This window comes from Microtus oregoni, unplaced genomic scaffold, assembly GCF_018167655.1.
Source record: "Microtus oregoni isolate MIOR12 unplaced genomic scaffold, Mior012 000008F_ref0000371, whole genome shotgun sequence".
Classification (NCBI taxonomy): Eukaryota; Metazoa; Chordata; class Mammalia; order Rodentia; family Cricetidae; genus Microtus; species Microtus oregoni.
Window position 1 is genome coordinate 7358316 of NW_024543067.1, and position 288358 is coordinate 7646673.

Here is a 288358-nt window from a genome sequence, read left to right on the forward strand (position 1 = left end):
TCGTATTACTACAAGGGGCACAGGGGAAGAATTCAAGGGGTGTGGAGTGGGTGAAATCAGGAGCAGCTGGGCTGGGTTGGCTGGGAGATGGGGGGGGGGTCAGGCGAGAGATGGAGAGGAGTCAAAATTAGTTTGATCCGGATTCCTCGTTTGAGTGCAGAAGAGGTGGTGAACCGAAGTCACATTAGGAACCCCGTAGCTCAGGGAGAACTGTCGTGGCTGCAGATGGCATCTGGTATTGTCCTTCTGCCACCGTCTTAAAAGGGATTCTGCAGGGATTTTCTTTCCCTTGTTCCTCCAGCCCTCCACTTGCGTTGCTGGCCTAAGTGGATCCGCCCCAGCTGGTCATGTCCATCACCACAGTCAGGTCTGAAGATTCCTGATATGCTGAGAGCCTGTGGCACTGCAGACACAAACGGTAGTTAGTGGACGGCCCTATTGTAACAAACCACGCGTTAAGATGTAAACCCCGGAGAACTGGCCTCAGTCGTCCAGAAGCAACCTTTGCTCTGAGCCTGGATTAGCCATGAGAGAGCTCGTCAACATTCCACTGTTACAGATTCTCTCCCTGGTCGCCTTCAGCGGGACCGAGAAACTTCCAAAAGGTTGGTCTGCATAATCTAGCACTAAAGGGCGCGTGAGCTTCGTGGTGACTGATTCACGCTGTGGTGTGTTTGGGTGATGGAGGGCTGGAATGTGTGGAGAAAGAGAAGAGCGTGGTTGGTTTTTCTTCGATGCTGGCTGTCTTCTAAGCTCTGCGATTACAAACAGCTTCATGTGTCCAGAGCCCTCCTTTCTAGGGAGAGGTTGCCAGGTAGACTGTGAATTATGGCGGTCTGTTCTGTTTCTGTGTATGTCAAATGGTGGGGTGGTCTACTCGGGTGATGAAAACCATTCCCTGCTGGGCTTGCCAAGGCTATAATCCACCCCACTTCCAGATACCCAGAATGTTTTGCTCCTAAGCAAAAGCCATTTCTATTTTCGGTTTTAGCTTTTATCAAACTCTTAATGTGCATTTTAGCAGCTAGAAATCAGACCCAGGGAAAGACACACAAGGTACCTGTGGAATAAAAGCCTGGAGACATCCGATTCTCCGTGCTTTTGCTACTGCTGTTGTGATTTGGGCTTGACGAGAGATTGCACTAGCTTTTTTTTTTCCAGGGCTTTGGAATGCACCGGAAATAACACCACCTAAGGGGAAAGCAACTTAAGAAAGTGACAAACACCTGTTGTAGCTCAGGCCGTCCATGGCACTATGGTTTCTGGCCAGAGTATTGTGAAAGTTAGAGTCAGGAAGAGTGGAAAATACCTGATTTGCAAAGCCGCTGGGTCTGCGCTGAAATCTTTTCAAAGCGAGGCACGAAGAAGCAGACTCAATGTCTTTAGATAGGGCTGTGTTAAGAGTCTCACCGCAGAGTTATGAAGAGTGCTGGGTTGTCGTCAGGTGAATAATTTCCCATTTCAACCGGGTTGCCTAAACACTGAAAAAGTTTATCTTGAATAATTAGTGAAGGTGATGTTTGTATGTACATGGGAAACACATCCTCAGGTTTGTAGTTCATCTACATTTCAGGAGGCAACAGATCAAGGATCCCTTATAAGTAACAGACAGCATTTGTTCCAAACAATCTGATTACATGGATTTATTTTCTTGTTTACTTACTTGTTTCTCTTTCTCCATTTTACTCGGGCGAAGTGGTTGATATCTTCTACCAAATTGTTTATATCACGATGGCACTTTTAGGCACTTTTAGATAAAAAAGAATCCAGACCTTTTAAAATAGCTAATAATAGCCAGAAGGACTTAACATTGGCTTCGGGTCATCCTAATACTTCCTGGTCAGATCACGGATGTCCGGTAGAACAGCACCTACTGTTCAGACCTATGGCTCCTAATAGATCTTATTCGTTTTAATCTATACCAAGTAGTTACCCATAAGCGAGGAGGATGCAGTTAAACCCTAGCTTGTAAAGAGGGCAGCTGCTTTGAAGTTCTAAATGAAACCTGGGTGCCCAAAACAATAACAACGACACCCCACAAACACCTCTGTATTTTTATATGAACTTAGATTCTGGAGAAAAATGCCTTTATTTTTAGGCACCAGTCATCCTAAACCTTCATTCAAACACATATGATCATCTCTGTTATGCAAACTTCAGAATCATGGCACAGGGTAGCAATACCAAGTATTGCAGCCTTGAAAGAAAACCGTCAGAACATCCATCCGATGTTTTTTGTTTCAGTGTATTTGTTGAAATTTTTAAAGTTTAAACAATAGTTTTCTTCACCTACTTTGTTTATTAGGAAAAATAGAAAGTAGCACTGGGTTCACGTTGGGTGGTTCACACCACCCCTAAATGATTAGACATCCGTTCGATGTACCAGATTATTTCTGAAAGCCAATAACGTCACACGACATGAAAGCTTTAGGATTTTATTGTTAAAATATGTGGTGTAGTTTGATAGAGAAGAGTAATTTAAATGAAGTGTTCTCTTATTTACCAGTGAAAAATGGTGAAGCTGTCCTGGCTAAACTTGCTCACGGCACTTCCGGCAGAAGAGAGTAGGGAACAGTCTGTTAGAGGGTTTGCTTGTCCAGACTGAAATCAAGGGACCTCCACAGTGAGGTATCACAAAAGAAACAGTTCTGTTCAGTGTAGCGGGCAGGTTTAGAGCGAATGGATTTAAAACAGGCTGTTCAAGGCGTGAATAGTCAGAGGAATCATGAGTTCCTCTGCACCCTGTTTTCTTCATAAGATTATTTGGCTTTGTAGATTTATAGTTTATTATTTTAGCTTTAAATTAACTGAAATACCTAACATTCCGATGCCAAAAGGAAGTCATGATTTTCTAGGTCATTTCAACTAGTGACTTTTTTAAAAAATGAGTTTCATTTCCTCACCTCAAGTAGGAAACTTCTAGAAATCATCATCTATGAAAGCGGCCAAAGTTTAGCTGCATTTGCTCAGCCAGAGGTTTTAAGAGCACTCTCTGATTCATCAGGGTGTATTAAGCATAAGGTGGGGCATTATAAAAATTCCACAAGAGCACAAGATTCACGTTGGTAGAATTGGAATAATTAAACATTTGCAAGGATTTCCTCATAAAACCCCCCTTCTAAACGACCCATTTACAACCAAACCTACAGGGTTGAATGTCTAAGTAATTTCTCTTTAGGTAAAGCGGAGAAGCCCTGTCTTTTAAATCGTGTGTGTGCGGGGACAGGGTTCACAGATGGCACTTATGAGTCAGTCAGAGCTAATGCAGCTGTCGTGCACGCCTTCCAGGACAGCAAGTCCTGGGTGAGTGTTTCATACTGACACTCATTGCCACTTACTCATCCTATGTGTGGGAAAAACACTTGCTTTACATCATGGCTCTTATGGGGGGGGGGGAAGAAGAGAGGAAATTTCATAATATCTCTAAAGGTGAAGTAGGACTTGAGGCCACGGAGGAGGGGTGACGTGGCCATCCCTGGACTTGTCCATTCGGGAAGATGACTGAAGAACACAGGCCCAGCAGAGCAGGCAGACAGACTGGTAAGGCTGCAGACAGCAGTTTAAGAGTGATTCTGACCTGGACAATTGTCTCCCTGTGTCTGCAAATGCTGTATGAACATAGGAGTAATAGGGCAGGTGTTCATAGTAACTTAGGATCAGCGCTTTTCAGGGGCCGTGCAGCTGAAGATCTGGAGGGCGCAGAACCTGGGGTTATGTGGAAAATACCAGCTACTAGAGGTCAGAAAACAAAGAATGTGAAACAAGGATACTGAAGGACAGGTGTCACAATTAATTCCCCCTTTCCTGTCCCCAGCATCTTGCTGCAAATCTCTAAAGAAAGCACGTAGTCTCTGACTTGGTTTTCTTGCGGACATCCTGGACTGGTCCATCGTCCAGGGTCACACTAAGGATTACTCATGGTGGCTGTGAGGGCAATATGCAGCATGCTTTACTTGGGTCCTTGCAGGAGGCAGCTTAACCCAATGGAACACCTCCAAGGGATGCAAATTCAGACATTCTGGAAGTCTACACAGAACTCCCGTGAAAGTCCTTCCCAGATGGGAAGAGTCGAGAATGCATTCAGTTTCGAGGAATTAATGACATAGCCTTCAAAATGGCTGAGAGTCATTCCAGGCTAATTTTACATGTTATAAAAACTTCATGACAAAAATGTTCTTTTCACTGCAATTAAAAATTTCACAGCTATTAGGATATGTCACATAACCATCAATACCTGTTATTATCTTTGGAGAATCTGAAAAGTTCCCAAAACCAAAGTGTTTTCTTAAACTGATAGAAAGAATTAATGCTGTATTGATAATAATTAGAAAAACATGTTTTTAAGGTCTCAGCACCAATCTTCTTCCTTCCTTCCTTCCTTCCTTCCTTCCTTCCTTCCCTTCTTCTTTTTCTTCTTCTTCTTCTTCTTCTTCTTCTTCTTCTTCTTCTTCTTCTTCTTCTTTTTCTTTTCTCCTCCTCCTTCTTCTTCCTCCTCCTCTTCTTCCTCTTCCTCTGCTTCTTTCTCTGTTTTTTTTTTTTTTTTTGAGACAGGACTCTGTGTAGTCCTGGCTGTTTCCAGAACTCACTTTGTAGACCATACTGGCCTTGAATTTAGAGATCTGCTTACCTTTACCTTCCTTTTGTGCTGGGATTAAAGGCCTGACCTCCCAGTTGCCAATTTTCTTTTTGAAAAAATGCACCTGGCTTCTTTTGCATTTGGGTATGTTCATTAATAACGGTTCAGCCAGAGGTTAGTGTGTCAGCGCCATCTTCCAAAGCCCCTAAAAGACAGAGAAGGGTGGTATCAACCCCCCTCACCAACGCTAGAGTTCACTCAAGTCAGGTTTACTGTGGATCCTAAAAGCGCTGTGTTCATCCTCATGTGTTTGCTGTCCATGTGGTTCTTGGATCGTGAGAAAAGACAGAGGTTCCGTTTACATAGGCTCCTGCTGGGATGAAAGCTGGGCGAGGAGGAGAGCAAACAGGAAGCGGCCCACTGAGTCAACCATGCCCTTTGGTACAGCTATGTGATGGTGTCAGTGAACACTTCAAAGGGAATTTGGATAGCTTTGGAAGGTGGGCAAAATAGATCTGAAAAAATTTGCTCTGCTCATAGAGATTAATATTGATGTAAAGTTCCCATTTTCTGTGCATATAAGACACAGTTCATCCTAGAATTCAGAGATAGGCGCGCTCTCTCTCTCACAGTGTATGTGTGTATGTAGTGTGTGTGTGTGCCTTCATGTGTCAGTGCAGGTATGCACAAGCCAAGGCATGTATGTGGAGATTTCTCACTTGCCACTCTATAAGGCAGGTTAGATGGCCTGCCGACTTCCAGAGATCCCTGTCTCCGCCTCCCAACCTCTCATAAGAGCACTGAGATTGCAGACACGCCTGGTCCAGTGCTCAACTGTGTGTGTGCTCTGGAGATCGGAACTCAAGTTCTCATGATTCCACACCAGGGACTTTACCCACCGAGCCATCTCTCCAGTCCCAAGACATGAGGCCTCTAAGCCAACCTTAACCCTGAAGCTCATCTCTATCACTTCTTTTTGGGGGATGGTTACAAAAATGATTTAACTATCCTTAGTCCTTGTCTAGTTTGCAAATACTTAATTGCATTTAACTCATGTTTTTGATAAGATAATAAAGATGAAGTTTGAGATGGAACACGTAGAACAATCTTTGACCCAAGACTGTCCGATCACTGAACACTATGGGAAGATGCTAACACGATTCTGCTCTGAGTGACACTTTGTGCATTTCCCTGTGTCTCAGAGTTTCCGGATTTTGCCGGTTGTATATCACTTCTTTGATCTCAACTGGCCTCAGCTGAGTGTGAATCACTGTCACCTCCACATTTCTGTGTTTGTGTGGCGTGAAAGAAACTGACAGATAAAGTTTATTTTTAAAATAAAAAATAACACACGGTCATTAAGATTTACTTTGAAAAGACAAAGTGGACAAACAAGTCAGAAAAGGCTACATCTGCTTCCAAGACTGTTGACGCCACGTGTTTCCTTCCGTGTTGCTCAGCTGCCTGACCTGTTTCCCTCTCATGAAACCCTGAGCACCTTTTATTAGAGCTGCTTTTCAAGGCGCCAGTTTGCAATAATCTCGTCCTGTCTGTTTATTAATCAGTATTCTGAAACATATTTAGCATCCAGTTTTCTGAGAACAAAATAAAACAAAACAAAACGACTCCACTGATTTGTCCTGCTTCTGCAGTGAAAAGATCCTAAACCACATCCAGTTTCAAACAACCAACAAATCCTGGAGGCAGTCAAGAATCTGCATGCATAGTACCATTGTAGGCCATTTTCACCCTCAAAGTAACCCCAGAACATAGATATAGTGTAGCTGAAAAGCAGTGGATGGATTTCGAGCTGTATCTTTCTCAGCTTCTTTTCACCTTATTTTTTGAGATGTGCTAAATTTTCAGCTCACTGCTTAGCTAGACCAGCTCTCTAATAGGCCTCAGGGACCCTTGTCCCTGCCTCCCTAAGGCTGGGATCACAGGCTTGTGCTCCTGTATCTAGCTGTTTCAAATAGGTCCTAGGGGACTAAACTCAAGCCTTCTCTGCAGCCTAGAAGTGATTGATTTTAAGCATTAAGTATTAATAGACCTTAACCATAAATTTATGCAATTTAGTGGATCAATAATGGCTACTTAGCAACTATTAGCAATATTCCTGGTAAAATAAAGAAAAACAATTCATTTCTGCCAGGGCAAAGCAGCTCCAGGAGACCACAGCAAGAAGGCAAAACCGCCTGTGTCCTCACCTCGCTCTATTCCATTTGTTTAGCTGAGCTCAATTCATCTGTTTCATGACCCGGGTCATCTAACTTTCTGCGTATGAGCACTCATTTGCGATAGATTCTAGAGTGTCAATAATGACTTAATTTTTTTGTGGGGCTGGAGAGATGGCTCAGCAGATAAGGAGCACTTGCTGTTCTTCTAGAGCACCTGAGCTCTGTCTCCAGGACCATGTTGGGAGGCTCAACATCACCCGTAATCCAGCTCCATAGGACACGGCACCTTCCTTCCCACCCACTCCCATTCTCCCATTTTTGCTCTGTAGGTTTGTGAATTGCACATGCTTTAGGAATAGGATCTTATACCCTAATCCTCTGTGACTATTTTCATATGCTTTGATTTTTTTTGTTTCCGTGTTTCTCCATGTCATAGAACATAACACTTCTCTTATGTCCATGGCCAAATAATATTCTGTTGTATATTTATGTTAATTTTGTTTAACCATCCGTTGGTGGGCACTTAGGCTTCTTCCATCTTTTGCTGTTATGAGTTAGTGCTGCTATGAATAGAGATGTGGAAATACTTGAGTATCTGAGTCTTCACTTTCTGTTCTCTTGACTGTGTCCCTGGAAGTGGCATTGTTGATCATGATTCTCTTTTGATTTCTTTCTGTGGAACCTCCATATTCTTTTCCCCAGTGACAACCATTTTAATTACTACCCACAATGCACAGGGTTCTAATCCATCATCATCCCCTCTAAAATTTGCTGTTTTTCTTTATCTTTATAGTCCCCCCCAACGAGTAGAGTTTTAATTTACATTTTCATTTCTTTTTAAAATGTTTGCTTGTGACTTGGTGGATGCTTTCACATCTGCACAAAGATGTGTGTGGAGGTCGGAGACTGACATGAGGGGTCCCCCTTGGTTGTTCTCTGAGTATTTACTGACAGCAGGATTTCATGGTGGCTCAGCTAGTCTACCCAGCCAAGAATCTCCTGTCTCCTCTGGTGCATTGACCTCACAGACATGTCACCCCATGTCCAGGGGGCGTTTGAACAGTAATGTTCATTCAGGTATGCCATGGCTTCTGGCTGATAAAGGGCAAAGTAATGAGTAACATTCTAGAAAGTACTCCTTTGTTTCTACCCTGTGTAGCTCCTGTCATCACCACGCCTCTTGAAACCGTAGATGCCTTAGTTGAAGAAGTAGCGACTTTCATGTGTGCCGTGGAATCCTACCCTCAGCCAGAGATTTCTTGGACCAGAAATAAAATCCTCATTAAGTAAGTACTCTGTTCCATCCTGCTAAGGATGCCAGCTCTACCTTAGAGTTCCTCATCCATGGAAATACACCCATATTGTTGGTGACCTTCTAGAATATACAAAGTGAAAATATAGTCATTTTGTAATTGGAAGATTTGAGGTTCAGGGCAGGGCACTGATTAATCTCACATGGGGAGTGCCAGGTGAGAATCCTGAAGTTTAGCAGGAACTAGGCAGCACCGCGGTATTCTAAGTCTGCGGGCATGTGTCCCAGGACACACAGAGAAGCTGAGAGGCCAGCCTGTCACTCCCTCTGTGTCCCCAAACTATGATGTCTGTTTTCTAAGAGTCTGACTTCTGTGTCACTATCATCTTTTTCTTTCAAAATGAGACAGAGTCTCAAACAGTCAGCAGTCCCATTTGGCAGATGAAGGGTCTGCTTTGTCCCTTAGCACATTGGCTCTCTGACCAAAACTCCTCTACAACAATCCAGAACAAAGTGTGCTGGAGGATGCTCTAACAGGCAGCGTTGAAGCTGAATGTTCTTAGTCCATATGAGCTACTGTGATTGAATTGTTAAGTCTTGTAGCTTATAACCAAGAAAATATTATTTCTCACAGCCTTGGGGGCTGAGGAGTTCCAAGTTCAAGGAGCCACCTGATTCAGCATATGGTCAGGGAATGAGGATTTTACTTTATTCACAGATGGCCATCCATTTGATCCATTAATCAAAGACAAGTGTGTGTGTGTGTGTGTGTGTGTGTGTGTGTGTGTAAAATCACACGTGGCTCACTGATCCTCCTCTCTGCTCCATGACCTGCAGACTGTTTGACACCCGCTACAGCATCCGGGAGAATGGTCAGCTTCTCACCATCCTGAGTGTGGAAGACAGTGATGACGGCATCTATTGCTGCAGCGCCAACAACGGAGTGGGAGGAGCCGTGGAGAGTTGTGGCGCCCTGCAAGTGAAGATGAGTGAGTACGGAAGGGCGTCGTCTAGGACCCGAAAGTTGTCTCCGCACAGTTCGTAGCAGTCATCAAACAAAGCCCTCTGCGTGCTGAAGTTCAGCCACAGCACAAGCTCAAGTACAAATATAGGTTCCAGGGCCAACCCTTATTCCTGCCACAACCACCATCTTCAAACAATCCTTTAGTTCGTTCTCCTCTCCCGCCTTGGTTTTGGCATTCACACTGCTCCTGATTATTTTTGGGAACTTCCTTTTGAAATCATTATGCATTTTTTAAAAATTCACACACACACACACATACGCACATCAGAAATCTGTCCCACAAAGACATTCCTCCACTCTGTATCTACAGTATCAGATCAGTAGGGACATGAGGTAGAGTAACCGCTTTATGAGTGCTTTGAGGCATTTGAATGCCTCCATGCTACACATTAGAGTTAATGACTTCTTCTCAAAGCTTCACAGAAGAGACTAAGATGAACCAATATCACCCATTTCTTCAGAAAAGATGCCCCGAGTGCTGGCTGAAGAGACAACTTCTCTTTGTAGAATCTTGATTCTCCAAACTGTGTCAGAGTCAAAGGTGGGAACTAGACCTAGAAGCAAATGTAGACTCAGATCTCAGGAGGCAGAAGTCTCAAATTTGAGGCCAGCCTCTACGATATAGTGCGTTCTAGGTCATCCAGAGCTATGTAATGAGACCTTAACTCAGAAAAGAATAGTAATAAAGAGATGGAAACTAAACAGAAAGGAGATCATAATTCAAAATGATATGATTATAAAGTGTTTGACATCTAATGGCACAAATTGCTTATTGTTGAATTATTATGGGGACAGTTTATGCTGATAGACATTTTGTTAAGTGTCATTTAAAATAAAGAGTACTAAGAAATTTCAGATCTCTAGTATGCTTCATAAAAACGAGTTTTGAAAAAAAAAGGGAATAGAGGTTTTAACAAAGCAGATCTAACCATTCTTTAAGATGGATTTCCATTTGATGTCTACTAATGACCCATCTTAGCCTTTGTCAAACTTTGTAATTTAAGTTCCCTAAGATGATTCTTGAAATGAACGCCGATAATGAACTAGAAAGCTAAAACCCCAGTTCAGTTCAGATACATTGTCTTTTTCTGTTTGACTTTCATTTCCCCACAGAACCTAAGATAACTCGCCCTCCCATTAACGTCAAAATAATCGAGGGGTTGAAAGCAGTTCTACCATGTACGACAATGGGCAACCCCAAGCCGTCTGTCTCCTGGATCAAGGGGGATAGTGCTCTCAGGGTAAGTAATTATTATATTAAGGCTCCCTTTGAAAAGATTTATATTTAACTTTTATTCGTGTGTGTGTGTGTGTGTGTGTATGTATGTACATGGATATGGGCATCCATGGAGGGCAGAAGAAAGTATCACACCCTTTTGAACTGGAATTGTAGATGGCACAAGCCACCCAATATGGTGGCTCCAGTCCTCTGCAAGAGCAGCATGCACTCTTCATGGCTGGGCTCTCTTTCTAGCCAGTGGAAGTCATGTTTTCAGCATAATGATCTCGGAGCATCTCATCTACACATGTTAACAAGCTTCTGGTATATGTTTTTCTCTATCTGCATCACCCAAACTTCCATTCTTGTCTTCCTAATTGCACACGCTCACTTCAGGACATTCCAGCAGGGACTGTCTTGGAGACTGAGAGATAGAAATCAGCAATATTGGAGAGGAAAAGGGGGCAGGACCCAAGTAAGGCAAGGCTTCTTGTTCTTGCTTGACTGAATCTTTATTATTATTATTATTTAACATTGAATGTTTGAAACTTTCGGAATAACAAAGCTGAACTAACACCCAAGTTTTAAAATTGACAGTTTCGGGGATGAGAAAGATGGGGACTGGAAGGAAGAAAATGAGAAAACAAGGGTGAGAAATTCGAGCAAGTAGACTCAGAATGATAAACAGAGACAAACACATCTCAGTAACAAAGAGGGGTTAGATTAAAGCTACATCATCTGGGTTGGAGAGATGGTATCATGGGTCAGAACCTGACCTCATATGTATGAGAACCTGAGCTCATATGCAGCCACATAAAGGTGTGCCTGTAAGCCCAGCACTTTGGGAGGAGGAGACAGGAAGGTTATGGGGCTTGCTGGCAGCCAGTCTAACTCCAAGCTCAGTGAAGATCTTGGTTCAAAGGAGCAAAGTAGAGAGCAGTAGATCAGGACATCCAAAGTCCACTTCCTGCCACATACATTCACATGGACACACACATTTGTTCAGGCATGTAGATATACCATATTCATATACACTCACACACATGTGCGCACGTGCACACACACACACACACACACACTTATGAAAGATGCACTGTTAATTGGCTTAGCTTGTGTATTGTACCCATTCTTACTAATAAATTGTTATCCTGTACCACGATCACCTCCACAGCTTTGCCTCACCTGGAAATGAGGTTACAGACTCTGTTCCCATGTTACCAGGCCCTACACGCTCCATGGGAAATAATCCATAGCTGCCAGAATATGTCAAATAACTGAAACGAACTGTAAATCTGACGAGCTTTGCCAACTTTAATGGCAGTATTTACATGCCTGGTTTGCCTGTTGTTTTAAGTCCCGATGCATTTTCTCAAGAAAAAGCAAAGCTGTCTGACTCTGTAAGCCTTACTCAAGTTACAGTGAACACAAAAAGAGAAGATAATTGTCAATCCAAACCCCAAAGAGTAATTCTGAAATTCTTAAAGGCTATGCATTCTCCCAAGGCTACCCTAAGGGTGTATGGTGAAGTACGGTAACTGAAAACAATATATTAAATTCTTGCCTGGCTTTGTGTTTTATTCTGGGGGTGATCTCAGGACTGTGTGTATGCTAAGCACACTTTCTACCACTAAGCTACACCTCTAGCCCCAAAGAACAATGCTTTCAATTAAACAGACACAGCATGACTTATGTAAGTCACGATCAGTGTTATGTTTTAATGAGATGAGGGTAAGAGAAAAAAAATGGATGCAATCTCATGAGATCACTGAAGTAGTTAGTTTAGATGATCTCGCATGGTCTCAGTAGTGCGTTAATATGCATACGTAGGGTAGAGGCTGACATTTTGGGTGTTAAGGACAGTGATAAACCAACGAAATAAGGCAAACGTGTCTTTGACTAAAGTTGTTTTCAAACTCATGTCCCTGTCTTTGGCAGGAAAATTCCCGCATTGCAGTTCTTGAATCGGGGAGTTTAAGGATCCATAATGTGCAAAAGGAAGACGCAGGACAGTACCGATGTGTGGCAAAAAACAGCCTGGGCACAGCTTACTCCAAACTGGTGAAGCTAGAAGTTGAGGGTAAGAGGCAGCATTCCTCCATCACGGGCAGCTGGGGAGGCCATGCTTTAGGCTGAGAAAGCTGGGATGTAGGAAGCTGTGGTTCCTAACTCTGAGGGCAAGGCTATGAAAACAGAGAAGTCAGAAGATAAATCCCTGCATAAAAGATCAGATTCTATCCATTGCCACCACTGCTGATGAGTTTGACCATTGCAGCCAACAGAATTCATAATACTGATAAAACAATATGGCACCATCTTAGTGTGTCTTTTTGGCTTGGGCAAACCTCTTATTTATAAATTTTGAGACAGTAATTTTATGTTTTAATGCACTTGGATTGATTTCTAGAGAATAGGAAGACGGAAAAAGTATTTTTCAAATAATTGCTTTACCAAAAAACGAGGAAAATAAGAGAATGAATCAAACACATGAAACATGATCCTAATTCTGTGAATCATGTAGCGATTAGTGCTTTGAACATAGTAATTGTTTGTGAATGTGTTTCTTTTCACTAGTCAATTCAACAAATTGTTGGAAAAAAATCTTTACTGAGAAATCAGAATCCAAACAGATTTTAGTAATCTATTCCCTATTCATCTGGCTCTTTACCTAAAATTTTATCACATTTGGTTTAAAAATAGGAACTAGGATCCAGATGGGAGGGGAGGTGGGGAGAAACTGTAATCAAGAAGTATTATATGAGGAAAAAAAAAAACCTATCTCAACAAATGGGGCAGGGAGGGGAGCTTCAGCAGGCTTGGACTATGTGAGCGCCTCAGGGGTGGAGTCCTTTCTAACGCTTCCTGTTCTGAGCCACGAAGTCAAGAGCTCTGACTTCTTTCCTCTGTAAAATCAGGTTTAAGGAACTAATAAGCAACTGATTATATCCAGCAGTCTGGCCTTGAATGTGCTTCACAGACGATGGCTATAGATTTCTCTGCTTTTATTTTCCTTCTCTGACTGATGAAATGTTGAGCTAGACACACAAGCAGAAACAGTGATTAAATCAACAAAGACTTTTATGGATCCCAGATTTTTGAGCCACCTCATTCTGCTTCGGTCAAAATCTATCTTTTCCCTCAATTTCCTTTCTGACTCCGGTTTTTATTGGAGTTATTTTTATTTCCTGAGTTGCCCCATGTCCTCTCTCTCACAGCTTTAATGACCTCCTTTTCCATATCTGTCTCCAGCTGAGGCAGCATTTTTATGGTGTCATTACACCAACTGCTCATAAAATTTCCATTAGGAAATGGCAATTTATATATATATATATATATATAATATAATATAGACATAATATATATGCATATATAATGTATAATATATCTTAGGTAGGAGGATGTTTTACATATATACATATCTTAGCATAGTTCTCACTATAGTTAGCATAAATGAATTCCTTCTAAATTATTCAATTCTATTTAAAGATTAGAGAAAATTGATATTTTTCCAGTGAAACCTAATTAACATACAACTGTGTTCAGAAGCCTACTCAGACACCCCGAATTCCTGCCTAGACCCACGGTTGCTCTGAACGCTCTCTAGAATGGTGTAGCATGAACACTGTCCACAGCAATAGTCCCCTGTCAACCTATCAAACTCGAGCTTCCTGTCTTCCCAGCTGCGGAAACAATTGCTTCAAATTGGCTCAGAGGAAGTTATCATCAATACTGATTCACTGGAGCTGCGTTACACAGCTCTTTCCTGGCTCTTAGTTGTGAGTCAGTGGGATGGGATGCCACTTCCATCTTCCTAACGCTGGGAAGATCATGCTTGTTTGTCTTGATTCTCAACATACGCTTGAGGTTTCATAAAGATTCGTCATGGCTGAGAGCTCATGCTAACACTTGAAGCTTCTCTAACAATCGGTAAGAAAATCATTTCAGCTCCTATGTCTGATCGGCTTCCTCTCCTTCTGACAAACATACCCCCAAAATGTGGCCTGCTTTTCCTAGCACATAATAAGCCCAGCATAAATGATATCTCTCATATTTTTGTTGCCATTAAGACACAAAAAGCACGGCAAATATGTTTTGGCTTGGGAAGATCCTAAAAGTTGAAGTTGATTTCCTTTCGCACAAAGAGCTGGGCATGCGCACAAGTTACAGTTCAGGCAGAACCTGCTCAAGGAAGAGTCAGTTCAACCTGCAACTCACAATGCGTGGAAAAGTGATAGGACAATGATTGGGAGATGCCTCAAAATACCTGCAAATGCCTGCTGGTCCTGAAGAGGTGAGGACCAAAGGCAAGGCTGGGCCATGTTTGGTAGGAGCTAAAAAATGTATCCACCACTTAGTAACTTCATATTAGTTATGGGATTGCTCTTTTGAAGCAGAACGCCATACTGCTACTTGAGGCTGTTTTATGTTAACTATGGATGGACATATAACTAGTAGCCTCTAGCAAGAAAAACTATGCCAGGCATGTCACCACACTGGGTTCAGTGCACTGAGTACATCTTAGCTGCCATCGAAAATATGAGAGAAATACCCTTTCTAGTGGGATGTAAAACTCTTTTTCTAAATTGCCATCTTTGGGCTTCCAGGTCTAAAGTGACAGAACAAAGAGAGTCTACTTCTATTAGTTACCCTACCGTTGCTAGGGCGAAACACCATGACCAAAGCGGTTCATAAAAGAAAGCATTTAATTTGGCTACAGTTTGAGCAGGTCCGAGTCCATGATGGTGAAGCAGAGGCATGACAGCAGGAAGAGCAGAGAGTTCCCATGCGGATTCACAAGCAGAAGGCAGAGGAGGCACACTGGGAACAAAATCTCAAAACCTAACCCTCGGTGACACGTCTCCTCCAACAAGGCCGTTCCTCTGAATTCTTCCCAAACAGTTCTAATGGCTAGGGACCACACATCCAAATGTACGAGCCTATGGGGACAGTCTCACTGAAGCCACCATATTGACCTTCTGTCAAAAGATACCACATGTGACATGCAGAATTCCTGATGAAACTCAAGCTGGTCCAGGATATATGTCTTTCAAAAGGGCTAGGATGGCTAGAATGTTAACATGTACTATTGCTCTCAATGTTTCTCATGGGGGTCCTCGTGTGCCTGTCACTCAGAGCACTTGTCAAAACAGGATGGTCCTATACTGTGCCGTTCTAGGATCTCAAGGAACAGTGAGGGTGGCTAGTTTACAGCAGATGGCAGGACCTAAGAAACTGAGGCACACCGAATGCTGTCTCCTCTATTAAGAGACAAGACGGTTCTCTATGATATTGTCTAGAGCAGCATCAGGGTGGAAGTGAAAGAAGAATCTAGAATCCTGTAAATGCAGAAAGAGAAAAAAATGGAGAGGGGGCACAAGCTTTTTAATGAGCCTGGTATAAGGAGGTGAGGAGTCCAAACAGGGAGCGGTGAGAAAGAGTGACCGTGTTAAAATAGAATAAGAAGGGAAACTTGACCACACAGAGGAGGGGACACTGTCAAAGGAACGTGGTACTGTGGCACACACAGGGACTGCATCCAGGGTGCAGGTGGAACTACAAACTTTATAGGACCACATGTCCTGTTTCTCCCGGGACAGCTCTGGGTCACACCTGTTGTCCTGGAATAATTATTAATAGAATCCCGCTTTTCCTTTCTGAAGTGTCTGGGCTTCCATGATATTTTATACAGCTGCTCTCCTTGGGGAAGAACATTTTCTTCCTTGGAGGAAGAAGGGAAATGGGGTCATTTTCCCACATGAATCTGTTAATAAGCCAGGCATATTGAATTTAAGAAGGCTGTTCTCCTGGTCTCCATTTCCTTTAGGGAGTAGGTTGTAGGTTACACTCCATAAGGCAGGCATAGGGTGGGGGCAGGGGTAAGGAGAGTGGAAAGATTTTTAAAATAGCTGCGGGATGGGAACGATGACTCAGAAGGAAATAGGGGGTTGTGGAGCGACTTTAAGGTTTTAGCCTAGGACGGGATCATGAACACGGAAGGAGGGGCGTCTTCTGTGTGGCCGAATCAAGCCTCACCCCAACGACATGAAGTTTGATCTACTCCACAGATACACATTCAGGAAAAGTATGTTTACATTATGTTTGAAGGCAAGGCATGAGTATTGGAATCTTGGCGGAAAGGAGAATAGGGCAAAATAAAATATTCCCTGAGAGAGTGAAGCCCTGAGTCCCAGAATCTTTATGCATGAAATTCATGTAGCTTAATATCCAAACACCGAATCGATGAGGGTTGAAACCCTGGCTTAAGTTTTATAGCTCCAGCAATAGGACAGATACGATAACATGAAAGTCTTCCTACTACAAAGGTTAGACATTCAGTATTTGCTACACCCTCACAAGGATAAAATGTAAATATCCAGACACAATAAATTATTAGAAATCGAGCAACTTGGTTTGTAAGCTCCAGAGCAGCTTCCCCATTGTTCTGAAGCAATGGGTGAGGTACCCATCTCCATCTCCCAGCCTTAAGATCCACTGAAAGGAGGAGACCAGGTTTCAGGTCCCGTGAAAAGTAGAAGCAAACACTAAGAGCCTTGCTTAGGACTGAGAAGCATAGTGATGCTAAGAGGGGCCAGGAAAATTCATGGGTGTGCACAAGCACACAAATTTGCATGTCTTAATCTGAATTATAACTATAAGGGAGTAAAAAAAAGTCTTCTTAGAAACAAATATTAAACACTCAGAATACAGAGGTATGATATTAAATTGTTACAGCAATGCAGTCTGGGGATCTCTGGAGAAAGAAATTAACATAAAGAGTAAGTGTGAAAAGTTTAACAAGAAAAATATGGAAAATGGAAATATTGAAAATTAAAGTGCCTTACGCCGGGGACCCAATATTTTGATGGATGAAAACACAGTAATGGCGCATTCACGGCATGAATTGTAGCTGTGTAAGAAGAGACTCACCTGAGTGCGAGTCGGCACAATAAAAGGGAATCAGTCAGCAAAACAACAGTAAGGGACATAAATAAATATGCTCAATGCAGTCAAAGACACAAAAGGAGGAATAGAAAAAAATGTATGTTTCCAAAATTCCAACCTGAGAAGACTTCTGACTCCTCATCCCTGCAGAGAAGCTGTAGGCAGTCATACTTCATGGCTGTTGGAGACAGGGAGACAACTTTCTTTTGGAGAGTGATCATCCTCCTTGGGTGACCCCACACGCATGCAAATAAGGGCATCAGTGACTGGACCCCTGGTTAAATAAGAACATAAGTTAGTAAGAAGAGGATGTGAAGTTAGGAGTGGTGATGGATATGAGCAGGTTGTGTTCTATGCATGTCTGAAACTTTCAAAGGATAAATTAAACAGTATTTTAGGAAGATGAAAGGCAATTTTGAGTAGGGCAGTGGTGGCATACGCCTTTAATTCTAGCACTCCGGGAGACAGAGGCAGGTGGTTCTCTGAGTTTGAGGCCAGCCTGGTCTACAGGGTAAGTTCCAGGACAGCCAGAGCTACACAGGGAAACCCTGTCTTGAAAAACCAAAAAGGGGGGGGGGGAGGGAAGAAGAAGAAAGAAAGAAAAAAGGGAATTTTGAGAAAATGATTTTAATAAATGAGAAACTATAATGGATGAGATCGAAATCTGATGGAAGAGTAATGACAGTAGACACAAAGAGGTCGTTTACTCATTTAAGAGACCACTTAGAATTTAGACGCCAGTGCAACTAGATTTAAAAAGATGGAAAAGATGAAATGGGTTTAGAGATAATGAAAAGTATGATAATAGAAAAATTTTTAAAAAGCACTCTTCAAGAACATGATTGGGAATGTATCAGAAGTAACAGAAGACTTAAACCCTGAATTAGGCCATAAACATTAAGTCCTTATCAGTCAGCAGGGTCAGCTTTATCTAGAAATATCATAATAAAACAACAAAGACTAGTTGTTGCCCACATGTTGACGAAAAGACAGTTTGAGTGTAAAGAATAACACACTGAGCAATCACTTTCAATTTAGCTGATAATTTGGGATAGCTGTGTGGTGGGGAAAAAATCAACTGTTAAGATGTATACAGATTTGTCTTCCTAATTTAAATTCTAAATAAAAGTTTATAAAAGTATAAGATGCTGCAAAGCTGCATATAATTAAAAATAATTATAATACATATCAATAAAAAGGACACTATAATAAAATTCTATCCAGCCATTTAAAAAGACTGAATAAATTTTGTTGTTGTTGTTGGAGACAGAGTTTCTCTGTGTACCTTTGGAGCCTGCCCTGAAACTTGCTCTATAGTCCAGGCTGGCCTTGAACTCAGGGAGATCCGCCTGTCTCTGCCTCCTGATGATGCTGGGATTAAAGGTGTGCACCACCACCGACCAGTGTGAAATAGACTTTTATGTCTAAGAATATCTGTCATATATATTCTGAGTTTCATTTTCCCCATCTCTAAAATATAGATAAAACTATCACTGACATCTTAAATTGTCATGAGCAATGGTTGATACAGGTTAATACATAGTGAACAATGCACAATTCTTTGCAGGCTATGTTATTTTTCTTCTTTAATAAGTACTTGCCCTGGAATTACCATATTCTTGAAAATATCAATTAATTACATATATAAGCCAAACATCATCCATCTCATGCTACAAGATACACGCTAGAGTAAAAGTGTATTAGAGCTAACAGCCTGCGTGTCCCTGTATAGAACTATGTGAGAAGCTACTTGGATTATACAATTCATATAGCTCTATGCTATTTGAACCTTTGTAAAGAGATTTTAATATGCATGCTCATGCTTTGAAGAAAGAGTATATTCCAGATATTGTGCTACTCTGCTAAGACATCATGAACCTTTCCATTCATAGACGTGATGTGTTGTTTTTGCAGACGTGTTCCATGCTTTTCTAGAACAAGCTCAAGGATGGGGAAAGTTTAGTAAAAAGCCGTTGACCTAGCCTAGAGGCTGACTAGGGATTCATAGCACTTGCTTTCTGTTGAAGAATATTAAGGGTGAGAACCTGGGTGAGCAGAATAAGAAGCATACCTAGGGAAGGAAATCAATCCACGAAGATATTTGTATGACATCTACAGAGGGAGTGAGCAGAACTTTCTAGATAGAGTAGCTGTAGGGGGTCATAGAACAGGTACCTGCCTGGATTCTCTGTGCATTGGCTCCTTTTCTTAACGACAGGCAGAACCCTGAAAATTTTGTTAGTATTCTCCAGTGGTCTAGAGGCTCCAGCGTGAGCACTCGGTTTGGGCTCTGATCCTTAGGAGAGCTTTCCAGCTCCATTTGTTACTAACTTATGGAAAGAAGGAAAATGCCAAACAAATGTAAGTTCCCATAAAAAAAAAAGTGCAGGGCTCTTCTAGGTGAGACCTAAGGAGGCACATTGGTTAGATCTTGTCAGGGAGTTTCTGTTGTTTTCTGAATTCCTTGGCCATCTAAACTTCAGAAAAAGGCTGTTAGTCTCATGACTGTGGCCATCCTCCTACGGAAAATTGACTGTTGTCTCTGGGACAATGGATTTAGGAAGGCAGGATAAAACCAGGAAAATCTACTTGACCTAGTCCATCAACCCCAAGATGCTCATTTTTATTTGACCATATCTTGGTCACATTGTAGAATCATTGGTTTCTTCCAATCAGGGATGGTTGTTTTTATTCCTTTGCTATTGGAATTGATCCTACAGATGCTAAAGGAAAACATACCTGGACTGTGATTTTCGGCCTTTAGCTACTGTCATTCCTTAACTATCTTTAAATATGTGAACTAATATGCAGCTATCAGACAGAGATAAGCTAAATATCCTAGCTTATAAAGCTGTCTTCTTTCAGACTAAAATTATCCTTCTCCTTGTCAACACTTATTTTAACTAATAAATACAGGTGCTTCCCGTAGAAGCAAGAATCCCGCTTCCCCCAGTAGAATGATGCCATATATAAAGTTCTACTCCTCAAAAACTGTTACCCATATATTGTTTTTCTTAGTTTGAAATCAGAGATAATGACTTTCCAGTGCTGTAGAGTAGGAACATTTTTCTCAAGGGCAAGTCTTGCCCATCTAATAGGCTCTTCATTTTACTTAGATATGATTCACAGCCTAAGAGTGAGCTAAAGTGTTTCCTTGTATACCTGAAAGTTTCCCCCGAGCACCTCTACAGCCAGGGGTAGGGGGCAGATACTTGGTGGCCCAGAAAGATGACAGGGGGAAGTACTGATGTGAATGGCAGGGCTGGCTTTCAAAACCATATGGTCACTGGGGAAAACTCGCAGTGCAAGACTGAATTTCTTCTCCCATTCTTTTCTTTCTTTCTTTTTTTTAAAGATACCTTTTTAAAATGAGAGAGAGAGAGAGAGAGAGAGAGAGAGAGAGAGAGAGAGAGAGAACATGTGCCTATGTATATATGTATACACCCCAGGCTTGCAGGTAACAATAGAGTTGAGAAGAGGGTGTCAGATCCCCTAGAGTTGGAGTTAAAATCAATTGAGAGCTACTTGTCCTGGGTGCTAGGAACTGAACCCTGGTCCTCTGCAAGAGTACCAAGTGCTCTTCACCCCTGAGCCATCTCTTCTGCCCCTTTGCCCCTGTTCTTAACCAGTGACACAAACCTCTTTAAAAATAAATTTAATCAATAGTAATTAATCCTACAGAAATGAACCATTTTTAGTATGATGATGGATTTTTTTGTCTTGCTTTTTATGTTCATATGGTTCTTTGCTATAAGCCTTTTCATAATTGGGAACAAATACTACAATGCAAGCTTTTTATTTTATTTTATTTTTTGTTTTGTTTTTGTTTTCCTTTCCTTGTGCTCTTGACCTAACCATGAATTGCAGGATTTACTTATCTGGCACTGAGTATAGATCTTATTACATCATGTAGATATCACATCCATATGAGTCCTGTTTAATGAAGAAATACTAAATGAGTGGCGAGGTCTCAAGACCCAAATTAAAATAGATGGATGCTGTAATGTGCCAGGATCCCTGGTGACTGCGTTATCAGTTACGACTTGGCTCGCTTCTGGCATTTTATGCCATGGAGAAATAAAGATTGGACTGAAAGGAAGCTGGGGCTGCCTGAGAACTCCTGGAGATCTCGTGGTGTGAAGTGACTGAATAGTTATACAAAAGAGGCAAATGAAAGCCAGAAGGGGGCTGGAAGTGGGCAAGAATGCGTACTGAATCCTTCTGTGTAGAGGGCTGCTGTATGCTTTTCTAATGTTTAGCATCTCCTGTTTCCATGAGGCTTTGAAAAGCAGCATCTTATCTCAACATGAATAGGAATGTTGGCAGCAGGGAGGGAAAGCGAGCAGTGTGGAAATTTTAAGTGGCTCCAGGACATGAGTGTCTGTTGCTAGTCTAGACACCCAAGGGCCATCAACAGTTTTCTTGCAGTCTGGAAGGCTTTGCTTGCAGCTGGCTGAGTCTATTTAGAAACTTGCCTTCTCGAGAGTTCTTGCAAACAATAAAGTAGATCCTCCTAAACTAAATAAAAAAAGATGTCTGCTTGTCTGTCTATCTATCTACCTACCTACCTACCTATCATCCACCCACCCACCCATCCATTTACCATCCATCCATCCATCCATCCACCCACCCACCCATCCATCCATCCACCCATCATCTATCTATGTCATCAATCTACTTATCTACCAACACTCCAATCACTTGTTTCTGAAGTTTATTTTAATAAATAAACATAATAATAAATAAATAAGTATAATAGCACTGTTTTCACAGTCTTAGACTTCAACCCGCCTCCTCTGTTGGAGATCAGATTATATTGTTGCATCTACGAGAGTGGAAGCAATTGTGTAATGTTTATACCACATTTGACCTGCTTTTTCCTTTGTTTATGCTACAGCTCTTAATATGACAAATGCCACAGAGAGAGGTATTTAACGCCACGTGTGCTGTGTCTCAGTGGTTGCAGTTTTAATAGATGTGCAGTGGTCCTGTTCCCGACATCAGCTCTTCTTGCTTGGTGCCACTAACAGGCTTGCTTTTGCTTTCACGAGTATATTCTGCATTTTAAAATCAAACAAAAGAAAAAGCGATCAGCCTATGATATTCCTAGGGATATCTTTGGCCAAACTAAATCTGCATGATTTGATAGGTGCATGCTTCAAGAAGAGTCTGCCCTTCCGATCTGGACATATGTGTGGCATCCTAGAGTTTTGTAAGACTTTAGGTGAAGAATGCTATAATTGTCCTGTAGATGTGTCACTAAAGACTCCAAGAAATAGAAGGCACATTAATAATTATGATACTGAAAAAATAACCATGTAAGTCAGAGGGATGGTTAGACCCTTTGAATATAATCTGAAGAAAATAGGCTTGAAAACAAGCAAATGGTTTGTGCAATGCTTTTTATTTATTAATTATTTACAATGAAAATTAATTTTAAACAGAAACTAATGGTCTTTATTTGGAGGAAGTTTTATTGAGAGCTATCATTTTGATACACAGAAAGTGAAAATTCCTAGGCTGTGTATGTGTATTTCTGTGTATTAAAATGATAGCCCTTTATTTTATGTACCAACTTCCTCTTTGAGGCAGAAACAGTGAAATCCATCAATGGCAACAGAGATTTTTATCTAAAATGGAGACCATCTTTATTAAGTTTGAATCTGTTAAAATTGTAATCTTTACAACTGGAATGGTAGCCTTACAAAATAAGTTCAAATAAATAAGTTAATTTGTAGAGAGTGAAACTTGGCACCAAGGTTTGCAATAGAATGAGGAGGTCCTGTTTTTCTAGTACATCTTCCACTACCCATTTGTGACTCCTTCTTCTTGTATATAGAAGTAGTGTAGATTAGTCCTCTGGTGGGATCGCATACTAATTGGTTGGACCTGGGTGTTAATCCTGATTCTACTTATTAGTTACAAAAGTTTGAATAACTTATCTGGCCTTTGAAAGTCTATTTCTTCGTGTGTAGAAAAGGGAGGGAGATCCTGAGAGCAGAGTTCTTCAGAGGAACAGAGCACAGAGCGCTGCAGCTTCTTCATAAATTCTAGTGGTGCTCAGAATTTTTGTCTGCTGTGAGCATTGTTATAAGGCTGGATGACTTCTATCCAGAGAAAGCTTCTGGCTATGTTTTTCATGTTTCATAAACAGAATGTCAACATTCCTGACTGCTCATCTGGGCTCCAAAGGACATAAATCCATCCTCAATCAGCATTGCCTTGCACCTGCATGCCTGCTGCCTGTTAGAGATGATAACCTTGCTTTGGCGCCACTCTGACGAGTGGTGTTGGAAGGCTCATTGAAGGAGGTGTCTGAAATAGGAATGGGTCTTTAATAGCACAGCAGAAAGGAGCTATGTGGGGACAACCTTTTTGGAAAAAGAAATATATATAAAATACCAATTCAGAAACAATTTGTGTTTCTCAAACTTGTATCATTTTTCGTTCCCTATAAAAACAGATATTTGTCCCCAAAGTCTTGGTGGGAATATTGATTTTTTTTAATCACTTACTTGTATCAATAGCTTACCCACAAGTAGTAATACATAAATGTCATAATTTTAAATAATTATATTTGTTTAGTGCTTACTATGTTTGATGTAATGAGATAGCTTAGAAATATATTTAAAAAAAAAGATGTGTATCAGTCAGTTTTTGTTGTTGTGACAAAATGATCAAGGTGACCAGCTTAAAAGGAGAGGCTTGTTTTGACTAGGAGTTTCAGAGGATTTTTGTCAATGGTCTCTTAGCCTTGTGCCTTGAGTCTAGGGCAGCACAATACATCATGTAGGGAGTGTGTAATAGGGGCCTGAAAGCCAAGACTGGGCGCCACATCTTTTTCAAGGGTGTGTCCCAGTGATCTATTCTTTCTGTCAACTTCTGCCTCCTGAAAGTTTCATCACTTCCTAATGGCATCACAGACTGGTGGACTTCCTAGCACAGAGGTCATAAGCAAGCTCTAACCTGTACCACATGGCTTCCTGTCTGGAATCTTTCCAAAGGGAGTGATAGTCATGGGAACTTAAGAGATTCAGAAAGGTGGGACCCGGTGGATCTTTGAATGATGAAGGGCCATTTGTTGTGTGGCTCACACCTCAATGAGAGAGGAAAAGAAGATGGACAAGGTGGGGAATGTAGATCTATCATGCACACAGGGATCCTGACTCTGAACCATACTCAGAGAATAGTAAGAAGGGAGAGATTGGGGCAGCATCTATTAGTGGTACCACAGGAGACACTATACCCTGTGACTCGAATCAGGCTCTCACTGAGATTCTTTTTGATTCCATTCCGCATCAAACATATTTTCTAAATGATGACGTAAGTGTGGTAATTTACAGTTTGGAGGCAGGCAGCCCTACTGGACACTCGGAATCCCACCTAAAAAGTCACAGATATTACCAGTCCAATCCCTTTAGTAAGCCAGAGCACTATGGTGGTATTTCAGACCAAGGAGGTTAAGGCTGCCAGGCTCCTATTTCTTTTCCCAGCTAAAAGTTCTGGTTGAAAAATAAAAGAAAGTAATTGATTTTCTGAACAAGAAAACTTGATGGTTGACCTAAACTTTTGTTTATGCCTGCCACAGCTGTACAAGGTTAGGAAAAGTTGGGTGAATGACACATGGAATTGTCTATGTATGCAAAGCTTTTGTAAATAGAAAATTATTTCAGTTGCAGAAGTTTTAGAATGGCAGCCTGTGAAGGATTTCCTGTAATTGGCCAGTTCAGCATCTCTTCTCACCAAAGCTGAGGGTGATTTTTCTTTTAAAAAGTATATTGCAGCTGAAACCCAAGTCTTTATTAGCCAATGGTTAAAGTGAGATATTTTCAGGACCAACTTGTTGAAAGGAAAATCCTTTTCATCAATGTACTATCTACAGATAAACCTGAGCAAAAAACAAGTGAACTTCATTAGGCTCTGCTGGACTCAACTCGGCAAATATCTCTTTCTCATGCTTATTCATCACCAATCCTTACTTATGAGCTAGGAAAATGTTATTATCATAAGGGCCACAGAAATGTCTTCGATGTCAGCTACAGCAGATTTGTTCTCATGAAGTGGGTAGCTCTTCCTCTGGGGACTCGGTGTAGAGAGTCATAGTGAGGTCAGTGCTTTGGTTCCACTTTCTCCAGGGATGGAGTCACAGTGGGGACGGCCTTATGCATGCTCCTGCCCTGCTTCAAAAGAGACAGAAAGTAATACCAGGTTTTTCTTTCTTTTCTTTACTCCCAAGAGTCAAAAAGAGAATACAGTTTTTTTTTTAAGATTTGCTATTCTTTCCAGATTTTCTTTTAATAATTGAAAAACAAGAGCAGAATCTGTTGAGAAACAGAGTTCAACCCCCTTTTGTTCAATTAACAAAAAATAAATAAAAAGCTAGTAAGAAGATCCCTTGGGCTGTTGACAGCATTTGTCTACCAAAAGACATCTCCTTTTCAATGATTCTTAGAAAGCACAATTCTAGAAGAGATTCAAACACCCTATGGAGATTAACATTCATGGTTCAGCATCAATGTCTATAGAATGAATTTGTCTTTCCACAGAGTAGTTCCTCTCTTAGATAGCTTAGTTTAGAAATGAAGTTGGGACAGAACAGCTTTCATGTGTCAGAAGAGTAGACAGATAGATAGATAGATAGATAGATAGATAGATAGATAGATAGATAGATGATAGATAGACAGATGATTGATGATAGACAGGCAGTTAATAATAAATAGATGATAGATATAAATAGATAACAATAGATAGATAAATAAGCAAATAGAAGATAGAAAGACAGATAGATAGATGATAGGTAAATAAGATAGATGGTAGATAGATATAAATTTTGCTTCAAACTTTGCCTCCCATACTTTGCAGCTGTATCTTCCATCAGTGCTTTATTATTATTTATTATTCTTATTGAATTATTATTATTAAAATTTCTGTGAAATTTTTATCGTTTTTTTTTTTCGTTTTGTTTTTTTTTCAAGACAGGGTTCCTCTGTAGCTTTGGAGCCTTTCCTGGAACTAGCTCTTGTAGACCAGGCTGGCCTTGAACTCACACTCACAGAGATCTGCCTGCCTCTGCCTCTGCCTCCTGAGTGCTGGGATTAAAGGCATGCACCACCACCACCTGGCCGAAATTTTAATCTTTAAAATTCAATATTTTATTAATTTATTCTTTTACAAATTTGTCATGCTTATACTCTGTTTTGGTCACCTCACTCATTCCAGCACTCTCTTTCATCCCTCTCCGACCTCCACACACTCCCCCTTCCTCCCATTAAGTTCCGATCCCTATTTTATATCTTTAAGAATAGTTTTGGAAAATTTGCACATGTGTTCAATGTTTCTTGGTCATACATATCCCCACTCCCTCCCTCAAGCTTCCTCATCAGCCCACAAGTATTGCCCATCTTTTCATGACTCTTTTAATTTTCACAATTCTGAGTTGAGAGTCAGTTACTCCATTTTCTTATTCTGGATGAAAAAAAAAAACCCTGAAATTTGTAAAGTCTAGCAAGAACCAGATCAAAGAAACCAGCGAGCGGTAAAATTAAGATTAAAATTCAGATCCACCACTGGGGTGGTTTCCAGGGTATCATATATAAATGCAAGAAGACTATTTTAGTGAGGAGTGTGGTTTCCCGGTTTCTGAGTTTGTCCTTAGCAAAGTCTCTGGAGTTGGGTGGAGCTGTGGTACCAGAGTCAGGATTCCTTCCCTAAGGCACTAACTGAAGAGCAAACTACAAACATGTAAGAAGCAGCACTGAAAAGACAATCTTCAAAGGAGAGGATATTTTAAAAAGGCAGATAAAAAATCCCAGTGTTTTACATGAGTGGGATAATTTTTATTTCTCCTGGATAAGTACTTTAGAAGTTTTCTTTGATCTTCATCTTCAATACAATGACCACGTGAAGCCTCACCATGTAACAGAATGGCCCAAAGCTCTGTTTGGAAGGTGCATAGAGATCAGGGGAACTTGACTTTGCAACCTGCTATTTTGAGAAGCTGCTTTGTAGCATTTATAATCTTTCTATTTTAGTTTTATGGGCCATAAATTTATACTGTGGTAGAAAAGTAAATTGCACTTGGACAAGAGTAGAAGACACAGGTTTCTTTTTTCCTTCATTTACATTTTTTTAAAAAAAAATTGTGACTTTCCCTTCTAAAGATTGACCTTGCCATCTAAGATAGGTCCTTTAGCCCTTGGAGGGCTAACTCTTAACAGACTTCCGTTAGCATCATTTGATAGTGGTCTCTCCTAACTCCACCAGTTTGAGCTTTACATGTTTTGAAATTATTATTTTATTGAGTGGATGTACATTATTCTTCTAAATCCCCTTTATAAGCGGTGTTTTCAACCTTTGGGCAATGTTGCTCTTTCTCCCTATGATTATTTGTTATTGTAAATTGTTATATTTATATCTGATATTAATTTGGTTGACACATTTTGATTTGAGATTTTCCCATTGCTTTGTAGTTTTTGATTGCTTCGTTTCTAATCTTCCTGTTATGAAGTAAGCAGAAGATAGCTTGGTTTGTGAAAATAATCCAGTCCAAGAGAATTGGTTGTTTTCAGTAGAGAAGTTTAGTCACTTATACTTTATTTGAAAAACTTATTTCTAATATTTGTTATATCTAGTTAATTAACCAATTAATTAATTTTGAGGCCTTTTTTAGATAGCTCAGCCTGACATTAAATTTGTAATCCTTTTGCCTGACCCCCAGGATTCTATTTATCTTTACCGTGTATTATATTAATTTTGCCATTTCTTTTGTCTGCCTCCTTTTTATCCCAACCCTTTCTTCTGCTGAACTTATTTCCCCCTTTTCTCATGATAATGCCTTTACAGAAACAGAAGATCTCAGTGCCATCAAATTAGGAAAAGAGAATGTATGTCTTCAACTCTCTAAGACCCCAACTTCATTGGTTGAATTCTTTTTATTTTCTTCGCTCTTCTGCCTCTCATGGCCAGAAGACTTCAGGCCGTCCACATTCTTCTACTTCTTCATTCACCCTACAGGGGCTACACGACCTTGTGTGATTTTTACTAAACTCACCCCTTTTATCTTCTCAGAGGATCTTCACTTTCCTTCTTCCTGCATAACTTTAGATAGTCATTTCAATTATCTCCTCATCTGATGACAAGGTGAATAATCTCACAAGTGAAGAAATTGTGGAGAGAGACTTTAATAAGAAAAAATAAAATTGAGTGGTAGATATTTGATATTTTCAGTGGAATCAGTTGGCTGACTATATCATATGGCTACAAACGAACACATGCAGATTTATATGCATGGAAATAAAGCATGCAGAATGCTTCTTTTCTTCAGAGTTATTAGACTCATCATAGATGTTAGTGTATTCCGAGGAGCTAAAGATAATAAGAGCTAAGGAAGTTAAAAGAAATTAGCAGTCAGATTGAGAAAGTGTGACTGTTTCATCTGGAAACATGAAAATATTCGTTGGAATCTTTTTCAGTTCTCACCCAGTGAGTGGACATGGGAAACAGGTCTTATGGGTAGGAAATATAAAGAGACTGGTTTAGAGTCTATTTCTTTCCTCTTTTCTTTTAAAAGAGTTGGTCAAAATAGCTTGCTAAAATGATCCTGAGTTCCCTAAAAATGAACATATTGAGGAAAGCAGTTGACTGATAGTGAACTTGGTTGTTGAAGCAAAGTGAGTAGGGCATTCAGTCAAGACAGGGTCTGCTTGTCCATCCTAACTGCCCTCCTATGGTCTAAGAAAGCAGAAGGCAATATATCCCTTACAGAAATGATGAAGAACTTTTTAAATTTTTATTTAATTTAAACAGTTCTGTACTTCAAAGAAGAAAAAATAGCAACAGAAGTTTGTTGCTGACCATCATTCTAACATTATGCCTTCCCCAGATTAAAAATCTATTTGGAAGACAAGACGGAGCATATCATGTAAAGCAATTAGATGAACATTTAACAATTAAATTGAAAAGAAGATCATGACATGGGATCTTCAAACTTGGCAGAAAACAAGTTCAGAAGTCACAAGGAATTATAATAGACATTTGGGTCACATGGAGAATTAAGGACTTCAATTTGACCTTGTAATGGCCAGTAAGCTGACCCACCAAATATGTACAATTTTCAAAAGGTTCTCATAGATTAGCCCTTCATACTTTTCTCTAAGATAACCTCATTTGTGTATGCATGTATTTATATGTGTATGATTTAATGCCAAAGCACATAGGACATTTGTGGATATTTGCATCTATGCATAGAAAGGAGTTTTCATAGGCTAAGTAGGACAGTGAAACTCCCAGGCCAACCTTTCGGATTGCTCTTTGGAAAACAGCAAGTCTCAGAAACTGCTGCATCTCTTTGGCTGGTTTTTTTTAGCTGCAGTGTGTGCTGGTGGGGACATCCTTTCACAATTTGTCGGACTTAATGTGACCTAAAGATGGACCTCTGCTTAGCTCTTCTGGTAATGTCTGTGATATAAGCAGGGACCCTTCCTAGCCATGGTGGAACACAGCTAAGGTCCCAGCCCTCAGGAAGGGTAGACAGGGACTTCAAGCATAGGCTAGGACACACAGTGAGACCTTGTCCCCAAACCAAACAATAATGCAACAAAAGCAAAACAGAGACTCTAGTTTCCAAGCGTCCAGTACAAAAGAAACGAATTCTTATTCTGTGCTCTACCTGGTGCTTTTCGGAATGCCCTAAAAACCCAATCTCTTCATCCAGATTCAAGGTTCATTTGACAGACCACTTCTAAAAGTTCTTTAATGTAATTGGCATCCATTTATAAAAATTGTAAGTGGCCTCTAGCCTGGACTCTTAAAGTCAGAAAATAAAACGAAATGCCACTGACTTCCTTGGTGAAGGCAGGGGAGTTCAGACAGAGTCAAATCGAATTGGTCTTACACTCATTTCCCTTTAAGGGAACTGGGTGTGAAGTGTGAAATGGAGCTGCCCTGATGACACCAGGCTAGAGAGGACTGGCTCCATGTCCGAGTCTGCATACGGATGTTAAATTTCTGGTACTGCCGTGCCAGTAGATCCCTGAGTCTTAGGGTTTTTTTAATATGTAAAATATCCCCAGTCACATCAGTAATGTTCAATCGCAGAGATGTGGGCAGGAGCTCAGTGAGCGTGTCTGCCGTGTGTGGGAATATCTATCTCCTATGAAGGACAATACAGGGCTATTCTCGTCAGAAGCAGTGCTCACCAACAACATCACTGTTTTGTCCATATACACGCACACGGCAACTGGCTTATCTTTAGTTAATTCCAAAAAGGTCTAAATAGATTTAAACAAGTAAGTCTTTGGGAAAGGAAATTACGGTTCTGTGTGGATGTTTGCCTGCGATATGGTCATAGTAAACAGTTTAGAACAACTAATTTATTTTTTTATTTTCCCTTGACTACAGTTTCTAAAAGTATACAAAAATCTCAATTCCTATCCAGTTTAGAGGGGTTTTTTTTGTTGTTTTTGTTTTATTTTGTTTTGTTTTTTGTTTTGTTTTGATTTTGTTTTTTTGTTTTTGTTTTTTTTTTTTGCATTTTCTCTCAGAGCAACCTTGGCTGTTCTGTTCCCAGGATGCTTTGTTCTGCTCTACTCCCTGAGCTGCCTCTGGGGGTTAAATGAGCTGCAGCTCTTTGCTGGTGGTAGGCTTTGGTTCTGCAGAAACCCCCTAATCCCCTGTTTACCACAACACGAGTCTATTGCCATAGAAATGATAGCTGAGATCCCACAGTCCACACCACTGACTTCACAGCAGGGCCTGGTAAGACGAGAAGCCAAGCCAACAGAGGAGCAGAATTCACTAGAATAGAAGGGACTCTGTTGCCTTGAAAGAAAGGGGGGATTGTCCTGGTCTACATTCAAACAAAAATGCATGAGTGAGCTACGTCTTTGGGTATGCTGTAGTTTAGTTTCTGTATAATACTGCCTGACTACCAGTAGTAATTTGGAATCTTATGCCATGGGATAGCTTGCTTGCAAGAAAAGAAAAGGTCAGCACTTTCCCTACTTTCCCTTCATGGCATTTGCTTCTTATTGAAATAAGAAACAAGTAGATGCTAATGAACCGTGCACAGTTGATGCACTGCGATCTAAGAGCTCCCTTCTCATGATGCATTGTTCTGTTTGTGTTTGTTGTGTGTGTGTCTGTTTTGTCCTCTTCCTATTAACAGAAGACAGTGAGCCCGAGCAGGACGCTAAAGGTATTTCCTCCTTCCTTCTGCCTTGCTGCTTCTTTTTACATGAGCAATATATTCAGTTGCTTGTTTTCCTGACCTTAAGTGCTATTATTCTGTCGAGAAATGACAGCTGACCTGTGGGAATAAAGCCATAGCCTTAAAGAGGCACCTGCAGGGCTTCTTCCCTCTAGACTTGGGTTATTGATCAATTGCGTTTCTTAGGAGAGCATCGAATCCAGAGATGTGTTGGAATTGTGAATTCCACATTCTAAAATTACAACACGAAGTTAAATGAAAATAACAGACAAGAGAATTAACCCACACAGGCCAGATCAGAAATTTCTTTGGGGGGGGGCATGTGTTAAAATTTTGGAGAACTGTTAAAACTTCAAGATGGAGACATAAGTGTTTGGTTATCGACATTTCAATTTGATGAGGCGTTTAATGCATTCTACCTAGGTAAATAGAAATAGTTTCATTTTAGTTATGTGGAAATGTATATTTCATTAAATATATTCAGGGAGAAAAAGCAGCTGGAAATGAAGTTTGTCTTGGAAAACCCTCAAATACAGCAAGTCTCCCATCATGAAAAATACTCTGTCCCCCAAACTTGGATAATCTGAGTATAAAAACCACAAGTCCCAGGTCACACAGCTTGGTTCTAGGACTCTTTCTTAAACTGCTATTATTTGAAATGATGTGCCCTCATTTTATAGACACAAATATAACAGATTAGGGACCCTTTGCCTCAGGTTCTTGGGGTCAAAAGTGTTTCAGGTTTCAGAGTTTTTCAGATTCTGGAATGTTAGCTCAGCCTAGGGCAGTGAGGCATCCTGAATACGGAGGTCTGAAGTTGAACTAGCGTGCTTTCAAAATGGAAACTCGTTGAGAGTCCTGTTGGCCCTCCAAAAGTTTTGGATTTTAGAATTTCAGATTAGGGACACTGTATTAGTTACTGGTCTCATTGCCACAACAAGATAAATGACAGAAGCAGCCATCAGAAGGACAGGTTTCGTTTGCTTTGAGATCCAGGGGATGCAAATCTTGGCAGGAAAGGCATCTCGGCTGCTGCACTCCGTCTGTAGCCGCAGAGTGTGAGAGATGACAGCCTCTGGCATCACAGCGGATCAGGAAGCAGAGAGCTTGGACCAGTACCACAAAATGCATACAGTCTTCAAGGTCTGCCCCACAGTGACCCATTTGTGCTACATGTCCAAAAGAATCCAGACCCTGGGACAGAGAGATGGCTCAGTGGTTAAGAGAGTGTACTGCGTTTACAGAGGACCCAAGTTTCAATCCTATTGAGAGGCTCACAGCTGCCTCTAGCTCCAGCTCCAGGGTCCTGACATTTTTTTCTGGACTCCTCAGTCACCTGCACTCATAGGTGCACATACTATCCACATGCCTACGTGTGCATGCATAATTAAAATAAAAAGATACATCTTCAAAAGAGAAGAATCCCAAACCTCCCAAAGCAGCATTAGCAGTCGCAGACAAAGTGTTCAATCACGTGAACATGTAGATATTTTTAAAAATTGAAACTGTAAGAGATGCCCAATCCGTATTTGGAATGTTTTCCTCTTTCTAGATACTAGCTTGTTTGCAACACAAATCAAGTAAAAGCGTTCCAAAATGGTGCAATGGGTCAGTTTTCAGTCTCTCTGTTCCCTTTACTCCTGCCATCCATGGATTATTTGAAACCTTAAGACAAAACAAGCAAGCAAACAAACAAACAAAACCCTCTTCAAGGAAGGGTAGGAAATAATTCAGAAGGGAAAGAGGAGAGGAAAATAAAATCCACGAGCTCTCATTGTATCCTTTGAAATAACACTCAGAAACAGCCCAAACTTGGGACAAGCTCTTGATCTGCCCTCTCCCCAAGGAGGGGGCTACACTCTAACCACGAGAGCAGCTGTCGTTTCTCGACTTGGGCTCCTCGTCCCTGAATTTTCCATGGCATTACAAGAATAATTTCAGACTGTATGATCGCCTGACCCCTTGACGACATACCACCCTTTAAAATGATAACCACAGAGCTGATTATGAATCTGGAAGGAATTTGAAAAATGGTGGTGGCAGGTGCTCTGGGTGGGGACAGAGGACTATAGCTGTGCTCGCCATAAACAATTTGACATTGCTGGCGCCTTAAGTGCAATTTTTGATGTCAGATTTCCAGCCTTCAGAGAGGTCCCCAAATCTGCCCAAGAAATATAAAGTCCCAAATGTGTGAAAAAATTTCATAAGAGTAAACCCTGGGGGTTAAACGCTGCCTCTGTCTGGTTTTCATGCCTGGTGAATAAGACCATCCTTGTCCCTGGGAACATGAGTGTGAAAGAGAGAATAGTGTGTCAGACAGTGATAACTAAGATGATCACTAACAAGAGAAGTGGTATCATATCAGAATAGTTATAAAGTTTCCCCGAATTATTAAATACTTTCCAACTTCTATTCATCAGTTTACTTGCTTATATAACAAAACGTATTTTCTGACATGCAAATAAATTACAAAATAAAGACATTTGATGTGCATTTCATTGGCTAAGAAACAGATCTCATGATGCTTTGGAATGATGGCCTAGAATGCGTTTCAGTTTGTGGATGCTCTACTAATGCAATGGGATTTGTTATCGGACTATATCCAAGTTCAGTACTGCAGGGGATGAAGCTCGTCTGACATTGACTGTTGATTGCAGCTGCTAGGATTGTCGTCAATGGTCGTTAAATGGTTGGAATTTCTCTCAGTCCCCCTTCACCTTTCACATTTAGAACAGGAAACAAATACAGATGGGTGGAAACCCATGCGCATCATGGCTGATAGAGCTGGGTTAGTCTCCAATAAGAAGACTAACATAACTTCTGTTTCATTCTCATCTCCCCAGCCTTTCCCATGTCACATCCTAGGGTTTGGGTAGAGACGTCCTGACCTGTTAAACTTTCAACCACATAGCAAGCTCTTCCCCTTCCTTTAGGTAGGACAGCCAAGACAATGGTAGTCCAGCAGGGTTGAGACACACATGCTGTAGATAACTTCATTTGCCTGATGTCACCAGAAAAGTCACTCCCTCGCTCACTCCTTTGTTCCCTCCCTCGCTCGCTCACTCCTTCAGTTACTCGCTCTCTCATTGGATCATTTAATAAATATTGATGTCTTACCCTGTTCCGGGGCACAGCTGGAGATAGATATAGAGCAACATATACGTAAGTCAGCCTGCAGTAATGAACAAAGCAAAGTCAGACCTTGCTATCTTTCCATCTCAGGAGGAGAGGCCATCAAAATACAGATAAGTAAAGGGACCCACAGGTGTCAAGGGGTGCTAAGTATTGTGAGGAAACCCAAACGAAGTGAGGGAGAATTAAGGACAGAATAATAACAAGACGTCTCAATTCAAACCAAAAGACATGAATGGTGTTTAGAACATCCTTTGGGAGTAAAGGAAAAGTCAAAGGAAGGGTTGAATATGTCTGTCAATATTGCAAAGGGAGGGCTGAGTCTGGCTTCTTGGAGAGAACCCGAGAGTGTGGGAGGGACCAGCTTCACTGTAATCTCCAGCCATCTTCTCTGAACACACTGCACTTAATGATGAAGCCCTTTTGGAAAGAACAACTATTTATTAGCAGTTTTATATTCATGGAGCTACCTGTGTGGCCAATAGTACCCAGCATGTGTGCCCAGACAAAGCCCCTAGAAGGTTCGACATGAGGCAGTAGAAGGGAATCAATTAAGTGCAACATCACAATGAACTGTGAAAGAACAGTTGACTGATTCATTCACTTTCTCGCTTTCTGCCTAGCTGTGTTGTGCAATATAGATCATCAAGGGTTTTGCGATGAGCCTAAATGACAAGCCACGGGATGCAATAGCAGCTCAAGGAAAAACAAAAGCTGTGAATCAGAACACAATAAACTCACCCTGGCTAGTCAATTTCTAAGAAGAATTCAAAGTTCCCAAATTAAAACATACGCTTCTATAAATCAAAGCAGGAGAAAGAATCTAGATTTCCTATTTCTCCATTTTGTTTTATTGTTCTCCTCTCCGTCCAAAGCCAAGGGCACGGTCAATCATTAGGACACTTTTCTAATAGGAATGATATCGTGGATCCAGCTCCAAGGCTCTTGAGCATGTTACTGTTTCCAAGGCTCAGAGGCGGGGCCCCATGTGGTACCGATTACAGTGACTCAACTCAAAGACTGTAGTGTCAGCCCGTGCGTGCACTGTCTCAGTCACGTGTCACACATGGGCTGAGATGTGTGGCATGGCCTAGGTCTCATTACCATCACCAGAAAACAATAAGAGTGCGTGGAAGACCCCCGCGAGGATGCCTCTCAGCCTGGGTTTGGCTGTCAAAAGCACACAGCCTGTGAACTCGGATTAAGTTGGGAAAACAAGAATTCGAAAAGAGCACTTGGATGACATGGTCCTTAAACCTCCTTTAGCCTGTAACAGATTGCTTCTCTCCTGTTATGTATTGGTTGAGGCAATTAAATGATTTGCCATTTTTAAGTTTCCTGCATTCTGGGTTTTACAGACATGGTCTACAGGGTGTTGTTTACTGTGTTCCTGAACTGATTTTTGATACGTGCTTAATTATATCCCGGGACATTCTAAAGCCAGGATATTATTGTTATTATTATTTTCTTTTTTAAAATTTAATTTTATTTTATTTATACTCTTTTTTATTGATTTTGATGAGTTGTGCATTTTTCTCTACTCCCCTTCCTGTTTCTTCCCTCCCCTTCAACCCTCTCCCATGGTCCCCATGCTCCCAATTTACTCAGGAGATCTTGTCTTTTTCTACTTCCCATGTAGATTAGATCCATGTATCTCTCTCTTAGGGTTCTTATTGTTGTCTAGGTTTTCTGGGATTGTGATTCATAGGCTGGTTTTCTTTGCTTTATGTTTAAAAACCACTTATGAGTAAGTACATGTGATAATTGTCTCTCTGAGACTGGGTTACCTCACTCAATATTATGTTTTCTAGATCCATCCATTTGCCTGTAAATTTCAAGATGTCATTATTTTTCTCTGCTGTGTAGTACTCCATTGTGTTTTTAAAAACAGCTTCTCATGTAGTCCAAGATGGCCTTGAACTCCCATGTAACTGAGGATGACTTTGGATTCTAAATCCTCCTGCCTCCTCTACCTCCCCAATGCTGGAATTACAGGCATGGGCTACTACAGCATCTGGTTTCTATGGTGCTGGGGATTGAATCCATGGCTTTGTACAGCCTAGGCAATCACAATACCAACTGAACTTCACCTCTGTCTCTCAATTTTGGTTTTAGAGGCAGGTTAAACTCCATATTAAACATTCAAAACATTTTTAAACATTTTTATATTTTAGCTACTGTCATCTTTGAAGGTGACACTTTTACTACTTTTCTGTTCTCCTGGCTTTGGGGTACAACATTTATATATTTAAAATGGATCATCACAGATTTTGCAATTACCCCAAACAAGGTTGTAAACAATGCATGTCTTAGAGTCCACAATAGTAAAATATAGGAAGTCAAGTTAATAAAAGTTTGCATTGAAGACCCAGTTGTCAAGAAAGATTATATTTTTATACCCTTGAATTATGTAACCTCATGAAGAGTTTATCAAAATCATAAATAATCCTGACAAGTTCTACGTTTGCTATGACTGCTCTGCATATTTCTTGCCTTGCACACACAAACTCTGTGGATTTTGGTGAACTAAAAGAACCAAGTTTCAAAGTGCTAATTGGGGTTTAGAATTCCCTGTCATTGCTCTGGGCTTATGCCCTAGGAAACAGCAGAAGAGAGCATAAAATATGTTGACAATATAATAGGAAAACAAAAAGATTTCATAATAGTTTAAAAGAACATCGGATTTGACATCAGAAAACCTGAGACCAAGCTTATTACTATCACTATGATACTCTGAGAAATAAATAAAGCTAATGGGGATTTGGTTTATACAGAAGAGCAGGACTCTAGTTGATATTGTAAATGGTGCTCTCCAGCTCATTCTGAGTTTCTAACTCTATCTTTAATTCAAGGTAAAACTGTATAGTCTGGAGAACTATTTTTTTAATTAGTGAAGACTTGTAAGCTTAAGGAATGCAAATGACTCATTCTCCTCCTCATATTAATCTAAAATATCCCTTTCCTTTCCCCCAGTAAATCATCTCATTCTCTGAAATGCACGATATATTTGAATTTGTTCTCCCTACTATGATAGATTTGAGGGTATAAAACATTAATCATATTTTTTAAATTCACTAAAATGGTGTCCTGCATTCATTCTGATCACGAATGCTTCTGGGCACTTCGTCCAGCAATGTACAAAATAGGCTAAGACAATCTAATGGGGGAGCTGAAGAATAGATAGATAGGAACTGACTAAGAGAAGAGAGCAGCAGGTGCGTAAAGATCATAAAACAGAATGACAAAGTTGGCTGGGAGTTGCACTATGTGTTGGATGATCATGGTCTAAGGAAATGTACTTTAAAATGAGACCTGAGTTGTATACATAAGGAACCCATCATATAAAGACATAAGCATGAATGTTCTAGATTGAGAAACAACAAAGACAAACTTATGTGTTGGAATTAAGCTCAGCGTGGCCTTGGATAGTGAGAAATGCAAAATCGTAGACGAAAGAGCATGGAGGCCAAACATAGCAACACTGAAGGGTTGATTGCACTCAGGGGCACATTGTGTAACTGCAGCTTTTAAAGCCTTATCTTGCTTAGCCATTTCATAAAGAGTCATCACCTGTGTCCTTTGTCTTCCTAACAGTTTTTGCAAGAATCCTGCGTGCTCCTGAGTCCCACAATGTCACCTTTGGTTCCTTTGTAACCCTACGCTGCACAGCAATAGGTATCCCCGTCCCCACCATCAGCTGGATTGAAAACGGAAATGCCGTGAGTGCCTCACGTTTGGGATTATTTGGGATTATACCCACTGCTGCTGATGTACCTGTAGTTTGGTGTGATTTAAATAAGAACAGCTCCCATAGCCACATATGTTTGAGTATAAGATTTCTACTTGGTGGAAGTGTTTGAGAAACATTAGGAGGTATGACTTTTTGAGGAAGTGTGTCGCTGCGGTTGGACTTTGAGGTTTCAAAGGGTTGTTCTCTCTGCCACTCTCTTTGTCTCTGTCTTGTTGTTCAAGATAAAAGTTCTCAGCTATTCCAGCCAACATACCTTTGCTCCACCATCATGGACTCTATCCCTCTGAAATTATCAGCCCCAAGTTAAATGTTATCTTTTGTAGATTGCCTTTGTCATGGTATTTTTTATCACAATGATAGAACATAATGATACAACATAATGTTACCAGTTCTATCTATATCACTGGTACTACGTGTATCAGGATATGATGCCATCTTTGGTCTCAGAAATCACTGACATTGAACCCTGGGAGTTTGCATCTTTCCCTACATCCTGGAAAAAGTAGAATACTTCCTTTGATTTTTCTGTGTAAAAGAGAAATGTTTGTAAGTCCTTCCCACAACTGCAATAATTTTCATAAGATATACCAGTTCACTGGGGGAAATTACTTTAATGGAAAAATAATCCAGAATTTTAATCCATCTATACCAGTTCAATATGCCTTTCTGCATCTTAATAGTGGTAGTAATAACTAGTGTGGTCACATGATTATCTTGAGCCAGGCCCTCTTCTAAGCACTATACATACAAACATCCACTCAGTCTTTTTTCAAGCACATGTTGAGCATCTGGGTATCAAGTTCTATTCTAGGCCCTGGGGAAACAAGGGCAAATAGAATGGAAAACCTTTGCTGGTGCCAAACGGCTTCCATTCTGGTGGAAAAGAACAGAGAATAAAATTAGAGAAAGAGAGTGTACATTTTGTGTGGATTGTGTCAATTAGGACAAAAAATAACAAGCATGAAGTTGGAAATGAGACAGAAAGTTGGGCCTTAGGAGAAAGATCCCGGTTTCAGTAGAGTGGTTGAGTCTAACTGAGACAGAGACAACTGGGAAGAGGTTTAGATATAATGACAGGGGAGGCTATGTGGACAGCTGCTGGAAGGTTACTAGACAAAGTCTCTGAGATGAGTGTGTAGACATGTCTGTTGGAGAAGAATCAAAGAGGTTAGTGTGGTTATAGATGAATGAATGTAAATATGAGGGGTGAGGCGGCCACCGTGTGTCAGAAAGGCCTGTAGAGGTCCCTGAAGCAACTTCTACTTTCCCTTGTCTGGCAAGGGACTTAATTGCAAGTCTATTTCTATTGAAGGTTTATCTATAACAGCTAGTTTGTTGATATCTAGAAAGGGAAATTAATCACAACTATTACTGCCATATTTTTTAAACATTGCCTGTTGTCTATTTGTGTTTGGTGTGAATATAATTTTTACTTTATCTTAGTCTGCTTTCTGTTGCTGTGATAAAACAAAAAAACAACAACCAAAAAGCAACTTGAGGTTTTATTTAAGCCGACAGCTTATAGTCTAACATGAAAGTCAAGGCAGGAACCGAAGCAGAGACCCTGCGGGAAAGCTGCTTATGACTTACTCTCCATGGCTTGCTCAGTCTGCTTTCTTATACATCCCTGGACCACCTGTGTAGGGATGGTAACACCCACAGTAGCCTAGACCCTCCCAAATTAACTATTAATCAACAAAACACCCCACAGACATGCCTATAGACCAGTAAGATAGAGGCAATTCTTCAATTGAAGTTTGCTCTTCCCAGATGATTTTAACTTGTGTCCATTTGGCAAAACAAAAGACAAACCTCTAACTAGTACAGGTTTAAGGTTGTGTTTATGAGGGGAAGAAATATATTTTTATTATTTTCATACAGATGCAATTTAAATCAATATACTTCCCTTTCATCAATTGTATCGATTATTGGAGAGCACGGCATGCTCATGAGGTGCGGTTTCCCTTGTGTTGCTCCATCCCTTCACCCCATGTAGCCCCACATTTTCGTCTTGCTCTGTTTTCAGTTCTGGATTATTGTATCTGTTTTCCAAACTGGGAGCAGCCTGTTCTTCCAGCAAGCTATCAAGATCATGTTCCAAGGTCAATGTTAGGCCAGCCTTATGGAATTGCCTGGCAAGCTTGCATTTTTTTCTTTGGTGCAGAGCCTGAAGTGAAGAAGGTACAAGGCAAACCTCTAAAATTCTGAGGCACTTTCGCTGCTATACCTTTGAGGATAGCTTCTCTTTCCTCTACATCCTCTCTAGTCAGATTCCCAGTCAACAGATGCCTCTCTGAAGTCAACTTGACTAGATTTAGAATCACCCAGGAGAGTAAGGAAGCATCAGAATATTGATTAAGGATGCTACACAAAAAATGTTCAAATGATACACAATGGCTAGTCACTTTAACCTTCCAACATGGTAATAAGCCTATAATACCACAAAAGACGAGACTGTTCCCCATCTCCCATACCAACTAAAACACTGGATAGCCAGAGATGAAGAGTAGAAGAAAGTCAATCAATGCTCCCTCACTTAAGACATATCTCCTTTCTTCCAATGGAAATGTTATCCCCCCCCCCCCATGGAAATTTGTAGTCAGATAAACTTGGGAATGACAGGTATCATTTATTTATTTTTTTAACACAATAGTGGATATAGAGAAGAGTATATCTTTTGAGACAGCATTTCTCTATGTAGCCACGGCTGTCCTGGAACTCATTAGTAGACCAGGCTTTTCCTGAAACTCAAAGAGATCTGCCTGCCTCTGCTACCCAAGTGCTAGGGTTAAAGGCTTGCGCTTCTGTGCCTGGGAGCTTACTATTTTTAAGAAGAAAGCCTTTCCATATCCTAGAACCATATTTATTGAAAGCTATTCTAACAATAACTATTATATAGATATTTAGCTAAAGTTTAGAAAACTGTCTAAACACAATACACAGTATTCCTTAAAAATTATAAAAGTTGAGATAGTTTTGTTAAAATAGTTTTATAAAAGAAACAGGCAGTGCATATATTTTGAAGATAGTGTTGTTTAATAGTCTTATAAATAACCATACTTCACCCAGATTTTTAAAAGGTCATTGTTGTAGAATATTATTTTAACTAGGGAAAGATGTGTCACATTTGTTCATATTGCATTTGTTCAATTATGGAAAGAAGTGTTGTATTTGTTTCACTTTGTCTAAGGCACCTGTTTGATCTAATAAAGAGTGGAATAGCCAATAGCTAGGCAGAGAAAGGATAGGTGGGGCTGGTGGACAGAGAGAATAAATCAGAGGAGAAATCTAGGCTCAGAAAAAGGAGGAAAGAAGGAGAGAAGGAGGAGAGAATAAGGGACAAGCCGGGAGCAAGAAACCAGGCAGACGCCAGTCAGTCAGATGTAGAGAAGCAGAGAAAGTAAGATAAAACAGAAGTCAGAGAGGTAATTAGCCCAGAGGCAAAAGATACGGAGAGAGAAACAGGTTAAGTTAATATAGCTAGCCAGAAATGCACCTTAGCTAGGCCGAGCATCCAAAACTACTCTGTCTCTGTATCATGGTTTGGGAGCCAGTTGGTGCCCTCCCTCCAAAAAAATCTGGTAGAAGACATGATTTTGGCTTCAAGCATGTGAACTTTGGAGTCATTTTATATTATTAACTCGTAAAACAAACTAATTACATATCTCGTGAGACCTGTGTGGGGTTATCAGTAGCCAGCTTGAAAGAGAACAATATTTGTGGCTAAAGTAATAAATAAAAATCAACACAGAAACACCGCTCAGCTCAGCACCTGTTTTTCTACAATGCAGAGACAAACAGTATTTATTATAACAATGTCAGGAGCATGGACCTTATTGGGACATACACTGACTGTTTTATGATGTTTCCCCAGCTAGCTGAAATTATTGATAATGTAGTGCCGTTGGAGCCAGAATACCTTTCTAGGCATTTCTGTGTTCGGATGAAGTTATCATATACAAGACTGTCTATGGCTGTTACTAGATTATCCCAAGATGGCCTCATTAGTGGATTCACGATGCGCACAAATGTTATGCAGGTATACATTAGCTCAGATATTGTTATGTCTAATAGAACTTTCTATTTTACTGCCTCTTTTAAAAGTATTTCTTTTTCAAAAGCTTTACTGTAGTTTTAATCATGTGTGCACGTGTGTGTATGATTGTGAGATTGTGTGTGGGTGCATGCATGTGCCTGTGGAGTTCAGAAAAGGGCGTCAGACTCCCTGGAGCTGGAGTTATAGGCAGCTGTATTCTGCCCATTGTGATGTGGGTGCTGGGATCCGAACTTGGGTCCTCTGCAAGAGCAGTACATGCTCTTAGCCGCCAACCCATCTCTGTAGTCCCCAAGTTTTCTTTATTATATTTTTCCTGTAATATGTTTAAGACAGAGACTATGTTTTGTTTGTAATGTACTCGGTGAGATAATTCCTGCAGCCAAGCAAGTTAACAGATTCATCTACCTCCTTACAGAAGTCATCACTATCAGAAAGACAGAATGTTCTAGCCAGAGAAGAGTATTTATTCTGGCTTCTTTGGTTTAGCCAATCTGAGAGACTAGGCAAAAACATCCTTACTGCAAATGCCAGATATATGCACCTGAGTTAAGCCCAGTTGGCTCTTGGTTATCATGGGATATTGGTGCTAGGACTCTCCATGGATAACCAAAACTTTGGATGCTCAGCCTCTTATGTCCAATTGTGTAGTATTTACACATACTCTTCTTTGTACTTTAAATAATCTCTTGGTAAAAAATGCTATGTAAATAACTGTTACACTATTTTATTTAGGGAATAATGACAGGTTCAAAAAACAATATACCTTAAAACATATTTTCAGTACAAAGTTAGTCAAATCCATACAGGCCACAGATAAGCTTGCAGGGCCACTGTTCCGGTAGTCTTTAGGCATACCTTGGTAAAAGGTCACAACAATAATCTGAACTCATCCCTTTGATCTTTTAAAAACCCAGCGAAGGGCCAAAATGATCCAAATAGAGGGCAGAGGGTTGCTTTTATTTTTAGATCATCAAAAATACTAAAGTGTTAGTCAGGGTGAGCTGTGATGAAAGAAAAACAAATTCAAACTATGACTAACAAGGCCTGCTGTGCATGAGTCACTGAGGGAGTGAGGTGAGGCCCCTGGACACAGGAGGAAAAGCGCTGAGAAGCCACACCAGCCCTGAGGAAGGAGCTGGTCTCTCAGCCTGAACATTCAGCACTTGGATGGAGGCCCCTGGAGAGGTCAGGCAGCTTGAAGAGCTCTTCTTTCAATGAGACGTGTTTTCAGTGACCTCATGATCTCTGGAGGTGCTGAGGAATGGCATGCTTAGGTGTGAACAGGATGGTGGGCAGTCTTGGCAGCCCTGAGGGTCACCTGTTTCTAAGTGGCTGCATAGCAATGCTGGATTTCTTCTCAAAGGAGGGAGCCAAGGTCCTCCCCCCTCCATCCAGGTCCAGGAAGGTGCGCATCTAAACAGACTAGGCTCCCTCAAAGCCAGTACATGCAGTAGGATCAAAACCCAGTGCCTGAAGAGCAGTCAGGGTTCCCTGCCCTGTGGGAAGTCCAAGGTCCTTCCCCCTCCATCTAAGTCTAGGAAGGTGAGCATCCAAACAGGCTAGGCTCCCACAAAGCCAGTACATGCAGTAGGATCAAAACCCAGTGACACTGAGTAGTGGGGGGAGGGGGAGAGGAGTGGGGGAAGGGGGAAGGAAATGGGAGGCACAGAGGAGGTTTCTATTGCTGTGAAGAGACACCATGACAAAAATGATTCATATAAAGGAAAACGATTAATTAATTGGGGCTTGCTTATTGGTTCAGAGGCTTAATCCATTATCATCATGGTGGGAAGCATGGTGGAATGCAGGTAGACATGGTGCTGGAGGAGGAGCCAAGACAGCAGGAAGAGAAAGAGACACTGGGTTTGGCTTGAGTATCTGACACCTCAAAAGGCCCAGGGATGGGGAACCTATGTCTGTGTTTGCAGGTCTTTCTCATGCCTGTTGATCGTAACTGAAATGCTTTGTCCTTTTATACCAGACTGCCAATGTGGTATATTAGGAAAGGGTAATCTCGTTCTATCTTTTATTGTTCCCATACCCATCAGGTTTCCTCAGGGTCCATTCAAGAGAGTGTGAAAGACCGGGTGATTGACTCAAGACTCCAGCTCTTTATCACCAAGCCAGGACTCTACACATGTATAGCTACCAACAAGCATGGAGAGAAGTTCAGTACGGCAAAGGCTGCGGCCACAGTCAGTATAGTAGGTAGGTGCTGCGTGTTTGCGCTGCTCCAGAGAAGGCACAGAAGGCACGCCACAAAATCCGGGTAGATGCTGGGGATGCAAACTCAGGTCCTCGGGTTTGCATAGCAACCACTTTTACTCCTGGAGTCATCTTCCTATCTCCAGTAAACACTCGCTTAATATCCACACACAGAAATGTTCGCAGACTCAACCGATTGATGAGTAAGACAGGCTTACTCAGAGTGGGATTGGGATTGGTGGAAGAGGAGTTCAGAAAGAAACACGATTCTTAGCATATGACAGCCTCTTTTACCTCCCCAATCTCCTCAAGGCTAATTCCTTGTTTGTTTTGACACTCTTGAATGATGGAGTCATAGACATTGACTTGGTTGTATTAAAAATTAAATCTCAACATTCTTTCTCAGATAGCAGATACCAATTTGTAGGACCTTATTTTTCTCTTTCTTTCCTTTCTTTTTTCACTCTTTCTTCCTTCCCTCTCCTTGCCTCCTCCCTGTCCCTATCCACAAGTCGTCCCTCCCTCCCTCTGCTTCTGTCTCCCTCCTTTCCTCTCCTTCCCCTCCCTTCCTTGTCCCCATCTCCCTTTCTGAGTTCCTTCCTTCCATCCTTCCTTCCTTTCCTCCCTCCTCCTTCTCCTGCACCTCCCATCTGGATTAAGCAAACTTCCCAAGGCTCTCAGAAACGTGGGGGATATTTAACATGGCTGAGTCAATTTCCGTATGGCTGTTTCTTGAAGGCATTTTTTTACTGTGTGTGTGTGTGTTTGTGTGTTCACTTTCCTGTGTTATCTAAGTGACAGCAAGACTTGCAGGTATTTTCACGGGAAACAGCTGACACATGGGTTTCTAGGTTAGCTACATTGTGTTATGAAGGGTTATTTTTCAAAGTTAAATATCCAAAAGACTTCTAGGCACATTTGTGGAATTCCTAGAGGTGGAAATAATCCTTGTATCAGGAAATGCCAGGCATGTCAGCCTCACAGCAGGCCTCCTGTTCAAGGACTAGTCAAAAGGTACTTGGCCTGACATGTAAGGCCAGCACTGGAGGACTCAGGGCCAGCTCCTGGGGCCTGCTGTTTCTTATTACAGCCTATTCCTTTGATCTTCCCTGATAGAGAACTTTCCATCAGTGCCTATGATTTTGAATCTGAAATGAATAAAGGCCAAAGAGTATAAGTAGCAGTCGACAAGGCTGGACCTTGAGGACATGCCTACAAAGTCAAGAAATAGGCTCTCCCTACCATCTTCTCGGAGGATTTGTCTGTCTATAGGGCCTTAGGTCACTGCATGAGTTAAACGGTATCATCTAGGCAATGACAAGACGCAAATTCAGTTCAATATGCTAAGGAGAACAATAAAATGATCGCTGCTTACACTGCACTTTGCAGTTTATAACAGGCTTTATATGCCTTTATTAAATATGATGAGTGTGGCCCACTCTGTGGGGCAGAATAAAACAAAAACCGATTAACAATGGATCTTGCTTTCTAAGGATGGCCATGGAGAAAGGAAGTTTTCCAGCCATGGGCATGCTGGCACAGAACCTGTTCTGTCCCACAAATACTGACTGCACAACAGGAGGGCAAGAGAGGTTGAAGGGACAGAGGCCATTAGTGTGGACATGGCTATGAGATGGACAGGTTGAAGTGTGTCCAAAAGCCAGTTAACCTCTGCGCTGGAGAACAGAAGGAGGTAGCAAGTAACGAGACAAGTTTGAAATGTGAAGTGTAGCCAGCTTCTGAAGAGCCCGGATTGGGTCAGCCCATCCTCCATAAATGAGAAGTCACTTCTTCATTGTAGAGGAGGAAGCAGGTGCGACGGCCAGATACACCCTTCAGCAAATCAACATGTAGGAAGTGACGGGAGGTTGGCCGGCATGCCCCGCTGGAGACTCCTCAGTGAGCCTAGAAAAGACATGCTATCTAGAATACAGTGGCAATGGCAGGTAACTGAGAAAAGAGGAGGGGATACCAGAATAAAATTGAGGCTTTCAAGTGCTCAAACGTGGCCCTAAAGTCGGAGAATTAGTTAATATACGCTTGAGATTTCAATATATTCTGTTGAAAGGATGAGCACATTTACATAGGGATATTTCAGGCACATATATGATTTAGCTTAGCTTTTTCCTCCACTTGACAGAAGATAAATATTATTGTTGCCAGTCTACAGAGGGTCCCAGTTATGCAAATTCTTGGTGCTTTAGTGATAATCCCTTGCTCGAGTTCCCCCTTCCTCCTTCTTCCATCTCTGCCCTATATGGCAAGGAAGAAAGGGGCTTGCACTTCAGTGGTGCTCTCCGATCTTTTGAATCTAGAATCTGAAGCTGGAAAACTTGTGATTTCATCTCTTAGCTGGGGTAGAACCCAAAAGGCTTCCCTGGATGACTTACTGCCTGTGGGAACTTTCTAGAGAGTTACAGCTCTTGGCAGCTCAGCCAAATCCATCATCAAATGCCTACACAGAGTCTGCTCTGTAGCCTTCACTGTGAGGTCACCCTGTCTACCTCCTCTGAGACCTGAAGGCAAGCCTGCTGACTCCTCAGCGGCCTGTGTCCTCTGTGGGCCTGAAACCACCTCTGCCTCTCTTGTAAGGTGTGCACAATCAAAGCGTGATTTAAACTTCCTCACTCGGTCTGTTGTCCGCGTATTCACATCATGCTGATCTGCTGACTCTGGTGCTGTCTTCCCACTTCAGGGCAGGAGACCCTTCTGCTGTGCTTTGTTTTTAGAATTCCAAATGAGAAGTCACAAGCAAAGCTCTTTGTTTAGCGTTTATCTTACTAGCTATTTTGTATACAGAAATTAGGCTCCACAATCTACAAAACTGCATATTCAAATTCTGCACCTCTTTACCTTCCTCTTGTCTACCGCAGACCAGCTGGGAGGATCCGTACTCCTAGTGTGGTAATCTTTAATCTTTAGAGCCTCTTCATACAGATACCAAAATAGTTGCAGAGACAGCACTGCGAGCAATAAGAAAAGAAGCTAGGAAAACAGTTGTTACTACCCATTCATCCTGTGGCCTGATCTTGCAGAAACATCCAACGCCCCTGAGCACAACTGGCTTATGTCTTACAGAGTAGCAGCATCTCTCCATCCCTGTCCTAACCAGCAAGAACTAGATCCAATTCTACTAACAATGAAATATACCAACGGAGAGATGCATAGTCCTAACATGTAATGGAATCTTCTTTTAAAAATTAAACAATTATGATTATTTGTGTGGGGTGTGTGTGTGTGTGTGTGTGTGTGTGTGTATGGGAGTGTGGGGTGCTCATGCCCTGGCATGTGTAGAGGTCACAGCACAACTCTGTGAACTCAGTTCTATATTTCTACCTTCATGTACATTCTGGAGCTTGAACTCAGGTCTCCAGCGCAGGATGCGCTTCTACCCACTGAACCACCTAGCCCTCCCAGTGGACTTGTCTTGTGTCACAGCACTCCATAAGTTATGAGAGAGCCAATGTAGAGGCAGTGTCCAGGGGTAAAGGATAAGGATGAGCAGCGATGAAAGACCAGAGGAAACCACAGTGGGACAGGGGACGGAATACGGGAAGGATGCCTAGCTGGGCAGGCAGCAGCAGAGAAAGAAGGGTTTTCCAACTGATGTCGCAGCAGAGCTGAATGCAGCGGAACATCAGTCACTTCTGTAGGGTCAATGGCCATCAAGACTGGTGATATCAGGGTTGACTTAACTAGTCAATGGGTCTGACAGTAAGGTTGTGGATGTCACTTTAGAGTTGGGAAGAACTGGGTCCCTAGGAGTAAGACTTGAAACTATCCTGGAAAGCGTGGTCAATTGAACTGGAAAAGGACCATCGAGGTGGAGCACACAGCATCTGGAAGAACTTCCTCTATAACCCAGCAAGCTTGAATGGCTCATAAATTCAAGAGGACACAGCGAGGTGACAAAGTCCCAAGATGACAATGTTCAATCAGCGTGCTGAAATGTGCAGTGTATTGAAATCTAGACTTGATATGCACACAGAGAAAACTCTGTTACTTTTCTCCAGTATCTATCTATCTATCTATCTATCTATCTATCTATCTACCTATCTATCTATCATCTATCTATCTCTTCTATTTTCCTATCTGCCTGTCTACCTTATCTATTAACTTAATCACAAAATTTGATGAAATGGGTATTTTCTTTCATGTGTGACTGGTGGTACCCATGGCAGCCACTATCTGAAATGATTCCAGCTCCCAGGGACAGTACTGTCCTAATCTCCCCCAATTCCACCTGTTAATGTAGCCTCTAGCTTCCCAGTAGAAGCAGAGAAGTTCCCAGAACCTTTGGTTTTAGTGGTTAAACTGTAAGTTGAGCATGTACTGACTTTCCTCTGTTCTTTTTCTTTGTCTGTGGTTTCCTATGGACACTTCCTCTCCTGTTACCAGAGTGGAGGTAAGAATTCTTTATTATTCCAAAGTTTCATGTCACTTGTGGTTTTGATTTACCATAACAAGGATTTGTCTACTGAGAACTATAAATTTTTGAGCATTTCTCGTGTCTAAAGCTGTTTCATATTTTTATAAAATGATAAAAAATGAAAGGTCAACTGAGTATTTATTATGCATCAGATGCTCTCCATAGGTTATTTGTATCCTCCAGGTAGCCCCACCACATAGAAACCATGATTGCCTCTGTCTTCAGAAAAGAAACCGAGAAACTCTTTGCACTGAAAGCTCACTCAGGTAGAGATGAGGCAGTTTGAATGCAGCTCAAGACTAACTCCAAAAGTCTTCTTGTATTTTTCCAAGAGATAATAAATATCAACTTATAGAAGTTTTAACTATAGCATTTTATATTAAATTGACTTTTATTAAAACTCTATATGGCAACTCGGCATAGTTCATGCATCTAATTCCAACTCTCCAAAAGGTGAGTCAGAAGGATCAGATGTTTAAGACCAGGCTGAACTGCATAGCGTGTTTAAGGCTAGCCAGGCTACATAGTGAATTTGGGGTTAATCTGTACTACATGATACTTTGTCTCAACAAGCAAATGAAAGAAAAAAAGAAAACAATCAAGCAATTTACCAGGTGTGGTGGTGTCTACTTGTCAGACACTGGAAGCTAAAACAGAAGTATCGGAGTTCAAAACCAGCCTTGGCTTAAGGAAACCCTGTCTTGGAAAACCCAAAACCAAACAGGTGAATAAACAAACCAAAAAAGCTTTCAAAATGCCACGGTGTGAAATAAGTACAAATGACTAATTTATAATAGCAATAATGACCACTGCAGTTAGTGTTAAGGTGCCCGTTCTCATTTTAACATTGCAGGGACTTTAGGGGGAGGTGTTTTTATTCATGCTTTTCCATACAGGGACCCAGATGCAGCAAAGGTTGCTAGACTTCATGGGTCACAAAATGCTAGGCCTCCATCAACATTCAGGCAGACAGACTCCAGAATTCAGGCTCAAAACCACTGCACAGCAGTGTCCTAGCAATGGGACCAGAAAGTGAGAAGAATGTAAAACTCTAGACACTAGCTTGAATTCCACAGCATATAATAACTCAACACACAATAAAATGTGGTTCCTTCTAAATCTCATCTCTATATATAGAGCCTTAATGTTCTGCTGTGAGGTGAGTTGTTAGCTATTAAGTGCTTCTCTCAGTTCCTAGAGGGGGTATACTGCCTCGTAAGAGCTTGACAGTGAAGTCTAGGATATCTACCTATCTACTGAAGGAAGGGACATATAAAGTAAGCACAATAGGAGTTGAAATACAAGCCATTTGACAATGAAGATACACGCGACACCTTTCGTTCCCATAACTGCCCTTCATGCCTTTTTAAAACCAAGTACTCTATTGTTGGAAATATTTTGGAAATGGACACACAAAACCAACTTTACTTTCCCATGTGCCTGGAGGTTTGTATTTTCCTGCATATAAAGATTAATTGTATGATAGCGTAATAGTGGAATCATAGATTTCAAGGGCTTAAAGAGTAGACATAGGTCATCTCCACAGAAGTGAACTCAAATGAAGACATTTAAGCATGTTAGTAGAGAAATAGATGCTAGACAAAGAACAATTTCCAGCTGGATGTGGAAATGGCACAGGTCATCCCAAGCCTCAGAAGACAGGGACAGGAGATGGGGAAGTTTTGAGGCCAGCTTAGGCAAAGGGAGACCACGTTTCAAAAGTAAAAGGAACCACCCCATCCACTTTTCTCTTGTGATAATGTAAATACTCTCCGACTCTGCTGATAGTGAGATATTTATTGCTGGTTTTATGAATTCCAACTTAGAAATTTTTATTAGTCTTAAGTTAGTCGTATCTATAGACAAAAATCCACTTTTAGAAATCTATTCTAAGGAAATTATAAGACTTATGAACACTAGGCACACTGCTAGCTCTCGTGGATATAACATATAAACATTATATGTATCTACTGATAAAGGGAATTGATTAGAAGCTCTGTTTTTTTGAAGGCACAGACAAGGCTTTTAGTATGTTATGGGGCAAAAATGCAGGATGCAAAAATGTATTTACAGCTTAATTCTGATATTTCTGTATATAAAAAATATATAACTTATTATATACAAATATGTAATATAGGAAATATCTGTCTATGGTATTAATATATGTTAGGTTTATAAATATATTTATGTCTATTTTATTTGCTTTTTTAGAATTTCATATGGTTTATATTTCTTAATCATATTCTATCCCTGTTTGTTTCCCAACCCCTCTTAAATCTGGCCCCCCCTTACCCACCCAACCTCATGTTCTTTCTCTCTTTTAACTTCTGGAAAAGACAAAATCAATTTTCCCCATTTTTCTGTTTTTTTTTTTAATAAAAAGAGCTTCTTCTTTATACTCTAGTTCCTTTACGCCATTCCTCTGAATTTTGTATAGAAAAAGTTCTCAGCTTTTGCTCACAGGAAGCACGAGAGGTCATGTCCTCCTCACCGAGAACATCGCGCTTGGCAGTCCAGCCAAGTGACATTTGATCGCTATGCTACAGCGGAGGTTGGCTAACATCCTCTATAAAGGGTCAGATATTAATATATTCATTCAGTGAGCCATAAAGACATCATTAAAACTGTTCTGCCTGGTGGTTTAGCCCAAAGCACCCATGGAAAGTGGGTAAGCAGGTACAATTGCCATTTTTTAAAAAAAGAAATAAATAAAACTTCATTTGTGGACATATATTTGATGCGCATGTAGTTTTCACATGTCATCAAATATTCTTTTTAGTTTTTCACAGCCACTTAAATATAGATACCATTCATAGCTCTCCAGAAAAAATAAAGTCTTTAAAGCAAAAGCATAAACTTTAAAATAAGAAGGCTACGACCTCAGCCACATAGAGGAACAAGTTGAAGAGACCTTTCATAGGACATGGTGACCAGAGGTAATAATAATGTAGAGAATTCTTTTAAAAAGATCTCTAAACAGACTTGAATTGTTCTCACCACAAATGGTAATATGCATCTGAGATAATGCGTGTGTTAACAAATCCAACTTAGCCATTCTATGATATATGTAAATGTCTAAGTATCATACACAACTTCTGTCAATTGGTTAGTTAAAAAGAAAATTTTTCTTAGACAAAAGACTGAAAAAAATGCCACTTTGAAAAAAGAGTGTCCCTCATGGTGTGTACATGTGAACATTTAAATTGGCTTTAAGTACATGTAATCATGAGTAGTCATAACTGATCTCATTCCCAGGTTTTAAAATATTATCAAAAATCATGAGGTCCTTTTTTGAATCTTTGTATTTCTTTAAGAGTGGAGTCTGACAGATCTTGAGTTATACGTGCTGGCCTCAGCCTTAGCAAAGGAATGAATCACTGACAGACAACAGGCAGTGCTTTGAAGACAGGGAATGGCTGGGAACCTCCTTCCGCATCACCTTTGTAGGGGAAATGTGGCAGTTACTATGTAAGGGGAGATCCGAGGAGAGGGAAGGCTATCGGGTTTACCTCCACTACAGGAGCTGGTGTCAGAAACCAAACAGGACATAGCTGGCCCTCTGCATATGCCCTTGGACAAAGTTCAAAGGAAAGAGATGCTCCCTCCTTCACAGAAACAGGAAGGTAGCCCTTCGGGATGTGATTCAGACTTGTTTTAGAAGAGAGGAAAGGGGGGAAGAATCGCATGAATGTTCCGTTTGACTTCAGGGCGGTCCTTCATAAGAGACGGCGAGGGAGGAATCTAGGACCAAATACTCGTTCTTGCCCCTGCAGAAGGTGTGCAGCCAGGTCTGCAGTAAGGAGGTAATATAGGAATGGATATCATGTGCAAGACTAACTCCTGGATTGAAGAGCTGGTTTACCGGAACAGTCCAGAATAGTCAGCTTTCTGAAAGGGAGCTCTGTGACCTCTGCCCCACTGTTCAAAGGAGTCACAGAACCAGCTGCCCGCAAGACAGGAACTATGTGTCAAGAACTATGATAGAGACACAATCTCAGGTGGGCAGTGGGAACGCCCACAGAAAACACAGGGGTAGAGGGCTTCTATTCACCTCAACTCCCAGTTCTTGCTGGGAGCCCCATTCAGGGTTTTTATTAGTATTACTTCATGATAAATTTAGAAAGTCTGTGGACTAAATAATTCAATTTGCATCCATTTCTGGTATCTAAAATTAGAAGCTGTGTAAAATTTGAGTTTTATAAACATCTTCTAAAAGGGGGGGGGGGGTAAAATGGTAAAATACCCAAACTGTGAGTAGGCAGTTCATTGTTTTTTGTTGTTGTTTTGTTTTGTTTTTTGTTTTTTGGTTTTTTTTTGGATTTTCAAGACAGGGTTTCTCTGTAGCTTTTTGGTTCCTGTCCTGGAACTAGCTCTTCTAGACCACGCTGGCCTCGAACTCACATAGATCTGCCTGCCTCTGTCTCCCGAGTGCTGGGATTAAAGGCATGCGCCACCACCACCCTGCTCAGTTCATTGGTTTTTAAGAGGCGATCTCTAGATATATAAGATATATCTTTCTATACATTAATATGTATATATATATACATAGTGAATATTTGTATGCTTGGGTTGTGAAGGTAATCAAGCATATGTACGCTAGCAAAAGTCTTCAAAACCTGTTCAACTCTCTTCTTCTGCTCTTTTATTCTTTGATTACCAATTTCTTATTTCTGAGGCCATTTTTACTAGTTTTCTGTAGGGTCTTTTTCTTTTTCCAAAAAGACGTGTTTTGTTTGTGCAATTAAAGGGAAATCACCAATGTGTATTATATTTTGATGTTCATGGAAAAACAATAGCTCCATTCAGTAGTTAGCACTCGACATTAGGACCCGGATGAGTAGCCCACGTTGTGAGACACATTCAACTTTTACAGGATACAGGGTTTGTTTGTTTTTTCCTGCTCTTATTCACTCCCTCATTTTTACCAAAAAAAAAAAAAAAAAATCTATGTAGTACCGTCTCACTTGTATTTTAATAAATAAAACTTGCCTGGGGTCAGAAAAGCAAAACAGCCAGTCACTGGTTCTTACCTCCACCTCAGTCCGAAATGACAGTCCTGCCTCCAGGAATCTCAGAATGAGACTGTGTCTGAGAACTGTCTCCTCCTGTCCTATAATCCACTCTAGGGCTGGGATTAAAGGTGTGCACCACTACCGCCTGCCTGTCTATAAGGCTGGCCAGTGTGACTGTTTTACTTTTCTGATTCCCAGGCAAGTTATATTTCTTAAAATACAAGTGAAATGCCACTAGAAATATGTGAGACTGCTGGCAAACCAGGATGTGCTCCTTCTGGTTGTTGGTTGTTAGTCTGTTTTGCTGAGCTACAGTAACCATGACTTTTTTTTTAAATGCCACCACAAATTGGCTTGCCTAAGTGGGTTATTTTCTGATTCAAGGCTTTTTATTTTAAATATCCCCTATGAACTAATTGGCATAATAATGGTTTTGCTGGCCAATTATTAAGTGACCAATCCAAACTGAAACTATCTTATGAAACATGATTTTATTTGGATACATGGTGTCTTGTTTTAATGGGTTTGTTTCAAAGACCTGACAGTGTTAATTTATACAGTATGGACTTTTTAAAGTTCAAATAGTGTTCCCTAAGCATTTAGAAGTTCACAAAATTCAGTCTGCTGAATTTATATACTCTAAATCTTTTATAGACTGGTAATGAAAAGTTAAGTCTTAATAGTAAATATCTACAATTAATAGCATGCATTTAATGAGAGGTATGATTGAAGTTTTCCATCCTGTCAGTGATTGAGATCTCATGGAAACCATAAGAATACAGAAGCCCATGATGGTGCCTACACATGTTAAATATTGAATAATTGCCAAGGAGTCTATGAGCTATTATTGTCCCAGTAAAGAAGTGAGATAGCCAAGATGGGAATGTACTAAACATTTTGGGTACTTAGCTATGGTAACATAGATTGTTCTCAAAACTGCTGATACTTTTTCCACGGGAACAATAAATATGTTCTCTCATCTGTTATCCACCACAAAGGATATTTTTTCTTGGATTTTATCAGTTTGTGTGTAAATCAGGATGTGAGCTGACTGAGCAAGAACAATCATTCTGTGTATAACGTAAACAACAAAAATGCCCACATTCATTCAGTTCTCCATCGTTACCAAAGCTTTCCACAGCTGGCGGTATCTAGAGGTGACACTGTTGCTCCTGGGAATGGGGAGATTTTCAGACGAAACATTTCACCACATTTGCCAGGACAGTTTCTCCCTATTTCTGTGATGTAGATGTGAGGGGTGGCGGAGGCAGAACGGATGCCAAGAAATTGCATCTGACGGGTTACGCTGCTCATCACTTCTTTCAGTAAATCACAGAAAGACAGCAAAGGCTACTGCGCCCAGTACAGAGGGGAGGTGTGTGACGCAGTCCTGGCCAAGGATGCCCTGGTCTTTTTCAACACCTCCTACTCGGACCCTGAGGAGACCCAAGAGCTGCTGATCCACACTGCATGGAATGAGCTGAAGACTGTGAGCCCACTCTGCCGGCCGGCTGCCGAGGCTCTGCTGTGTAACCATCTCTTCCAAGAGTGCAACCCAGGAATGGTACCTACCCCCATGCCCATTTGCAGGTAAAACTTTGAAAATGCATAAAATATTTCATTCTTTGTATGCCAACCATTTGCAAAAGAAGACATTGTCATGAGCAGTAGGCACTTACATGGTGCACATACTTGGAAAAACATTCACACACATAAAATTAATGATTGGCAAAATTCCCACTCATTCAAAGAAAGTAATTAAAAAAAACAAAATTTCTCCCATTTACAGCATTGATGCCAATCTATGATGCACATACTCTGAATTTGCAGAAAATATTAATCTCAATCAAAAAGTGGCTTGCACGCCACAAAAAGATCCCTGTGATATATATGTGCATAAGCACACACACAAAATTTTCTTTCTCCTTGATAGGGATGTAGGACGCATGTTACAGTGTGTGTGTGTGTGTGTGTGTGTGTGTGTGTGTGTGTATGCATGCACGCGCACGTGCGTGTTCATGCTACACAAGCTTGGGCTGCACCCAAGCCCTTACGTATTTTCATTATTTTCCCTCTTAAATTATTTTCTCCTCTTATTATCAGCCCTAACAACCTTAATTTGGAATTACCCAGGGTTGTCTTGACACAATTTGTCCTAGGAAGTCCAAAAAAATAAGTTATCTTCCAATCCCAATTAATACAACTAGCTTTTCTTCAGCTCTTCTACGCCCTCCACAGTTTCCCGGGGCTGAACAGCCTCACACTGTCTCTAATTGGGCATCTCAGGTGGAAGCCCTCAGACCCTCAGGGCAGAACTCCACTCTCCAGGGAAGGGCTGGCCTAGGAACCCAGGGTGCTCCTGTAAACCGTGGCTGGTGCCGCTGTTCTCTTCCAGGGAGCAGAGCAAGCAGGTTCAGGGGTGTCCTTTCTCAAGGCTGGCCCATCAGGCCTGGGGTGATGCCATATCCCTTGGTTCATATGCTCTTTAAACTATCAACCTTGTTTCTGTATCTTTTTTTTTTAAAGGTTACTGATTTAATTTTATGTGTATGAATGTTTGTCCTGCACACACGTATGTGCACATGTAAGTGCCTATTGGATCCCTCAGATCTACAGTTACAGATGACTGTGAGCTAACATATGGCTGCTGGGAATTGAACCTGGGTCTTCTGCAATGGCAGCAAGTGCTCTCGACCTCTGAACTATCTCTCCAGCCTCTGTACCTTTATTGTTAATATGAACTTCAAGTGATAATATATCAGGGACTCTTATCCTACTCATTCTAAATTTAAGGGGAAAAAACTAAATAAGATAGTATTCGTCTCACAGCACAGTCTAGTAAATTTTTAATGCCTGTATTTCATAATGCCTTGCATTGGTTAAGTCACAAAGAGTCATTTAAAAAGGCTTTTGTAAGCAAAGACACCGCTATGTGACAATGTTTCAAAAAATACAAAATTTAAGCCTCACTGCAAATTTGCCTTTAACTCGCTGTGGTTCATCAGGTCTTGCTCGCCCTTCCACATTTTAGAGAGTACTGCTTGGCCGTGAAGGAGCTGTTCTGTGCAAAGGAATGGCTGGCGATGGAAGGAACGACCCACAGAGGAGTCTACCGCTCCGGGATGCATCTCCTCCCGGTGCCAGACTGCAGCAGGCTTCCCAGCATGCACCGGGATCCCATGGCCTGCACAAGACTGCCCTATTTAGGTAACATGGAATTCCCTCCAGACTTTGGAAGTTAAGGCAAATTTACTGTTTAGAGTCAAGTAAGGTGTGTCCTTAAAGCGCCTAACATTTTCAGGCTTTCTAGGCTGTTCTAATGTTTTTTTTGCTTTGCCCTCTCCACACACGTTAACAGCAGAATCCTAATACTACCCTAATCACTTAGGTTAGCAAAAAGATTAATTTGATTTGTTTTCAAATAAACCGAAGGGCACTTTTAACTGCTGCTTGGATCTTGCTTTATTTCACAGGGGTTCCCGAGTGTAGCATTTTCTGGGATGTATGGGACAACGGCTAAGAAATATCTCATAGTTTGTCAGAGGAATGGCGTAAAGGAACAAATAATCCTCTTTCTTAGCCAACGATGCAGATTTTTTTTAAAGCATGCAGAAAACGAGCCACATGTTTGGAAACGCTGACCTCACAAAACCACACCCAGCGACTGCATGGTGTTTTATGAGTTTCGTTTGTAAGGACGATGCTACCCTAATGGCTGGTTTCGTTTCAAAGATGCGCTCTTCAGGTTTGAATGCTTTTCTGTCACTCATTTAAACACTGGCAGGGAAAGTCGCATTTCTTAGCGGTAGCTCAAGGATCTAGGAGATACCTCAATGCTTACTTAAAACCAATTTTTATCCTTTCCCCCTCAGATTATAAAAAAGAAAACATAACAAGTAAGTAATTCCGTTTGTGCCTCTGAAATCTTCTGTGTTTGTAAGTGGATTCATGCATGTATTATTTACATTACACTCCCCGATCTCCAGAACAGAATGTTCTGAGCGTCATCAGCCCCCCCCCCCCGTCCCCCCCCCACACACACACAGTGTCGGGGCTCATCCCCTGCCTCAGCTAGAACATGATGCTTAGCGAAAGGAACAAATATTATCTCCTTCCTCAAGATGGTTGGCCTTTTTTATACCTCAGATGTTTGAAAAATCGGTTACCGAAGACTTTGGATTCTGCAGCAACAATTTCATACAATGTAATTATTTTTCCAATAGAAACAAATACCATTTTTCTCTACTGAGCTGTTTTGTGACCTTCATTTGTAACAAGTCTTTCTTTTTTTGGGAATAGGTATACTTCTTAAAAATTTTTTCTTAGTCTTCTTTTAGTCCTCAAATTTTTATACACAAATTCTATATTAATTACAGAACATTTTGTCATTTGAACCAAGGGGGGAAATGAAAAGGCAATACATCATCTATAATCCTACTTTTCATAATATTTTGTTTTAATTCTAAATTAACCACTCTACTAGTAACAAAGAAGAAGCTCTTAGGATGTCACTGGAATCTCCTTTTTCTTGCTGTGTTTATTTATTAGTAATTCTTTGGGACTTTCGTGCGACACATTTTGATTGTGTTCATTCATTTAACCCATTCCTCTACTCAACTCTTCCCTGCCCTCCCGAAATCAAACCTTCAAAACCAATGTGGGCCATTGTTTCTATCTGAAGACTCAGAAAAATTCAATCCTTCTTAAAAGGTGCTCAAATATAGTGGGGTTTTTAGTGGTGATGGGGAACAAACCCATGACCAACTCGATGTCAGACAAGCCTTCTACATCTGAGATGCATCCTGAATACTGGATTGTCTTAGACGTGATCTCTTTCAGTAGCTCACGCTGGCCTCCAGCTTTCTGGCTTTGATTCTTCCCCAGCTGCAAATGTTGCCACCATGCACTGGCTCAGAGTGACTCCTCATCTGCCCTACACCCTGGCTTCAGTGGGAAAACTTTAAGAAGTGTAGCTGCCTGGGTTCCCCACATACACATTCGGGAGCATTTGGTGTGGAGTGCAATCTAGGATTTGAGCTTCCTCTTACATTTTATAAATTGATACATTAAATTGGACATATATGAAGAGTATTTTGTGATGGTTTGATTTTCTGTATTAGCATCAAGCCAGATAATTCTGTCTCCTCATCTACCGATCTATCATTTTTTTTGAGGTAAAAAGCCTCAAAAACCCTTTCTTAACTTCTCTGTAATATAGAATGCTGTCTTCTGACTGTGGAATTAGTTTTTGTTTGATCGTTTGGTTTTTATGATTGTTGTTGCTTTAGGATAGCCACCTTTTAGTATAGTGTTTGCAAAGCTAAGCAAAATAACTTTGAAAGGGTCATCAGGAGGGCCAGGAAGAGAGCTCAAAGGGTAAAGGCACTTGTTGCCAATCCTGATGGATCAGTCCCTGGGACCCACATGCAGGAGAGAAAGAACTGCTGCAAGTTGAGATACTCAGCGACACAAACTAGCTACAGATGTTAATTTCTTGACTTTAGAAAACAATCATATGAGATTTTTTTTATACATTTGAGAAAATCAGCTCCAGCTCTTGTAAAAAGATAATTTTCTCTGGACATGGGTGGGGAATGTCTGTGCTCTCTGAGTTAAAAGCAGCTCATCTTCTTTGCTAACTTAGAGTGGGTTAATTCTAGCAAGGAAAGTGTTCTGAATACACACACCAAGTCGCATTCAATGGGAATGTTTTAAATCTTCAAATATTCCTCTTTTCATGATTTATTTTTTAAAAAGATCTTATTACATTTATTTACTTAGCATGTGTGTGCATGTGTGTGCATATACTCACAGGCCAGAGGACAACTTGTGAGAATCAGTTCTACCATATGGGTCCTGGGGATCAAACTCAGTTCATCTGGCTCGGTGGTAAGTGCCTTTCCACACTGAGCCGTGTTGTAGGCCCTGCTTTATGGCTTCTCAGTAAATCCCAAACATCATTACTAGCTCACTTTGAGGCACAACTGAAAAACTTTTAAAGTCCTTCTTTCTCTTTGCTTTAGTTTTTTTTCGCTCAACACGGGAGCTAGAGTTTCAGCAGTCTCTGGGGTTGTTTTACGTTAACATCATCTTTTGCTGAAGTGAAATATCTCCCTGAATATGCCATGACTTCGCCATATTTACATCACTCTGAGCTAAACAGACTGTTTGTCTCTTCTGTGGCATTCCACATGCCTTCCAGGCACGCTCAGCAGTGCGCCTGCCTTCTATTTCAAAGCCTCTGTAGAAACTAAATGCAATCTGGCTTACTCTGGTAACGAGAGCTACATCCCTCCCATCCCCTTTTCCCTTCCAACTCTGCTCTCACCATTTCTGCACCCCGAGAATCTACGTAACCCAATTCTGACAAACCGATTAGTGTGGTTGTACACAGTCTCTTGTGAGTCCCCCAACAACCCTATTGAAGTAGGTACCATGAACACACTCCGTCCTACATACTAGTCAGTGTGAGAAACAGATCAACTGACTCCCCTCACCCTCCACCCTCCCTGGGTCCTACGTAGCATTGGGGTTAAGTCAGTATTCAGGCCCATTCTGTCTGGTGCTGGTTCCATCATCAGACTCCTCCCCATCTCTCACCTATGTAGTATAGGGATTAAGCCAGTATTCAAGCCCTAATCTGCCTGGTTCTAGCTCCATTATCAGACTCTGATTTTTCAATTGTTACAACTGATGGTTTTCTATAACCCCCCCCCCCCTTTTTAATTTCCAAGACCTGACATGAAAAGTTTGCCTGGCTGTTCTGATAGATTTGCTCTACAGGAGATGCTGTTCTGGGGAAGCTCCTACCATTGGCCAAAACATTTCTGATTCTAAACAATCCAGACAACTTGACAATCCTCTTAGCAGCATTTCAATAAACGCATGCGTTGTTTCTAAAATTCAGTTTCCATCATGATCAGAGACTACTTTGGCCACAGATGAAGTGAGAGAGCGAGGAAAGGAGAGAGAGAGAGAGAGAGAGAGAGAGAGAAAGAGAGAGAGAAAGAGAGAGAGAGAGAGAGAGAGAGAGAGAGACGTAATGAACTAATATTTTAATCAATCATTTAAAATGCTGGTTGGGCCCATCTTGTGGAGACGGGAAAGCTAGGAATTCACAGAATCAGAGTTGGAAGTGATGTTAAGAGTTCTCTCACGTGATTCCTCTCCCGGGGGAGAACATCCTCTGCATTGTCTCTGCAGACACCCCTCTCCCAACTCAAACTCACCCCTTTAATTGTGAGCACATTTCGGCCATGTCAAACTAAACTTGGTCCTCTATAGCTTCTAATAGCTGGTGGTTTTTCCATTCCTGTGGCTCACCCTTTGTAGCATGGACTTCAAAAATACTTGGAGACACGTGCCCTGCCTCCTTGTTGTTTCTTCCTCTCTCCACTAAACACTCCCATCTCCAACTTTTCCTTCTGTGAGTTGAGCTCCAAAGTCCGTACCTTCATGTCTGCCCTGCACTGGCAGCAGGAAGATGAAGGGATGTTCAGGACTGAATGCAGTAGACAGAACAGGGTCCGGTGAAAATTAGAATGCAGTAATTGTCTGTGATTAAGGCTTGTTCTTTCATTAGTGTTGAGTAAACTTTACGCTAATTGCCCGATCATCTCTCCCAATGATGTACGTTCAACCCTAGCACCACGTGAAAGAGAACCGGGATGGCATACACTCAATGCCACTGCTGGAGAGGTAGAAGCAGAACAGTTCCTACGAATCATTTTTTTAAACTAATTTTTGGCAAGTTATTTTCCCACTTTCCTATGAAAGTCAGGTCCTAGCTTTTCTTTCACGTTCCTCGTTCTGCCCACTTTTCAAACCTTTAGAATCTCTAGAGAGAGCCTCAGAATACTTTTCCCTTGCTGTTTATTTCCCTGGCATCAGGTTTTCCCTTGCAGAATGACTGTCTCTAGACTTTTATTTAGAGAATTAGAAGAAGTTCCCAGTCATGTCATCATTATCTTCTTAGGCTAAAATCAAATATCTTGTATTATTGCTTTTTATTCTTATATTGATGTCTCCTTCAGATTCAGATGGTCTGGAGTCAGATGTTTTATGTATTTCCTCAAAGAAGATCTTGAGAGTGAATCATTGAGGTGGTGAATATCGCCCAACAGTCTTCTCTGACCACAGTAACTGGGGTGAAATAGCAGGACAGGAAGATCTTAAGCGACATCATATTTCTCTATCCAGCCTGTAGATGTTATTGCAGCTTTTCTAGCTTCTAGTTTGGAAAGCAAGTATTTTAATGTTTCTGGCTATTTTTTTTTTTGTATTTTTTTCTCTGTCTGGGCAGAAGCTTTTAGGTTTTCTCTTTATTGGTGGTGTGTGTGTGGGTAGAAATCCTGCCCAACGGTGTGCATCACACATCTCTTTCTGATTCTTTCCTTAGGAGGTCCTGTTAGGAGCTAGAGATCAGCCACAGTGGGGATGATGTCATAGACGTCAGGGAGACATCTTTCTAATGCACCAAGCTGACCACTTGCTGCACTGCTTGAAGCCTCCTGTGGTTTTCCCCTCTTGCTGCAAGGCAAAGGCCAACCAACTCCCCTTGGCATACGAGGCCTTCTTATGACCTAAAGATGATATCTGCATTAACTATAAAAATTCCCACCCGCAGCAATGCAACTGTCAGGCACACTTTGGGAGAAGTCCAACAGCTTGGTTCCAACCCAGTAGATGCAGTTCTTCCTTGGAAAACCTTATCTCCCCATCCTCATTCCTCTCAACTGTCGTGATGCCCCCTGTGCAGCCACCTACAGTAGCCATGCTGGCTTTGGCCTATTAGCATACGGTAACAAATACAAAGCACAATAGAAGGAGAAGCCTGTAAGCCACAGGAATCTGTTTCTTGGAGTTCTGGAAGTTGGCTATCCAGGATTAAGGCATAGACATATTTAGTGTCAGGTGATGATACATATTACTGCCTTACACATAGCTTCAGATGTCACTGTCTTCCCACAGGGGAAAGATAAAGACGCAGAGTTTGTTAACCAAAAATTAAGGATAAAGAGGAAATATAATGGAAATCTGACTTGGTCATTTGGTCCAGAGAGGTAGCTGACAGAGCTCTGGAGAAAACCTGAGCAGCTTGTTCTGCTGAGCAGCAATCAAAGAATCATAGTAGAACTATCCAGAAAGGAAGGGATGTTTGAAACCATACAGAACTACTGGTGAAACTATGCCAATTCTCGTGCTTTAAAAATAAATCTTCCAGAGTGATCATGGAGCTTTAAAACACATGTCATTAAAATCTACTTTCTAATAATTTAGTGTGTGTTTGCGTGTGTGTGGGTTGGTGAGTGAGTGGATGGTGTGTGTGCGTCTGTGTGCACGTGTGTATGTGGGCAGATGCACCCGTGTGAACATATGTGGAGATTAGACATTGATGTCTTCATCACCATCCATCTTATTTTTTGAGACAAGGACTCTCACGGAACCGGGTGCTCACTTAATGGCTAGATGGGCCAACCAGCAAACTCTGGGACCCAGCTGTTTGTGCCCCCTCCCAAGTCCTGGGGTTACAAGTTCATGCCACCACACTCAGCTTTTCACTGGGTTCTGGTGATTCAAACACTCATCCTCATTCTTGTGTAGCAAAGGTTTTATCTATCCTTTAGTAATGGTTCCTTACTGTATTTAGAATGAGGAGTTTGCTGACTTTTGTAAGGTTTCCTTTGGATTGAGAAAGCTGGTGGTGACTGTGGACCAGTGTTAGACCCCAAGCCCACGCGGCTGTGTCTTGATAAGTCAAGCTGTCATTAGTCCTGTGCAGATGTCTATTGCTGTACTGAGTGTTTTCCTGCACCATGTGCCTTCCTAAAGTCACAGCAGTGACCAAGCTTGACCTCTACAATTCAAAGCCACTCGCTTAGCCATCAGTGGGCAGCGGTTTTCACTTTGTTCACTCCTCGACAAGAAGTCATACATAAACACCCCTTATAGCCTACACTTTCACGAACGCTGTGTTTCAAATGGCCCTGGGCACTCTTGTACTAAAGGTTTTCTTTTGTTCAGCTAGCAGTGGTGAGCTGCCCCCACTCCAAACTAAGTAGGCAGATGGAGGCACATCTTACAGCCATCGCTTTAAGAATGCCCTTTTCTAAATGTCTTTAGCTTCTGTTGAAATATGGTTTTCTTTGGTGTTTTTGATTTTTTATATTACTATCTTCTCGCTTGTGAAAACTGTATTCTCTTACTGTACTGGGATCAGTCAGCAACTGCTCACTTAGACACTTCTGAAGCTCTGTCATAGTTGGCGTGTGCCCTTTGCTTTCATACTAATGTTTCTGGGTTACATACTGGCACTGGAACTTCTGTAATGGGTTAAACGTGTGTTCTCTAGATGGGACGTATTGCGATAACTGGAATTTTAACTCTCTCGTCTCCCAAGCGTGTTTGTCATTATACAATGGTATTTAAAAGTAATTTCTTGCTTATGGTTCTACTCCTCAGGCATATTTTTATTCATATTTGGTAACTGCTGTATTCCTATCATTTTCTCTAAGATTTTGAAATGTGATTGCATAATTACATACTGTTTTGTTTTTATTGATCTTTGAGTCAGTCGAGACAACCCTTCTTAATTGCTACCTTTGTGGCTTTCTTGTCTTTTTCCAATTAAAATTCCACTCATCCAACCATGTTCTAAATATTTAAAAGACTTGAACTTGACTCATCTCTGTCATTTGGCGTGTGTGTAGTCTCACTTTGTAACTTCTGCTTGCACATGGGTATTGTTATGTCCCCTGTTTTCCTTTTGTTCTCAAGAGTTCCCGTTGCTTGTCTAAGGTCTCACATTCCGTTCATTCTCTTCCTCATGTGTAATAGAAGCCGAGAAAACCATGAGTTCATCAGTGACTGCAGTTTTAGGCTAATTTCATACATGCCATTAAGACTTTTTTCTGACCTCTAGCTATGGCTACTTCTACTTTTAAAAGAGAAAAGCAACACATTTCTCTTTTTCTTCATCATCCTATTGGGTTCTATTTAATCTCTCACTATATGCATTTTGGGCGAGAGAACAGAGCTGTGCATTTATGCTTTTGAAATTTATTGAGGTTTGTCTTTGTGGCCTAATGGCAGCCACATCTGTCAGTCTTCCCCAGATGTTTGAGGAAAAGATCTTCTCCTTTTAGGCCACAAAGCTGATTCTTAGCTGTCAGGACTGGTTTGGGTTATGTATAAAATATTCTGTTTCCATGATTTTTGTCTTCATTCACTCTGCAATGAAGATTTCAAGGTATTCATAATAAGGCTTTTTAACTACATCCACGATGACCTTGTGCGCAGGGCAACGTAAGGGTAGCATCTGTCTGTTCTAGCACAAATGCAGATTTTACTTGTTTTCTTAATCTTATTGGCCTTTTCACATGGGAGTTTGACTAGAGTTCAAGTTTTAGATGAATTGACTTCTGCTCCTTTTTATCCCAATGATTTCATTGCCCATCTTCTTCCATTATTTTTATTAGTTGTAAACCCACTACACACATGTTCAAACACACACACACACACACACACACACACACACACATGCAGAAGCTCAGCTCAGATGTTCTCACCTTCAGTCTCTTTATGTGAAAATATTTTTAGTGCATACTTTGAGTCAGGCATAAGGAGCCTAAGCCTGGGATTTATATTTCTTTCAGAAAATCATATTTCTCCTCTTCTTTGCAAATGAACCTTATTGGATTCTTAATCCCGGACTTTACAGACAGCTCACCAAGGAGCTCCTGATACCCTAGCGTATCTTTCAGGCTGTGGCAGTGAGTGCTGCAGTTCAAACACTGACTCTGGAAGTTTCCAAAATAAGCAAGAAGCACTATTGTTTCCCTGCAGCATTCCCGCCAATAACGTCCTCCAAGCCGAGTGTGGACATTCCAAATCTGCCTTCCTCCACCTCTTCCTTCGCTGTCTCTCCTGCATACTCCATGACGGTCATCATCTCTATCATGTCCAGCTTCGCCCTGTTTGCCCTCCTTACCATCGCCACCCTTTACTGCTGCCGAAGAAGGAAAGAGTGGAAAAACAAGAAAAGGTGAGGTTCGAGTCCAAGCCTACCACATACAGCCATGCCTTTCAGCCCACATGCTTGGTTCTGGAACTGGGGATTAGAAGGGGAGCATCTGTCAAACCACCGTCACCTTACTAACGCCCATGCCCTGGCTGTAAAATTAGACACCTAACTTGAACTTTAAAAATGTCACAAGTACCAAAGTCAGTTTTTACAACAGAGAGAACTTAATCATTTGGTGAAAATGGCAACTCCTGCATCCCGTCTTCTCCCACCGCTGCCGCTGATACAGATAGTGATAAAATATGCCTCCCGACTAGAAACCAAGTGCCACACTTCATTGCTCTCAAGCCCCAGAGCCCTCAGCAAACTTAGTACTATATATTCTAGGCATTTCTTAAGGATCAAGATCAAAGGCCGTTGTTGGCCTTGCCTCTCTCACCTGCAGGGAGTCAGCGGCCGTGACCCTCACCACACTGCCTTCCGAGCTTCTGCTGGACAGACTCCATCCCAACCCCATGTACCAGAGGATGCCACTCCTTCTCAATCCCAAGTTGCTCAGCCTGGAGTATCCCAGGAATAACATTGAGTACGTCAGAGACATCGGAGAGGGAGCGTTTGGAAGGGTCTTTCAAGCAAGGTAAAGTTAACCATGGTGTGGGGCGGGGTGAAAGGGCAGGGAGGAATCTCTGTTGGAATTCACTATGCTTGAAAAAAACCACTGGATTGTTAGACTGATCTACTGTATACAATAGGGGATTACAATGGACATGTTATCTCTCTCTCTCTCTCTCTCTCTCTCTCTCTCTCTCTCTGTGTGTGTGTGTGTGTGTGTGTGTGTGTGTGTGTGTTTCCTCTAGTTAGTAAGTAACACATTGTTAAAAATAATCTATGTTGAAAATAACTAGTGAATTTCCTATTGACATAAAGAACTTTAAGTTGATGACTGTCCTCGTCTTCCTTTGGTTTGTGGCTCAGGAAAGGCTGCATAAGCATGGTGGGGGCTCTATAAATGTGAATAAATATAATCCCGGGGTATAAACATCCCCATCTGTGGTTTATCTCTTAGGGCTCCAGGCCTACTTCCTTATGAACCTTTTACTATGGTGGCCGTGAAGATGCTGAAGGAGGAGGCCTCTGCAGACATGCAAGCAGACTTTCAGAGGGAGGCGGCCCTCATGGCAGAGTTTGACAACCCAAACATCGTGAAGCTCTTAGGTATGAGAATATCACGGAAGGAAAAGGGTTCCTCGGCGAAGACCTTTTCTAACCTTTTCTTCTTTGTCTTTCTCGATCATCAATGGGATGTGTCTCTTTCCTCCTTTCCTAGTTTAAAATATTCACCCACTTTCTGACATACAGTTCACCTCAGCTTTCAGGACACTCGGTGCCTCACAGATATCCCTTTAATTCCATCGCTTCCAACGGTCTCAGTCACTACTGCCTCTGTTCTGACTAGAAACTGTTTCAAGAGTCTCTGCACAAAGAAAATTCCCTTGATACTAATTCACCATCACAGAATTTAGTAAAGTTTAGAAGTATGTATATCATATGTCCACTTTATTTTTCCTTAAACTAGACCATCATTATTCAATCATATTTTTGTTCATTGTTGTGTCCCCATTTCATCACAGATTCATAAGTTAAATAAGTATTTCCTGAACAGTTAATAGAATTACATAGAAATAGCTAAACCTTTTAACATTATCAGCTTTGTGGAGCTTACATACTTTTGGGGAGATAGCAGAGGTAAACATACATGAATGTGGCTTATATGCCTCTGATTTGTTTTAAAACTCAAAGTAAAGGAAGACTCTTTGGAATGTGAGATACTGTCTTTGAAGACTTCAGTGGACATGTGACATTTGTGTAAAGGTCTGGCTGAGGTAAGAGGACACTGTGGATAGATGGGAGGAGGCACAGGCCCTACGGCAAGCTTATCTAGTGCTGAAAGCACAGCAGACATGGCTGGGAAGAGGGTTCTCTGTGAATAGAGTCCACTGCACCAACATGAGCGCCTGCGTTTGTATCCCCTGCACCCACGTAAAGGCTGGGTATGGTGACACATGCCTGTAAATCCCAACACTGGGAGAGCAGAGACAAGAGGATCCCTGGGATCTGAAGTCAACGCTCCTAGTGGGGCTGGTGAGCTCCAGAATCGGTGAGAGAGGAAGGTGGGGAGCAACTAAGAAAAACCCTGACATTGGTGTCTATACCCCATACATGGGCATATACATGTGAACACATACCTACATACACATATACCCTTATACACAAACATAAACACGTGTACACACGAGAGACAGAGAGAGAGAGAGAGAGAGAGAGAGAGAGAGAATAAAAAAGTGATAGAGATAGTTTAAGAGAGTGATGTAAGACTGGATTCAACTGTAAATGCAGTGGGGGTTGTAGGAAGAGCCCACAAGGCCTTCACATAAAGAACAAAAGAATACTGAGAGGGGGAGAATAGTCTTCCTCAGGGAAGAGCTCACAACTCTTATCCAATGCCAAATGGTCAGCCCTGACAATATACAGACAAGTAACATTAAATAGGCTGACCAGGTTGTATTTAGAATATGTCTGTTATACACACACACACACACACACACACACACACACACACACGCGCGCGCGCACACACACACATATGCATGTAATAACAATTAATAAAAAAAGGCTATGAATTTGAAATGAATAAATTTGAAAACAAGGAGGAGGAAATGATGTAATTACAGTATAATCTCAAAAATAAAAGGCAAAAACCCCTAGCTTTTGAAATGTAAGTAAAATGGGAATCAAACAGAAAGTCCAGCCAAGAAGTGCCAGGCCATGGCATGACGTGATTCACTCCCCCCCCCCCCCGAAGGTCTGTGTCTGGTTTGCTGAGCAGGGTTGAAAGGAAGGCACTGAAAACAAGGGCACAGTGAATGGCATCTTTCAGTAGGCAGGAAAAGATGCTGGCACAGGCCAGGGAGTAAGTAGTGAGATAATAAGAAGGGATGGGTCTGTGTGCAACTTGAAGGTGGAGTCAAAGAATCCCTCGATAGAGCAAATGTGATTTTTGCAACAAAGAAGGGAGATAAGGAAAAGACCACACATTTTGTTTAGGTTTTGCTAAAACCCAACAAGAACTAAAATTCATAATACCTATAATAATTGGAGGTTGAAGAAGGATCAAGAGCTCAAAGTCACAGTTGGCTAAGAATGAACACACACACACACTTTTTCTTGAGAGGAACATGTTGTCTAAATCTTCCTAATATAAGAATTCTTTCCAAACCAATTTAACTATTGTAACAAGAGCAGAGTCACCTGATGATACAGGTAAATAGTTATTGACAAAAAAACAAAAGAAGATTGTGTAGGAGGAACAGCAAAATGTGACTGACCTCTGATTTCCTATTTAATGTACACATTGTCAGATAAAATCCTTTAAATTACAGAACTAACTAGAAACTTTTTCTTATTTCTCTTCTTTTTTTCAAACTGAAACTTCTAATTTTGCTCTGAAAAACATAATAAAGCTGACAATCTTTCTGTATTATAATATGAAATATACCCATCACACATAATGGTACAAGCTTATACAATTATTTCTCACATATAGTAAGATGCTAAGGTTTTTCAAATGTCTTCCTTACACTGTGTAAAACTCTGTGTGTATGAACATTACTTTATTTAAAGAATGGACATCAAAGATAAAAATCTAAATTTCAAACTATTTTACTACAACCACCTAAGAAGTTCCTCTAAGAATCTTGGGTTCTTTGTATTGTTCTTCCTAATTATGGTAGCTATTTCTATACATAGAAGTTTCTGTCCTGCCTGGTTCCACAGCCATTCAGTTTCAAAGAAACACAGAGAGGCTGATGTTAATTATAATTAATGTTTGGCCTATTAGCTCAGGCTTATTATTAACAAGCTCTTACAAGTTTAATTAACCCATAATTTTTGTCTATGTTTAGCCACATGACTTGGTATCTTTTATCAGTAAGGCATTTTCATCTTGCTTCCTCTGCATCTGGGTAGTGACTATATCCCTTCCGTTTCTCTTCCCAGAATTCTCTTAGTCTGGTCACCCTGTCTATACTTCCTGCTTGGCTACTAACCAATCAGCATTTTATTAAACCAATACAAGTGACACATCTTTACAGTATACAAAAGCATCATCCCACAGCATATTTCTTGTTCTCATTCTTCAGAGAACTAAACAGAATGATTATATCACACATTCGCAGCAAACCCCTGCTCCTGAATCCACTTACCATATGCTGCTTTGCACTTGCTCTCCAGATACCTGGTTAGTTGGAGGGATTTAAAGAAACAGGGAATAATCTCTCCATTCCAAGAGATAAAATGTTCGAGAACCATCTCTAATACAATGGATATATAGGAAGTAAGGTGGTAGGTACTATGTGGAGAGATAACAGAGGGGAAAACATCTTTTCTGGCTTGGTCCTTTAATTTTGGCATGCCATTTACTGTGGAAAGACTCAGCCTAGCCAAGATATTATTTTGATTGCAGGCGTGTGTGCAGTAGGAAAGCCTATGTGTCTGCTCTTTGAATACATGGCCTATGGGGACCTCAATGAGTTCCTCCGAAGCATGGCCCCTCACACCGTGTGCAGCCTCAGTCACAGTGACCTGTCCACAAAGGCTCGGATGTCCAGCCCTGGTCCTCCACCCTTGTCCTGTGCAGAACAGCTCTGTATTGCCAGGCAAGTGGCAGCCGGCATGGCCTACCTGTCGGAGCGCAAGTTTGTCCACCGGGACTTAGCCACCAGGAACTGCCTGGTGGGGGAGAACATGGTAGTGAAAATTGCAGACTTTGGCCTCTCCAGGAACATCTACTCTGCAGACTACTACAAAGCTAATGAAAACGACGCCATCCCTATCCGTTGGATGCCACCGGAGTCCATCTTCTACAACCGTTACACCACAGAGTCGGATGTGTGGGCTTATGGTGTGGTCCTCTGGGAGATCTTCTCCTATGGCCTGCAGCCATACTATGGCATGGCCCACGAGGAGGTCATTTACTATGTGAGAGATGGCAACATCCTCTCCTGCCCCGAGAACTGCCCCTTGGAACTGTACAACCTCATGCGCCTATGTTGGAGTAAGCTGCCCGCAGACAGACCCAGCTTCTGCAGCATCCACCGGATCCTGCAGCGCATGTGCGAGAGAGTAGAGAGAGTAGAGGGAACGGTGGGTGTCTAGGGTTGACTGTGCTCAAACAACCCCAACAGGCTGTTTTTAGATGATGGGCTGGAGGAATCCTATAAAAGAGGCTGGATAGGACCAGAGAGGAAAGGGTTTAACGTAGATATCACAAGCCAGTAGCTTGCTTGCCGCAAGAAACAGATCGTGAAAAACCCGCAGGTTAGGAGGGTCCCATTGAAATAGGAGGTTGGAGAACCAAGCTAGGAAAATTAAGAGGACCGTAGGTGGCGCTTCACCCTCAAAGGGACAGTTCTGAAAACATACTGTATAATGAGAGTAGCCAGGGTTCCATTCTTGCATCACCCCTCAGACAGAGTCTGCCGTGCTCAGTTGAACCCAAAGCCGTAAGTGCAGCTTCATTTTTTTTTTTATTTTTCAGTTTTATTTTTGAAAGAAGACACCCTGTCCATTGTAAAAACAGTGTGTCTCTGTGTATTTTGATGAGGACAGGAAACTAAAGACAGGAAGCCGTTCTTGCGTCACTCAAGACACACGACCGGTCCTTTGTGTTGCTTCTCGCGTTGAATGTGCAACCACATATTCGCATGCTAGAGCTGTGCGTCTATTTTACTGATGGGGTTTTAAGGGATAAGAAGTGGAAAACCTGCAAGCTCTGCGCTGACCACACCTCCTGGCTTCTTTCCTCTGCCTACTCTCCACCAGAAGCCGTTCCTGTGTGCCCTCAGCTTTAAGGTGATTCGTTTGCCTCACTCCTCCTGTTTTTCTGCAAAAAAATATTTCGTAACTTACCAATCTACCTTGCTTTATGAGAACTATATTGACACATTTTTTCCTTAAAATATCATAGGTGACAGATACATTTTATTTTTATCTCTGTCAAGTGTGATATTTTTCTTTTCTATGTGCTCTTGAGTTTGCCATATAGTAATTATGTTGCCACAGGCCACTTAATATTGTAAAACATGAGGTATAATATCAGTTATTGCAGGATGCTTTGTGGTTCCAAGTTATTTTACAAGGAATGTTTTTGTGCATTCTGACTGGTTTTTTTTAGAAGGCATTTTGATTGATGGGTCCTATGATTAGCAGAGCACTGTGCAGAAGTTCTGCACAGTGGATCAAACCACCTTGTTACTTAATATGACTTTTTTTTAACTTCCTGGACTCAGGTCCCCCAATGCCTAAGTTTTTCAGTGGAAACCTACACACATACATAAGGACATGTGAAGGTGACTTGTCATCTGGGTGTGGTTTCAAAGCCTACACCATATACCTTGTTACTGTTTTTCTAAGGGTTTTCAATGACTATTTAGTATTATCAATTTAAACCTCTCTAAACATCCAATGGATGGCATGTTTGTCTCAGCATGAGTTTTACTTGCACTTTTGGATTATAACCACTAAGTTATTTCCTTGGTAGCCAGCTAGAGTGTGGCGCAGTGCAGGAACATGGGTCCAGTACAGCAATTTTTTTTTTCAGTACAGCAATTTGAAAAGCGAGGGATATGTTACCAAGTGCAGGATGATATCAGTAAGTCACCAGCAAGTCTGTGAAAGTGTCCGGATACCCAACACAGCCAAGCACCAGGTTATTTCGCACATGGCATCAAAATACATCCTCTTGAATTGGGATAGAATAAAAAAGGAAAACTTCCCATCACTTCACAGTTTATTATGAATTTGTTACATGACATTATTATTCTAAGAACTAATGTAATGTCTGATACTATCTATAGGTATTCCATAATGTAATCAATCTTAGATTTCTGAACATGTAGGGTTCTCCTACTTTCATCATCATAAACCGTATTATGATCACCTGCATTTGTACACAGCCCTAAACACCTCTTTATGGGCAATCTAAGGAAAGAAATGTATGGATCCCATGGCGTGCACACTATTACAATTACAACTTTTGCTGTGGAGCCTGGAGAAATGGCTCAGCAGAGAGCACATACTGCTCTTGCAAGAACTGGAGTTCATTTCTCAGCACCCACCTTGCAACCACCTGTAATTCCAGGTCGCAGGGGGTTCTGAGGGCCCCTGCACTCATGGGCACATACCCACAATGTACATAATTAAAATAATAATAAAAATAAAACTTTCATAGTGTATTATCACAGTCTCTAGAAATGTTATCATAGCTGCATTATACAAGATGACTCATAACACTAAGCATTTTCTTTAATAAAATAATTAATAGCCTTTTATTAACTTTTTCTGTGTGGGTACACAAGCATATGCGCACGTATGTGGGGAGTGTTGCCCAGTGTCTTGGTGCACATGGGGAGGACAGAAGACAACCTCTAGTGTTGGTTCTCATCTTCTTGTTTGAGACAAGATGTCTTTTTGTTTGGCACTGACCTGAAAGCTCCTTAGGCTTCTCCTATCTCTATCTCCATCTTGCTGTAGAAGTATAGACGTTACAGCAGGGGTTACTGCATATGGGTTGATGTGGGTTCTAGAGACCTGAACTCAGGTCCATCCCTGTGAGACAAGGAGTTTACCCACCCAACACTCTCTTTTTTAAGTAAAGAAGAGAATGTCATTTTCATTTCATTTGGTTTACCCACCCAACACTCTCTTTTTTAAGTAAAGAAGAGAATGTCATTTTCATTTCAAACTCTGGTGAAATTGAACTAGGCACAGCAGCACAAGCCTTCAACCCTAGCACTTGGGAGTCTGAGCCATAAAGGTCAAAACTTCCAGCCCAGTTTTGATTACACAATAACAAAATTCAGTCTCAAAAAGCAAAAGTAAGAATTGAAATTTTCTTTTCCTACATCATTCATTTATAGTTTTGTTTTAGTAATTGCCTGCAGTCTAATGTTTTACTTTGTTCATTTTAAAATTGAAATGTAAGATTTATTTTTAAAAAGCAAATTATGCTTTTGCAATACTGCATAAGGTATATTTTAGCTTAAAATAAATAATTGCTTTCTTCCTTGTAAAATAGTTCATTTCTTATGAAAAGGAAAAAATAACAAACAACATACATTAGTAACATATACTTCACAATAATAATAAGTCATTGTAAGAATGAAGAAACACCAGCTGTTGCTAATTAATTTTAATATCACAGAAATATTCTACCACCATTTATCAATAAGTAGATAGGGAAGTAGATGGCAGATAGAAGATAGATAGACAGACAGATAAATAGATAGATCAATCGATCATATATAGTTAGGTAAATAAATGATAGAGAGATGATAGTTATATAAACAGATCAATAGATGATTGATAGATGATAGATAGATAAGAGATAATTTAAAGCAAAATAGACAGAATGATACTGTTATACAGATTTGAGCTGTGTTCTTATAATCTAATGTATGATAATATATTCTGTATCAAAAAATTCATGTACAACATCACTTGTAATTATTTGATATATGAATTTATCATAGTTTTTATAATGTAATAGTTCATTGTTGGAATTATGCTTATATCTACTTTTCATAATAAAATATAATCTTTCAGAACCTTTGTTGATGAACATTGTGAACATTTTTCTTAAGTAATTTCTTTAGATATCACTCCCAGAAGTGGAATTTATAGATTAAAGGGCACTTGTACTTTTAATGATTTTGAATATACTGAAAATTCCATATCTTGATTAATTTGTCAATACATATATCTTCCAGACAAATGACAGAACACATTTCTGCATTTCTCCTAGTCTCACCAATTCTAAGTACATAAGCATTGTGATCATTGCAATACAGTAACTCAGAATTTTTCATTTTGCAGCTTGTACTTACAGTTATTTAAATATTGTTTATTTTAAATATTTCTCAATGTTTTGAGCACAGTTGACTTAGGATTTGTGTGATACTAATATTTTTCTGTTGAGTGTACCTCTTTCTCATTGCTTTATAAAAGCACTTTATATATTAAAGCATTAAATTTTGTCATACACATTTGAACCACTGCTATTGTGTTGAAATATTGATTTTCTTGTGTCTTTGTTATAAGTTTTTATTCACTGAAAACTGATGCTGAATTTCAACATATTCAAATGACTATTTTTCCCCAGTTGATATGTTAATAATGTAAATTGACTTCTTAATATTAAAACCACCTTGTATTCTGAGAATAAATTCTTTTTGGATGTCAAGCTTATATTTAACTTCTGATCTGTTAAGATTTTGCACCAATATTTCTAAGTTGAAAATTTGACATTTCCTTCTCTGATACAGTTTTATTTACAAAGTGATGGTTTCATAAATTTAAGAGATTTTTTTTTCTGTATGATATTGGCTAATGCTATGGTTTGGCTGTGTCCCAAATGGTTATTTTACGGAAGCTTGGTCGGTTCCTGGGTGACATTACTGAGGAGCACTGAAACTGTTATATGACCAGGGGCAGGGTGGTTTGACTGTATGCATCAAAGGCATTGCAGGCATCACCCTCAGAAAAGATTAGTTCTGGTGTCTTAGAGTCAAGAAGTCTTCATAATAGTGGGTTTTCATGAAGTGAGGTCAGTTCTTTATGTGTTCCAGCTTCCTCTGTACTTCCTGGACATGTTGTCATAGTCAGCAACCTAGTACCTTACTGTTTGGACCCTCCATCCACCAGAATCATAAGCCAAATAAGGGTTTGGTTTCAGGCACTTGGTTACAGCACAAGGAAATAGAGTAATATATAAGTGTAAAAGGCCCCCAGACCTTAGCACAACTGATGCCATGAGTTATACAACCATCAGGCTGTATAACTCGGCACATAGAAAGCACCACCTGCCAAAACTAAAACAAAGACCTAATCCTGATATGGGATGTCCTTCTGTATATGTGTTGCATTTATTAGCTGATGAATAAAACTGATTTGGTCAATGGCTTAGCAGCGCAAAGCCAGGTGGGAAATATGAACAGAGATATAGAGAGAGCAGGCAGAGCCAAAGAGATGCCATGTAGCTGCCAAAGGAGAAAGCCATCAAAACAGAAACTTACCCAGTAAGCCACAGCCTCATGGTGATATACAGATTAATAGAAATGGGTTAATTTAAGATGTAAGAGTTAATTAATAAAAATAAAAAAATGAGCTAATAGGACAAACAGTGTAATTAATATAGTTTCGGTGTAATTATTTGGGTCTGGGCAGCTGGGAAATGAACAAGCAGTCTCCTACTACAAAATGGCGTCCAACATGGGACAACTGCATCCACATAAAAACAGAGAGAGAACTTGGGATGGAATTCTAGGTACAAAAGAACAAAGTTAAGCACAGCTTCTTAGTAGCTGCATTTTTTCAAATAGGTTTTGTTTGCTGGCAGCAAGCAGAGACTTGGCTACTTTAAGAGAAGGCTTCCTGACTCAGCATAAACAGCAAAAACTGCGTGGCTTCTTTAAGAGATGGCTTCCTGATTCGTGCTGGCAGAATGAACTTTGACTCTTTCAGGATGCCCTGCACTTAAATGGGGTCTGTGAGCACTGTGTTACAAATTGCTTAATGACAACATAGACCTGCTGTGTTCCTGGAACTGTGGTGGTGTGCATAGCACATAGAGGTGGTGAACATACCTCTTCCATGTTGGACTGGGCGAAGCACACAGGCAGGGCCCTGGAGTTGGTCCTAGCCATACCTGTTTAGCATTTAAAAAAAGGGGGCTCCTGGTCAGAAAATGATTACAGATATGCAATAAAGAGAGATTCAGATGAAAAAGAACTCTAAAAATAGGTCAGTGTTTAAAAATGTACATAGGCTTGGGAGAGGGAGAGGAAAAAGAGTATAGACTGTTATAAAAAGAAGTAAAGTCTTTAAAGAGACAGTAAGAACAATATGAGAGCACAGTCAGATTAGATTAAAGGACTAAATATATATAATTATATATTATATAATATAAATATGTATAATTATATAATATATATATATAATTTTGTTTTCTTTGATTTTTTTGACTACAAAGAGATATTTGATTCTGGGGGCTACTAAGTTAAACCAACATAAAGGTTTCTTGACTTCAAAATTTGGGTCTAAGGATATGCTACTTGGCTGAAATCACCATCTTGGATTCAAACTCTTGTGCTTCTTGACTTCCAAACTTTTGATTCATCAAGATTTCCTTCTGTCTGTCTTATCTAGATAGACAAAGTCATCTTATTAAAGGATAGTGGCCGGATGTGGTGACACATGCCTATCATCCTGACATTTGAGTGGCTGAGGAAAGAGTGATAAGAGTTTGAGACCAGCCTGGAGAATGAGGGGGTGGGGATCTCTCTTAGCATAACACATTTGCAAGAGTAATAAATTTGAGTCTTTTGGGGTGCTTCAGGACCCCACCTTTTTTTCTTATTAAAGAAACAACTGAACTTCAAAAGAAATGTGGTTGGAATGGGAAATGTCTCCCTAGAGGCTCCTGTGTTTGAACACTTGGTCCCCGGCTGGTGGCACTACTTAGTAGTGAAGCCTGCTGGCCTTCTAGGAAGTTGCTAGGAAAGCCTTGAGATTTTATGACCTGGCTCTGTTTGCCACCTGTCTCTGCTTTCTGACTACTGACCCAATGTGATTAGGCACCTCAGACTCTGGCCACCATGCCTTTCCCACCAGGATGGATTTTTATCTATTTCAACTGTACACCAAGACAAGCTCCTGCCCCCTGAAGTTGCTTCTCGTCAGATAATTGTTCACAGTTACTTATCAGAAAGAAGCATAGTTTGTAAGTTTTGGCTACAAAATTAATGTGAAAGCAATTTTCGCATTTGATTTTTTTTCTCCACAATAGTAATGCTACACAGTGAGCCCCATAAGTCATTAAAACGAGAAAGCTACTGCTGGTCACTAGGGGTGGGACAGGATGTGCGCAAGTCTCTTTGGAGCTCTGAAAATGTTACAAATGCTCAGAACAGACAAAGAAAGTTAGTGGAGGAGGGGGAAGAGGATGAGGGGGAGTGATGGGTCCAACAATCCATCCCCTTCCATATTTACATAACATAGGCAGCCCCAAGTTCTCTTGATTGCGCAGTCTGGGTTCTCAGAATTGAAGAATGAAGAACATTCCTGGAGGGTTATGTCTCTGCGTACCGGAAGTAACAGTGGGGAGTATCCCAGCTCCAGCTTGGTGAACCATAATTCTTTCTGCTGTCAAGTACAGGCCATGCTCACTCACACTTGAGAAAGTTCTCCAAGCAAATGTGACAATACTTCACAAAGACCACAAAAGGAATTGTTCAGCAAAGAAAATGCCAGACTTGGCACTAACAATGCAATCTAGCAACTGCTGCCAGTGAGTCTCAGTTGGCATAAAGAATCTAGAGCAGAGACCAGATCCGAGTTCAGAGCCTGAGCAAGGGAGGCCCTAACATGGGCCCTGAGATAAAGCAAACTTTACCAGGTTCTTCTCTAGCCTGGATTGTCCTCAGGAAGTGAGAGGCCCAAGGAGAAGAGAAGGCATGCATACTTGGAGTCTGTCTCCTTCCTTATGAACCACAGCACTGTTATCAGGAATCCCAGAACCTCAGCTCCAGCAAATTCCTTTCTTGCCACTCTGGGTAACCTGGAGTAGACTATGCGCTGATGTGCATGCACAGGCCGGGACTTGGCTAAAAGGCGACTGTAATGAAAAGAAGATAAAAATCTGTGTCCTTCATGAGTTAGATACCCATAAGTATGGAAAAAGGAAGGAGAAGGCCGGAGTCCACAGCTCAGCTCTTCCACATCATGTTCCAGCAAAGCACACTAAAGACTGCAGATCCTTAAAAGTCCATGTCTGTCACTCTCCTCACTAAGACCAAACAGCTGAAAAAACAGAACTTAAATGAAGAAAAATTTATCTTAAACAAGAATTTCACAGGGGTGGGGGCCCTAGAAAGGGTGGAGACTGGTGGATGAGGCTTCACCCGTGGTAGCAGGAGCTGGCTGTATAGTTTGTTACAGTTCTATAGATCAGGAAGCAAAGGGGACAGCAAGCAGATCCAGCCTTGAGGCCCTTCTCTAGGAACCCGCTTTCTCCAGCTGTGTGTCACCCCTTCAACTTTCCACAGTCTTCCACACAGTACCACCAGTTGGGGACCAAGTGTTTAGGCATATGAGCCTGTGGGCAGCATTGTATATCACGTTCTCTCAAATGCACAAATGTGTGCTCTCTTACTCTCACATACACATATGTGCATATACATACATATGTATACACACACACACACATATTGTTAGTTTTACCACAACCTTCTAGGGAATATACTTCTAGGGTGTTAGATAGCCCACATCAGGCCATACAGTAAGTATTGGGTCTATGATGCTATGCAATAAGGTTTCAAAGCCCGCACCATTTTATCATCCAAATATGATTTTACATCTTTGGAGAAATCTGAAATGCATCTGAATCTTCTGTGGAACCAGTATTTTAAAAATCAATATTTGACTGGAGAAAAATAACAATAAACTTGCTTAATTATAGCAAGAGAATGGACGAGGTGCAAGAGAACAGTTCTCCTGCTGCAAGAGCATGTAGTAAAGGGAATTCAACTCTAAGCCACGGAGTTGAGGAGTCTTCCTGAGGCAGACAAGGCTTCAATTAAGTATTGAGGGGTAGACCCTTGATAGACCACTGAGAGGAGAAGGACATCTATCCCATCTCCCCACAGAGGAACAAAGAAAACCAGATCAAGGCAGGGCCCTCACCTGTGTGCACCCCTCTATCCACACAGGGAACACTCAGAGTTGAAGGGCCTATCATGTCTCTAAGAGTGTGGCGTTCATTCTTAAAAAAAATAAAAACTCCCCTAACAATGTGTTCAAAGGCAAAGGGGACCTATACCAGTCCTCTGCAGGATTAGGTATTTTCAAATATTCAAAGACAGGCTTGTAGGAATGCATAGCCTTACTTTATGAGCAAAAAAAAAACCGACTGTAAAAGTGACAGGATCGTGATCTCTTGAATCAAAGCAGAAATGCATTTTTGTTCTTGGTTATTTTTTTGGGCCTTTAGGGAAAAACCCCAAGCGCTTATTCAGGACACAGTGTTTGGGAAGAATGGCCTAGGATTTAACTTGCCGTATTCACCGCTGACATACCCATTACTCTATTTCATGGAATCACTTAAATCTGACAGCTCAGCCACTTTCCCATGACACACATGAGCTTTTAAATTATTATAAACCTAGTCTGGAAATCTAGTCGGATATCTAAAGTCCTGTCACTTTAAGTGCTTTGAGCACCCAGTGTCTCCAGGAGTCTCTCCACATTAATAGGGTATCTAGAGAGGAAATGCCTCTTACCACTCGACCCCTAAGATCTCTGTTCTACTGTCACCCAGAAGAATGTTCTCCAAACCATGCTTTATCAACACACAGCTCCACAGGAGGTACACATCTTGCTCTTCCCTCTGCTGGGAGTGGCCAGTGAAATCTCTGCAATTGGTTTTCTAGATTTTTCCATGTGGATCCATGAATCCATGCTCTGTTCTTCAGAATGGGACCTAAACAAGTGGCAAAGGGATCCTGTGACCTTGCGACAGCGGGGAAATGGCATCTGGGCATCTACGATGGTAGGCAATGCCTCTGGATCTCGAAGATTATCTGTGTCTGTCCTGGATTGTGACCACCGAGGCAGAAATGCTCTTATCATAGGTTATTCAGCTTTAGACCACAAAGTTTCTACATCTTTTATAGTCAGATAATGAGATAATTCAATCGAGATGAAGGAGCTTAGCTGCAAATAACCCAAATGTTGAGAAATACATAGGACACTAGAGCAGCCAGTGCAGGATTTCTCTCAAAGTGTGAGTGGAAACACCTAATAGATTTGACACATGCTCTTTACATTTAAAAGGTACTGGTTAACTGAAGTTGATATATTCCAAAATAATGCCAAGTGTTTTTCAAGTGCTAGGAATTATATACTCTTCATAATTCAATGATCAAATGAAATTCCAGCCAGCGATAAGTTTTCCGTTACCCTGAATATGCCGAGAACCAACGATGACATGGTGGCAGGGTTCAGAATTCCTTTCCAAAGCTCCAAGCTGGGATAGAGGGAGGAATCTCCCACCAAACCTTGAAGACAGGGATAAAGCAGTCATTCACCTACCCGAAATCTTAAGCTCAGAGGTGGAGACAGCTAAAGAAGAGCTTAGAGCTTTAGGCTGTGGCTAATCAGTGGCTGTGGATCCGTCATGCAGGAGGTATTTGCCTGAAACAGTTGTGAGATCTTTAAGGTTGGATCATCCCTTTGGGAGTTTATCTCCAGGTCATTTCTTCTCGGGGAAGAGGGGTTTGGCAGGCTTAGCATGAGGACTGGCTACGGTCTGGAGATGATTTAAATTGAGAACTCTCAGAAGGACCTCCCCTCATATCTAAATACATCTTTCCCGAAGTGATCGTGGAAACACTGAGAGGACTAGAGCAGGCTGAAGGGCAAGAGGATTCATTTAATGGTAAGTCTGTCGATGCTATGAGCAATTTGCTTCTAGACTTGGTAACAGTAACAGTTGACCCCTAATGGATTTCATGCGTGTGTACCTTTTGAAGGGAGATGTTTTAAATGAACATTCTTTTTTGTTATCGTTTTGCTACAAAGAAAAAAATGAATAAGAGGCCATAAGTGCCGTGGGATTGACAGTCTTAGATATCAGTGAAGTTGTTTCTATTCCTGAACTTGAGGATTTCATGTTTGGTAGTCTTCTTCGCTGGTGGGGGCAGGGAGGCAGTAAGTGTGGGGTTTCCAGTCTCAGGCTTTAAATCACTTCCAGTTTAAGACAGAAGAGGAAGAAATATGCGTCTTTATCTCCTCATGGAAGCTCCAGTTGGCCATCAATTTAGAAGATGGCTAGTGGGAGGGGTTCTGTTGGTAGATAAATGATGACCGTCAAACAAGGAAGGACCATAATGTAAGTGGGAGCTGTCTTTCCTGGCTGAACCTGGCTAGGGCTCCGCCCAGACAGAAGCAGATGAAGAGCGGAAGACAAAGGTGAACCGGGGAGCTCCTGCACAGTTTGTTTCTTCTAAGCATGCCCGGGGCCTGACCTGATGACAGGCTCCCACTTAACCTCAAAGCAAATGTAGTGTCTGTTGTCTGAAATATCACATGATTTATCTGGACCATCAGGATTGTGCTACTGCGTACTGGTACCTACAGGTGAAGCCATCCTTGTTTTGCTAATCGTCTATGTGGTCATTGCTTTTACTTTATGACCGTTATAACCCCTGCCGAGCAGGGCAAGGCTGCGGTCATTAGTGTTGCCCGGTCAAGTGAGGCCCATTGGAGGCCAAAGCTCACAGCTGCATTTGATATTGGCCAGCCCAGACCTTCACAAATGGAAGAGACCTCAACACAGAAGGTACCTGAAATGAGCCACAGAACCAAGAGGGCCCCCAGATGAACAGACAGTAGCAGCAGCAATAGGAATGTACACGGGGAAAAAAAGCACTTCCTGCAGATGTGAGGTCTCCAAGGCTCTAATCCTTATTCTAGAGAACCTCGAGAAGATGCTAAGAAATTGTATCCAGAAACCAAGAACAGCTTACTGTGGAAAAGGTAGGAAAAATGAGCCTTAAGACACTTTTATTATTTTAGTAAAAGGCAAAAAACTAAAAGCCAGTTGAAGTATATGGGTGGCTGACTGCACAGATGGTATTATTCCTGCATCCCTCACTTCCTTTAGCCCTTCCATCTCACTTCGTGGTACTTCTTTTCTCTGCCCCAGGTCTGTCTGTGTGATTTGCCTTGGTCAATGATGCTAGCGACATCACAGCAGAACCTGGGAAGGTGTGTTCCTTCTTCTTTCCTTTGGCAGTCACCACAGAGAGCTCCTGATTGAGGCTTCTAGACAGTGGTGGGATGTAGAGAGCCAGGGCAGCCTAACGACCTGTGGATACATTATCAGATCTAACGAACACGAGATTACCATTCAAGTCTCTGAGAAATGTTCTTCCTTTGGGAAACCTCCTTTTACAATGTCCTTATTACCTTGATACTACCTCCACAGCATCTCTCTCTCTCTCTCTCTCTCTCTCTCTCTCTCTCTCTCCTTAACACCCCCTCTCTTTTATCTATCATCTATCTGTCTGTCTATCTATCTGTCTGTCTGTCTGTCTGTCTAATTACCTTGTATATTGGCAGAGTCTTGCTATATGTTCACCTTAAACTGGTGATCCACCCACCTCAGTTTCCTGAGCACTAGTATTACAGGCATGTTCCATCATGCCTAACTCACAGCAACCCATAACCAAAAAGTCATCTTGTCTCTATTTGTCCATGAACACTGTTAATTCTCTCTATTAGAAGGAAATGGTCCTTGACTGTCTTATTATCAAGTGTGCTTCTGGCATCTGCAACAAGGCCTTTCATTAGGCAGCTGAGCAGTATTTGCTGAATAAATAAATTTAAAAAGAGTGGATGCTTTGCTTTGGGGAAAAATTGTAAACAAGCTTGGTAGTAGGATTGATGACCAAAATATGTGCTAAATCATTAACAATTATGAAATATTAATAAACTCTGAAAAATGTTTAGATGCTCCACATCCTGCAGTAGCAGATGTTTAGGCCTCATTTAACCCACTTACTAAAAAAATAAACTAGCCTATTAAACTCATTAGTATGAAAATTCCTTTCATCTTGAATAAATGGTAAAAATCAGATGTATACCAAGGAATTGCTTTAAAGTAAATGTATCAGGATATGTTTGGTGTATATACCTATTTTATATACCAACACACCCAAGTTGCATAGAATTCTTCTGGCTGGACTGGAAAGATGGCTCAGAAGTAAAGGTGCTTGCCACAGAGCCTGGTGAGCTGAGTTTGATCCTTGGAATAAACAAGGTGGAAGGAGACAGCCCCTGAAGATTTTCATCTTACCTCTCCATGTGTGCCATGGTACATACATACATACACACACACACACACACACACACACACACACACACATACACACACACACGTAAATACATGTTAAAGAAAGGAGGTCTGCTCTATACCACCTGCTAATGTTCCCAGTGCCATGCATTGCTATTTTTGGATCTCAGTGCATTCTCAAGGCTATGTTAGAAGAGGATTGATCGGCTCTCAGACATCATTCTTTGCCTTAGGGGGCTGAAGTCATCCAAGGGAAGAAGTGAGATCACTTCTATGGCTCTCCAAGCTCCCCCTGCTCCCACCCACATTTCTCTGAAGCCAGCTAGGCACCACTTGCCCGGCAATGAGAAGCTGCCTCGCTGATTTCCCAATGTCCCCCCTTCTTTGCCAAGATAATCTTTCCCAGGCAAGGATATTCAGGAGGAACAGAAGTCTCCAGAAATGAGGAGGTGTGTGTGGGGTGTGTGTGTGTAGGGGATCACACAGAAAAGGCCCTGGCAGCAGCACTTAGTTGGATGATTCAGTGCTTGGCTGGAGACCAGCAGCTGCAAAGCATGTGCGAGGATCAGTGGCTTGCGAGTTGAGTAGTGGCCCACAACAAAACAAAGGTGGACATTTTCAGGCGTATGGGGAAGAATGCCCCTTGAAAGAATAAAGCGATTAATCTTCCATACAAGTATCTGTTAACCACAATCGGCAAGTTCTCTCTCCAAAGTTACCAGTGCTGCAAAAACCTCCCTCACTTGGGGATAGACTACAAGTCAGAACTCGGAGGTTTGTTCCTCTAAAGGCTGTGTAAGTGAAAAAGCTCTATTAACTATTAACAGTCTCTGGAAAACTTCAAAATGAGTGAGAATCTCTCTCTCTCTCTCTCTCTCTCTCTCTCTCTCTCTCTCTGTGTGTGTGTGTGTGTGTGTGTGTGCGCGCGCGCACGCGCGCGTGTGTCTGTGTGTCTGTGTGTAGTACATATGAATAAGTTTGCAGGTGGAAGCCAGACACAGACTCAAGTCTTGTTCCTCAGCCACCGCCCATCTTTTCTTCTTGAATCCTCACACTGGCCTGAACTCTCTGGCCCTACGCTGGTTGGCTGGTAAGCTTCAGGGATCCACCTGTCTTCGCTTGCCAAGACTAGGATTAAAACATGTGCAAGCACACCCCACTTGTTAAACATAGGTTCTGAGTATCGAACCCCTATCTTTATATTTGTAAGGCCACCACTAAGCCGGCTAAGCCATCTCCTAAGCCTAGAGACATTTTCTGAATGATGTCAGACCGCTACTTCTGGCGACTTCCAGCGTGCAGAGGAGTGGGTGGCCATCCCTGTATTACCTTTAAATGGGAATGGAGCATTGGAAAGGGCATTTTCTGAGTAAGGCTGGAAGATCTTTCAGGAAACATTCACCTTATCAAAGACCCTTTTCCCTGCCTGAAGCCCAAGAAGTGTCTCCACTCTGCTCTGGCACAGCCACCATAGCATTTTATATAACTTCCCTCAAATCTCCTCCCCTAACCATTAAAACACCACAAGGGACCAAAAAAAAAAAAAAAAACAGCCTTTCTATGTTTCAAAGAAAGCAAGAATACATCCCTAAAACTCAGAAAGATAAACATGCTGATGCTACCGTCCATTAAAAACAAAATAGGCATTGAAGACTAAACTTGACCTCTTCCAATCTGCCGTTAGAGCTAACCAATGGTGAACAATAGAGCTGTGTAGTGGGTATCCATAGACAGGGTGGGAGGTGGGCATAGACAGGATGAGTAAGCTTATTAAATGTAAGTACTATACTCCATCCCATAGTTCAAGTTGACTCCCTGCTTCATAAACCCCAAGCTGAATCATTGCAGTTGGAAGCCACGGGAGCTTAAGTGTGAGTGCCGGCTAGACTGCACCTTCACTGTCCTGACTGAGGACAACACTCCCAAATTTTAGCAAACAAGCCCCCAAGCAGACTCCACACCAGAAACCAGTTTGCACATTCAATGGTCATACCTGCCCTAATACAGAGGGAGCCCATAAATTAAGCTGAGAATTGATTCATAATATTAAAAAAAATCTTTGAAAGGCCATTTATCTTCTTATCAATGCAATTTCAGACACCTTATTTTATGATAAAAATGCCAGATGTGTCCCATATGCAAAGAAGAAACAAAGCACGAAATAAGTTCAGGTGCTTGGAAGAAGAAGGATAGGAGGGGGAGACAGACAGAATATAACTGAAAACTGAGAACATGCCAAAGCAAAATCTCAAGGATACCCGACAGCAAGCAGGCATCAATAGTGCCCACACAGCAGGGTCCGCAAGGAACTCAGGGAAGAACGAATGCTTAATACTGGCAGGCAGGTATCATTCTATCGTAAAGAGCCAAGCTCCATGGCAACAGAGAACAAGAACCATAGGTAAATTACAGGTAAAGGAAGGTAGAGGAGGTACACGGAGGAGACAAGAACTGGGCTCTTTGCACCTCTCTTAAACTGTTCTGACACCTTTTAAGGCCCAGCAGATACTCTGCCCTTAGGCTGCCCCAGAATCTCCCTTAACATCACAGCAAAAACCTCAACCAGTTTTCTTTATGTTAATTCAAGTTACTTCCTAACACTTGTGCCTCTGAATGTGCATTAGCATATCATACATATGCAAATTATAAAGATTCTGAAACAGGTTGCCAATTTGTTTTCCAGGAGGAGCATACCTTCATTTAGCCAAAAAGAGAAGACTTTTTTTCTCTACTCAGAATATTAACTCTAGATATGTCCATTCCTTTGAATCATTACGAATTCTTCAATATATTCCAATGACTGGTAGTGAAATGTAACTTTCATATACCATGGGTTAACACACACACACACACACACACACATACACACACACACACACACCAAACAAACAACACAAGGAATAAATGCCAGGAAGAGATTAAAACACAGAGAACAGAGGCTCCTATTGATAAATTTTGCTTACCTCCATTGGAAAAATGATGAGATCATCTGTGGCTCAATATGGAATAAAAAAACACAGCAAGCTATTGAAGCTTTGAAGGGATGAGCAGAGGACGGGTGGGTGTGCGCTATGCCACCGTCAAAGAGGAACGGAACATGGTGAACACATCTGGGTCCCTTTGAGACTGCTGGGCACATAAGGATTTGCTCTTCTCAAGTTCCCACCGATGAACACTGCTGGTGCATAGAAAGAATGCCTGGTCAACTGTACTCCAGTGATTACAGCGTCACTCAACTACAATGGCGGAAATGCTCATTTAAAATGTGTAATTATTAATTTTTATTTTATGTGTATAGGTGCTTTTCCCTGCAGGCATGTCTTGGTCCCTCATGAGTACCTGGTACCCTAGGAGACCAGGAGAGGACATCGGATCCCCTAAAACTAGATCTACAGGTGGTTGTGAGCCACCATGTGAGTGCAGAGAATCAAATACAAACCCTATGGAAAAGCATTTAATGCTCTTAGCCACTGAACCCCAGAAGTGATCAGTTTATAGAAAACACTCACTCCTCTGATGACCCAGGAGAAACTAGAAGTTATAAAGCTCAGGAAAGCATCTGGTGTTTTACAGATAAACATGGTAAGTCCTCAATGACACCAACTAAAAGGTACCTCCTGAAAAGTATGAATCTCGGAAATCACATGAAATCATGTGTAAAGTATGAATCTCGGAAATCACATGAAATCATGTGTAAAGTATGAATCTCGGAAATCACATGAAATCATGTGTAAAGTATGAATCTCGGAAATCACATGAAATCATGTGTAAAGTATGAATCTCGGAAATCACATGAAATCATGTGTAAAGTATGAATCTCGGAAATCACATGAAATCATGTGTAAAGTATGAATCTCGGAAATCACATGAAATCATGTGTAAAGTATGAATCTCGGAAATCACATGAAATCATGTGTAAAGTATGCATAAAATGCAGCAAGAACAAACCCATAAATCCTAATTACAGAACAACTGCTTAAATGAAGAGGTCTCTTTGAAGGTGAGTCAACTAATACCCACATCATATCCTGAATTCAGTTAAATGCACCAAGGCATGCTTAGAATATTATAGCACAAATGTTCATCTTATATAAAAGCCCACTGGCTCTAGAAAAATGTCGGATGAATGACTTGGGAAAGGGTATTTACCTAAACACGTATTAAAATTACAATAAATCTACAGTAGTTTAAAATGGTGCGGTATTACATGGGAATAGAAGGGGTTTGGTGTTAGGAGAGCTCCGGGTTGCAACAGGATTGTAAGAGGAGAACAGGAGGGGAATACGATCTAAATACAGTGTGCGCATGGGAGGAATTGCCAAAGAATGGATAAAAAACAATCTCCAAAGTAAAATAATATTATCCTGTTGGAAATAGGACAAATAAGAAGAAATCTCAGTTTAATAATTTTAAATATATAAGTATTTGATGTATGATAACAGTCACATTTGAAATCAGCACTTAGACAATAGACCAGCTAGTAAATTGTATTTTGGAAAATTAAAGTTAGAACCATTGTGTCTCTGTCACATTCAGTTACAAAAGTTCATTGTCTTCATTAGCAAGTTTAAGCAGAATGGAACTTATTGCCTGGAGCTAAGTGGCTTGCAGAACCATTAAGAAGGCCTGGGAGCAGGGCTAGGGAGGACTCCAATGGTGTCACTAGGTGTGGCACCCAAAGCCATGGGGCAGGTCTAGGCAAGCAGACTTGATGCCAAATTGGTGTACTGCGCCTATACTTGCTGCATACGAGCTCAATGCCCTTGCTGATTTCTACCTCAGTGGATGGGCATCTTTCACTTTCTGTGTCTGCCTTGCCAAGCTAAGTCCCACAAAATATACTCAGTCAACAAAACCCAAATCACCCCCAAAATATATACATATGATAATTATGTATTTATTATACATATATGTTGTCGGTACTGCAGGCTCTAATTTTCCAGTCCGGGGGAGAGAGAGAGAGATGAGAGAGAAAGAGAAAGAGAGAGAGAGAAAAAAAATACACACACACACACACACACACACACACACACACAGGGAGAGAGAGAGAGAGAGAGAGAGGATCATTAGAAGAATAGGAAAAATAACACTCCAACTATTCACACATGAAGACCCTAATTAATGGGAGACAGCGAAATGGCTCAGCTGATAAAGGTACCTCTCTCCAAGCCTGATAACCTGAGTTTGATTCCAGAACCAACATGATGGATAGAGAGAGCCAAACATGGCCCTCAGAAGCAGCCAGGGGCCCCAGGTCAGCACCATCCATGCTGTAGGGTGACTCTCCACCCCCAACACTGCTCCAGGTGGGTGACCAGATCTTGGGCATCCACACGACCCCTGATGGTGACAGATGCCATGGACATCAACCCAGATCCTGGCCATGGTATCATTCAGGCTACATCCACTGCTGAGGGCCATGTCAGGATCAATGGCCCTAGAGCAGCCAGGGTCTTTGTTGGAGTCTGTAGCTCCTGGTGACATCAAGGACATGCTGATGCCAGGGGTCTGGACCATGTTGGTGCCCAAGGGCCACATTGCCTCAGGGGCCATGATGATCTCAGGGGTCATTCATTGCCACCTGGGTCCATGGTGACATTGGGTCCTGGGCTGCTTCTGAGGAACATATCTGGGTCTATGGTCCTACCACAACCAGGGTCTGTGTTGATGTCCATGGCCCATGGTGACACCAAGGGCCACATGGATGCCTGGAACATTAGGAGTCCCAGTAAAGAAACCCATCCACTCAGCCATCCTCTGCCTCCTTACACCCTAGGCACCCTACTAGCGTTTCCTTTGTGTGCTCTGTCCTGCTGCAGTAGCCTTTTATTGCAGGAGATCATACCCCTCTATACAGATGAGTATAGAGAGGATTAGAAACCTGACCATGGTTAAACAGCCAGAAAGCAGTGAACTAGAAGTTGGACACAGCCTGCCTGCTGCCAGGATGCACTCTCTGGACTGCTCTGACATATCATCCTATGTTAGATTACAGAAATGAAAACTCACAAAACCTAGAAGTTATCTCAGGGATGTAAAGATGCTGCAATTTGAAAAGAGAAAGCAATGTTATTTATTGTAGGTGAACTTTTCTTTTCTGCCTGCCAGTTCCCAAATAATCAACATAGGGATGATATGAGTTACAAATGCTCAGCCAATAGCTCAAGCTTCTTCCAAGCTAAATCTCATAATTTAAATTAACCCATGAGGTGGGCTTTCCCTCTGTATGCTGTGACTACTTTTTATTACCATTAGTTATTAAACAAGCTGTTTTGGCCAATGGCTTGGTAGATAGAGTAAAGCCAGGTACGAAATCTGAACAGAGAGAAAGTAGGCAGAGTCAGGGAGATGCCATGTAGGTGCTGAAGAAGAAAGATGTCAGATGCCAGTCAGAACCTTACCAGTAGGCCACAACCTCATGGTGATATACAGGTTAATAGAAATGGGTTAATTTAAGATGTAAGAGTTAGCTAGTAATATGCCTAAGCTATTGGCCAAACAGTGCTGTAATTAATATAGTTTCTGTGTTATTATTCAGGTCTGGACACCAGAGAAATGAACAAGCAGTTTCTGCCTTCACACTCATTTATATTACTCTATGTTCTGCCACGTGGAGTTACCTTCCCTTCCCCATCTGTGTTTCAATGGCAACTCCCCTGACCTCACCCTTCTTTTTCCCATCGTCCTTAGTTTGGTTTTCCTATCTAACTTTATCCTGTCCAGCTATTAGCTAGTCAGCTTCTTTATTAAACCAATCACAGCAACATATATTCACACAGTGTAAAGGAATATTCCAGATCAATTTATTCTATAAATAATTATAATTTTTTTTGGTTTTTAAGATATAATTTCTCTGTAGCTTTTGGATTTTGTCCTGGAATTCACTCTGTAGACCAGGCTGGCTTCGAACTCGTAAACTCTGCCTGTCTCTGCCTCTTGAGTGCTGGGATTAAAGGCATGTGTCACCACCATCTGGCCAATAATTACAAAATTTAAAATCATATTTCCAGAGGCATTAGATAGCTCTCAGTATCTATTTCTAAGAGAAAAAAAATTGACTGGAAAAAATCCTCTTAGTAAATAAGAATAAAAAGACCCACTTGTAGTAGCCATAATACTTCATCATAACAAGATGACAGATAAAAATAGTTAAGAATGATACAAATCTGTCCTTGTTATCATGTTTGAGTTTTGATCAATGTGTTGTTAGTAAAAGTGCAGTTGCTATTACAATGAAAATTCAAAATAGTTATTTCTATGTAGTCAATTGTTCCAACAGATAACTGAGCTATTAATCATTTTTGAGAGTTCAGAAGGTCAATAATTGAAGAAATGAAACTTAAAAAGAGCAAGAAGATGGAGCTGGAGAGATTGCTTAGTAGATAACAGCTTTGGCTGCTCTTCCAGTGGTCCTGTGTTCAAATTTCAGCACTCACATGAAATGTTGTGCAACTCCATTTCCGAGGAATCCAATGTCCTTTTCTGGCCTCCAAATGTACTGCATGTACAAGATGTACACAGGCAAAACAGTCAAATATGTAAAATAAAATAAAAAAATTTAAAAACAAAAAATTAAAGATAAATATGTGTGGAGGCAGGAGGTCGGGGTTAGAGCTCAAATCTATCTTTCAGGCTGAATGGTCCCCATAAACTTGGAATCAGTAAGTCCTATTTCATCTTCCAAGAATGAATACCAGTTAGCATTCTTTACATTCTTTTCCCTTGCTTATTATGCCTGGAAAAATACTTGAAACCACAATGCAGGATGGAGAAATTATTTTTGTGCGTCAACGTGCCAGTATTTTCACTGCAAGAAAGGGGAGATGGTTTTCATAGATCCTCAAGTTATGGTGATTTGACGTTTTTACTTAGAGGATTTATCGCGAATGCAGGAAAGGGGAAGACTTCTGCAGAAGAACACTTGCAAAACTAAGCCAATTTTATGTATTGCTCTCTTCCTTGACCTGATAGTTGAAACTTCCTGTTTTGAGGAGTCAGCAGAAAAGACCCCAGAGAGCTTTGAAGTCTGTGGCTTTGAGGAAATGACAGAGCACAGAATATCCCTGTCATAGAACATCTTACAGGACACTCAAGTCACTAGGGACCTGTTTAGTCTTAAGCTTTGCTCTGCCGGGAGCTCAAATACCTCTGTTCAACTAAAGGTTATCTCTATCCCAGGAACTTGGACCTAACATACTTACTGAGCGTTTGATGGATCGACTACTTATGCATCTTCTCTAGACTCCCTCACACTGAGGCTTTGAGGCTAAGATGTCAGCATTTTGATTGATCTTTAGAGCTAAACATGCTTCTGGGGTGTTCCACCTAAAAATGGACTGAGAGTCAGAAACATTGGTCTCAGCCTGAAATTACCCACATAGATATCTGTAGTGATATTTCATTTGTATTTTAATAAATAAAGCTGGCTTGAAGCTCAGAGAGTAAAACAACCCCACTGGCCAGCCTTACAGACCAGGCAGTGGTGACACACACCTTTAATCCCAGTAGCCACACTATTTGCCATAGAAACTGGGCGGCAGTGGTGCATGCCTTTAATCCCAGCCCTAGAGAGGAATATAAGATGGGAGGAAACAGCTCTCAGACACAGTCTCATCCTGAGATTCCTAGAGGCAGAATCATCATTTTGGACTGAGGTAGAAGTAAGAGCCAGTGGTTGACTGTTTTGCTTTTCTGACCTTTAGGTTGAACCCCAATATCAGTCTCTTGAACTTTTACTAATTGTGCTATAGATATCAGTGTATGATCTCGGTTGGGCCACTTACCCCACTAACCCTCTACACTCACTGTAACATGAGGGCTGGCTGTGGGGATTTCTGTCCTGTCTGGTTCCCAAGCCAGCAAGTCCCAAGAAAATTACACAGAGGTCTCCATAAGAATATAAACTGATTGGCCCATTAGCTCAGAGTTTTTATTAGCTCTTATCACTTATATTAACCCATTATTCTTATCTCTGTTAGCCACACGGATCGGTACCTTTCTCAGCCAGGCAGATCACATCTTGCTTCTTCTGTGGTCTGGGCAGGACTGGGGAATGGGCTTCCTCCTTCCTAGAATTCTCCTGTTTCCATTGCCCTGCCTCTACTTCCTGTCTGGTTGACCCACTTATACTTCCTGCCTGGCCAATCAGCATTTATTCAAAACATGACTGACAGAATATAGATAATTCTCCCGTACCAACTCACCCTCATCAATGTTCTAATCACCCACTGATTATCAGGCCTAGTGGCCTTTGCTATTACAGTCTTATTTGACTGATCACTGTGCTCTCCCTCCTTACCCTTCATGATGTACCTTTGGGTTTTCCTACCACCTGTCAGCAGCTTATTATGCCAGCTTCACACATCTACATAATGTATTCTGATCACATACAACCTAGTACCTTTTCCTATCCCTCTTGCGTCCCCCTGCTGAACTCCTTCGTGGATTTATATTTCTCATGTCTTCGGATCCTTTACCATACTCACTTGTCCACCTCTAGCATTTGGTATCTGCATCAAGAACTCAGTTACTTAGATTTAAAATCGCTTTCCCTGCACAGCCTCACCCAAGGTGACACACTGAAGTTCCAGGAATTCATCCTGAGACTCAGACTACAGACTTCATATTTTCATCCAGCAAAAGCCCAAAAATGTAACCTCAACAGGTCCCAGTCCCAATGACTATCATGTCTCCTCCTCACACTTCCCAGGTCAGGTCATCTTGGGTGAAGCTGATGTTACTAGTTTGTGATTGATGATTTAAGTAGTAATTTTGAGAAGCAAGTATTTTTCTCATAACTTCAACCACTAGATCAGGTCGTGTGGGTTCTGCCTTGTCTAATTCCCTTGCTCTTTATCATCCTTGCCTCCACTTCCCTAATTCAAGATCGCCAAACCCTTCTTCTCTCGCCTCCTACCCTTTATACCTTGCTTGACCCCACCAACTTCTCTTATGTATGCCTCCCACAGAGGCCTTTTGTCAAAGAGTCTGGGACTCTCGCACGGCTCCCTATGTCTGTAAAAAGACTTAAGCTCTTCTGTTTGTACTCTAGACCCTTTATGATCTGGCCTCACACTTTCTCTCCACTCTCATCTTCCAGGCTTCTTCCCACATCTCTTGCTCTCCGATTGTATCTTTTATTTCTCCAGACACAATACGTTGACCCATGTATCCTTTCCTCCCTGGTATATGCTCCTTCTGCTGGAATGGCATTCTAAATCCCAACGTGGTTTTTTGTTTGTTTGTTTTTTCCTTCTCCTAGGATCAAGTTCACTGGACCTTCTTGCAGTTTATCCCTTATCCCCAGTGTGCATTAGTGACCACAACAATTTACAGCTTTTTGTCTTTACACGTTTTAAGATTTATTTTTAATTATGTATATTTGTGCGGGGCTGGGGCTGTCTGTGCAGGTGAGTGCAAATGCCAGAAGACCTTGCTCTTCAGCAGAGGCCAGAAGAGGTTATCAGATCACCTGGAGCTAGAGTTGCAGGTGGCTGTGAGATGACCAACACAGATATTGGGAACCAAATTCAGACCTTCTGCATGAGCAGTATTGGCTCGTAACTAAGGAGCCACATTTCCAGCCCTTGCATTTATATTTTTGCTCTGGCCTCGCCGTAATCAAAACATACTTCCCTAGATCTTCACTTTGCACTTGGCTAGTGTCTTGCTTCATAGATCCTCAGAAGCAGAGATAATATGCTACTTCTAAGCCCCTTTAAGGAATCTGCTAACACTGCTATGAAAAGAATGATTCTGAGTTTATCCCAGGAAAAGGAGTTACCTGGACCAGAGCTTCTCCAATGAGTTGACCTAACTGAGTCTAGCTTCAATCAGTTGACCTTCCAGTGTAAATACTCACTTATTATATGAAATTGAGATTGGTGACTATTCAGCTTATTGTAGCAGTAGCTTAGCTGGTCTCTTGGGGTTACTATTGCTGTGATGAAACACCATAACCTAAAGCAACTTAGGGAGGAAAGCATTTATTTCGCTTCCTATTCTGAATCACAGTCCACCGAGGGAAGTCAAAGCAAGAACTCGAACCCAGTGGAATCCTAGAGTCAGGAGCTGATGTAGAGGCCATGGAGGGGTACTGCTTACTGACTTGCTCCTCGCAGCCTGCTCAGTCTGCTTTCTTATAGAACCCAGGACTACCAGCTCAGGTATATCCCTGCCCACTAGGCTGACCCCCTCTCCATTGATCACTATCTAAGAAAATGCCCTATAGACTTGCCTGCCTACAGCCTGGTCTTATGGAGGCGTTTTCTCGGTTGAGGCTCCCTTCCCTCAGCTGACTTTAGCTTGTGTCCTGCTGACACAGAGCTAACCAAGGCTCAGGTGTGGCCTATCACTCATTCTCCCACAGTGCTCTTGCCTTCTTACTTTCTGCTGCTCTCCAAGAAAATTAAAAAAGCAATGCCAGCACCTTGATCTTCTGCCATTCCTACCTAGCATATCTCCACTTCCAGCTGTGAACTGAATTCTGCATGTGAAGACTGCCCTTTGAAGGGAAGATCTGAGGCTGGAAATGAGGCCTTGAATGAGGCTGGAAATGGGGAAGGGAGAGAGCACTTCCAGCACAGGAGCTAGCAGCTGAGTTCCCATCATCAGCACCCACCTGTAAATACAGTGCCCTGGCTACTGGGAACAAGAAGGACCCCCCTGGGGCTGACTGCCTTCCAGGCAAAGTTCAAGTTCAATGAGAGACACTGTTTCAAGGCGGGGCACCTGGTATCCTCCTCTGGTCATTAGGCACACGGTTGTGTGTACACCACACACATGCACGCACGCACACACACACACACACACACACACACACACAGAGACAAAGAGCTAGACACAGACACACACAGAGACAGAGAGGGACAGAGACAGAGGGACAGAGATAGACAAAGAGACAGAGACAGAGATAAAGAGACAGAGAGAGAGACAAAGAGAAAGAGACAGAGAGAGAGAGAACAATCATTCTGTCTGACTTATCACATTTACCTCAGATAAATGGAACCTTCAGCCTTTTTCTTTAAGGAATAAATTCTCTAACCCAAACAATATGTTTTTGAGTATGATATCTACACATCTTTTATTTACAGATAGGAGAATTGTGAGGACAAACATCTGATTGTCTAACTTTAACCTTTGTCTGTCACAGAGATCAGCGCTTTTGGATCAGGAAGACCTTGAAATGCTTTGCAAGTAAAAATCCATTAACTTCTCATTGCTTTTGTTCAAAATGCCTCTTTGCATAAGCAAAGATTTGAGAATTTGTCTATCAAAGGTTCAGTTTTCCAGATAATTCTGTCTTGTACAAGGGAATGTAGGTCAGGCCTTTGTCAGTAAGAGAGGTAATCTGAGAGGTGTGGTCTTGGGACAATGCCAAAGTCAAAAGACATGCTCACATTCCACACTCTCTGCCAAACCCAGAGGAAGGAGCAGTGGAGGAGCTTGTGGGAGTCCAGAGAAAGGCAATCTGGGTAGCCACTTCCCACACTCATGAAAAGGATTGCTGTAGCTGCTTAGAGTCATCCAACCTTGAGCGTGCTAAGGGCCAGTCATGCTGGTAAGATTTGGACAACCTCTGTCATAAAACTTCACACTGTGATGAAAGAATTTTGCATTTAATTCCTTTGTGTTTTATAGACAAGTGGCAAGCCTTGTGATGCTGCGGGGACACAAAGAGTGACGACTGTGGTGATGATAAGCTCTCTGGAGGACATGCTTATCCTGCTATATTCTAGGAAAACTCCAAAGGAAAAGTATGTATACATTATAATCATGTATTCATATAACATACTTGTCCAAAGTAACTCATGGAAGTTGAATTAATCTTTTAAAAATTTTTCTACTTTTCTATCCTGCCCAGCGCCATGGCAGACTAAGCGCGGCCAAGAGACTCACATGCAGGACCACCCCAGGCTTTGAGGAGAAAACATGGGCCCTACTACGGTGAACAAACATAAGGTGTGTTGTGGGAGAGAAAGAGAGAGAATGGTTCGTTTTATATGAACAGAGGCAGTTCTGAAAAGGTGAGAGAGGTGAGGAGCAGGCTGAGGTGGGTGCCTCGCATGCCACCTGGGGCCATGGTAATGTCTAGGTCTGGGCAGCTGCTGGGGCCCATGATGCAGCCATGGTCTGTGTTGATGCTGGAGGCTCCCAACACGACCAAAGGCAGAGAGGATAAGACTGCAGAGTTGGCCCCACCCTTCACTGGCTGTAACACTAGAGAGAACTGGTCCTGCCCCTCATGGGCTGAAGCACTCAGGACAGAGGATCCAGCATATCACTTGGGCAGCAAAATAGAGCTGACCCTATTTGCAGGGGTGTGTGCAAGCTGGCCCTGAGGGTGTGAGAAAGGATGAGCAGGTTGCACCCTCTCATTTGCCGTGTGGTGTCATGGATGAGGGAAATATGCCCTCCTGCCCTGACCCAACCCCTCACCAGCAGCATCACTCGGGAGAAGGGGCCCTGCATCTTGCCTGGGCAGCACAATAGAGCCAACCCTGTTGTCGGAGGTGTGGGTGAGCCAGCCCCAAAACTGTGAGCATGGGAGAGTGGCCCTCACTATTCATCTGTCATGTGTGGATGTGTTGATGTGGGCAGGGGAGAGATGTCCCCCCTTACCCCTTACCCCTCATTGTCTGAGACAGACAAGGGAGCTGACCCTCTTCTTTACCAGCTGCAACACTCAGGAAAACAGGCCCTGCTCCTCGCCTGGGTAGCACAGTAGAGCGGCCCCTAGTGGTGGAGGAGTAGATGAGCTGGCACCTAGGGTGTGTTGGTGGGATAGCAGGCCAACCCCACCCAACCCCAACCCGCCATCTCCCATGTGGTGGTAATGGCAAAGAAAAGATGTCCTCTGCCCCTTTCCCCTGCCACCTGTGGAGGGCAGAAGAGATAATCTTCCCTCTTACCAGCTGCAGCACTCCGGAGAATGGACCCTGTACCTTCCCTGGGCAGTACAGCATAGGAGAGCTGGCCCCGTCCCTCATCTGCCATATGGTGGTGAGGGCAGGGAGGGGGAAATACATCCCCCACCCCCGCCACCTGCAGCAGTTAAGAGAATTGGCCCTGAGGTCGTAAGAGTGTGAGAGCTGCCCCTGCTCCTCACCAGCTGAGGCACTTGGGAGAAGCCACCCTACAGCATAGTAAGCTGGTCCTAAAGGTAGGTTTGGGAGAGCCACCCCTGAGGATGTGAAGGTGGGAGAACTGGCCCCACCCTTTGCTCATCAATACAAGGGGTGAGCTAGCCAGGGCAATGTTGGAGAACTCATCCTGGGGGTGAAGACAGGGGAGAACTGGCGGGCTGACCAACCCTGCAACTACCCAGACCCGGAACTAGCGTTATGAGTCTCCAACATGCTGGAGCACATGAAGGAGCCAGTCTTGCAGACTCAAAGCTGCAGGATCTCCACAACACAAAACAACAACAGAATATCCAAGAGGAGTTCAGTCAGGGCCCAGCATCAATAGTGTAGCAGAAACCAGAGGTGTAGCAGAAATCAGACCAATGACTCTTTGCAATGAACACTTGCAAGTAAAGATGTATTGATAAGAGGGTTTGCAGCATGACTCACTGTATCACACTACAGCTTCCATGACGAAACTTTTCCTTTTTTTATTTTCCTCTCTTAAATTGTATTTTATTTTGGCGGGGGAGGTTACAGGGGCAGAGGTCAAATATAAAGGGACCGGAAGTGAATGGGATGGAGATGCGTGATGTGAAAGCCAAAGAATAAATAAAAAGAAAGTTAAAAAATTAAATATGATTACATCGTTCCCCCTTTCTCATTCCTTTCTCCAACCCTTTCCATATGCACCTAACTCCATCTCAAATGCATGGCCTCTTTTTCTTTAATTGTAATTGCTCATAAACAAATAACTATAGCCTGATGAGTCCATTTAGTATTGCTTGTATGATATAATTTCAGGACTGAGCACTTGGTATTAGATAACCAATCACATTTCTATTTTTAAACATATTTTATATAAAATTACAACTTTACTATGAAAATAGTAACTGTCTTGTACAACGCAATATCCTTACATAAATTCTCAAAGAACATTGAACCCAAACAAAAAAGTGGAGAAAAACTAACCAACCAAACAAACAAACAAGCAAAACCCTTACAGGACAATTCCAGTGGGGAATGACTACCCCTTCCAGGCAGAAGTGCCCTCTTCTCTGAACTAGGGTGGAGATTAATGAATCTCTCCTTCTCTGGGTCCAGATCTCTAAACTCCGTAGAGATTGGTGACCTTCTGATGCAGATCCACTTAAAAGACTGCTGTTACCTGAAGTCGTATGCCAGAAATGTGTTTCCAACCTATTTCCTCAATTAGACAAGAGGCCATATATCATATACAATCTTTTGCTGAAGAACTTGAAATAGTTCATGAGCAAATGCACCTATCTTAAATCCTTTTTATTCTTACCTTTTCACTTGTGTGCATGTGTATGTCTTCATGAGTATAGATGCATAGTGTAAGTACCAGGGCCCACACAAGCCCGCCAGGTCCCCTGGAGCTGAGGTTACAGAGACGCAAGCCGCCATATGGGAGCTGGAAACCAAATACTGGTCCTTAGCAACAACAGTGGCAAATAGTACCTGGTTCAAATCCTTGTCTTCCTCCTGAGTTACCATGGAGTTTGACTTCACATGTATCTCTGTCTCCCATTCTCCCAAAGCAAATTAGGGGAAAAAAAATCTATCAGGAGAGGTGAAATGTTCAATGATTTATATGGATTAATAAGGCTTTTTGTTAAGTTTTTCTTCTTCTCTAGTCAAAATTAAACTCCACCCCACAACAATACACATACATGCACTCACGTGCACGCGTGCGCGCGCGCGCGCACACACACACACACACACACACACACACACACACACACACACTCAGATAAGTAGGGAGCCCAGAAACTTATTTACAGTCTCATTTCCTGCTGTTTCCGTATGGGCTGTTTGTCATTGCCTTTGTAACTCTGCCTCCAGGTAACTTCAAAGTGGGCTCCTTTTTCCTAAACTTGAGGCTGAGGGGTGGCCAAATTCCTGGGAAACAACTTAATATTTAACAGGCTGTCACTTCAGGGGGTCTCAGATCTGGAGCACTGAAGTGGTGTTCCTACGAGTCCTCCTGATTGCAAACTACCACTAGATGTCCCTCTTCCCCTCAACCTTAGCCACGAATGAGCCTCTATACCTCACCCACAGCCCCATCCCAGGCTCTGCCACTACCACGGCAGGTGACCACCAGGGCGGGCAGAAGCCTCCCTTGGGCAATAAACAGTTTGAACCTTAGCTAGCAGGTGGCAACCTTGGTGAAGCCTACTAGCATCTTGCTGGCTTCTGAATCATAAACATTTTCCTGCGCCATCATTAAGTTCATCATTTCATCAGGGCAGTAAATCCTGCAACCAAAAAGCTGTGTGTGTGAGCTGTCTCCCCCTTAACTCTTTTTATTCCTCCATGGACTTGAAGGGTCTCCAGAGGCAACCAAATCCTGAACGTAAGTCTTTGGACCTTCAACTTTTACTCAGTAGCTTCTAGGAGCATGACCTCGACAACATAAACAGAAGCCATATTAATATTAGAACAGATAGTAGATTAGCCTGAGATCATTCACTTCCCATGTAGGCAGAGAAAAATCGGCCATGACTATGTCTATGGTAAGTTCTACTGAGAGACCCATCAGAACCTCTCATAAAATATGAGCCTTTCTCAACCTAAGGTCTTGACTTTCCTTATCCATTTCTGAGGTGTATGCTAACCTCACTTTCCCATTCCTGTGAGGCTATGGATGGTTATATCCAAAACCTTTGGTGGTGATTGGCCACAATCTGATGATATATCCGCAGTCTGATGAACTACATGCCCATGTATGGGTACTAAGGGTGGGTAAGGTCCTGGACAAAGGCAGACTAAAACCTTAAATTTGCCAAAGCCGGACAAAACTTAACTCACATTTTCTGAAAAAAAAAAAAAAACACGAACAAACAAACTTTCACAGATGAAATTTTGTGACTGAAATTGTGTGGCCAAAAATTTGTGCCTACCAATGCTCCAAAACTGTAAAACTATCACAATTACCAAATTTAAAAGATAATGAAGACAGTAGTGATATTAGAGATAGTTCCAAAAACTCTGAAGTGAAACATTCAGAAAGCCACACAGGAAAAAAAAATGTCAGTGTGGTTTCCTAACATATCTCTGAATATGATTCTCACTGTCTCCTCCAGCTTCAACAGAACTTGGAAAAGAAGAGAGAGGAAATTCGATTTCTTGGGCTTTGGAGCCATCAAGGGGGCTTACCTTGTTGACAGCTGGGAAAGAAGGCAAAGCGAAGACACAAAGGTTGTGTAAGAGTCGCCTGATCATGAAGAATTGGGCTGAGGACTTCCCCATGGCTTAAAAGAGGGCTGTAGACCTTCCAGATTAGCGGGGAAATCCAAGGCTGGCTGGCTTGAATCATTCTACATGGCTGAAATGGGACATGGGGCTTTGGGGAAGTGTAATATGTATTTTCACTGTAATTTAAGAAATGATAGCAGAAAATTTGTTTGAGCTCACAGAGGTTTGCATCCAAAGGACTCACTGGGCCCTCGGCAGAAATTGTTCAAATAAGTGATAATCCTTTCAAATTTTAAAGTGTTTTAATTTAAAAGGTATTTTATTTTATTTTTGATTTTTTAAGACAGGGTTTCTCTCTGTAGTCCTGGCTGTCCTGGAACTTGTTCTGTAAACCAGGCTTGCCTCAAACTCACAGAGATCCACCTGCCTCTACCTCCTGAGTGCTGGGATTAAAAGTGAATGCTACCACCACCCTGCTAAAAGGTATTTTTAAGTATAGTGTCTTCATTACTGTTTTATTTCTGTGATGAAACACCATGGTAATTTGAGTGTAATTGGCCCCCATCACCTCATAGGGAGTGGCACTATTAGGAGTCACCGGTTTGTTGGAATGTGTGTGGTCTTGTTGGAGGAAGTGTATCACTGTCCAGACAGGCTTTGAGGTCTCTTTTGCTTAAGCCTTGCTCAGTGTCACAGTCGACTTCCTGTTGCCCGCAAGATATAGGACTCTCAGCTACTTCTCCAGCACCGTGTCTGCTTGCATGTCACCATGCTTCCCGCCATGTTGATAATGGACTGAACCGCTAAAACTATAAGGGAGCCACCCAATTAAATGTTTTTCTTACAGGACTTGCTGTGCTCATGCTGTCTTTTCACAGCAATAGAAACCCTAAACGAGACACCACGACCAAGGCAACTTTTAAAACACAGCATTTAACTGCGGGCTTGCTTGCAGTCTCAGAGGGCTAGTCCATGGTCACCATGGCAGGGAGGTGGGAGGCAGGCAGGCAGGCAGGCAGGCATAGTGCTGGAGCCGTAGTTGAGAGAGGTCATTGATCTGCAAGTTGCACACAGAAAGAGAGTGAGATTGGGCCTTTGATGGGCTTTTGAAACCTCAAAGCTCACCCTCAGTAACACACCTTCTTCAACAAGGTCATACCTTCTCCAATAAGGCCACGCCTCCTAATCCTCCCAAACAGTTCCACTAGTTGGGGACCACACATCCAAATACAAAAGCCTATTGGGGACCCTTCTAATTCAAACTACCACAGATAGCCATATGTTCTCTGCACCTTGACCATTTGTGCCCCAGACAAAAATCTCATCCAGGAATGGGGAGGTAGGCATGAAAACTCACTCCTAGCTGAGAAGTTATTGGCAATTAATAGATGTTATGAGAGGAAGAGTCCATTTTTTTTTAAAGTGTGCACCAAGCAGGTGTTTGGCCATGCTCTAGTAGATGACCATACACCTAAGACTATATGAACAATAGAAACTGGACTTGGTGGGTTTAAACAAACAAAACACAAGGACATAAATTTGGTCTGGTAGGGAAGGGAATAACAGATCAGGAAGGAGTTAGAGGCTAGAGGAGATTAAGATTAAAATACATTGTATAAAATCTCAAAGAATTACACAAAGAAAGATGGTTACATCAAATTGAACTAACTAGAAAGACTATTTTAAACATGATTATTGCTAATGAAATAGAATATATATGCAAAAATTCAGACCCTCCCTCAAGGAAACAATGCAATGTCAAAACAGGAGACCTCACTCTGCCTTTTTCAGTCAAATACAGGAAAGGCAAAAGGACAGCAGAGATTTTAAGACACAATCAACAGGCTCATTCTAATGAAAATACATAATTTTGCACTCAACTCTGGGAGGATGCTAGCTCTACCCAGCTGTGTAACTACACCGAGAAGATGGATACTGATGCACAGTCTTGATTTCTGAATTCCAGAACAAAACTGAAATACGCTAATGGTCCAGATTGCCATTCTTTATCAGCCTATAATATATATGTAGGTTGGAGGTGACTGAGCCGTGTCTTAACATTTCCTAAGAAAAATATTATGTTCAAAATTACAGAAGAAAGATGAAATACATCTCACACACTTAAATTGTCAGTGTATTTTCTTGGGTTGGTTGTGGAGCCATTTAGGAGAGCCAAAAAAATTAATAATAATTAAATTACTAAAGATGCAAAGAAAAGAGAAGATGAAATCTGAGATTTCTAAACAAACAAACAAACAAACAAACACAGACCATGCCCACGTCACCGACCAGCAGGGAAGTTATCTGTGGACTCACTGGCAGAAGTTAGCAAAAACCCTTCAAAGCAAAATTAAACTGTGGAAAATAAGGATTGGGGGATAAATAGGCAAATTATTTTAGTGAATGAAGGATGCTGGAGAAAGGGGTGGGAAGGAAGTGAATGGGTAGCAAATTACTGAATCTGAGAAAGGAAAACACATGGGTTTGCATTGACAGACGTTAACATGTTTCTGAAAGCCATCTTTTCAATGCACAAAACTTCAAAGTAATTGAACAAATAATTTCAGGATGGCAAATTAGAACAGAGAAAGGGAGGGACACATGCATTATAAGGATAAATAAAGAGAGTCAATTAAATAACCCTAATATACAAAGCCTGTGAAATGAAGAGTAAAAGAAAACAAGAAAAATTCTACTGTTTGTAGGATACATTCCCCATGGAACAAGACCTTAAAAATGAGCTGAGGGGTGAGCAGGAGTCTTAGGAATGCTGGTGTTTAAAGAAACAAATAAGCAAAACCTTTGGTTGAATAAAGATGTATTCAGTCATGCCCAATATCTAAGAAAGAATTAAGAAGTTGATAAGTAAATTGCTTCAAATTTTTAAAAAAGACATAACCAACTTATAAAAATAGACAAAGGCTATGTAAAGGAAAAACAATTTATGAAAAACCATCATCGGTGTTGTCAATGAGCAAAAGAAATTAAAATTAAAAGTGAGAAATATATTCCAATTTGGTAAAAAAAAAAATCAAAGAATTGCTTCCTAACTAGTATAGACGAAGAGAACAGGCTTGTGCAGAACCGGCAATCCTGAAGGACAGCCGAAAGTAGGGGGAATTGAACGCATGTACTGAACTGGCAGTTACTTCCTGAATCTCACCTGAGGGAAGCTATTATGACGATATGAGAATCTGATGAGTCTGGGAAGCTGGCTGGGTGCTTAAGAGCACAGGCTACCCTTCCAGAGGACCAAAGTCCTCTCCCAGCACTCACAAGGGGCAGCTCCAGGGAACCCGAAGCTCTCTTCTGGCCTCATCCAAGTGATCTGAAAACGTTTGCAGCTTAGAGTATTGAGCACTACCACGGCACTTCTGCTCCAACCCAGGGCTCTAAATTAACGCGGTGAGCCCGTGTTGGACTCCAGAGTGACCATTATTCCCTCAAAACTAATATCTGTTCACTTACTTTTGCCCACATGCTTCTGTGTGGATAAAGAAACCAAGGAATAGAGAGAAGAGGAATTGCTGTCTTTTGCTGATCTTGTGATTCTCCCTGTGGAAATTTTGAATAGCACACATTTGATGTTATTACTGACCAGTGTTTTCTTTGTTTTTTTTTAAATTATCCCCTAATTCTTATTTACATAATCACCATTTCTTTTGGATACAGACTCTTATGCATGTCGTGCTATGCTCTGATCGCCTGAAGTCCAGGCACTGAGATGTGCTCTAAGACATATCTTAATGGAATACAAATCTTGACCAAAAATTGTGAGAATTCATTCATCTCAGCTGAACCCAGATTGTTTTTTTTAGAGGAGAATTCCTGTAATTCCTACTTCTTAGCCCAGTGCCTGTTGATTCCCAAACCTAATTTCTTAATAGTCTAATTAATTTTATAGAACTTTAAATTTCCTTTCAATTAATTTCTCTTTTAACTTTGCCAAGGTAAGACTGTACTTCAACAACTGCAAACCCTGCTCCCAAAAAAACCTAACCAATGTTATAAGATGGCAAATTACCCAGTCTGTTTATTTTTATTTTTAAAAGATTTTTATTTTTACAAAAATATGGGAAGGGTGCACGGAAGTGCAGTGCCAGAAGAGGCCAAAAGGCGATGTTGGATTCCCTGAAGTTTCAGTGGTTGTGAACCGCCCAATGTGGGCACTGAGAACTGAACTCTGGTTTTGTGTGTGCTCTTAACCACTGAGTCAGTTCTCCAGCTTGCTCTTTCTATCTTTTCTTTTTTCTTTCTTTCTTTCTTTCTTCCTTCCTTCCTTCTTTCTTTCTTTCTTTCTTTCTTTCTTAGAATGTTTAGAACAGTTACTAATTATAAACGGACATACAGAAATTAGTGTTCTAATGGCAATAACCAGCTAAAATATAATAAGAAGACATTCCACTCAAGTTTTTCCTTTAGAAATTTAATACATTTTAATTAAAATTGCTTCCAGTTCTTTCTTTCCTCCCTCCAGTTCCTCCCACGTCATTCCCTCCAACCCTTCCCATGTCACCCCTGATCTCAAATGGATAGCTTCTTTTCTTTTATTATTATTGTTACAAGTGGGGAAATACATAAACACACCCTGATGAATCTGTTTTTGTTTTTTGTGTAACTATGGTTTCACTGCTAACCACTCTGCCTTGGACAGTCAATATGGGCCCCATCCTGGAAGAATCTAACTCTCCTTCTCCCGGCACTCATTCCCCTCTTAGTAAATGACCCCACTATTCACGCAGGTGGTTAAATCCAATCCAAAGAAAAACCGTCTTCCTTACCATGTCCTTTTCCTATGTCACCCACAGCTCAGCCTCCACCCTTCTTGACTTCCGTTGGTTTACCTTTTGTTGTGTCTAAAACATGATTGCACCTTTTCATCCACCCGTTCAGCACCACCATCTAAGCTACTTCATTTCCCCGCTCAGACATATTGGTGGCTTTCCGTTGCTCTCCCTTGCCTGTTCATATTCCCACTTACTCGGTGGCGGTCGGCCATCTTTGACACTGCCTAGCTCATCACTTCCTTCCCAGTCTTGCAGCCCTTCGGCAGCTTGTTCCGCAGGATAAAGAGACATTTCTCTAGCGCAAATTACAGGGTCCACCTTAACGCAGTTCCTGACAATTATCCCAATGCGTTTCAGGCTCCGTGCATATAATCTTAGCCGGGCTGTAAGTATAGGCTTTTAAATCCGACACCTGACATTCCACCAGCTTTCCGGCGCCCCCAAGTTCACTTACATCTTTTCTAAATAGTCGTCAGCTACAAAATTTAAAGTTACTTTCTCAGGAAAGCCTATTCACCACACAAATTTATTCTTGGAGAAACGCCTCACGTAAGCAGCCAGCGGAGAATTTTTTAAGCACCTGGAACGTAATTGGGAAAGAAAGTAAACGCACTAGAGCACCTTCTTCACAGGGCTACGGAAGACACATCTCGGAACTCTTAACGTTCCAGGTGCTTAAGAAATTCTCCGCTGGCTGCCACAAAAATCGAAAAGAAGTTTAGAAAAAAAAGGTGTACATTTATTTCTGAAGCAAGAGTAAAGAGAGATATGCTCTATTGACCATGTAAATGGAAAGGTACTCAGCTGCGGTGACCAGAAACACACAGATGTTCTTAACTGAATTCTCGTCGGGGAGGCGCCACTCTTTGAGGCCCTGATAAATTTATTTTTGATGTTTCAAAACTATTTTTGTTTATTATTTTAATTTTTTATTTTTATTGTTATGAGTGTTTTCCTTGCATGCAGGTGTGTATACCATGTTTGTGCAGTGCCCACAGAAACCAGAGGAGGACGATGGATCTCCTGGAACTGGAGCTAAAGATGGTTGTGAGCTACTATATGGGTACTGGCAACTAAGTCTGGGTCCTCTGCAAAGTAACAAGTTCTCTTTACTACTTGGCCATTTCTCCAGCCCCCAAGAGAGATTTCTTGAAGCACATGGTAGGTTTTTTTTTCTACTTTATCCTACTACTGAGAGCTATATTGTGCAATGAATAAAAATCGAGAAGAGCTCAGCAGAGACTCTTTCCAGAAGTACTGCAAGAAAAAAAAAGATAAATGAAAGGCTAAGTAGTTAATAATTAATATTAAATCTCTGAATGGTTATGGGAGTGGCTACAGGACAGGAAAGCTCCACCTACATATGGTGTTCCAATGTGGCACACTACATCCACATAAGATGGAGAAAAAAACAACAACAAAACAAAACTCTAAATGTGTTTAAATATATATATATATATATATATATATATATATGCTTGAGAGAGAAAAGATAAAGGGTATATACAGTTATAGATTAAAAATAATAAAAATAAAGTTCTTATAAGGAAACAAAGTAATATTTTTAAAAAAATTCTTGTAAAGATGGAAAATGTGTATTTTTCTAGTTCCATCCATTTGCCTGCAAATTTCATGATATAATTGGTTTTTTTTTTACAGCTCAGTAATACTCCACTGAGCAGATATGCCACATTTTCTTTATGCATTCTTCAGTTGAGGGGCATCTAGGTTATTTCCAGATTCTTGGTATCATGAATAATACTGCTATGAACATTGTTGAGCAAGTGTCCTTGTGGTGTGATTGGGTATCCTTTGGCTATATGTGCAAGAGTGGTATCACCGAGTCTTGAGGTAAATTGATTCCCAATTTTTTGAGAAACCGCCAGACTGATTGCCAATGTGGCTGTACAAATTTGCACGTCCACCAACAGTAGTGGGGTGTTCCATTGACTCCACATTCTCTCCAATATAAAATGTCCTCAGTAGTTTTGATTTTAACCATTCTGACAGTATAGGGCCCACAGGTCTACCCCTCGTCCCAGGGCCCATATTGAGGATAGCTTGCAGTTTCTGGTTGCATTTTCCAGCAAAACATTTTGTTTGTTCCTGTGCTCCATCTGCCCCAGCTGGTGGTTAGCTATAGGGCTGTTATTTACTCTGTTTTGGGCCTGGTAATTTTCTACCTGCCTGGGGGGATTTCCATTGTGTAGCAGTTAGGTATATAAGGTTTTTTCTAAGCTTGAATAAATGGCATTCAGCATTCTCTCTTCACGGATGACCAATGTCTCTTGTGTTTCAATCTCCAGCTCTTTGCCCAACTCCTGAACCATCCAGTAGCACAGGCAATACAGATGGAGGCCACCAGCGAGACTGGGAGGTAGGGACCTCTGAGAGGCTGCCCTCGGAAGGCTGGCCAGCATGTAAGATATTGATAGTGAGGGTGAAGTGAGGATGGGTGCTAGTAATTCTGCTCCAATATTGACAAGCCAATTGATGGGTCAATTGATCGTTTTTTTAGAGAAGCAAGGCACTGGTATTAAAACTGAGACAGCACAAGAGTTCGTTAAAAGTACTGGCTTTGTGGGAGCCTAGGCAGTTTGGATGCTCACCTTACTAGACCTGGATGGAGGTGGGCGGTCCTTGGACTTCCCACAGGGCAGAGACGCTGATTGCTCTTTGGGCTGACGAGGGAGGGGGACTTGTTTGGGGGAGAGGGGGAAATGGGAGGCGGTGGCGGGGAAGAGACAGAAATCTTTAATAAATAAATAAATTTTAAAAAAAAGGAAAAAAAGAGACAGTTTTAGAGTTTAGTCCCTGGTTTCTACAAGCAGGGGGCCTTAAGACTCCTGACTGGGAGCAGGTGAAAGCTGACCTTCAAAAAGTGTTAAAAGAGCGCGGGCCGGAAGAATTTTCCATAGAACATTTTCACTATGGCATTTAGTCAAAGACACTCTTCTCAGTGATGATGTAAAAGTAAAAGAAGAATTAGAGAATTTGGCCAAAACCAAATTCAAATCTCTTTGAAGAGATTCAGGATGAAGGATCTGTGAAGTCTATTAAGAGCTTTGAGGAGGGGGAAGTTAAAAGTACTAAAAAGGATATAGAAGAGGAAGAAGAGACTTTAGAAAGGGAGGTTGTACTGCTATCAAAGGAATTGTGCTGTAGGAAATCCTACAGCCAGTAGCCCTTAAGTTACCTGCCCACTGGGGCGTGGCCTCTTATACTATTTATGCTGATGTAAAGCATGCGTCCAGACTCTTTTCTGGCTGCAGAATTTGGTTGCTGTTCTCCATTCTATCAGAGGATATTGATTTGTGTGAGTCTACCCCTAAATAAATAACCATCTAATAGTCTCAATTTTAAGCTAGTGCAGAATTTCTTTTAAGCATTCTTCTTCATCTGTCACCCACGTGGATTCAGACTCCATGCCTACCAGGTGGATGGCCTAAAGGCTTAGCCAGTCCATGGCCCAGAAAGTCTCCCAACCCTGCCTGCTTGGCTTGCTTTTACATAAGCTGTTTTTTGTAGATCCTTCACCACAGCAGAGCTTACTGCATGTGGCAACTTGGAAATTTCCCAAGTGCACGCATGACTGCCGCATTCCCTGGTGCGGATCCTTGCCACGTGGCAACTTGTGCAGCTTCAGGTTTGTGCTCTCTGCCTATTAGTTCTGGGTTTCTTGCTCGTGTATGGAATTGATTTAATTGCTTTTAAGTTATCAAGCAAACATATATCTCAGTATTTAACCTGTACTAAGGCGGGAAACTAAAGCGGCTCAGGACCGGTCCTGTAGCCACCTGTTGCATTGCTGCTAGTGGTGACTCTGCAACCATGACATCTGCTGGACAATAAAGATTATTACACCTAAAACAATTTACTGCTCTCATAGCGGGTAATTGATAAATCAATATGGCAGACTGCATTAATATTGAAACTTTTAGTAACTTTTTTTGTTAATACTATGGATTGTATTCTGCAAGGCTTATATGGTTATGGTGATACTTCAATTTATTGGATATTGGGACTCAGTTTTTTATTTCACATTCTATCATTAAGAAAGAATGTGGCACTTTTAGAAATGATACAGTTTTTACAGACTAATAATAAACAGCTAGTTGATAGCATTAATACCATTGGATTAATAGCATCGAAAATTAAAAGTTAGCTGAGAAATTAATACTATTAAAAAGGACAACATTAATTTGACAGACAAAATTGAATCCATACCCAAGGGGACTGAGAAATTATCTGGAAGAATTTATACTGTTGAATTTGACAATCAAAATTTGTTAAAAAGTTATGATAGGTTAGCAGATGGAGTATCTCTCCAGGATGGCAATCTGCACACTATCCAAGTAATGTCCAAGGATGAGATGTTAGCTTTAAAGGAGAAACTTCAGACCTTGGGATCACATGTGCAGACTGAGGACCAGAGGCTAGGTGCCTCAGTGAAATCACTAGAAATATATACAGGCCAGGAAATTCAAACTTTACAAAAGACAATAGTAAAAAAAATTGAAATGAATGAGGAAATTTTTGGAGCTGATGAACAGGGAAAGAAGGCACAAGGACAGCTTTTTCCTGGCAGGACCTCTTAAAAAAGCTGCAAGGTTTTACAGCTAAAGCTGAGTCAGGAAGCCTCTCTTAGATGAGAGTGCTTGCTTGCCTCTAGCAAGCAGAGCAGACCCTGGATGTTTGAATGCTGACAGATGGAAAAATAATTATCCACTAAGGATTATCTAGAAAAAGGAATATGATTTATGAGGTCAGGTAACAGATACAATGCATTAAAAACATATATATTTATGGATATATAGAGAGCTGGTTTTGGAGTTGGACAATGGCTCTGTCCTTCTCTACATCTAAGCATGTTGTTAAGAGAAAAATTCAGAGTTTCTGTCTCATGTCAAAAGCCATCTTGTATGGGACAGAAAGAAGAAAGAATTTAGAAAAAAATACTTTTCTTCATACCTATTTTTGTCTCTATCATACCTTTCATTGAATATGTCTGCATAAAAAATGTTTAAGTTTTCCACAATGAATTTTCCTGCAGTTATCTTTGAAGTTTCCAGGAAGAAGATGGGGTCCCACAATAACAACTACACCTGGTTGATATGATGTCATGATGCTGATAGCGTTACTATAAAACCTGTTTTGGGTACCATCTGCTCAAGATGGTTCCAAATTGATTAGCTGAAATGGTGTACTTTTTTTTTACAATGTTCTGGCCAGAACTCCAAATAGGAACCTCAGAAAAACCCTACCAAATACTCAGAGAATATTTTCAATTTATATCAGATAGTAATCTTGGAACTTAACCATCATTTTACTTTCACAGAATTCCATAGAAGGAACATCACCCACATGACATCTGGGAGTCATTCTAGAAGATAACCATCCCCTCTTCCAACAAAGTTGGTCCTCAGGGTTAGGGACATCATTTAATGGTTGATTATAATTGGTATAGGGTTGGGGATTAGGAGGCAAATTCTGTAGGCTCAGGAATCTCTTTAAAAAAAGAGAAAATTGGATGGGATGATTGATAATAATAATAATAATAATGAGTAATAGAGTAAATACTTGTGAACTATTATTTATAGGCAATTTATATTGATATAGATTTTTGTATATTGATACAAACTTAAATTATATTTGAAGAATTGCAGTCAAAGAATCTAGTGTGGTCTGTGAACTTATTGGGTATTTGATAGATTCTGGTGCTCTGGAAAGACACAAATGTGTCCATCTGTGTTTTAGGTATGACACGCTCATGATGGTTACCTGTAAGCTTTGTTATAGCTGTTGTTCGTCATGCTGGGAAAGCCCTTCCTCCCTAAGTTGTTGAGAGATGGCATGAATGAGTGAGTACCAGATTTGCTTTCCTGGACTGCAGGTTATTTGGTCATTCTCTGTAATTCATTTTTTATACACTTTGTACTCAATTTGTTAATATTTTGTTGAAATTTTTTTTGCATTGGTGATCAAAATTCTTTTATGTGTAAGATAGTCTAGTTCTGATACAGAGTAATATTGGCCTCATAGGATTATTTAGAAAGTATTCTTTCTCCTAAATTTAAAAAGGAGATCATAGAAAATTGGTACAGTTTTCTGGTTCTGGAAACAATAAGGACAGGACATTTTCTGTCTTGGAAGATTATACATTGTTCAGTGTTTTTAAATTATACTGTTTATTTTTTAAAAGATAGAAGCACATCAAAATTGTCTATTTATTCTTGTCTCAGTTTTACAGTGTTGTTTGAGTAGTTAGATCATTGAAACTCAATTCTAAAATTTGTGGACAAAGTTGCTAATTATATTGTTATTACTCTTTTAATGTCCATGTGATCTATAGTGATGCCTCATTTTTCTTTTCTGATACTATCATTTGTGCTTTGTTTAGATGGCTAAGTTTTCATTCATTTTATTGATTTTTTTCTCCCCCCAAACCAATTTTCAGCTTAATTGATTCCCCCCAATTGATGTCCTAGTATCAGTTTTATTGATTTCTACTTGTTTTGGATTTGTTTATTTTTCTAGTTCCTTATGACAGAGACTGAAAGTGTCGATTCACAAACATTCCACATGTGAATTCACTGCTCTATTTTTCCTTCCTAGCCCTGCACTCCTCCTCACACACACATAGCTAAGTTGGGTTTTCATCTCATAAAATTCTGTTATGATTTCTTCTCTAATTTGTTATTTTGAAATATTACTGTTTGTTAGGTAATGTTCAATAGATTTTGATCTGGCTCCCATCCTGCATAGTGACCCTAAGAGTTCCACAGGGAAACTCCTACAGCTGACAAACACTTAGCAAAGTAGCTGGATACAAAATTAAGTCATAAAAATCAGTAGTTCACATGTATACAAATGACAAATGAACTGAGAAAGAAATCTTGAAATAACACCTTTCAAAATAGCTTCAAATAATATGAAATAACTTGGGATACGTCTACCAAGCAATTAAAGACTTGTATGATAAAAACTTTGAGACATAAGAAAGAAAGAAAGAAAGAAAGATAAGAAAGAAAGAAAAGAAGGAAGGAAGAGAAAGGAAGGAAAGAAGGAAGGAAGGAATTTAAAAAGACTTCAGAAGATGGAGAGATCTCCCATGCTCAAAAATCAGTTGTATAGTAAAAATGTAATATAGTAATACAGTAAAACTGGCCATCCCACCAAAAGCAATCTACAGATTCTGGCAATCCTCATCAACAATAGACAGAACCTCATGAAACTGAGAAGCTCCTGCACAGCAAAGGATACTGTCATTCAGACAAAGTGGCAGCCTACAGAATGGGAAAAGGTTTTTTTTTTTTTCAAACTACACATCAGATATAGGACTAATATCCAAAATATATAAAGAACTCAAATAACTAGGAATTGACCAATTCTCAAAAGAGGAAACTCAATTGTGGTGGAACACTAAAAGAAATGTTCAACACAATCTGTAGCCATCAGGGAAATACAAATCAAAACTACTTTGAGACTTTATCTTACATCCATAGATGGATAAGATAAATAAAACAGGGGACAGCTCATGTTGGAAAGGATGTGGAGTAAGGGGAACATTCATCCATTGGTGGTGGGAGTACAAACCTGTACAGCAACTACAGTGTGGAAACCAGTGTGGCAGTTCTTCATGAAGATGGGCATGAAGATGGGGATCCATCTACCTCAAGATCCAACTATACAACACTTGGGCACAACCCAAAGGTTGCTTCATCCTACCACAAAGACACGTGTTCAACCATCTTCATTGCTACTCTATTCATATTAGCTAGAAATTGGAAACAAATTAAATGTCTCTCAACAGAAGAATGGATAGAAAACATTTACACAATGGTATATTTACTCAGCCATTAAAAAAGTAAAATTCAAAGGTAAATGGATAACACTAGGAAAAAAAATATTGTGACCCAGAAAGAGAAATATGGTATGTATTCACTTATATGTGGATATTAGTTCTTAAGTCAATAATAACCAAGCTATAATCCATAGAACTGAAAAAGTTTGGTAAAGAATGGGGGGTGGTCAGCAGCTAGATCTCATTAGGAAAGGGAAATAGAGAATAACTAAGGATGGATGGGAAATGGAATGGGAAGAACAGGTGGGGAAGGGAGATGGGGAAATGAGGGAGAAAATATGGGGGAAAGACAGATAAAATTAAGGACCATTTGAGGGGTTGTATGGAAACCTAAGACAGTAGAAGCTTCCTAAAATATAGACATATGTGAAGGCAACCTAAATGAAGTCATCAAACAACAGCTATCTCTTGTCACCAAGGAAGCGACCAATAGCAGAACTGAGTTACTTCTAATTGAGCTGTTGGACAAAGGGGTCCCCCAAACACTGCAGGATATTGCCACGACTAGGTTGCTCTCCATAAACTGACACCAAGGTCCCATTGTTAAAGCCGACACCTACACAACTCACTGAACATGGAGAGGTTGAGAGTGAGAGACCTTGGAATACTCAGCCCTAACCAGGATGTCTCCAGCAAATCCCTCCCCTCGGGGATCAGGGAACCCTGCAGAAGAGGAGGCAGAAAGTGCGTAAGAGCCAGAAGGGATGGAGGACACCAAGAAAGCAAGGCCTTCTAAATCAACAAGACCAAAGATCACAGGAACTCAGAGAGGCTGGAGCAGCCTGCACAGGACCTGAAAGGGTCTGCACCAGGTCCTATATATATATGTGTGTGTGTGTGTGTGTGTGTGTGTGTGTGTGTGTGTATGTATATATATATCTGCACCAGGTCCTTTATATATATATATATGTGTGTGTGTGTGTGTGTGTATATATATATACATATATATATATGTATATATATATACATATATTATGGCTGCTAGTCTAGTGCTTACGTGGGATTCCCCAGTGTGCAAATGAGGTCTCGGTTTCTTGTGCCTTCTCTTGGGCTCTTTTTCTTCTGTCTATTTGTTTTGTCCAATTCCAATGTCAGTTTTTGTTTTATCTCACTATACTATATTTTATTTAAAATAAATAAATAATAATAATTAATCTCTTGGAAACACCCTGCTCTAGCGGTCATGCTGCTGAGGTAACAAGTCCTTCATGAACCTCATGAGACAGGAACAAGTCTCTGGGCTGTTAGGACAGTGATTGCTTCACCTCACACTGTTGAGTAAAGGTCAGAGAGGGAAGACATCCCAGCACAAACCAGAAGCTTCTCGAACAATAGAAATAGCACTGATGAGAACCACACATTGCCAAACACTGATTGAGAATGATTTATTAAGGTCCAATTAGTATGCTTTTCAATTCAAATAGCCCTTATCACCCCATCAATAAAACTCCAAATTCATTTCACTCATTTTCAGTATAAATTGTCTGCACATTGTGTAAACACTGAACAAATCTTTTTCCTGCTAACTGGCTCTCCACCTACGTAAAACAAACAAACAAGCGCACTTTATGTGCCTTCCCTCTGTGCAGACGAAGTCCACCCTCCATCTTCCTCCTCCCTAGAATGCCATTCTCTCCAGGACTTCTTTCTCTCAAACATCCTCCTGACCTTTCCACACCTGCTTCAGGGCTGTATTTCTTCCTTGTTGCTTCTTATAGTGCACCAGCAGAACCACTATTCACTCAGACAATGTACCAGGCCTCTCTGCACACAAGCATCTACTGGGCGATTGTAGAGACCACACAGCAGCCAGTTGCCAACATAGCCCACCCAGGCTACTTGATACAGCAATGCTGGACTCACTTCTAACGTTTGATTTCTTTTTGTTTTCTTCAATGCTACATGACAGCCTTGGCTGCCAAGAATGGGAATCACCATTTCCTCAAAAAACGAAACTGAAATTGCTAGTTACATTAGGGCATATTGGTTATTGGGAAACTTCTTGTTAAGAAGTCATTCTCGACTAGAGCAACCACTGTGTTTCTTGTGTAAAAAGGTAATTTGGGGGGCATTTAGCACTGCCATCTCTGCAGTTTGGAAGTAGAATGTCCCTTTTCTAGACTGAAAGCACATGAGGACAATTCACATTCTAAAAAGTAGGTCCTTCATGGGAACAGTTCCTAAGTAAATAATCAATGATACTGGCAAAGATTTATGTACACAAGATTCTTCCAATATTATAACAATAAAAATTAAAAAAAAACCTAGTCAACAATACAGGAATGGTTAAATAAACTGAGCTGCATCCATTAAATGGAATATTATATAGCCACTAACACTGTTTTTGTAAAAAAAAAAAATTAATGCCATAGGAAAACCTGGCAATTCTAAAAGAAAAAGTTACAAAACATTTTACAATATCATCCCAATTATATCAAAAGTATATAATATATGTCTGTAGGCATACATGCAAGAGTTGGTAAAGACGGTTACTTCCAGGTTATACTATCAACAATCTTTCTTTTTTATTCTTTTTCACACAGTTCTGCAATTTTCAAGTTTTCTATAGTAAGTATGCGTTATTTTATAACTTGGAAAACCACAGGCTTTAGAAAAAAAATTCCACGACTGTCCTGGCTCTAAGAATGCACGTGGGGATCTTAACTATGCAGGGACAACGCTAGTGCACTTCATCTTCTCCTGGTTTTAGAGCACACGCTCTTTGGGTGGAAAACACACAGTCCCTGCTTTGCATGTGTGCTCCAATACCTTCATTGTTAGGTACACTGGTGGGGATGTTACTGTCTCTTCCCTAGCCTAACCGAATACTGAGTTTTACTAGATTGTTCTATCCCCTAGGAGATTTAAAATAGTATCCTTTTATATTTAAAGAAAACATACTGTATACACACGCCACATGCTTGCTTCCTAAACAAACACAAAAATCATTCCAATGTACAGTTTTCCTCCATAGTGGAAAAAAAATTCTCCTATGTCAATTTAACAGTCTTTTCCATCACAAACATGCTGACAGGAATAAACACACTTATTAGATGAAATCTATCCTCCAGACTTTTTTTGTTTTGCTTTGTTTTATATTTTAAAGGGGAAGCCTGTATGAAGTTGTGCAACTTGATTTAGCAGATTTTTTTTTTCTGTTAGGCCAAACCACATAAAATCTTTTAAGTCTAGTTAGTGAAGGCTACATGGCACCCCAGAGTCCATTTCTGAATTCCACTGCCAGACAAACACTTTCTATTTTCCAAAGGAGAAGATGGGGCTGCCACATAGGTTCATCTTCAGGCTATGTCAAGTCTCTTGGGTCTCTGGACAAATACTGCCGTTGGTTAGTGTTTAAGTATGGGAGTGTCTTCCTGTCCTCTGGCTCCCCACCTTGCCCTGGCAATGGGGTGGGGGTGGGGGTTCACAGCTTCACAGAGGTTGGCTAGCTTCCTTCTAAACCACAGAGTGGTCATTGCTGTGAACTCCAGCCAGAATGGTGTGGTTGAGGGAGGAGGCTGAGCGGTCAGAGCCTTCTGTGGGGCCATTGGGATTCTCATTGCGCTGGCAACACAGGATCTGCCTGAAGGTGGCACTCATCTCTTTGTCGCGGTACGAGTAGATGATGGGGTTCATGGCAGAGTTGAACTCGGCGAGGAGGAGGAAGAACTTCTCATAGGCCAGGACGTCGCACTGCGGGCAACACACGTCCAGCAGTAACAAGACCAGTCCCGGAGTCCAGCAGACAATAAAGGCACCTATGGTAACCGGAGAGGGATCATGTATTAGAAGGAGAATAACGAATATCATTGTGAAATGTACATAACCAAAAAGTGATATGACCTCAGGTCTGTGTGGCAAGCCATAAGACCAGAGCCATCAATCGTGGAGACAAAAGAAATGTCTGCTTCTGAAACACAAGAAATAATCACTTTAATGATATGCTATTGATTCAAGTCCCACTTACTGGGATGAGGATGTATGACATATTAATTATTTTGAACAGAACACAGAGTTTGATAACAGTTGCTCCACAATAAAATGCATCAGGAATACACACTACTACGTAAGTTCTTAGAAAAAAAATTCTCCTAAAGACATGGTTGGGGTGGAGTGGGGTAAAAGCTAGACCTTAGTGACACAATGACTCCACAATTAGTAAAGGCGCAGCTTCTGCTGTCTGTCCTCCAGTGCATAAATCACTGCTTTCTTTGCCTTCTGGGGAACGAGGTGGTTTAAATTCTTGTCTCAAGTTTTCTCATCTGAAAAGCAGGCATGGTCTATTTACCTCTTGGGTTGGTTATAAACTGCAAATGGATGCAAAGAAAATACCCAGTGTACATTAACAACCCCAACCAACAACATCGCTTTTCCATGCTCTCTGGCATGTAAACAGCAGCTTCCGGCGGCGACGAATGCTTTAGTTTTTAACCCGACAATCAAAGTACTTGCATACACTTTACAAATGATAACTCATCTAATCTGCACCTACAGCAGGCAAAATTAACCCTCACTGTACAAACAGAGAAACTGAGACCGAGGAAGTTTAAATACCTTGCTTAAAAGACCACTACACTGGAAAGGGGGTGAGCAAGAGGCAAATCCCAGGTTCTCTCCTCCAGGAGCCTGGCTCTGGAGTCCACATTCCTGAGAGTACTACATTGTCCTTCCACTCCTAGGGAGTTCCAAAGCTAAGCATTTGTAACCAAACATTATACTTCAGCTGTTCTCTAACTTAGATCAATTCTCTGCTTTCTCCCCAACAACTACCCTGTATTATTAAGATCATTTCTATAATCACAGATGGTTTGGAAATTCAGATGGGAAAAGATGTCATCCTATCTTATTTAGTTCCTGAGATCACTTTCCATTTGAATCTGAGGGAATGTGTAAGTCACGAGATGATTAATTAGTCCTGATGACTATGTATCTTAGCATGTGCTGGGCGTCTTCTACTGAAGGGAGCCAGTGGAGCAGGGTGTGCCATTAGACCTCATCTAAGAGGCCCCATGTTGCATAGACAGCTATCTAGTGCACAGAGGCTGAGTCGGGAGAGCCCACGCATGCACTGGAATCTCGCTATCCATACAGATACACACGGTGGTGCTGGCCTTGGTGGATGTCAACTTAGGCGGGAGTACTCAGCTTGGATCAGTCTCAAGGAATGAGTTTCATAAAAAGTAAACAAATGCTATTTAGTTTCTAAACTGCCCAGCCTTGAATCTTGAATATGAGATTTCTTCCTTTTCTTTATCCCCCCGTCTCTTTCTTTTTACCTTTCATTCTCTCTTTTTTCCCCAAACCTTTTCAGCAGGGAAATACAAATAAAGCAGAAGAAAAGGCACCCATAAAGTTCTTTGTTCTGTAACACTAATGTGTATTGGTTTTAAACCGCTGTTCACTTTGAAGACCATCCAAGGTGCTTCCTTTTTCTTATAAATACAATACTCTCAGCTCTCCTCAGAGAGGGAAAATAATATTCCAAATCACAGCAGATAATAGCCAGACCACTCTCTGAACCTTGCTAAAAGTGTTAACAGAGCCTTCACTCCAAGTCGCTGAATTTCCTTTATTGAAAACCACTCAGAAAGCTAAACATGAAGGGAAATCAAAGGAATGCCTCTTGGGTTTCAGAAATAATGCCTTATTCATTGAGAAGCCAGGAAAGAAATTATTCTCAGGGTGGAAAATGCTTGGATGGAAAATGCACGGTCCCATTATTCATCTACTTGGAACACACACACGCACGCACGCACACACACACACACACGAATGGGTGTGCAATTCTAAAAGTTCCTTTCCCCTTTTCCTTTATCAAAGCTCTAGTTGAGCTCAAGTTAAGAACTTGACTGGCTACAAGCACAGGCAGATATATTTTAAATAAAACGACCTCTTATGCCCTGTTGGCAACAGAAAGGAAAAGCCCTTATTCTCATGCAGTTGCTCAGTCGGCTTGCCTTGAGCAGAAAAGAATCCAGATACAGTCATGGGTTGTTTATGATTTCTTCCAATGCTAAAATTCAAGAATAAAGTGGTCTTTTTTAGGAAAGAGGGAACTCTGGAAATGAGACTTTGGCCTTCATTTTTAGACAAAAAAAATGTGGGTGGTGGGTAGCACATGCCTTTAATTCAGAGGCAGACAGATCTCTGTGAGTTGGAGGCCAGCCTGATCTCCAGGACAGCCAAGGCTGACAGAGAAAGACCCTGTCTTCAAATAACAACAACAACAACAACAACAAAAAAAAACACCTGTTAGATTTGGCCACAACCTGACAGGAGCTAGCCCATGTGAACACTGTGTGAAGAAACTCAAGAGTCCTTTCCCTTCTCTGTCACTGGAAGGAACTGGTTTCAGAACTGTGATTAGGCCCAACCACACTGTCTCAGAATCGTCAAGACGCAATCAAATGTCTTAGTGATGAATATTTGACAGCCTCAGAAATCCACACTGAAACCCAATCACATGGACCTTTCCCTTCCTTCCTCTTTCCTTTCTCTTTCTCAGGTAGTCTTGAATCAAAGTGACACAGAGACAACAGTGTATAATAGGAGGGGAACAAGAGGCCTGGAAAAGTCCAAGATGATTGGGCTCCTAAATCATAGGGAATGCAGAGCCTAAAATCAAATTTGCTCGTTACAATTTCCCTCTGAGCTTCTAAGAATGAAAGCCTCATCCATTTTTTTCTTTTTAAAAATATGTAGTCAGCTCTAACTGAGTTGGGTCATACAACTATCTCTGTGTGTGCATGATGGACCATATCCAGTGTGCAGAGAATGGCTGTGCACACACATGCATCCGCATGTGTAGAGACGTGAGGATGAGCTGAACAAAAGCCCCATTTCATTATCTGTAAAGGAGAGAAGCAGCAGCTCTCTTCCTACCCCACGGGGCACGAGGAGCTCCCCAGTGCCACCAGGAGTGTCACAGATGAGAGAGCTTGTGCATGCAGCTCAGGCGTAGACCCTTGGCCCAAAAGAGCACGTGATAAGCGCCATGAAGATTTGGCATTTACAGAGCTACACAGATGGCCAGAGTGTCCCAGGACTCACAGTTAGGCATGAGAAAGAAACCAAGAAGGCAGAGAGAGAGAGAGAGAGAGAGAGAGAGAGAGAGAGAGAGGAAAACACAAGGAAGCAACTTAGCCTCAGATGGCTATGCAGCTTTTCAGCTCCCCGCTTCACAAGATAGAAATTAAAAATAATAAAAAATGCCAGCGGGAAGACTGCTTTTGGTGCTCTGTCTATTAATATTAATATGGCATATTTCTGATGGCAGATTCTCTACAGACCCAGGCACAAAACCAAAGAATGATATTCAACAGTACGAAAAAGAGGAAGCACAAATAGTTTGTGGTTACATACTACAAAGCCAGAAGTGGCAGAAGAGAAGATGTCCAAGGCCAGGAGAACCTTGTGTACTGGCTAAGATATTCATTTTCCAGCCTAGAGCTGGTTCTCAGCCCAAGTCTCATGTAATAATAATGGAAGGAGAGGCTTGTACGGAGTAATGACCGTCATTTTAATCTCACTGGCCTCAACCGTCAGAGGAAGAAGAAATGGCCAAGGTAAATAGAATGTGTGAGCATGCACACATGCACACATATATTTATATATGCTCAGTTATTTCTAGTTTCTACAATAGGAATAAGTAGAGCCCAAATCAGGGCAGCATTAAAGGGAACGAACTGTAGAAGCCTGGGAAAGGACTTATGAGGCTGTCCTCTCTCTGATGGTGAGAAAGATGGAGAGTCTAGGATGATATCTGGGGTTGTCAAACTAAATGAAGCATCATGGGTAGAGCCTTGTGCTAAGGAAGGAAGCATGAGGAAGTACTAACTTGGCATTTTGTTGGTGAGGGCGGGGAACAATAGCGGACAGCCTGGGTAGTCATGTTTGTTTTGTCTGAGGTGTCTGAAGGATATAAGATGGGGACAACTTCAAGTGACCCTGCTAGGTTCCTGGAAGACTGAGGCTGGGGAGCCTCTCAGGGTGCAGAAAGATACCCAGTTTATCTCAGTCATAAGGAAGATGGGACTAGGAGGCTATTCTTAACGTGTCTGAGGGCAGCAAGGTGCTGGAATGCTGGTACAAGAGGCAGGGAGGAAGGGAGCAGCTTTGGAATGACAGATCACAGCTGCAGGCCACAGTCATATAACTGTACCATCCCTCTGACTACACAGCCCCCCAGCGGCTCGATGCTACCACCACTCAGCCGCTTTCCTAGCCAGCTGATCTTTGCTTCTTTTCTTCCATATGGAGCACAAAAACCAAAGAAAAAACAGGCAGCAGGGGCCAGAGAAGACCCCTAGGATGAGAGCCCAAGATTCTGGATGAGCAAAGAAGAAAGCATTTCCAGTCTGGGCTGGAAAAATTGTGTTTTCACAAAAAAATTCAGCAATTTCACAGATTTGGAACTAGTCAAGGCAAATCAATTCTACACTACACCCAGGTTAGCCTCTCCATGTCCTGGTTCTTTTCATGTCTCTGGTGAAGATTTCAGAAACTTTTTTTTTTTTTCCATTAGTGCCATTGAATTTGTGTCTTCCCTCAGGGCAGGCCAGTTGTATCCCAGGACCCATTCAAATTTCAGTTCATCTCTTAAGGTGCTTTGTGAGTCTGCTGAAACAGTTCTCACCTAGCACATCTTAAAGGACTCTGTTAGGTGGCTGTTGTAGGATATTTTGATTGCAAGCTGACACTCCTGAGGTTGCCAATAAAGTTTACTTTGAATCAGAGGGCAGAGCTAGTTACTAGCTGACCAAAATTAGCCATAGTGGTTGTAGAGGAGTCAGGACATAAAGAGAGACCCAGGAAGTAGTAGGGAGGGATTTAGAAAAAAAATCTCAGTCTTTTTGACGGAGGAAGGAGAGAGAGAGGGTCAGAGTCACTGTTCGCTTCTCTGCCATTTCTCTAACCAATTAGGTTCTTTCCCTGATATCTGACTCCCAAGAATAATGATACAGATAAATGCTTCAGGTAGTGGAGCATAGATATAATAAAGCTTATTCTTCTGTGCAGAGGGGTCATTGTGACTTAACTCCAGGACTAAACCTCAAGCATGTTAAACAAATGCTTTACACTAAGATAAACCCCCAATGTCTTTTAACATTATTCTGAGAGATACTCTTACCAAGTTGCCCAGGTGGATCCTGAGCTACACAAATCTATCCCAGGTGGGCCTTGAGATTTCAGCCTTCCTACCTCAGCCTCCCGGGCAGCTGTGACTCTAGGCCTGGGCCACCAGTTCCAGCTTGAGGTGGCCTCTGAGGTGAAAGCTATTTCTAGAAGATTAACCTAACCTATATTATGATACATTGATTTCCCTGCCCATTGAAAAGAATTGATTCATATGTTTTATGTCTATCTTTTTTAAAAAAAATTATTTTTAATCATATGTGTGTGTTTGTCTGTGTCCAAAGATGCCATGTTTGTGGGTACCTATGGAAGCCAGAGGTGTTGAGACCCATGGAGCCTGAGTTACAGGCAGTTATGAGCTGCCTGACATGGGTGCTGGGAATCAAAACCAGGTCCTCTGTAAGGACAATATCCATTCTTACCCTTTGAGCCATCTTTCCAGCCCCGTGTTATAAAGTCTATCTTAACACCAATTGTACTCCACCTAGTTAATGTCGAATATTTCTACATCCATTTTGTGTGTTTGCATGTGTCCATGTGTGTGTGTCCGGAAATCAGAGGAGTGTGTGTTTGTGTACATGTGTGTATGTGTCTGTGTGTGTGTCCATGTGTGTTCTTATGTGTGAATGTGGTTGCAGCTGTGCCATAGTGCCTGTGTGGAGGTCAGAGGACAATCTCAGGTGTTGGTCCTTGCCTTCCACCTTGTTTGAGGCAAGTTCTCCCTTGTTTGCTGCATACACCCAGCTAGCTGCCCAACAAGCTTGCTGTCCCCTGGGGCCCACATTCCCTTCTTCATGTCATGACGAATGGCAGACATTCAGAGTTTATGATTTCATTCATGGAGTGGTGTGCTCTGGTATTTCCATTACTCACTGCTAAGAGCAACACTTATAGACTAGGGAAGAGCATTAGCAGCACACAGACCTCCATGCAGAGCAGAATGGTCATTGCCTTCTCCTCCTGACATTCCTGCGTCAGAGTCTCCATCCTCCAGCTCTATCCTGACCTAGCACTCCAGGCTTTCCTCTGTGCAAGAGTGTCAACACCCTTCCCTCGGGCACTATTCACACCTCTTAGCATTCAGCAGCCTTTCGCACAAGCATTCTCTGGCCACTACTGCAGGCTCCAAACCTTAATCCTGCAATTGTACACAGGGAAGTACACATTAACATGATTTATGTGCTAGTCTATCGTGGAGGAAACCTCTCTGTGAATCAGCCAGTAGAAACCACTTCCCACTGTCAATACCCCAGCTAAAGTGCTGAACGCCTCTTGTAACAGACTCCTAACCTCACCAATGCCTCTTCCTCCACAATCCTTCCCTATAGTCCACTGGAACACAATAGCCAGAACGACCTCTTACAAAGGAAACAACTCACAACACATCACTTTCCAGAGCCTTCTTACTTGAAATCACTACCCTGGTCCATAATGCCTCACACCTGATCACCTCCTCTTGGCTGCCACTGACGACAGCTCACCTCTCATTTACTAGGCTCCACCCACACAACTTTTTTTAAAAACTCTTCTACAGGTCCTCCACCTGGGAGAACTCTTCTGTGACTCTTCATGACTACTTACTATTAAATGTCACTTCCTTTAAAGGGCTGTTCTTGGTTATCCAAACAGCCTGTCGTCTTTTAGTGAAGAGCATTAATAACACTTTGACCTCTAAGACAGAATAGTTATTATATTCCCACTGCCACCACCACCTTATCCCTCTTTACTATCCTCAGGGCCCTATATGTGTGCCCAAAACTATCTTATTTATTGCCTTACATTTCAGTACCTGTGCAGTGGCTTAAAATCATCCGAACTCCAGTTCTGGTAATATGATGACTGTTTTTGGCTTGTATGGGTAACAGGCATGAACGTGGTACACAGACATTCATTCAGGCAAACGTCTGAATGAAACGTCATCAATAAAAATAAACGTCTTTTATGATGTTTTATCTAGAAGATACACTGCCACATGGAAAGACTTTGAAGGGATGCTACAGGACTTTCGAAGGGGCACAGGGTGGACCTCTCATGCAAACATCTTAACACAAAGGCATTCTTTACGACAGTATAAACTAACCTGCCTTGATTAGTGCTGATAGGATCGTCCATAGAGTCTGAGGAATCAGAAAAGTAGGGTGGGTCAGAAGCCCAGAAAAACACAGCCCAGCCATGTTTCTGCCATCTGGATGGTGTAATAGATGATGTTGCCCTCGAGAAACAGTCTGTAGTCTGGACATGGCTGTTAATAGAAGTCTAGGTACGAAATAGACATCTATATTATATAATAGAATGCCACAGTCTACATCTAGGCTGTCTTCCAAAGGTCCGTGTGGTCAAAGCTTAGTTACCAGTCCACGGCATTATGGAATCTTCGCCTTCTCCCTCCCCCATTTACAAGCATATATGTAACCACACTCTTTCTGGAAAGTTTGTTTCAGCTGCAACCATTTTCTCTCAGAGCACTGTGCTCAAGAACAGAGCGCTGCAGCTACGACACCTGACGACGGCACTCCACTCTAGTTGCGGATTTATGGGTCATCTCACACAGCGCTGACCTCCTGCTTCCTAGACACTCCACCTTCTCAGTGACTTTTGGTGCGCCACTGCCCACCCCTCTCCCAGTTTTCCACTGCTACCTCAATCTAAATTCCTCTCCTTCTTCACCTGCCATTACTTTTGGGATGCCTTCCACAACGAAGTCAAAACCCCTGTTCTACCGTATAACCCTCGATGGTGAAGCCATCAGACTTGTCATTTATTGTTAGTTACAGGATCGTTGTTGGTTACATTGTTTCTCTGCCATTTCTGCTCACCACAGGAGCCTGTAAAGATTTGTTGAACGACCTTTTTTTTTTCTAAAATAAGTGAATAAAGAACATAAATCATGGCACAAGAAAGTCTGTGCATCAGGCTTTTTGTAATGCCAGTTTATTTACTTTTCCTCAGGAGAGCACTGATGCTACCAGGATACATGGATTCAGACGTACTGTCGATGTTCAAAATTGTTGTTTGGCTTTTATTGAGGCGTTTTATTAAGAAGTATTCCATTTTTATTCTGAGTGTTTTTCTATTCTTTTTGCTCCTTGGGGACTACTTTTATAATAGATATGGATTGTTTTTAGAGTTTACATTCAGGTGTGACTGAATTCCTACTGTTCCTTTGCATTTTCAGCATCTTGCTTTTTACGTGGCAATGAGGAAGGTAAGCTGAACTTAATTTCCAGGATCGTTATTGGGTCTTTAGCCGTGGCCTGTCCATTTTGTTGCTGCGTTATTTACCCTTTTTGCCAGTGATTGGTAAAGGGAAGGTGGCAAACAAATTTCATTTTTTATTTTCAGGCATGCTTCATTTTCTCGGTGAACAGTATTCTTATATGCATCCTAATTTAGTCAATAAAATACTGTCCTCCATCTATGAAACTGTCAAACTGTCAACTAGAACCCATCAGAAACCATGTGTTTCTTATAATAACACTGCTTCTCATTTCAGTGGCATTTTAATAAATAAAGCTTGCCTGAAGATCAGAAAGTAAAACACCCCCACCGGTCAGCCTTACAGACCAGGCAGTGATAACACATCTTTATTCCTAGGAACCACACCAGTTGCTATAGAATCTAGGTGGTACATGCCTTTAATCTCAGCCCTAGAAAGGAATATAAACGGGAGGAGACAGCTCTCCATCTCAGTCTCATTGAAATTCCTGGAGGCAGGATTGCCATTTTTGGACGGAAGGTCAAGGTAAGAGCCAGTGGCTGGCTGCTTTGCTATTCTGGTCTTCAGGTTGAACCCCAATATCTACCCCCGAGTTTTTATTATTTGTGCTTCAGCTTCCATGTAAGCTGTCGCTTTATCTTCAACTACACTGGAGGCCACCATGCTTCGGCGAGTGACTTCCCATTGCAAAAAAAGTCTACACAGAGGACTTCTTATTTTGTGGAGGATAGTATAAAGAACTGCGTCCCAAACTGCTTCGCCTATAGCTACATCTCCAGTGATGGCAATCTGGTGTGTAGGCAAATGCGGTTAGATAACCACATGATGAGAGGACAAGAAACACACACATACACACACACAAAGTCATACAGAGGACAAGAAACACACACACACACACACACACACACACACACACACACACACACAAAGTCACACAGAAGCAGCATGGCCCTAGTCAGCTCCAGGATACCTAGGGCCATACATCCTTTCAAACACGCACACACTATTTTCATCAGCAACTAAGACACTCAGAAGTAGAACATGATATTTGAGGTCTCTCTCTGTGAGCATACAAAACAGGAAATTACTTAATTTACCTTCAGCAGAACAAACTGTACAGCAGTCTAAACAATGGTAAGAGGGGTCACCACCTGTCCCCGCCTCCCTGCATATGCTTTCTCAAGTCCCTCTGTCTCGGAGTAAAGCTGTGGCTGCCTTGACAGAGTATTATTGCCCACCAATAACCAAACATCAATGTCACCCCACAGCCTTACCAAAGATTTTCATAAAAGCCCTTAGATCTCCCAGGAAAATTATTGTTGTCAATTTTAGACTGACATCAGCTAACTGAAAAAGTAACATTAAACTTACAGCGTGACTATTGACCAGCTGTTACCAAGGTAACTTGAATAATATTTATCCCATTTAAGGGATAAATGAACTCCCCCTAAATCCTTCCCTTGCAAAAGTTCAGCATAAACAGGAAGTTTATAAATGGTTTTTTGCAGTGTATTTAATTTTTAGCTATGAATTAAGATTCTTCCTAAGTGGTGAGCATCTAAACAAGTGCTGAAATCTGGCTGCAAAAGCTCACAGATTATAGCAAGGAACAAAGTCCAGAGGATTTTAATCTCTGTCCTTCATGAACCACTTACGGAGCAGCACGATGTGTACTACTTCGAGGGACCTTTCAAAGGCACAGAGACTTAATGGAAACTTCATTTACTCATATTTTTTTGTTTTTTACTGTCAAATATGAGAAAATTAGAGGTTAGTCCAAAAGCAAATATTTTTGTGTGTTTTTTTGCAATCTAAAAATGTTTATTACTTGTATTCTTTACCTAGTGTCCAAAAGACATGAAAAGAAGAACAGCTCAAATTGTCAATGTGATTGTTTTTTGGAGATCTGTTGAGTCTCTTCTGGCTGCCAGATGTCCTGGGCTGACCTTCCCAAAGTACAGATTCCTGGCAGAGTGGGAGGGAGGTACTGTCTGTTCTACTCTAATATGATAGCTGTGTGCTAAAGATACCTCCTGTTATCAAAAATGGTTAAATATTTTTTTAAAAATAATACAGGTTTAAAAAATGTAATTGAGAAATGGGTGTTAGAAGTATTTATTGTTAAGATTTCCATGGTTATAAGCAATTTTTCTGCATGAATATCAGTTATTTTAATTACAGTTATTGAGTGAAAACCCAGTGGGTCAGCTCTGACAAAGCAACTTTAAATGTAGTCCAGTAAGTTTTTGTAGCACAGAATACCTAAGCAACATCAATCCATCTTTTCTAAATGCTTTAAAGATAAACTATAGGGGCTCGAGAGGGGGCTGGGGGCTTAAGAGAATTGGTTGCTCTTCCAGAGGACCAGGGTTCAATTTCTAGCCCCACATGGGGTCTTCCAACTGTCTGTAACTCCAGTTCCAGGGGAACTTCTGGCCTCCTCCAGTACCAGACACAAATGTGGAACACAGATATACAGACAGAACACTCATACATATAAAATGAATAAAATTTTAAATGTAAATTGCAGCAATATCATTTCTGGGGAATTTATTCTACAAATGTATCCAACCATTGTACAAACTATGTACAATCAAGGAATTCTTTGCAATATTGCTTATTCAAAAAAATTAAGAATTACCAACTGCCATAGAAAATAAAACAAATCACATTGTATACAAAAAGTAAACTCATAATAATTTAATAATTTCTAAGGCTAGGATGTTCTGTCTTTATTGCTACCAAATGATCTAAAAATAACTGTATTAGTTAAAAAGAACAAAATGTAAAATATGAATAATTTTTACCACCAGCTATGTCTTGAGAAGAACAACGACCAAGAATTGCACAACATGGGCCTCAATTAAGACTAATCGTCAATTTAGAATGTCATAAAGATGGTACATTCGACGCAGTACTCAACTTGAAAAGCAAAATTTGTTTGCATCTGCCAGTGCTTTGAAACACAGTCCAGACCGTTCATCTGAGCTTGGGTCTTTTGACTGAAGTCCTGTGTCATCTTCCAAGAAAAAGTCATCACAAGCCACTTCCCACTCGGTTCCTCCAGTATGGAGTCAGCACTTACGATTCCTTCCTTTCTCTTCCTTTTTGTTTTAAAATGTTTTTTTTTTTAAATCACTTTTACATTTTTATTTTGTGTGTGTTCAGGTGTGTGGCTACACATGTGTCCCGGTGTGGATGTGGAGATTAGAAGAAAACTTACTGCTTCTCTTCTTCCACTCTGTGGGGGGTCAGGGACTGAACTGGGGTCATCAGGCTTGGTGGCAGGAGCCTTAACCCGCTGAACCACCCCACCCCCTTTTTTGTTTTTGTTTTTGAGACATGGTTTTACTCCCTAACTCTAGCTGTGAACTTGTGATCCCCTCTGCCTCCCAAAGGTGAAGGTTGGGGGTGAGTACCCCCACGCCTGACTCAGAACTCTTCCACAGCAGTCTGACTGTGAAGGCCTGCAGAACTTTTCCCCAGCTGTTCTCAAACATCTTTCTTTCCCATTTGCTTTTACTTAATATTAGGAAAATATGCACCTGATTGACACATGCATGCTTTATTTGTTTGTAATCACTGTTTGTCGGATAATATGAAATTATGTAATTATGATAGTTTGATGTAAAGTTTTAGGAACAAAAACAATTGGATATTGGTAACTGTCAGGAGTTAAATTATTGGCCTTCGAGTGATACTGTACTATTTTTTTCTGTTTTTTTTTTAAATCATGCAAGCATGGATATTTGTTATACATCAAGTGTTTTTAAGGTAGTAGGAATATATCATAATTCAAAGAGGAAAAGAAATTCTCTGCCTTCACCGAGCTTAGGTTCTAGAAGGAATGAGAAAAGCTACTAGGAAGGTAAGTGCAATGCTTTTTAGAAGGGGATGGTATTTGGAGACAGAGCAAGCAGAACCACGAGGAACCCCCCCCACACACACACACCCTGTGGTGATGCTGGTGGCTCCTAGGTGTGACCACAAGAGATGCTGCTGCCTTTGAACACAGGAAGGTGGCATTTCGATGGCCCAGGTAATATGATTTGTGGACTCGACTTGAGGGAGAAAGGAGTCAAGACTGAGAACAACGTAAAAAGTGGATTTAGTGACAAGAAGGTCGCTGATGGTGGGTGGGTGGCATTGAGAACAGAAGCCTCCTTGTTCAAGAGAGGAAAGAAGGGGAGGCACAAACAAAGATGAATTGGGCGCAGTTGTGTATATGAATATGAGAGCATGGCCTGTGTATGCAATCCTCACATGTGTGTGCAGTCCTCACATGTGTGTGCAGTCCTCACATGTGTGTGCAGTCCTCACATGTGTGTGCAGTCCTCACATGTGTGTGCAGTCCTCACAGGGTCCAGAATAGGGTTTGGACCCCTTGGAGTAGTCTCAAAGTCTTCCTCTTAGCAACCTGCCTATAATTTTTATGGTTTTGCTCATGTGTACTCAAGGTGAGGCATCTCAAGTTGCTAAACACTTAGTGACAACATTAACTAAACATAATATTGGTCCAAATGGTTTAAAACAAATTCTTCAATCTGTTACCAGGAGCTGTTCATTAGAATAAAAGCTGGTGGTTTCTAAAATAGATGGGGGATTGTCTGGCATGCACTCAGTTCCCAGAACCAAAAAGAAAAAAAAAATGTCACAAGCCTCCTAGGAGACGCAGAGTCCAGAGAAACTTGGGGTTTCTCCCCCTTAGGAGGTTGATATGTTCAAGATTCTACTAACTGTCTTTAAAAAGCCAGTTTCTCTGGGTTTGAGAAGTTGGGTTTGGTGGAAAGGGAAAGCAGAAGTGGTGGCCTGCGGATGGGAAGACTAGCCGACTCACTTGGCCACAGCAAGAGTGGCCAACTGAGACTGGGACTTTGATCAGCTTTTCTTCCACAATCCTAAAGACATGGGACCTTTACCCACCGAAACCCACAGACCCGGATTAATCATAGAGCAGGAGGAAGGCAAAGAGCAGAGAGCCAAGTTTGTTTCAGTTTTGTTTTTACAGAGAGCTAGGAGGGGCAGAAACTAAAAGGCTTATGCAGGCACATCAACCTTTGGTATGGATGAATGACGCCATCATGAACAAAGGGCATGCTCAAGCACCTTGCAATCCAGTCACCAGAAATGTTCATAAGACTTTAAATGTCACAATTTTGTGTTGGACGGTGTTCATAGCTATCTTGGCCATGTATGGTGGGAAGCAGCCTACAGGCCACAGGATGGACACTCCTGACAGAAGACTTTTGGGGAAAAAAGTCACTAACCAAATGCATATTTTTTTTCTATTATGAGTAGTCTTAAGATTTTCCAACTCCTAAAGAAAAAAAATCCCTCGGTCTAGTATAGACAAGACAGTATAGGTCTTCTCCCTGATCCTCCCAGTTAAGTATACATGTAAACCATCAGAGGCAAAGAGAACTCTAGGGTACAAAGATAAAGATGAACTGGGATGGGATTCCAGAACTAGAGGAACACCATAGTATCAGGGCATCTCACAATCCAAGACATACAAAATAGGCCGATCCAGATCCAGAGTTTCTAGATGTCCAACCTAGCAGGAACAGGCAGCCCAGGCAGCCTAAGCAGGCTCACTCCTTTCCTCCTCTCACCCCATATCCTACAGTATTCCTTCAGAGAATACCAGGAAGCCAGTGCAGCAGCTCCTCTGTGCTTGCTCCTGTGGAGTTTGCTGTCTCAGGTCTGCTCTGGCCCTGGTCACTGGCTCACTCTTGGAGTTAGTGTAATAGCAAAGGAAGTCATGAACGCTTTTCAGTAAGAAGGCTGAGCAGGGAAAGCACTATCCCCACGCAATAGGTTTAAAACTCTTTAGTCTCAATGGAAAAGCAGGTGAGGGGCCTTAACAGCAAAGGACTCCATTTGAGGTGTTGCACCTGATGGGTGAGGGGCACCAGAAGTGTTGGACTGTAAGAAATCTATTTGTCTTTCTCTTCTTACACAGGAGGCATCAGAAAGTCCTGCCCAGATCCCACCAGGTGACATCTAGCAGAGATTGGTGGAAGCTTACTAGATTCCAATACACCAAGCCGACCAAGGTAGCAGCAGAGTCCCAGAAAATCATGTCCTCAGTGAAAGTACATCCAATACATTACGACTTATATGCTAAAAGTAACGGGGATGAAAGTCTGCTAAAAGGAAATGTTAAGTGTGACTGCGAGTCTCCTAACAAGGGTAGCCAAGTGTCCAGGATTCAGTGAAAATTCACTGATCAAATAAAACCTTGGAAAAATCACAAGTTGGTGGAGAAATGACAAAAAATGCAGAGAAACAGATGATGGAATAATTAACAATATTTCAAAGCAGCCATTATAAGAATGCTTCAACAAATAATTTCAAATTCTTTATAAACAATTGAAAGTACAGCAAACCTCAGCAAAAAATTTAAAACCATTTCATTTTTTTAAAAAGTGGAAATTATAAAACCAGTGATGAAAATTAGCTTCATGGGTCCAATAGCAAAGCGGCAGAAACAGAAAAATAGTGCTGTAGAATTTACTCAATCTGAACGACAGAAAAAAAAGGCCGAAATTGAGTGAAAAGCAGAGCCTCAGGACTTGGGATATGGTGAAGTTGTCATCTGAAACCATGGGCTCCCAAGGAAATGGGTCACTTTCTAATGAGTAAACACAAGAGACATGGTCTTCAAATTCTGTATTCAGAAAACCTAACTTTTAGAGATGCAGGGGAAATAAAGACATTGTCAGATAAAGGGCTAGGACTTGCTAGTAGACCTATCCTTATTGGAACAGCTTTAAAGACAATCTTTTTCCAAACAGGAAGAAGTGGTGCAAAAAGAAAACAGAGGGAGTGGAAATGTGGACACTTCTATAGATAGCCACTCATGAGCACTACAGGACAGACAACTAGAACAAGCATTTAAACACCACCAGATGCACCAGACAAAATATTTAAAAACAAGAAAGGTAAAGAAGCAATCCTACCAGCATTGGCTTGTTATGATAAATACCATCTGTTTGTCTATGTATCTGTAATAAGAGGAGGACAATTTGGAGCTATAAGCAACCAAAGACTACGGGGGAGGGGGACGGGGTGAGGGAGTCCCTCCTCAGTGGTTTAATCACATGCACGTTGCTCCCCAGCAAGCTAATAAGCCCTGCCCGTGCTCATGCAGACGACTGCAATTAGATGCAGTGGGTCACAAAAATATATCTCTAAAGACTTGAAAACAGGATGGGAACCTGAGAAGCAGGGATTCTGTTGGAGGCAGATAGGAGGGATAATGGTGGATAAACTAATCAAAGAACGCTATGTATGCACGGAACTGTGAAAAAATAAATAAAAATTTAATAGAGAGCGAGAAACCAATAAGAAAACTATGCAAGAAGATATACTAAAAATAAATTAAGGTGCAATTCTATAAGCCCAAATATTTATTTGGAATTCTGTTCTTTAGGTGATTTGATATAAATAAAAGCATAAAGTCATCCAGGAGACTGTGAAGCTGATCCAGGGCAGGCAGCTCAGTCAGGAAAGTGCTTGCCATGCGCAAAGACATGGGTTTGATCACTAAGACATACTGTTAGAAACAAAACAAGCACGTTGGCACAATCTCAAAACCTCAGCACTAGAAAGGAAGCCTATGCTACTCTGGGTCAAACCCAATTCTAACTAGGAATGTAGGTTACTAGAACTTTCTGGGCTCCAGCATACCACCTTCCAAGGAGGAGTGATTGTGAAGGTAAGCCAATCTCCAGAACTAATCACATCAACTCTTCCAAACCTCTCTTCAAAATCCATCCCACATTTCTGGATGTGAGGCACAGTTCTCTGAAAATGGACCAAAAACCACAGAATCCAGTTCCTGATGCAAGGATACTATTACATGATACACTCAGTGCTCTCAGGGGTCCCAAAGAATTGAGGAGAGATTTAGAGGAATATGTTATAGACTCACTGGTACATGGACCATTTTCGCCCAGATGGATGCTCCTTTCCTACTGGCAGAGGAAAGAATGAGACAGTTAGCTACCTCCTGCTGCTCACTTAGCCCCTACTTTTAGATCCACCCTGAAATCCACAAGTAAAGGAACTGAAAACCGGCTGATGCTGACTGTGGTACACCTACTCAACACACCTTCAACTTTTCTTCAGTTCACTCTTCCACCTACCCCGTCTGCAGAGGCCAAAGATCATTCACCTTTGGGAAGTCAGGGTTCACCATGGAGAGCTTCACACAGTAGACAAAGAAAAGCATTTGAAACAAAAACAGGTCACCACTGTGTTTTGTAAGTTTGGACGCCTTGGTTTTACTATGATGTATTAAGGTCTTTCTTTTTAATTCACAGAATGTAGGATTCAAAAGACTTTGTTTTTCTCTCCATCTGTTTTCTATAGCGAAATAGAATTCTATTTCCTAGACAGAAGCAGACGGAGTGTCTCAGGATTGCACCCAGCTTAGTGGTTAAACACCAGGCTTTGGTGTCAGATGCGCCTGGGTTAGAATGTCCCAGCTTGTGTACTTGTTGGCAGTATCCCGGCTTACCACACTGGGCCTCAGTTTCTTCATTTATAAAAGCACATGACAACCCCCACTTTGAAGGATTGCTAGCAGAACCAAACGGACTTATACATTTAAAGTACTTGGCACGAGAGACACATTCCTCAATAGCTGTTCTAATCCAGGACAAGCCTTTTGCAAGAAACTTTGTTATCAGAGGCAGCAAGGCTTTAGATAAAATTTCAGGAAGTCAGCTCAGTGAGGACCAGGGAACAAAAAGAGACGTCAAGTTCTAGAGAGCTGACAGATGTCACCACTGGAGACGAAGTTCTCCTGTGCTTATGTTTGGGACCCGAAGAGGAGGAGACTCTCAGATCAAACACACAGCCACATTCCATGATGGGAGAGGGTCAACCCTTTCCACTCATTGTATAATGTCTTCCATTAACAGGGTAAGCTCCTCCGTGGTGTGTGTGTGTGTGTGTGTGTGTGTGTGTGTGTGTGTGTGTGTGCGTGCGAGCATGCTGTAAACAGGACATGAGTGCTTTCTTCCAAAGCTTATTTCAAGCTGTGCACTCTTTTTCCAAGTAGCAAACTTCTGGGTAAAGTCATGCAATGACTAGGAACACCATCATCACCACATTCTAGCCTGTGTTAGAGACCAAACTTCTTGGTTCCTTGTAAACATCAACCCAACATTTGCCAACATGGCTGCCTCGAAAATTAAAAGTACACATTCCTATCATTCTGTGGTAGGGCTTTTTTTCATATTTAAATATTTTTCTTGGGTTGACTCTCACCATGAGGAGAATGAAAGGCTTCACAACAACACAGCTCTTGGAGGAGATAATACACCATCAAAGCCCTTTGCAAATGCTTTTCCCGCCATGTCTCTTCCAGGAAAAACTCTTTGAATGAAAATGTTTTTCTGTATAAAATGGACAAATATGCTCAGCAAAAACAACAACAAAAAAGCCTAAATAACAAATATATTCTGTGAAATTTGTGAATTATGCATCTAATCAAGACCCAAAGTTTAAATAGAGACTTTAGATATATTTTTAAGAGTCAACTAAAAGGATAAAGGAAATGTATGTCTAAGAACTAGGTTATAAAGAAAGATTTCATGGATAAGCAATAGTTTTCTGGTATAGAAGGTCCTTCTGTCTATGTGTTGCTTTCATTCGTTAATAAAGAAACTGTCTTGGCCTGTTGATAGGGCAGAGCTTAGGTAGGTGGGAAAGGCAGAACTAAATGCTGGAAAGAAGAGACGGAGAGAGAAGTCATGGATCTTCTGCCTGAGACAGATGCTGGTTAGAATCTTTGCCAGTAAGCCACTGCCACATGGTGATACATAGATTAATAGAAATGGATTAAATTAATGTAAGACTTAGCCAATAAGAAGCTAGAGCTAATGCGCCAAGCAGTGATCTAATTAATACAGTTTCTGTGTGTGGTTATTTCGGGGCTAAGCTAGCCCAGTGGCCAGGATGAACAAGTGGCCTCCCCCTGCAACAGTTTTCAATAAATCTAGAATTAAAATTGAAACCCTATCTATGAATTCCTATGCATTTTCTGGTATTGTCATGCATTTACCTTATGACAAAAGCAGTACAAATCTAAACATATGAAGAATTACACTAATCATGCTGTTTTAACAAGGAGGAAGAGATAACAATTGGTCTGAATAAAGCACTAAATTGTAAAGAATTTAATAGCTGATTCCACATTTTAGTTACCATGAATTCTGTTGCTGGAAACCCTGGACATACATACATATGCATCAAGGAATACCACACAGGCACAACAAGCATGGGTCGCTAACAGTTACAGCTGCATGCCTGGAAATGGAAATCATGCTGACTTAAATAAGACAGTAAACCGTGAATCTCACACTTTTCTCTCACCTACAGACAGGAAAAAGTTATCCTATAAAATAATAGCCTGGAGAAGGAGTCATTAAGGACTGGGAGGAGCAGTTGCAGACGACAAAGATTGAAAATAAGTTAACCACACGGCATTGAACACAGAGGAAGGGTTGGTTCTGGTGTCCCATGCACAGCAGGGAAACCCTAGTCTATTCACAACAATATGGCATATTTCATATAACTGGGATATGAACAGAAATAAGTGAATCTTTGAAGATGGATTTAATTATTATATTATACATGTACTGAATCATGCAAATTACACTTTACATGTGTAAACAGCGTGCCTTGATTTTAAGTCAGGAATTTGCATTACTAAAGACAGAAATTAACCCAAACTCAACCCAACAGCTGAGTCTCTCATCATGTTCTTGGGACTAAGAAGTGTATTTTTCATCTAAGCACATTTTTGGAAATGTTTTTCCATTTAATCTAGAAATTAAATAACCATTAACTTAAATTACTAATTTAAATATTTAGAAATGGTAAGCTAGTTAAAATATTTTAACTTTTATAATTTTTAGAACATTGATTTAGATAAATCTGTAGTAAATTATTAATTCTTAATGGAATTTTTAATAAACTACTTTTCACATGGCTCTTTCACTGAGACAATATAAATAAACTAAGTTATAATGGCTTTGATTTTAGTTGTTAAAGTATTAAATCAGAAAATTCTGAGTTAAATTAATGACAACATATCTTTAAAAGAAAGCTAAACAAATTATAAAGTAGAACGATAGCTTGAAAGAATAAGTGGATTTTAATAAATACATTGAATAAAACACTCTAATCTCTTGGAAAGAGACTCATTAGGCAGTGCAATTAACTAGACATTATAAAGGAATGTTTTTTTCTCTGTAGACAAAAACAAAATAAACCAAAAAACTCACATGAGTGCAGCTTCCCAGAAGGCCTTGCAAACTCTAAGGGACAGCTGGCAAAGCCATCCACAAAACCATGCTAAAGGAAAAAGGAAAGCATGCCTAGTACCATTTGGACATGTGTGTTCTTATAGAAAGCATGCCTAGTATGGTTTGGACATGTGTGTTCCCCTAGATAACATGCCTAGTGCCATTAGGACATGAGTGTTCCCATAGAAAGCACACGTGTTGCAGACTTTGTGCCCCAGGTGGTGGATCCAGTGGTTGAGAGGTGACAGATCAAAAGGACTCTGACCTGACTGACAGATGAACTCACTGATTGATTTATCAGATGGTAGCATCATTGGGAATAGCAGGAAGCAGAAGGTGGTGTCTGCCCCAAGAAGAAAGCAGGGTGTGACTCTGAAAATAGACCTTATCACTCCTGACCCAAGATGCTCTATCTTCTCTCTGCTTCCTGGATGCCATGAAATGAGTGGCTTCTAACACACCCTTCCATCATAATTTACTTCCTCATCACTGGCTCAGACACACAGAGCCAACAATAACATGCTGGTTATCTCTGAAATCATTAGATAAATTAATCCCCCCTTAAGTTTTTGCCTCAGATATCTTGTTATAGTGCTGAACAGTTATTTAGCATATTTAGCATCCTTTGAGAGGAGTTAATATCCCCACAAATGACAAGGAGACTTTTTAAGTTTCCATTTCAGAAAGGACAAGAGAATCACCAATCAGAGAGTAAAAGTTTGGAAGTACCTACATCTTCCTTCATCTTTCCCATGGTTTAATTATTTTCTGTTTCTCAGTTGAGATGAGCATGAATACTTACAATATATAGAAAGGTGAAGGGTGTGCTTTATTGAGAGTCGTGAAGAAGAAAGGCAACAGCCCACTAAAAATCTACAGGGCAGGAAACCTCTAGTGATAGAGGAAGTTGAGAGGCTGTAGAAGGGAGAAACGAAAGCACGAGCGCCATGCAGAAACAAAGGCATAAATCATGGCTCTTAAACAATCATAGAAACTGGGGAGAAAACCACAGTTTCTTTATACACACACCCAGTACTTGACCACCCAGAAGACCAAGTCAGTTCACCATGACCCTTTTCACCACAACAGTGACCAGAACTACCCAGCACAGAGCCTTGCTGAACCTGGAAGCTCAAGTATTACTAGAACTGTCCATTTCAGAGGCCCCTTGATCTTCACAAATGCAGACATCTCATTCCTGACGCGGAGATAGAATGTCAAACTGTGAAAAAAGAAACTCTTGCCTTTTAATGAACACACACACACACACACACACACACACACACTTAATATATAAAGAGATTTATTATGAGGCAAAGATCTTTTGCCAACTACTGAGTTCTCGTTTAATTACTTTTTTTCTCAATTTAGAAACAGAAGAAGAAACATAAAGGACAGTTTCCTTTCACCATAAAACCCATCCTTAGACATTAGCTATTCAGAAAGCATTGAAATTTCATAATGGAGTCAGTGTTTGGCTATTCAGCTGTGCATTAGACTACAGAAGATGGCACAATCTAAATTGGAACCAACTTTAAAATCTAGCCCCATGCTTCTTAGAGAAGGCTATCAAAACAACGGGTTTCTTCATGGCTCCACTGTGTGTAGGCAGAAGGGCTCAACATTCCATTTTAAACATCACCAGGACACTCTGTCCTTCCTTATTCGCCACCCCACCACACCCAATGAAAAAGTTCACTCTCAGTTCACAGGATGCTAAATTGTGCCTCTCTTGGGACAGTTGGGATGAGTGAAAGATGTCACAAAGAAAGAGCAAGTGGGAAACCAGGGACGGTCATCTGGTCATCCTTAGATGCTTCAGCACAGGAAGGTGGTAGGGAGGCTGGTGGACACTGACTGAGGATCCCATTGTCATTTACTCTTCCACAAGCACCTGAAGATGAGATGTCTATGCTCTTTCCAAAGTGAAGAATCTAAAACTAAAATGTTAAAATAAAGCCACTCATCTCACTAACATGCAAGCAGAAGTTTGTTTAAATCTAGATTTTTGTTACATTCTCTGACTTAGAATTCATCTGATATGTACTAAGTTCTTTCTCTCTATATATTTATCTATCTATATTTTCTGTCTTTATCACCTCTCTGCATAGGTATCTATAGCTATATAAATTCTGAACTGTGTTGCAATCTATTTATCTATCATCCATCTACCTATTATTATCCATCCATCCATCCATCCATCCATCTGTCTGTCTATTCTATCTGCATAGGTATTTACAGCTTTATAATGGAAGTGTTGAACTGTGTTACAATCTATCATGTATCTATCTTATCTGCATACACATCTATAACTCTATAATGGAAATGTTGCACTGTGTTGTAACAGACTCTAAGAATTAAAGGAGTCGTGGTCCTCACCTGTGTATCCCTTGATGAATACACCAGGCTCCAGTGGATAATTTCGATCCTATGGTCACACAGATGTCCTGATCATACCAAGAGGAACACAGTTAAAAAGATATGAATGAGGAGAAGAGATTAGTAGGAAGGAGGTGGAGAGAGGAAGTAGAGAGGGAAGAGGTATGGATGAGAGCAGCTAGGATGCATGATATACATGTGCAAAATTGTCAAAAGAACAAGCTTAATTAGTAAAAAGTAAATAAGGAATATATAGACTTTTAGAGCAACTGACAGATTCAATGTAGACTTCTGAAGGAGCCAATTACCACGTTTGTATCAGTCCTACAATAAAGTCAGAAAGGTTCATTCTATTACCAAAGGAAAGTCAACACCAAACTACCATTCTGCATGGTGACATTTGATTGATTCTAAAAGCTTCCCAGTCAAAGGTCTACAAACACCTTAACAGGTGCTAAATGTATGTGTGCATATGTATTTATTACGGAATTATAATGTAATTACCTCATTTCCCTCTTCCTTTTCCTCTTTCCAAAACCTCCCTTTACCCCTCCTTGCTCTTTCAAATTTATGGCCTCTTTTTTTCATTAATTGTTATATACATATGTTTCTGTATATACCTATAAATTCTTAAATACATAAATACAGCCTGCTCAGTCTTTATAATGATGTTACTCATATATATGTTTTCAGGGATGGCCATTTGGCATTGCAAAAATCAATTGGTGTGCTCTTCTTTGGGGAAGACTATCTTAATAAATGTGTCCATTATTGTCTTTAGATATACAAACCTCTGTCCTGCAGCACAGAATGGAGAAAAGCTTATAATATGTTTAAGGAATAATAAATCCATTTTAGATGTAGCAGAGTAGGTGAGTAGAACAGTCTGGCTTAAGGCTGAAGGGCAGACTGCAGTAGGGTTTTGGGAGGGTGGCAATGCTGGAGTTCAGCTTTCTTACGCAGTGGGGACCCATTTAAAAGACCTGTGAGGAGGCTCAAAGGGATGCTCTGGAGGGTGAAGCACAGGATGAGATGCTGAAAGTAGAGAGAATGGCTAGGTAATTTAACTGGGCACCTGCAGCATCCCTCCACAGAAAGGAAGATGCATCATCGTCATCATCATCATTGTCATCATCGTCGTCATCATCATTGTCATCATTGTCACCATCATCATCACCATCATCATCACCATCATCATCATATCATCATCATCATCAATTTATTAACATCCCAGGTCCAGGCTTGAGAAGGGCTACTTATTTCCCTTTCCCTTCAGCAGGAGACATAGGACAAAAGGTGTTTCCTTTTAGGACATGACTTTTTCCCCTTGATTATTTCTCCAAAAAGTTGTCAGCCTCTGTGAGGTAGATCAGTTCCCTAGGATGCAAGCTCTATACACCCAGGGATGGGGTTCTAACTGCAACCCCCAGTACCTTCTTCCCATCTACATGATGTCTTTAGCATTGTGTCCCACAACCTTCTCACCCCATCCTGCTTTTCTTCTTCCCCAATTTTACCAAGAGTGACAGACATTGATACCTACATGGAAAGTAATTAAGAAAGTATGTAAGAAAAAATCCCTCATCTCCTTCCACTCCCTGTCTCCTGTAAGACCCAAAGCAGGGTGGGGGAGGGTAGGGGATGAAGGGTGGGGAGAGGAAGGTGTCTTGTTTTATTTTGCTTGCTGAGATGGTACTTCTTGGTTTCATGTCTCCGTACAAAGAAATGTTTTGGTTCCCAGACTGGTCCCATCCTTAACAATGAGAACAGAGCCTAGCCATCTGGCTTGCCCAGGAAGTTGAGGGACACACAAATCTCACAAACTGAAAAAGAAAACAAAACCAAAACAGGACAAGAGCCAATCTTTGGGAATGGCAAGCATTCCTTTGTTCAAGCTTACACTTAGTAATATAAAAGTCATTGACTGAACAGGCTGACTTTGGACTCAAGGAGTCTTTAAATTCACTATAAAATTACACCCTTGAATTGTGGTTATGATTTGATGCTGTTTCTTTGTTTTATTTTGAAAATACTAGTGTAAAAATCAAATATATAAAAATTTATCTATAATACTATAATCCTGTACCAAATGCACACATAGTATGAATACACACATGAACATACCCATACGCACATATACATACAATCACACATATCTTTAAATGTATTTTTCTTAAAACAAACTTTTTTTTTTTTTTTTTTGGTTTTTCGAGACAGGGTTTCTCTGTGGCTTTGGAGCCTGTCCTGGAACTAGCTCTGTAGACCAGGCTGGTCTCGAACTCACAGAGATCCACCTGCCTCTGCCTCCCGAGTGCTTTAAAACAAACTTTTAAAGGTACAAAGAAGTAAAAGCAATAAACAGTTTAAACTTTTTAGATGTGCATTTTCATTCTTACGGCCACTGACTTCCTAAAAAAGAGAAATTGGGGCTTGATGAGGCAAGTGAGGGTGCCTGCTGCTTCGCCTGACAGTCTGAGCTCAGTCTCAGAGAACCAGCTCTTGCCAGTTGTCCCTTACCTCCACACACACACAGTGACACACTGCGCCATCCCCACAGTCAAGAAGTAAATGTAATAAACTCTTACGTGTAGCAAGCTTATCTTCTTTTACTTTTTCCTGCGTAGTTTTGAACATCTGACCTCATAACTTCATAAGTTATCAAACTGTCAACATTAAAGTCACGATAAAACAGCAATACCAGCAAGCAAAAGGCAAACAGCTCTGCCCAAAGAGGTAGGACTTTCTGATCAGAAGTCAGACTTGAGACTTAAAATAAAGGAAACGGCACTGGACACAACATCAATTCTCCCCCCCCCCCCCCCCAACACACACACATCCATTGAGGCCTATGGAAGCAGGATTCTCTCTACTTTATAAATAAGGAAACTTATATTCTTATACTTTTGCATTTCTGCATTTTTAAATAAATGGCACTGGATATGATTACTTCATAACCAGAACTAAGCGAGAGAATAATAAGTACTACATACAAACTTTGTGACTCAACCATGAGGCCCAGAGCTAGGGGACACCCATTATTGTAAGTTGGTGACCCTTGTGCTGCCTCAAAGTCTGTTCTCCTCTCTTTGTAGTAGAGGAATAAACATCCTCTAATGAGGCAGAGGTGTCTTAAGCTCCTAGAGGATTAGGGAATGCTAATCACCCACCCTCTGACTGCAGCCACGTCAGCCATTTTACACACGGTGAGATAGACATTTTGTTTAGTCTGTCCAGATTTCATGAAAGACAACTGGAAAATAAAAGTTGGAGAAAACTTTATAACACACATGGCAAACTCAAGATCTTACTCTTTCAAATTAGGTAAAATAAAGATGCGGTTGGCTTTCTCTCTCTTTGAAAGCTGTTCTCAGGGATGTTACTAGGTATAGCCGAGGAGACAGACACACAGGAGCCATTCCTTCTCACAGATGCACAGATAACAAACTGTCCCAAGAATGTGGGTACCAGAAGAACCAGTTATGCTTAGATTGTAGTAACGGCAGGGAACGATAGCTCTGTCTGACCTCCTGCTACTCTATTATATTTATTTTCCCTTTCCTTCCTTTGCCTTGGTAATTACTTATGTGTGTGTGTGCACATACAATGGGCATGCACATGCATTTATCTGTGCAGATGCAGAGAGGCCAGACGATGGTGTGGTTACCCTCCTCTATGAGCCTGCAGCCATTCCTTTGCTGGGGAGTCTCTCTCTGAACTGGGAGTATACATTTTCCTGGCTAAGATGGAAGTCAGCAGGCCCCAGTAGTTCTCTTGACTCTGCCTGACTCAGAGCTGGAGCTACAGACATGTGGTCAGATGCCTGACTTGTTACATGGATGCAGGGATCTTAATGCCATTTCTCATAACAAAGCAAATGTTCTTAACTGCTTAGCCATCTCCAGCTCCCTTTGTCCTCTGAACTCACACACACACACACACACACACACACACATATATATATATAGTATATGTTTAACTACATATATAGTATATATGTATATGTGAACTATATGTGTGTATACCCATATATATATATATATATATATATATATATATATGTATACATGTTTAAGCTATCCTGAACTCTTTTGTTATGAGTTAATGTATAAACACAGGCCAATCTCTGCAAAGACCTCTAAGAATGTTTATATAATACTGCTATTTGAACATTAAAATTACCTACATAAATGACACCAGAATGTCTCTTATAGACTCTGAAGAATCTGCTTCTGTTTTAACAGGTAGACTAAGATTTGTCACTCAGAGCCATGCTGCAGACATGTAGATTACACTGTGACCCCAGTACTGCAGTGCTGGCTTCCCTGCAAGGTAACAATTGCATCATGTTATGTGTTTGCGCGCCACTGTGCTCAGGAAGTGAGTAGCAGGTGTAGGACTTTGAACCATCCTTGTCATTGAGTGAGCCAAGGTCGGAGATGTGGCATTTCAAAAATCAACACTCAGAGAGGGAGAAGGAAGTACCAGACAAGAATGAGAGACAGGAGCTCAGAGAAGCAACGCCTTAGCAGCAAGCGAAGGGGAAATGTGCTAAGAATTGCATTCTTTAAGGGAAGACACATGTTCTGGGTGCAGAACGTGAAACAACGGCAACAAAACCAGCATGAATTTAAACAGGTTATATTCCGTGTTTTCAATATAAGACAATAATTCTTTTTGAAATACCTTGGTTGAAAAGCTACTTTTTCTTCTGCAATACTCAAACACACTGAACATCATGGTGGAAACATCTAAGGTGACGTGACTTCCCACCCTGCCTAGTTCCTCCGTCCCACAGATGTGAGTAGACCTATAACGATGATGATGATGAGGCTTGGTTTAGTTTGATTTCTCTTGTGGTTTCTTGGAACCTGAACCTATAATCTCACACATGCTTATCATTTGCTTCCCACAAATAGAACATGGCACTGTCTACAGGCTGTCACGCCCTTGATTAGGCTTTGTTAAATTCAAACATGAAGGGGTTTTGCCGACCTCGTTAAATTTGCTTAAAGATGATCAATGGGGATATTAATCCTAGGTCAACTGGATCTAATTAGTGAGTATACTGGAAGACAGGTTAAGGTCAGAAACTGGAAGCATCAGAGATGGACCCCTGTTGCTGGCCTTTTTAAAGAAAGCTGCCATGACTGTATAGACACAAGGAAATTAATTCCGCTAACAAGCTAAGCAAACTGGCAATGGGCTCCCTGTCAGGTCTCCGTAAGAGAATGTAGCTCAGCCAGTGTGTGGACTTCAGCTAGCAATCCCTGAGCCCTAAATCCAGCTAAGACAAATCTTAACTCCTAACCTATAGAAAACAGGTAATACTAGACAGTTATTTTGAAAATCTATAAATTTGGAGTGATTTGTTGTACAGCATAGCTATCTTGGCCTCCCCCCACTACTTGGGTGTCAGGAGCCATTTCAGGCTTCTCCTTTCTCATGTCTCACAGGGCCTTGAGGTGGAAATCTTGAGACAGAAAAACTTAAAGTTAACTAAGACATTGTATACTGACCTTGGATATTCAAGCTTCAGACTGGCACCTCAGAGTGTCTTCTTTGTTCGCTGCTTATCACTAACAGCAGGTGCTCTAGCCACTGACCTTGCAACTGCCCAGCTTAGCTGTCTAGCTACCGAGCCCCTCCTTTCCTTCCCCCCTTTCCCCCTTCCTCAGTTCCCCCTGCCCGAGCTCCTCACTGAGGAGTATATAAGACATAAAACTTGCTTCAATAAAGGGGATACCTTGACAAGGAAAAAAAAAAAAAGAAAAAAAAAAAGAAAACCAATGCAACATCTAAAAACAATGAGGGTCAATTTGCATGAGAATTGCCTTCTATTAACTAAGAAAGAAAACAAAATATCTGGAACCTCGGACTCCCTTCTCAACTTCCCACATCACACTTGGCCAAGCTCTCCCACAAGAGTGCTACTGATAGTTAACTGACATGGCTGTCTCCATTCCTGAGGCGCCGCACTGAAGAACCAGGGTCAGTCAGAGAGCATCTGCGCTTGCTCATCCAAAGACACCTGCCTCAATAAGCCAGACAATGTCGAGCCTGGCCAGTCTGTGGCTTCCACAGCTTTTCAGTCGGTCACATTTTTAGATCGTGAGTGACTCGGCGTAATAGCAATCTAAAGTCACCATTCCAGTAACTCAAGTCAAGGCCTCCGACCGCAGTTGATCGAAAGATTGGCTCTCCGTATTGGCTCTGCTCCTCAGTTATGAAGATCACCAACAGGCACACGACCAGGACCAGAAACTTCCTAACAGACCTGAGTGGAAGAGGCACTGTTCCGTTCCCTTTTTAACACAGAGACCAAAACACGGTCCACGGCCAAGCTATTCAGCCGAGCCCCTGCTCTGTAATAGCATGTTCTCTGTGCTCTGCACAAAATTACACCCTGACGATGTCTTTCCATGAGGCTGTGCCCAGAAAGCGGTCAGGAAGCAGCAGCATGCGCGTGGGTGATGGACGAGGCATATGACCATTTAGAGGAAAGGAGAGACGGGGAATGGTTTTCCAGTTTTCAGAATCATTTGTCTACCCATTGGAAACCAAGCTTCAATATTCTTCTTTTACACTTTCCCGAAGTATGAATGCAATGCTTTGGATATGGGTCCGCAAAAAAATGTTTGCTTTTAATAGAAAACACTGGCATTTTCTTCCAATGGCCTTAATTCTAAAACACAGTAAAGTCACAGTAACACTCAGAGGTGCCAGACAAAGCAGAATAACAAATTTTTATAGCTTAGAACAATTTAAAAAATAAACATCTTATTTTGCTTTTTTGGTTTCTTCCTTTCTTCAGCCCTTCCTCTTACATTTAGAACTTCTGAAACAATGAAGCCAGTAGCACAGCAAGTAAGAAGCAACCCACACAAGCAGACAAAGGTCCAGTAAATGTTAAATTAATTATCTTTAGCCTTCAACAAGGTCTCTTGGAGCCTTGGGGGTTCTTACTTGTTTGCTGGTTTTGTTTTTTCTTTTTTGTTGTTGTTTAATGTAGGTGAAGTTTTGCCTACAAGTATATATGTGCATCGTCCATGGAGACCAGAAGAGGGCAACAGGCCCTCTCAACAGGAGATACAAATGGCTCGAGTCACCACAGGAGAGCTGGGAACTGAACCGGGGGCTTTTGCAAGAGTAGAAACTGCTCTTAACCACTGAGCTACCTCTCCAGGAAGCCTCGGTTTTATCATCTCCAAAATGACAATTTCTCAAGTATTATAAGAAGCAGTGACATCTGACATCCACCCTCTGAGCGGCTAGTATGGGGTGGTTTCCGTTTCAGCAGTAGACAGCAATGATGATGACATCGTGCCTTTGCCGGCACGAGACCAGCGGAGATCCACAAGGGGAATATGAATGAGATCAAAATGGAAACTCAGTGTGGGATGGGAAATGAAGATGGCAGGGTACTGCCTGAATCGAGATTTTAAGACAGTGTGCACACCCCAACAGGAAAGCTCAGAGCATAGAAAAGAGATTTAAAATAACGGTCTTTAAGTTATGTAGTTGTATTTCATTTTATCAGTTACTACTTGATTAGGGCCTATATGCTTACTACATTGATTTAATCTTTTAAATGTAACTTGAAATGATTTGGGGGTGGTAGGCAAAAAGGCACTGAAAACTGGTTGAGCACTAAGAACACTGCACTGACCAGGGACGGGAGCATCATCCAGAGATTAAATCTGCAGTGAGAACACTGGACTGACCAGGGACGGGAACATCATCCAGAGATTAAATCTGCAGTGAGAACACTGGACTGACCAGGGACGGGAACATCATCCAGAGATTAAATCTGCAGTGAGAACACTGGACTGACCAGGGACGGGAACATCATCCAGAGATTAAATCTGCAGTGAGAACACTGGATTGACCAGGGACGGGAACATCATCCAGAGATTAAATCTGCAGTGAGAACACTGGATTGACCAGGGACGGGGGCATCATCCAGAGATTAAATCTGCAGTGAGAACACTGGACTGACCAGGGACGGGGGCATCATCCAGAGATTAAATCTGCAGTGAGAACACTGGACTGACCAGGGACGGGAACATCATCCAGAGATTAAATCTGCAGTGAGAACACTGAACTGACCAGGGACGGGAACATCATCCAGAGATTAAATCTGCAGTGAGAACACTGGACTGACCAGGGACGGGAACATCATCCAGAGATTAAATCTGCAGTGAGAACACTGGACTGACCAGGGACGGGAACATCATCCAGAGATTAAATCTGCAGTGAGAACACTGGATTGACCAGGGACGGGAACATCATCCAGAGATTAAATCTGCAGTGAGAACACTGGATTGACCAGGGACGGGGGCATCATCCAGAGATTAAATCTGCAGTGAGAACACTGGACTGACCAGGGACGGGAACATCATCCAGAGATTAAATCTGCAGTGAGAACACTGGATTGACCAGGGACGGGAACATCATCCAGAGATTAAATCTGCAATGAGAACACTGGACTGACCAGGGACGGGGGCATCATCCAGGGATTAATCTGCCTGGGAAGACAGTTCAGCAAAGGTTCTTCCAAGTGAACTGCGCATCTGCTCCCCCAGTCTCAGGAACCTCTGACACTGCCATGGTCCAGCCCAGGGACACACATCCCAGGAAGCTGCAAAGCTGCAAAGCCAAGATTGGTCCCTCCTTGAGGCTGAGCTTTCTCACAGTGTGACGGCCATCTCCCACAGCAAGAGAAAAGACGGGGCTTTGGATTTCAGGGGAGAAATCAAGTCATTGGGTGAAAGCATTGAGTTACGTGTTTTCTTTGTACTGACAGTCTCGGCATCTCACACAGTGACCTGAGCTTCAGCTCTACTGCTCGTTCTACAGACAAACTGCATACTATGCCCAAGTTGACTCCCTTGGTATGCAGTGCTGTGAGGATCAGGATCCAGGTATCGGAAGCAGTAAGCTTAGACTTTATAGGGCGCAAAGTATTTCCAAGAGGGACACATATTTAAAACATGACCAGATGTATCCCTGTTTCTATTTATTCATTGTTTCTAAATCATTGCTGTATCTACCCTTTTCTCAGGAGGGTGCTTGCTAATATTTATTCTCATAAATGATAGTAGTTACAAAATAAGAATGTTAAGAAAAAGTAGTCATTTGATTAAAAACGGCAAGACAGCTTATTCCCGTGTGATAGGTATAGAAGTTGACATGAACTTACACACAATCATTTAAGAATAGGTAGCAGAATTCAGAATCTCACTATAAGATAGTACTTATATTTCATATTTATCTCAATTCTGTATATACTAGTAAAGGGAAAAGAGGACAAATTTAAACACCCATTAAGTATGCAATATTCTATCGTATTTATGTAATAAAATGTAGAGAGGGAAACATGTTTTCACAGATTCACATACGAAATGCTCCTTACTTAAAAAAAATCATTCAGAAAACTACATATATTACATGACTTCAGTTGTATTAACTAGCATGCAGAAATCTAAACAGCATACATGTTTTAATACTTGAATTTTCTGTAAGAAATAAAATTCTAAATCATTTGAATGAGTTCATTCATTTTCTTTTATTTCCAAATCAGTATGTACTCTAATTTTAAAAATAGCTGCTATTGAAACAGCATTCGGTATTTAAAGGGGTAAAAGTGATCAACAGATTTGCTTAGTCCCCAGACCTTGCCTATGTTTCCACAGCCAAGTTAACAGGTCATTTACATAGTTTCCTGAGGCCACCACTGACAGAGAGTCTCTGTCCCTTCCAGTGCCATCTGCACCTCTTCTAGGGTAGTTCCATCCCCGCTTGCCTTCCATGGCAATACTTGTTTATACAGGGCACCCTTGCCATGTCCCTGCAGGCTTGAGAATGGCAGGGTTCCATCTGCCTCATAAATACCTCTGCCGCAGACTGTCTCCCACTTCCTCTTGTTCCTTACCCAGATTTCTAGAGGAGTGGGAGACACTTGGACGTCTACCTTCCCCACTGGAAGAAATCACGTCCCTGGGACTGAATGGGGTGTTCGTGGTTGCAGTGCTCTTGATGGCGGAGAACAAACAGAATCAGATCTGGCAGATGACATTCCCAAACATATTAGCCACTCTTCCCTAGATTTGGGACTGTGGTGGCTTGAATGAGAAGTCCCTAGAAGCTCAGAGATTTGAACACTTGGTCCCCAGGTGGTGGCCCTGTTAGGCGAGGTGCTGCAGTCTTGCTAGAGGAAGTATAATATCTTTGGGGGTGGCTTTTAAGAATTCACAATCTTGAACCAATTCCAGTTCACTTCTGCTTTGTGCTGAGGTTGAAGATATGGTCTCTCAGCTCCTGTTCTTCCCCACACCTGCCAGTTGCTGCTGCAGCTCCCTGCTGTGATGGTCTTTTTACCCTTCTGTCGCAATAGGCCACAATAAGCTCTTTCTTACATAAGCTATCTTGGTAATTTACCACAGCAACAGAAAAATAACTAATACAGTGATAAACATGTACACACATGTGTCTGTACATGCATATTCCACCTATCTAAAGTCTGATTCCTTTCTATATATATGCACACATATTATAACACACAGATACATATGGATCACGCACAAGTCACATTCTCTCTCATACACACACACATACAGATACACCCCTATATATAATCGCTACTATATAGACAACTCAAGCCTGGCTTTCAAAAAGGATACAAATATTATAATCCTCACAGTTCCATCCCAACACCAAACTGTCACGGTTCTACACTAGTTGGTAAAACAAGCGGTAGAAGACAATGCTGTAATGGATAGATAAAGAAATAACACGAAACTAATAGGATGGTTCACATACAGGGCCCCTGGCTCCCAGGGAGTGGGAAGATGCTGCTCTTCATTACAGAAGCCTAAGAAAGAAGCTACACCACTCCATGGAGGATTCTGGGAAAACAGTTTCAACCAACTGCAGCAGGACGGAGACGATACCTTCATGTCTGTGAGTCAGAGGGAGGGCGGGAGAAGGTCGTGTTCAGTGTGTACCAGGCGCTGTGCTAAGCATTTGAACATCTCATTGCATATTCCCGTTTGTGGGACAGTGGTTATAGTGGGTTGGATGAGAAATGTCCCCATAGGCTCATCTATTTGAACATTTGGTCCCACCCAGGTTCATGATGCTGTTTGGGAAGGCTATGGGACCGTTAGGAGGCAGAGCCTTGCCAGAGGAAGGATGCCCCTGGGGATGGGCTTTGAGGGTGTGTCCCCACTTTCTGTCCCTTCTGCCTCCCCACTCACCCCATCTCTGTTTCCTCAATGCAATGGGATGCCCCAGCTTCTTGTTACCAGGCCATCCCTCTCAAGTGCCGTATCTCCTCTGCCACGACGGACTTTATCCCTCTGGAACTACAAGCCAGAACAAACCCTTCCCTTCCTAAGTCACTTTTTGTCAGGATATTTTGTTGTCAAAGCAGCAGGAAAAAAGAGCCAATAAGGTGTTCTCTGTATCAGAAGCACAAAAGAAACTCCAGGAAAATCAGACCCATTACCTGTCATGGGGTTAATGTATCAGTATAAGTGGGACTTTAAACCCAAGCACACGCGGATCCAAATCTCAAACTTTATACCATGTTGACCCAAGGAAAGGAAAAGGGATGGTCTGCCCCTTATTTAGCCTGGGAAAGAGTAATGTCAGTGTTTCCTTCTCAACAAAAGTCCCTACGCAGACACACACAACTCTTATTGGATTGATACAAAGCTTGGCGTTGTGTTCCATCTCTTCTCTTGAGGGGAATAGTCTTAAAACAGCATCAGCTCTCATGTCTTCATGAACTATGCTTAGAGATCCTGTGATTTCTGAAGGTATTGCCGTACCGTGCATGTTTTTCAGTCTTTAAACTGCATGTGACACATTTCCCTAGGGTGCTGGACCCGGAGTCATCATTTCAAATACTTCGAGAACAACCATTCTGTATAAAAATATCAATTTTCATTCATAGGACGTTCTTCAGGACTCGAGACTTTTATTTTCATAGTTTTGAGCTTTGTCCAGAAGCTCCTCATTCCTTTTCCTTTCTCCCCTGCTTCATCCTAGCTCACATAAAGCTAACATGCCAACAGATTTACCTGGGAATATCACAAGAACTCAATATTTAAGTGGAACCAAAATTTTTTTTTTGCCAAGTTTAGAGAAGGTGAAAAGTTGGATTTAAAATTGAACAAATCCAAGTTGACTACCAGTCATTTAAAGCAAGACTAGAGACTGGTGGCACCGTCAGGCTTGTGTGACTGACGTGTTCATGTCTGGATGCCAACACAAAGATTCCTCTACAGTAGGTCTGGGCGGAGACCCAATGCTATTTAACGAGCATCCCAGGTGACTCACACGCAGGTGGTCCTTGGACTACGCCTGGCAAAACATTGATGCAGTGCAGGCCAGCATGGTGTGCATAGGAAGCTGTCACAGAGGTCAAGTGGACGACCCAACAGCACGCCAGCCAGCAAGCAGCTAACCTGGAGCAAGACTAGTTGGAGTCTTTCACAGCACGGCGAGTTTCTCGGGTAGTGTGAGAAACATTTTTAAAATTTTGGGCCGCTGTCCTATAAACTGTAAGCTATATATAAGCAGCTGTAAAAGCACCCACGCTTGACACATGGACAGTGCTTCCTATAAAAAGATCTTTCTCGACCATCACATATGATCATTAGGAAAGTATTTCCTGTGTTTGGCTGATAAGGGGACAGAAGTTCAAAGAGATTAATATTCTTGCTCAAAATTGGACTTGATAATTTGTTTTTTTTTTAAATGATGACACAAAGCTGGGTGGGTAAGGAAGAGGACCTAGGAGGAATGGGGAGTGGTAAGTGGATGTAATAAAAATGCGTTGCAGGAAGTTCTCAAAGAACTAAAATAAAAGGGGGAGGAATTCTTGCTGAAAGCCTTATCCATGTATGGCAAAGCAGGACTCAATGAGCCCTGGTAATCAGTGAGTACTTCATGCTAGCCATCACCATCCACATATGTTTATAGAAACTCTCTAAAGACTAAAAATACTGACCCAGCAAAAGCTTAAATTGGCTGGGGAAAAGGTGACAATAAAACTGAAATCAGTCAAATGCTATACAATTTAATATGATAAGTATTGAAAAATGAAGTCAAATAAAAATTCATAGTGGCAAATGATTTAGTTGTCAATATTTATATTAAAATGAATAAGATTTTTAAAATTAAGCTTGTGTAACTTATTTGAAAAGATTTAACTCTGAAGATTTTTTAGTTGAGTCAAAACGTGAAGCAAACTGAAGAGGTGGACGTTAACTAACAAGAGACAGTTCAGAAAGTACCCTTTTCAACAAAGTTCACTTACATGTGGATTAGCACTCAGATATCCACAGTTACATTATTGTAATCAGAATCTAAGTACAACAATGGGTCAAACTATTGCCCGACACAATTAGCCACACAGAAACATAACTACATGCATGGCCACAATAGTAGCTATGAGTCGGTGACTGCCAAGGAATAGCACAGTCACCCAGGACAGCAGCCAAGCAGTTACACAGTACAGTATGCTGCAGAGAGTGCAAAGCACACATGGAGATACATTTTCTGCCCCTGTTTCCAACTGTAGTATGTGTTGTTTCATGCGCAGATGCATTAGTGATGGATTCTGTGCTTCAGCGGGGGTAAGGTCCAGGTTAAGCTAAATAGAACCCTGGAAAATTCTAGCACAGAACTTCATCGGTCTTCCTACTGTACCACACTGCCAGTATTCTAGAGCGCAGTGGCATTACTGTCACCTTGTCTCAACTGCATCTGCTCCCATTCTTAAGTAACCTTTCTTGGTTATTAGTGGTTTTAAACACTGTGGGATATATATGCATCGAGACTTAGAAAGTGTTTGCAATGAAAACAACTCCCCTTTTGCTAAATAAGATAAAGACAGGGCTTTATCTCCACAACTTTTGTTTAATTATTTAATCGCTATACCATACACACACACATACACACACACACACACACACACACACACACACACACACACACGTGCATATACCACAGCCACTCTTTGCAGGATGTTTCTGGCTTCTCCAATTTTTGTTCAGAAACCCACTGCCTGCAACGTGGTTCACAGCATAGCCCTTCCTATGGAATCGAGCCTGCACATCATGGGATCAGCAAGATCAGCTGGGCAAATCACTTCACTACAAAATGGCGACTCAATGGCTACAGCACAACATTGGCTGTCTTTTGTGGGTCCTTTAAGGTTAGGCTTCTTTACACCTAATTTCCCTTTTCTAAAGAGAAAGAAAAAATAACCCCAGTAAATGAATTCACCCTTGCCACATAGGGATGCTTGCTGAAGCCCAGAAATGCCCATTTAGAATGAACTCATGGAAACCCTGCTTCAAATGTAGTCCTCTCTGTGTCAACAAGAGTCTACTTAGGGAGGCTAAATAGGTGAAGCCATGAATTTCCAGTCTCCTGATGCCAAATTAAATCCCACTTCTTCAGAAAGACCCTGCTATTGCTGTGTCACCCTGGGAGAACTTGGTGTTTGCTTTGGACCACTGTGATATGCCCTCTGTTGATGAAGGAGACCTGCTAGGGTTTAAGTAAAGCTGTGACCACATTCAGTCTAGACTCTGTCATCTTCGAGCAAATACACGAATAAAAAGCTTCTCAGAGGCTAAGGATGGAGCTTTGACCACAAAGAAAAAATACTGAAGTTATAATAAACACCAGAAAACAAATCTTTTACAAGTCTGGCATGGCAAATCACATGTATGATCTCAACGTAAGAAAGGCTGAAACAAGGCTGTCATGAGTTCAAGGCCAACCTAGACTACATGATGAATTCCAAATCACCTTTGAATGGTATAAGACCCTATCTAAAAAGGAAAACATAAATTTTTGCTTATGTGACAAGCAAACATAACTAAAGTGCTTCTTTTCCAATAATAGGACAATGAATACATAAAAGAAGAAAATAATTCCGTTTTGACCCAGAGGTGTGCACAATCACTTGTTCACAAACAGGTGCATGTGTCATTCCTGAGAAACAACCCTACAGTTCTTTAATGAAAAAGGATCCTTTATTTATTTCTAGACAACTCTAAATAAAGATGAGAAATAGTGAAAAAAAAAAAGCATTCTAGTTACTTTCTGCTGTTGCATAACCATGACCAAAACTAACTGATGGAAGAAAGAATCGACTCTGGCTCACAGTTCCAGAGGGAGAGTTCGTTCAGACAGTTGGAGCGAGAAGCTGAGAGCACACGTCCTTTTCTTCCCAGAGGAACAGTGACAGAAGCCGCATTCCAGGTCCCATAGGTGGTCCCACTATGAAGCTGGGAGCAGTTGAGGACGGCACAAGGTCTCATGATCTTATAGGTAGTGTTTTGAATGAGAAACATCCCCCAGTGTCTTGGGCGTTTATTTGAACACTTGATCCCCAGCTGGAGGGGCTGTTTGGGGGAGGGGTAGGTGGTTTAGAGGTTTAGGTTTTAGCTTCTGGAAGAAGTCTTAGCTCTCAGCTTCCTGCCCTCACTCTACCGTGCCCGACACTTGCTGCTGTGCCTCCATTCTGCCGCCACATGAGGATTCTAATCCTTCTGGAACCATAAACCAAAACAAACTCTTTCTTGCTTAAGTTGCCTTTGACCATAGTGCTTTATCCAGTACCAGAAAAGTAAGCAGTATACTGTTCATCTGACAGTTTTTCCAAGTTCGCCAGACGTGGTCTTTTATCACTCATCAAAAGGAAAGAGAAAGGAATTAGTTCTGCAGGACTTTGGGCAGCTGGCTGCACCTTAATTATTGTAAATATTGTAGATCTACCTACAAAAGAAAATGGCATTCAAATAGATACTGACCAAGTGGTCTTTTCCACTCCCAAACATTTCTTAACAGCCAAGCCCAGTTAAATTCACCTGTGGGGAGTAAAGCCGATCAAAACTGTTATTTCCTTTGCATGGAAAAGGCAAAGACATTAACAACGAAATATACAACCTACTCTCAAAGCCAGCTGCTGAAGCACAATGGTCCTTTTCTTCTGTGACAGAGAAATGAAACTCCACCATTGTGTGCAAGAGTGGGCTTGGTGTGTGGGTAGTTGTGGATATGAATGTGTCTGAAAAAGACAGAGGGACAGTTGCTTGCGTGGCTAAGATTTACTAGTCTGGGACGCCTTTCTTTCCTATAGTAAGTGTTCTCTGGGAAAGGCTGAACAATGCATTTTACATTAAGAAATCAGTTCATAGAACCCAATTCTGAAACAGAAGTTAAGGACATTAAAGTCATTTTTTTATCTTAGGTCCTGGGAGCTTGTGGTGAGAAGCCAAGATTCAAACTGTCCCATCTCACTCTGAATCTAAGTTTATAACCCCTGGCAACAGCGATTCCTGCCTTCATCAAAATCACCAAAGTAATGGAACATGTGCGTCTTTTATTCCATGTAAGGACAAGAACATGACCTTAGCATTCAGTATCTCAGCTTCAGAGGCCTGAGTCACTCCAACAGACCTAAAATAAGAAAGAGCTCCACGTAGGATCATCTGTCCACCCTCAAAAGGAATACTGTTGGGTCTATGTGGTCTGGGGGTTTTGTTTCTGTTTGACTGTTTCCTTGGAATAAAAATATTTGAACAGAGATGGGCAACAAAGAGTACTCAGAGCTGCCGCTGGAAAGGTGTTTTCTCTGGGGCTTGGGCCGGGACAGCACTGTGCCTGCAGAGTGTCTCTCCTGGCCACACTCATAAGGCCAAGCCAACCTAGGGACTGGCCAAACAATCAAGGCTCTCATGAATTCTCCCTCAGACTCTTCTTCAAATAGGCCTTCACAGGGATGCCACAGGGACCCAAGGACACTTGAGGTAGCTAAAATTCCCTTCCACAGTGCAGGATGTGTATGCAGCTCGGTCACCTGTGGCCAGGGAAGAAGAGACTCTGTGTCTATTCCCTTCTCTGACCAGCAGGGCCAACTGGAAAGCCTTCCTTCACTGCCACCCAGGTCTCTGTAAAAAAAAATAAAACGTTAAACCTGACTTCTCAGAGACGATTCTCAATAAAGGCGCCACGGATTGAATGGTCAACAGAGCATCTTAATAGGAATCACTGAAGAAAAAAGCACTTTGTAGAGAGAGAACAAATGGTCTATGATTTTTGTTTTGATACCAATTCTTATTTTTCCACTAGAAAGATCTACAGGTTGGTCATTTTATCCTTACAATCTTATTCATAAAATAAGTAGAACCTTAAAAAACCTTGAAAATCAAACTGGCCAACTTATCCTGTGGGTAAAGGTAAAAAGACATTAACTAACACAAAGAGGCTGAAATTTAACCATCATCACCCCGGTAATCAACGCCAGAGTGAGGATCTGAGGCAACCAAGCGAGTCAATAAAAGTAAGAACACACATACCTGAATAAAGGCATTAATATCATATTCTTACTAAGAAAGTCAACACAATTGTAATACATGTCAAAGCTACAAAATATGCAAGCGATTTGGTTTTGGATGTCATGTGACAAAGCCTTAGGTCAGATACTAGCAGCTGGTAATGATGAGACCAAATTCAAAGAGGCCCTTCCCGGAGTGCTAACTTTCACAGCCGCACTGTTTGGAGCGAGTTCCAGCTAGCCCCACGAAAACATGCTGGTGTTCAGAAAAAAAGAGAAGGCAGAACATGTGGATGAGACTGGGGTACAGGAGACAGCGCGCCGGGCCCTGGTTTGGGTTAAATATTCAATGTGAGAGCTTCAGACTCATCAGAGAAAGGGGGTAATTGAGTGGTTTTTAAAGACCCTCAAAGTTCTGAAATTCCAAATAAAAAAAGACTTTAAAAAAAATAATTCTTCCTATCATGTATATATAGTATGAACATTCACACTTGAACAGCAAAGAACAGGAACCCAGAAAGTATGCATAGGAGAAAAGAACCAGATATGCCAAGTCTCCTGAGGATGCATGGGTTCGTCTGTGGTACCAGCATCCCAACCAATCAGTGTCTGGTTTTGCTACAGCAAGTATGTTTGTTTGGATCACAGCTTGTGCACTGCCCTACCCATAAGATTTGATGCTCATCAGGAAATGCACTTTAGCGTTTCCTGTTAGTCACCCTAAAGCCCAAACGCCATAGTACGTTTTGAAGTTTTCCCCCCCATCCGGTCAACATTTGACCCAGCATAACCATGGCATGCAAATCGTCCTGACTGCTTTCAGTTTCCCAAGGATGATAACCATTGCTCACACTCCTTCCTGCTCCCACCGGCACCTCCCACCCTGTACCTCCACACTATGGTATGACTAACTCCTCTTTGACTCCTCTCCAGACTCCACTCAGGGTAAAGTGTGTGATGCGCAAGTGTGAGGACGTGAGCGTGGGTCCCCGGCACCCATGTAAAAGGCCCAGTGTGGTGTCACACACCTGTGATATCAATGCTGAAGAGACCAGAGAGGGAAGGCTCATGGGAACCTCAGACTTGCTGACCAAGCAAGTCTAGCTAAACCAAAGCTCTGGCCTCAGTGCCTCAAAACATAAGGTGAGAAAGCAGTTGAGGGAGACACGTGGTGTCAAACTGTGGCCTGTGTTTGTGCACATGCACGTGTACACACACACACATGATGGAGGAAGGTCATTGGTTAAAAAATAAAGAAACTGCTTGGCTGGCCCTCATAGGTTAAAACATAGGTGGGAGGAGTAAACAGAACAGAATGCTGGGAGGAAGAGGAAGTGAGCTCAGAGAGAAGCCATGTTCCCCTCTCCCGGGTAGATGTGATAGCTCTGCTCTCTGGGACACACGTGATGAAGCTCCGACCCAGGATGGATGTAGGCTAGAATCTTCCCGGTAAGCGCACCTTGGGGTGCTACACACCTGATTGGAAATGGGCTAGTCCAGGTGCAAGAGTTAGCCGAGAAGAGGCTAGATATAATGGGCTAAGCAGTGTTTAAAAGAATACAGTTTGTGTGTTGTTATTTCAGGGCACAAGATAGCCAGGCGGCCAGGGTGCTGGGGACGCAGCCCCGCCGCTCCTAATACAACAGAACGGCACCCGACATTTTTATTACTACACACACACACACACACACACACACACACACACAAACGGGGAGGGGGAGGAAGAGGGAGGAAGAGAGACTATGAATCTACTCAATATTGTCTCTTCTGGGAGTCCTGCCTTCCGTTCACTCAAGGTCTCTGCCCCATCCCTACCAAAACAAGGGGGCAACTGCTTTACAGCACTTTCTTAGCTTCTTCTCCAGAGCAAGCTCTGCAAAGGGTTGCCCTGATTGGTCTGTTTATTCCTGAGCATATTGTTAGCACCCATCAGATTCGCTGAAGTAAACCGGGAGAACTCACGCTCAGCACCCTGTGCTGGAAGTGCGGGGAGCCCATCCCTACAGCTGGACTCTGTTTTGCCACTTCCAAAGAGAAGGCTGTCCACAAATAACTTGCCATATAAAATGGGAGGAAAAAAGAGACCTTCCCTAATAGTTGGTCCAAACAACATTAAGAGCGGTGGCAAGTGTTGACTCTGGCATGAAGTACATGGGTAATAGTAGGTAATTTATCGTTGCTGGTGACCACTGGCCATTGCAATGGTCAAACTAGAAAAAAAAGTATCCTTTTTGCCAAGAGAGATGACCCCCTATATTTGTTCTGTTTTCTATGCCTCTCAGGGATCAGATGTCAAAGGCTCCGCACCTTCTCCGGGCTCCTTTCCCTTTCTGAACTCTGCTTCTCCTCTTTGCTGATTGTCCTCAGTGAAGTGTCACCACAAATAACAGAGCAGAAAGGGAAAGGACTCCCATCCTGAGATGGCCTGTGGTCAAATAAGGAAGAACGCCTCCACTGCCTGAGTCACAGGGGGAACCGACTCAAGGAATTCTTGGTAAGATGTCAAGCAGATGGAAGCCTGAGCTGGGGAGGGGATCTCTAGCTTTATGCTGGGGCAAGGAATGGGGAGTCGACTACACCTTGAACAAAACGCTCAGTGAGAAGCAGCTGGTTTGTGGATGCTGTAATTCCAAACCACGGGGAACGGTGGCCGACGTGGGAATCCTGAGTAGTATCAGAAGGGAGAGAAAGGAAAAGAACACACCTTCAAGTCTTTCTTTGGCCCCTGGAAAAGGGGCAAAGGTGGGGTTTGGTAGCATCAAGGAAAAGGATCAACACAAAAAAACCCGCTGGCCTGCAAGCTGTCTTAGAAGACGCGGGATAGTTTCACTCTTGAGAAGCAGCATGGTGTGGAGGTAAAACCCACACAGATCATGGAACCCAAGTCAGGAGGTGTATAGAATTCTAGCTCCTACACTTACTACTGTGTGTGTTGTGCTTTCCTGTCACTTTAAGGGACAAGCCACACCCACTCCCATTACCTCTGACCTGCCCACCGCCATCTTGGGCCCTTTCTTTTCTGCTTCCTTGACGTGCCTGCTTTTTATTATAAGGAAGACCTGGGAATGTTATGGTTTTGGTCCCCTTAAGAGACAAGCCACACCCATTCCCCTCCCCATCCCCTGAAGCAGGCTGATCTTCAGCTTCCAGCCTGAGCTCGCTCTCTTTTCCATCTTCCTCTCGGAGAGGCAGCTTTGCTTCTGCCTCTCTCCCCACTTCTCTCTTCCCCCCTTCTCTGTCTCTTTCTCCTCTACTCTCTCTCTCTCTCTCTCTCTCTCCCCCCCCTCTCTGTCCCCCCTTCACCCTTCCTCCTCCATAACCCCCTGAATAAACATTCAACCTCACCCTGCATGTTGTGTCTATCCATGTTTCTGTCTTCTGCCCGCCCACCATGTGTCTCTCCGCCTGGAACCAGCCATTGCTCGGGGACCAGCAGCTCTGCCTGGGGCCCACTGCCTGCTGCCACATGGCCCGCCACCACTGCTCTGGGACCGGCAGCCATTTCTGTCTGGGACTGGCTGCTCCCAGAGCCCGCTGTCCGCCACCACATGGCTCGCCACCACCATTTGGGACCTACAGCATTTCTGCTGCCTACCTCTGTGGGATCTTGCAGCATTTTTTTAAAAAGAACATTTTTGTGTGACTTCAGGCAAGCTACCCAGAGGCCCTAGACTTCCTTTTTCACCACCCAGGGAAAAGATAGAAAATCGATCATGGTAGCCATGCTCAGTAGGGTTGTTATTTCCAAATCCAGACCTCCAAGGTAGTCTGAGTGCTAGGTGAGCAAGTAATGCTGTACACATTTGAAATAAGATTCTTATTAAGACGCAATACCCACTCAAAGTCTATCTGCACTCTCATGCTTCCTTCCCCGCTGGTGCTGCCATTGTGAGACTCCAAGATGCCTCTTCTCTAGGAACTCAGCTGCTGACCAACAAATGCTCGCTTGAACATGGACACTGAACAGGTCTAAATGCCGTAGCCCATTCTCATACAGCAAAAACCAAAGGCTATCCTATACAAGTGATAAGTCCTAGCCAGCCCAGAACAAATCACAATAAAATTGATTGGCTATTAACTAAACACCCGCAATAGCCATTTTCTAAGTTGTTCACATTCTAGTTAGCAGTCATGGACTATTAACCTGTTGTGGTGGGACATGCCTTTCATTTAAGCACTCAGGAAAGTGAGGCAGAAGAATCATGAACTCAAGGATATCCTGGGCTACATGGTGAGACCCTGTCTCAATAAAAAGCTAGCTTTATTTTAAACTCATGGAACATAATAGAATTATAGGCAGGTGTGTCTCCCCTTATAGCTGGCTAAAGTGATACCATAGTAAATTCACCAAGGCTCTTTGCTCTTCCATCTTGAAAGCTCAGAAAGTTGCTCTTCCCACCAAATCCATTCATTCACTCAACAATTACTTGCTGTGTACCTACTTTGAGCCAGACAGCTGTGAAAGACCACATAGAGAAAAGAAACAAGACATTTGATCCCGCTGGTGTTCCCCAGGCCAAAAATCTTCAAAGATCATAGTTCTCAGATATTAAAAACCATCGTGCAAAAGCCAAAGTCAAAGATCCACATTATCAGTCAGTGAGCTGATAATGAGATGATCGCCAGGCCATGACAGCGTTCATTTCACAAAACAAATCCATGGTTTCCAAATACCCATATCCACCACTTCCAGCAGGAGAGCGGACGGCACAAGAGACACTGGGCATCACTGTGACAAACACATGACAGCTTTTGGCTGTGACTTTCCTCTTGGGGCTTTCTACCACTTTCCCGTGTGGAGCCCACCCACCCTCTCACGCCTACTGCTCTTCTCAAAAAGGTTGTTATTCATTTATTGACCTCTATTTCCTAAGTTACAAACATATTTCCATCTTGCTTCAAGTTATTTTTCACGCATCATCCTGACTGGAGTTTTCCATGTTCTAAAACTTCTTCCATTTCATGGCGACAGAATTATTATTATGTAAGCCTCAAAGGACACGACTTTTGCTATACACATGTGAAATTCATGTGATAGGTGGCGGTAGTGTTGCTTAAGGTGGAGGCCAAACTACCCAGTGAGGCACAAATGTTAATTTTACATGAATCATTAAGTGCAGTGCGTGATGCAGATGTGGAATCTTATGCAAAGGTCAAGATTAAAGTAAGAACTTGATGGGTTCATAGTCCAAATGCCACAGTCATTTAGTGCTCCATGATCTAAACAGTGAGTGTCTGAGATTATAAAGGAAAAGCCACGCACGCATCAACATTTGATGGCCAGCAAACAAATGTCTGCGTCAATACGGAAGCAAAATGTCTCAGGCTATGCATCTCATCTCATACACAGATTATATCCATGGCAAACTGAAACATGTTTTCTTCAGATCAGGTGAAGCTGTCTGGAGGCACAGAGATGCGCCAAGGCTTTACCGTAATTAAATGAGGAAGAAGCCATCATGAAAGACGCTTCTTCCTACAGTAGATGGCAACAAATAAAGAGACCCGCAACTGGACAGCGGACAGAGAGTGAGAGACCTTGGAACCATCAGTCCTAAAATGGGATGTCTCCTTCCAATCCGTCCCCTCAGGGCTTAGGGAATTTTGTAGGAGAGAAGATGGAAAGATGGAAAGAGCCAATGGAGATAGAAGACACCAAGAAAACAAGACCTTCTACACAAAACACACACCTATGAACTCACCGAGACTGGAGCAGCCTGTACAGGACCTGTACAGATCTAAGTCAGGTGGGGTCCCAGGACTGAGAGCGAAAGTAGACACCAGCACCATCTCTTACCCAGAAACCATCTCCAACTGACAACCGCTCACAAAGGAAAAGTTAAGTTTTCTCCAACGAAGTCTCACTGGGTATCCAAACCACACATGGGTAGGCCCCACGCTCAGAAGCAGATGGCCAACACAAAATTAAATCAATAGCAATTTTGGAGTGTTGTTGTCTCCTAATTCTTTATCTGGGCTTTTATTTTTATCTTTTAACCTTACAGGTCTTTTGCCTACACACTATGGTTTCTCTCTTTGTGTCTTTATGAGATTTCTGGATGTGCAGGTGTGTGAGCATCTACATCTGTATGTGTTTCTTGAACTTTGACTTTGGCTCTTTTTTTTTCTATTTGTTTTGTCCTATTCTTTTGTGTCTTTTAGTTCCCAACCACTGAAAAAGTGATGGCTTGTTTTTCTTACAAGGATTTCGTTTGGGGGCATTGTTTTGTTTATATGGGTGTGCTTTAGGATTAATAGACGTGATCAAACATTAACCTCAATATAGTCTAAGAAGAAGCTATGATTCAATTAGGTAATTAATTAAACAAGTTATCATTAAGCAAACATTTTAGTTACTCTATACTCTAAAAGAAATGTTCTCCAAATGTTCTCTAGGTGGGTATATCTCTAGGTGCCACCCCAGTGCCCAGAGTTTACTAGGCTTTCTGAAACTATTTTGTGAGTATGTAACTGTGTACATATCTTCATCCACAATGACCACTACCATGAAGTTGTTTTTTTTAAAACCTAGGAAAACTTTAAGTTTGAAGTTACTTGAGTTTAAAACTGGATATGGTAATTCATGCCTATAATACGAACATTCAGGAAATTGAACAAGAGGCCACAAGATAAGGCCAGTTTAGTCTATATAGAGTGAGTTCAAGGTTAGCCTGCCTCAAGAAACGCTGAGAGTGAGAGAAATCCTTTTCTTCAAGGATGAGCTCCCTAAATGGTTATACACTACTAAGGTGGTCATAAAATACATACAAGACACATTAAAGGAACTGAGCAAATTATATTAATATACTTAGAGATAGATAGATAGATAGATAGATAGATAGATAGATAGGTAGATGATAGATAGATAGATAGATAGATAGATAGATAGATAGATGATAGATAGATGATAGATAGATAGATAGATAGATAGATAGATAGATAGATAGATAGGGAGGGGATCATGGGACAGATTGCAGAGTGGAAAGAGGAAAGGGAGGAAGAAATGATATAATTATACTTTAATTTTTTAAATCAACAACAAAAAGATTATTTGAGTTTATAGAAGAAACATCATAATTTTTATCTTGAACTGTGAGGTAATGTCTATTAATATGAAGAGAAATTTAATTTTGCAAAACTAATTTTCCTAAAGATTTCTGCCATAGATTTCTATAAAACCTTGGACTATTTGCCTACAATTTGTTAAGAATTATAGAGAGTCTTCCCAGCTTCTGCTACTGACAGCCCTGGGCTGCTCTCCACCTTGGCCCAAGACGTTTCTTTTCATAGTGGACAGCAGTCAATGGAGAGGTGCAGAACTGGTCACAGTGCTGAGAAAGAGATCCTGAGCTCCAAACAGAACACCCATCTCCACCACCAAGGCTGAGGGACCATCACAGAAGAGGAGGCAGACAGAGACAGAATGTAAGAGCCAGAGGAGAGAGGTGAGTGCTGAGGAATGCTGCTCCCATACATGGCAGAGCTATCTAAATCATGACCTCACAGTGCAGTGGTTACCTACCTAAGACTGTCACTTGAACAAGACAGCCAAAAGGTTCCCAAGATCATCCCAGCACAGATGGGTAGATGATCTTCAGGACCAACTCCATACTGAGGAACTATTGCTCATGGGTAGTTGCTGGGGGATGAAGAATCATTGTTTATGGAGGAAGGTAATCAATACTGGTAGGTTTCCCATACCCTACATCTGTGCACATGGGACTTATAGGTTGTCAAAAAATTAAAAAAAAAAACAAACAAAATCAAAGACATGAAGTTGGGAGGGGCTTGTTGGGGAGATAGAGAGAGAACCAGAGGAGGAAGTGGAGGTACATATGATGATATTTCATTGTCTACATGGATCAAATGCTCAAAAATAAAATAAAAAATAACTACAGCATGTAGACTTGAACTAATAGATAACTATGTAGGAAAGCATCTAGGGTACCCATATCATATAAAGCACTATCCATTTGAACATCTGTGAAGCAAAGACCTCAGGGCAAAAGTCTTATGATGTGGCCTCTAATAAAAACCGTTTAAAGCTAAATGAAACCAGTTATGCTGAGGCTTTCGTTTGTTTTTATTTTGGTGGTGTGGGACCTTGAATGCTATGGTATTCTAGGGAGGAAAAATCTTCTATGATATCTTTCATCATTTACACCACAACACTGAGACCAGTATTTAGCTGATTCTATAACTGCAGAAAGAATGGTAAGCTGACATTGCCATAGACTTGCATAATACCAGGTAAATAGTCACACTCTTGTTTACCATTATCATAAATTAATGTGGATACATGACAACACTGAGACTCTATAAAGGAGACAACTCACCAAGCACAATGACCACAGTCTTCAGAAGGCTCATCATGGTGTCCCGATTCCTCCTGGGTCCAGAACTATGCCGAGACATTCTCATAGTCCTCTGGCGAACATAGCCAAAGATGTGCGCATAGAGAACCACCATGACCACGAAGGTTACCAGGTTGAAAATGGCCCAGAAGACTAAGTAGGAGTCACTGTAGAGGGGTGCCATGTTGGAACAATGATCAATATCACAGATACAGTTCCAGCCCACACTGGGTATGGCACCCATCACAATGGCCATCGTCCAGATGACCACAATCACCACCACCACACGCCTGTTGCTCATCCGTGTGTGGAGCTGCATGCGGAAAACTGTGATGTGCCTCTCGATGGCAATAGCCAGCAGGTTGGCCACAGAGGCCGTCAGGCTGGTGTCGATGAGGCCCTGCCGGAGGAGCCAGGTGCTAACAGTCAGTCTCCGCGTATTGGGTCCCGTGTTGAACATCAGGTAGAAGTAGGCCAATCCAGCAAAGAAGTCTGCAGCAGCCAGGTTGGCCATCAAGTAATAAATAGGGAAATGGAAGCGACGGTTGACATAGATTGCCACCATGACCAGTAGGTTGGCCAGCATGATGAACACGCAGACAGTGATCCCCAGTCCCATTACCAGCTTGCTCACTGTGTTCCATTCTGTAGCAAGATATTTCCCACTCCGGTTATAAAAGAAGGCGATAGACTCGTTGTAGAAGCACTGTGGTTCATTCATGGCTGTGAACTGAGAAAGAAGAAGAATGAATGAATGAATAAATAAACGAAACCCACAGATCCAAATATAAAGACGGACAGACAACACAAGGCTCCTATAACATCTTCAAATGAAACAATAAAAGCAAAGAATCTGGACATCTGACCCAGAATAATGTCCAACAGCCACATTGGCCATTTAGTACTCAAGATTAAAGAGGGTGAGACAAATAAAGGACAAGGTCTCTACTTGGTGGTTGTGTGTCATTGAAGTCTTCAAGACAAGCCACATGGCATGCACACACACAAACAAATTTCCTTAAAATACCCAAAACAGTCAAAAATCTTGCAGAATCTGCAATTGAAGTGTTTATCCTATTGAACTTTACTCTGCCCTGTTATTTAGTAACAGGGGTAGTTTCTGAATGGTATCTTTGGCCAATTAGTGTACATTTCTCACCTCACACAGTGGTTTTGACCTGTGACAGACATTTTGTAACACAAGCTCGCAGAAGGGCCATCAGCCCCAACATTTCAAAGGTCATACTATGCATCAAAGATTCTTTAGTCAAAGCCAGCATGTACTGTTCAACATTCCTGTGGTCAGCACAACCCACCCCCAGAACTCTCCATCCCCAGAATAGCATCCAGCTACTAGTCTGTGACTCTTGAGAACTTTCTTCCCCCTTGGAAGGCTTACTGTAAGCAGCTGATACCTGACACTACTCCCCAAGAAGTAAAATAGAATCAGTTTAGAGGCCACGCATGCCTCCCAGTGTAGAATGATGCTGCTTTGTAATGTGTTTACTTACTCCTTCTTTTTCTTTTAATCAGAAACAGATGGAGTATATTTGCATACTATTTATACTCTCACTCTAGTCCAGAAAGGTTTGAGTAAACAGTAAAGCAAAGTTAGAAAATAAAAGATAATGAAGAATACAAAAAGGGGAAATGCATATCAACTAGAAAAAGGAAAAAAAAAAACTCTCTTCCTGAAACCTTCAGTTCACTGGAAACTTCTAGAATTAGAAAGTAGTCCCTGAAGACATTTCACATTCTGTTTCCTCTTCTCTTGCTGTGAGTCCTAAATCACTAAGCAAATACACTGCTGTATGGTTACCTGTAGGTTCTTCTCTTCATTAAATAAGTCATACTCTACAACCTTGTCTTAACATCTCTTGGCATCTTCTGCATAGTCCAGAGTGTCTCCCTCACTACACAGCAGAGAACTTGGTCATTAGTGTTCCATTCCACCTCAAATCTTGCCCTTATTCTAGGTAATTCATCTACTTTCCTTGCCTGTCTTTTCCTTGACTTCACCTCTAGTGACCTATTCCATTACATCCCAGTGGCCCACACCCATGACCACACCTACCCAGAACTGTCTGCTTTTGAAAATACTTACTTGAGACGTTCTAATTACTCATCATAATCTCTCATTTTTCAGTTTTTCTCATGTAATGTCTAGTACCTCTGTCTTTTGAAGGTATCTGTTTTCTTGATCCAGTTTTTGATGGATCACCCTCCTATTTTCCATTTCCTCTTTCATCCAATTCAAGTTCCACAGTGAGTGATTTAGTCCCTTTATTGTGAACACAGGAGCATAGTCTCTTCTCAAAGACATCGAGATGACCTGAATTCGGAATTTTCTGATTATATTAACAACAACTACTGTGCTAATTATTTCTTTTATTGCTGTAACAATATTACTGGCAAAAGTAAGTCAAGGATGGAAGGGCTTGTTTTTTGAGTGATGATGTGAAGATGTGGTCTGCTCTATCAGAAAGTCTTGTCAGTAGAGTGGGAAGATGCAGGAGCATAGAATGCTGTAGTCAACAGTTTTTTCCCTTTGTATTCACTCCAGGAATCAGCCTAGGGAATGTCGCCTCCCCCCCACACACACAGTTAGGGTACGCCTTCCCACTTTAATTTTCTCAATCATGAAACTTCCTAACAGACATGTCCAGAGACATGTGAACAGTTTTCAGGTACAAAAGGGTTGTGAATAGAACATTTTTAAGAAGCCTGAATCTTTATGATCATCTCTTCATTTCAAATCCCCTATAAAACTACTTGTAAAAAATCCCTTCTGCCAACTAAGGGCATTTATTCAGAGGTCCTGTGGTTTTAGTAATGGTTGTCTTGGGAAGCCATGACTGTACTTGTCAGACAGAAAACAATAAAAAATAATTTCTAAATAAAAAATGAAGTAGAACTGGGCAATAGTGGTGCACACCTTTAATCCCAAAACTTGGGAGATAGAGGCAGATGGATCTCTGTGAGTTCCAGGTCAGCCTGGTCTACAGTGAATTCCAAGACAGCCACGACACAGAAAAAGGATGTCTCAAAAAAACCAAAAATGAATAAATAGAAAAAAACGACAAAATTCCTAGAGAGTAGAAATGCCAAATAAAATAAAAGATGTAAGATATCCACCCAGCATTCATAGAGAGGGTCAGCGACAACAAGAAGGAATTGGAGGCGTGGATTAAAACAAACACCTAGTTATTCTGGAGATCCAAGGACTGGGGTGGAGTTGGAGAGGCAGAGCCTCACACAAGGAAAAGCCACAACTTAAGACACATTCATTACCGGTTTACGTTTATATAAATTACAGAACAATGTTAAAAGTAGGTCAAATTTCCCTGTAGCTTGATGAGATTTTGGAATCTTAAAGGTAAAGAGAGGCTCTCGAAGCACAAAGGAAAAATAAAGAAAAAGCAAGCTCACCAGATGTGGAAGGTGGAGAGAACAGACACCCCAGTGCTTCTGATGTGGGAGCTTTAGGACAGAGATTCTCAGCCTGTAGGTCGTGACCCTGCTGGGGGTCAAATGCCCCTTTCACCAGGGTTGTATATCATATATTCTGTATGTTGGATTTTACATTACAATTTTCTACTAATCACACTTTTACATTACAATTTGTAATAGTAGCAAAATTACAGTTATAAAGTAACAACAAAAATAATTTTATGGTTGGGGTCACTACAACATGAGGAACTGTATTAAAGGGGTCAGAGCATCAGGAAGGTTGAGAACCACTGCTTTAGCACAAAACCCAAGGTATGAAAAACTTTGCTGTACAGAGAAAATCTTTAGGACCCTACAGGAAAGCCCCCCACAGGCTCACGAGGAGCTTGACCACAATCACAAGGAAAGTGACTAATAAACACAAGTGCTTGTGCATACACACACACACACACACACACACACATACACACACACATGTACACACACACATGCACACACACACATGTATGCATGCACACATGCAGCCAAAACCCCTGGTGTATAAAATTCATAAGACATGACAATTGTTTTCAAATGGTCAAAAATTCAAACATAAAAATAACTCTTAAATTACACAAGATATAATTTAATAATATTGGCATAAATCTATCATTGCACCAAAAAGTACTTGAGTTAGGAAAGTAGGATGTAAATGTTTGTTCATTTTCTCTTACTGTTTAGGTAAGAATCATATCAGGGAGAGACGAGGAGAAAGAGGAAGAAATGCAAACATATTGAACATACTATTTAAATTGTGACAATCGGCAGAAATTACCGGAAAGGGCGGAGGTAAACACAGTGGCTTTGGGTAGTTACTGAAGTAAGGTCACTTTCCACACTGCTGAGGAAAATGTGAACATTTGGTCTCCAGCTGGCTGTACTGAAGGAAAGGGCAATAGGCAAAGAATGATCCCTGCACCAAAGGTATCTACGTAAGATCTTACTTAAAAGAAACCAGCAGTTACTGTTAGAATCATGGGGACAATATGAATATACTCAGACAAAATTCAGTAAATACTTTCCAATGAGAGCCCTTGCTCTACAGGCGAAATCATTACAGCTCGAAATCCTTGTTGAGTAAGAAGCTGCCAAATGCTGCCCTGGAGAGGGGCTGAACATGCAGATCGGATAAAATTACTTTTAAATGAAATGTCTCTCAGTGGCAGAAAGTAGGCATTCACGTACTTCCATCGTGCACTGATCACTGCATCCCAGAAAGGAATCATGGGGTGGGGTGGGGTGGGGTGGGGCCCCAGTGGTCACTGCATCCCAGAAAGAAACCCTGGGCTGGGGGTGGGGCCTCAGTTGCTACTCTGCACAGATGTTCCTTTTGGAAATCTCACCCTACCCGTGCTTCAGTCACGGCAGCCTGTCATCCTCAACTCTAAAGGGTGTTGTTATGGTGCTGTCTGGGGTCTCTAACCTTCATGCACCCCTCTCCGCCTTCCCAGGAATTATGGAATGTCAGGCAAGGACGCAGCTCAACACTATGCCTTCAAAGGGCACTAAACGATACACCAGAGTGCCTGCTGAAGCCACTTCCTGTCCATTTGACACGCCTTTTAACTCCCAGAAGGCAATTACACACTCATTAGCCAAGAGGAAAAACAAACACCTGGCATAAAGCTCACAAGATACTAATTAGACCTCTGCGGTTTAGTAGAGAGTCCAAGAAGAAAGTAAATATGTACTCCCCTGGCATGCTTTAAGGGCATCTTAATCTACGCTGGGTAAGGAACCCGCAGTATGATATAAGCGAAGTCAGCTTGCTCCCCACTCCTGTGTATGCATATGTGCACATAGGTCTGTGTGTGTCAGAGCACAGGCACACGCGTGTGCGCGCATGGGGAAGCCAGAGGTCAACCTAGGGTACTGTTTTTCATCCACTTTGGCTATAGAGACAGGATCTCTCAGTGGCCTGGATTTGGCTGAATAGACTAGGCTGGTTGGCCCATGCGCCCTGAGGAGCCACCTGTACCCATTGCCTCAGGATCACATGGTCCCATTTCTATTAACACAGTGGAACGTGTGAGGGTATGTACAACTCGGAGCTTTAGACTCTTCCTGAGTCCAATGTCCACCAAGTCACGTGTTCAAAACGTAGGCTCCTAGTCCCGTTCTCTCTTTTTGAAATGGAAGCATAAAAGATTTCTATGTCCTTTTCATTTCCAGTTATTAAAGCTAAAACAATCAAACCATTTACACTATTCTCCGAATAAGAGCAGAAAAATAGGTAGCATGGAATTTATTCAAATGGTATTAGGTTTACTACCAGGAAAATAATCTCTCATCCTTCTTACAGTCTCAAATTAAAAATAAGAAAAATGGCATGATTTCTCATCAGAATATAACACTGACACAAATCACAAGATAGCTTAGTTCTAGGTTCCTTAGGATGCTGAAGAAGATGCAATAATTAGTCTTTTAGAAATTCATCAAAAATAATACCTCAAGTGGTTTATCTTATAAAGCAAGTAGCAGAATAATACTACGTTTACATGTGGAGAGCAAACTGATATATATATATATATATATATATATATATATATATATATATATATAGTCAGTGAGACTATTTCATGAAAGCCTTCTCATGAAGATTCTTCTCTACCAGGCTAAAAAAAGGGAAACATCATCACACTGGCAGATTCCCAGAGAATTTTAAGTTGTCGCTAAGAGGAGGAATGATAAAAGCTGTTACTAATAGCAAGGATGTGCAGGATTAAATATAGCAAGTCTTCTAGATGCTTCTCTGAGCCAATTAAGAACTACAAAGCAAGGTTAATGGGTTACACCTGGAGCAGATTATCGTGGTCAATGAGGAAATTTTGAATGAATGAAGTTTATGCCCTAGCAATGCTGAAGCATGCATAGGCAGCCCGTATATGGCGGTTCTGTTGAATTCGTCCATATTGGGTTTCATGGTCTAAGTTGATGAGGACGACTGACCAGGTCCCTTCCTCAAGAGGACACCAGATCTCATTACACATGGTTGTGAGCCACCATGTAGTTGTTGGGAATTGAACTCAGGACCGTAGGAAGAACAAGCAGTGCTCTTAACTGCTGAACCATCTCTCCAACTTCCAAATGCTACTAAGAAGCAGAAATGGTTATGTCTGAGGCTGTGAGTTTGAACTAAAAACCACTAGTAGTGCCAGAAGTCTTAGCAGTCTCCTTATTAGTAAAATAATGGATAAGAAAGAATATCAGTTCACACACAGTGCAGGTAATAAAAAAAGCAGCATCAATCGAGAAAAACAATTAGGGGAATAAGGATTTACCCAACCAGGAATGGTGGTATGGACCTGTAATTCCAGTACTGAGGAGGCCCAGGTGGAATACACAAGTCAAGGTTAGCACAGACAAGCATGAAAACCCTCTGGAACTAGCCAGAGAGGCTGAAACACACACATGGTGGCTTGATAGGGTGGCATGGCTTTATCCATCTGTTGTGGAACATTGTTTTAAGATGTGTTACATGTATTTATGCTGTGGGATATTTGTTTAGTGATGTAAATATGTATTGCATTCTTTTATATTGTATTTATTTAACTCTGAAAAGCTGTGTTACTTTGCTTGCCTAAAACACCTGATTGGTCTAATAAAGAGCTGAACAGTCAATAGCAAGGCAGAAGAAAGGATAGGCGGGGCTGGCAGGCAGAGAGTATAAATAGAAGAAGAAATCGGGGGCGGGAGGGGGGGAGAGCAAGGAATGAGAAAAGAAGGAGAGGAAGACTCCAGGGGCCAGCCACCCAGCTACACAGCAAAACCATGGAGTAAGAAATAAAGGAAGGCTTACAGAGATAGAGAAAGATAAAAGCCCAGAGCAAACGACAGACAGGATAATTTAAGCTAAGAGAGCCAGAAACAAGCTAAGTTGAGGCCAAATAGCTATAATAAGTAATAGTGAGACTCTCTATTTGGGGGCTGTGGCAGGCCCCACAAAAGGGTCAAAGAGTAAAAACAACAAACTATACCCATCAAGTATTCATTTATTTAAAAATAATAACCTATTTAATGCATAGGAACTCACATCAGGGTGTATAAGTCACTATCATATACAGAATGCCATTTGAGGCATTATATATATATGTAAAATACATATTATATTATGATATAATACATATTATTTTATTCTATTAAGTATTATTGTGCTGGGTCTATTATATCTTATATTTTATATGTTATTATATATACTATATAGTAATCTGAAAGAATTGGAAGAAAACAAAAAATGTATTTATAACTTGTGAATAATGGGAAGATTTTTTCCAAATGAAACCAAAACATTGACCAAATTTAGCTAATAAAAAAAAATGTAAGACTTCAGTGCTGAAAAACAACAACAAAAAAACTTTTAATGAAAGGGGAGGAAAAATGCTTGTATGAAATTTGGCAATTTACATATACGATTCCCCTTAGAGCGAGGAGTAAAAATTTCTTACCAATCAAAAAGACAAATCTAAAAGATCCAACAGAAAAAAAACCATGTGCAAAGCCATGGACAGACAATCTCCAGGAGAAAGTCAAACCAGCCAAGAGCCACATGAACATTCTCCTCAGAAGGAACCAGATAAGGCTGAGCAGCATCGACAGAAAGGGCCAATTGTTTCCAACACAGCACAATTAACGTGTCTGAAAATGTCACTGCCTGCGAGGGCAGTCATACAATGCCAGAGAATGGAAACTCAGTACAACAGCTTTGAAAAACGGTCTCACAAAAATGACTCAAATTCACGTATTCAGACACTGGACTCTGGAGGGGGTGGGGAGGATCCCAAACATGCCTAAGGAGAGCCAATATCGTATAATTTAAAATGAAGAAGCAACATAAATACTGAACCACCAGAGAAGGAATGAATTACAATATACGCAAGAAACTACTAAAAAGAAATGAAATAAAGCCAGTTCACACACACTAACCATGAAGGCAATTTGCACAGGTTAACATATGGCATATCATTCTTGCATTTAAAAATTATAGAAATTTATTATAATTATTCATGTTTTCTCACAGAACTGAATGTCCTCAAATACATGCAGAGAGGATAATAACTGTCAACTTCTGATCTGGATGAAAAAATTAACAGCATTGGGAAAAGAGTAGAAAGGACTTCAATGACCTTGCTGGATGGTAAGTATTCATTTCCTTTATTTATTAAAACAGAAAAGGCTGAGAAATTGCATCAAAAGGTTAAGCTTTTACAAAGCAAAATAATGGATACATTCCTGCACGTTTCACTATCATTAAACATATTTCATCACAAAAATGATTCAATCTAAGCCATTAAAAGAGGAGGTGGGGATGGGGACATCGTGGCTAAAGATGGAATGTGCTTGCCAGAGAAGCATGAGGACTAGGTTCAGACCACCAGCAACCATGTGCAGCTCCATGTGGACTACACCTGGAATTCCAGTGCTGGGGGTGGCAGACAGGAAGGGCCCTGGGGCTTGCTAATCAGCTACTCCAGCTGATTTGGGGCCTCCCAATATAATAAGAGACCTCTCTCAAAAAATAACATAGAACCTCTGACCTCCACCAGCACATGTGTGCATGAACAGAACAGAATGTAATTTCTTCATCTAAAACTGGAGAAGAAAAAGTTACCTTTTGAAGGAAAGGGGAGGGGATTGGGACTCACTATGCAATTCTTACTAGCCTGCAAATCCTTATTCAGACCAGGTTGGCCCCCTTAGCCCCAGAGAACGATCTACCTGCCTCTGCCTCCTGAGTCCTGGGATTTAAAGGCAACCTGAGCATCAGGTACTCATTTCTATGGCATCTGTTCTGTTGACACAAAAATCAAAACCCACAGGGACTGAGCCTTCATGGACCACAGACAGTATCTGAAATGAAGTCTTAACTGAATGGATAGGCAAAACTACGTATTCAGTGTGCATTAAGAAACATATCCTACTTACAACTTCTTCTGTTTCAGTTTTAAAACATAAGCAGCAAACACTTATTCTTTTTTTTTTAACCCTCACCTACCACTTTCTCTTGTCATTTCCTTACGGGAAAATCTGCTCCGGGAAACTGCTTTTGCTATGAGTAGACTAAGAATTAAGTCATACAATATTCAATAAAAAGCCACTTTCCCTATTTCACATATCAAGAGAAAATTTTAATAACTTTAAGAGAAAACTTGGACCAAAAGTACTTATAAGAATTCTGGGGCTGGTGAGCTAGCTCAGCAGACAGTGGCATCTGTAGTCAAGCCTCACTACCAGAGCTCAGTCCCTAGGTCCTACCTTGTTGGCAAAACGACCTAGAGGATCGAGATGACAGACTCTATCAAGTTGTCCTCTGACCCCCAAGTATGCGCCATGGCATGTGTATTTATGAGTGCACACTCAAGTACACACAAGCATGCACACACGCAAGTACACACATACACACGCACACCCACGGGGAGCACAAGATGAATAACTAAAGTGACATATTTTTAGTTGTTTTTGAGACAAGGTTTCACTGTGTAACCCTAGCTGGCCTGAAACTCTGTATGTAGACATACTGAGCTGGCCTTGAACTCACAGAGATTTGCCTGCCTCTACCTCCTGAGTGTTGAGATTAAAGGCATATGCCACCACTGAGGTCAAATGTAATTAATTTAAAAAGAAAAGAAAAAACTCCAGTTTAGCCAGGTAGTATGGCTTAAATCTGTTATCCCAGCACACAAGAGGATGGGGTAAAGCTGGGTGGTGGTGGCTCATGACTTTAATCTCAGCACTTGGGAGACAGTGGCAGGCAGATCTCTGTGAGTTCAGGGTCAGCCTGGTCTGCAAAGTGAGTTCTAGGACAGCCAAGATGGCTACACAAAGAAATCCTGCCTCAGAATGAAGAAAGAAAAAAAGAGGAGTGGGTAGGTAAATTACCACAAGTTCAAGGCTATGTTGGGCTGTGGTGGGAAAGCCTGTCTGACAAAACAGTTGTTTTTAATTCTAATTAAATACATACTGTCCAGTGTGCCTACTGACTGTGGTCCTCACATCAGTGGCACGCCCTCTCATCTCTGCTTGCCTTACCTTCTTCCTCACTGCCAGGGATGTGAATTCCCACACGCTGGCTCAGTGGTGCCTTAGGGCTCCAGGCTCCTCATGACAGTGTGATGTTGCAGGTGAGTCCCTCCATGTGGCCATGACTCACAGAGGTGGGATCACCTGACCACGTCATCTCTACACAACTGAACTCATCCCTCTAGCTTAGCCCTGAACTATGACCTGTGCCACTAAGCTATGGAACTGCAATTCTCCTGGTTGGCTTTATTGACTTACCAACCATAGTTAAGGTCATGCTAAGCAGAATTCTGGAGCAAAGTGCTTAGAGCTGGGGCTCATGCATGAATTCAGTGAACAGTCTCCTATCTGGGCCTGAACCTAGACTCCTAACCCCCCCTTTACTGACTAGTGCAGGCTGACCTGACGTTGGTGTGTGGAGATCATCCTCTGGACATCCCAACTGTGAGGTTACAGAGCCCTTGTTCACCCACAAGCACGCACCCCGTCCTTCTAGCTGCCGGGTCTTACGGCTCTACTGGAAGCTGAATGCATCACTGAAAGTTGCTCCATGGCCAACCCAGGCTTCAGAAACGAGGGGGCACCACCGTCCCAGTTCTCACTAAGGAACACAGAGAAGAAACACACCTTTTCCTTCTCCACAGGCTTCAGCCTGCCTACAACTGCGAATTACCCCAGGGCCGTGCTTAAGTGACACTCTGCAACTATGGTATGGCAGGGTCATCACCCAGCAAATTCAGGCTCATTTCTTTAATGACAGGCTCATTACAGCACGATCCAGAGCTCAAAAGATGGAGCCCCTGGACCCTGTGATTATGGTAAAAATAGGACACTGTGACACTCCGCCATCTCTGCTGACTCTGCAACAGAAGTCGGAGTGTCGGGAGAACCGAGGCGTAAAAATGACACGCACCAGGGTGGGTGCAAAAGAGAAAGCCACAGGCCCTGTAGGGACAAAGAAGTAGCTTCACCAACCATTGCAGACTGAACCAATGACAAGGGCATATTAGAAAGACAAACAAACTCCATAGGTATCTTCTGTGGTTTGCCTTAGGCGCCCCACCACCCCCCATGTGATTTTTATCTTAGGAAAGAAACATTGAAAATGCACCCTCAGAGTCCACAATAAGATATCCTCGCAAACTTGCTGAGTTTATAAACACAGAAGGGGCATAAATGAATTTAAATAGCAATATAAGAAGAAATTTGACTTCTAATCGGAGCACAGATCAAGATGGAAGAAGTCAGAAATCTCAGTGTTTATCTGCACGTGCATTTATTCCTGGCAGCATGTGGGAGTTTTCCACAGGGTGTTTATCTAACGCGCTCTCCTCTGATGGGTCTCCTGGCAAAAGACAGATGCACATCACACACACACCGTTATGCAGCCACCGCTTGCTCCCTATAAGGAACTCTCACAGCCACCATGGGGACATGGTGAGAGCTAGCATCTGCCTGGTAGCTATTAAAGACTCCACAAAGCACTCAGCCCCTGACTTCCCATCTACACTTTCAAGTAGAGTACACATTGTTTTAATTCTACAACATGAAAAACAAAGCTGAAAGGAAAACCTATAGTGAAAGGTCTCTTGGCACTGTATATAACAGCTCAGACTTGCAAGATCTATATGGATCTAATCCTATGAACCCTTTCTCTTTCTCAGGTCCATGTATGTAAAGCCAGATCACACTATGGCTTCATTGTGTGGCCCAGGGAACATCATACTGCAATGAATGATTCATAGTAAAATAATATTTCATACAACTATTAATTATTCATACTTTTGCCTAATAAAAATCATGCCTGACTCCTTGGCAATCAAATTTTAACTATTGCCTTAACTTCCTTACATGGAACACTAAAGTGAGCATTTCATTTCTGTAGTCTTGGTTGGTGAAAGTCTCGTTATAATTTCCAACTCCTTCAGAGAGTAAAGAGGAAAGGGAAAGGAAACTGTCTTTTTAAACGATGAGAGCTCATGGGATGAATTAGTAACAGAAGAGGGAATGACTCTGTCTGCTGACCTTCCACGACAACACGATTGAGCACAATATGCTGTCAGCAGCTGCTTTCAGTTCTTAGGTGTGATAATGGAATTGCGGTTATATAAACAAGTTATATCTGGCAGATGAATAGTGAGATATGCAGACAGATAAGAGATGGAGCAAAGCTGTGGACTTAGTGTTTCAACTTCCCACATGTGAAGCCAATGGGTTGAACTTTGGTAACTGGTGACTCTAGATTGTAGCAGGGGCTTGTGATCATTCTTGAGAATGTTTGAAACCTCTTAATATGGGCTTCTACAAAAACAACAACAACAACAACAACACACACACACACACACACACGGCAGATGGAGGGAGGAAAGGAGGGAGGGAGGAAGAAGTGGAGAGAGAGAGAGAGAGAGAGAGAGAGAGAGAGAGAGAGAGAGTCTTCAAACTCAGAGTAACATATCCAGAATTGGAATGCAGAACTCAGTTGCTTTCATCCAACTCAAAGTAAAAGCTTCTAAGACATAGACTTTGAAAATACAAAGGCTTTAAAACAGTTCAAAATATCAGAGGAAAACTAAAAGGCACTGGAAACCATCACAAACATACACCTTTAATGAAAACAAAATCACTTAAGGGGTTCAAACTCTTTCTGGGTCACTAGCGTGAACACAAATGCCGTCTTACACTCGAGAGGCAGAAGGGAACAGCATCCACAACACTGAAGGCAAAGGTCCCTTCCTTAATGGAATCCCAGGGATGGCAGTCAAGCACCTTGTAAGATCTCAGACACCCCTATCACCAAATGACATACTCTAGTATTGAGCTACTGACCCTTCCATTAACATTGAAATCCAAATTACTGTTCAACTCCCCAGAACTTCATCAACCACAATGAAATAAATGTTTAGCTGAGTTCTAGAAACAGAACACGGCAACTACCCCACCCCCTCAGCATCCACAGGACAGGAGGAACACATCACCAATCTCAGTGATCCCTGTCTACAAAACGCATCCTCAAGTTTCTGTGGATATGGAAGCTTCTTACCAACTCCGGACTAGGGTAGCTATAAATCAGTGGAGGCGACTTCCTGTGGCCGTCTGTCCCAATTATTCTGGGACTCACCTTAGTGACATCAGGGCTGGGTGCTGCAGGCCCAGCACAAGAAAACAAGCCTGCATCTTGGAGACCAGGCAGTAGCCAAGCAGAGAACACAAACTTGTCTCACTGCAAAGCACAAGGCCGATGCCTGGCTGACTAAACAGCGAAGACATGGGAGTGACAATGAGCGCTTTCTTCCCTATTGTTATTTGAAACAATCGCCCGCTATTTGTCCATATTAATTAGTTTATGTCTGGTGTTAGGCAGCCTTCGCTGGAGAAATGTTCTTTGTTCCCAGATGAATAGAAAAGCAAACAAAAAAAAACCCACATTCTTTTCTTGTTCTTCCACTTCTTGCCTTTGTCTTGGAAAGGGATTCTCAGGCCTTCCCACTTGAATGTGAGTTTATCCTCACACTGGATGGTCAGTTCCCTTTGCAGGAGCAGTTCATGGGCTGGATAATGTCAGGGTAAGGTGATGGCTCTGTCAAAGCTACTCGTTATGTGCCACCTAAAGAGAGGCTGCCTTCATATAATTCAAGCCTTCTCTGCACCAGGAGACAACAGCTAATAGGGGAGCGGCCATCAGTATAGGCTGAGATGCACAGGAAAGCCTGTCTTGATGGAGATCCTGGCTGCAAAGCCCGGAGGAAGAATCAGCCTATAATCAGGAGGCTCATCATGACCTAGAGCCAGACTCTTAGAGCCAGGGGTTCAAAGGTCTGTATCTCTCCTGAGAAATAAACCACCTTGCTCTGTGATCTAATCATCCCAGCTTGCAGCTAATTCCTCACAAATGTCTTGGTTCCCAAATACAAAAGACCATTGCTATGACCAGTATGGCCAGCATGGGCTGAGAATGGGACTTGCCTACTGTGGTTGGCATTGCTATAGAATTTCTCAAGAACATTGTCAAGACAGGGTTCAAGCAAAGGTCTAAGACTCCAAGCACTCTACCACCACAGGCTTCATTAAGAGTTTGTTCATTGCCTTAATATGGCTTTCAAAATCCTGTAAACCCTCTAATACTAAGACTTTGCCAATTTCTGCAGTTTAAATACTACACCATGGCTGATTTCAAACAGCTCACCAAATGCTGGGTTTGGTTTGGTTTTTAAAAAAGATTTATTTTACCTTTAAGTGTGTGTGTGTGTGTGTGTGTGTGTGTGTGTGTGTGTGTGTATGCTTATTTACACACATGAGTACAGGTGCCCTCGGAGGCCAAAAGAGAACACCGGATCCTCTGAAGTCCGAGTCACAGACCTATGAACCCCTAGTACGGATGCAGTGCTGGGAATCAAACTCGGGTCCTCTAAGAGAACAATACACACCCTTAAGTACTAAGTTATGTACCGAGCCCTTCACAGAATTCTTCAAAGTCCAACAGTCAGATCTGTGGTCCAGTGGAGGAGCCTCTCGGGACAGACCCATGCCCCACCTCACTGTGCTCACTCTGAACTAATCCCAAGGCTGTGGCTCTCCTCACCATAGCCTACCAGGCATTTGCACACGCTCTTTCTTCTCCCCTGTCAAAAGAGCTCATAGCCATGCACGGGCTCCTTGTCTGGGGTCTTTCTGCAAGAAGCCAAAGTGCTAATTCTAAGAAGAGCCATACTTCTGGGCCACTGTAATTGTGACCCAGCATTTTAACTTGTGGTTTCCTTATCTGCCCATCTTCTACCGCATTTCTCAACTCGAGGAAGGCAACAACCTTATTTATCTCATTGCACGTAGATTGCACGTCCAGTGGCGGAGCAGTAACAACAATGCATGCCAACGTGCATGGACAATATGCACAAGCCATTGTTCTGAGTCGAATGCATAACTGCACATGACACTCTCCAAACAATGCCAGAAGGTTGAATTCTTTACTGCTCTGTTTCTTCTGCAAACTGGGCATGGAGGCAGGGAGAAGGTAAACACACACCCTCAGGCTCTCGAGGATCTGAGCTCAAGCAGTGTGGCTACAGGGCCCATGTGCATGCTTCCGAAAAACGGTGTTTCATGCCATTTTTGTTTATTTTTTAATAATGATCCTCAAGAAGAAAACTTTAATTAAATTTCAATTCTCCCTAATGAAGGAAGTCACACGCTACAAAGTACGGTTCTTTAGGGTAGGCTTAAGCTTTGGAAGTATTTATCATCTCCCCAGATCCAATTTGGGCCCTCTGGGGGGCAACAGAATTTTATTGAAAAATGTATGTTCTGGCTTTCTCCTCTGCAGTTCTGTTTATGAGCCATATGTTAGTCCTTAAAAACACATGGTCTTGTTTTATAGTTTTAATGATCTCTTCCCGTGAGAATTATTCTATGTCTTTCTTTCTTTTCCTTTTATAAGGTGTCTGATGACAACATAGGCATGCTGAAATGTCTGTTTTAATTGCTATGTGCCCTTTAAATCATACCCATACACCTAACTTCATTAATAACCACAACTGACTATCAGGAACTTTGAAGTTCGTGGTGCGATTATCTTTTTACACTCTCCCTTGGTCTTATGTGTTTAGACAGCAGAATGACTGCAAAGGTACCTGACTTCAACAAATACTGCCTCATCAGTATTTATTAATACTGACTAATACTGATTAATACCCACCCACTTAAGTAGCTATGCCAATTTAACCCCCCCCCCCCCGCCCCGGAAAGTTTTCAAGAGTATCTTTTTCCCTCAGTGTTTATATTAAATAGGATCCCCTTCTACTTTGGAGAATACTGGACATTTTGATGGAATGAGTCACTTGAAAGCATTTATATTACGCACCAAACCATAGTAGTTTATGTAACAGGGAGCACGGTGGGTAAGCCAGTGTTATTGGAAAAGCTGACACACGACAGTGAGAGATGCTGAAATGTCTGGTCAGGAAAGCCCATGCTAGGACCTAACTCACTTCCCAAAAAAAGGCCAAGAATTGTCACTCTCAGGAACAGCTGCCTTGGGCTTTGAAATGGTAACCTAAAGTAAAACAAACTAAATCTCTTGATCCATTCTCTAAGTCCCTATGGTGCCAAAGATCCACAGGGGTTAAAAGAAGCAAGACGCCCAAGTAGTCAAATGTTGAAACCTTGATGGACCAGCTAGAAAAAGAGAAATGGCGTGATGGAGATGACACCAAGCATCGAACATCCCCCAAAACACTCCTGAAAAAGTCAAAGAACAACAAGGACTTATTCATGGTGGAAAACCCTCAGTTAATCAGTAGCAGTAGTTCTCAACCTTCCTGTGGTAGAGTATCTGTTTATATTGTGAAGAGTGTCTTTGCCAAGGAGCTTCTGATTGGTTTAATAAAGAGCTGCATGGCCAATAACTAGGCAGGAAGAAGTAGGCAAGACTTCCAGGGACAGAGAGAACTCTGGGAAGAAAGGTGGAGACACCAACAAAACACAGAGGGAGTCGGACATACAAAAAAACAAAAGATAAAAGCCACATGGTAAAATGTCGATTAAAAGAAGCAGGTTAATTTAATTTATAAGAGCTAGTGGGCCAAGCCTAAGCTAAGACTGAGCTTTCACAATTAAAAATAAGTCTCTGGGTTGCTATTTGGAGGTTGGCAATCCAAAGATATTCCTCCAAGAAAGATTTGTTCACCTTCCTAATGCTGTGACCCCTTAATATACTTTCTCATGTTGTGATAACCCCCCAACCATAAAATTATTTCCATTGCTACTTTACAACTGTAATTGTGCTACTGTTACGAATCATAATGTAAATATCTATGCTTTCTGATAGTCTTAGTAGATCCCTGTGAAAAGGTCATTTAACTCCCCTTAAGGGTCACGGCCCACAGGTTGAGAACTGCTGTTCTACAGGCAATGAAGAATGACCCGTCCTTCTTTCTCAACTCCCTCTTAAAAACAAAAAACAAAAACAAAAACCAGATGTCCTTATTTTAAATATGTACAAAATATAATAGGCTTCTAAATGAGACAGAAAACAAATGGGTAAAACAATGTCCTGTGCCATCAAGACTGGGTGATGGGGGAAGAAAGACAAAAGACTTCCGGCTTCTTCATATACAGAAGCTAGATTTAAAAACTATGTCCACAAGGTGGTTTGAGTTAAAATGTCCCCCAGGCTCATGCATTTGAACACTCGGTCCCAATCTAGTAGCACTGTTTGGGAGATTCAGGAGGTATGTATTTGCAGGAGGAAGTATGTATGTCCCTGGAAGTGGGCCTAAAGAGTTAAATCCTCAAGCCACTTCCAGATCATTCTCTGCTTCTGCTTATGTTTCAAGCTGTGAGCTCTGGGCTTGCTCCTCCAGAGGCGATGCCTGCTATGTTTCCATGACAATGATGGATTCTTACACCTTTGGAACCAGAAGCCCAAATAAACACTCTCTTCTCTTAGTTGCCTTGTTCATGGTGCTTTAGAACAGCAGCAAAAAGTAACAAATACAGTCCATATGCATGGCACGGAAACAGAGGGGGGGGGTGTGTGGATGGAGTGGGGGAGACCAGAAAGAGGGAGGACAGCGGCAGAACAAAAGAGGCGTCAGGGAAAATGGGCAAAATACAATGATACATGAAAATGTTACAATGGAACCCAGTATTTTGTGTACTAAATATAAGCATTTAAAATGCCTCTTGCTCAAAGGTACCCATTTTTTTCTTAAACCTTTGCCTAAAATTGAACGTCATAAATGAGAAGCCACACAGGATAAAGAAGAGTCACAAGAAAGGGAGAGAAGATGAGAAACTATACACTTTTGAGTGCTTTGCATACCAGCTACTGTTTTCTCCACTGGAATACTGTGTGAAGGATAATAACACAGGTGGAGTTTGAAGCTGGGGAGGGACAAGGAGGCGTCGGTCCAAGGAACAGGGAGATGAACCAAGGCCTAATGAGTCCAAGTCTCTTTCCCTCCCATTGCACTATGCTGCCTGCTGAGACTAATACACTAGCACACTCAAAGCAGCAGGTAACACCATAATCTAAACAAAGAAGACATCCTGGAAGAATTTCTGCTCCCCATGTACAGCCAAAGCACTTACTGAGACGACTGCTCAGAAGTTTCTAGAACTCCATTTTGTTTTCAAGTTTCCCAGAATGGGCCAAGGCAAAATAATAATTACAGGAAAAGGCCAATGAAGAAGTCTTGGAGGGCTTAGATCAAACTGAGAAATATTACTTGTACCACCCTCCCCCCCAAAAGAAGGTAGAAATAAGAGAAGCAGAATTCACTTCTTCTGGTGTGTCTTGTTTCAGAGCTTTGATGGCAGGAGCACCAATTGGGCATTCTCATCCTGAGTGTGGTAAACTTGTCCCCTGTGAACAGAGGTCAGTTCTAGCTGCTTCCTGAACTACACAGCATCTCTCTCTCCAAAGCACCCCATCAAAGTACCCAGCAAGTGACAATGAGAGGTGTGCTTGATTCATTGAAGTATGCTTCCTTAAAACTCAGTTTAACTATTACACAAAACCATCGTTAACAACAACAACAAAACATCTCCCAGGTCAAATCACTTACCTGGGGCTGTGAAATTACAGGGACGGAAGTAGAGGCAGCCGCCATGACAGTGCCTTAGTTTGGGGCAATGAGGAGGCCCCAGCACTGCAGAGCCGGGCACAGGAAACAATGCTTGCGTTGACTGATCAGATCTGGGTCATGCTAGGAGGAATTGTAAGCCTGCAAAAAACATAAGGAAGCCCAGAATGAGGAGGAGAGGACTCACATGGGCTAGGGAAGAGTCACCGGCAAGGTGAAGCAAAAGTCACTTCCCTCAAAAAAAAAAAAACAGAAAACAAATAACAGCTGAATGAACACAGGGGCCTGCTGAGGTAGATCTACCAATGAAAGGCATGCCTCCCGTGCCATCTACCAACGAAAGGCATGACTGCTATGCCATCTGCTCACACTAGATGTCCTGGGGAGACAGCATCAAGTTGGGGACACATGAAGACTGTTCCAAGAGGAGAAGCTACCTTGTCATTAAATAATGCTTTCTTAAAATTTACTTTTGAGATCTGATAATCTATATACAAAGGGTAAGAGAAGGTCCACCAAGCAGTTAGGGAAGACTAATATTCAGCCTTAGCTCTCCCTACCCTTTTGTGGAAACAAAACCAAAAACAACCCTGAGACTTGGAGAATGGAGTCTAGAGACTTGTACACTTTTGTTAAGACATAAGAAAGGGATGAGATTCCATATTTACATTTCTTCAGAGAGCATGGTGAACACTTTAAAGATTTAAGATCAAGTACCCCACTATCACATGAGTAAGTGATGGAAGGGATCAGGAACTCAGGGAGGTGGGGGTTCCACAAATCAGACTTCCTGCTTACAGGTAAGAGAGAGGGAGTTCCTTAAATCCTTTGACTTTCTCAAGGAGAGGGTGCTAAACAACCACAAAGTAAAACCCACACTTTTCTCATTTGTATGTTCACTAAGGAAACAAAAAATGCTGAAGTTCCAGCAGTAAGCTAGGACCTTGGTTCTGTCCAAAGACTGGCCAGAGGTAGTACCCCATACCTTTAATCCCGGTACTCAAGAAGCAGAGGCAAGCAGATATTTGTGAGTTCAAGGCCATCCTGGTCTACAAAGTGAGTTCCAGGCCACCTAAAGTTACACAGTGAGGCCCTGCCTTAAAAATATGGGTGTGTGGGGGGGATATTTTCCATGATCATGTCATATGAGCATTGCAATTTAGTCCATAAAGGAAAAATTTTCACCTGAAGAAGTTATGAGCATTCCTTTCTTCTGAGTAAACCTTGCACTTCCAGCAGCTTCCGTCTCACCTAGCAATCCCTCAAAAGAGATTGATCAAGGATGGCATATGATGGTTCGCACCTCTAATCTCAACACTTGGGGCAGAAGAAGGGGATCAAGAGTTCTAAGCTAGCCTAGGCTATATAGTAAGGCCTTGGTGTTGAAAAGATGAAGGATAGAAGAGACGGGGGAAAGGAAGAGGGAGGATGGGCGAAGGGGAGAAGGGCACTGGAGAAGGAAGAAAAGGAAAAACTGATAGAAGGGGAAGGGTGGGAGAGGAGAGAGGCAAAGGGGAGAAGAGAGGACAGATTTATTCATTGAGCACCTAAAGGAAACAAGCACATAGGTCTGAGCCCCTGCTGCAAACATACTTTCTAACTTCATCAGGATACGAGGAGATGCCTGACTATTGTTCAGCTCTTGGAGAATGACAGCTTCCTTAATAATAAAAGTCACAAACCAAGGGTCAAACAATCTGAGCCTTGTGCAGTGGGAACAGAGAAGCTGGACAGTTAATCCCAGTCCTTTGATCCCACAGTGTGCTGTGCTACTGGCTCCAGGCTGCTGAGCCTCTGTAGAAATGCCCCGGTCACACAGCACCTCCCACGGCCTGCAAGTTTTCATTTTTATTCTTGCATAAGTATTATGCCTTCACACCACAGTTTGACTCATATCAGCTTTTACTGATTCTAAATGAAGGACAATCGTTTTATGAACAAAAGCACAGCAAGCAAGCTTCGAAAGCTGTCCTGGACCAGCGTCAACATGGGATGCCACAGCTATCCTGAGCCAATGCTGACATCTTCCTCAGCTCTACTCTTAGAAGAAAGAAAAGGACATTGATAATTTAAATGAAAGGCCCAGGGGAAGGGGCAATGGCTTTTTTTACAACAGCTTCTAGAGTGTGGGTTCTACCCTAGGAAAATTATAGGACCCATGGCAATACATGACCTTGTGCTCACCCCTACTTTTATTTCTCTATTTTCCTTGTGCATTTATAATTCATATCATCTTACCATATTCATAAATGAAGACAAAAATTGCATGATGATAACAACAAAAAGCCAGTAAGTGGGATTCTATTCTAGAAGAGTCATACTGTATAATCTAGTCCATTTCGTTTTAGCTCAAGGTAACTTCAGTTGCCACCGTACAAAGACTGCCCAGAGGGGAATACAAGCACCTTGTCTATAACAATAAAAGGATAAACCCCCACCCCCAAAACCAAGCTGTCATATGTCATCATTACTAACAACAAGAGAAAAGAGAGGGGGGCCAGGAGTCAAGGAAAGCCCTCTGCACACCAAGCTCAGTAACGGTCATTCCGCATGGTCTCAGTTAGATGCAATTAGCTCATGTCGCCAGACTTCTAAGACTCCAAAAAGGTCACATGACCCAGTCACAGTCACAAAGCCAGGAGAGCTCCAAGACCTGGAGCAGGACCGGCCTGATGCCAGGGCCCAGGTTCTTTCTACAGGCCAACCCTCCAACTGAAAGAGTACTGGTGGACTGGGCAGGTAGCTCATTCAGTAAAGTGGTTGCCTTGCAGGCATGAGGACACGAGTTTGAGCCCCAGCATCCACACAAAACTCTAGGTGTGGTAGCATGTGTCTGTGGGCCAGGGACTGGGGAGGTGCAGACAGGAGGGTCTCTGGGGTTCACAGACTGTCCAGCCTAATCAGTGACTGATGGATCAATGAGAGACCCTGTGTCAGCTCTGTCTCCGAGGAGGTAGACATTATTCCTCAGGTTGACACCCAAGATTATCCTCTGGTTCCACAGGCATAGGCACATGTACGCATACGTATACAAATATATAGAGAGAGGAGGGGGGAAGAATCCTATGATCCCAGTTCTGGGGAAGAAGAGATGGGAGGTTCTCTGGGTGTACTTTTCAAATAGTCTAGCTAAAGGGTTGAGCTCCTCATCTGAAGAAATGTGGACTATTCCTTTATACTGTGTGAATAGAGGTCACTGTGATTGGTTTAATAAAGAAGACCAATAGCTGAACAGGATAAAGTTAGGCAGGAGAACTAAACTGAGAATGCTTGGGAAAAGAAGGGCAGAGTCTAGAGATGCCAGGAGATGCAGAGGGAGAAAAACATGCTGGAGAACAGGTAAAGCCACAAGCCACATGGCAATATATAGATTAATAGAAATGGATTAATTTAAGTTTTAAGAGCTACTTAGTAATAAGCCTGAACTATTGACTGAGCATTTACAATTAATATTAAGTTTCTGAATGATTATTTGGGAGTGGCCACTGTCTCATGAAAACTCCACCTATAAAGAAATGAGGTGTTAAGCCATTGAGAAAGACATCTGGTGTAGCGAGCTGCATGGTGTCACACCTGATGGAGATGTATAATCAACTCCTGAGATGGCTAAGGCCTGACCTATGCTATGATCACGCAATGATTATCAGCTGCCTGCATATGCATGAACCTATGGGCAGTGCCCACCTGGCAGTTCGAGGTTGGCAGCCCATGCCTACTTAAGGGCTGGGAGAGGGTTTGCCCAAGGAGAGAGGTCAAAGAGAGAGGGAGAGAGGGAAAAGAGAGGAAGGAAAGAGAGAGGAGAGAGAAAAGAAAAGAGATTGCTGTGAATAAAGTCCTGGAATAAACTGCAGTGAGAAGAGCTCCGGTGGTCGCATCATTCCTTGCTAGACGAGGTGGGACGCGACAATCTGGCCTCCAGAAGCCAACACAGCAAGTTACCCTCTGGCTATGGCATGCATGCAAATACAAGTGACACACACACATGAACACATATTCACCTATGCATCACAAACACAAAATAAATTTTTTAATTTACAAAGGGAATATGAATATAAACAGTAAGGAATGAAATGGAAGCTACTTATGGTATAAGAAAGCAAAGTGGAAAACTGTATCTAGACTCTCATCCAAGGAATAGAAAAAATATACAAATTGAAATGGAGTATCAAGGATCACGAGCAATTAAGTATCATTTTAGGGGGAAACTAAAATTTTCTGATAAGTAATACACACAGGTTCATCCCTTGTGATAGATTACCAGATGGACTGATGATGGTAGAAACCTTAGGAATCAGTACTAGAAACTGCAGAAACCATTGCCTATACCTCCATAAACATGTGCTGGAGAGAATAGATGTGGATGGTCCACGATGAGCTAAGGCACCACACCCTGTTCACGAGAAACTGCAAGTTCCAAGTGCACATACAGAAAATAAGCAAGCGAGAATCTAGCAGACCTGGAAGTGTGTTCAGCAGTGGGAGGGTGCTAGGCCTGGGAGAGCTGGGGCGCATTTGAAACACACTAACTTTTTCAAGAGAGCCTCTGCCTCCAGAAGCCAACTAAGCAAGTCAGCTCTGGCTGCCTTACTCCTGTTTTACATAGGCTATAAAGATTTCACCAGAAAACTGTGAGAGAAGAATGCCACTAGCTGGCTGCTGAGGGGGCCAGCCATGCCAGATGACAATGGCTATGCTAATTAGTGAATGCCACACCAAAGACCTAAAAGAAAAACTCTGGTTGGAAGCAAACTTCCATCTGACTGCTTCAACTGGAGCTGGCTCCCTCCCCAGGCCTCACAAGAAGATAAACCTCTAATTGGCAAATTAATCTACTCCAAGCCTAACCTTTTTCCTTGTACTGGATTTTGGTCAAGGAGTGACTCATGCAAGTCTTTTGAAAAATCACAGGGTAGATCTGCAGCAAAGAAAGGGTGAGGGGGAGAAAAGAAAGACTGAGTAGACACCGGCTCTCTCCAAAGACGAGCAACAGAGAGACTTTCAAATGCACTAAGCCCATAAGACAGAGTTTAAGTAAAGAAATTCCAGAATTAGAGCCAATATTTACTTAAGCAGTAAGTATACGTCTTAGAGGAGAAACTTCTAATTCATGTTTGTAAGATGGCTGAGGACACTGCAGTACATTTCTGAACACAGAGCATGTCACCACGCTAGGACACAAGGTCAGAAAAGAGTTAGCATTAACCAAAGGGACAAAGAAAGGTTAAGTCTGGACTGTGAACTGAAACAAAGGCAGTAAAGGAAATAGAAAACAGAAAGCAATCAGTGAAGAGAAGGCAAACCAGATCTTTGAGACGGGAAAACCTACATTTAAATACTAACCCCAACACAGGATAGGTGAACAAAATCCTAGCAGGAAGAAAGCTGTAAATGACAGTGCATGCCTATAATCCTAAGCTCAGGAGGTAGAGACAGGAGGATCAGAAGTTCAAGGTCATTCTCAGCTACATGGCAAGTTTGGTATTAGCCTGGGTTACATGAGATTCTGTATAAAAAAAAAATTTTACATGAAAGAAATTATCATCATCATTGCTGAAATCAAGAAAATATAAAATTATGCCCCAACTTTCAGAAAACTGTTACACACTTGAGATAAAATAGGGAACAAATAAGACTTTATATCTGGGTATTGTTCTGCAACAAGCTTGACAGTCTGGCAGAAACTCAGTAGAAAATTCTGGACCCAAGACCTAGAGCATCAAGGAGATGAGACACAGGCAAGCCAGCTTGTCTTTCTTAATGTCTGTCCTCATCTGTCCCTCCACCAGAACAAGACATCATCTGCCACCAGACTTCCCTCCCCTGAAGCATGAAACAGATAGGCTTGTCCTCCAGAATCTCTGGTTGGAAAGAAAAGACTTAACAACAGTAAGTTCCAGAAAGAGATGCTGCAGTCACCGGAACAATAGCAGGATGCTTTAAAAGCAATAATTCCAAATTTAAAAGGATTAGAATATGAACTTAAGAAAGCTGGCCAGAATTTTCAGATAAAATGGGAGAACAGAGCAAAGGAATAGAGAACTAGAGTAGAAACCCTAAGAGATCAATCAGAAGAATAAGGGAGTAAAGGAATACAAGCTAGGGCAGGAGGGCTACAAGTTAAAGAGTAGCCAGGGCAACTTAAGGAGACCCTATCTGAAGATAAAAGGTAGTAAGTGGAGGATCTGTACTTCCTGGAGTATAGATCAGAGTCAGAATACGTGGCTAGCACATACATGGCCCTAGGTTCAAGAAAGAAAGAAGGTGGGGAAGGAGGGAAGACCTCAAAACAGTCCCTAAAATGGAAAGTTCTTTTTGTAGAGTGAAAAGGTCCATAAGAAGCTACCAATCTCAATGAGCTTTGATAGGATCACATTAACATAGAGGTTTAAAAGTCCTAGAAGAGCTAAACAGGCTACAGCTGAGCCGTAGAGGGCAAGTGCATGTTGAACATGTGTGCAGAAGTGGAATTGGAGCCTAGCACTGGAAAAGCCACAACGGCAACATTAAATTTAACTAAAAATATTGACAGACCTCAGAAAAGGGGGAGGAGAACTCATAAACCAATAGGTGGGAATCCAAGTGCCTTTGGACTATTGAATAAGATCCCTACATGCAAGAAGACAAAGGGACAATGATGAGGGAAGTAATTAACGGATGTGACAGGAAGGAAAGGGAAGAAAAGGGAGGTGACAACTAGGACAGTAAGTGCTAACACAGAGAAACCCAAAGGAAGTTAACTGTGAAGAGCAATCCCTGGGCGACACACACAGGGACTGAGAAGGTATTATTGGTAGACCAGTTGTCCATCTGGGTATACTGTGAATGAGTTTACAACACTAAGTGAGCCTGGTATTAAATGAAGAGTTAATACAAAGAAAACTAAGCCAGCATGAAGAAGATGATGAACTTAAAACAGACACAAAAGTTTATTTCAGAGGAAAAGGATCCACACACTTTTCACATGACGTGGGACTGAATGATGGCAAGGAGGAACCTCTCACGAAGGACTGGAGACAGGCTGAGCCATACAGTACTTACCTCACGTGTGCCAGTCCAAGGGTTTAAAGCCTCAAATGCAATCCCCAGCATGACAATAGATAGGTATAAACACTGACTCAACTGAAACAAAGACCTAACACCCATTGGGACAATAGGGAAATCAGAAGAAAAGAACTGTTTTCTTAGCAAGCTCCATGGGGCTAACACTATACAAATACCTATAACTGATTAATTTTTTTAAAAATGAAATGCAAAGAACAATACTCAAAATCAAATAGTTTAGAACCACACATGAGGTCAAGTGTCAGTGGAGAAATCCAAAGTAGTATCATGGAAAGCCATTGTAAGTGGGGGAGCACAAGGGTTCATGGCCTTGGACTGGCACACGTGAGGTGAATGTCGTGTTTGTCAGAAATTATGGCTCACAGCAGAGAAACCACTCAAATAAGGATAACCAGCCCACTTGAGGAAAACAAATGGAACAGAGATGATCTATCAGGGAAAGTTCTTTTCTTAGCTCAAGAACAAACACTGTGCTAAAGGATGAGCGGAGGAATAGAGCAACCACTTCCTTCAAGGACGTGTGTAGGTGAACATAAAACAGCCAAATGCAAACTCCACAGCACTGACTACTAAGAAGTTTCAAAGAAAAACTATAACAAGGGGTCATGAGAAGAAGGAAGTGAAAGATTAGAGCCCTCGAACGAAGGTCATAGGACTGTAAAATGCTGCAGTCAACACCGAAGCAACATGGAAGAGGCTCAGAAAACTCAAACTATGAGCCAGCAATCCCACTTTTGAACACGTTTCCAAAGTAATTAACATGGGACCTTTAGGAGCTAATCACATACCCATGTTCATATAGCATAGCTAGAATGGCCCAGGGGTAGAAAAACCCAAGTGTCCAGTAATGGATACACATGTATAAATGCATAAATAAACTGGTTGGTATGTACAATGGGATATCATTATGGCTTAAAAAGGAAATAAGCCCTGATGTAGGCAACAATAAAGGTGCACCTTAGTGACATTTTGCTAAGGTAAAGAAGCTGGTCGCATACCAGTGTTACCAGACAATGAGAGGAAAGAACGGGCCAGAGAATAATGTTTAATGAGCATAGAATTACAATCTCATAATATAGAGACTGGCTACATGCTATGGTTTGACGTGACCTTAAAACTTTGTATGTTGGCGCTGAAGAGGTTGCTCAGTGGTTAAGAGCATATGTTGCCCTTGCAAAGGTCCCAAGTTTGATTCCCAGAACCTACACCCACAAAGAAGCTCACAGCCATCCATAGCTACAGTTCTAGGGGATCCAAATATCTCCTTCTAACCTTCTTGGGCACAAGGAACACATGTGGTGGATGGACATACATGAAAGTAAAACACTCATACAAATTAAACAAAAGAAATATTTTATGTTTATACATGGCGATTCCATCCCCATATTCACTGTTTACATCAATGGTTCTTGGAAGTGGAGGCAGATGACGAGTGAATGAGAGTGGGGCTCCAACGATGGCACTAGAACCTCTAACGAGGAAGAGAAACTCGTGCTTGGGAGGCTGTAGTTCCCTCCTAAGAACACACATGTCCTTCTAACATCAGAAGTAGTTCTCAAATGGTCTAAATTAAGGAATATGAGTATATAAGCAGATTGGAGGAAGAGGGGCATGGACAAAAGGAAGAAATAAGGGCAAGTTGGGGAGAGGACAAACAGTCATAATATAGAAGTCTGTGTTTGTGTCAGTAAGAGTGATTCGGCCCTACAAGTTTCTTAAAGGTGGGGATTCTGTTCACAGAGGTATTATCCATCATCTAAGATTCAAAGGAGCTGATATTTATCCTTCTTTGGAAGAATATACCAGAATCAATTTTGAGTGTTTAGAAGGACAACAACAAAAGATACAAAAGTGTTTTAAAACAAGTATACCTCAGCATTAAAAAGTTATTTGATTGAAAGTGAGACACCAGACCTCTGACACCCCTATATCCAAGAAGTCTGGAAGTGTCACCCCAGGCCCTGGCCTGGGAGTTGCCTTGGTCTGGACTCTAACTCCCAGCCTGCTAAGTGATGACCCCTCCCCAGGGAGGGTCAGGACCACTCCCCCACAGGCTATTTAGGCTCATCAGGAACACATGGTCTCCGGGGTTTGCATGGGCTCCTCTCCCTGCCATGGTGTCCTGGTCCATCCAGGAGCACTGTATTCATTAAATGTGAGCATTCTTGATTTGGCCTAATCTTTTTAATTGGAGTTATTTTGTATCAGTGGAGAGGCTCTTCTGAAGATTTTACCTAACAAAAGTCATGCTTAAAAGATACTTGTCTGGTGGATTTGTGAAGAATAAGGAACAGCCACTTAAAAATATACCTCATGTGGATGCAATTGCTAACCCCTTTCTGGAATCCATGATAGACAGGCATGTGTATACAAGGTATATATCCTAAACATTATTTTGAGTCTGAAACTAGGTGACTCTACAGTATGCTGGATTGAATATTACATGCAAATATTCAGCTCCAAGAATTTTTAATGCAAAATCATATGACAGGAAAAAATGAAACCATCTGAACATCCAGTAATATAGTATTATTAACTAAATTATTAAAAATATGTTTATATTCAATAGGTGTATCTAATCAATAAGACTAGATGGTGTTCAAATATCTTTCTCCTATGTGGGGAAACACACAGAGAAATATATAATACTTAAACATGTTTTGTTCTCTGAGGCGGTATATGTATTTAATTTTTCTACTAAGAAAGAATGAACTCAAGGGAAGTAACATGGACCAGATGAAAAGCTTATCTAATAACCAATGATGATGATGATAGTAATAGGAATAATTATGATGATGATGATTAAATAATACAAAGATTATACACTAGACGCAAAGGACAATGGTCGTAGAGAAGGGGAAAAGAGACAGAGTATGCTGTATAATTGCCCCAACTACTTCCCGACTCAAGTCCATGTGATCTGGGAGTGTGGCTTGGGGGTAGTAGCATGCACAAAGCCCTGGGTTCAGTTCCTCCACCTTTAAAAGAATTTTCAATGTGTCAAACATAACATACAAAGAAAATCCATTTGGAGCACAGGTCACTTACTGAGTTGAGGCGATAGGTCTGGCACTCCAAGAAGCTCCAAAAAAACCTACAGCTCCAAGAACTGACTATGAGAAAACAGAAAGAAAGCTCAAGAGATTCAAAGTACTTTCCTTTAGGTTTCAAAGAAAACTTATCAGAGAACACATGTGAGAAAACTGTGAGAAGCAGAGACAGTCACCTGAGTAAAGGAAATGGTACCTGGTCTTCACTGGCTCAGAGGAAAACCATAGAAGATGGGCCACTGGGTATAACACACAGAAGCATCAAAATATCAGATATTCCAATGAGGGAGAATTCAGCCTGGTATCCAATCAGAAAAGAGGTTAAACAAAGATAAGTATAAATGTGTCCTCACAATGATAACGCTGGGAGAAGTCGTATGTCAACAAAAACAAACACACGCAGCATGTTGATCTTGAGATACTATTTTGTACTAAAAGGAGAACTGTCCTGTTCCAGGGAAGTAAGTACAAGACACTCAGACACCACCCATTAAAAAAGCCACTTATCTTTGGTCCCCCAAGCTGACTATCTACCGAATAGGCAAATTTCTGTATCATCAAGGTGATCCTGGTTTTGCAGTCAAGTAGAATATAAGAGTTGGGGGCCATGAAGACTTTGATCAAGATTTCAGAGGAAGGCCTGGGAGGACAGGAAGGACAGCAAGGTTGAAGTTACTGTGTGCAGCCCCTGAGTATTCCATATGAAAGAGACATGTACAAGGTCATGAATTGAACCATTAGCTGCCAAGGATGTAACTATGGTGATCTGAGAAAACAAGACAGTACAATCTTGATTGATTTGGAAAGCTGTTTCGTGGCTATGTGGGAGAATGTCCTCCTTTGGGAGGATTACATTATAAAGTACTTGAAGCTCACTGCTGAATATAAATGTAAGCAAATCACCCTCAACTGACTGCTGAGATAAAGGTTCTTCATACTCTGTGCTGTAATTGCAACTTTCCTATAGGTTCGAGAGAGAAATGGAATCAGGAGGGGGAAAGAAAAGACCAGGGGAGGTCCTTTTATTCCAGAAACATCTGTGATAAAAAGTTTACAGATGAAAGTATTCATATTTTGCTATACCACCCATACGAATAGACAAGGCCAGGAATAAACTCAATTTTGTAATTTTCAAACTGGGCAGAAGTTATTGTTAAAAATTAAATTACCATCCTAGACATACATGTGCCCGCCTGGTCTTAAAGAAGAGAAGAAAAGACGTATCAGACAAATCAAAACTTAAGAGTATGTTGCCAAAACTCAAATAGGATTCCCGGAAAAGAAGTCTAGACTCAGAGGAAAGTCGGCAACCCCAGACCACCACATTTGGCTCTGTTTTCAAAAGCCACAGAAATCTTTAGTGTTCGACGCACTTATGTCCAATGCACAACAGAGAGGAGATGACCCAGCAACATGACCCTCAGGGCTTCCGTTTCAAGGATCTAGAAGCGATGTGACAAGGTGCTGTATTCTTTGAAGACAGAAGATTGCGAGATTTTTCTTCCGCCTACCAGGAGAATAACCTCTTCCAGATGTCGTCCAGCCCACAAAGTGCTATTCGAAAACATGAAAGCTCTGTTTATTTTCAAAGTTCTAGAGCCAAACAAGAAACCTAGCTTCCCTGAAATACTCCAATCAAACCGAAGATAAAAGGCAGCTTTAAAGAAAATCGGTACACAACCTGCACCTAACATACAAACACGCCAAAAGTTTAGCAACAACAACAAAAAGATGTAGACTACTTTAGCACTGGAAAAATAAGGAGGCACTAAATTTCCTTTCCTTTCCTGCTCCCAGGATGCACCAGTCCACCTCAGTGAACTCCCTTGACAAGTACAGAGGAGAAACTAAGAAAACTGAGCCTGTGCTGGAGGGCAATGACCCCTAGTTGGGTGTAACATATATAAATATTCCCATTTCCTGACAGTTCACATACATGATTTTTACCAACTTGAAGGATCGGTAAGGACAGACTGCCCTGGCCTCATTTTCTATTTATATATGTGTGAGTATGTGGTGTGTGTGTGTGTGTGTGTGTGTGTGTGTGTGTAGGACAACTTTAGCCATTGTTCCTCTGGCACTGGTCACATTCTTTGTTGAGACAGGTTCTCCCCTTGGCCTGGAATATGCCAGTAGACTAGGCTGGCTGGCCAGCACACCTCAGGGACCTGCCAGCGTCCACCTCCACAGGGCTGGGTTATAAGTACTTGCCACAGCTGACTTCTTTGTGTGGGTTCTAGGGGGTCGAACTCAAGTCTCCATTCTCACAAGGCAAGTGCTTTACAGCTGAGTTCTGTTTTCTCATATAGCAATCTAAGGACTGCGTTTCAACCCTTGCAGCTCTACTGAAGAAACAAGGGAACGGATACAAAGAAAATCAAGTGATTCTTATCTATGCACAGTGATTTTAGAAACTATGAGAACTAATGAAAGACAAAGTGGGGCCTAACTCACAGGGATAGCACCCTGGCTCCCACTGCCCTCCCTGAACTATAGTCCTATTGCTATCTAATGGCAATACCTTTTAAGATAACTGTTAAAGCTCTCTATCATGAAAGCCTCAGAAAATGCAAAGGAAGAACCTCCCTTCTTTTATCTAAATAAACTGTGAAGAGATTAGTAAAACCCCTAAGATATCACCCAGCAAGCCTCCCCTTGCAGCATCACCTGGAAAACCAAATGGAGACCTAACATCTAAGAGGCTTCAAACCATCTCATCATTAGCGGGAAAGACATCACCCTGCGTGGCCAGAAAACCCCGGGAGGCTATTGCAAGCACACAGTAAATGTCACACACAGCCTTCGGACTGGCATGCAGAGGGAGCCCGTGGCCAAGCTGAAGAACGACACAGGTGTAGCTGGGGTTACATACAACTCAGTGAGTGATAGAGAGCTTGCCTAACTGTGCAAGGTTCTGGGGTTGATCCCTAGTCCTATGACGGGGAGAGGTGTTCCCAACCTGATAAACTGTTGTCTTGAGAGGAGAAACCACCCCAAAGGCCTTCTCCTCTGACCAACACTTTCCTGACTCTACAGAAGGAAGCGCTGTGCCCCAGAACCAGGGTGAGTATGCCTGCTGCTGAAGCCAAGCAGGAGGAGATTTAAAAAGAGCAGGCAGCAAAACGGGAAATTCCTTGCACCCCAGAGTTCCCTGTTTCGTAGGTACAGGTGCAGTGTGTTTTGTGTTCTGGGGCCAAGGAAGGGGTATTTTGGTGGTTTGGGATTTTTGGTTTTTTGTGCGTGTGTTCTGTTTTTGTTTTGTTTTGTTTTCTAAAGAAAAAGAAGGAAGAAGGAAGGAAGAATGGAAGGGAGGGAGGGAGGGAGGGAGGGAGGAAAAGTAATTTTTTTAATGAAGGAAGGAAGGAAGGAAGGAAGGAAGGAAAGAAAGAAAGAAAGAAAGCAGGCCACCTTTTCAAAAAAAAAAAAACCCACTCAGTTTTCCTTGTGTTGATGACTAGGGAGGCAACCAGCCCAGCGTGACAAGCAAGGACTGTGCCCCTGCTGGGCCCTAATGATTTCGAGATGGAGCCTGCCCTCAAATCCATGATACATGAACTCCTCTCGGCTGGAGTTCCTAGCACCACACTGGTTTCTTTTGGCTCCCAGCCCGCATTGCAGCTGTTTGTACTTACTTGAGGTATGGTTTATTTTGAAACAAAATGAACCAGATTTTCCCCATCGCCTATGACTTCGCTTGGTATTAGAAAACGTTAACCCTTTCAGAGCCAGGCTAGCAGTACTCACAGCGCAGCCAATCAGATGGAAGGAGACCAATGAAAGCCATTAGCTGAGACAAGCTCACTGAACAGGGAACTCATTTCAAAGGAAAAAGCACACATTCCACCAAGCATTTAGTTTTGAGACCTCAACAATGCCCAGCCAGGATATAGAAATACAGTTAAATTAGATAGATGGATGGATAGATAGATAGATAGATAGATAGATAGATAGATAGATTTTTAATATCACACATTAGAGCCTGGAGAGATGGCTCAGTAGTTAAGAGCGCTTACTGATCTTGCAGAGGACCAAAACTTAGTTCCCAGAACTCACATCAGGCAGCTCCCAATCATCTGTAACTCCAGCTGCAGGGCATCCAAAGGCCTCTTATGCCTTCCAGGTCACCCGATGCATGTGATACACACACACACACACACACACACACACACACACACACACGAGAGAGAGAGAGAGAGAGAGAGAGAGAGAGAAATATACATAAAAATAAATAAATATTATTTTAAAGTAAGGTTTTACTCTGAGAACGAGAACTCTGGGGACGAACAAGTTGTATATTACTGAGAAAGAGGAGAGCTCTGAAGAAACCATTTTCTCTTACTGAATCTTGGTAAGAGTCATCCCTTGATACAAAATACATAAGGATAGTACTATGGTAATACCTTCTAGCAACCATCAATCAATGCTAAAGAGAAAAAAACCTGTTTCTTAGATGGTATAATATCTTAACAAAACTTAAACACTAAACAAACCAGATTTAACCATTACTTAATGAGGGGCTTTGAATTAGTAGAACCTAGATATTCTTAGATGACTATATTTCTGAAATCTCCTTAAGTAAATCTGAAGTACACCTTAGATTATTTGTAACTTGAATTCTTTAAAGATACTGAATAGGAACATGCTATTATAATCTACCCGGATAGCTACTGGATGATCAGGTGAGATAAAGAGGGGAACGGAGTAAGCTTTTCCACCAAAGACAAAACAGTGATTCCTGAACCCCACCAAATCCTCCTGATGCCCCCTCTGTGGGCAGGACCAAAAGTCCATATTTTAATAAGCTCCAAAAAGGAAGCTCACTCAGAAAACCCGAATGTGCATTCAACCAGTCCGCAAGCCACACGTCGTCCTGAGTGCTCGCCAGAGGGGGAGCTCTTCAGAAACAGGGAGCAGGCCTCAGGCCACTGAGTTTCTGACTCGGGACAGAGGGCCTGGGACCGTGAACCCGGATTTACCAACAGGTTCCCAGGCAGTGCTGATGCTGCTGGTTCTGAGGCCACACAGGGGACTCCTCACCAGACTGGCCATTGCATAGGGCAAGGCCACCACACGGCCCTGCACAGAGCTGAAGGCAGAGAACTCAAGACTGTAAGCTAACCACAGCTCAATGTGTTTTTAACACCCAGCCTAAGAGATAAAGCGGGTATTTCCTCTTAAAAACTAAAACAACATGGACTTTAATCCAAACTGAGAGTCAATTCACATGTTCAGTTACAAAGACTGGCAAAAAGCATCTTCTGACTCATTCATTAAACACTAGTTGAAAGCCTATGGCCCAGGGAGGCACTGCTCTGAGAGTAGGTGTTGCCATTTCTTACTCCTGGGTACAAAACACTCAGCCAAGAGCCTAAGAACACATTGCTTTTTAAATAGAGCTTTACCCTCATCGCCATGGGGTTGGCCTATAGGATGTAACTGCTGGCTGCTGAGCATCTTACTGGGAGAGTCTGCTGCCAAAAGCGGCAGACTTTAGTTTGGACAAAGTCAGCAGCAAGCTCTCCTCTGCTAAATCAGCTGGCCAAAGGGTCTGAGATCGCCTAAATTCATATCCTGTTCACGGACCTGCGATCATATCACAGCTCAACTGGAAAGGCAATTCTAATTTACACAAAGGCCTTTTTGAAAAACAGTTATTAGATTGTAATATTAAAAGAAGGCAGAAGAATGTGGATGTGGGTAGCTTTTTCTGTTATTTGCAGAAGAAATGTGATCCATCAACAGATAGTTCCCGCACAGTGCGTTCTTCCTGGGGTGGCTGCGCCAATCCTTAAGGAACATGAGAGCCTATATCCTCCACATCAGCTCAACCCAGGGAGAGTTCGTTAGCATCGACAGCCGCAGTTAATCAATAAGGTAACTTCTGAGTGAAGAGGACATCATCCCCAATTGGCCACAGGGCACACCCAATTTCCAGTTAAAACACAGACAAACAGGAACAAAAGGGACAAAAACCTCCAAACAGCTCAGAAGTCAAGAACAGTGGTTGAGAGGAACCTGGGAGGACCACAACCTGTGATGCAGAAGGAGCTGAGTTAGCAGCAGTGACGGAAGCCAAGCTTGCTGAAAAGGAAGGAAAGCTGGAATTAGAAGGGTCACACCTCCTCCTTCCCACCTAGCTCTTTAGAAGATGAGTCCCAAAGAAAGCCAGCACCTGTGCTGCTCCTGCAGGGGTGGGCAACTAGTTTCTGTTTAGTGCATTTAATAGCTCTGGCGCTCATCATTGCCTGAGTGGCCTCCACAACACACATGTATTTCTCATCTTTCTGAAGATCTGAAGTCTAAGATCCATGCTCCCACCACTGCATTCTCAGGAGCCAACAAAGGGGACTCTCAGGGCCTCTCTTGTAAAGTCACCATCACTCTCCTGACATAATCAAAGATCTCTACCACCATCTCCTCATGTCATCAACCCTGGGCATTAGAATTTCAGCATATGAAACCAGGAAATGGAGGAGGTACAAACATTAGGTCATGGTACCACAATTCCTCCTTCTCTGATCTGCTGTGGAACAACCCTTTTCTACACTGTGAATACGTAATATTCTCATTGGTTAATAAAAGGCTGACAGACAGGCAGGAAGTTAGGCAGGAAAGCCAAACTGAGACTGATGGAAAGGAGGGCGGAGTCAGGGAGATGCCAGCCAGTCACGGAGAAAGCAGGATGCATAAAAAAATAAGGTAACAAGCCAGGAGGCACATGGCAAAGCATAAATAGAAATGCAGGTTAATTGAATTGTAAGAGTTAGTTAGTAATAAGCCTGAGCTATCGAGGGAGCATTTGTAAGTAATGTTAAGGCTCTGAGTGATTATTTGGGACCGGGCAGTCAGGACTGAAAGTGTTTATTTACACTGACCACTTTCAAATGTTCATTCATAAATCAGTAAGCATAACAAATAATTTGCTGGTTGGTCCACAGCCTCCTGAATATGGTGGGCTTTATATAGGAAGAAGCAAGGACCTGAGACAACAGCTTCTTCAGCCTTCCACATGCAAATGACTTTCCAGGGAGTTTTCACATCTTCAGCATTAGACTGGGACTTCAGAGTTTATAGACATACACATACAGGATTTACACACATGTACATATATGTTCTATTCCTCTAGAGAATCCTGACTGAGGAGTAAGCAGGCCCCCAAGTCACATCACACACAGAACTAACACCCTAATGGCTTATAGCCCTTAGCATGACTGACTGACCCAGGAAAATGCCAAGGCCCTGTTTGACATGCTCACGTTTTCCTCCCTTTTAGCTTCAATTCCTCCTTATTCTGTTTTCTCTCTTGGAGTAATTAGGGATTGAACCTAGTGCCTTGGGTGTGTTAGGCAAGCACTCTGTTACTGAGCTACCCTGGCTCTGGCTTTGTTCCTGAACCCTTGTACTGCCATCTATGCTAAGACTCATGAAGGAAAGGCTGTGGCTTTCAGGAAACAGGACAGAGATGGGAATTTTTAAAACGCAATTGCACTTGAAGGTCTTCTGGGCCCTAAGAACTAACCACTGTCTCCCTTCCCCACCAAGCAAAGCCATGGTAAGCTCCTGGTTCGGGCAGCACATCTTTAAAAGCCCATTTAGAATCCAGTTTTGAAAATAAACGTTATAGCTTCTCAAAGGCTGCATGAATAATTAAAATCCACTGGATAGAAATATCCAAATGAAAGCTCACATGAAGGATGTCATTAGCATCAGGGTAAGATTTAACCTTTGATATATGTCCGTCTTGTCTCAAAACCAAATCTCTTACATGGAAATAACAGTGTTTTATTTTTTAATCTCTATCTTAGAACTTCCTTTCTTCTAGGTTAACAGCTGTCTCTACCGATATAATATTGTTATCTCAGCTGATTAAAAACAGCACCAAACCACTGTCAGGGCATTCACTTCCAGACCCAGGTTCAGCGAGGTTGCTAATCAAATCGCAGCTGTTCTAATAAAGCTGTTTACTTTCTTATTTTAAAAGGAACAAGGTTTTAAGTTGAGACTCATCTCCCCCTTTGCAAACCCATCTATTATGAGAAACCAATTTGATGCTCCCCTTATTCTGTCTGCTAACTGAATCACAAACACACATCCATGTAATCTATCTGGGGGACAAAAAAAATCATTTCATTTTACCAAACATTGTTCATGCCAAGAGCATCACACAAACCCAGAAGTATGACCTGATATGGGGAAAAAAATTACAAAAGAACTTTTCAAAAATGGGAAAACTGTCCCCCAATGTAACTAACAGAGGGAGCCAGGGAGGATGAGCATCTGACAGGGTCCATTGCTTTCTAAGAGCAGATGAGGTAGAAATCTTGTTTGAAGTGAGGATAAACCTGGGACGTTACTATAGTAAACAGAGACGGGACAAGTCTAACCTGGTATTTCCTTGTGACCAACTACGTCATTAGATCTGGCCATTTCTCCTCCTCAGGAGATGTAAGTCCTTTCTCTCCCCTCTCCACTCACTGTCACTTGGTTCCAGTCACCTCCCTGGACAATGGCAAGGATATTTAATCTTATTTCTTACTTCACTTCTCTGCCCCTCTCTAACTTAACCTCCCATGGTCTAACATAAAAAAAAAACAAAACATGGAAATGTTTGCTATTGTCAAGGATCTGAAGGGAGGGGACCAACAAGATGCTCCCCAATTTGGACTCTGCCACATCCACCCTCAAAGCTTCCACTGTGGACCAAGAAAACCACTCAGAGTTGCTAGAAAACACCAGGCTAGTTCATGTCCCTTCATGTCCTGTTTTCACTGATCAGAATGGCCCTTTTCAGTCCCTTTCCAGTCCCTTGCCACAAAGTGAACTCTCTTATCTGTCAATCTTCCAGGGCTGGCCAAAGTCTCAGAAGTCTCCTCCTTCCTCATTCCCACACACACCCATCACCGTTGGCAGGAAGTTGGTTGTACCCTGTATGCCGTCACCTCTGAACCTTGCACATCACAACATTAACCACACTGACCTCTATCATCCAGACATCAGCACTTGGACCTTGAACATCTTAAAGATGGAGAGCTCACCAGAATTAACCTTTTCACTCAGACGCTCAGTTGGGCGGGCATACTAGCAGTGCTCAGGTGAAGATTGCTAACTAAGAAGAGAGACCTAGGCAAGCAACTTAAAACCTGCAATGCCAGGTAAACTTTGAACATCACATAAGCAAATGTTGCATGCACTACAACTAGAAATATTTCTTTAAAAGTCTTAAGTGAGCTAAACAAAAATTAAGTGTTTATAACATCTTAGAATGGGAGGAGTATGTTTTATCATAATGCAAAACCTTAAAAAAGAAAAGGTTAATAAAAAAACCACACAAACAGATAAAGCCACTTTCTGTTTAAAGGGAGGGATGGGAGGAAAGGAACACACAACTGGAAATACACTTTGTATCTTGGATAAACTACTAATAACTTGAAAAGGCAAGAGCTATATTATTAATATTCAAGCTAAACAAAAATAAGCTGTAAAATGATACTCCTAATATAAAAATTGATAAGCACAAACAAGAAATATATATGTGAGATACAAATGGTCAATAAACCAGAAAAATGTGCTTTTTGATTGATCAACAGAATTTAAACCGAAATTTAAATCTAAAGTGCAATTTCTCCCAACCTACCGATGTGTTTTATCAGTTTATCCACTAATGCAAGGAAGGTTTCTATGAGACAAAGTTCTTTTACTCCTTCAGGCTAATTCTGGCAGCGTCTACCAAGAATCAGGCAGGCACACCCTTTGACCTATGAATTCTGCCTCAAGAGAGTACCGCGGGGAGATAGCCAGCAATCTAGGCTGGCATATCTATACAAAGGCAGCATCACAAAACTCACAGTGAACCCAAAAGCAATGTGACAGTCTGAAGAGTAGGATTATTTGGTAAATAAAATATAGTCCAGGCATTGGAGAGATAGTTCAGTGGTTACACATACTCACTGCTGTTGGGACCAATTGAGTCCTGGCCTTCAGCTGCTCATCCCTGCTAGAGCCTTCTAATTGAAGCTGCTAGAAGCTGTGCCTAGTCTAGAGGATCAGAGGATGGGATTTTCACCTTTTGGGCATTGACTGGAGGGTATTTAAGCCTCCATGGTGCTATTTTTTTTTAATTTATTTATTAAAGATTTCTGTCTCTTCCCCGCCACCGCCTCCCATTTCCCTCTTCCTCCCCCAATCAAGTCCCCCTCCCTCGTCAGCCCAAAGAGCAATCAGGGTTCCCTGCCCTGTGGGAAGTCCAAGGACCACCCACCTCCATCCAGGTCTAGTAAGGTGAGCATCCAAACTGCCTAGGCTCCCACAAAGTCAGTACGTGCAGTAGGATCAAAAACCCATTGCCATTGATCTTGAGTTCTCAGTAGTCCTCATTGTCCGCTATGTTCAGCGAGTCCGGTTTTATCCCAGGCTTTTTCAGACCCAGGCCAGCTGGCCTTGGTGAGTTCCTGATAGAACATCCCCATTAAAGACGGGCTTTCGTACCAGCGATTAGAGGTCCGTGTGTTGGTCTGTCTCTGTGTTTCTTTCCTCAACCTCCAGACCCTTGCCCAAAGCTTGTGAACTGGATTCTAGTACATAGAGCGCAGACGGAGGGCGCGTTGCGTGGCACACTGCTCCTGTAGCGGACCTAGATAGGTTCCTAATACCACATAGCGATTCAAAACTGCAGTCCCAGGGGATCTGATGTCCTCTTCTGATCTATATGGGCTTCCATACATACATAGTGTGTATAAACTCATGTGGCCATAAGCATACATGCATAAAGATAAATAGATCTTTCTACAAAATGCATTCAGAGGATGAAATACATCCTTTTGTAAAAAAAAAAAATAAGTTATACTATAGATGTCTTTCCAGAAATATTAAAGGTCAAATACCCTGAAATCCTTCCAGCATTAAAGCAACCGAACTCGTGGACTGCATATGTGCCTCCAAAAACGTGGCCACAAGTGGAACCTGTGTGGCTTCCGGTCAAGTTGGAAAAAGCAGCGTGTATCCAAGGAAACAAACTACGTCAACAATCAGCTGACATGAAAGAAGGCTGAATATGGCCAATGTTGAGATCCCAATCCCAGTTAACTCTTAGTTCTAGGTTTACAGGCAGAAATCAGGCCAGTAGACTCACATCAAAGATCTCTGCAACAAGCCGGATGTCAGCAGGTGAAGCGGAGATGTAAACACAGATGTGTGTCACAGGGATGGGGCGCAGAAGTGTGACTGCCTCGGGACTTAGATGAGAGTTGCAAAGAATTCTTGGAGAACGTACAGCCAGACATCCGCTATTAATTAACTGCAGACTGAAAATTAATTCTATTCGTCTGGCCAACAAAAAAAAAAAAAACCTCAAAGTGAAAATTGAAACTGTAGTGGCTGTGGGTTGAAGCAAAAGCAAGGGCATATTCTTTCCAAACTGATTTACCTTATGTTCTCAATTCCCAGAGGGGGAAAAAACCACATATGCTAATACAGGAATGGGACAGGGTCAGAGGCAGGAAGAAGGGGTTGGGGCTGGAGGGGCACAAAACATTTGGAAACAAGCCAGCATATACTGAAGTCATCAAAGCCAATAAATACAAAGTCTATACATACTGGAGTTGTCACAAATGGTTTATAAAATGACAATGTAAAATTGTAATAAGATGATGTTTTAATAATTATTAATAGGACAATAGATTTAAAATATTTCCATTTGAAAATGGGGCTATCAAGATGGCTCAACAACATAAAGGTACTTGCCAAGTCTGATGGCATGAGCTTGATCACCTGAGTCAACATGGTGGAAGGAGAGAATCAACTGCAGACTCCAGCAGGTCGTCCTCTGACCCCCAAAAGCATGGCCACCCCTCACATACCAATAAGTCAATAAATGGTTTTAAAAAATTGAAAATGATTCAGTGTTTCCAGAAATGGAAAATACCATATTTATGTGGAGAAACTCAATAGAGACTAATAATACAACAAAGAGCAGCTGGAGAGAGAATTAATACTTGAGAGTTTTACTGAGAAGAAATTATACAGAGCAGTCAATAGCGGCAGAAAAAAAAAGATCAGAAAATGAAGATTAGAGGCAGGTAGGATTGCAGCCTCAGAAACGTCTGAGCAGATATCCAACCTACAGAGGCAACATGAGTAAAGAAATAGGCTTAAACAAGGAAATCCCACAGACTATGTGTGGCTCAGGCCTGTAAGCCCAGCGCTAGGGAGGCTGAAGCAGAAAGAGTTCCCTGAGTTTGAGGCCAGTCTTGTCTACGCCTTAACAAAATAATAAATAAACAAATAAATAAATAACTCCCAGAATTAGAAGAAGACCCGCGTCCTCAGAATCAGAAAATAGAAACATTAAAATAACGCAGGCAAAAAAATCCCAGAATTTTCTAGACCAGTGGCTAACACAATACATCAAATAGCTCGTCTATGAGTAACGTTTTCAAGCTCAGAACAGCTTGCCTGCAGGTCTCACAAATGGCCTGCTGCTGGTGTTAACAGTGGCTGTCCCTGGGGTCTGAGTGTCCTTCTTGCATTGGTATCTGGGGAGCGGGGAGGGGATTGGGGGAACAAGAAAGTCCGTAGGGGATTCTTGATGTTGACACACATCTGGCATCAATTTTGACTCTTGGGAACCCGAGCAGCAGAAGCACAAAGACCGGAAAGTAAGGTTGGAGCTGGGACCACCTGCCCCAAAGCACATTCAAATTTACAATCCCCGGCAGTCATAGAGGCAAAGTCAACATTTACCAAGGCCTTTCAAGACAGGGCAGAGCTGAGAGCATGTGCCTGCTGGTTCTTTTTTTAATAGCATCAAAACTGCCTCCGATATAAAACTGTTTGCTATGATATCCTTGAACTTTCTGGAAGCCACAGATCTCAATTGCCCATTTAGTCGGGAGTAAAAACACAGACTACAGGGAGGGCACTTTCATGTGACCTTGGATACATATGATTATCTAATGATAGAGAAACCTCTCTGCCTGCTTGAGCTCACACAAAATATCATGACTTCCCTTCTTCTTCCAGAAGCAGACCTCTGCAGGCTGATCCCCAGTCAGAGAAGAAGAGCACCAAAATTCAGAGGAAAACATAAATGTTTTCTATCCAGTATTTGCCTGGGCTGTAAAGGAGTGACTTTGTGGTTCTGCCCAGATTCACAGAGGACAAAAGAAAGGATCAGGTCACCAAAGACGGTTGGGAAGCTCTTCACTCCTAGAAACACTACGACCTGCAACTTTGAGCTTCAAAGGCGATGCAGCGCTCTCCTGCACTTATCATGTGTGCTTAAGTGGATGATGGGTGTGTCCATGTTTGCTTTTAATGATCAATTGGCAGGCTGGAGTTTAACTCGTCTTACTTCAGCTTTAGCTTCTTCTAGAGTGTTCTCAAGGTAGCTTATGCATGGTGTTTATTATAAAACTGAACACAACATCTCGCGCAACTGGAAAGGAACTTTTAGAATTATCTAGCTCCCCTTATCCAGCGTTTGCACTGAACCGGATATCTGTTGTGGCATCTCTGCCAAATCCCTTAGTTACAGGAAGCTCACTACCTTCCAAGGCCAGCGGTGAAGTCCCTGGGCAAGTCACTCGTTCAAATCCTCTCTTAAATATAGTTCAAACCATGGTGCCTAAAAAGCCAATCAAGATGGAGAGGGATGTAGCTCAGTGCTATAATACTTTCCTATGATGTACAATGTGCTGGGTTCAATCCTCTCTACCACAAAATAAATAAATAAATAAATAAATAAATAAATAAATACATACATACATACATACATACATACACACATAAATACATTAAGAGCCCATCAAAGGCAGCTAGCTGCTCCTGTAACCAAACTTTTGCTTTTGATCCATCAAACACTTCAGGCTTATCACGTGATGAAGTCAAAGATAATCTCCTCGCTTCTTACTCACGATCCCTACTTCTGACGTTTTCAACTCCTTTCCACGGTCACAGTCCAATATTATATCTTCGACAGGTATGCATATCTGTGTACTCAAACACACGCCTCCCATAAACCCACGAAAGCAGATGAAGTGAGCAGGCGTGCCCTGTGGTTGTAGCTGACTGGATGGCTGAGAGCAGAGCGGAGTCCTCGGAAATCTTTCTGCCAACCCAAAGCTGTCATCTAAAACAGGGCTTGGGGCTTTCCCACTGTGACCCCAGGTAAACAGGTGTCTAAAGCAGGTATCCAGATCAAGGGTTCCACAGATAATAAATCATAAAGAATATATTTGACAATACCGAGAATGCCTTTTTAAGCAAGTACATCATACAAAATATAAACTTAAGTTTCGGGTCATTTCAGAAATTGCAGGAGAGTCTGTCGAATCTCAAGCCCGAATTCACTGGGCCATTTAGGAAGGAATTCAAGTCAGTGATTCAAACAGTAATTTAAAAAATCCAACATTCTGAAACAACAGAATCCAAATTTATCCATCTGATAGTTACAGGCTGGAGATTGACACGTGGAAAACACAAAAAGATTGTTCTCCATGATTAAGCCACTATGATGCTATAAGAAAACCTGATATGTACAGAAAAAAAAAAAAGAAAAAAACCAAAAGCCTACGGCCACCCATAACATACCATAGTCTCAAATCTGAGTTGAGGTGTTTGGGCCAGCTTTGGCGGCCCATGCAATGCAAGTCGTGTTTACAGAACCATGGCTGCAGTGGAGTCTGTAATGTGTTCATTATCTGATCCCATGGAGGGTCATGATCCGTTGTTTAAGAAGCTGAGTAAAGAAGATGTGGAAGGATGGGGTGGTCCCGATGGGGCTGAATTGCTAGGGATAAAGCCACTTAACGTTACTGTTCTCTCACCTTGATAACTTTGCTTTGGGACTAAAAACACAAGTGTGGAGGAATCTTTCAAGAGAGAGAAAGAGAGAGTCAAGTGAGGGAGGGGAAACACAGGAAAGAAGCTCCAACCCCAGAACAAGGAATTCCTCCCACTGCACCAGACAGCCTGCAGCCATTCTGAAGGCTAGAATGTCATCCCTCCAAGTTCAAGTTACAAATGTCTCTTGTATCAGTTTCATGTGGTGATACAGTGATCTTCCCAAATAAGCAACTCAAACTCAAGCTAGTTGATGGTTGCAACAACAAGAACAATAATGCATCCTAAAGGGTCATTTTCTATGTTCCAGGATGATAACTGAATCCCCTTCTTCGCGTATCAAGACAGTATTCATATATCAAATATAGAATGTACTCATGGAATCCTTTCTGTCACTTGGGGTCCTAGTTTTCAAACCTGCACTCTACTTGAGTTCCAAATGCAGATCCAAACTTCAGACAAAACACCCAACCACAGAACTCATTCTGAAAATGCCTGGAACGATCTACTCCACAAGAGGTGAAATGCCAAACCTCCCAACGGCAAATGGACTAACCATGACCCGGACCATGTGGTGCAAGATGAAGCCAATTAATGTTCCCTTAAAAATAGCTCAAGCAACTCCTCGCTTTCTGGTCCTAATTGGCCATCACACGACTTCAGAAGCCAGCATGTGTTGGGATACAGAGAAAAAAGCAACACTTTCCGACCATTGTACTCCTTGACCCGGAGTGAACCCAGTACAGCCTGCGTTAAAGGATCCTGAGGCCTTTACAGAGGCCATAATCTGTCAAACATTTACAATTACAAGGAGATCAATAAAAATGGGATTGCTAAATAGTTCTTTAACAGTTTGTTCTGGTCTTTTGTTTTAAAATAATATGTATTGAAGGGAGGGGAAAGCAGTGGCCCCACAATAAATGAAATTCTGTGAAAAAAAATTCTAAGACTGGAAGGGATTTCGGTGCTGTCCTTCTCGTCTCCAGATTCATCCAGAATCACAGGGCAAACCACTGTTGAGGGCAATTTCAACAAAGACAACTTCTTCTCAATATTTCCTTGATTGACTCAGTCCCTTGTCACCAAGACTGTCCTCGACCTCCCCCTTTCTAATTGGAACTGAACATCCAGCTGCTTGCACCTAAAGACACTATCCCTGCCCTTGAATATCAGATTACCCAGCTTCCTGATCTCTCTAGTTCCTTCCCTTTGTCCAGCCTCAGCTCTCCCAAGCTTAACCGCATGCTCGGTCCTTGAGCTCCTCTGCACCAGCCTGCTGCCTCCCACAGTCCTTTCTGCCAGTCCGCCCTTTGACACTACCATCCCCAGGAAAACTCACACTGCTGCTCTGTTCTCATTCACAGTCACCAGGGACCCTGTGGAGACAACCAGAGACCAGATAAGGCTGTCACTATGAATCAACGTATTCTAATCCCAGTTGAGCCCTAAAGCTGCCATTTCCCTTTGCTCTCTCCATCCTTCATACTGCCTCTTCCCTCCAAGACAGCCCACAGTATGCAGGTCCCTCATGGAGAAGGCAGTGGGAATTACTCAAGAAGCTCCAGGGCCCTCTCCTCTCACCCTTTCCTCTCCCTTCAACCTTCCACCCCATGAGTGATCCAGGCTGTTTGTTCTTCTACCTCTCTTCTCCAGTCTGTGGACCACACTCATCTTCCCTACCTTAGACACATAGACCTGTCAGGGCCTGCCTCAGCCTCTAGACTGTCAAATGGTCTGAAATGAGGATCTCACACATGTTACTGTGCTACAAGTTTGCCACTGTGGGATTTAGAAAGTAATCCGAAGTGGGCTACTGCAGGCCAGGATAGTGTTATCACTCCTATAACGCAATCCTCCTGCCTCTGACCCTTCAGCATATCCTACTGTGGTCACAGGCTGACCTTCATTGATGTTGTCCTCTGTGGAGCCAAGGCTGGAAGCACAGAGATCCACACAGCTTGACAACAGGGAAAGGGTGCAGCGTCAGATTGTGTAAGAGTGAGCTTGATCCCATTCAGCAACTCTCAAGCCTATGATTATGTGCAACGTAGTACTTATAGGCAATATCCTGAAAGCTGCCCTCCCATCGTTCCGCAAGGAATGTGGAACATGCAGCATCTCCCTCCGACTGAGGCAGCATAGCTACTTGTCTGAACTGTCTCCCGTTGGCTCACAGTTGCTTTCCTAAGATAAGCTTTGGCGCTATGCCACAGACCTGTACTAAATGTGGCTTTGTTCAAACTTCACTTACTGTGAAGATAGTGTTTGGAATAAGGCATGGTGGATCATGCATGTAATCTCACCCCATGGGGAGCTGAGACAGGAGGATGGCTGTCATTCCAAGGCTTTCTTGGGCTACTGTGTAAGACCTTGTCTCTAATAATAATAATAATAACAAATCGTGTTTAGAGACACAGTCCACTATTTTAACTGTCTATAGTTTGACAAACTACAGAAAACATCTTGTCTCCACCCCACACTGTGAAAAGTCACGCCCCTTGGTCTCACTAATTTCTGTTTTCGCTCTGGCTGTGCTGTATGAGGTATGATGTGTGGGCATCGTTTTGGACATCAGTTTCACCATCACTATCACTGGCTAGTAAAAAATGTCTTTGTAGTTTGAGAGAGCAAAGTCTGTCGCCAGGGAATACACTCAAAAGTAATCGCTTGAGAGATTATGAAGATGGCTCATCAAGAAAATGCTCCCCTTGCCACCACAAGGAAATGAGTTTGATGCCCAGAAGCAGCATTTTAAAAGAGTAAGCATTAGTGGCAAAGGCCTGGAAGGTCAGTGCTAGGGAGGCAGGAGCAGGCAGATCCCTGGGGCTCACAGTCCAGCCTAACCTGATGGGTGAGTTCTAGGCCAGCGGGAGACCCTGTCTCAAAATAGAGGTGGCACCTGAGAAACAGTACCCAAGGTTCTTGCATTGATCTCCACATGCATTCTCTCTCTCTCTCTCTCTCTCTCTCTCTCTCTCTCTCTCACACACACACACACACACACACAGAGAGAGAGAGAGAGAGAGAGAGAGAGAGAGAGAGAGACACCAAGGAAACCACCTACTTATGTCACTGTGCTGAGGGGACAGAGGACATGCCTAGAAAAGATCTGAACCAGAAAAACATTAGAAGAAAACATACCACAAATTTGACAGTGGCTGTCTCTCAATCAGAATAATTATGGCTTCCTTTTTCTCATTATACTTTTTATTTTCTACAGTGAGTTAAAAAGTTCAAGGATATTTTTGTCTTCTTGAAAACCAAGTACTATTTTTCTCAAGCCAGTGACTCCAGTTGTACACAGCGTAAGAAAATTGCATGACAAGTTGTGAGTGAAACTGTTTTAAGACAGTAAAGAGACAGAAAATACAACTCCAAAACTAAAATAACGGCTGTCATATTAGAGCTGGGATTGTTGGGGTGGGACACCATGACTAAAGCAACGTGGGGAGGAAGGGGTTTATTTGACTATGCTTCCACATCACTGTTCATCATCAAAGAAAGAAGCCTGGACGGGAACTCAAAAGAGGCAGGAGCTACGTTAGGACGGGCGCTGATGTAGAGGCCATGCTGCTTACTGACTTGCTCACCATGGCTTTCTCTGCCTGTTTTCTTATAGATACCAGGACTGCCATCCCAAAGATGACTGGCACCAACAGTAAGCCGGCCCTCCCACATCAATCACTAATTAAGAAAATACCCTAGAGGCTTGCCTACAGCCTGATCTTATGGACCATTTTCTCTATTAAGGCTCCCTCTCTGATGACTCTAGCTTGTGTTACGTTGACATAAAACTAGACAGCACAGTGGTTAAGTGAACTATTAAACAACTTAATGGTTTATTATCAAGCTATCAAAATTCGACTCCAAACATGTTACCATGTGCAACATTGGCTTTAGACCATGGCCGATAGAAACAAAGCACACATTCACTACCTCGACAAAGAAGCAGACCATAAAACAGGCCAAAATGGGAAAAGGTCATAAAAGGAAAAAAGAGATTAAATGATAATTCTACTTATTATAGAAATGCAGATATGATGATTGGGCTTGTTACTTATGTACTGTTTGTAGTTTCAAAAGCATTTTAATATTTTGAGCACTACTTCATGTAAAAAACAATTTTGAAGGATAGGTGAAGTTTTAACATATTTGAAGTGTATTTAATGAAAAATTTTACACCTGGGTTATTTTGTCATTAAAATGGGATGGAAAGATGGCAGAAGGAGAGGCAAAGAAGTGATGGGCATTCTTCATGTGTGATAACCAGCTCAAAGTCAGCCACCAGCATCCACCAGAACAATTACTGGCCAGAATTAATACTTTCCTCCCAGTCAAAACCAACGGAGAATGTGTCAGTCAGCTTAGCCTGCTGCTGCAGAATATTTGTGGACCCGGTAAAGATGTGTCTCTCCCTAAGGCACCTTCTGATTGGCTTAATAAAGAGCTGAATGCCCAGTAGCTAGGCAGGAGAGAATAGGTGGGATTTCCAGGGAGAGGAAGAGAGGAGGCAGAATCTAGGCACACCATTTTGCCAGCAGACCCAGAGCAAGTCAGATGTTTCATAATAAGAAGAGGTAACCAAGCCACATCACAGAGCACTGATTAACAAATAATATGAATTAATTAAGTTATAAGAGCTAGTTGAGAAAAAGCATAAGATACAGCCAAGCTTTCATAATTAATAATAAGTCTCTGGGGGTCATTGTTTGCAGACTGGCTGTCTAAAGATAGTCCAACAAGAGAGCTTGCTACAGCCTGTCATAGCATATTGCCATTGACTGGAGTTTGACTGACAGTGCCTGGACATTGGAGATCAGGGGAGAGCATGGCTGACTGCTGACTGTGCTGCTGGCTCTCATGCGGGCTTGGACTGTTCCTTCCTGTACACATGGACTTCCCTCAGTGCTCGTGTTTGTGGAGAGCTACCTCTTCTGGAAAGATCCTATTGGATTGAAGCTCCACTCATACTCCTACGACTTCTCTTAATGCCAGCTCTCCCCTAAAGGCCTCTCCCCAAACACAGGTATGTCTGGGGTTCACGCTTCAATCCTACTGGTTGTGGAGGGGCAGTCTGTCCATACTGAAGACTGAATACAGTTTACTACTCATCTTTCCTATGGGAGAAATGTATTGACGCATAAATGCTCTAATGCCTACGCCTAGAAAGAACCCACAGAGAGAGGACTGCTGAACTTGCCTAAAGGTGAGACGGTCTTTTGGGGTTCATGACTCATGAAAGAGTCTGCGAGACATTCTGCAGGACACAGCAGATAGTGACTGAACTGTCTTTGAAATTTCCTGCTTCATGGAAATGTCTGCTGGATACGATGGGCCTGAAGGCTGAAGATGGATGCCCCAACGGTACAGAGGAACTTTGGGTGACTGTACAGGCAGCGAGATGTCTCTGTCATTTCTAGATCTTTGGATTTCTTGTTTGCTTAGGTAATATTATATCCTTCTGGAGTCTTTGATGGAGTTGAAGAATGGTTAGTTATAGTTATAGTTTTCCTTGGTTATGATAAAAGATAAAATAGATTAAATATTGTAACTGTAATTCTTGCTTGATAACTGTTTTGTTATATGTAATCTTACTATGTTAAAATGAAAGTCTTTCTTTTTTGTTTAAACAGAAAAAGGGGAAATGATGGGGGAGAGTCTTCTATTTTGTGTTAATTTCATTGGTTAATAAAGAGACTGCCTTGGCCCTTTAATAAGACATAAAATTAGGTAGGCGGAGTAAACAGAACAGAATGCTGGGAGAAAGAAGCTGAGTCAAGGAGTCGCCATGATTCTCCTACCAGACACAGATGCAGGTTAAGATCTTCCCTGGTAAGACACCTCGTGGTGTTACAGGGATATTAGAAATGGGTTAGATCGATATGTAAGAGCTAGCCAATAAGAGGCTGGAACTAAGGGGCCAGGCAGTGTTTAAAAGAATACAGTTTCCATGTAATTATTTGGGGCATAAGCTAGCCATGAGGGCGGCCGGGTGCCGGAGACACAGCCCCACTGCTCCTATTTCAACAGATGAGGATTTGAGGTCCATGGCCCTTTGCTTGGGAACAGCCAGATGCTTAAGTAGCTGGGACTTTTCTTGAATATCCATTGCCTAACACTTGGCTCGGGGTTGAGATCACTTGAAACCAAGACATTCACCTGCTGCTTCCAATTCTAAAAATGACATTTCTTAAGGAAGCTTTAGTCTTTCATCTACACGGCTTTTTCTCTCAGACCCACACAGAAGGACTCTCTCGGAACCTTCACAGCACATAGGGGTGCTTTGAATTCTTCCTGGCTCTGCCTTAAGGCTTAAGGCTGAGCTAACCACATGTCTCTGCCCCCTCCTGGACCAACCTATCTCTGGTATTAGCCTGAAGCAACACCCATGCCTAGTACCTGCCTGAACCAACACCTCATCTAATCCCAAACACTGCCTATACCTGTATTTCAGATTGAGAGCCTGGAGACCTGTCTGGTTGTATCAGTCAGACTAAGGAGAAAGAACTCAACAGCAAACAGGGATACAAGCAAATGAATCAGCCCCAAGCACACACTAAAACCTCAGTTGCCTAGACTTCCAGGATAAATATTGATTATTAAATGAGGAATTGGGTAGAGTTAAATAAAAGGCCTATGTCTTATTTTCCCCCTCAATTTCTTTAAATAACAAAAAAGAAATATAATAAAATATTCATATTTAAATATGTGAGTGTAGAAAACTGAATGATGTGAAAGACAAAAATGATGTTTAGACATCTTTAAATCAGTTGATTTTAGCACATTGGTAAGAAAAGCTGTACTAGAGGGGGAAATGGGCAAATGGTGACCAGGGGCTACCAAGTATTGGTTGTGAGATTGCTAAGTTTTGCAGACCTGATGGGGGTAACACAGTGACCATAGCTAATACTATTTAGGAATGGTCACAGTAGTACAGAACCTGGGAGGCAGAGACAATGAGCAGGAGTTCAATGTCATCCTTACTAAACAGTGAGTTCAAGACTAGCCTGGGCTATATGAGACCCTGTCTCAAAATAACAATAATGATATAGTCTCATATACTTCAAATTTGTTCAAAAGTGAGCCATAGGTGTCTAGCAAAAAACAAACAAACAAAAAGAAAACCACACAAATAAATGAGCAGGTAAATGTTGGGTATGTTGAGTATTGAAAGATTGGAGTCATCATTCCATATCAAGTTATCGAGTATTACTCTTTAAACATAGCTATATTTCAATATAGTTGTTAATCTCAACACAAAAGAGCTGATTAGGGAAAAGGAAAAACCAGTTTGCCAGATACCTTTTATCTGCTTCTAAAAGGAGCTCATCCCTCTAAAATGTTACTAAAACTCGGGCATCATTAAACCTGAAAGCGGTCCTCCCCAATCCCCTATCTCTTTTATGCTTCTCTGGGAAGTCACAATGCACACTCTTTGATGGATTTTATAAAATGTCAATAACTCACAATTTGGATATTTTACATTCTTTTGAAGCAAGCATCCACAGATAAATCTAAGATAATCATACTTTTCCATGTTCCCTGTACCTCAGGAATGAAAAGAAAACAGTTTTTTAAATCCAGAGGCCAAGCTAAAGTCACTGGAGAATTACCTTCCCAAAACACAGAAAGAAAAAAATGCATAGGAGTCTCCCAACATCAGCTAGAGCTTCTTGGGCGAGGCTACCTAAATAGTACAGAGCAAAGTCTTTAAAATTAAGTGCAGGGACAAAATAAAATCAGAGTCACCAAACAATAAACTTGAGGAATGAGTTGTTCAAACATGACTCGAATCCTCTATTTAACTTGAGAAGGCAGGGCCTGGAAAGGCCAGAACATGGCCATGGGGGCAGCAGTGGGAGCCGGCACATGGCTCTTGATTTCCCACCTCTCGGTCTCAAATGCGCTTTACAAATTTCTAATGTATAATATTTTAATTCTTGACACAGCTTTTTTAAAGTAGTAAAAATTTTTACCATGGCAAAGCAATGTGAATATGAAACAACGAGCAAGCAGAATAAAATATTTTTGCACAATGAAAACCACCAATAACCAGCCATCTGGTCTTCACTAATCAAAGACTTAACTTTGCTCTTCCGATTTCCTATGGATTATAGAAAAGTATGACATTGGTAACTACTTTATCTAGTAGTGTTTTGAATCCAACCAGGGTTACTTGCACCACAGGGTTATGCAAGGCTTTGTCCAGTTTCTCACAGAACAAGCCATCAATACATGCTAGCTATTAATCAGCAGGATGCTAAAGGGCTATCCTGCACAACTGTTTCCACAGCAGCTACACTCATCTGGGAAAAAAAAGTCATTTCTATCCCTATTGGAAATGTGCTAAGGGAGAAAGGGATAATTACACATTGGGACTGGGACTTCACCAAGTAGCACAAAAAGAAAAAAGGAAAAAAGGACAATCAAAAGCTTGCCTTCCACCTGTCCCTAACTCCCATTTTCCTTCCCTCATTCTCGTATTCCATGCCTGTGCAATCCCAAGCATACGCAGCAGCTCAGGACTTCGCAGAGTCAACCCATCTCATGCTGCAGACACAGCACATCCCCAGGAACTCCCGAATCTCTCCAGTGTCAAATGAGGCTCGGTGTGCCTTCTCTTCTAGCACTGATGGATGCATCTGCATTTATGCATTGCGAGCAGGGGGCCAACATCCTTCTTCACTAGACTTCACACCTCCAGGGATAAGGACCTCTTTCCTCAGCGCCCCCACTACAGCCAGGTGTGAGTGATACACTCAACATTACTGTACAGCGTGACAAATAGGAAATGGAAACCTAATGTCCACCTTGATGGGCAGCTCACCATTCATGGATCAAAAACACTCAAGAAAAAAAAAAAAACAACTACACCTCAGCTGAACATACACAAACATTTCTTTTTCCTTATCAGTATTGCCAAAGCAATACAATATATCGAGTATTTCTATGGAATTGATGTGCATAGACTACCAGGTCTTTAAGAAGTCCAGGGTTGGTTTAAAGTATGCAGGGAGATGGATCTGGGTTAGTATGTCCCATCGACAACACCATTTTACATAAGAACTTGAGCACTCATGCATTTTGGTATCCTACAGGGAAGAGAGGTTCCTGGAACAGATCCCAGAGCAAGGTCAGACTTGAAGCTCACTGCAACAAGAGTTCCAACAAAAAGCTTCTTTGAAAAAACAAAATAACCAAAACATAGGAGTTATAAAGTGAAAAGCATAAATAAAAGAGGAATGGAAATTGAAAAGGAAAACCACAAAATTCTTTGATGGATGTCAGAGTTAAATTGAAACTTATTATTTGAACAACGACATTGCAATGAGAGAAACTTACAGACGTATTGTTAAACAAGCAGTAACCAGCAAACTTGAAGACCAGATGTGTCCAGCTCACCATGCTGCAGATGTACAGAACAAGCAAGACATGGAAAAAGACAAGAACAAAGGGAAAGGCCAAGAAATACATTAGGCAGAACAATATAAAATTGCCCTATTTTTTAGCAGCTTAAGACCAAGTACAAGACATCTTATGATATTTAACCCATCGATGAAGGTAACTGTAATGGTGGCTATTACACCAATAAGATCAATTCCCTTATTTTGCCACTTCCTTATGTCTAACTCATTCCCGAAACTGATCACCAAGGTCTAACAGTCAAAATTCTTTGTTTGGCTACACTGGCTAACCCGTCCAACCAGGACCTAACAACTCATCCTAGCACAGGCTTCCCTTTTTCTCCTTAAAAACCACTCCAGCAGAGACCCCTACTGTTGTCTTTGTCTGATCCAGAGGCAGACCCCCTCCAAAACTGGGCCCCCCAGGGTGTTAAATCTCCTTTGTGCTGAGAATTTGGTGTTTGGGTGTGTTCTGTGCTGACTCCGAGGTCCCTTCATCCATTATAACAATAAACATAAAAGCAATGTTTCCTCGTCGAGAGGTATCTCAGAACAAAATCCAGTTCAATCTTGCTTACAGGCAAATACATGATAAATAACATGCAAAGTTTAAAATCAGACCTGCAAATGAAGGCATTTCAGATACAAGCAACAACAACAGAACAAAAATAGCAACATTAACTTGAGCGGAAAAAAAGAGTTCCTAATGCAAAGGATTGTTTAGACTGTAACTCACATTATGTATTTAACAAGGAAATTGTCAGAAAGTAGTTGACATTGGAGGGACAGACAGACAGAGAGACAGGGAACCACTTGTAGAAACACCCAAATGCCAAGGGGGCATTATTAGTCTATAACAGCTCAAGTAGGCTAACAGAATCTAGAGTTTATGAATATTAGTACTGTAGCTCAACTAATAAGCACATACTGTACTTATCAGCTAAAGAAAATCAGGCTCAGAAACCCTAATTCCCAAGAAGTAAAAACTATAAAATCCACACTCACTCACGAGAATCAACGGAACTAGCCATGGGACGTCCACATGCATAGAGCATCTACAATAAAGCAGCCTTCAGAGGAGCCCTGTTGAGCCTCCCAAAGGAACCTCTATGAAGACAAATGCCAAAGCGAACATTTATTCTGCTGTACTGTTTCAAATTTTGCAGGAAATAGCATTAGCATAAAACAAAGAATTTAGGCGTACAGTCCACAGAGTGATCATCTGCCAGACACAGAATTGAAGCTACTTCCATGGGCTTAAATACCCACTTTCAAGTGGAAAATCCCTACTCCCTCACGAATGAGCAGAGTTCAAAATGAAAATACTGCTGGATCTCGAAAATCAAAAAAAAAGTATTCAAAATGAAGTTCTGTCCATCAAAAATACCAATAAATATGACAAATGCCTATCCTTACATAATCTCATCATTTAAAACCAATGACTTCATTTCAACTCAAGACATGAAAAGCTGAGTCCCATTTTCCTTTCCAGGAACCCACTTTTCTTTGTCCTCATCACCCACCCCTCAGTTCCTGTTCCACCCCCACATCTCATTTTCAGTTCTTTTAGCTCAGCCTTCAAGTCGCAGGCTCATTATTCTCCATCTCAGAAACAATGGCAGCCTTGCCTCTTTTGCTGTCTTCTCCTAAAGCTACAGTGAGCTCCCCAAAAGCCATCCCCGCCTTCACTGAACTGTAAACATCATGAAGTCAAGGCTATATCTGAGTTATTCCAGCATGCTCAACAACCACAAATACATTTCTTTATGTATTTATTTATCTATCATAATTAATTGTAATTAATTATCATAATTAAATTCATTCACTCAAGTTTTTTTTTTATTCGAAAAACTTTCTGCTGTGTATAGCTGAGAGCACTTGGAAAACATCAGAAAACAAAGTGAGAACTTTCTTTAAAAAAAGTATTTTTTTTCTCAACTAAGAAGTCAAAAATACAGTGAAGAAGGGACTAAGAGGCAAGCTGGACACACAGGAAAGATCATTCCATTTTACAGGCAGGAGCTAGAGACGGCTTCGGCCTCGCCGAGAAGGTGGTGAGCTTTGAGTAAAGACATGGTGACAATATGCGTTTAGATAGTTGGAGAGAAAAACTTCCCAACAGAGACAACGGTCAACAGAAAGCCCTGGAAGCCATGGTCCTTGTGTAGGTAAACTCAGGGGTAGAGACTGTTTGGAGTAGGGATAAAGAAGTCAATAGCAGGTAACAATGGGCCAGGAAACACAAGCCCTGGAGAGACTGAAGAGAGATAAGCAGAGATAGAAGGTGATAATTAAATATGGAGTTTATCACATGCAGTGATTATTCTCCCTATCATTGGACATTTAATATAAAATACTTTCATAGATTGCATCGACAGTTTAGCTACAAAGCAAAACGTTATTAAATATTCAGTAGGTCCTAATAGTTTAAGAACTGCAAGGAATTATTCCAAAAGGCAATAGAGAAGTTTGGTTTTGATTTGGGTTTTGAAAACAGGGTCTCATTCAACCCAGGTTAGGCTGAAATTTGCTATATAGCTGCAGATGACCTTGAGCCCCTGGTCCTCTTGCCTCCACCTCCCAAGTGCCAGGACGATAGGTGTGAGCCACCATGGCCAGCATCAGGAAGACTTTACTGAGCAGTGAGACTGCAGATGAATCTCCTCTCCAGCCCAAGTATTCCCAAATGCGGGCCCTGCTTTCACTACCACGTGAAATATGCACATGTTTAAAGAATCATAATAGCTTAAAAAAACAATTTATCTTAGCTCTATCAAAAAATGTAGAAGACATGACAATATAATTATCTAAAGTAGAAATAAAATCTTATTCAGAAAAGGGTTTTTGTTTTTGTTGTTGTTGTTGTTGTTGTTTAAATCCAGGTTAAAAAAAACAAAACAGAGTTGGACCAAGTCCTACTGTTTACCTCAATGAAGCAGTTCACTAGATTTTTCTAGAACCTCCATGGGAGCCTGCTGGGGTTTCTCGGAATGCTCTTTTAGGCTCCTGGGATTTCCAAGTTCCTCCGAGGATTCAGTTTGCCCTTTCTTAGTCATGACAGCAACGGGAGTCCCACAGAAAGTTCTAAGGCTAATTAAAACTGCTTTGTTCCTTCCGCTAGCCCCCAAATCACCATTAATCTCCCAACAATTTTAAAAATATTCTTCAGACAATCCTAACTGGGAAGGACTGCTGGGGCTGGGGTGAGAGCTGTGTTCGCCGCAGAATATCATGCCAAACTCCACACCGTTTCCTGTTTGGGGTTTGGGTTTGGGTGGTTTGGGTGGTGTCTTGGACTGACATTAGAGCCCCACACAAGGCTAAGCAATTGCTCTACCACCGAGCTACACCCGGATCTCCTTTTAACTTCAATGAGAGACTCTGTCCAAGTTGCCTAGGCCAGCTTTGAACTCACTCCATCATCTGAATTTTATCCCATCAGATAGGAAATATTTTATTTCCAGGGCCAAGGCAGGCCCTGAACATGAGATCCTCCTGCTTCAGCCTCCCGAGCAGCAGGAATTATAGGTATAAGCCACCCACCCAGAACCATACCATCAAGAGAAGCCATGATGTATGCTCAAGGAATGCCTAGTTGCGTTCAGTTCTCTACTAGAGAAAAACACTCAAAGACCAAAATTATATCTTATCCTTGGTAAACCATTATTATAGATTTTCTCTTCCCAGACAGAGTCTCCTGCAGGCCAGGCTGACCTTGAACTCTCAGGAATTCTCCTATATCTAGTTTGCACGCACCCCACACTTAAGTTTGTGCCGTGGCAGGGATCAAACCCAGGGTTTCACGTGGGCTAAGCAAGCACTTTACCAAGACATATCCCAGGTCTGAATACATCCTCTAACTTTGAAAGTTCTCACTAGCTTTCCACATATATTTCAGTGGTGTTTAATAAATCATGACCTATGTATTGTGAGTCTTCCTGAACACAGCAAGCGCTGTATCCAGATTTCCAGCTCCCAGGAGAACACACCTGCCTCTGTAATTGTAGACATATCTAGAACGAGCAAACCTCACGGCAACCCTCTCGTACCCTGGCGCCTTATTTGGCAATAGCATCATAGCAACCATTTTAGTTCAGTGCCTTCTTCAGCCTGTAAGACAGGCCCCGTGCACACCTGCACCGCTTGTCAGAAGCCATATATTCCAGGCATCTTCCCAAGCCTGTCGCTCACACGCATTCCTGTTGGTCTCTCTTCTTATTCTTAGGCATGGAATAAACTTAGCCAGGGGCCTGACACCAGCACCCAGCTGCCATGTCAATCACTCATCTACTCCAAGGCAGAGGGAGCTCTCCCTCCACCCTCAGAAGTGTGCAGAGAATTCTGTTTAAACTTTGGTTTGGAGTATTTATCACTAGCTGCCTGATCTGAGTCATCCTTGGCTTGAGTCTTTCCATGTTTATAATCTAATTGAGAGCAGAACCCGGGCTTTTCTGTCTGCTGTTGAATTTCTCTTCCTAAGTGTTCTCGGCCGTGCGTGAGGACTCAGAATCCTCTAAGATATATCAGATGCATGAGCGTTCACTGACAGGATCTCAGATAAAAATGACTAGAAAGCAGAAGTTGCTGAATCTGGAAACATCAGTCTGATTGCCCTAACCTTTGAACTGTTCTGTCTGGGTCCCCTCAACAAGGAGGGCAGGGGCTTCTCCGTGGAACTGTAGTGAACAGAGGGGCAGAAGGAAAGCTTCATTTTCTTGATGTGACAACAATCCTTCCCCAATAAACCAGAGTTCAAAGAGGCAGGCGACCCCTTAACAAAAGGCAATCCCGCTTTAGCGGTGCTGTGCTCCTTCGTCCTGAGAGCACACCATCCTTATCGTGCCCTGATTAGACTTCTAAGGAGCTGGGGGAGGGAGGCTTTGTTGACCACTCCCACGGGGAAACCTGCCCTCCAATGAATAACTCCACCTGTCTCCATTCCACAAGTGGGCACAGGCCTTCCCCTGGTACTGCATTTTCCACCTCACAAAAGGCTCCCAGACGCCCCTCCTCCCCCCTTTCTGGAGACCCAGGGGCAGCAGAGCCCTGTGGAAAGAACACACCCTGCAATGGCATTATTCATCTTGAGTGCCACACAGCTGGAAATGGTTTTCTGTTCCTCCTCCCCACTCCCCCCACCCTACACCCACTTCATAACAATCTCTGGAATCATTGACAAGAACTCTACTGAATGAAGTCGGGCTGTAGGCAAGAAGAGGCCATGTTTTTCTGGCTTCTGCTCGCCACCTTTGATGGCAACCTCGGGTACTGCCTGGCTAAGACCAGGGGGAAGAGAGACAAATGGAACCATATTGGTGTGATTACATACAAATGTATGAAAATGCATCCATGTGTGCAAACAAAGGATGCCCAGCAATCTAGGCTTGAGCAATCAAGCCAAGAACAGAAGGCTTTAGGACAAATCAATGACGGAGCAGCTACCTTAGAGACGCGGTGGAAGTGGCAAAGATCACATCTCTTACTTTGGACATATATGTACAGTTTGGACCACTACAAAACTGTCTGCACTGACAAAGGTGCACAGTGCCTCTCTTCTGGTTGGACGTGTTCTACAATGTTTGTATCTTAGATGATCTCACCAAAACCATCAAAGTCAAACACCAGGCTTGAAATTTTCTAGGAAGACAGCCATAAACTGAGCGTAGACACTCAAACACAAGTTGGGTCAGAAGGAGGACTATCCGGAAGGAAATGGAAGCAAGCTACAGACAAGGCACGGCTGTGTCTGGCTCTACATTTACAGGTAAATCTCAGTCAACTGTTTTGAGTTTATAAATCGAAGGCTCTGCCTCCTTCACCCAGGGGAAACACTGAGAGGACTTTGAAGAAGCTGCTGAAACAGGAGAATCCACTCAAAAGCGATTTTGAGCAAAGGCATTTCAGAAAGCCTTCAGTTGGTCACATAATATGACAGAAAAAATGAGGCATGGCGGTATACAACTGTGATTCCGGCGCCTAGGAACCAGAGAAAGAAAAACTGCAGGTTGAAGGCCAGCCTGAGCTACACAGTGCGATATCCTGGTGTGAAGGAGTGGAGAGAGAGAGAGAGAGAGAGAGAGAGAGAGAGAGAGAGAGAGAGAGACAGAACACGACGGAATGCCATCTCCATGACAGAAGAGAGACGAGGCCTTCCATAGCTTGTTCCCGACTGACTCCCAGGCATAGATGCACAATTAACTAATTCCCACTGTACTTGGGATGTTTGAATGAGCCATAGATGGGGTTACGTGAAGAATGAAAAGTAGACTTGGGAAACAAATAATATCAGTACGTGCTCCTAGTTCACAGATGTAAAAAAAAAAAAAAAAAAAAAAAAAAGCCCTTTGACTTACCCGATGCAGCAGAGCTCAGTCAGTCTCCAGGCCCCTAACTCCCTCCAGCTTCATCTCTTTTGTTCTCCCCAGGTTTGGTTAGTCTCCCAGGGTCCTTCCAGATTCTAATCTACGGTTCCTCCCCCATCTTCAGCATTTCCACTTCCACTGCTTTGACCCTTGACTCGGAAGGCCAGGTGTCCCCTGACCTTTTGCCTTTGATGTTCTCAGAGTCCCAAGAACCCATCATTGGGAACCCTCACTGGATTCTTGGTTGGGGATGTGTGTGTGTGTGTGGGGGGGGGGATCCTGCATTGTTCATTTCTGTCCATCCCTGGTTCTTAGCACAGACCTATTTGCACCAACAGTCAGTTACATACCTCTGGGCTCAGAGGATCTGACCTCCCCTGCCCCAGATCTACCTCCCTCCAAAGAGCAAGGACTGTCTTCACTGGGGGCGGAAATTCAACCAGGAGTTGGGAGAATCACTGGGATACAGGGAAAGAAACCTGAATGTAGCACACTGACAGGAAGACTAATCTAGTCTATTTTCAAATTTAGATAATGGGGGGATAAAAAAGGAAATCCGAGTGTGGTGGTGGCTTATCCAAACGCTTGGGGTGTTGTTGAGGCAGGAAAGGTTGCTATGAGTCAGAGGCCAGGCAGCGTCTCATGGCTCACGCTAACCTGAGCTACCGTATAAGACCCTGTCACAAGAGCAAGGGAAAGGGGGGTCTGGAGTAAATAAAGAGGGGAGATGGCCAACTTGCTGTGGGGATCAGTTGATGTAGCACCCCAGGGCAACTTGCACCCTGGAAGCATAGGCACATAGAATGTCCACAATTGACAAAACAACCTCTAAGTGACAGTTTCAACTTTAGCAGAGATCCGAAGCTACATGCCAATAGCCAAGCTTTCTCTTTCCCCTTCAGAAGAAGAGACTGGTTTTGAAAGCGTTTTCCTTTCTCCCTACGCTACCACAAGCACACCCCGACCCATTCAGGCTCACACATGTTTGTTTTAGTGCTGGACTAAAGTTAAGAGTCTGCCCTGTTATTATATCACTTTTTTAAAACGGCACCACAAAAAGAAAATAAATTATAACCTAAATCCATGGGTGCATTAAAATAGTTCCCTTTCATTTCCAGGAGAGGGGAGGGAAGCCCTGGCTTTCATGTGAACTCCAGGGTTAAAGCCTCCATAACAGCGGTGGGGTGGCGGGAGAGAACATCCAGGTAGTGATACAATTCCCTTGGCTCTGTGCCAGCCACCAGGTAGTGTAAGGATGAATGCATGAACTTACTAAATAAATAAATACATGAACTTACTAAAACAAAGAGCCAAGAAATGTCAACACCATCCCCCACTCACTAACAAAAAAAGTGACCCCTTGAGAATCCTAAAATAAAGTTCATTATGCATGAACTTACTAAAACAAAGAGCCGAGAAATTTCAATACGATCCCCCACTCACTTTAAAAAAAAAAGTGACCCATTGAGAACCCTAAAATAAAATACATTAGCCTTGGACTTACCAAAATTAATTAACTAGCTGATTTTTTTAACCATTGCAAGCCTAAGTCCCCACACCTTGCTGAAGATTTTAAAAAAACAAGTAAATGAACAAATTAAACGTTACTAAAAGATTCATGCGTTCAAATTGCATCCAGAAGATCACAAACACTAACCAAATCTCTTTTAGTGATCAGTCTCCTAGGCAGCCTAGCATTCAAGACTCAAGGGTAACTCAAAGTCTTTACCCAAATCAGCTTGACTTGCAGCTGAAAAGCTCAGCCTTTCCCAGGAGTGACCCAAAAGGCAGCGGGCAGGAGAGGGGTCCTCGCTCCCCTGATGGAATTCCACTGAGATTCCCCTGAGATATAAACTGCTGCAGAGATGAGAAGATAAAATCCGTGCACATCACCCCACAGGGCACTTCTATAGGAGTACTGGAAATCAAACGCCATAGAGGGTTTTTAGGGCTCTACACCTCCCGGTTCTTTGAAAGAGTCTTTAGCCCTATTTCTGCGCTAATAACAAGCCTCTCTCGTCTGTACTACACATATTCCACACTGTGGTTAAGATGCTATGTATAATATAAACAGGGTCAAGAATGCCAGTGTGGAGAAGAGTTGTGTTTAAATTAGCATTAACCCACAAGCTGTTCCCCAAACAGGAAAAGCACCTACCGATGCACAGCTTTGTGTCTGAGGAGGGGCTTGAACACACACGCTCAAAAGGCCCCACGAGGCCCTGTGCAACCCACGGGCCTCATCCATTTTGACCAAGGAAGCTATCCATTTGACCTAAAAGGAAGCTATCGTCTGGAGGGGGTAAAGGGGGGAAGAAATGACACATGGATTGTTCCAGACGCTTTATATGATAACATGAAATAAACTGGCGATGGTGCCACACACCTTCCTAGCTACGAACTTACAATTGAAAGTAGAGAACACTCGTTCAATCAGCTCCCAAACATTTTACCTCCACCCTGCTGCTAGGCAGTCCGAGTTGGGGGCTTCACACATCTTAGGACTAAATAATGTCACAGCACAGCATCTTAAAATAATATCCAGGCCTTCTTCGTCACCAAGGACCCTGACTACAGCCACCTCTGAGAGGTCCTCACTCTCCCCACTGATTTTGGAGACACAGGCCATTCATTCTTCCGGCTGTTTGGCTCCCCGGCCTGTCCAGGTTCTTCAGACTTCTCTGTGACCACACAGTGAACCAATAGGACACAACTACGCTCTTCCCTATCTACACCATGGTTATCCATATTTCCCACCGTCTGCACTTCAGCTCCCTCTAGAACTTTCTCCTCATCCTCTCTGGACCTGTTACAACAAGAATCCAATGGTTGCTTGCTGGATTATAATTTTCTCCTTCGCTCCCAACAGTCTAACACACCCATAACAGCTACTTAGAGGCTAACACAATAGAGACTTGGAATTACCCTGCTCTGCAGAAGGGAAGAAAGCAGACAGAAGCAAGATGCTGACTTCGTGGGCAAAGTCAGAGCTGGCTTATGTGTTAGTTTTCAGGGCAGCCTACCTCACCCTCAAAGTAAAGCATGTTCCTCACATGTGTAGGCATGATGGTACCAAAGAAGGGAGGCAGGAAGGAAAGAAGGGAGGAAGAAAGGGGAGCAAAAAGGGAAGGAAAGAATGAAGGGCAGAAAGTTGGGACTAAGGCAGGGAGAGAGAAAGGAGGGGAAGAAAGGAGGCAGGGGGAGAGCAGGCAGGGATGCAAAGAGGGAGGGAAGGAGGGAGGGCGGGAGGGAGGGGGCACGGTGCACGGTGGAAGGGGAGAAGGAGAAAGGACGAGAGGGAAGGAGGGAAGGAAGGAGACATGAGGGTAGGGCGACCACACATTAAGCACAACATTAAAAATTTGCCCCTAAACTAAACTTCTAAAGATATTATGAGCCGCACACTTGTAGCTTCCGAGCGAAGTGGAGTACAAACTTTTCTACCAAACATCTGGAGCAATCCTTTTCCCTAGAAATCATAGATTTCAGACTGTTCTTGTGAGCCCAAAGACTCAGCATCTAGGATTTACTCTTCCCTTGAGTGTCCCAGTAGGGCAAACAGAACCGATTCTCTAAAACCCGACATCTGTGATACAATCTGAAAAACAAAATCAAATTACATTCTGGAAAGTACTAGCTTTGAATGAAAACAGAAGTTTCCAAAATGCTGCCACTTAAATTCTCACTTCTGTGACTTCTTACCCATCACCCACGGGGATGGATGCTGAGCTCTGGAGGGCCGCAGCCCCTCTCCTGAGCTGAGGATGCAGGAGCACAGTGGGCAGGTGTTTGATGCCCTGCAGACAGTCAGACATCAAGGATCACTTGGTCCTGACGTCAGCTTTAAGCAGCTTCACCGGGTTGTAATAATAAGAAGACTATATTACTGGTTCTCTTGTGGGCAAAGAAAGGAAAAACTGGAAGTTCCTTACCTCCAAGCACCCCTGCATGATGGGTTTCTTTCTTATTTTTTTCCTGTTTTCTTTCTGTTACGCTCCCATTTTCCCGCTCGAATTATTCTATCATTGAGAAGTCCCCCGCAATCACCACCAGCCCCCAGTTATTGGAGAGATAGGTGGAACAGCAAAGATCATCCCACCCAGTCCTTTTCCTTACAGAATGGACACCATGAGCAGAAGCTCAGAGCAGGCCCGGGTTGCTCCGCTAGGGGACGCTGTGTACCAGGGGTCTCTGAGGACAAGGCCCAGTTCTGCAGCCGCACTTCTCAGTCTTCCTGCCTCGGGCAGCTTTCCTCTCTTTCTGCATTTCTTTTCCCTCAAATTAACACTCAAGACCAAAAAAAGGGGGAAATAAGTTTTTTTTTTAAAAAAAATACGACTTTCATATACCTAGAGCCCTGGTGATTATTATTCATAATGTTGCATCGGGAGAACCAAGGGCAGAAACAGCGGTGTGTTCATGTAGTTCACTGCGATGCACATGGCCTTAAGCCTAATTGACTCCTCTTCCTTGGTATTCATTCTATCTGACCGAAGAATATGTTCTTCCCTTTTCTAAGACTTTGAAACTCAAACCTCCGGCTTCTCAGTCTTGTTAGGTGAGCAAAGGACACTTAAACAAAAGCACAAGCTCATAGTACTGCCGGAAAGAATAGTGGATTCTGCGTTAATGACCAGCTAACCTTCTGGTTGCAGATAGCAGAAGGCATCGATGACGATGGGTATAGCTTAAGAGGGAAACTTTCACAAGCCAGTACTCGCTGGAAACCCACACGGAAGAACTCCTCGTAGGTTTCAACTAAAAAGAAAAAGAAGAAAAACGTGGAGGGAAAGGGAGAAAGAAAGAAAAGGGGAGGAGAGGAAGAAAGGAGGACGGAGAAAAGAGACAGTCCAGGGCCCCAGCTTGGAAGCTGCAACAAGCCCTGGGTGCCTCACATCAAAGGCCAAATGGCAGCAAAGAAAAAAACAGCCTAAACTTTAAAAGCATTCACGGTAAACTCTCCCTACAGGAGCCAGCACAGCGGATCAACCCATTCAGGCAAAGCCAGGTCCCTCCCCTGCCTTGCATTTCCCAGGTACTGACTAAGCCTCAGGCGACTTCACGTTAAGTTTAAATTCCTCAGACTCAAGGGACGACTAAGTCACCAGCGAGCAGAGCGCGGGGCGCTGCGACAACCCGGGCCATCTGAGTCCTCGGGGACGCGGCACCAAGGAACTCGGAGCGCCCCACGCCAGCCCTCTCGCGCCCCCAACCCGACCCCAGGTAACCAACCCGAGGCCACCTACGCGTCACTCGGACGGACCCTGGGGCGCACTGACCTGGCCAAAGGGCAGGAGGGCCGCCGGGCCACTGAGGCGACTTCCCTCCCCGGCTGGCTTCCACCGGCTGGTGCGGGAGGCCAGGGCAGCCTCGCCTCCTGCAGGCGGCCTCACACACGCGCGCACACCCACCCACTACGGGCCCGCGGGCGCGCGCACTCTCAGGCGCTCACGCGCAGGGCCACAAAGCCGCGGGTGGCGGGACAGCGCGAGCCGAGCGCGCCTATGGGAGGCGGGGCCGTCGCCACCCGCGCCGGGGGACACCCGGCCGCCCGCGCCTTTACCTGCTAGGTCCAGCTCCGCAGAGCCTGCAGCCTCGGGGCCAGCCCAGCCCAAGCCTCACCCGGGCACGGCCAGGAGGCTCTGAGTGTAGCGCTGCGCTCGCTCAGAGGGGAAAAAAGACTCCTGGGGCGTCACTGCCGCCCAGTCCCGACTTCCCGGACTCTGCAAGCAGGCGGGCGGCAGGGAAAGAAGCCTCGGTGCCAGCCTCCTTTCCTCTCCCTCCGCCTTCTGGCGCTTTTGGCCCCATCCACGTTGCACAAATCAGCAACTCCCCGCACCCCGCCCCCGGCGCCTTTCCCCAGCAGCTCCCCTTACCTGCGTGACTCCCCCTGCGCCCCTAACTCCTGTGGTCCCCTCCCCCAGTCATTCACTGAACTTCCCGAGCTGCTGTGAGTAGGGGGTGGCGGGTGAGGGAAGCCTAAGCCTCCCAGTCAGTACCTTCTCGGTGCTCTCCCCCAACCCTCCACATCAGACACACCCACCCCGGTTACCCCTGCCCCCTCCTGCGCTCACCCCAGAGCCTAGCCGCTTGCACAGCTTTGGTTGACTCCCTGCATGTTGCAATTTTGTCTTGTTGCTTTTCCCTCGTTTAAAAAGCCCGAACAGTAGAGCCGAAACGGAAAAAAAAAAAAAAAAAAAAAAAAAAAAAAAAAAAAAAAAAAAAAAAAAACCTGGTGACTTGGTGTGGGCCTCCTCCTAGTTGAGCTTCTAAACTTTGCAGACAGAGCAAACTTTCCACCGGAGCGGCCCTAAACTGCAGGCCAAAGGGTTGGCTTTGCCGCTAGAAAAAAAGAAAGAAAATAAAAAGGTGCATGAGTCTCCGTGTCTTTGCAACTGCAAATCAAAGTGACTGCGGCTTTGTGCCCCTGGCTCTATGATTATAAATTTCTCTTCCGCTCTCCTAGTGCAACTTTGCAAGGGCAAGCTATGATTTTTCAGGGAGTAATTAAGTGCGGGGCGGGAGGGGGGGAGCACACCTGGAGGTGTGGGCGGGAGCAGGGCATAAGAATCATTTTCTGGAAGGTACCAGCACAGAAGTCTAACGTGACTCAGTAGACAGAGCAGCAGCAGAGAGGTCTCTCCGTGCCAGCCTATCCACCTGCTTCTCACTCCAGCCCCACCCCAGGTTTCCAGGGTCATCATAATTCTCCGCCCCGTCCATAGCTGTGTCCTCCACGCGTCAAAAGCAGATGCCTAGGAGTAAAAGGCCTAACCATCTCTAGCCAGAGGGACATCGAGGGTTGTCAGACCACAGTGAAGTAGGACTAGTTGAGGCAGTGAGAGAATGGATCTGATCGCCAAGCCCTTGCCTGGTAGAAAGAGGTCACTGCCAACAGCGATGGGCTCCATCGATAAGACCCTGGGGGATGGAAAGTTCTCAAGCCTTCAGCAGGTTGTGACTTGAAAGGCCCATGGCCATTTCCTGTCCGTGGTATTTCACAGTGCTCAAGGCTGAACTGAAAAGCTGGTCATTTATTATCCAAAGCTGTTTACTTTTTTAAAAGTATGGTTCAAGCTACACAGGCTTGGTGACACCCACTTGTCATCTCGGCCCAGGGGCACTTGAGACAGAATGAAGAGTTTCAGGCCAGTCTGTACTACATGACCAAGACCCCCTCTCTAAAAACTCTTTAAATCTCTTTTTTAAATACTCTGCTTTCCAAACTCCTTTTCTACCAATTTATGACTTATTTTATAAGTATCTACTTAAAATATAAAAAGTACTCCTTACTATTGCTAATATTGTCATACCCAGCAGCAACTCTGTTCTTGACAACAAGCAGAAACGCATCCAGTGGCAGGTGTTAGTCGGAGGTACAGTGCCTACCAAGTACAAAGCCCTGAGCTTGGGCCCCAGCATTACAAAAATAAGTGATAAATAAACCTATAAATATAAGCTACTTCCTATCGCAAATAATGATGGCTGATATTAAACTATCAGGGAGTTGGGATGAACAGGAAACCATCAGGTATTATACATATGTATTAAAAGAACTAAGAATACATTGAAATGGGCTTTTACTATAGCACCACTAAATACATAATAATCCTATTTATTGCTTAATTTTCTTTCTCTTTCTACTTACCTGACCTGTTTTGTTTCTCAACATCAATACTTAATGAGAAAAATATTTTAAAGGGATTACCATCGCTAGCCATTCCTCACTGGTTAAAGGCACACGATAAGTGGGCTTCTCTGAGCTTGCACTCACATTGATTCATTTTAATATGTTGGTTTCATCTCTTGCCTTCTTGAGGAACGTAGTTGCTTCTATCCCAACTATTGCAGTATTAACGACTTTAGTTACTCTGTGATCCTTCCCAACCTCAAACAGGGATATCTGTCCTCATTAAATACATGTATTCATCAGGATAGTAGGGATGAAAAGATGTATCTCAGGAGCAGATTGCTAACCTAGCATGCGCTGGTTTTGATCCCACCACCACACATACACACAAACACATACACACATACATATGCATACAAATATACATGCATATATATACGCATATCTACATGCATAAACATATGCACATATACACATAAACACACACACCAAGTTACTTGCTTATTCCAACTACCACAGCCAAAGCTGAAATAAACAAGACGTCTGCCTGGACAAACCTGTCTTACTGACAAGCAAAGGCCTGTCTGAATGAGACAGCTCCACAACCAGCTTTAGGTCAACAGCCTGAAGTAGGTTAGGTGTCCGGCACAAAAGAGAGAGTGAGCTACAATACCACAGCGGTGCCAAACCGAGACTAAACCATCAAAACCAGTTCCCAGTGTGGTCCAAGTCTGTAAAACAGGATGGCAACCGGGCACTGTATTTCGCATAATTCCAAGTTGTCTTCTTTTGATTTTGCATGTTGTTGTGATACGGGGTCTCATGATGTAGCCCATTCTGGCCTGGAAGGCACTATGTGTCCAAGGCTGGCTAGTTTCAAACTCTCAGCAACCCTTTAGCCTCCCTAATGCTGGCATCACAGGCACAAGCCATGTTCCAAGTTGTCTTTATCCAGGAAAATGTATTTGAATAAGTTCCTTAAAATCCTAACATCTATGATGTTGTCTGGATGTGAATAGAAGAGGATGACTAGACACACTTTATTTAATGTCTGTCTGGAGCCCTACTGCCCCCCAACTCTTTTTGGATGGTCACCCTAGTGCTAAACTGTCTCTCCTGGGTTTTGCTACGTAGCATGTGCTTCTTCAGCAGTGGCAAAAAACAAACAAACAAAAAACAAAAACAAAAAAACCACTCACAGCAGCATGGAAGGATTGCTGGGAATTGCAGGCTCAGTGAAAGACTTGAATTTGAAGGCAGTGACAGAGTAGGGCACCTGATGTCATGTGGCCTCACATACATGGGTACCTGTGCATACATCACACACACACACACACACACACACACACACACACACGAAACATCTTAAAGCACACAGATTATCTAGTGACCCAAAACTTGTAAACAGAGGAGCATCACTGGGGTTTGAAGAGCCATCTGCCGTTCCTTTGATGCTATCATTGGTTCAGAGTGTTTGCTGGCTGTTCTCCCTACTTCTCTCTTCCTCTCTGAGTTCCCTTCCCTCTGGAAATAAAACAAACAAAAAATTACTAGCGTGCAACCAAAACTCTCAGCTCAGAGATCTGCTGGAATGTTCCCCTCTTTGATGGAGAAATCGATTCAAGAATAAATTTGGGGAAATGGCATCCTTTGGGGTTTCAGCCTGCTTGACAGAGGGTCTCTTCCATCTCCCAATATTCAGCCTTTCTAGTGTTTTTTCCTGGGATGGGTCTTATCCCTAAAGACACTTCCAGTTTTAAAAGGCCCAAGGCAAAGGTGGGTGTCAAAATCCAACCTACTTAAGAAAAAAAAGAAAGAAAGAAAGAAAGAGAAGAAAAGTTTACTCTATAGAAAAGACATGGCCTAAGGACATTCCAGGAAAGGGCACTAGAAGCTGGGGCTGCGTGTGGAGCTTCCCAATGTACACAAGGGCAGAAAACTAGAACCTGAAGCCGAGTGACCACACATTTGCCTGTGTCTAATCACGCATCTTTGTGTGAATAACTAGAGAGATGCTAGAAGCAGACCCAGGACTGATAATTCCTTCGCCCTACCTAGCTGAGCAAACAACAGAGACCCACAAGCAAGGGAAGGCAAAGAGTGAGAGCACAGGTGCATGTGTTGTGCCGACAATTTTCGAGCTAAGGATAAACATACCTACAAAGCAAGGGTCGGAAAGGTGGACAAAACAAAATATTATTGCGTAAGACAGTCAGAGGGTAGGAATGCTTCTCGCAAAACAGTTAAGAAAGAAAGAAAAATTAAGTATGAATATGAAGATTCCAATTACAGTTTTGGAAGAATTTCTTAAGCAAAATCAAGCATTGCTACCAACAAGCTGGTCTAGAGGCACTCCTGTTAGTAATCCTTCAGCAGAGCTCTTCTTAACGTTAGTAACAAAGACAGCTTGCATCATGTACATTCAACAGTGAACTCTGGCCCCTTGTCAACTCAGGAAGGTAAGAGAAAGAAATTAAATGATATAAAGGTTAAAACCAAGGGGCCATCATTTATAGATAGCATAGTGTCATCTTAAGATAGCTAAACAAATTTTATAAAGTAGTATATAGAACTCTATTAAGATAACTTTCACAGACATCGTCAAAATGATTATGGTGGTTTGAAAGAAAATGCCCCCCTAGGGAGTGGCACTATTAGGAGGTGTGGCTTTGTTGGAATAGGCATAACCTTGTTAGAGGAAGTGTGTCTCTGTGGGCGGGAGCAGAGAGGCTTTGAGGTCTCCTATGCTTAAGCTATGCTCTATGTGACACATGGTTGCTTCTGTTGCCTGTGGATCAATTGTAGAACTCTCAGCTCCTTTTCCAGCACCATGTCTGCCTGCAGGCCTCATGTCCTGCCATAATAACAGACTAAAACTCTGAAACTGTAAACCACCCTCCATTAAATAATTTCCTATATAAGAATTGCTGTGGTGCAAGAAAAATCCACAGAACCAACTAACCTGAGCTCACAGGGACTCACAGAAGCTGAACCAACAATCAGGGAGCCTGCATGGGACTGACCTAGGCCCTCTGCATATGCGCTATGGTTGTGTAATTTGATCTTCTTGTGGGCTCCTAACAGTGGGAATAGAAGCTGTCACTGACCCTTTTGTGGCTTTTGGTGCCCTATACCTCATACTGGGTTGCCTTGTCCAGCCTTAATATGAGTGAAGGTGCTTAATCTTACTCCAACTTGATATCCATGGGAGGCGACCTTCCTGAATAGAAATGAAGGAGGAGTTGGGGTGGGAGGCAGAAGGAAGGTGAGGAAGGGGCTAGGAAGAAAGGAGGGGAAACTGAGGCCAGAATGTAAAAAAGGAAGGGGGGAGAGAGAAATATGTATTTTAAAAGAGTTGCCATGGTCCTGATGTCTCTTCACAGCAATAGAAACCCTAAGACAGATGTTGGTACTAGGGACAGGAATATTGCTGTGAGAGGTTGGACAATGTTTTTGTTTCAAGGGATCTGGAACTTGGGACTGTGGAGTAGGAAAGCAGTTGAATGTTTTAAGTGGGGCTTAATGGGCATTTAGTAGGAGCATGGAAGACAGTGGTGCCAAGGATGATCTGAACTCTGGGGGCCTGGTTCAAGAGGCTGCAGAGGAGAAGAATGTTAGGAAGTGACCTAGAGGCTTGTCCTGGGATATTTTGGCAAAGAACAAGAGTGTGGTTGCCTTTTGCCCTTGTCAGAAGAGTCTGCCTGAGGCAAAAGTGGAGAGTTTTGGATTGATTCCCTTGGTAGAGGAAACCTCCAAACAGTGTAATTTAGACACTGTTGGGCGGTTATTAGTGTTAACTCTGATAAAGATTTATAATGAATAGAACCAAGCGATCAAGTAAAAATACAAAATGTACAGATTGAGAAAAGGGGCACCGGAAAGTAGAATGGAGCTGAGTCCTTTGTTCAAGGAGATAGACAGACTAAGAAACGGAATAAAGGGAGAGTGGTATCCTCAAGGTAAGATTCCAACTTGTGAAAAGGAATTAAAGAAAAACTTAGAGCCCGATGTGGTGGTGAACACCTTTAATACCAGTACTTCAGAAGCAGAGACTGGCAGATCTCTGTGAGTTCGAGGCCAGTCTGGTCTACAGAGTGAGTTCGAGGACAGCCAAACTTAGGCAGTGAAGGTAACCATCAAAACCAGAAAGTTGGTGAAGATTTCATTGAACGAGGAGGCCGTGTTCCAGCCCTAGCAAGCAGCAGAACGTGACAGCTTCAGCCACATGGTTCTGGCTTTGAAGTCAAGGATAGAAGAAAAGAGTTATTGAATCTTTCTCCATAACTAAGAAAAGTCACTGAGGCCAGGTATGTGTCAGCGAGTCCCCGAATAGAGGCCTAGAGAGGTCATTGTGGGAAGCTGTGAAGGTGAAGCCTGGATTGCCTTAGAGACCCCAAGACGTTGGGGATGCCAAAGCTGTGGGAGACCTGCCAAGGAGAGCTGCTAACAGGAAGTGGAACCAGCCCAAGAGAGAGAAGTGTGTTGTAGTCAACAAAGCTGAAAAGAGCTGGAGATCTGAAGAGCATTTTGGCAACAGACATAGAGATGGAGGGTTTGGAGTTTGCCCGGCTGGTTTTCAGTCTTGCTTTTGTCCAGTATTTCATCACTCTTCTCCCTTCCCTATGTTTTGGAATGGTAATGTATACCTGTGCTGTTATATGTTGGAAGTATGTGATCTGCTTTTTGATTTTGATTTTACAGGAGTTAGTTAAGAGATTGTCATGAGTCTCTAAAGAGACTTTGGGCATTTTAAACATGGTTGAGACTGTTAAAGACTATGAGGACTTTTGAAGTTGGACTAAATGCATTTTGCGCTATAATATGGCTACAAGCATATGGGGGCCAGGGAGTAGAATGTGTTGATTTGAATAAAATGGTCCCCATAGAGAGTGGTATCATTGGAAGTATGTCCTCGTTGAAGTAGGCGTGGCTTTGTTGGAGGAAGCATGCCAGTAGAACATGGGCTTTGAGGTTTCAGAAGCTCAAGTCAGAACCAGTGGTTCACTATCTCTTCCTGCTGCCTGTGGATCTCGATGTAGGACTCTCAGCCACCTCCAGCACCATGTCTGCCTGCACACCTCCATGTCCCATCATGATGATAATGGACTGGACCTCTGAAACTGTAAGCCATCGCCAGTTAAATGTTTTCCTTTTTAAGAATTGCCATGGTCATGGTGTCTCTTCACAGCAATAGAAACCCTAACAAAGACAATAACTATAAACCTCATAGGACTAATTGAAGAATAGAAGGGGCTTAGCATAATAAAGAAAATTCTTTAAAAAAGGAACTGGTGCCCTGACTGATAGACACTAAAAAACTAAAAGTCCAGAAATAGCATTCTATATAATTAACTGATGAATCAATGCAAATTAGTGCTAAAATGACTGGCACGCTGTATACAGGAAATAATAACTCCTTTCTTTGAACCAACGTTACAAGCATTTTGAGATGATGCTTTTTTTTATTTTCTTCTATGTGTTTGAGTGTTTTGTTTACATGTATGTATGTGTACCACATATGTGCCTGGTACTAGCAGAGGTCATAAGGCAATATGGGATCCCCTGGAACTGAAGTTACAGATGGCTGTGAGGTGACAATGGGGAACCACCATGTGGGTGCTGGGAATTGAACCTTGCCTTTTCTTGCCCACTGAGCCACCTCTCCAGCCTTGTTTTTATATGTTTTTAATAAGTTAAAAAACTAATTTTTCAAAGCAAAACTTAAAAGTGTTTAGACTCTTCGTCACTGAATAGTAGGAAATGTTTCACATGATGTAAAAAAGTACAAGCCCCATAAAATAATATGGCCCTTTCTTTCAGATAAAATATGAGTGGTATAATACGCTGGCTTTTCTTGAGCTCAAGAAATTGTTTGGCTCTCTGTGCCAAGTCACACAATGAGAACATTCCAAGAACTGTGAGTGGCATTGGGCCACCGTGGGCAACAGTGAGAAACAGGGATTTTTCTGTACTGCATGTATTTTGTGTATTTTGTGTCATTTCTATTGTTCTATCTAGCTGGCTCTCTTATACCTTCTAGAGCAAGATGAAGGCATTAAAGCTAATGTCCCCTTAACTGGAAGTGCTGAAGGTGTTTTGGGTATTGAGTCAACCTTTGAGAACCCAATCTGTTGAAATAGGGCCATTAGTTAGTTCTTGACCACTTACCCCTGAAATAATCACACAGAAATTATATTATTTAAATCACTGCTTGGCCTATTAGCTCTAGCTTCTTATTAGCTAACTCTTATATCTTAATTTAACTCATCTCCATTAATCTATGTCTGCCAGACATTCTGTAGCACACAGAAGAACGTGACTGAAAAAGTGCCAAAAAGGTGAAGCTGTCTTTGAAATTTCCTGCTTTGTGGAAAAGTCTTCTAGATACTATGAACCTATAGGCTGAAGATGGATGCCTCAAAGGTACAGAAGAACTTTGGGTGACTGTCCAGGCAGCAAGATGTCTCTGTCAATTCTAGAGTTTTGGAAGTTGCTTACAATGCACTTCCTGTTTTCTTAGGTAATATTATATCTTTCTGGAATCTTTGATGGAGTTGAAGAGTTTATAGTTATAGTTTACCTTAGTTATGATAAAAGATAAAGTAGATATAAATATTGCAACTCTAATTCTTGCTTGATAGTTGTTCTTTATATGTAATTTTACTATGTTAAAGTCTTCCATTTTTATTTAAACAGAAAATGGGAAATGGTGTAGGAGGTTCTTCTGTCTATGTGCTGCTTTTATTGGTTAATCAATAAAGAAACTGGCTTGGCCAGATAGGGTAGAACATAGCTAGACATGGAAGACTAAACTGAATGCTGGGAGAAAGAAGGCAGAGTCAGAGAGAAGCTATGTAGCCCTACCATAGATGGATGCCAAAACTTTAGCCAGGAAGCCACAGCCACATGGCAATATACAGATTAATAGAAATGGGTAAATTTAATATGTAAGAGTTAGACAATAAAAAGTTAGAGCTAATGGGTCAAGCAGTGTTTAATTAACATAGTTTCTGTGTGATTATTTCAGTTCTGGGTGGCTAGGACAAACAAGCAGCCCCCTCTAACACCAATCAATGCTATAAAACTTCTGCACCCTTAAGCATACTCATTTTGTTTTGTGATAACCATCTCATCTATAGTATATATTTTCAGCACCCAGCCAGTTTAGACTTCTCAGACTCTTCTAGCACTTAGTTAAGGCCATTGCATTAGTAATTTTATATCTCTGTGGCTAAACTAATGAAAAGAAGCTACCTAGGAAGGAAGGGGTTGTTTCAGCTAGCATGTCAGAGGATGTCAGTCCTTTAGGCAAGGCATAGTAGAGCAACCTGGTAAACAGCAGCAGGGCATGTGGCAGAGGCAGTTCACAACTCAGTGGACCAGGTAGCAGAAGACCAAGCCCCAATCATAGACTGGGCTATGATATTCAAAGGCCCAGTCCTAGTAATCTGCAACCACTAGCCAGGCCCCATGCCCAAAGGTTTGGCAGCTTCCTGATATACCTCCACTAAAACATGGAAAAGCACTAAAACACAAGCTAGTGGGAACGTTAAAGATTCAAACTCAAAGCTGTCTCCAGTAAAATACAATATAGATAGCTTCTTTTAACTGTGGGACCATCTGTATAATCCTCCAACATGCATTTCTTCAAGTCTTCTGTCCATTGTGGCTCTCTGAGGTGGCAATTGCCACACCAACCTTGGAGGGTATAAATTAAAGACGATAGGCAGTCATAGTCCTGATACATAAGTGGCCAAATGGGAAAGTCCCTTTTCTTTTTTCTTACTTTATATTTTATTTTATTTTGAGCCTTGACAGATTTCACTGATGATAAAATTGAGCTCCCATATCCATAAAAACATCCAGAAAAGGAATATGGTCACACTGACAGTCCTTTCTGGGACTTCAAGTTTCTGAAAGATTAACAATAAAAGCAGATAAACTTTTTCTCCAGAAGAGATCTGTACTGGTGTTTAGAAACTTGATTAAGAGAAGATAGGCTTGACCCTGTAGTGACAAGTCTTGGCAGGTGCAAACAAAATGACCATAACTCCCAAGTGAACTAGAGTAGACATAATCCTCCTGTAATTCTTACTGTAAAGAAGAGGTCAAAAGCACAATGCCTGTTCATTTCCATACCCAGGGAGGCTGAGCCAGTCTGGGTCAGTCTGACCCCATAAAAACCGATGAATGAATTGGCCATCAGAGGAGAGAGGAAGAACACATGTATGTTTGGCACTGTAGACTCTGCCTTAGTTGCTTTTCTCTCACTGTGACAAAACACCCACCCAACAAAAGCAGCTTAAGGAAGGACGTTATTCCCTATCGTAACAAGGAAGTAGTAGTAGAGAAAGCTGCTTTAGCTATGGCGGGAGTATGGGGGAATTGGCCACACTGTGTACCCAGTCAGGAGACAGAGAAGTAAATACTAGTGCTCAGCTTGTTTTTTTCCTTTTGTCCTTTTTTATTCAGTCTAGGACCCCAGTGTATGGACTAAAGCCACCTATATTCAGGGTTAGTCTTCCCTCCACTCTTCAGCCTCTTTGGAAGTTTTAATGGCAACACACACACACACACACACACACACACACACACACTTGGCAACACATGCCCCAGAGGCGTATCTCCTAGGTGACTCCAAATCCAAGGCAAGTTGAAAATGAAGATTACTCATCATAGTCTCTGCCTACCAAATCCAGTCTACCAAATATTTCTTAATATGCAAGCTGCCAGATACAGAAGCCAACTGCACTGACTCCATGTCCTCTGTCTTTTAGCATTTAGCTACTTTGTGTCATTTATTATTCCTTTGTCTTTCCCAGTTATTTTAGTTACTGTTCTATTGCTGAGAAGAGACACCAGGACTAAGGAAACTCTTTAAAGAAAGCATTTAACTGGGAGCTTGCTTACAGTTTTAAAGGGTTAGTCCATGATCCTCATGGTAGAAATCAAACAGGCATGGCGCTGGAGCAGTATGATCACATCTCATCCCCAAGTTGCAGGCAAAAAGAGACACAGCCCGGTGTGGGCTTTTGTTTTGTGGCATTTTTTTTCTATGTTGTTTTTTTTTTCTCTTTTGACAAAATCATTTTATTGATTCTCTGGGAGTTCCACATCATACATGTGGATCACACCCACTTTCCAGTCCTTCCATGTCCACTCCCCCACTGTTGTGACCTCCTCCACCCAACAAAATAAAAATAGGAAAAAAAATTAAAGTTCAATTTGTGTTATCTGTATACTCACTAGAGTATGGTTAAACTCTTGATATGGGCTTTTGATACCTCAAAGCCCACTCTCAATGGCACACATCCTCTAACAAGGCCATACCTCCTAATCCTTCTCAAACAGTCCCTCTGAGGATCAAGCATTCAAATAAATGAGTCTATGGAAGCCATACTTATTCGAATCACCATACCACCCAAATACCAGGACAGTGCAAGGACTGTGAATCCACATGACCAGTCCTGTTATCCACTGAGGTTTCCCTCCAATCTCCCCAATGTATATCTTATTCACAGTTTGTTTACATTGTCTCAGAAGTCTCTCTTCTGTTTTCCATCTTCATTTTCATCTCTTCCTGGATTTAAAAGAAAATCCTACCATACTCTCAGCATTTTATAGCAATATTCTCTTTTCACAACACAACTGTCCCAGTATTTCTAAACCATACCTTATAGACCACTAAATAAATGACCCTAACTTAGTACCCAGCCCTTAGTAGCTCAGCAAATACTCGTTAGGTTAATTATTTTAAATGGAAAAAAAATGTAGCTTTAACTGTATTTCAAGTTCCTCTCTACAGGGAAAAGATAAAATGCTAACAAAATTGACAGTTTAGAACAAAAAAAGACGTATCAAGTGTCTGTGTTCCAAGATTTATCCAAAATCAGCTTTAACATGATCTAAGATTATCAATATTTGATTCATTTAGAAGAGAGAACTATCATTAAAACTGTGTTCAGCCTGCATAACAGGATGGGCCCTTTGTTTCTGAAAAATCGCCTTAAAGAGCACATTTATTTATGAAATATTGAACCCTCACTGCCTTGAAACCCACAGATGCACTCACAGTCTCTTTTTGTATGCTTTTGAAGAAAGATCTGTCTGAATTTAAAACATTAACAAGGGAAGTGGGGGGAGAAGGCTTCTGGTAATCCTAAGCAGCCACAAGTGACCAGAGAAAGCTTCCTGCATGAAAGCCACTTGCCTAGAGGTGGGGCTGGGTCATTACTCGCCTGTATGATCACCACCCCCCAAACAACATATGAATGCCAGATGGTTGGAACGGCTCCACTGCGAAACTGATGTTTTCATTGTTTGGAACTTGGTTTTGTAGCTTTCTCCATGCAGGGATTTGATTGCAGCATTTAGAAAGTTTGGAGAGTGTTCCCATAAATGATTCCACCCTTTGAATGTGAAGCCGGAGCAGGCTTATTAGTCGTTTTTTCCATTAGTATGTCATTCCCACTTTCTTACTCAGAGGTAGATAATGCAGACAAGGTTCATAAACAGAAAACTGTGCGTTTTGGGCTTCGGGATTTTTTCCCCATTTTGGGGAACTTGCCACTGAACAATGCTTCCCTCACTTTGTTCAAGGAACGTTGACACACAAATTTTCATGGAAAAATTATAATGCTAACAAAGTTATCATTACATAGTTATATGACTCTTTAGTGGGACGTTCTTAGATCCTAAATCATATATATATATATATATTCATCTCAACATCACATCAGTGCTGTGAGGTGAACATTATTATTTCTATTCTGAGAAGCTAAGGTACAATGAGGTCAGGTTATATACCTAAACCTAGGTAGGCGGTAAATGGTGAAACTGATTTTAGCCCAGAGTCTGTGTTATTAACCACCTCACCGCACACTCAACTGTTCTAAGTGCCAACCAACCCATCTCACTGTAAGGGTACAGTAGCAACAGTCTGCTCTCTGATACCTACCCAATCCCCCCCCCCCGCCCCTCTCATTCTTTGAGACAGGGTCTCATATAGCTCAGCTTGGCCTCATATTAACTATGTGACTGAGTGTGACCTTGGACTTTTAATCCTCCTGCCAAGGCCTCCTGAGTCCTAGAATTACAAGCAGATGCCAGCATGCTCGGCTCCCTGGTCCTCATTGATGTGAATGATCTTGCTGTCATTGAGGTACATCTCTTGTCTACTGCGAGCCTGAGATACTAGCCCAGGGTGTCTAACCACCTGTCAATAAAACAAGTATACTACTGAACAGTGGAACAATGCATTTGTGTATTCAAGCAACAAAGGTTTGATTTCCTATAATCTGACCCGTGGTAGCCTCCATTATGTCAGAGCACATGAGAGCCAGGAAGCACATAAAAAAAAAAAAGAAGTGGAATAGAAAGTCAAAGTTATGAAAAGCTGCAATTGGGTGTGGTGAATACCATGATGTAACTAACACACTACAGTACACTAGGTCTCATCGGGTCAATGTATGCCTGTCCTCAAGTGACAGGACGTCGAGACATGCTACCTGCAGACAAGCATTTGACGTGTGACACTGCCAGGGGACTTCACAGGCATGGGAGCAGTGAGGAGCTGAAGGGAATTGCCTCATCAAAGGCTGGGGAGCTAGCTCAGTGAATGAAAGGGCTTCTCACCAAGCCCAACAACCTGAGTTCTATCCCAGAGACCAGAGTTCAATCCCCAGGACCCACATAATGAGAAAAGAGAACTGGCCTACACAAGCCATCTTCTGATTCCCATATGTATCATGGGGGACTTGGGCACACATGCCCAATCCATCTACACGTTTAAGATGTAATTTTTAAAATTTAAGTCACTATAAAATTATTGTACACCCTTCAACTTCGCAAGCAAATGAACTAGGAGCTTTCTTTCCCTCACCTGGCTCCCTTGCTCATGTGACCTCACAGCAGCATGCCTTTCCATCCTATTGTTTCCTATTCTCCAGCTTTTGCCCTTGATGTAGGATGATGTGATCCTAACCATCCAGCACACGGGATTCCTCATCACTTTGATTAATTAAACGAGCCAGGAATCTGCTCGGAGTCAAATTCTGGAGAAGTGATCTTGGGACTTTTGCAGGCACTAATAAAAAGGGAAATAATTAGATTTTCTCTGGAATTGACACTGTGAGTCTGGAAGCTTACAATGCTAGAGAACACCAAGAACAAGGACTTGGGAGGGGGAGTAAGTCAGTACTCAGATATTATCTTGATATATTTAGACACCTGTATCAAGCTGCACCCACACTCCACCCCTGAACTTTTACAATTAAAAAGTCAACAAATGCCAGTAATCATTTCAGCTTTTTACATTCTTCTTTTCTATCCAGAGAGTTATAAGAGGAGAGACCATTTAAGAAGAGTTCATGAGAGAAAAAGAGTGGAGCATTTGAAGAAGGTCCTGGAGAAAACAAGACAGGACTTTAGAATAGCCCTGGGCCGAGCTAATCTTTCAGGTCTTCAGAATATAGGATCCACACTGCTCCTTTAGGAAAAATAACACCAAATTCGCTTTAACACCGAATCCTCGGGGTAGGTAGGAAATGACTCCAACAAATGATTCCAGCAATTAAAAGGCAAGTGAAGTTTTATGGTGGTTGCTAAGAGGGTCCACTTGTGTTGCTGTGTGACTTCAGAGGCTGACCTTTTGGCCCAAGAGCCATAGATGGCTTCGAGTGCTTTGGAAAAGGAGGGTGATCTGGATTTCCACACCCAAGAGAGCCGAGTCCAAGTAGTCACCAGAAACACTTTCTTCTCTTCTTCCCAAGTAGCCGAATTTTAGCTGGGCACATGGACCCTCAGCTGGAGCTTCCATTCTGCCAAGACTATTTTGTAGCAGGTAGGGTCACGTGACTCATACTCATTGTAGAAGGAAGAGGCGTGGCCATCTGTGTGCTTTCTTTTTCTAGCTTCATCTAATTCCAACCAACTAAATCAACACCCTTCTTTTTTCTAGCTGCCCGACACATATTCTAATACCTTTATTTTCAGCATAGTGAAGCACAGCCTTGTCTATCTTCTTCTAATAAGTCATTTCCATCCCATAATCCCCTTAAACCACACTGTCTCAGATAGGGTTTCTGTTGCTGTGAACAGACACTATGGCCATAGCAACTCTTGTAAAGAAAAACACTTAATTGTGGCTTACAGTTCAAAGTGACAGTGGGGCATTATCATAACAAGAGTGGGACGTGACATGCAGGCAGACACAGTGCTGGAGAAGGAGCTGAGAGTCCTCCATCTTGACACACAGGCAACAGAAAGTGGTCTGTCTCACTGGGCATGGCTTGAGCAGATAGGAGACCTTAAAGCCTGCCTTTACAGTGAGATGCTTCCTCCAACAACTCCAACAAGACCACACCTCCTCCAACAAGGCCACAGCTACTAATAGCGCTACTCCCTTTGCCCTTTGGATGGATGCCATTTTTTTTTTTTTTTTGGTTTTTCGAGTCAGGGTTTCTCTGTGGTTTTGGAGCCTGTCCTGGAACTAGCTCTTGTAGACCAGGCTGGTCTCGAACTCACAGAGATCCGCCTGCCTCTGCCTCCCGAGTGCTGGGATTAAAGGCGTGCGCCACCACCGCCCGGCGCCATTTTTTTTTTTAAAAAAAAAGCAATCTACAGAGCCATTTTCTCTCAAACCATCACACATGCCGTGTCTCACTATGGTCTTTCAGACAACTTCTATCAGTGGCTGCGATAATCACACAGTTACTTTCTCTCTGACAACCAAATTTATTGGAGGGAGAAAGCTGTTTTGGGTTCCCGGCTGCCCAGTTAGCTTAGACCTGAAATAATCACACAGAAGCTGTATTATTTAAATCACTGCTTGGCCCATTAGCTCTAACTTCTTATTGGCTAGCTCTTACATATTAATCTAACCCATCTCCATTATTCTGTGCATCACCACAAGGTCGTGGCCTACCAGCAAAGTTTCAGCACATCTGTCTGTGGGGGTGGCTCCATGGCTTCTCTCTGACCCTGCCTCCTTTATCTCAGGATTCACGTTAGTTTTTCCCACCTAGCTCTGTTCTTTTGCCCTATCACAGGCAAAGACAGTTTTTTTATTCATTAACCAATGAAAGCAACGCATAGACAGAAAGACCTCCCACACCACAAACTTTTATCAAACAATACTGAGAAAACATCTCTGCTCAATGACTTTTTCAAGCAGGAGCCCCTGTGCTGTCTGATTGGATTTTGTTCATTTCCAAAAGCCTCCCCCATTTGGATCTCACGAGGGCAATGTGGTGTTGTTCTCCATCGTCTGGAAGTCTTTTTCTGCTCCCCTAATCATTCTCATGGGATATTTCCAAAGAAAATACTACATTTGTGTTGTAACTTTAGGTGCAGCAAATAGGAGTAATGAAAATTGAAACTCTGTTTCTCCATAAAGTAGATGAAATGTTTCTACTTTTTTTACCTTCAAAATTGTGCACCGCTCAATGCACAAGAACTCCATTGTCTCCCCCAGGCAAAGTTAAAGAGTGTCACTGTCCACAGTCCTCAGACTAGCTGCACCCTGCCGCTCTGCTCTGAGCCCATGGAGAATCCTGGCTCTCTGAGAGCAGCGGGTAAGCCCGCTCACTTGAAGCACACCTGTGATTCAATTCACTCTGTTTACTGTTGTCAGTTGAATTCATTTACTTAATTATGTCTTTAATTCAAATGACATGTTTTCTTCTCCATAACTTGAGCTTGCTTGGGACCCTTGAGGAATCTCAGGGCTCCTCTCTGTGCTCTTTATTCTTCCCTGTTTTTCTTGCCCCCCCCCCTGTCTCGCTCTTCCTTTCTCTCTGTCTCTCTGTCTTTCTTTCCTTCTCCCTCCCCACCTCTCTTGTCTATCTCTCTCTGTCTCTGTCTGTTTTTGTCTGTGTCTCTCTTGGTCTCTCTATGTGTCTCTTTCTCTGTGTCTCTGCCTCTCTTCCATTTCCCTTTGTCTCTCTCTGAGTCTCTGTCTCTATGTGTGTCTCTTTCTGTCTCTCTCTCTCTATTTCATTATCTTAGTTCTTAAAAACAAGGATCAGGTTAGCCAAGTTTAGTCAGCTGGATAAAACCTTCTTGTTCCACATTTCCTCATGAGAAAGGATCCCCTCTGGTCACAGACTTCTCTCGTCTCGGCTGCCTCCAGTGTGGTGGTGTGATGGAAGGCTCTGCAGCAGAACTCTGGGGTAGATGAAGAAGAACATTTCTTAACCATGACATTGAGCAAAGCAAGCCTGATGGCTAACTTTTACACACTTGTTCTCCCTTATCCATGCTTCTTATTGTCATTTTGTTGGGGAACATTGTTACTGTTGTTATGATTTCTGCAATGCTAGGGATTGAACCCAGGGCCTCATGAATGCTAGGCAAATGCTCTACCACCGAACTGCCTTCCCAATCTATGACTTTGTCTTTTATAGTTTAGGTTACCCTAGACTATTCTCAATTATTTGGATAATATTATGCTATTTAAATATCAATTATTAAAAATAATAATTCATAATTGCTTATATTATATCATGATGATTATTTAATTTATTGTTATTATTCTTAACCTCTTACTATATCTACCTTATCAATTAAACCTTGCCACAGTTGTGTATATACAGGAGAAAACCCTACACAGGGTTTGGCACTATCAGAGCACTGGAGATCTTGGGACACATCCCTGTAGATAAGGAGGGCCATCATATTAATATGATGAATATACAATCCATGCAACTCATGCTGAAAATATTTTTGCGTTTACTTTCAAGGTTCATTCGGCAAGCACAGCTCAGATAAACACAATGGATGCCTTCTAAAGTTAATGTTGAATTTCAAAATTCTACTTCATGGAATTTTCCACCATAAACCACATAGGGAAAACTGTCCAAGTTAAGGATAGAAGCCCACTCATGCTTAGTCACCATGGTAATTTCTTCCTGCTTCTAAGTGGCAACTACATTTCCAATCAGGTGCCGGAATTCCAAGATTTGCCATGAGCAAAGGTTGTGTGTGTGAGTGGGCAGGCTAAAAATCATTTAGTCACCTGAAGAACGGACACTAAAAGCCATTTACAGACAATGTACCGAGTGGCTGGCCTGTCACTCAGCCTGATCTTCGCTTTAACTGAGTGAGGCTCAGTTCACAATGACTGGAAAAAAAGCTACAAGGAAATCATTATTCAGATCTGGTTGTATTCTGTACATCTTTTTCTTTTATTTTTTAATTATCTTATTTTATCTTTTTATCTATCCATCTATTTATTTATGTTGGGGAGTATTACTTGCCATTCTATGTATGTTTCTGTGTGTCTGTCTCTCTCTGTCCTTATCTATCAATCTATCTATCTATCTATCTATATCTGTCTATCTATATCTATCTATCTCTATCTATATCTATCATCTATCTATCTGTCTGTCTATCATCTATCTGTCTGTCTGTCTATCTATCGATCTATCTATCTATCTATCTATCCCTCTCTAACCAGTTCTCTCCTTCCACTCTGTAGATCCATGGGATTGAACAGAGATAGTCAGGTCTGGTGGCAGAGTGCTGTGCTATCTGGCACCAGTCTGTATTTTTTACTGTTTATAACTTTCTCTTCTCCATCACCCTCTCCTGTCCTCCTTCTTTGGGGCTTTCTTCCACCCAACTCAAAGTCCTCCTTTCACTTTCACATTCTTCCCCCATCTCTCCAGACTCAGCTGTTTATCTTATTCCCCTGAAAAGAACACCCTTTCCTTCCTCTTTCCCGCGTATGGAACTCTTCTGTATGCATACAGATTTTCATCCATTCATCTGTTGGTGTATGTCTAGGCTGTTCCATGCTATGAATTAATAAACGTGGATGTAGCCTTTACATCTTTCAAAGAAGTAAGGTTCCTGGCCTAGCCAAAATGATTTTGCTCTATCTGGGACAGGAAGATACTTTCATCTACCTTCTCTGCACAAAGACGGGGAGTGGGCGTGTCTCACTGGATTTTTCTGTCACTGTAACAGAATTCCACAGCACGGATAATTTCTAAGCAATAGACATGTACTTCACTCACTGTTCCAAAGGTGGGGAAGTGCACAGCACCGACTTTTGCTTCCTCACAATGAGGCAAAGCACGGGGATAGAAAAAAAATGGACCTTAGCCTTTTATCAGGCCCAGTGACATCATGACCAAACCCATTTGGCTAAAATCACACAAATCTGCTAGTGAGGGTGGAGCCCTCATAACCTAGTTCCTTCATAAGTGTCCCACCTCTTAATACTGTTTTAACAGCAACCAAATGTCAGCATGAGGAGAGGACAAGGCAGATAGGAAGCCTACCAAAGGACACTTAACGTGACCCAACAAGATTGTGAAGGAAGCCCATGTCAGCTACTTATGCTGGTCATTCTAACCCTTCCTAAACAAGTGCACAGACAGGGAGACCTCACTAGAAGAGCCTCAGCCACCAGGAAGAGGGACATTGAGTGTAAAAGAAGAGAAAATGGTCCCAGCAGAATAGTGTAATGGAGAAAACTAAGTAGGACTTGGAAAACATTCCAACTAGTGTTTCCCAGGAGATTTAAAAGATAATTAGAAGTTCCAATAAAAACGCACTTCCATTAGGATATAGTAGCAAGTAGGAAATGGATAGTAATGATGAATTCTCATAGATTTGAAATATTATTGCTAAAATATGAAAACAAAACTGATTGCAAAATGGGCCCTGCAGGAAGCCAAACTAATAGGCTATATGCATTATTACTTCATGTCTCGGACACAGTGTAACCAGCGCTGTCATGGGGTTGCAGCCAGTACATTAGATAACCTGGGTTGAAATCATAGCCCATTTCCCTTTGGCTGTTGAATTTGTGCTGTCTCAGGCAGTCTTTCTAAAGGGCCATGCTAGTAGGCCAAGATGTCCTCACTGATAACCTGAGTTAGCATTGCCTCTTTTATTAAATTGCCATGAGTATTAAATGGTGCCTTAAACATTCGCAAAATTCTGAATGTCTGACTTATTATAATCCTCACATTTGTTATTGTAGGGCAAAGGGCAGTGAAAATATCTAGAAAAGGGGTTGGGGAAACAGGACCCCGGAGTTTCGGTGCAGCTCTCCTAGACCTATGAGAAGTCAGGGCTAGACATGCTCAAAGTGTTAGCCCAGCAAAGCCACAGAGGTATGACATAGCACTGTCTCGGAGGAGTGGCTAGGTAGATGGAAGGCTCCTCACCCCTTGGGTGTGACACACAAGAGAATCAGTTGTTCCCATGTACCTTCGCAGGGGTACTGAGTAGATTAGCAGTAAATTCCGCTGTTGAAACAAAGTGTCTCTGAAGGCAAAGACATCTCTCCTTGTTCCATACAGGTGGTAAGATGTGCACACCAAAGTTCTACTAGTCAATACATCCATTCCAGAGGTTCACGGCCGTTTATCAGTCTTTCTTAAGATGCAGTTTTTGGTTTGTCCTGCTGTGGTTTTGTAGATGCTTTAGGGAGACATTGTGTGAGTCTGTTTCGTGGAAACTTTTAATAAGCAGGTACCCTGGTTATCATCATCTAACAACAACAACAACAAAAGGATGATGGGCTTAGCTACCCCGACACCACCCACAGTCCCCCTCACTCTTTCTCCACAATTAATTTCTCCATTACCATGCACTCAGTTTTATTCATTTCTTCATTGATTCATTCAGCTCACCATGCTAAGCCAGGACCAAGCCCAGGGTACTGCACATATGAGTGATGGGAAACCTTGTTAGCCAATAGCTAGCCTGGTTATTTCAATAAATGAGGCATGCTATCACTGATCTCCATCTCCAGGCCACATGTCTACACTGGGAAACAGGACTGACCAAGAGACTTGAGCACTTAGATATGACTTTCAGCTACTTTAATCAAGGCCTTAGCTGCAACCCGGTGCACTCTTATTTCTTCTTCTGCCCCATCTTCTATTTGACTTCCTTGAGCAAGCTTGCACACTGAATGTCTTAAGGGGCCTCTGTCCTCACCTCCCTTCCTCCCACTTTTTAGTGTCACTTCTACCTGTCTGCCTCCCTGTCCCCATTCCCTCTGAAGCCCAGATCCTCTCTGTTCTCAAGACAGCATGCTACGCTATGTAACCCATCTACAGCCCACAAACCTTCTTTATTTTCAACTCTAGCATGTCTCGGGAAGTCTCTCTTGTTAAAATGAAGACTCCCAGGCCTCACTGTAACCCCAACAAATCAGCAGTTGTGGTAGATCCTGAACTCCGTATTTGGCAAGCCTTCTGGAAGACTCTGAAGCACATTTACTTTTAAGAACCACTGACCTATTAGGTAAGGCTCCTTCTTCCTGTCAACTTTTCACCTTTAGCTGCTTCCATTTTTATTTTCCATCCTTTCCTTCTTCCTTCCTTGAAATTTAATGGGCCACCCTAGACTCATTTTCAAGTTCCTGGTCCTTTCATTATCCTTGTGTCTCTTCCTTCTCCTCCTCTTCTCCCTCCTCCTCCTCCTCTTTCCTTTCCTTCATGCTCCCTTCCATTCTCATTATCCTCCCTCCCCCACCCTGGCATCTCAGGTCATCCAGGAGTATTACACATATCTGATAGTCTTCATTTCTGAAACAGGAGGGAAGGAGAGGCAGGAGACTGGCTTGCACTGGACAGAGCGTCCCCCAAGGTTTGGACGCGTCGACTGAGGAGCACAGAGCCAGGAAGCCCCAGAGTAAGCACAGCTGGCTGGCGTCTGCCAAGCTCCCCCTTCTTTGACTCAGAGAGAAACAAGCTGCACCGCTGCTCCAGCTGTCCGTTTCCGTTGTCTGGAATGTATAATAAACGGGGTTCTACACGCTGACGGAGCATCGCCTACTTTCTCCTGCACCAAATTTTACTGACTTGGTGTCTTCCAGGAAACTTTCCCCCCCACACACATAGACCTTAAGGGCTTAATTATTCCATGTGACATTCAAGTTGTGGAAGCAGAGGAAGCAATTTCTTCCAAACTCTCTAGGTGTAGAAGTGGGAATATGGGCAAAGACCATGGTGGTCATTTTATTTAAAACAGAAAGTTCAAAGAAGACTGTTTAGAAGTTTACTGCTTTTTATTGCAAACTATAGCTACTAAAAAGTTGCATATTAATTGGATTATAGTAAATGAAACTACACCCAAACTGTATCTCCAGAGTCTATTTTGAAGAAAACTTAGTAAGATGTTGGGCCACGAGTGGATTCTGTTTGCTATACAACTAACTGCTGATCTTACTTTGTCACAGTTTGTAAGTTAAGGTTGATCAAAAATCATGAAGCACTTGCCTGTGATTCCAGCATTGGGAGGTAGAAACAAGAGGATCAGGGGCAAGTGAATTTTAAAAATGCTAGTTTGAATTGGATAGTGGTGCACACCTTTGTTCCCAGGATTCAAGAAGCAGTAGCAGGTGGATCTCTGTGAGATCGAGGCCAGCCAGGTCTACCGAGTGAGTTCCAAGACAGCCAGGACTGTTACACAGAGAAATCATGCTTGAAAAACAAAAAAACAAACAAACAAAAAAGCTAGTTTGTTCTAGAATCTTCCCTGATCCCTAGGCTTTGCGGCCCAAGAAGGGGTACTCTTTTTCACTTGAGAAGAAACATATCTTCACCAGTATCATCACTAGCTGTTTTGGAAAACAAACTCTGTTTTATTTTAAAAAGAGTTCAGCGAGACATGTTTGGTCTGCTGAACTTAAGTAATTCATAGACAGCTTACCAAGATATGGAGGAAAGAAAATGTAAGGGGACCCCCACTGAGAATCGTCTTCCAAGGACCACCTTGGAGCCTGCACTTCCCATCAAGGTCCGCCAAACCGGAGGCACTGAAATGGGCAGCCCAGGAAACTCGGCAACCCCCGCTGTCGCGGAGAGGCTTCCCAGCTTCTCATTATTATTCTCCCCGTTCTCAGAACAACTCTTTGATAGCCACCCATGCCCCCTTTGCCTGTACAAAACCATGTTAGGAGACACGGTGAGTTGAGGATAGCAGTGGGGGAGATTGTGGCTGTGAGAAAAACAAGAGCCCAGGAGAGAAAGGGCCGACTGCGGACTAGCTTCGATATGCCTGTCCCAAGTACGATAAACATCTCTTTCCCATTAGCCGCTGACTGGCAGTACTTTTACATAAGGGAAATTGAAGACCTCTCCAGGCTTCAGAAAGGTGAGCCCAAGATCAAAGAGGCCCGGATGGACGTTCCTTGATTGGCTTTCTATCAACACAGATGGAAAACTCACTTAAAAAATAAAAATAAATATACTCACAAATAAAAATAAGCCTCTAGGTTTTAAGACTTCTGGCCTGTGTTAGACAGAACATAAGGAGCCAATTAAATTGCTCTCCCCTTCTTGTTTATTCGAAATGATACGTCTTTCCCCTCTCTGATTAGACCAGCATTGCGTCCGCTGTGGCAGGGGTCTGTCCCTTCACTTGGTTAAAATCCTTTCTCCAGAGCACAGGAATTGGAAAAACACGGAAAATCTGCCCTGTGTCACATTTAGAAAAACCAGCTAAATATCCATCTTTGGTAGATAATATTTTCTTTTGCCCCCAAAAGACATCGACAGTCGGTCATCAGGGCCCACGTGTCTGTGAACTGCGGTACTGGGACATCTACTATGATTCCCGTTTGCATTTGCTTTGACTTTCCTCGGCCTCCTGAGAATAGAATAGGTTATGTTCTTCGTATTACGCTTTTAGTTTAGTTTTTGCAGGCTTACCCCCCTGGGTCAGCTCTGAAAGGATGAAAACTAGGCTTAAAGCCTTGTTGTGAAATATTGACTGTACAGTGACATCAGTCCTTCCTGTTGCTCACTGAGAGCACAGCTCAGCGTGCCTGTTTCCCATCTGCCTTTGGGGCATCATCCACCCCGGGAACGGCTCTCTGAATCATGTCCGCACATCAGAAAAATCTACATTTTCTGTTTCTGGGGTGTAGTCTCAGAAGCAGGGTGAACCTTACACGCTGGAAAGAGCTACCAGTAAGTTCGTAAAACCACAAGTCATGTGGCTATTGGCTTGTAATCATCCTTGCACGTGTCATAGGCGAAGAAGGGGAAGAAAAAAAAAAAACAAGGAAGAAAGGCGTTTGATCCAGTGTCTTCTTACATCTGTCCAGCATGACTAAAACAGCCACGAGTGTCAAAGTGTTTAGGTAAGCATCTAATCCCCAAACAACAGACTCTGAAGCTTCATTCCCCCAAGAATTCCCAAATGTGAGCTCTGGGATCTGCCACTGCCTTGTGGAACGCCCAGCTGATCATCTCAGGAAATGACGTGAAGATTATCTCCAAAGTAAAAAATATTTTCATCCCGTATCCACAAGAAGCCAAAGCCTTGGTTGGTTCTGATGTGCTTTGCCCAATGTCTTACTACCGCATGCTACTGCACAGATCTTGTCTGCGTAGTTTACCATCGGATTGGATCACAAGCCCACGGTTGCAGCTGGTGGGTCATCCGCCTTCCCAGCTCCACTCCACAGATGATTTCTACCAGTTTCCAGGAGGCAGAAAGAAAGTCTCACCCTCATAGGAACAGCACAGTTGCCTAGACTTGCTGGGTGTATTCAGGTTTGCCTACTAGGGGCCGTTCATATTTAAGTACCTATAAAGGGCGAAAGGCTAAATCTAGCCAAACTTCTAGTTCAAAGTCATCCTCAACTATGTAGCAATTTTGAGGCCAGCCTGAGCTATATGAGTAATGTCTAAACCATAATGCACTATTAAAGGGATAGCACATAATTCTTTTTTTATTGAAAATAGAATTTTTAATACACTATATTCTGACTGTGGTTCCCTCCCTCAGTTCTTCCCAGATTCTTCTCACCTCCCCTCTCATCCAAATCCACACCCTTTCTTCCTCTCTCCTTAGAAAACAAACAAACATCTAAAAATTAATAATAAGATAAAATAAAATCAAACCAGAATAGGACAAAATAAACAGAAGAAAGAGCCAAAGAAAAAGCACAAGAAACACATATAGATGTAGAAACACACATTTGCACATACAGAAATCCCATTAAAAAATGGAAGCCTTAATAAATATGCAAAAGACCTATGGAGGGGGAAGGCCTAGACAAAACATTTTGAGACCACAATTAAGAGCCAGGGTCATTACGTATCTAGTTCATAATAGGTATGGTTTCACTTTCATTCACAGAGAGCCCTTGGAAAGGAGGGCCTTCTCTCTGTGTGTCTCAAACACAGGAAAGAGGAACTCAAAAGGCTCATTGGCCAGAGTCACACAGAGCAAGGCAGTGACAAAGCCAGGATTTGAATTTCTGTCTAACAGGTTTCAAAGCTGGTGCCTCCTGTGACCAGAAACATGTAAAAGGATCATGCTTGGTATTGAGTTGTCAGCATATTTTTCCCACCTCCAAAGTCCCTTCTGGCCTTAAAAATGAAGATTCTATGATAAACAAGTCTCCTCTTTATTGCTAATCACAGCTTGCAGAGTCTGAATTACCCACCTTTAATTTCCACCAAGCCCCTTCGGTGTACCACATCTTCCCATCTTTCTTCATAGACCCCTTGCTGCCCTCTTATTCCAGTCACCTTACATTCATTCCCATCTTTGACTTTGACAAGGGTATGTCCTCTTTATCTCAGTTCCCATGTTCTAACCCTGGTCTTGTATGTAAGCACTCTTGCGATTTTAGCTTTCCTTAGAGGACTTTTCAGAGAAAGTTAGACAAGGATAGTTATTCCCTGACTGTTCACCCACGTATTATCCTCTACAATTATTATTCTACCTAGGTTTGCATTTTCATTTAACATAGCTTATATAATATATAATTTGCACAAGATACATATATACCATAAGAGCCATCTTCTATTTGCACTATGTCTATGGCATTGCTGTCTTCTGAAGCTGATGGTTCAAGAATGTTTATAATTTTAAATTGTGGTGATTTGAATGATAATGTCACATCCCCCATAGACTCATCCATTTAAATACTTAGTTCCCTGTTGGTGGAACTGTTTGGGAAGGATTCAGAGTTGTAACCTTGTTGAAAAAGGTGTGTCACTAGGGGTGGGCAAGCTCACAACATTCCTAGTTAGCACTCTGCTTCTTGTTTGTGGATGAAATGGAAGCTCTCAGCTATTGCTCCAGCACCACACAATGCCCGCCGCCATGTACCTGCCATGATGATCATGGAGTCTAATCCTTTGCAAGAATGAACCCCAAATTAAACTCTTTCTTTTATGAGTTGCCTCAGTCATGGTGTTTTCTCAGGGAAAGAGAAAAGTAACTAAGACAATTGCTATTGCTCAAACTTAAGTAGACTTCTACTTGGATATATTTCCTTAACACATAATACTATATTCTTTTGCATTCAATAATAAAGTTTATCATTTTTGTATGACAGAAATTTACTTTTAGTAACATGTCAAAGAATACTTTGACAAACTCCTTTAGCAATGGACTAAAGTTGGAAAATTAAAACAAACAAACAAAAAAGATGATTAGACCATTTCATACATAAAACAAGCACCGAGCCTGGCCTAGTGGTGCAAGTCTGCAGTCACAGATACTCAGGGAGGATGAGGCAGGAGAATCACAGATTCAGGCCAACCTGGGTTACAGAGTGAATTCAAGGCCAACCTGGGCGATTAGTGAGACCTTGTCTCAAATAAAAGGTAAGAGGGGGCTGGCTGTAACAGAGTGGTTGAATTTTTGTCTAGTGCAAGCCAGGCCCTGGGTTCAGATCACAGCGACTGCTCAGAATCAATGATTCTCAAATTATCTGCACAATAAAATTCCTTGACACACCTTAAAACAATATCAGTCCTTAGAACCTAACCACAGAGATGCTGATTAGAGTTTTTTCTAGGTAGGACTTGAACTCCACCCCCCAGGGCTTTATGACAGAGGATCCCTGCCCTAAGGGTTCCAGAGGTCACAAACAAAGACCCAGAGTTATTGCTAGTCCCACATATTCACATTTTAACTAGGCAAAGCACACAGACATTCCCAATCCTGCATACTCACATCCTAACCTCCTGTGGGACAATGGTTTTATCCTGTAAAGATTTATTTCTTGTACTTGTTTAATAAAATGCCGATTGGCCAGTAGCCAGGCAGGAAAGTAGAGGTGGGGCAATGAAAACAGGGAAGAGGAATTCTGGAAAAAGGAAAGACTCAGTCTGCAGTAGTCACCCAGACACAGAGGACACAAGATGTGACTGTCTCACAGAAAAAGGTACCAAGTCATGTGGCTAACACAGACAAGAATTATGGGCTAATATAGGTTATAAGAGTTAATAAAAGCCTGAGCTAATAGGCCAATCAGTTTATAGTTAATGTAGGCCTCTGTGTGTTTCTTTGGGACTGAACTGCTATGGTACCTGGCAGGACAGAAACCTCAGTCAACACTAACCAACCAAGAAAGTGTGTCTTCAAAAACTCATTTGGTCCCAGCAAAAATCTAGAGAAGGGATTTTCATCTAATAAAAAGAGAGGAACTATCTCTCCCAGATAGGAAGTATTCTCCATCAGAGAGGTAATTGGCCTCCATAATTGGCCTCCTGACAATATCAAACTGAAATCTCAGACCCAAATACAGGGCCATTTCCATAAAATTCCACTGAAGACTAAATTTCATTTATTATCAAATTTCAACATTTTGTATATTAGTTCCATTTTACTTGTTTCTACGTCTAAATATCTTTCGGAAGTAAGGAACCACAGTATCTCTCTGCAAAGAGTCTTCATTAGTTCCTAGCCAAGAATGGTGCTATATCAGATGTCAGCCATCTTGGCTGTTCAACTACTCTTAAGTAGTTCACACCCAGATCATACATCATAGCTCCTCTGCCACTGCTGTTTTGAACACACCAAGCTGCAGCTGGCACCCTGAACACTACCACCACTGTACACCAAAACAGCCTAGTCACTCATGTTCATGGGAACTGAGATTTCTCCCTTCTCTTCTGGTCTTAGCTGCTTGAGTTACTACCTCAAAATTCAAACAATGAGGGAGGTATTCCTGTTTGATTGACTGACCCTAAGTTGTGTATCCATTTCTTAGCTTTAAGGGAATCTGGAAAAACAAAGAAAGAACCACAAGTTTCACCTTCTGAAGCAGGAATCAGGTCGAGTCCTCTGCCAAAACTCAGACACAATGCTATTTCCAAAATAAAGGTTAGGTTTAAATTGGACAGCCCCAGCATAATAAATATTTCCTATAAATCTGGTTAAAATTATTATTGAAAGAAGAAAAAAGAGGAGGATATTAAGAGAATCATTGTCCTATCTAGTAAAAAGAGAAGTCATTTCTAGAATTCAGAATTACTTTCAGGAAGGTTTACAATTGTATAACAAGACACTGATCATATAGATTCATTTAATATTTTAATTCTAAATATCAAAGAACTAGTAAGATAATATATTTGAAATTAAAAAATTAAATTTCTTTCTCAAGTAAAAGGAAAAAAATAAATGTCTGTCTTTCTCATACTAAAAGCTGTCTGGTATGGAAGATGGAAAAGATGAAGATGTCTGGTATGGGAGTATCTCCAAAGTCTAGGTTACTCAGGTTGGAATAGCACCATGAATTTCTAAGAATGTTCTTTATAAGAGAATTATTACTCTAGTATTTGTAAAATACTGTATTTTCTGAAACCATGCCCTTTCTCCAGTTCCTAGTGAACAATTGTGAAAACACATACACACTCATACACACATGCACACCTAACTTAGTAAGAAGAACGGATAATTTGCAGTAATAGTTTGTCATCTAGATTTCAGAATCTAGAAAGGCAACATCTCAGAATGAGAATGCAAAATCTATAAGTCTATAATGAGGGCAACTTTTTGCAAGAATTGGAGGGACTTTATGCTGTAGAAAGCTCAACATTATCTCTTTTCTCCAGCCCAGGACTGGAGTATTTGTGATGGACTTTCCCCAACAGAAATGTTTGCTACCAACCAACCAACACACACACACACACACACACACGCCACACACACACACACACACACACAGAGAGAGAGAGAGAGAGAGAGAGAGAGAGAGAGAGAGAGAAACATATAGAGAGACAGACAGACAGACAGAGAGGCACACAAAGAGATACACACACACACACACACACACACATATGCATTCACACAACTGCTAGAAGCTTTAATCAGGAATCAAAGCCGCCCCCACTGATAGCATCCTTTTGTGAGAACTAACGTTTGCTGAGCACTTAGCCTAGGAAGGGAAGCCAAAGCCCTAGATGACATCACAGGTGATTCCTCTTTCTTAGGTAACAACCTTGTGACCTTTCCTCCCTGTCAATGCTATTCTTGTAACACAACATTCCTTCCTCCACTGGTTCATGCTTTTCTCCCAGATCCAACCAATGCATAGGACAGGTAGCGTTCTCAAATTTGCCCTTAGCTATGTTGTGCTCTTTTCCTGTTTCTGTTCACACGGGTTTATTAATCACTAGAATTTGGTTTGAAAGAATTGACAGGTACTCAAACAAATAAACACCAACAACACACCAGGAGAAAATATTTTCCAATAGGATGGAAAAGAGATCTTAAGACTATGTCTAGAAATGTCACAATTTGAAAGTCTCCCAACAGTATTAACTTGAGGTTATTTTCAGTTTTTGCTATTTTTTCGGGATTCCATCTCTATTGCCCTAAATAAACAGAATTTAGAGACCTTTTAAAACTAATATTATTTCCTCCTACCCTTAGATGAAGAAGGAGAAGGGAAAAAAGGAAAAGATCTGAACCTGTCTCTGTCTCTCAGTCTTTGTCAGTTTTTTTTTCTTTTTCTTTTTCTTTTTTTTTTTTTATTTTAAACTCACTTCCTCTTTTTGCCCAAAGCTCCAAAGGAGCGACCTCTGGCTGAGGGAGCCCAGCTCATTGCCAGCACAATCACAGTCGCGATGCTAGAGCCTTACAGAATTTTGCTTCATTTTAAACTTCTTTTGGTGCTTTGTGCACGCGCACTAAGCACATTCTCTCCCTCTCAGCTGCCCTCAGCCCTAATTAAAACTCCAGGTGTAGCTGGGCGGTGGTGGTGCACGCCTTTAATCCCAGCACTCAGGAGGCAAAGGAAGTTTGAGGCCAGCCTGGTCTACAGAAAAATATAAAAGATCTTTGCCTAGGGTTGAGAGTAGGGATGCACACTGTAAAAGACTCTGGGGAAGCAGCGAACTCTACGGCTGTTTCTCAGCTTTTGATGAGTTGGGTTATCAGTTAAACAGTTACTCAAGGGTGTTTTCTAATTTCACGCAATATACTCATCCTTCTACTAATAGATAAGTGTAGCGCTCACCCCTCATGGATGAAGTTTCTTCTTACAGCCCATGGAGACCATTACCAGAAGCAAGAGCTACTCAAAAGGGGAAGAACAACAGACTATGGCCTGCCTAATCCCAACAGATATATCTGCAACACAGCTCCCGCACCTAATATTCAAGGAGCATTACAGAAGAGTGGGTGGGAGGACTTTAAGAGCCAGAGGACTAGCAAGTCCGCTGTGAGGTTGTGCCTTCTAGCCATGACATTGAAGCTACATGTGTGCAATCTCAAAATGGCTGCCTAAACAAAACCTGAATGATCCCCACACTGGTTAACAGACACCTAACAGAGAGGGGAGAAATCTCATGGGGCCCCACCCATAGATGAAGAGATCCAAGAAATTAACAGCTTCTGAGAGAGAGAAAATTAGTCTTCCTCAGGGCTGTACCCCCTGGTTAGTTGTTGAACAGTCAGTAGCCAGCCCAAGTGGTTAGCAAGCCAGAGGCTATATTTATATATTTATTTGTTTATATACATACATAACAACAATGATTAAAGAAGAGGAGGCTGTAAATTTGGAAGAGAGCAGGGGTAGGCATGGAAGGGGTAGGAGGGAGGAGGAGGGGGAAATGCTCTAATTATATTTTCATTAAATTTTTTCAAATTAAAAAAGTGAATTTAATGATATCTCAAGTGGAAAGGACTATCCATCCATCCACACACTCCACTCTGGCCTAGGGTGGAATACTATAATAATTGATACTGCTGTCTAAGAAAAAAATGAGAAGTGCCTCAGAGAAGGCCTCAAGCTATCCGTACTAGGAAAACTGTGTGGGACTAACAGGAAGAAAGAGGCAACTGAGAAAAAGGTTTGCCCATCCTGAAATCAACAGCAAAGCTGTGGAAACTTGTCTCCGAGGGGAAACTTTGAGAGAGCTGTGAGTTACCTTTTGGCTGCACCATTTTGGGGAATACTTGGGCAAAATAAAGAAATAGTTCATTGAATTAAAGTAGTGTTGAGACAACTGAGCCAAGCAAAGGCAAATTCTAGAGGCATGGCTCTCATGACCTCAGTCGTAGGGGCAGAAACTCAGATGACACACGGCCTGCAGAATCTCTGAAAGAGCCAGAGTTGAGTGGATCCTGAACGATGATGAGATCAGATGGAAAACAACCATCCTGTGGGTCTCCAGAGGCCTCAACCGGTTCTCTGTGACCTCTTTAGAGAAGATGATGGCAGAGCAATGACTCAGATGACTGAGTGCTACTATTGGGTAGATACTCTGCTGGCCTCCAGCAAAGTCTAATGCCACTTGCCATACCAACCATCATTTCTAGAAAGATCCAGTTCAAAAGAAGCCTCCAGGGATGGTGCAATCTCCCCCGTCCCAGCGTCCTAGAGCGTGTGGAGGCAGTGGAGTGGAACGCCTTAGGATAGCCTCACCTAGCAGTAGTGAATGAGGTAAGAGTCGATGTCAAAGCAGACCAAACATCTGGACAAATATTTTAAATTGATAAATACCCTGCGGCCTGCCTCCACTCCAGTGGAGACCTATGAAGGCTAAGCTGCCATATGTGATCAGTAGGAACTCTTTGGGTTTGGGTGAAAGAATTTTGGCAAGAGCTCTTTGAACCATGTGTCCCCTGAAAAGATCTAGGGAAACTCCTTTGGCCCAGATTTCTAAGCATCTAGAAGATTGTGTGCTGGCTGGTTTTTATGTCAACTTGACATGAACTAGAACCATCTGGGAAGAAGGAATCGTAAGTGAGAAAATGCCTCCAGAGGATTGGCCCATAGACAAGCCAGTGAAGGGTTTTCTTGATTGGTGGTTGATGTGGGTGGTCCCATTCCTGGTCCTGGATAGTATAAGGAGGTGGTCCTGGATGATATAGGAAAGCAGGCTGAGCAAACTGTGTGGAGAAAGTTGATAAGCAGCACTCCTTTATGACTTCTGCTTTAGCTTCTGTCTCTAGGTTACCGCCCTGAGGTCCTGCCCTGGATTCCTTCGATGATAGAGTCTGGTGTAGTGTCAATGAAATAAGCCCCTTCCTTCCCAAGTTGCTTTTGCTCATGGTGTTTTATCACAGCAATAGAAACCCTAAGTAAGATAAGTTGTGAATGTTGTCATGGTAGCGAAGGGGTAAATTCTATAGAAAAAGGAGATTATTTTATGCATGCAGTTTTCATTTGAACAATTATTAACAACTTAGTTTGTATCAAGATTGGTTTTGTGGTACATAAAGCTTCCCAATAGTTATATGATCAAGCTAAATTCACCTCTGAGCCTTCTTTGTCTAGTGTATTTATTTACTTAGCTACACCGATGTCTAGCAAAGATACAGTTACATAATATTCCTATTGAACTCATTATCATCAATGGATTTATTGCACAGCTTCCTTCCTAAGGCATATTACCTATGATACAATGTGTGAAATAAGGTGAGGTCTTTGTCTCTATCTCCATCCGTCACCGGACGAAGATTCTATGGTGATATTCGAGATAATCATCAGTATGGTAGTGGGGCAAGGCCAGTTCAGGCACCCTCTACTCTGCTGCCCAAGGACCTAGCTGGTGACATCCCTGTGGACACCTGGGATCTCCTCTAGAGCCAAGTCTCTTGCCATCCCTAAAATGGCTCCCTTAATGTAGATATCTTCTTCCCTGCTCCTATATCCGCCCTTCCTCCACCTCCACCCTCCCACTCCCCCAAGCTCTCTCCAGTCTTTCCTTTCTCCCTTCTCTCTCCCCCTCTCCCTTTTCCCCAACCCCACCTCCACCCCTACCCCCACCCCCATGCTCCCAACTTTTGCCCAGCAATCTTGTTTGCTTCCAATTTCCAAGAGGATCTATATATGTTTTTCTTTGGCTTCACCTTGTTATTTGGCTTCTCTAGGCTTGTGGACTATAGGCTTAATGTCCTTTGTTTATGGCTAGAGTCCACTAATGAGTGAGTACATACCATATTCATCTTTTTGGTCTGGGTTATCTCACTCAGGACAGTGTTTTCCATTTCCATCCATTTGCATGCAAAATTCAAAATGTCATTGATTTTTTTACCACTGAGTAGTACTCTAATGTGTATATATTCCACACTTTCTTTATCCATTCTTCCATTGAGGGGCATCTAGGTTGTTTCCAGCATCTGGCAATTACAAATAATGCTGCTATGAACATAGTTCAGCAAATGCTTTTGTAGTATGATTGGGAGACCCTCATCAGAGCAACAGACTGAGCCCACAAGGTCCAGTTGAAGAGCAGAAGGAGGGAGAAGATGAGCAAGGAAGTCTGGACCACAAGGGGTTGGTCCATCCACTGAGACAGTGTGCCTGTTCTAATGGGAGCTCATCAAATCCAGCTGGACTGGGATTGAGTGAACATGCAATCAAACTGGACTCTCTGAATGTGGCTGAAAATGGGGGCTGACTGAGAAGCCATTGATAAAGGCACTGGGACTTGTTTCTACTGCATATACTGGCTTTTTGGGACCCTAGTCTACTTGGATACAAAGCCTCCTAAGCCTGGATATAGGGGGGAGGGCCTTGGACTTCCCACAGGGCAGGGTTTCTTGCCCTCTCTTAAGGAGGGAGGGGGAGAGAGGAGGTAGAATGGGGGAGTGGGAGGGGAATGGGAGGAAGTGTAAATTTTTGAATGGAAAAATAAAAAAATGAGGTCTTCTAACATTGACTTTTATAAGAATGTGGAAAAGTTAGCTTTCAAAATGCCTTTCTATTGGTTCAAAATGGAGTCTACTTTATTATTGTCAAATTATGACGACAAAATTTTCAATGTGTTGTTTAATGCACTTTGATTACTATAAAGTGTTTGATAATAGTGCTTCCCAATGGGGTTGCTCCCAGGATTAGTGAGGTGGCATGTAAATGACACTAACAAGAACAGAAGAGCTACCCAGTGCAGTTGACGTCTGAGACCTCTGGCTGGTAAACCCTTTGTGGCCTTTCTGTTTCCTCTTTGTCCTCTTAGACTGTCACTAGCAGAATTTATTATTTGGCCCCCTAGAGACCCTATACATACCGTTGTTCCCTAAACCCCTTGTTCCCCTCACGACTTCTCCCAATACTTGCTATCTACCACAATGAACATCATTTCCACAAGCTCCTTCTGGACTCCATCCTGCATCCTTCTCTGCTCGTTGCATATCCTACTCAGTAACCTTTCTTTCCTGCTTACGGGTGAGTCTTTGGCCAGCGCCCAGCGTCAGCCTGCCTTAAATAGCACCTCCTGTTCTGACCCACCACACCTTTAATGGTTTCTCCGTAGTTCAATTTTCCGAGTACAAAGAGGGAATGGAAGGAGGAAGTGAGGGGTTGTTAGGATGGAAATAAGGTTTAAAAAAGGGAAAGAGAGAGAATGTGTGTATATGACAGGAACCGAGGAACACAGAGAGAGAAACAGTGATGAAGAAACAAAGAGAGAGAGAGAGAGAGAGAGAGAGAGAGAGATATGAGAGAGACGAGAGAGAGACAGAGAGGGAGAAAGACACAAAGAAAAAGAAAGATGGGGAGGGAGGGAGCCTCTTAGTTCTTAAGAGCCTTGAAGAAAAATTAAAGAACTAGGGGCTGAGGAGTTGGTTCCATGAGTTAGAGCACTGTGAGGCCTTAACTTCTAGTCACACCGCACCCATAAAACACACAAAAAGCTGAGCATGGAGATTAGACCACAATGAAGGCCAGAAGCCATGGGTCACGGCAGAAAATATTCCACTCACAAAACTCTCGACCTGGGCCCATCAGGAGTGATCTTCTGAAAGGGTTTTCTTATGTGAAAAGGAACTTCTGCCCAGTCACACTCCCCCAAATTATCAGTAAAAAAGAATTCTAGCTCAACCAAGACAAAATTCACCTTTCCACACTGAGGAATATCTGTTGGGGAATATTAGTGTAACTAGGCAAAGATGTGTTCCGTTTGTTTGTAATGCAGGATATTACTCTAACTGTGTAAAAGTGTTATATTTGTTTATGCTGCCCTTGTTTAACGATGTAAGGATGCGTGTTTATCCTGTAAAGATATTGCATTTCTTTTACCTTGCCTGCCAAAGGTCTAATAAAAAACTGAACGGCCAAGAGTTAGGCAGGAGAGAGATAGATGGAGCTGGTAGGCAGAGAGAATAAACAGAAGAGAAAATGAGAAGAGAAAAGCGAACAAAAGAGAAAGAACGGGGCATGCCTGGGGCCAGAATCCTGGTAGCCACCAGCCAACCAGACACTGGAGAAAGCAGGGAAGTAAGACATACAGAAAGAATGAAAGGTAAAAAACCCTGAGGCCAAATGTAGATAAAGATAAATAGATTATAGTAAGAGCTAAGCTAAGGCTGAGCATTTAAAACTAATAATAAGTCTCCATGTCATAATTTGGGAGCTGGTTGGTGGGCTAAAAGAAAAAGACCGGTTCAAATACCCTAGGGCCAATTTGCTTCACTGAAGTGGAGCTCAAGATAGTACCCCAGGTTCAGCATCTCCATTTCTTCCAGGTGCATACCTCTCCCTGAATGTTTTGGGGAGGGGGCAATGGCGAGACCATGGGTTTCGAGGATATTCTTAAGGCTCCATTACAAAATGGCCAGCTACACTTGATGGCTGGGCTCGCGGCAATACAGGGTACTGCGCAGGAGGTACAGGAGTTCATTTTGTAGTAGTCTCTGCTAAAGTCTGAAATAAAGAGCACTGAAGTCTCTCTATCTCTTTTACACACACACACACACACACACACACACACACACACACACACACGCTGAGTCACACAAACTTGTCAGTCCAGTGCAGCGAATGAGGCAGAGAGTGAAAGAGCAGAGCACCAGATGTCCTCCCCCCACCACTGCACAGCCATGAATATGCAAGCTGCACCTCCATGCATGTACCATGGCCTATACCACACAACACAAAATAAATAAAATTAAGAAATGGAGGGGTGCTGGAGAGATGGCTCAGCGGTTAAGAGCACCAACTGCTCTTGTAGAGGTCCTGGGTTCAATTCCCAGCAACCACATGGTGGCTCACGACCATCCATAGTGGGATCCTGATCTGGCATTCATGTGTACATGCAGATAGAGCACTCATACATATAAAATAAAATAAATTTTTTTTTTAAGAAATAAAGAACTGGGTCTGTGCTCCCATCACTAGGCAAGGACAGGAGGATCAAGTCCAAGGCCAGCCTTGGCTCCATGTCTCAAATAAAACAAGAGAGAGAGGAAGGTTAGGGGGAGAAGAGGAAGAGAATAAAAATATAATTAAAATGGAAGAGAATCTAATAAATACCTCGTTGTGATTAGGAGTTAAAGCAGAGGCCAAGGAGACTCAGGAAAGTCTGTCCACCCTCCACTCACTCCAGGCCTTTCCCCATCTGGCCAATATGAAGCAGCATGGTTTTGACTTCTATGTGGTGACTCATATTTCATTTTAACTTAATCTTAAATGAACGAAATTGTCATCATTTCCTTCTAATAGACTTTGAAAATGAAACTTACATGCTCAGAGCTAAAGTGTCTCAGATGGCCTGGCCACAGGACCAAGTCTTTTGACCACTGAGCTCACTCAGAGACTAGTCCAAAGGAAGGAAACATCTAGCCTACCAGTTCTTTCTGAGACTTGCACACCAATTCTCTTGCTGATATATTTTAAGGACCAAGGGGGTGAGGAGGGGCAAGGATCTGACTAAAGTCCAATTAGTGTGTTTTTCTCCACACACCAGCATCCTCCATAATCCTGATAAGGAACACATAATAGCAACTGCTTCTTTCAAGAAACTTCCCTTATATCGCTACATTTAGCATAATCCTTTTAAGGCACAGGATGATCTCCATCTTATAATGGAGGTGACAATGGCCCAGTGACTGAGTCACTTGGGTGGGCTTTAACTGGTACCTCAGAGTTTGACCAAAGCCCTCATTGTACCCACACTACTGCCTTCTAATTGGTTTGTTTTGTTATTGTTGCTGTTCTGACTTATTTTGTTGTAGTAGTTGTTTGTTTATTTTTTGTTTTTTTTTGTTTATTTTTTTGGTCTGTTTTGTTTTTGTTTTTCCTTAAAAAAAGAAACATGTATTACAACTCTCATGCCTGTGGCCCATGACTTGTGACCATCTCTAATTCTGCATGCAAAGATTAAAATGATAAAAAGATTAAAACCATTCAGATCATTAATTCCTGATTATCTCAAATTGCTAAGTAAAGCTAACTTATCCCACAAGCCAAGACCTTTCACCAAGAAAAGGAATAAAACAAAAACATTACTTTATCTTTCATTATGTGGTTTTCTTATCCCAGAGAAAGGCACTCAGCTGTAAAATTAAAAAATAAAAACCAAATGGTTTGTAAAGAAGTTCTGACATCTGTATTTAGCAGGTAAGAGAAAGTCAAAAAGATAATACTAGACTGAATGCAAGAAAATAGGAATGATCAAAATCTACAGAGAGAACACCAGATCTTGAGTTCTAGTCTTGGATCTATGAAAGAAGTGTTCTTCATTGGAAAGGGGTCATAAGAGAGGAAAGAGAGAGAGAGGAGAAAGAGGGAGAGGAAAGAGGAGAAAGTGCTGTGGCATAATGTTCTTGTACCCTGTAAAGATTTAACTCTCATATTGGTTTAATAAAACGCTAATTGGCCAGTAATCAGGCAGGAAGTATAGACGGGGTGACCAGACTAGGAGAATTCTGGGAAAAGGAAAGGCTCAGTCTATAGTCACCACCGAAATGCTGAGGAAGCAAGATAAAAATTCTGCACTGTGAAAATGTACCAAGCTATATGGCTAAACACAGATAAGAACTATGGGTTAATTTAAGTTGTAAAAGCTAGTTAATAATGAGCCTGAGCTAATGGGTCAAACAGTTTATAATTAATATAAGCCTCTGTGTGTTTCTTTGAATTTGAAAAGCTGTTGGACCAGGCAAGACAGAAACTTCCATTTACAAAGAGGGTTCCCAAAGGGTGGCAGGAGAGAATTGACTTCCACAAGGAGTCTGACCTCCAAACGTACGCCATGATAGGCAGACATGCCCACACAAATTAAAAAATACTAAAATCCTTTATAGGACCCATACCAAAAAACACAAACCACTAACATCAGAAGAACAAAGGAGGCAGCATAAATCCTAACGATGTTAAAAATAAGAAGCCATTAGGGACTATGTCTGTAACTTTGACAACTTAAGCTAAATAAATAAATTCCTGATCAAGTCCTGAAACTGACACACACACACACACACACACACACACACACACACACACAAAAAAAAAAAAAAACCCTGAAATTCTGAATAGCTCTTATACCATGAATTAAATTCTTAGATAAACCCTAGTAGTGGCTGTTGTTTACTCCTGCTGGAGCCCAAGATCTACAAGTTACATGTATTTTTACAGGTGTGCCTGCCTGTGCACACACACACACACACACACACACACACACACCTGTAGTATACTGTGACACCCAATCCACAAGGTTTCTCTTGCATCTCTCTCTGAAGCTATTTCTGACATTCTGATCCCTAGAGGCCATACCTCTTAACTCTTCCCAAACAGTCTTACTAACTTGGCACCAAGCATTCAAATCTATGAGCCCATGGAGGCCATTCTTGTCAAAGCACCACACCTGTGTATATTCTCCACTGTTATGATATAGTCATGTGTCAGTGCCATGTCCTTATACTTCCTAGCTTATTTATTTATTTACTTATTCATTTTTTTTATTTATTCATGTGTTTGACTGTGTGGTCCTGGCTGGCCTAAAACTAGCTTTCCATTTGGCCTTGAATTCACAGAGATTCACCTGTATCTGCCTCCAGTGTGCTGGGATTAAAGGGATGGGGTACAAAAATTCGCTTTTTTATTTTTTGGCTTTAGAACTATCAGAAATAATTCCTTTATAAATTAGTATTTTGTTGCAGAAGCAGAAAAGGGATTAATTTCGGTTAAAGCCTCTATCTTCAGTATTAGCCCTCCCAGAATCCTCAGCAATAGGTTCTGGGGTTTGGGTGTGCAGTGTCCCCCGGAGGTCTGTGTGTTAAACGCTTGGCCCAGGTGGTGCTGCCAGCCACTGGGTGAAACCTTTGGAAGTGCGGGAGAAAGGGAGGATCTTAAGGAGCAAACTGGTTAGTTGGAGGCATGCCCTTCCTGAGTCTACTGAGACCCTGGCTGTTTCCTGTATCTCACCTTCGCTTCCTTTCCACCATAATATGAACAACCTATAGCATGAGTCCCTGTCATGCTCCATGAGAACACAGGCCCAAAGCCATCAAGGCTAAATGCCCATAGACTAAAATCTGAAATCAAAACCAAAACTTTTCTTTCTGAGGAGTTGATGACCTCAGTGATTTTATCACAGTGACAGAAAGCTGACTAACACAGGTTCCAAGTGTGGAATATCTCCAGAACTCCTCTCTGACTTTTTCAAAATGGAGAGATGTTCTGAGTTCTAGAAAATAAGAAACCAAAAAAAAAAGTCTTCAGAGAACTAGGAGTAGAGAAAAGGAGGATGAGGAACCAGGAGAGGCTGTACAGATGGGATCCTGCCTGTGCAAATTCAGTATGACTGGGAAAACAGGACTATTGACAGTAAAACAGGACATTTAATAATGGGACTACAGCCAAGCACCCATTGCTCTTGGTGTCTTCGAAGGTAAAGATTGTGTAAGGTCATCCAAGTCAAACTATTTGCATTTATAGATGCCTCCTCTGCATGTCGGTTTCCAGAACAACACCACTATGTCCGCGGTGAGCAGTTCATGGGCCACCGATGCTCATCTTCTCCCAGAGGACTCTTCTGAGCAGACTGCCTTCATCAGCTTGCTGCTACAAAGAAGAGATCATGGCTACGATGCTAAGACCTCTCTCAAGACAGAAGATGCAGGCAAGGAAGCGAGGGAGTGTGTGTGCCGTATCCTATAGGATCCTCCCCCCACCAGAAAGAACCCCACCAGGTAGGAACTGTGTGATTACTGAATGCTCTGGAACAACATTAGAAGAAAAGCAATAGGTTCAGGTAGAGAACCAAGGTGACATCTAGGGTCTGGCATGTCCCCAGCGGCTCAAGTGTGGAGCTTTGTTCTTCAGTGCAGCCAGACTCAGAGGTGGGACTCTGCGGAAGCCAATGGACTATGGAAGCTGTGATTTTATAATTTGGTAGTCTATGGTGGGGGGATTATAGAGACTTAGGAAGTGGAATCCAACTAGTTACGTGCCCTTCTTATTCTGGACCCTTCTCTCTGCTTTCTGGACCTCACAAGTTGAGCAGCCTCCTACAGCATGTTCCTGCCTTGATTCTTTGCCTCATCAACAGAGCTAACTGGCAATGGACTGAAATCTTTAAAACTAAGAGCCAAAGTAAAATGTTCCTCCTTGGAGTTGACATTCTCAAATGTGTTGTCACAGCAAAGTAAAGCTGGCTAGCATGCTGAGCAACACCCCTCACACACTGGGACAACGTGGAGGCCAGATGACATAGTGTTGATATGAACTTATTTTTAGACCTTCCTATTGAGAAGCAGTATCCTTGTTAGATCACAGTGGGGAGATAAGCTAGCTGTTCCTGTGGAGTTGAGCACAAAGGGGGATACTGAAATCCCTGTCTAATAGCCCTGACATGTCACCCCAGTGTGCATCCAGTCAGTTTATATGCTACCAGAAGATGATAACTTACAACAGTTTGAAAGTAGAGAAGCCTTCCAGAAAGTTTTCTTGGACAATATTACTAAATTTTTCTATGGGCACCAAGTTGTTTGTTTGTTTGTTTTTAAACAGATTTCATGTGTTCTTAGATTCTCTAGGCTTCACATCTTAGTTAGAAAATCAGCATAGACCATGTGTTGGCAAAATAATGGAATATGACAAGGTAACAACCACAAAACTCACCTCAGGCATGATGGGAAACAGGAAACACAATCACCCTAAGGGTGTAACAGTGTGTGTCTGTATATATGGAGTGTGTGTGTCTGTGTGTATGGTGGTGGTGGTTGTTGTTGTTGTTAGGCAGATGTGGAGGCTTAAGAAAAAATATAATTTCCTATTAGTCAAAAATCACACAATTTTGAGACTTTGTTGATGACATCAGTTAAGGAATCAAGCTCTCTACTCTTTGAGGTTCAGTGTGTTTGAAACCTCCAATCTTCTTTAAGATTTGTTATGAATTCTTTGTTCCTCTTCTGCACTGGTTCACAGCCCATGCTGTGTGTTATAGTTACCTGGAAAGTTTAAAAAAAAATCCTACTGATGTCTAATTCCACTCAAAGAGATTCCTTTTAAATTGGTCTTAGAGTATAGCCTAAGGTAAGGTAAAGTCCCTTAGTTGGTACTGGCAGGTAGCAACATTTAGGAATGAGGGATTTTGTGCCTTAGTACTCAGGGTGTAGTCCAGGGATGTGGCTGCTTATTTACAAATACGAATTCCCAGAGAACATGGTGGTACATGCCTGTGATCTCAGCAGTAGAACGCAGAGGCAAGAGGAACTCAAATTCAAGATCAGCCTGGGTTACATAGTGAGAAACTGTCTCAAATCAAAACAAAACCAAGCAAGCAAGCAAGCAAGCAAGCAAACAAACATACCAGAAACACAGAAAAAAATTCCTGTGCACCATTCAGGTCACAGAGTCCCCCACTTGAGTTTTAATATAAGATCAGGTGATCTGTGTGGCTCTTGTTTTCTGTGCTTTCCCTACATTCCATGGAACTGGAGTGCCTAAGTATAGATTGGAATCACCGGAAAGGGCCATTTTAAAATCATGACTGTATGACTCCCTCTGGAAATTGACTTAGTCAGCTGTGAGTGTAGCTCTTGCAATGCTTTCAATTTAAAGGCTTCAGCTGTGGGATAAATGCTCTTGTAAACTGTAAAGATCTGACACTCATATTGGCTTAATAAAACACTGATTGGCCAGTAGCCAGAAAGGAAGTATAGGCAGGGTGACCAGGCTAAGAGAATCCTGGGAAGAGGGAAGGCAGAGGGTCAGACACCAGCCAGATACAGAGGAAGCAAGATGAGGATGCCTTACTGAGAAAAGGTACCAAGCCATGTGACTAAACCTAGACAAAAATTATGGGTGAATTTAAGTAATAAGAGCTAGTTAATAATAAGCCTAAACTATAGAACAAACAGCTTATAATTGGCATAAGTCTCTGTATATTTATTTGTTGCTGAATGGCTGTGGGACTGTTTTGGACATAAACTTCTGTCTACAAATGGTGCCCAAACATTTGGCAAGAATTTCCACACAAATCCTGAGACAGTTTTTTAAAAAGGATTCTCGACAGACAAGAATAGAGTCAAGTTCAGTTTCTTGGTAACCATCTTTTCTCAGGCAGGCTCTGTTTGCTGGAGGCAAGCCGAAGTGTGGTTCCTTTAAGAGACTTTCTGACTCAACATTAGCAGCATAAACCTTGTAGCTCTTTTAAGAGTCTCTGCCACCAAACACTTATATGGTATTTACGAGCAGCCAGCATCAGGTTTCTTGGTGGTGGCATGGATCTAGAAACTCCACAGAGTTGTTGCAATAAATGTGGCTCCAGCCAGTACCTCCACCATGAAACTAGACTCTCAAAAAGCTAAGGAATGGGGTGGAGCCAGCCACCAAAACCACAGTTTTAATCTTACCCATAATGCTTAGCAGATTAAAGACTCATATGGTCAGAAAAATATAGATAAATACAGTAAAGACAGATTCAGATGTTAAAAAACCCTCTAAACAGTGTGTTTAAAAATATTTGTAGACTTGGGAGAGAAAAGAAAAAGACTATACAAAGTCCTTTAAAAAAGAAATCCCAGCACTTGAGAGGAAGAAGTAGGTGGATAACTGTGAGTTCAAGGTTAGCCTGGTCTACAGAGTGAATTTCAAGATAACCAAAAATACACAGAGACCTTGTCTCAAAACATCAAAAATTAAAAATAAAAGAAATAGAGTTTTAAAAAGCCATGTAAAGATGGAAAATACACAAAGAATCTGGACACTGTCTGTTATTGTGTTATCTTTGAATTGTTTGACTGCTGAAGGAGGAGCAGCAGCTGATAAAAGACATTTGCTTATAAATGCTACTGAATTAATCCAACCTATATATTGTAAAAATGCCTTGATTTCAAATTTTAAGTCAAAAGATATGTTATTTTGGAGAAGAGGTTTTGCTTTTGTTTCCCTAGGAAATGAGAGGCTATGGATTTACTCTGGGTTAAGAAAAATAATGTTTGATGAAGGAAGACCCCCTGAAAAATCTCCAGTGGAAATGGATAACCCAGATGGTCTAACATTTCAAAGCACCTCTCTTCCTGTTTCTTCTGAGTTCTGGATCCAGAACAACTTCAACTCTGCTAGCTGAGATGATAAAGCCTCACAGAATACTCTAGTCAGGACTCAGCCTTAATCCTTAATTTTCTTTGGGCCCCTATAAGATTATCAGCACCCCCAAACAGCAGGAAGTAGACAGAAAACTATACCCACATTCCCCCCCCAAAAGAAAGGATTATGGATATTTGTCTTTGTTTAGTGTATTAGTTACAATCTGTTATAAATAATGGTCAGGAAAAAAGCTAAACAATGGAGATTAGGTTTAGGGTTCTTGTTTTAAAAAGCAAAAAATGGGAAGTGCTTTGGGATAATCTTCTTGTCCACAGTAAATATTTGTCATTCTTACTGGTTTAATAAAAAGCTGATTGGCCAATAGCCAGGAAAGAAGTATAGGTGAGGTGAGCAGACTAGGAGAATTCTGGGAAGAGGAAAGGTAGAGAGTCAGTCACCAGCCAGATGCAGAGGAAGCAAGATGAGAATGCCTTACTGAGAAAAGGTACCAAGCCATATGGCTAAATATAGATAAGAATTAAGGGTTAATTTAAATACTAAGAGCTAGTTAATAATAAGCTTGAGTTAATAGGCCAACCAATTTATAATTAATATAAGCCTCTGTGTGTTTATTTGGGACTTAATGGCTACGGGACAAGGTGGAACAGAAACTTCCTTCTACAGACCCCCACCTCCAAGGTTTTTATATAAACTCTGGGCTGGGAGTCATTGCCATAGGAAGAGGTTTTCTGTTCTTTTAATCTAACAGCCTCATATAAAGTGATATAAAGTGACTATTTCCATGAAATATTTAGGTTCCCTGGGAGACATAAGACTAATCTTTCTGTATTGATCATCAAACTTGACTGTAAGAAATCAGTGACTGAGCTATGGACTAAGATATAGATTGTCACTGCCTCATCTATAGATAGTTTCCTTTGTTAAGTCTGGAATGGAGACTGAAGTTCTGTATTTTCAGAAGCCCCAGCCAGAATCCAAAGACTGCATCACATTTGAAATTCACTACTCTCAACACAACAAAATAGAAGAACCTGGGAAAGAGAGCCCATGAGGGCTCAGAGTACAGGATTGGGGAGCCGTAAGGAGTGATCTAGGTGAGGCAATATGGCTGCTCACTGGGAGAAAGAAAGAACTGTAATGCACAGACTGTAGAGATGGTGTCTGTCCTGATGGAATGATTCCTGTCTGATCAGCTCCTAAGAACAGCAGAATTCTTTACCATTCCAACTATCTTAGAAAACCATTCAGCTTTGAGTTGCTGCTTCCCAAGGCCCTTCTTAGTCTGCTGGATGAAGACTAAGAAGACACAGATAAACTAAACATAAAAGAGCACTGCCCAAAGCCCCAATTCTATAAAAGCACCATTCCTCTCTAAAAAGATGCAAGCAAAAAAACTTGCTCACAAAACTTCAACAAGTCATGGGTCATTTGTGCTGGGAATAAAAAAAGGAACCCTCAAATTTTGTTCAATTGCTCAATACCTCTTTGGAGAGCATGCACTTAAAATTAATATTGGTTGTCCATGGGAATCATTATTGGATTAGAAGAGAAAAGGAATTTAAGGCATTAAAGATAGTTCCTGGTGTGTAGTGAATTTTTAAAGGAAATAAACCTTTCTTCAGTGTGTCCTGTTTCAGGTTTAGGTCTTTGATTCATTTGGATCTAGTTTTGTGCAATGTGATAGCTCTGGATCTAATTTCATTCTTCTACATGTGGATATCCAATTGCCCTAGCACCATTTGTTGAAGATGCTTTTTTTTCCCCTCCAGCTTATGTTTTTGGTATCTCCGTCAAGTATTAAATGGCTAGTTATATGTGCCCATGTTTGATCTTCAATTTTGTTCCATTGGTCTATGTGTCTGTTTTTGTGGCAGCACCATATTGTTTGTGTTACTATGTTTTTATAACATCTTTTAAGACCTGGAATGGAAATCTTTCCAGCATTCTCTCTTTTCTCAGGATTGTGTTAGCTATCCAGGCTCTTTTATGATTCTATATGAATTTTAGGATAGGCTGTTCTATTTCTGTTAAGAATGGGATGGGGATTTTTATTAGGATTTCATTGAATCTATAAATATAATTTGTTAAATGATCATTTTTACAACATTGATCCTACCAACCAATGAGCATGAGATATCTTTCCATTCTCAGGGTCTTCATCTTGTTTGAAGTTTTCATTGCAGAGGTTCTTCCCTTCCTTGGTTAGGTCTGTTTCTAGATACTTTATCTTTTCAAGGCTGTTGTGAATGGGAGTGTGCCCAAGATCTCTTTATCCAGACCTTTGCTGGTGTTGTATAAAAGAAATATTTATTTATTTGTGTGAGTTGATTCTGTATCCTGCCATGTTGCTGTGTGTTCATCATTTCTAAAAGTTTTCTAGTATTATTTTTGAAACCTCTGATGTATGTAAACAAGAGTAGCTTGTGCCTTCTTCTTTCCTTGTTTGTCTTCCTTCAATTTCCTTCTCTTGCCTTATTGCTCCAGCTAGCATTTTGAGCATAATATTGAAAAGAGTGGGAACAGTAGACACCCCTATCTTGTTCCTGACTTCAATAGAATTGCTTCAATCCTTTTTCCATTTCTGTCTTAAGCAGCACCCATAAAAATTCAACAAATCGGGGCTAGAGAGATGGCTCAGAGGTTAAGAGCATTGCCTACTCTTCCAAAGGTCCTGCATTCAATTCCCAGCAACTATATGGTGGCTCACAACCATCTGTAATGGGGTCTGGTGCCCTCTTCTGGCCTGTAGGCATACACACAGACAGAATATTGTATACAAAATAAATAAATAAATAAATAAATAAATACTCAACAAGTCTGCCTAAGCATGGGCTTAACAAGGATAACCATAGATGTTACAAAGCAGCCAGGGAAAGCCCATGAGGCCTCAACCCTGTGTAGTAAATTGGAGGCAACTGCGGAATGCTGAGAACAGGAGAAATAGTCTTACCCAAGAGAAGAACATACCAACTTGGTTATCCAGTACCAAATGGTCATCCCTGAAAACATACACACTAGTAGCATTCTGTAGATGAACAGGTTATATTCAGGAATATATATATATATATATATATATATATATATATATATATAACAATGATTAATGAAAAATGAGGCCATAAATTTGAAAGAGAACAAGGACCAAGGGAGGATTTGGAGGGAGGAAAGGGAAGAGAGAAATTGTGCAATTATATCATAATCTCAAAAATAAAAAATATAATTAAAAATACTTTTTCAGAGAGCAGTTTTAGATTCACAGCAAAATTGAGAGAGAGAGAGAGAGAGAGAGAGAGAGAGAGACTTTTCATATTCTCCCAGTCCCATCAAAACCCCAAATGAGTGGTTTATTACAAGTGATGAACCTACAGTGGCCCACCATAAGGACTCAGAGCCCCTTCATTAGACGAGAAGATAATGCCTTGCATCTACCTTTGCAGCACAGTTGAGTAAGAATGACAAAAGGCTACTGCTTTAGACTAACTTCCCACACTAGATTTGTGGCACAGAGTTGAAAACCAAGCTACCTACCTGACTTGAGAAACCAGCATTAGCAATAACAGCCTAACTCCTCTATGACCAGGTCAGTTTCAATTGGAGTGATAAGGAAGTTTCCTGGGTACAGAACCCTTACAGCAAAAGATATAATCTGAGGTGGACTGGCCGGGGATTGTTCGCCTCTGTCTCACAGTCCCTATAGCTTAGGGGAAGTAACTTTGAAATGACTAGTCCCCTTCTGTTTTGTGTTTGTTTGCCTGCTTGCTTTCTTTGTAACTGCTACTTTTATTTTCTATTTTCTTGCAGTCCTTTTCCATCTATAAAAAACAATTTTTTTCTTCTGAGTTAATTGGAATAATAATTCTGTTTTATTAAAAAAAGTCTTAATTCTAGAATTTCTAAAAAGAAGTTATTTAAGGTCATTAAACCAAATTGCTATAAAGCTGCCCTCTTGGTGACACTTTTTTAATATCGAGTTATTTTACTTTATAGATACATGATGTGTTCACTGTCCTGTAGTTCCCCTGTGTTTTGATATTAGTTTTATTATGATGATGAATCTTGTGCAGCCTAGAGTGAAATAGATTGGGGAGTTGTCTCTCTCTATCCTGCCCTCCTCAGGAAACATCCTTAGGGTCTTAATGAGATTTACATGTTTATGAAAAGAAGTCCCAGGTAGGGACTTGTCAAGAAAACCTACAGCTTGTTAATGATATACCAACAGGCAGCTTCTGAGAGCTTAGAGTGAATGAGTTAAGAGACCCAGACCCCTGGCTTGTGTTTGACGAGCTACAAGGTGCCTCTTCCTGCCCCCAACAGGTCTCTCCAACAATCACTTCGCCTTTACAATGAGAGTTTAACTCTAAAGTCTCACACATAATGGCCAATTGCTTCACTTACCGCTGAGAAAGCTCTAAGAAGTGGCAAAGAGCTCAAATCAGTCTTTACACAACCATTCTGTAAATCCCCTCTCCTTACTAACCATCTGCCTGACTCTACTCATCGTCAAAATAGGCAGAGGCAGGTCTTGCTAAGGCGGCACTGAGCCATGCTAAAGGAGACATCAGTGCAGGAAACCACCTCAGCTCATGGGAGGGAAGAAGGTGTCTTTCCTTAATCAAGCTCCACCAGGTGAACTGTACCTGCAGTTCATTCATGAATTTAAGGCCTCTAAACACTCTAGACCCCTATTCACCTCTTCACTCAGGAAGCAATTGTTCTTAATGAAAGAGTAACATGGAGAGGTAGGTCACAGAAACTTTTGAACTGGAGTCCTCAGTTAAGAGTCTGTGCCCCCATTTTACCCCCTTGAACTCATATAAGCCTCATCTTTCTCTCCATCCTTGCATAGTGTGCTTCTCTGCAATGCCACTCCCCAGACTCTGGCCCAAAGCTGCTGCTGTCAAGGGCATACAAGGCAGTATTCTTTTCTTCATCTTAACTCTGATGATCTCAATGGCCCCATGGATGTCTCCTCTCCTCCGCATGCCTTCCATCCCTGTGAGACTCTCAGAAGCCAATGCCATGGCTTCTATGACACCCAGACACTCTTGTGTCGTATTTCTAGGCTCGACACTTCCCTGCATGTTTTCTGACACTATGAAATGCTGCTCTCTCTTCTGTGCCATGTTCACATCTCTCTAGCTGGTCTCTCATCCAACTGCCAAGTATGGAATAGAGCATTTTCTCCACCTTGTCAGTCTATTGCCCTGTCTGTATTTCCCAGGGTGGGGTCTCAGATGTCAGATGAGAGGCCCTACTCCACCTGCTGTCCAAGCAGGTGTTCTCACAGGCAGTGGGCTGACATTTGGTGGGGATTTGCAATGGGGGTAGGACCACAACATGATAGGGCAGAGCCCAGGAAACCAGTCTATAATTGTTGGCGCTCTTAAGGAAATGAAATCCCAGCAGGCTTCTGGTTCCCCCTTAATTAGCTTTCTCCACTCCCTCAGGCCTTTCCTCCCTTAGAGCTCTTTCCCTATAAACTTTCCTTTGTCTGGGGTTTACAGGTGTTAAGTAAATACCTGCGATAGTTTTGGGGGAGCTTTTGCAACCCATAGAGACAGGGGGCCTGGCCACTCCTGCTAATGCAAATGTTAGTGGTTGTGCCACACTTTGAAGATTTGACAGGACTTCGTGGGGCACAGAGAACGTCTATAAATGAGCATTCATTCTAAAGTATAGGAGGGGCAAGCGTTTGTTTATTTTACATGTCTTAACATTTTGTCTCCTGATCTCAAGGTGTTCTGAAATGAAGGCCAAAGGACAAACCTAAAAGCTAATGAATAAATATTAACCCTGGTTTTGACAACTCAAATTCCCCATCAAGTGGCGCCAGTGTTAAAACCATAGTAAGTATTTACTCACCACTGGGTTAAAGTTGAACTCCATATGATTAGAAAATTGTTGCCAAGTCTGCTGATCCACAAGGATGTCTCTGTTTCTGTCCCCACAGCTCTTCCCTCCCCAGACCCTCATTGACTCCAAGGTTCTATCAGACCTGATCTCCGTATTTGTTTTCCAAAGAAGAAAATGGAGGAGTTAATAGTTCAGAGACCTGGGATAGAAGAGAAGTCACTTTACTTCTATATTAGGAAAGCAGAGTCTTGCCTTCTGCTGCTGAGTTATGTCCTGCTCACCAGATTTCTGCTGGATAGTGTAATACAGAATGCTACAGCACAGATGTTTATCTTAGCATCCCTCAAGGGGGAGGAGGCTAGGAAACCCCTCAGCCACTGATTTGTTGATTCATTTGTGATGTGTGAGGGTTAAGATGGACGTACACTTCATCGCCTAAGCAGGGGTGATTTATAAATTGAAAGGGGGCTTTGTTAATTACACCAAGACAATAAGCTCATACCCTTCCTGCTCTGGACAGAGCGAAAGGTACGGCAGTGTTCATCACAGTATGCCTCGTGTCTACTAGGAACTACACTGCCTCAGTATGTCTGGGGAAGGGGAAGGGAAGGCTTCTTCTTTCTAGGCACAAAACAAGTGCTCTCCTCCCCCCTCTGCCTGCTCCCCCTCATAATACTGAAAGGATCTGTTAGCTTACAGATCATTCGGGTGAAAAAAACATATGTTGGCTCATTTGACTACTCATTTCTAGGCTGATACAATTTTCTCTATGTATGTATGACCCCATTTCTTATCTTTATTTGAGAATAGGTTGGATTTTCTGAGAGATAATTCTATCTTCAGCATCATTACTTAATGAGGGATAGGTCCCCGAGACTGAATCACTTCCAACAGGGCTCGCTTTGAAAATAGTTCCTCTGCTCTGGATTCATTTCTGTTCCCGTGATAAAATATCCTGATACAAAGGAAGAATGGGATTCTTTTCGCTCATCTGTCCAAGTTGCTGTCCGTAGGAATTCAAGGTAGCCGGAACTGAAAACAGCTAGTCACGTCACAGCCTCACAACTGTAGTCGAGAGCAGAGACCAGTGAATGCACGCATGACTGTTTGTTTGCTGAGCTATGTGCAGCTTTATTTCTCCATTTTTATACAGTTCAGGACCTGTCTAGGGAATGGGGTTGCCCACAGTAGACTGTGTCTTTAGCTGTCAATCAACTAAATTATGACAATCCTCCACAGATGTCCCCACTGAGTCTGTCTTCCCAAGTGATTCTAGGTTGGGTCAATTTCACAATTAAAGCTAACCATCGTATATATACTTTTCATTCACTCACTGGGATATTTTTAGAGGTGGAGAGAGATAAACTAGATGAAGTATAAAAGGTGTGTGTGTTTAATAACATATATATTATATATGTACATTATATACATAATGTAACAAAAGGGGGCTGCGGAAATGGCTCAATGGGTAAAGCACGTGCTATACAAGCTCAGTGCCTGAGGTCAGATCCCCAAAATCCATGTAAAAGTGTGGAAAGCCAGATGGTCACAGCAGCCTGCCAATCATCTCAGGATGGTAGAGGCAGAGCCCAGGGATCTTTGGAGTAAGCAGGCCAGCTGAACTAGCTGTGAGCTCTGGATGCAAGCGAGATACACGTCTCAATATATTGAAAGGTGGTGCATGGTCAAGGAAGCAACTCAACGTCAACCTCTGACCTCACGCACATATGAACCCACACACACGTGAACCCACACACATGTAAATGCACACACATACATACACCCATACACACATCATGTACATACACACAAAAATGATAAAATAAAATGTAGCAAAAATAATATTTCTCTCATTTTGCTTTTTAGGGAATATAAATTTTTCCCTCTAGCTAATTGGACAGACCTCCAACTTTTCCTTCAAGCTCCAGTCCACCCCCTGAGAACAGCCCACTTCATTCAGCCTCTCCACGTTCCTGAGCCTAAACAAACAACATTTTCAGCGTCCAGTCACCCATGTTCCCATCCCTTTCAGTGTCAGACGTGGATGTCCCCATGGCCATCAACAGAGTCAAGGACTGACTGAAACCTCGTCTATTTGGGTCTGGGAAACAGGCCACGAAAAGAGGAGGGAGGGAACTTCCCCAAGTGTCCCACATGAAGTCACTGTTGGCTCCGTTCTGAATATGTGAGTGTCCTGCATTCTGGAAGCCCTCATCTCCACAAACAGCTTGGGACAGTCTGAATTCGGTTCTGAACTCCATGACCCTGAACAAGGCCGTGAGCTGATCTTGATGACTTAACCTCCCAGTAAACATCTTGGATCCAAGTCTTGTAACGGACAAGTCGGTTGAAACTAAGGCTTGAGGGTGGACTCTAAGCGACTTGGAGAGATGATTTGGATGAAAACGAGAGTGGCTGCAGAAGGAAGACCAGGTGGGAACACGTGAGAGGACAACAGTCTACAAGCCCAGAAGAAAGACGCTGGTGACACTTTGACATCAGACTGCAGGCCTTCAGGGTGATAAGAAAAAACCTCTGGTTTAGCAGCTAGGCTGGATGATTCCTTGTTATGGCAAGCTCGGCAAAAACAACTCAGAAAATGCTTTATTTAACTTGACATAAGGGATCCCCCCACAGGACTCCCAGATGAAGTTGGATGGAGAGAACATGACTTGCTTTGCAGGTAGGGCACTGCTGTGCAGACTTATGTTCTATAGAACGCATGTCTCTATTTACAAGGTATCTAGCAGTCAAACCACCCAGAAGTGACCCAAGTGTGTGGCTACTTGAGTATCCTATCTCCTTAGAGAGATCTTAGAGAGAGCCATGAAATGGTAATTATTTTGTGGGTCAGATAAAATTTGGCCCTTTTCCGTTGTAGCTAAAGGCTTAGATCTGCCTTGGCCAGACCACAATGAGTTAAACATACAAAACTCTTAATGTTAGAAGCCTAAATTTGTAAGCAACACCTGACACTTCCAAAGCAGAAAGAAAAACACATGAGTAACGTAGAGGCCCGTGTCCTCCTTAACTCCCTTTTCCCTTCGATCCATTTGTCCCCTGTCTGATGGATGGGACTTTACATCACTTTCCCCCATCACTGCCGGCTGACACTGCTGTTATTCAACCCCACTTAACTTTTGGAACATGGAAATGAGTTCACAGCAATGCCTTGTAATACTGTAAGAGAAGAAGTGAAATTAAAAAAAAAAACAGCATTCATGACAGTACATGCTGAAACAATCAGAAAATCAAAAATGCTAATTGTTCTATCAAACTCATAAAATTCACGACCGTACAATGTTTACCATGCTTTCTGTGCATAATTGTACAAGCCACAATTCAATCCATTTTCCATGTAATTTATACTATACAAGCAATAGACATTTTGTCTTTTCTTCTTCAAATCTCACGTCTAAGACTTTGAGGCAGTCAATAAGGAAACCAAATGTTCTTCACGCGGAAACTCACAATTCCATTCCACAAAGGAAAACTGACTTTCCATTGCTATAATAAAGTACCTGACATAAGCAACCTCTAAGAGGAAAGATTTACTTCAGCTCGTAGTTTTGGTTGCAGCCATCCGTAATCAGTTGGCTCTGTTGCTTTTGGATCTGTGGTGAGATTGCACATCGTGGAATACATGACTGAGAGAAACTGCTTCTCTCAAGAGTCACGGAGGAAAGAGAAAGGAAGAGCTGGGGGTACCACAGATCCCTAGAGAGGACACCCCACTGCACATTTATCATATCTAAGAACCTACCACTGGACTCCACTCTCAAAGGTTCCCCCACCACCTGCTAGTCCCACAGACTGAGACCCAAGACTTGAACACATGAACGAGCCATGGGGGCACATTCAAAACCCAAGCTACAGCTGCCTGACATTTCACCAGCTTTCTTCATAATGATCTATTCTTCCTACTGCCCCAAGCTCTGAGATCTTTCTCTGAAGCATGGAACTCAGCTTTACAATCCTTCAAAGTCTACTAGGGATTTCTGAGACAGGCCTTTAGGTGGCCTTTGTCAAGTGGACCTACTCAGGCCCGAGGCCCTGCAAGGGCTGAGCAAATGGGCAAGTGCTCAGTGAGCATCATTTGTAGAAAAAGAAGCCTGATAAAGGTGTGCTGCTCGTAGGCTTACGTGTCCTACATCAGCACCAGCATGGGCTATGGGTGGCCACAATGGTTGATGATCTGAACAACAGAAACTCATTCTCACAGAATGGAAGCCCTGAAACCCGAACCAAAGTTTTGCAGAGCCAAACACCCTTCAAATGTCCTAGACCAGCCCCTTCACAGTCTCTTCCAGCCTCTGGTCCTCCCCAGCTCAGCTTCCATCTGCAGCTAGCCTCCTTCCTGTGTCTCCTGTGCCTGTCACACACGCTTCCTATTCTCCTATGCCTGTCTGTGCCTTCCTATTCCTGTGCCTGTCTGACCTAGGAGCCACCCCGAGGCTAAGATGTTTTCACTGGAGATCCTTGGCCGACCTATATCTGCAGTCTGTGGTTCCAATATAACTACAGAAGAAACCCAAGCTTCAAATTTGGACATATCTTTTGAGAAGGCCGGAGTCCGCTTACCTGTCCAGAGGCAGGGAAGCCAGAGTAAGAGATCAGAACACAGAAACCCCCACCACGACTGGGAAGGAAACATGCATGTGTGTGTTTGTTCATTTGTATGGTTTTGCAGCGGCTGGATGGGACATTCAAATACGACTTTACTCTGCTAGTCTGGCCTTGAACCCCTGCGTTAGCCTTCCAAGTGCTAGGGTTTATTGTTGACAGTCAATGGGGGAGTTTACACTTGCTTTCTGTTTCTTACAATATAAAATCAATTGCATTAAGGTCCTCTTTTTCAAATATTTGATTACAATGTTAAACTTAGTTTTATGTTTTGTGAAAGAATACCTGCACATAGCTTAAAAATGTATAAGGCTTATTATAAAAAGGACGATTAGCCACAAAATAAAAGGCAAAGCCCACAGTCCATCACATCATAGCTCCTTCTTGTTCCCCACTTTGGGACAACAAAACCCTTTAATCTACAGCCAATTCTCTTTTCATCTCCTTCTGTACATCCCATAATGACTGCATATCCATATCTCTTGATTTATCAGTTTGGCATTGCCTATTGTCTCCTATGCCTGCACTACTTCTCTGTCTGTCCTGCAGGTCCACCATCTCTGCATACGCACACACACACACACACACACACCACATACCATATATCCACACACATGTCTAGTCACTTCACATGCATGCAAACATACCTATACCACATACACATATGCACTCGTGTACTTAAACACATCACATTCATCCACACTTGCATATACACACCCTCATAGACACATATATACACCAATCCTATTCCCTTTCACCCCCAAGATGATAAAAATAAACTAGACGCACACATGAAATTCTCAAAGAATTAACAGCAACACTATATTACTTTTTAAAATACTAATTTAGTTTCTTGGTTTGTTAAAATCAGTAGGAATGACGTTAAACTAGCTGAACCAGAAGTCTTCCTGTAACTATTTTTCCATTTTCATACAAATTTGGCTTTCAGTGATATTAGGAATTTCAGTATTTGTTTGCTTGTTTGTTTTTGTTTATCAATAACCTTTCAGTCGTTCCTGTTCCGGGGATCTCTTGGTGGCACTATTCCATTTGGTTATTCTCTTTGCAGCTGCTTTCTCAGCTTGCTCTTGCTCTGGGGGCTCCCTATGCCTGCTAAGCAGCTGTCAACCTCCGGCCCCTCATGCTGAGGATTCCTTCTCGGTCTTGCACGTGGCTCTCCAATCTCTAGGGTAATGGCCTCCTTTCATTTGTGTATCTGCTTGTGCTGTGTTGCCCCTGCCTACTGCTTTCTGGGAATGGCACAGTCAGAGAGAACCCCAGTCTCTGATAATGTCTTCGGACTACTTCATGCATAATTGATGTCCTAACTGGGAATCGGATCCTAGACTGAAAATATCTTTTATTCAAGATTTGCAAGAAACTGACTCATTGATTTCAGGCTTCCTCTAATGCTGTCGAGAAATCTAGAATCAATCTTTGTCGACACCCCTCCCTCCCAAGCTGCCAACTCCACTTCCACACTTACAGAATTTAATCTTTGTCCCCAAGGTTTCGGAATCCACAAAATTTTATCAGTTGGAGACATTACTGGAAGTCATTCAAACTCTTAGATAAGAGGGTTTTGTTTTTTGGTTTTTTTTTTTTTGAGACAAAGTCTCACATATCCCAGGCTGTCCTAGAACTCACAATCCTTTGGCCTCTATCTCTCAAATACTTGGATTATAGGCATACATGATCATGTCTGACTATCTGAAAGGATTCTTTTCAAAATATTTTTTGAAATTTATTTTCAAAATGATTTTTCTTTATTCTTGAGAATTTTAAATATATGTACAATGAAATAAATGATGTCCATTCCTCCTCAACTCCCTCTTTCCAACTTCATGTCTCTACCTCCTCCTGTTGCTCTGGCTCCTCCTTTCCCTTCTTCCTTCTCTTCTTCCTCATTCTTATCTGCCACTAAGTCCGCTTAGTGCTGCCCATAAGTGTATGGATTTAGATCCATTCGCTGAGGTATAGAAAACTGACTAGCAGTCATAACATAGAAAAGAAAAGGATAATTCTCTCTCTCTCTCTCTCTCTCTCTCTCTCTCTCTCTCTCTCTGCCTGATTGAATTCTTGAACACATTTAATGGGGGATCTATTTACAAAGATCTTGATAAAAGGAACCCAGGAATATGCATGCACTATGACTCTAGTAAGTAAAGGAAACCAGTGTCTCCTTTGACCTGACAGGACAGGGGGAAGAAAGACCTGTATCAGATGGGGTAGGGGTGGGCGCTGTCCTAGGACCGGTAGCAGAAGCATTAGTCACTGCCAGGACTCTATCATCTTATCATAGCCTTTGCTATCTGGTTGTGGTGATCCTAAAACCTTATTTATGACCTCATTCACTCACAGGGTCTTCCCCTATGGATGCTTGGTACTTTTTGGCTGTTTTGCTCTCTGGTTTATCATACTCTTCTTCCTATATCCTCATAGTGAATGTGTTCCTTTGTTGTGAGGCAAGATATTGATGCAGGAAGGAGACTGGCTATCAGAAGAACTTAGTGGCTGGAACTGAGCTGTGTGCAGAAGATGACCCAGGATCCTAGCCAGAAAGAGCTATGGCTTCTGGCCCACTCCTCCAGGGCGCCGTGCAGGTTCCAGGAAATAAAGAGAAGTAGATTTGTATCTGGATGACTTGTAGGGCTAACCCTTCCAAAGAGACACAAATGAGTAGTCTGTGAAAGGAACGGGACCCACAGAACACAGGGGACAAGATGGGTCCTGACTACTGGCCTCAGTAGTAACAACTTCACATGAGCAAAGACAGAAAGCAAAAGATGCTCACTGCAGGCAGACCCCTACCTGAGGGAACATCGCCTCACCAGCAGGGAAGGACTGAGTGGAACCATCTCTCTCATTCCCTGGACCAGACATGTTTTGTCAAATGACAAACTTTACAATCACATAAAGCACCCCAGGTCCTCATTTAAAATTCAAATGCAACAAATTTCCTCATAAGGCATCATGTCCCTCAGAAAGAGGGGTCTGTAGTAACGATCCTCTAGTTGAACCAGAATAACTTAGCAACTATGAGTTTTTGAAGCTAACAACAACAACAACAAAAAAAAAGGTAGCCAACTTAGCAAACATAAGAATTGTAAACAATGAGCCAGCAGCAGGGAAAACTAAGACATCAGAATTTTGAGACTCCTCAACACCTCTCTCCAGCTAAGTCAGCCAGTGTATCTCCCTAGAGTGCCCTTTATTCTGAA

At 42.0% G+C, this 288358-nt stretch overlaps 2 protein-coding genes across 8 annotated transcripts; one reads left to right on the forward strand and one right to left on the reverse strand.

The window, feature by feature from the left end:
- Nucleotides 1–526: 526 nt before the first annotated feature.
- Nucleotides 527–71233, forward strand: Musk (muscle associated receptor tyrosine kinase). The gene is made up of 16 exons (XM_041657371.1): nucleotides 527–605; nucleotides 7913–8039; nucleotides 8843–8994; nucleotides 10143–10270; nucleotides 12184–12325; nucleotides 31352–31381; nucleotides 38120–38244; nucleotides 44382–44541; nucleotides 48937–48943; nucleotides 55306–55569; nucleotides 57011–57186; nucleotides 57852–57875; nucleotides 65824–66022; nucleotides 66447–66638; nucleotides 67068–67216; nucleotides 70524–71233. Exons 1-16 carry the CDS (start codon nucleotides 527–529, stop codon nucleotides 71213–71215), a joined length of 2646 nt encoding a protein of 881 aa, XP_041513305.1. The 3' UTR covers nucleotides 71216–71233.
- Nucleotides 71234–115337: 44104 nt separating this feature from the next.
- Lpar1 (lysophosphatidic acid receptor 1) lies at nucleotides 115338–231660 on the reverse strand. Of its 7 annotated transcripts, none has more exons than XM_041657771.1 (4): nucleotides 231606–231660; nucleotides 184798–184956; nucleotides 165713–166460; nucleotides 115338–117723 (listed from the first exon to the last, which is right to left on the reverse strand). In XM_041657771.1, exons 2-4 carry the CDS (start codon nucleotides 184840–184842, stop codon nucleotides 117422–117424), a joined length of 1095 nt encoding a protein of 364 aa, XP_041513705.1. In that variant the 5' UTR covers nucleotides 184843–184956; nucleotides 231606–231660; the 3' UTR covers nucleotides 115338–117421. The 7 variants fall into 7 exon arrangements, with proteins under 7 accessions (XP_041513705.1, XP_041513706.1, XP_041513704.1 ...); XM_041657772.1 differs by lacking the exon at nucleotides 231606–231660 and adding an exon at nucleotides 231095–231158; XM_041657770.1 differs by lacking the exon at nucleotides 231606–231660 and adding an exon at nucleotides 230811–230934.
- Nucleotides 231661–288358: the final 56698 nt, after the last annotated feature.

Excerpts from the sequence above, each read along its gene's own strand:
- Musk (XM_041657371.1), top strand. The coding sequence starts at position 527 with ATGAGAGAGCTCGTCAACATTCCACTGTTACAGATTCTCTCCCTGGTC. Across the intron at positions 31,382-38,119 it reads GCCCGAGCAGGACGCTAAAG|TTTTTGCAAGAATCCTGCGT; the intron begins GTATTTCCTCCT and ends TCTTCCTAACAG. Across the intron at positions 57,876-65,823 it reads TAAAAAAGAAAACATAACAA|CATTCCCGCCAATAACGTCC; the intron begins GTAAGTAATTCC and ends GTTTCCCTGCAG.
- Lpar1 (XM_041657771.1), bottom strand. The coding sequence starts at position 184,842 with ATGGCGGCTGCCTCTACTTCCGTCCCTGTAATTTCACAGCCCCAG. Across the intron at positions 166,461-184,797 it reads CTGTAATTTCACAGCCCCAG|TTCACAGCCATGAATGAACC; the intron begins GTAAGTGATTTG and ends CTTCTTTCTCAG. Across the intron at positions 117,724-165,712 it reads GACTGTGGTCATTGTGCTTG|GTGCCTTTATTGTCTGCTGG; the intron begins GTGAGTTGTCTC and ends CGGTTACCATAG.